Genomic DNA, 288,358 nt, shown 5'->3' with positions numbered 1-288,358 from the left:
TGCTGTAAACAAAATATCACTAGTTGAGCGGCTAAAGCAAAGAATCAATCCTCCTATTCTGGAAGGGAGAAGTCTGAAATTACCGATAAGCAGAACCATGTTCCTGCTCCTAGTCTTGTGGAGGCAAGCCATCTTTAATGTACTAGGGACTTTTGTGTCTTGGAGACCAAAACACCCAGCACAGATCCCTTACCATAGATAAAGAGGAAGGATTTACGTTAGCTTGTGGATTCGGGGGTTTTTAGTCCATCATTGCAGGGAAGGCTTGGTGGAAGAGCTCAGCTCACAGAGGCAGGAGTGTGGGCTGGAGGCTATTCACATCACACAAAACCAGAAAAGAAAGAGCGTGGCAGGAGCTGGGAGCTGGTGCAGCCTTCAAAGCCTTGTTCTTATTGACCCTGACCGATTTACAAGCCAGGCCTCACCTCCTAAAGGGTCCACAGTGGCTCCCACAATACCACTCATAGGTTGGAAAGATGACTCAGTGGATAAAAAAGTATCTGTTGTACAGAGTTTGGGTCCCCAGACCACATAAAACAGCCAGGTGTGCACCTGTAATCCTAGAGCTGAAACAGGGAGGAGATGGAAAGATCGCTGGGGCTTGCTGGCCGTCTAGCCGTGGAAAACAGTGAGCACTAGGCCAAGTTATCGGCCCTGTCTCAAGGGAATAAGAAGAAGAATGGTAGAGAAAAACATCTGATGACCTCCTCTGTCTCCACATCCAAGTGGGTGTGTGAGCATAAAACACACACACACACACACACACACACACACACACACACACACACACACGGAGAATGAATGAATACATATCCTTTTAAAAAAGTTTTGTGTTAGAAGATTTTTCCCAATAGTAGGCAGATATAAAGTATTCTGAGAATGTTTTCATTAGCCCAAGGTAAGCTGTGGTGAGTTGAGAAGGCTTGTTGAATGCACTTTTTGATGTATCACATTTTCAACTTAGAATGACATTATCAGAATGCAGTCCCATCAGAAAATAAAAGAGCATTGGTTTGTAGTATGTGTACCAAATTTAGATTAGTACTTTAATTAGCACACGTGGTGGTTTGAATGAAAATGGCTCCTACAGACTCATGAGGAGTGGCGTTATTGGAGGTGTGGCCTGTTGGAGTAAGTGTGGCCTTGGAGGGAGTGTGCCACAGTGGGGAAACTCTGAGGTTTCAGAGGCTCAAGCCTGCCCAGTGTCACTCTCTCTTCCTGCTGCCTCTGGATCCAGGTGTAGAACTCTCAGACACTTCTCCAGCACCAAGTCTGCCTATGTGTCACCATGCTTCCCACCATGATGATAATGGACTAAGCCAGCCCCAGTTAAATGTTTTCCTTTATAAGAGTTGCCATAGTCATGGTGTCTCTTCACAGCAATAGAACACTAAGACAGCACACATTACTAAATATGCACAAATACTGACAAATGCTAAATATTTAGATGTATGTCTTTGATTTTTAAGAGCTTTTTATTTTTGAGATATAGTCTCATTTTGCTTTTCAGCCTGATGTCAAACTCATTACCCAAGTAGCTGATCACTGATTTAAAGTGCCTGTACCTGTTGTGTATGTGACTGTGTGTGTGTGGGGGGGGCAGGGTTACAATTTTGAAAACATGCAGCAGATAATCTGATTTACACTTCAAATTACACCAAATAACCTACACTCTTTCCTAGTCCTTGAGAACCTCAACACCTGTTTTATTGACCATTTTGCTTAAAATTTACCATGTAAGCTTTGAAAAGATTTCGTTTTACTAGCCATATATACATATGAAATTTTTCTTGTGAAACTGCCAAACACTTACGAAAGCAGATGAAACACCAATCAGCTGGAGTAGGTGAGAAGCAGGTGAGGTTTCTAGTATCTTCTAGTGTCAGAATCCTGCTACTTGAGTGCTAAAAGCTTAAGCACTGGGCTGAGAGATGCAGGAGCTTATAGCTCTGATTCCCAATAATTGGAGACTTGTGGTTCCAGGCTCTAAAGAATTGAGAGTTATGACTCTACATGTTCAGGCTAGAAGCTTTTTGTTCTGGGCTGTGATCCCCAGTGGCTTGGCAGTTCATACCCTATGTAACCTTTCAGCTCTGAGTAGGAGCTGGTAGGAGCTACTGTAGCTTCTAAGCCTTGGGAGTGAGGACCCAGGACTCATCAAAAATATACCTTTCAGGCCTTGAATGTCTTGGCCCTCAGGGATTGTCTGGTCCCCAGTATTTATCCAGCCACCAGACTGGCAGTTCTTGTCTTTAGATCTTTATAGAATTCCACCTTTTCTATTATTCTTCTCTCCTTCATCACCTCTGCCGTCTCTACTCCCTGACATGGCTACCAGTGGTTACTCTCTGGAATCTTCAGCTGCCTGCCTGTTGCTAGCATTATTGCCAGTGTTTCTACCACTGCCATGACTCACTGCCATCGCCACTGCTGCTGTGGGGCTGTTGCCTCCTTTTCATGTCACCAGCATAGCTTGTGGCAACTCAAGACAAAAATTACAAGGAACACAAGAAAAGACCATTCAGAAGAAGCCCGGGCTGACATTGTACACCGATGGGAAGCACAAGCGACTGGTTGATTTCAAAGTAAGCCAAATGAAGAGCCTGTTTCTACCGCTAGGAAGGAGGAGGGACATGCAAATGAAGAATTGCTATCTGCACCAATCCCAGCACGACTTCCAGTTCTACCAATCACTGGTCTATGAAAGGATTAGCCATAGTCCTTTTGCACTATATCTGTCACAATCTTCCAGTGGGCCATCCAAGCCTGAGTGAGAAAAGTTAGAGGGAGCAGTATCACCTGGACTTCATGGAGGTATGTCTTATAGGGATGCCTTCCAAGTCTGGGATGGGCTTTATGACCGAAGCCAGAGCTGCGTGCCTGTGGCAATAGTGATGGCTGAAATAATCCCCTACAGCTGCTGTCGTGTTCTCAAAGTGATCACAAAGTGTCCAAAACAGCTCATGCCATGAGGGTAGTCTGGATTTTGTTTGGCGGGCAGCTCCTACTTTTCATGCCCAGGCTTCAGACACCTGGTGCTCAAGCAGTTGAGTGGCTTGTTCCCAACAGTCCAAATTGTCCAAAGGGAAACAATCCAGGGACATATATGCATCAAAGAAGTACCGTGGGAATGGCATGTTGAGTAGTGCTTTACAGAGCTTAACTGTGTTTAACTTCCTGCCAAATGCCCCTAGAAAGAGTTGGGACCCTCGAATCTGTGGCAGGAGAGCAGTTTAATGAATCCCTTTATGTCTACCCTCAAATTCAGCCAAGTATTCAGTCTATAGGGTGTCAGCCAATCCCTTCCCTCTAACTTCTTGTATCTATTACTCCTCTTTCTCTATTATAATTTTTCTAGAAACTCTTTGAAGTATGATATATGTGCACATTGTTTATAGATATATTCATAGAAAAGTACAAGTATTGTAAAGAGAATGCAATGTAATTTTCATAAGCTGAAGCACAGTAACCTCATTGCCTGCCAACAGTTCCATGCCCCTGACTTGAGTAGACTGAAAGTAACATTTTCTGCTTAATATAAACAGAATCCTATACATTCTGTATTATTGGAAACTAATTATTTTATCCATAATATTTTAGCATGAGTATGTAATAAGTAAGGATATATGGCCACAGTTCTGCTATATAACCTAGTTTTTAAGAGAAAGGTTGTTAGGCCAACACACTAATACCTCCTTACCTTTTGACATGAGGAGACAGCTGAGGGGACTATACTGGTACCAGCTGTGCCCATGGTCTTTCACTCCCAGCTGCCCCCTTTGTGAGGATTCCACACATTCGTTTCAACAGTGGTAAGATTCAGGAACAAATGTCTCTGCTCTCAATTGTACTGGTGACTTACACTTCTAACACAGTGAGGGGACCCCTGGGGTAGTTATTGAATGTTCTCTCCGGGAAATCGGAGGGGCTGGAATCAAAGGAAGCTTGACTACCACAGCTACTTCCAGTGAGGATGAACTTGCCTGTTCTGCTGTCCTGGTGACGACATCGTAGATGGAGGAAGAACGTATCCTTTGTGAGAGTTAATGATTCCAAGATGATGCCTTCATTGTCAAACCCAGATAATATTAGAGCTGAAAGGTGGCAAGGGGGTGAAAGCTCAGGCCTGCCTCTCTGAGGCAAGTGCTGTCTCGGGACTTTCTAAAAGTCCCCGATTCCTTCTTGTGTTACATACTACTTATGGTTTGCTGACCTATCATGAATGCACAAATTCCTCTAAAGAACTTACATTATTAAGTATTCTTGCTAAACAAATCAGCCATTATGCTCTGTACGTGACACTTACCTAGCAAGGACAGGGCTACCTGATGTCAACTCCTAGACCGGAGAACTTTGTAAGCAGAAAAATAGCTTCCTTTGCCTTAAAAATATTTCCTCAAACATGTAGAATATACTCTTACTTATAGTCACATGTGTATCTACATTACAGTGCATTGCATATATTTTTAAAGCTCTCATCTATTGGAGACACATATTGAAATATTTATATATAAAATGATTCAACAAGGGTTAGCTTAAGATAATATAGAGTATTCAGGATTCTATTTATTTATTATTGAATAAGTTTAATTTGAGGAACATTCCTCTGTGTTCCTCACCTCGGCAGCTTTAAGTGCTCACCTCACAGATGTTTGACTAAAGATCCCCCATAGCTGCTTGCAGGGCATCCTTGGTGAAATGTGTATGCTAGGGGGTGTAGGTGCAGACATTTGCAGAACTCATTTATCTCTTTGAGACTTTAAGTCCATGGTACTCAAACCCTCTGTCCCCAGACTGGAATTATTCAAAGTTCTCATCTCTTCATGCTATTCTGAACCCATGAATGGTGTCTCTTTTGTGCCAGTCAACTCATGGGACTCCAGCCTGTTGGTTTTTACTGAAAATGCAATGCACTGGTACAGTGTAGGCCACTTGACTGAAAGCGCAAGAGGAAAGTTGAAAGTCCCTGGGCCCACTGTACAACATCCACCTGGAGCTCAGCTCCCTTTACTTCAGGAGATGAGGTTGGAGATCTGCTTCCTCAAAGGATGCACCAACGTACTATGTGAAAAGATTACAAGAAAAAACTGTTAAGACGGTACCTCAGTTGCTTAAATAACAGATGTTACATGCTTCTCCCGGATCTAACTGTAACAACAGTTGCTTGAGAGGTGAAGTTCAGGTGACTTCCCTAAGGCGTGTGGGGATAGCGGCTGCCCCAGGACTATTACAGGCACTTCTGAGTACAGCAGGGGCTGTGAAGGAATGGCTAAAGGTCCCCTTGGTGTGACAGCCTTGCCTTCAGCGCTGCCATTTTCCCCAGACTCCGGGAGCCATAGTGGAGCAGCCACTTCTCCGGGATTCCTTCAGCTTTCCTCATCACAGCTGTGGCTGTTCTTGAGAAGACTTGGATTCTTCTGCAGATGGCCTGAGGAAACAACAGACCAGCGCCTGACTCCTGGAAGAAACTTTCTTCTAGTTAGGGGAACTACCACAGCTGCTATGGCTGCCCAAACCATGGCTTTGGGTCAAGAGTCTGTGTTTCAGTCACAGGCACTCTGGTCCAGATGTCACTTGGGCTCTGTTTAGTTTAGATGACCCAACCTACACCAGCTCCAGATTGCCTAGTAACAGCTGTCGATCTCATCAGGAAATAGTAGCTCTATCTGCCTGTTGGTTACTATGTAACAGGCTGTATGAACGACAGTTCTCCTAGGTTTTGGGAGCAGTCTGGGGAGACCTCTTTCCTATGAGCCACTACTCTTTTGTACCATAGCAAACTGGGTCTTGTTCTAATGTTTTATTGCTTGTAGTCTTTGCCATGGTGAGATGAGGTGAACTAGTAATACACGGAATGGACAACCATTGGGGCTACCAGCCTTAGGCATACCTAGTGTCAGCTGGCAGCTAGAAGATAGTGGAAGAATTTTAGCAAAGTAAAACACAGACTCTAGGGGGCTGAGACTTTGAAGAACTATGGAAATGTTGAGGCTAGAGACAATGGAGCTCTGTAGGAGTTATAGAAGGTAAAGAGCCATGAAGGGCTACAGCTGGAGAACTGTAGATCCTGGTTAGTGCAAGAGTTCTGAAAAGCTATTGAGAGATACCACCCATAATACCCAGGATCTATATAGCACTGAGGGTTCCTAATCCTAGGCTTGGAGCTGGTGAACTCAGAGAGTTGCACTTTGCCTATTCTCCATGTCCATCTAAACCACTGATCCTCAACCTTCCTAATGTTGCAACCCTTTAATACAGTTCCTCATGTTCTAGTGACCCTCTAACTATAAAATTATTTTCATTGCTACTTCATAACTGTAATTTTGCTACTGTTATGAATCATAATCTAAATATCTGATATGTGACCCCTGTGAAAGGGCCATTCACCTCCCAAAGGGGTCACGACCCTCAGGTTGAGAATCACTGATCTAAACTGGCCTCTGTTTTGGTGTATAAACTTCACTCCTTACATCTTAAGATGCCAGCTTGGGAACTCTGTCCCATGTGCTGCAGTGTTGGCCTAGAACAGCCTTATTCAGATGGCATTGATGTGTCTTTTCTAGATTTCTGTTTGGAACTGAGCAGAAGGGCCTACAGTTGAGAGGGTGGTGCTACAAGCAGGTAGTGTTAAGAGCTGTGAGCACCGAGAGCTGCTGACACCAGAGAAGCTACACTTTGCCTTTTCTTCATTTCTATTCAAACTGAGCCAAGGCTGACAGGTATTACTAACCCCAAAGATTCTTTATTTCTTAATACTATTGTATGGTAGGTTAAGTTTCATAATGAATTTTAGGGGGTGCAATTTTTTAGACTCCATCAAGGAAAGAAATGACTTGCCCAAGGTCACTCAGTAAATGATGAAGGGAGATGAGAACCTGAATCTCTGCCTTCCAAGTATAAGCTCAGGCTTCTCGAAACGCCTCTCAGCATCCTCTCTGATGACTATGTCTGTGACAAGGGAGGGTTCACTCATTTGGAACATTCCATTACACTAGTGAGAGGTCTGTAGTTATAACTAAGTGATTTATACTGAGCTGAATTGTCTGCCTCGGAAACACCAATCATTTATTCCTCATACTTTCAAGGGGCTATGCAGGAGAAAGTGAATCTCTTTTCAATGTGGATAAAAGTCCTGTGATCTTGAATCCAAGATGATCAGTATTTAAATTACACTCACACTCCTAAGATTTATATAAATCTATGTCACATGTGCTAGTTCTGAAGGTCTGTTAATTAACTAAACAATGATTACACAGAAGACAAGTTCTTCATTAGGAGACATGGTAGACAAATGGGATTTGTTAATTATAAATTCTTTGCTATAAAAGTTAATATAGACCATGCTCACTGTGCCTTTCCTGAGACAATAACTCCAAACAGGAGGCAGTGCTGCTTCAGATGTAAGCCATGATATACAGGGTCACATTAAGAGTCATATCCTCTTCAGACAAGGTTCACTATTTGCTTAATCACTCCCAGCAGGGACGATGTCAGCATTGCTGGCTGAGCTTTAACCCTCAACCCTCTTCCTACATAGGGCTAGGGAACAGCTAGGCAATCAGTCTACCAGTAAATAAAAACAACTGTAACAGGGAGCAGCCTAAGCTAACAGTGATGGACCTGCAGGGAGCTGGAACCTGCCTGGTATCCAGGACTTCTTACCTAGAAGTCTGCTTTATCTCAGTGATCGCCATTCCACTTTCCAGGTCAATTCTTCTAATCTGCAGCTTTATTCTGTGGGCTCTGAGACTACTTGGAGAGCAGGCACAAGTGTTTTAACTAACGGTGCCTCCTCTGAGGCATTTCAAAACAGTAAGCCCCTTCTGTGTGTCCTAGGGCACATTATGCTCCTAGTGCACTTACATAGTGGGAAAGAAGGAAGGGCACACTTTAACATGGACCCCAGGCTACAGCAGGAAAAGGGAGCTGACCCATCCTCATTCCAGTCCTTGTTGGAGCTGGCATTGCTGGGGCAACAGCCATAGGAACATTGGCTTTCAGGGTCAGTAATAAAAACTCGAAATAATGACGTAAACAAGTGGACCAAGACGTAGAGATAGTAGAGGATGCCATATCCAGACTAGAGAAGCAAGTAGAGTCTTTAGCAGAAGTGGCTCTGCAAATCAAGGAGGCTTAGATCTTCTCTTGATGAAAGAAGACATATTAAGTATGGCTTTAAGAGAAATCTTCTGTTTCTGTGACAATCAATCAGGCATAATGAGGGAAAACTTGCCATGGTCAGGGAAAACCTCAAAGATAGGGAAGAAGGGGGCATCAATCAGATGACTGGTATCACTCTCTGTTCACCTGGTGCCCATGACTGACCACCTTACTGTCAGCATTAGCCAGACTGTTGATTCTTACCCTGACTGGGCTAATGGTGGGATCCTGCATCCTCAACTGCATGACCAATTGCATCAGAGAATAAACTCAGTTAAGCTACTGGTCCTTAGGACCAACCATGTCCTCCTAGAACGGGATGAGTCACCTATTTGATCTGTGCCCATAGAACCAATGAGGAATTTGGGGCAAGACAGGACAGCAGTTCCTCCATCTTCTATTCTTGCTGAAGCCATTTCAGGTTTAGTTAGAATCTGATCTCCTTCATGGAGAATCCCATGGGAAACTATCCAGCTCTATTCTAGAAAGCAAAGGTCAGGATGTCCTAGCTAATTTTTCATAGCTTCTGTTAAAACTGGTTGCTTCAAACTGCTAACATCTGTCAAGTTCCTCTTCAGTTGCCAAACAAGATACCAGGAAGTGGTTTCTGTCTTTAAAAACTCCATATTCTGGAGATTTAAGGCTACACATAGGTCCCAGAACACTTGACTGTGATCCCAGATGGCTGGAATACAGACTTTGAATTGGCCGTAACCTGTGTCTGAGTGGTCCTCAGTGTTAAGCTCCTTGTAACAAAAATGCATTCAGTCTAACTTCAAAAGTCCTCATAGTCCTTCAGTCTCAATGTTGCCTTAAGGTTAAAAGTCTCAAGTTCCTTCAGAAACTCAAGGTAATCTCTTATTTATAACCTCCTATAAAGTCAGAATCAAAAAGCACATTACGTATTTCCAGATAACAATGGCACAAGATAGACATTATTATTCCTGAAGGGAGGGAAGGCTCAGTGAGGAAACACTGGACCAAAGAAAGACTTTAAATGAGCAGGACAAACTTCAAATCCCCTATCTTTATGTCTAATGTCAAAGCATTCTTCAGATCTCCCACTCCTTCTAGCTTTGATGACTGCAACACACTTCTCTCTCTTGGGCCGGTTCCATGCCTTGTCAGCAGATCTCCTTGGCAGGTATCCCATGGTTTTGGCATATCCCACATTGAGGTCTCCAGGGTAATCCAGGCTTCACCTTCAGAGCTTCAGGTAATGGTCTCTCTGGGCCTTCAGGCAGGGACTCCCCGACTGTCTGCCTGACCCCAGTGGCTTTCCTTAACTATGGAAGAAAGTGTCATAACCCATTTCCTGTTATCTTTCTTAATCCTAAATCCAGAACCATGCGTCCTAAGCTGCCAAGTTCTTCTGCCTGCTGGGGATAGAACCTCGTCCCATTGTAGCTAGAGTTTTCCTGCCTTGCCCACAGTCAGAACAAACCTTTGTCACCCACCAGTCCCACAGCCTCTCAGACCCAACCAAGTAAACATAGAGACTTATATTGCTTACAAACTGTATGGTCGTGGCAGGCTTCTTGCTAACTGTTCTTATAGCTTAAATTAATCCATTTCCACAAATCTATACCCTGCCATGCGGCTCATGGCTTACCGGCATCTTTTCACGCTGCTTGTCAGGGTGGCGGCTGGCAGTGACTTCTGCCTTCCTGTTCTTTTATTTCTCCTCTCTGTTAGTCCCGCCTATACTTCCTGCCTAGCCACGCGCCAATCAGTGTTTTGTTTATTGACCAATCAGAGCAACTTGACATACAGACCATCCCACAGCACAGCCAAGTGCAGACCATCTCAGACACCTGCACTCAGGCCCGTGGTCCTAATCATCCTCTATGCAGACCTGCTGGGTAAAGCCACGAGGAACCCGAGAACAGGCTCCCACAGGACATACAGAACATCCCACAGCGTCCCATACTTGAATTACATTTGCATAAGCTTTCCATTGTTGTTCTGGACTAGAAAACCTCTCAAACCTTTTCCTTTCACAGGTAGCAGGATTTCCCGTAATTTTATTTAGCATCAGGCTTTTCTTTAAACTTCTCATCTCATTGAGCACAGGACTTGGCTCCAATATGGCATTTCCTGGTTCTCTTTTGTCAGAAGGTTTTTACTGACTGGTAGAGGTTTCAGTCTTCCCATGGCCTGGAAGCTTATCTCAATAGTTCAGCAACATGGAGCTCCCTCCCTCCAGCAAAGCTTCCTGCCTCTACCTGGCCTTATCTGGAGGATGTCCCTGGGCCTGGAGGACTGACCTTATCTATAATCTGTCTCTAAACCCGATGCCTGATTCATCTTTAGCTTGACCCTGGCACATATCTCTGCTAAGAAGACTTGTGCTAGGAGCTCTGCTATAGGACCCTACTGCCACATACTAAGCCTTGTGATAGGAGCATGCCACTTAATGCAAATTAAGGTTTGTCCCCAGGCTCCCCAATCCTATATATTCCTTATACTTTGGAATAAAGTTGAACTGATTCATCAAAATCTGTCTCCCAGAGAGCTGTCTCAGTTCATACCCACAGCCATCTTGAACCCTGTTCCCTGCTTCTGTTCCCTCTACCCTTGTGGACCAATGCAGCCAACGATCTGGAGGAAGACACACAGCCACACTCTTTCCTCTCAAGTTACATTTTGTGCTCCTTCTTGCCACATTTGCTCTTTTTCTTCTTGTAGATCTTTGTAAGAGTGATCACTAATAACCACACGGCAAGGCAATATAAGGATTTCTTGAAGTCTCCTCTGTAGACAACATTAATCCAAAGTTCTTCAACTTATCCTCTAGAAAAATTTCAGGACAAGGGCAAAAACCACTCTTTGCCAAAATATCACAAGAATTGTGTCTGGGCCCCTTGCTAGTATGTTTACCCTCTGAAAGCTCTTGAGATGGGTTTGCATAGTCCACTTTGCCTTCAACACTTCTGTCTTCCACGATCCCACTGACATGGCCCATTAAGTCCTGCTGAAAGAGTTCAACTACTTTTCCAGTCCAAAGTCTCCCATATTCCTTCAAACAACAGCATAATCAGGCTTGTCACAACAATATCTCACTCGCTGGTATCAACTTCTGTCTTAGTTACTGTTCTATGGCTGTGAAGAACGTATGGGAATCATTCCCATTCAAACTACTGCACATAGGTTCTTAGCCTCATATGGTGCCAGGTATGAGTTTTATCTTGTGGAGCAGGATTTTAATCCATTCAGAAAGTGGCCTGCTACCCCATGATGCTCATGCCACTATTGCACAAGTGGACATGTCTTGCTGGCCAGCATTATTGTAACTTGCAGTGTTCACAGCTGAGTAAGTTTGACCACCACTTTTCTCCCCCAGAAGCATGTACAGCACACATCATCTTCCCATCCACACACACAGCACATCATCTTCCCATTCGTTTTTGTTGTTTGTTTTTAATGACTGTTGAACAGGGAGAAGTGATCACAGCAACATCTCAGCTTCTTTCTGTGTGTTACTTTTATAAAATCAAACACAAAGATGCTTGCCCAGGCCAATAGCCCAGTCATAGAGGAGAACACATGGAATTTTCCTAGGCAAAGAGGATAGAGATTATTCTCTGGTGTGGTTGTCTAGTTAGTTACGCTGTGAAACCCTCAACACCTTGCTCCTGCTGAGTGACAGGAAATAGATGACCTATTTGGAGATCTGTCTTCTTCTTCCTTCTCTTCCTCCTCTGTCCTTTCCTTTCTCTGTTTGTCTAGCTTTCCTCCAACTGTTTTGAGAGAGGAAAACATGAAAGAGAGGCTGGGGTTAAGGACAGCTGAAGACGCAGTTTCTCAAGCAACTGTTTGCTGGAAATGCAAGGTCCTTTGATCCACCTTCCACTAACTCTCAATTGCCTTTTCCCTACCCCACCTCTCTTTTCCTCCTCCCCCTCTCAACCTCCCTCCCTCTCTTCTCTTTGCACATAGCTGACAGATTATTAAGTAACTTTTTACATTTTAAAGTCCCCATCTCAAAGCCTGTTGTCTGATTTTTCCCTATTTGGTTTTGGTGACCACCCGCCCGCCCACCTGCCAAGACTTTAGTTTGTTCATTTATAACTGGATGAGTAGTGAAGTTTGAGGCTGAAGAGCATTCACTGGGTGATGAGGACCACAGAGTGTGAGGGGAAAGCCATGGCTGAGAACTGGGCTGATATCATGTGGTTCACACCTCGGATGCCCTGTTTTTGAGCCAGTGACTTGTCTCTGAGTCCCAGGTTGATCATTTGTAGGGTGGGGGTGGTAATCAGTACAAAGATTCATAGAGCTAAAATATCTTGTGTAAAGACTAAATCTAGACTGACATCCTTCTGTTATCTATCTCTAGCTAAATACATAAAAGAGATATAGAAAGAGATAGCCATAGGGAGGTTCTATAATAACACATAAAATGCAACCTATTTCTGTTCATTTGTCAGCCACCTTTCTCTGACATCCACATTCACAAGACACCGACGAGGGGCCAAGGACACAGCAGACTTCTCTACAAGAGGCTTTTCAACTGTCCTTGAACTCCCAACCTAAAGACTCTCCTTTTTGAAGTAAACTTTTAGTTTTAGGATAGCATTGGACTTATGGAGAAATTATGTAGAGGGCACAGCATTCTCATGCTTCTCTCTCCCCAGTTCCCATCACCTGTGTCTTACTTTGCTGTGGCATGCTTGCTGGAACTGATGAACCAATAGTGATGGTGTTATTATTGACTGAAAGTCCTCTCTATCTTCTTCATTACTGAAACTTTCTGCTGTTTCTTTTTATTCATCAGGATATCATCATGTTTAGTTGTCATGGACCGAATTTTTGTCCCCTGCACCAATTAAAAGGAAAATACGTTAGTTTATTTGGGAATGAGAATACCTGCTTATAACAAGGAGTCTGAGGTTTACCGGAGTAGGGTGGGCCTTACGCCAGTGCTACTGGTGTCCTCTGGGATGAGAGAAACGAAGACACAGAGACACATAAGCATGTCCTACAGTGACACAGCAGAGGAAGATGTGAAAACAGAGGCGGAAGCTGGACTGAGGTTGCCTGAGCCAAGGGATGTCTATAGATAACAGTGTTGCAAGAGGCCCAAGATGGACCCTCACTAGACATTTCCAAGGGGCCCTGGGCCTTCTGCAACAGCATCAGACCTGGATAACAGTAAATCTTGGTGCTTTAAGCACCTGGTCTGTGGTGTCTGTGGCAGTCCAGGAAATGAATGAGGTCATTGTGTTTCCAGAGCCTTCTCTGGGCTGCCAGGATTGGCTCAGAGGGTTCTTCTTTTTCTGACTTTCCTTGTCCCTTCCTTTAGGGATGTGGGTGGGGCAATGTCTTAGCAGGGTTCTGGGATGAAGAGAGAGGTATTTGCACAGTGGTTGGATGGGTGTCCTTCCTCAGTGTAATCCATCAAATTGCTTACTTCGACGCTGTAAGTATTTTGTATGTATGTTGTAGTTAGTTAAAATTTTACTTCAGAAGGACTTTTGATCTGGGCAGAAGATCTTTGGAGCTTTCTGTGACTGAAATTATAGACCAATCATAGTTTTAGTTTCAAAAACTAAAATTTACCCTTCTATGTTAGCTAAAATACATTTTATGTTAAAAAAATTGGCCATCTCCAACTCAAACTTGTTTAAAGAACTTGATTACCTGAGACATTTTTGAAGCAATTGAACCAATTGGTGGCATGGTTACGACATCGAGGACCCAGTTCTTATTGTCTGCTCAGCCCCATGTACAGTTGGCTGAGCAGTTTCAGGCATTACAGTTAGGGCCTTGAATGCCCAGTGTCTCCTCCCATGTACTATGGTTTGGAGAAAGTTTGAATGTGCCCTCCCACTTTCTATGCACTGGAAGCGTGGTCCCCAGTGTGATGGTGCTGAGATGGCAGGACCTGAAAGAAATGGCAGCAGCACACACCCGAGTGTCAGCAGCACACACCTGAGCTGCGGCAGCACACACCTGAGTGTCAGCAGCACACACCTGAGTGTCAGCAGCACACACCTGAGCGTCAGCAGCACACACCTGAGCATCAGCAGTACACACCTGAGCATCAGCAGCACACACCTGAGTGTCAGCAGCACGCACCTGAGTGTCAGCAGGACACACCTGAGTGTCAGCAGCACACACCTGAGCGTCAGCAGCACACACCTGACCATCAGCAGTACACACCTGAGCGTCAGCAGCACACACCTGAGTGTCAGCAGCACACACCTGAGCTGCGGCAGCACACACCTGAGTGTCAGCAGCACACACCTGAGTGGCAGGCAGCAGCACACACCTGAGTGTCAGCAGCACACACCTGAGGGTCAGCAGCACACACCTGAGGGTCAGCAGCACACACCTGAGCGGCGGCAGCACGTTCAAAATTCAGGGGAAGTTCCAGACTCACTTAACGTCACCTGCTCATGAGAATTAACCCAGCGCTGTATGGCCTGACCTATTCCAGAGAGAACATTGACCCCTTCAAAGGGCAGAGCATTGACCTCAAACCTTGTGCTTCACCAGAGCTAGAGCCCAGTGCCACACCTTGGAACCCCCAGAAGCCTGAGCCAGATTAAACTCCTTCTTTAAAAAATACCTGACCTGAAATTTTCTAGACTTTGAAATGGACTAAGACATTGGGATTCTGCCACAGAAGCAAGCTGCCTTTCCTAGTGGCTTCCCTTGTCAAACTCTCCCCTTCATGTGTTCCCAGACAGAAGTAAGGAAGAGAAGGAAGAATCTTGCTGTTGGCAACAAATATATTTTCAGTGGCTGACGTGGAGAAAATTTCTTTTGCAGCCCCAGGTCTTTAGAATAGGTTATGTTGCTACTCTAGCCTGAGGAAGCAGGATGAAGACGGAGCCTGCTCTAGGCAGACAATGGCTCTCTTATGTCCAGCCAAAGTCTGTTTGCTTTAAGGCCCTCTGTGGTCTTAATAGTCACTCTATTTCCAATAGACCATACTTAGGTTCTTATTTGTCCTTTATGGCTGATTAACTATACCTAAAGTCATCTGCTTCATTTAGAGAAGGCCAATTCCATACTGAGTACACACACACACACACACACACACACACACACACACACACACACACACACACACACACACACACACACACACACACACACACACACATCTGGGAGATTCTAGGGGACAGAGCATTTTTTTTCAGATCTTAACCTAGAAAAGGAAGCACCTTGGGTACCTGGTCTAATGCAACAGACCCTGGCTTAGAGCTTCTGGCCCAGGATTTTGGAGGTCATCTCACCCAGTGTCATAGAAATGTCTCCTCAAATGATTTAGCATAATGTGATTTTACTTTTGCTGTTAACTTACTATTGTATTTTCTCCTCTTCTGGTCTGTGAGCTCTCTAAGGGGAGAGACCATGCTTTCTTTGCTTAGCTTTGGGTTTCAGAGTGTCTGGAGTTTTTCAGGCTCAACATTGTTGCCTCGGTCAGTGAATATAGTGAAAAGGGTATAAGTTTGAAGATAAGACTAATAGGAGCCAACATCCTATCCACACCAACTTCCAACCTTGACCAGGGGACTTGGTGTGTGGGCCTCCAAGGCCTGCTGTGTGAATTCAGATGATGCCACATGCACTTTGGAACGGCCTCCCAGGTGCTCTATTAGCCTTCTATTTCCTTCTTCTGTGCCATCCCTCTGCCAACCTGCTTCTGTGTTAACTGAGTGGGGACCAAAAACCTATATCACAGGGTAGAAATGAAAAAAAGTAAGGAAGAAAATATGCCAAGAATGTTCAAGGTGTTTTGATTTGTAATTTGTTGTTCTCAGTGAAGTTCAAACACTCTAGTGGCATTTCAGAGTTTGACAAGTACTCAACATATATGGTTAAAGGAAATGTGTAGTGGTATTGTGTTCCCCAAAATATTGTGTACTCTAAAAAATTTATCTGGGGTCAGAGAACAGACAGCCACTAGATACAAAGGCTAGAAAATGGTGGCACTCACACCTTTAATCCTAGCATTCCAGAGATAGAAATCCCCCTGGATCTCTGTGAGTTCAAGGCCACATTGGAAATAGCCAAGCATGGTGACACACGCCTTTAATCCCAGAAAGCCAGCCTTTAATCCCAGGGAGTGGTGGTAGAAAGCAGAAAGATATATAAGGCGTGAGGACCAGAAACTAGAAGATTTTGGCTGGTTAAGCATGTGGCTGGTTAAGCTTCAGGCTTTCCAGCAGCAGTTCAGCTGAGAGCCATTGGGAAGAGGACACAGAAGCTTCCAGTCTGAGGAGACAAGACCAGCTGAGGATCCGGCGAGGTGAGATAGCTGTGGCTTGTTCTGTCTCTCTGATCTACCAGCATGGACCCCAATAACTCGCCTCAGGTTTGATTTTATTAATAAGAACTTTTAAGATTCCTGCTACATCTGGCGCCCCACGTTGGGCGCCAGATATTGATGTAACCAACAGTCTTATTAAATAAGAAACACAGAAACAATGTAAAAGAGAAAGCCGAGAGGTCAGAGCTCAGAGCTAAAATCTCACCCTTCCTCCTGAGGTGTCCCAGCTTCCCGAAAGAGACCTATTTCCTGTCTGTTCGTCTATTTATAGTATTTTGTTCTGCCTTCTCATTGGTTGTAAACCCAAACACATGACTGCCTCATCACTGTCTGAATGTACAGTCCCCTAGGTCTTAAAGGCATATGTCTCCAATGCTGGCTGTATCCCTGAACACACAGAGATCTATGGGATTAAAGGCGTGTGCCACCACCGCCACACTCTGTCTATGGCTCTAATAGCTCTGACCCCCGGGCAACTTTATTTATTAACATACAATCAAAATCACATTTCAGTACAATTAGAATACCACCACAGAAATGTGTGTGTGTGTGTGTGTGTGTGTGTGTGTGTGTGTGTGTGTTGGAGGGAAGATAACATAAGAGCCCTGTCTTAGATAGGGTTTCTATTGCCGTGAAAAGACACCATGACCACGGCAACTCTTATAAGGAAAACACTTAATTGGGGTGGCTCAACTATAGTTTCAGAAGTTCAGTCCATTATCTTCATGGCGAGGAACATGGTGGCATGCAGACAGATAGGGTGCTGCAGAGGTAATTGAGATTCCTATATCTTGCAGGCAACAGATAGTGGACTGTAACACCAAGCAAAGCTTAAACAAAAGAGACCTCAAAGCCCACCTCCACAGTGACACACTTCCTTCAACAAGGCCACACCTTCCAAAAGGGTCACTCTCTATGAGCTTGTGGCAGCCAATTGCATTCAGATTATTATAATTCCTTTCCTTCCCTTTTCTGAGAGAACACAGGGTGGAAATGCTGCCTGCCTGGTGGCCTTGCATCTTGGTGACCTGGGTTGGGTCTCCTGACAAAACTACAACATGGCCAAGTTCATATATTTCACGCTTAACCAGAGAAGAATGTTTGTACTCCAACAGATAAATGGAATGAATATTATTGCATAGTCTAGTCTTTAGACTCTAGAGTCCAGAGATTCACTGCTGTCAAATATGCCAGTAACTGTCTCTCTACTAGTAAAAGAGGAAGAAGGAGAAACTTTTATTAAATGTCCACATTATGCCCTTTATAAGGAACAAGAAGATGCCATTAAGGACATTTGACAGACAGAGAAGTCAAGGCACAAAAGATGAAATCTCTTACCCAGCTAATCAGTGATGAGGTAAAAGCTGATGTATGAATCTGTTGCTCACAGCCTTCCTGACCCCAGCCCATCAGACACATGTTGGGGGCAAGGGCAACCTTAGGGTACAACTTGCTTTTGGGGTAGTAAACAAAGGAGGAAAGCAAGAGCATGTGAGGGACTGAGCCTCTGGAACATTCTCATTTCACAGACATTTTGTCAATCCCACCAGGCAAGAACAGGAACACTACCACAATTTTGAGCCAAATTTGAAGCAAGCTCAAATTAAATACTGGTCAGAATGATGGACTCTGGCCAGGCCCATTCTGGGGTTCCTTGGCTACGAACCTCCTGCCTACATCTGATTAAGCACATCTGTGCAGTTGGGTTAACCAAACCTGTTTAGGGAAGTGAAAACACATGGCTCCTTGTCTTATATGAACAACAGCCTCCAGCATCTCACAAAGGATCTGTCCTTGGGCAAGAGGTTTACTGGTTAGAAGCATTTTGTTTTATGGATTTTTTTTTTCAGGCACAGTAACTAAAACTTAAAGCATAACTTTACCTTTCACAAACGATGTGTGCTTTTCCCTGACCGTGCGCAGAAGCCCTTTGTCCATCATGCTGTGTTTGTGCTTCCCCTCCCAGATTCTCTGGGAGAGCTCCTGGTGCCTGCCCTTGCAACACCACCTTTGTAGCTCGGGGCTGGAGAACTTCCCCAGGGCCCACATGTTAATGCCTTGTCCTCAGTGTGGTGCTACTGGAAGGTGGCAGAAACTCTCAGAGGTATGGCCTGCCTAGAGGGAGGTCTCCTGGTCATCGGGGGTGTACAGGTGGAACAGATTGTGGGACCTCTTCCATCCTCTTCTCTTTCACATTCCTGCCATGAGCTGCACAGCTCTGCTAGGCCACTTACATTTACCATGACTTGCTGCCTTGCTGCAGGCCCAAAGCAAGGTGACCATCAAGAGCTGGAAGGTTTCTCCAGTCCGGCAGTTGGGACGAATCTCTCCCTCCCATGTCCTGCAGCTGCTTGATCCCAAGTAAACACACAAAGGCTTATATTATTTGCAAACTGTATGGATCAGGCTTCTTGCTAGCTAGCTCTTATATCTTAAATTAACCCATTTCTATTAATCTGTGTTTTGCCACATATACCGTGGCTTTACCCGTCTGCTGGCATCTTGCTTCTACTTTGGTGGCGGTTGGCGCCTGTTTCGCCTCTGCATTTCTTCTTCCTGTTTCTCTCCTTAGATTTCCCACCTGCTTCTGAGCTTTATTTATCAACTAATCAGAGCAACACATATTCACAGCATAAAGAAAGACATCCCACAGCAACCATCAGTCACAGATGAATACCTCCCAAACTGTGAGCCTCAGTAAAACCTTTTCCTCCGTAAGTTGATCTGTCTCTATATGTGTTAAGGTGACAGGAAACATGGAATAACATCTACTCCTATTCACTGCTTAAAGTTGCTTGAATGGCAGGGAAGGGGTGTTGTGGAATATTATTTTAACTATGTAAAGATGGGTTACATTTGTTTATGTTGTGAAATATTACTTTGACTGTGTAAAGGTGCATTACATTTGTTTATGCTGCCTTTGTTGACAATGTAAAGATGGGTTACATTTGTCTATGCTCCATTTGTTTAATTATGTAAAGGTTTGTTGCTATTTCACCTTGATTTGCTAAGGCCCCTGACTGGTCTAATAAAAAGCTGAGTGGCCAATAGCTAAGCAGGATAGGGATAGGTGGGACTGGCAGAAAGAACAAAGAGAAGAAATCTAGGCTCAAGAGGAACGAGAGAAGAGATTGAAGGGATCAAGGGAGGAAGAGAAGGACATATCTGGGGACAGAAGCCAGGCAGCTTGCCAGACAGACAGACACAAGAAGCAGTGAACGTGGGACAGAAAGAAAGGTAAAAAGCCCCGAGGCAAGACATAGGTAGAAAGAAACAGATTAAAATAAGAGCTAAGCTAAGGCTGAGCATTCGTAACTAATAACAAGTCTCTGTGTCATGATTTAGGAGCTGGTTGGTGGCCCCAAAGAAAAAGCCTGCTACAAAGGGGTATTGAGGGAGGGTCCTCTACCACACACTGCACCTTTAAGACACCTTATAAGCTGTCACCACTATGGATTTGAGAGGGGGTTTGTTCTTTCCATTTGTAGGTGAGAGGATATAGATAAGAGCATTCAGCTGGACCCCCAAAGGGGACCACCACTGGGAAGTGCTCCAGGCAGATTCAGAGCCCATCACCTACCCCCGGAAGGAAGAAGAGCTGTGCACTCAGCCATAGCCTGCCTGGGCTCTGGCACCAAAGTCTCTGAGGCATCCTTGGAAGTCTTCCTACGACAGCACTGCCCTTCCTCACCTTCATGTTGATGTTGGTCTTAATTTCCAAACTCAGTCCTTCCTTTTTCTGCCCCTTAGAGGTTTGTCTCACATGCACACCCAGGAGCTTGGCCCCCTCCTCAACTCCTGTTAAAAACAAAAGTCTATGCATTCATTAAATACTGGGCCATGAGGGTTTGATCACAGAACTGGGCCATACAATCCACAAGTCTTAATGAAGAGAATGTTGTGAAGTGAATATGAGTGAAATCACTTCAGGAGTGAAGCAGGGACTGTCTGTGTCTGGAGAGACTATGTTCCTAGAAGCATGCTGAGTTGTAGATAAGCCATGTTACAGTTCTGTGGTCACAAATTTGTCAGGATTTGCTCCTTAGCATTCACAAAAGAGACCTTCATTACAAGTGTGATGTATGTTCATTATGGAACATCTAGGAAACAGAAAGGAATTATGAAGAAACCCCTATTCAGATCACCCTGCCACCAGGGAATATGTGTGTGTGTGTGTGTGTGTGTGTGTGTGTGTGTGTGTGTGTGTGTGACATGCACTTCCAAGGTAAGATTCTGTTATTTATCATGTCCCACAATACAGAGCTCTACTTTTTGTAATATTGATTGACCTTTGCTTTCTGTTCAATCAGTTTCCCTTGTTGGCCAATGGTCCCACTTATGTCTCTCAGGACTTTCCAAGTCCAGCTATATTCTACAGTCACCTGGCAACTGAACAATTCCATCTCCCTGATGAGTCAGATGATGTCTGTCCAACTGTGGGAAGTGGCACCAGGCATAGGACCACCTTGACACATTGTTATGATGAGGACATAGACACTGGTCAGGCAGTTTAGGGCAGGGACAGCAAAAGTGAACAGTTACAATTCTCTTCCTTGGTCAGAAGCAGGAAATAACTTGGTCCTGTGCTGGCTGGAGGCTCTGTCAGGAGGAGGTCCTGATTCTTTATCTCCTCCTAAATGAGTACCTTCTCCTGAAGGCTGTATGTGGAGGTGTGACTGGAATTCCAGCACAGGCAAGAATTTCTTCTGGAGAACATCTTTGGAATCATGGAGGAAGTGTACCAGATCTGTTCTTGTATTTCAGCGTGTCTCCTAAGAATGTAACTACTCTCTTCTCCTGATGGGGTAATGTTATAGTATCCTGCCAGGCCACTGAGGATGGGCTCTGCTGAGGCCCACAGAGGGAAAACTATTTCTTCCTGGTCCAAAGGATGAGATCTACATGGCATTCTGATCTACTCCAAGGCTGTGGATTCATTCCAGGTTGACAGAGATCAGATTTGATCAGGGGAAAAACTTTGAAAATCATGACTACAGACATAAAGAAATGAACATAGAAAACTACAAGATAGGTGATGTATATTTTACCTGCTCAAGCACAAAACCAAAAATCATCTTGCTCTGGCTTGTGTACAATACACAGACCATACTTGTGTTAATGCAGATATGTATGGTACCTTTGAAAATTTATGTGTTTCCAGAGCAGGGGGACCAGACATCAATGAAAATGGGTGACCCAAGTGATTCAGCTTCTCAAAGTTCCTCTGTGTAGCTGGAGTTATCTTCAGTCCTGCCCAGCAGCCATTCAGACTCAAATAAACACACAGACGCTTGTATTTAAACTGGCCTAATGGCTCAGGCTTCTTGCTATCTAGTTCTTATATCTTAAATTAACTCATTTCTATAAATCTGTACCCTGCCACGTGGCTCGTGGCTTACCAGTACTTTACCTCCTGCTCCCCATGACAGTGGCTGGCAGCAACTCTCTGCCTCAGCCTTCTTCCACCCAGCATTCTCTTCTCTCTGGTCCCGCCTACACTATCTTTCCTGCCTGGCTACTGGCCAATCAGTGTTTTATTTATCAACCAATCATAGCAACATAGATTCATAGCATACAGAACATCCCACACCAACAGATTAATAGTTAGCCATCTATAACAATCAAACTTATAGCCATGTTAGGTATGTTTTCAAGGTCATACAAAGCTATATTTTAGATAGATAGATGATCTTCAAACATTTCAAAGACTTATAGAATATGGCATTTAAAATGCTTCAATAACATAAGGCTTCTTGGCAGTGAGACATGTCTGCTCCTGGCAGCACCAATTTACTTAAAAAAATGATGATGGGGATCAAAGAATCTCCATTTTGAGTTTGCTTTCTTTGTGGCAAAAACTAGCCACTTGGGCAAGAAACTGTCTTTGCCTCAACTGCTGACAGTATGCTGTCCAAACTGGACAAGCAAGGGACAAAAGAAAGCAACTGCCAAACTTTACCAAGACAAGGTAGGACAGTCCTTCAAAATTCATGCTTTACAGAAATGTCTGTCAGATATTTGCTGAGGAACCTTGGGGTTGCGGTTCAGGCAGTCAGATGTTTCTGTCATTTCGATAATTTTAGAAGTTGCTTTCTTTCCACTTCCTATTTAGTCAGGTAGTATTTTATCTTTCTTGGATCTCTGATGGGGATTAAAGACTAGATAGTAATAGTTGTACAGTTTTCCTTGTCACCAAATTCAAAAAAGGGACTTACCTAAGAGATGTAAAGTGTATAAGGTTGAGAAACATGCAAGTTTAAATTGTTTAAGAAAATATTTTGATGTCTAAAAACAATTTTAAGATTGTAATACAAGTTATGATAAAAATGGTTTAGGTATAAAACTTTAAATTCATCAAGATAAGATAGATAGAGTATTTTCTCCAAATTTGTCTAATACATATGGACTAGACATTGTGAATGTAATTCTTAACCTGATAATTGTTCTTATTGTTTATAGTTTTCCTATGTTAAAGTTAAAATCTTTCCTTTTTATTTAGACAAAAAGGAGGAAATGTTGTGAAATAATGTTTTTGTACATTGTGAAGATGTGTCACTTCAATTAGTTTAATAAAAAGCTGAGTGGCCAATAGCTAGGCAGGAATTTCAGGGCGGAGAGGATACTGGGAAGAAGAAGGTGGAGATGCCAGGGATGTACCATGAGATGCAGAGGAAAGCAAGATGGACAGTATGTAGATGAGGTAAACAAGTCTCAGGGCAGCATATAGACTAATAGAAATGGGATAGTTTCAGTTTTGAGCTAGCTAAAACAGAAGCCTAAGCTATCGGTTGAGCTTTCATAATTCATACGTCTCCTTGTTGTGATTTGGGAGCTGGCTGGCAGGGCAGAGAAAGACTCGCTACAGAGACATGCCTATCAAAGTGGATGAGATCCCACATGTTCTACCTCTATAGAAGGGTTTGTGCTTCTTTTAGTTGTTCCCAGAAGACACACTGTCTACTTGCAACTTCATTGTTTGCTTTCCATTTAATAGCACTAAAAATCTTTCATTGAGAACAAGCGTGTTTTGTCCTTTGAGCTTTCTAGCTCTTTCTCGATGGCTGCACCTGCTACATATTCTAGTTCTCAGCAGGAACATATGGACACTCCCACGGATTGGGGAGGACATATTTATGGCTGCTGACCAGCTCTCATGAAGCCTTGCACATGCCCTGTGGTGTAGTTATATCACAGGAATTCCAGTGTCATGGTTTGATGGCACTGACATTTCCTCATTTATTCTCCTACAGCTACCTTTTGGTTCCTGGGTCCTATCTTCTGTGGTCCTTGGGCTCCTATGATTTGTCCTTAATAGGAGTCTTCTGTCACCTGTCAAAACTTCATGAGGCTTGTGCCTTTGACTTTAATCCCTCTTCCCCTACCTCTACTCCTACTAGAGCAGTGAACTTGCTCTGAGCCATGGGGCCTGGCTGCTGAGCTCTTTCTAGAAGCCCCTCCCTTTCCTTCATTGCCTTCTCTCAAGGCTACCTGTAAAGAATGGACGTGGCTATGCTCTTCTGTGTTGGGTTCAGAATCAGGAGCCATTACTGTGCCTTGAATTAGGCATTGCAATCTTAAGTTTTCACCTTCTGGCAGCCCCATCTACTCAGGCCTCATCTTCTGTCTGACTTTACCTTTCCAGTTCCACCCACCCAGAAATGGGACTTGACTCATCTGCACTCAGTGACCTCAAGATCCCAGCCTTCCCTATGTTGTTTCTACCATTAGAGGTTATTTCCTTTGTATCAGAAGCCTTGATTGCTTTGGAATCCCTTCTGAAATACAGACATCTTGAGGGGAACCATACCTTTGACCTTTCTCAGGGGTGCTGTGGGTAGATGAAATACTAGTTGGTAGACAATATGAACAACTTTCTAAACTAAAACTTGCTATGCATGTGTCCAGTGCAATGCTGTGTACTTCCATACACCTCAGTTAATTTTATTTCACCATCTATTTGTTCATGTGGCAAATTCAGCACTGATGTTTTGCAGATCACAGAATGAGACCCAGAAAAGATAAGCTAGCTAAGTAGCCAATGAATTGGGCAAAGATCTTGAGCTTGGGTTTCAGGAAAACCTGTCTCCTGGCATGAGCAATGCTGTATTTCTCTGCCCTCATCCTTCTCTACTCTCCTAAAAGTTGTTACAAATCATTTAATGGGTCTTGCTATCTACGCCCCTCCCGGAAGAACCTACAGAGTTTCTGAGGAAGGCCGTGGGCTCGGGGTGGGGGGGTGGGAGGCGTGGGGGGATGGGAGGCGTGGGGGGGTGGGGGGGTGGGGAGATGGGAACACTGGCTGTTAAAATAAGATTTGCCATTCCCAGGATGCCTTGCCTTTTGTCTCTTAGTCATTTCCTGGTCCATTGGCAAGTTCATGCCATTGAAATCCTATAATAAAAGGCTATTGTGCTTCTTCAGACAAAATTGGGCCTGTCATTGCCATGGCAGACAACTAAGGCAGCGTCACTGTCCCTGCTGGTCCTTATTCTTCCTTAACAGTAGCAGCCAGATGTTGCTAAAGGGCAACTTGGTGTGGATTGAGGCCCTAGGACATACTGGATTATGCAGGAAGTTTGATTCCTTATTTTAACTTGGGGGTCTTTAGGCCAGTGTGCAATGTAGGGTACATGGTTATGGGGTGTAGGATAGATAGTTATGGCGTATAGGGTAGATAGATATGGGATATAGGTCCATGGCCCCATTTCAGAAGCATTTGTACTTCCAGTTCATTTGTTCCATTGGCTTTTGCATATTGGGCACAGGAAGCACCCTCTCTCTCTTCCAAGGACACTACCCTTAGGATAGATCTTCTGAAACGTTAGTGGGTATGGGACCCAACACAGGGATCTTGTTTAGTGTGCAAGGTTGGTTTCAGTCTGAGAGTGCATTTCTAATGAGCCTCTGAGGGAGATTAGTCAATGTTCCTGGTACATGGACTATGTTTTCAGTGGCTGGGGCTCACCCAGTCACTCTGCTTTTAATTGCTTATTCATGGGGCTAGGCATGAATTATATTGTCAAAGTTTTGCTCATTCACTCATTTATTCATTCATCCAATAAATATGCAAAAAGGTCCACTATTGTCTCGAGATGAGGACGCCACAGGGATGAAGATGGAAGTCCTGCCTGTAGCTGTAGGGAGTAGATGCAGGCAATTAAATAGATAATTAAGGCACAGTGTGTCAAGCCAGATAAAAGAGATAGCAGTGGAAGTAGGACCCAGGACTAGATTCTTACCAAGGCCTCTCTGCTGAGAGAGGAGCCAGAAGAACAGAGGCAAATGAGGCCTGATAATCTGTTTAGTCCTGAAGGCCGTCATCGTAAGCGGGGATGGAGTAGATGTGGTCTGTGCCTGTCCTGTCCACATGGGGCATGGGTCTCTGTAGGTCAGAGGGAGAGAGTGTTTTCACCTGCTCCTTCACAATTCCTCTCCTACCCTTTGTCTCCCTACTCCTCATTCCCAGGGGTCCAGAGACGTCCCTGGGAGTTCCAGGAAGCTAGCTAGCTAGACCTTGCAATTTTCATATAGTTTAAGCAATGAGATAAAGTAGCCTATACTTTCACTGAAATCCACCTTTGATTTGGGCCCTTGTATAATTCCAAGCATTCCATCTGGGGACATTACAAGTGACACTTCCCCAGCACAGCATCCTCCCTCAGGCTGTGTCCCTAAATTTCCTTTCATTCTCCTGGAGCAGCCCTTTAACAGGATGGATTTTAGCAAGGCCAGAGTTCAGACATGACACCACTCTATTCAAAAATTTAATCCATTTAATTCCTACTAGAAAATCCTGGCAGGCAACATTATTGCTTCTATATTATGTATGAGCCAAACCAGCACAGACAAACACTTCCCTAATGTCACTCTGCTGGTTGTGGTTAGAGTGCCCTCAGGTCCCTCAATGGAAATGTTCAGTACTCTATCAAATTCAGTCCTGGGATTTCTGTTCCTGGGAAGTTTGCGCATAACTCCTGAACTCAGTGAAAGAAGTATGGGGCATTTGGACTTTTGCCAGCTCTTCACAATGGTCTTGGTTGGTACAAATGGTTGCAACTTTAGCCTCTCGTCAGTCGTCATCTGAAGGGCTGGGTGCAAATTCCTGCTGCTGTGCTCAGGGAAACTTGACTGATGAGGAACAGGTTGTGATTTCTGCTGTTTCCTATAGTGCTGTCTTCCTGCCTCTTTTCCATGTGTGTCTGTAGCAGCTCTGGACCTTGGTCCTGGCCTGTATCACTTGCATGAAGCCATTCACAACATTAGCATCTGTCCATCCATCACATTCTTTTCTGACTAAGATGTCAACTGGAGACTTTAGCTTCAGGAAAACACCTGACCTTTTGATGTTAGCTTGAGGCAAATCTGGTTCATTCTGGCTTAGATGAAGTCACCTTTGTCCTGATGACTTGGTAAGCTCTTCGAACCCACATCACAAGAATCTTCAGGTCTTTCTGATACCTAGGACCACACTGCGGAAGTGTTGGCTTCCTTCCTCAGTCTCACAGTGCCTCACTGTCCATTTTCAACAGCTTGAGCCAGAAGAACACTGACATAAGGAATCTGAACGACTAAAGCCTTTTCAGGATTTCTATAAATTCCCAGGGAACTTACGATTTGTGATGCCACCTGTCTCTTGGCTTTTTATTCCACTGAGTGGACTCAATCAAGGATGTATTTTTTAACTGCTCTGATAAAACCATGACCAAAGTCATTTATAGAGCGAAGGCTTCATTTGGGCATACAGTTCCAGAGGGGTGAGAGTCTGTCACCGTCATAACAGGGAAGCCTGAAAGTGAGCACCAGGCATGGCAGCAGCAGCAGCTGAAAGCACTTACCAGAAACCGCAATCAGGAAATGGAGAAGACAAGCTGTGGGCGGAGACTTTAATCACAAAGCCACACCCCGACCAGTGATTTGCTTCCTCCAGCAAGGCCACACTTCCTAAGGCTCTCCAAATAGCAACATCTATTGAGGACTACACATTGAAGTGCCTGAGAAGAAGGGGGACATCTCAACTGCCTCAGGGGGTCACCCTGCATGTTGTTCTCATTCTCCCAGCCTGTACCCATGAGTGAAGTCATAAGAGTCAGTCATGTTCTTCAGTATCCCTCAACTCTGTCAGTCATCATACAAGAATTTGTATTATGTGCTTTTCACAGACATGGAATAAATATAACACCCAGTGGTTCATAGTCCTATACTTTATAAATCTCGTGGTCATTTCCACAATTTGGGCTCCAGGCTCATCTTAGCCCGCAATTGATTCCAAAAATGAAGTCTGAAGAAAGCTGTTAAAATAAGATAATTTCCCTCTTAACTCCAAATTTATTCAATAAGAATTTATTTTGGTGACTATAGGGTATCCAGGAGGCTGGATAGTCAGGGTAAGGATTTTGTCCCCAAAAGTGACTTTCTAAAGTCACAGACTTTTGTTTTGTGGTTCACTGTCATCTACTTGGGACTTTTAATAGTAGTTGGTAGAGAGGAGACAGCAAGTATTTTTTGAATGAATGAATAAATGGATGGTGATCTAAAGCCTGCAAAGCCCCGAGACTTTCACCTCTGGGGTGATAGAAGCTTTGGAGTATTTCTAAAGTTGGGAGTAGAGTGTCAGGTTTAAAGATTTATAAAGAAGACTGTTCTGAAAGCCATCAGGTAGGGAAATGTAAGGTGAGATGGCTGTTTGGAAACTCCTGCAGTAATTTGCTAAATGTATGAGCTGAGGCAGGATGCAGGAGACTGAGGAATGGGCAGAGGGTTTCACAGGATCTGAAGTCATCAAATCTGCATTTCAGAACAACTAGTTGGGAGCATTGTCAATGACAGGGCCTGTGTTTTCTCCCTTTGAATCATTTTCTTGTTTTACTTGAATTGTTGCATTGTCTAATCCATACTTCAGCGAGCTTTGCCTCCACCTAACCATACAAGATGCTTCCTCCTCAATGATTTCCAGAGGGTATGGTCTATCAGTAACTGTATCTGCTACTGCATTGAGGAAGTCCGGCTTTGGAGGATGGTGGGATGAATCATCTCCCCAGGTACAGAGTGGATCTCATTTCCTGGGGAACTTGGTCCATGATGTTAAGAAGGGTAGCCTATACAGGCCATGTTTGTCTAGTTCCTCTTGAGTGGTTGATTTCCTTTTTACCCATAGCTGTGAGAGGCCCACTGTGCATGGGACTGCTCCCTGTTCTAGGTCATTCTACCCAGCTCTTTGGTGACTGGAGACCAGGAACCCATTTCTCCGTCTGTGTTAATTTTGACAGCAACAGATAAAGCAGTCCTGCTGCTTAATAGACATAGAAGGGCCTGAATTTAAACCAGGGTTTAAACTGGAGTCCATGGGAACTGGACCAAGGAAAAAACAAAAACAAAAACAAAACAAAACATAACAAAAAGCACGTGACTGACGCTGCCCTGTGCTCACAGTTGCTTGTAACCTCTGGGAAGGAAGCATGTTTGGCTGACTCAGTCTTGCGCCTCTCCTCCTGTTCCTGCTTTTATCACTGAGTATTCTTTCCACACAACATAACAACTTACCTTCTTGTAGTGTCCCATCTGCTAGGCAAATGTGGACAATGCTGTTCCTGATGGTGGGTACTGCAAAGATTCATACCATATGCCGGAATAGCTGTGTATCCATATCCGTTTCTGCTCCATGTTGGTGGGAGTTCACCCTTTGTGGAGTGATGTCACCTCTCATGGGTGAAGAACACTGACATTTTCCAACTTCATTGTTTCCATCCCTTTGTGTCAGAGTTCCTGAGGTGAGGCTGTGATACAGTGATAGGCTTGATGGTCTAAGGAGCTCTGTGAGGTGGGAGGGGACCTGTAACCCCCTAAGCTGCATACTTAGTAGAAGAGGAATAAAAATCCCAAGTCTCTCTCCATGTATTCCTCCAGACATAGCCAAGAGAGCAAAAAATTCCACACACTTCCCAAACCCACCTTTCTCCCTGTGACTCCACACTCTGGAATAAAGGGAACTCACCTGGGGTAGATAAGCATCATTTCACACCTCCCACTCATGGCACGGCCAGATACTGTAGCTTCCCATGCTATTGATCGCAAAGACATGAAACTTTTTATTAAACAAATGGACTTTCCCCATTCCAGATAGGCAGGCCCCCATTGTTCAATTCCCGTGCAGGCTCTAGAGTGCCTCCTTTTCATAAAGTGTTACTGACTGAAAGCCACACTGTCTTGACTGTATTCTGAAACATGATCAGGAAACTGCATGACAAGGACATTGCTGAACAGGGTAACACTTGTTTTATAATCTCTTGACTCTGCTTATTGGAAGAGCCATAGCTCTGTTAATGTCCGCAATAACCTTTTCCTTATTTCCAGAGGAAATCAATCATCCTTTTTGCTCCTGGGGTGACAGGGAAATCTTTAGAAAGAAAGATGACTCCACTTCTCAGCTGACTCACGTGGGTCATGGGGACTTGTATGTGTCTCTGCACTGGGACACAGACATCGCCCCCAGATCTGCATTGCTTAGACTGATGGATTAACTGGGCCAATTGCCTGTCCCCTTCAGCTTCGTGCTTCTGCCCCCCAAATCTCTTTCTCTTTCTCTGTGTGTACTCCTACATGTGGAGACAACAAGTCAGCCTTGGGTGTCATTCCCGAAGAGTCATCCCCATTTTTTTCTGTTTTGAGGTAAGCTCTCTTACTGACACCTGGGGCTTGCTGATTAGATTGGGATGGCTGGTCAGTGACTTCTAGGGATCTACACGTCTGGCTTTTAATATGGGTACTAGGGATTGAACTCAGCTTCTCATGTTTGCGTGGGGTGATTAAGCTTATTGCCAATTGAACTATCTCCCCACTTTACCCAGAGTCGTTATTGAAGGCCCAGGAAGGAGGTGCTTAGAGAGTCTGTAAGTATCGGCCTTTATTTTGAGGCACTAGATGATTTGTGTTATCTTAAATGGGGTCCACATCTCCTAGTCTTATCCCTAATATTTTGCCATCCATTGCAGGGTGTGGCTTATGAGTATGTCCTTTTTCTTGGTCCTCCTCCATTTACTCTGCTTTGGGGTTATACACAAAGCCTCTTGCTTTTACAGCTCTGTCAGGGTAAGTAACTGCTCCTTTACTGAGGGGCATCAGAGGGTCTTGATGATCATGGTTCTGAGTCCTAACTCATATCAGGTCTTGGTTACAGACTCCTGTGCTCAGAGCCTTAGTTATTATTCACAGAAGAGTCTCATACACACCTCAGCATCCCACAGCAGAAGGAATTGGTTTCCTTCCCAGGCAGAAGGGTGACAATGGGGACTGGATTTCGCTCTCCCTTTCCTGGTAAAAGAGAAAGTAAACTCACTTTTCACCAGTATGGTGTTCTTGAGGAAACTCATTACCTCTTGCGGTCTGGAAGACTCTTCAGTCTGGTGTGAGTTTGGCCATAGGCAACTTCTCCTCTACTATAATCTGCAAGCCCTCCCTGTATTCTGAAAAATATCTCAAACATTTCCCTGGCCTAGTTGACTTTCTCTCAAAGTGCAAATCTTCTAAAGTGCCGTCATTTATTCATGCCTTCTCCCAAAGTTTGTAGTTTTAGGCATCTGATAGTTTAGGTAGGAAAAGAGAAAAACTGGTGCAACCATTTTTTCCAGGGAATTTCTGCTGCAGTCTCATGATAGAGTCTGGAAAGGAACTTTGTGTTAGTGCAGCCAGGCAGCTACCCCTTTGAGATGGGACCAATGAAAGGCTGTTATTGTAATGGTAGATTAGAACACTGTCCAGTGGATGGAAAGAACTGAGCAGCTGTAGGATCCATGATACCTCTGTAGTTGGCTTCCTCCAAACTGCCCCCTCTCCCCCTCTATTCCTTTCTCTTCCTCTCACATTTGTGCTTTATACACTGCCCTATTGTCCTGTCTCCATCAGCTGACCTCCTCTGCTTACTCATGGGCCTTGATGCCTTAAGGGTTGAGAGGAGTCATTGTGCTCCCTCGCATTTGAATTTTCTGTTCCCATTCATTGACTAGGTCTTTTAGTCATAGTTTACTGACTAGTCTATGGATGGACACCCATCAGGTGTCCACTGCTGTCTAAACTGCTTGGTCCAGGAGGTGACCCAGCATGGGTCAAAAGCTGTGGTAGCACAGTATCACTCAAAACATAGTTTGTGTTTGGCTATGACAGGCCCTTTGAAGCACTCTGCCTCACAATTATTCTTGGGGTGGTTAGGATCTGAGCCTTTCTTACTTATTTTCAAATAAAGACAAGGAAAAGAAGGTAGGTTCGTAGTGGATGTGGACTTTGGGAGTTGGGAATGGGGGAAGACACAGATGTCCCATAAGAAAAGCCAATGTATACAATGAAGAAAGAAGAGTCTGACCATTTGAATGTGGAGCATGTGAGAAGAGTTGTCAAGACTCCTGATTTTCTGTCACCTCTAACAGTCATGTCTAGAGGGCACTAGCTGGCTGGCCTTCCACACTTAGACAGAGGAGAGGAAGGATATTGATTCCTTTTGCTTTACACCTGCTCAGGAAGCTAGGGCATGTGTTTGGAGAAGTGGCAGATAGAATCTGGTGTGTAGTGGAGCAAAGGGAAAAATCTCCAGAGATCAAGAAAAGAGGCACTTGAAATAAAAACACGGTTTTTGTGGAGAAGTTGTTTCTGTCCAGGTAGGGTTTTACTTTTGCCTCTGGTGAGAAAATGTTTCCTTATTCCTAACTTAGGAAAAAATGGGGCATAGCCTGACTATTTTGAATGTTGAAAACAGTATTTAGCATGCTTAGGACATACAGGCAGACTGTCTCTGTTTCAGTTTGCTTTGCCCATTGGCAATCAATACTTCTAGGTCTTTGAATATCAGTCTGGGGAGTCAACTGCTGTGCTGTGATTTGGATGTGTGCTTTGTTCAATAAAACTTTATGGTAACTATCCATGGAAGCTCTTAAAGGATGATAAATCTTTGAGAGTGAGTAAACTCTTCTTCAGGAATAAATTATCATTTTGGTGGATTAGTTACCATGAGACCAGGTTGTAATGAAGTATGTTAACTTTCTCAGCAGGATCCCTGGCCTCTACCTTTGTTACACCACATGATGCCACCCACACTAGAAGCAAAGGTTGACAACTTGCTCTTGGACCTCCAGAACTGTGAATTTAAAAAAAAAAATCATCTCTGCAGCAAAAAAAAAAAAAAATCTCTGCATAAAATATGCAGTCTTAGGTGTTTTGTTATAGTGATAAAAGATAAACTATGACACGTTACAGTAGACAACTTCCAGCAGTTCAGCAGCTTACCAACAACAAAACCAGTATTTCTTTCTTACTCATGTGCCTGTCTAAAGGGGGTGGGGCAGAGAAGTGGGCTCTGTTCCATACAGTATTTCAGACATTTGGTGTCTTCCTGTCTATGGGATTGCTAAGGCTACTACCTTGACTATTAAGCTTGTAAACATGAAAGAAATACTCATGAGAAGTTTGGGGGGGTGTTTGAGTGTTCACTTGACTTTGCACATTCATTTGTTAAAACTCAATCCCATGACTGTAGTGGTTACCCCAGTCACATGACTTAGAGTTAATTAAAAGACAGGTTGAGAATTATATAGTATAATTGTGACTAGAAGAGAGGTAGAATATAGATGTTGGTAAATAGTAGATGCCACATATGAGGAAGGTCACGCTGGATGATTATCCATAGACCCTCTTGCTTGCAAATATAAATTGTATTTGCTAATGGCAAAGGTGTTGTTTTAATTCCCTCCTATAATACATTATTTTATCACCCATCCAAAACTCTCATGTGGAAGACAGAACCTATTTTTTGGACATCTTGGTTCTGACATTTTGCCCATGGTCTGGGAATATTAGGGAAAAAGAAAAGAAAAAAAACCACAGGAATGAGTTGAAAAAGAAAATCGGGGTGGATCTCGGACATCAATGTTCTTTGAACTTTAAATCACATGGGTAAAAGAGAATATTAATTTGGACTTTGATACCTTTGTACTTTAATCATTGAACCTTATTTTTTTCCAAGGAAATTTGTATTGAGAATTAGTTTGTATTCAAATTGGGACATCTTCTAATTGGTATTTCATTGTTGAAGTCTCTTAATGTTGTCACTGAATTTCATTGTAGAAATATAAGACACTGTATTTAGAGTATCTGTTTGATCTGTCACCCCAAACAGAATGGTTTTGAGAAAGAAAAGCATCTATTAATAATTATATAGGAACAACAGGTACAAACTGCCACTATTTTGGATGAACTGAGATGTATAGTCATTCTAGAAATATTGGATGATGTGGAAGGACATAATTAGGAAAGAGCGATGGGATGGGAACTGAATCAAGCCTGTAAAAGATTTAATGCATCACAATTTCTTACCCACATAAAAATTTCCTGGCATAACTTCAAACTTCTCTAGCAATGGTTCCCAAAGGATTCCCCCCAAAAGCAAGTAGATTAAGGTACATCCAGTAGGAAATCAGAAGCAAAGGCCAGCATTTCAGATGGAGGACACTCAGTGTGGGGCTGGTAGCCCACCTGATGGATGGCAGAAAGAGTGAAAGGGAATGTTGCATAGGAATGATTAGCTATGGGAAATAATGGGCATGTGGAGTGCTTGGCTCTGGAGGAGCACCTGGTGAAGGGAATAGAATGTTCAACCTGGAACTGTGGATCTCCACTCTGAGACGACGACACCTCTGGCTGACCACATATGTAAGTATAATATACTGCTGAAGCCTGCCGGTGGTGGGCACCTTCTCCCTTCCTGAAATTTCTTTCATTGTAGAGTTGTCACATTCCCATTTTTATATTTGTCTTCCAATGACCTGGAAAAGCAGAAATGGCTTAACCTCTGTCCTGAATTTGGGGATAGTAAACTGGGCATGCTCAGCTCTGCCTTCTCTTTCTCCTAGGAGCATGCTCCATGTGCAAAGTCAGTGCTGCCCAATGTCTCTTCAATGTAAACCTTACTTCTGAATTCCTCTAACTAGTATATATGAACACTTCCCCTATTCTGACTGTTCTGGCCTTGGGGACATCAGACCGAACAGAACAGATAATGATCCTTGCCTTATAGGAGATATAGACAAGTGTAGCTAAAAGTTTTTTTCCAGTCCTGCCTTGGCCGGATATCGCTTTGTATGCTGTGAATGTGTTGCTCTGATTGGTTGATAAATAAAATGCTGATTGGCCAGTAGCCAGGCAGGAAGTATAGGTGGGATAAGCAGACAAGGAGAATTCTGGAAAGAGGAAGGCTGAGTCAGGAGATGCCAGCCCACCATCCAGGAAGCAGCATGTAATGGCACACAGGTAAAGCCATGGAACATGTGGCGACATATAGGTTAACAGAAATGGGCTGAGTTTAAGTGTAAGAGCTAGTCAATAGTAAGCCTGAGCTAATGGCCGAGTGGTTTTAATTAATATAAGCCTGTGTCTGTTTACTTGGGTCTGAGCAGCTGTGGACCTTGGGGCCTCGGGTGCCGGACAGGACCAGGAAAATATTCAGCTACAGACAAGAAGCAATACACATAAACAATAAAAAATACCATATTAAATAGAAAAACAAGTGAAGTAAACAGAAGTGATTTCTATCCCCAGACTCACAATGTGGAAGGAGAAAACCAATTCCATCAGTTTGTCTTCTAATCTCTACATACTTGCACATGTGCACACACGTACACCTAATATTTATTATTCAGATACAAAATACTTAAGGGTAGTTTAAATAATATTCTCATGTTTTATATTTAAATAAAATGTAATGAAGACTTTTTTTAAAGGTAAAACTGGAAGTAAGATGGTTATGAGGGATCAAGACTGCTGAACTGGCAGCGGCAGTATCAAGCAATGCAGTTGAGATGAGCTTCTTGAAGAAAACAAAGATATTGGACAGGTAGTTGTCTGGGGGAATTATGTCTGAAAAGGACCTGTGTGTATGCCCAGTGTATGTGAGGGGCAGCAAGCAGGGACAGGGTCCACAGAAAGAAAGGAGGCCTAAGAGGACAGGGAGAGGTCCACAGGCCCACATCAACACAAAGGACAGCTGCTGTCCAGGACCCCAGCAGTCATAGGCTTCTGAGGTGAATCTTCCCAACTATTCCTTTTCTGGTTCTGAGCCATCACTTGTCTCCAGTCCTGAACAGTCACTGAGCAGCTGGTGTGGGCACAGCCTGTGGGTCCAGGTAGCATCCATGGCTCCCATGTAAGCAAAGCTGTCAACTGTGTCTATACTTAGCACCCTAAGTAGCTTTGCAAGTGTGTGGAGGGACTCTCGGCTCACTTACCTCCCTAATATCAGCCTCACATCGCAAACAACAAAAAATGCAGCAGTAGATGAATAACTGCAACAAATGAGCTTAGTGGATTTGTTTTGCTTTCTGCCAAAGGAGCGTTCAGAATCTGGTGCTCAGCCCACACCAGGGAAGACTTGGAGCCTTTCAAAGGGTCTGTGAAGGGCAGGCATTTGCAAAGCAATAAGCTCTTACTGACCTTTTCAGTTTCATCCTCCCATGTAAATTTTTTTTCTGGTGGAATTTTCCAGAAGTTATATGGCATGTCATAGAAAAATAGATTAAGTTCGGAAGCAAATTGAAGCCCTCTCTTCTCCAGTTACATATTTGTGTGAGTCATGATTCTCTTTATATACTTCCATCAAAATAACATATTACAACAGATTGAGTGCAAGAGTATGGGAATCCAGCTGTCATCTATTAAGCCAAACTTAAAGAGATTTGCAAAAAGTTACAACATGTCACTCTTCTCACTAAATACTTTTTTGAAAATGAAGCTGCTTTTTATATAAGGCAGATTTATGTTAATATAGAAGCTTGTTTTTAATTTGTAAATCATTCATAAACATTAAAATTTCCCACAATTTTAGTTTTTAATAAATTAATTATAACATATAATCCACATACACAAAATGGGGGCTTTTTTGGCATTTTGAGGTTCTGAAATGTGAGGGTGAGCGCCTTAGAAGGTTTTGATGAAGAGCCCCTCGTCATCCTGTGGTATATCCCCCCGAAGGCTGCTTTCAGACCCCATTTCCTTGTTCCAAGATATCACATAAGCACTCAGTCATCTCCCAGCTTGCTTGTCTGTGGGGCATCTATAGATGTGCAAAACAATGTCAGATTAAGTCTACCTTCAGGGAAACATACATTTTTGAGGTGCTAGGGATGCCCCTGCTCAATATAGGCAGGTACTGTACCCCTGAACCACATTCCTAGCCCTCTACAAAATGCACTTTTGCCTACAGGTTTCTGGAGAGTTGTGGGAGATAGGGCATTGGACACTTAGGAGAACATATCCATGGTCAGAATGGACAAGGAAACCCTGTGGGTGGGAGCAACCTGCCATGAGGAGCCTGGCTCTAACACCCAGGACACTCTGATGACAGTTCCCAAGCACCAGCCCATTAAGAAGCCGTTGTTGAGTATCATTCACCTGAGCTGGATGGTACAATCATAGATATATGCACTCTATCCAGAACTTAATGAACTAGAACTTTGTGAGTGGAGTCCAGATACCTTTATGTTTTCAACTTCTAGAGTGATTTTTTTGAAGCAACCAGGACTGGCTTTAGATCAGCCTTTTTAAAAGTCTGTCCAATAGTTATGGAAATGTTGGCTTTCTTACTTGCAGCCAGTATTACTCTTTGCCATCTACTGCAGGTTTTGACGACCTGCCTTTGGTGATTAGGTCTCTTGGATCAGGGAGGCCCTATGTCCAGCATCCCCTATTTACACAACAACCCTCTCCTTAGGGGTGCAATGTGTTCCGTCTTCCTCAGGGGCACCATACCAACAGGTCTATGGTATATCCACTCCACCTTCGGGGTGAGGAAGTATGGAGTAATAAGGAAGAGAGGTCCTTTGGATAGGCATGGGCAGGAGTGTCTAGCAGCGAATGCCGCAGGGCTGCAGGCCACCATGCAGAGCAGCAAGAGAGCAGAATGTGGATATTGATTCCTGCTGAACTGACTCACAAGGCTCTGTGGAGGATCATGGTTGCTTCTGCCAACTTTGAAAAATGTTGGCAGCAGCGTTCATGCAGTCAGTGGATACTAATGACTGATGATATTTCTGTGTGCATAAAAAGATCTTTGGCTATGTTTCCTGATTGTGCTGGAGACTAAACTGGTCACTTCTCCATTTCCATCTAGCTCTAGTAGGACGTAGAACCCCACTGGCTCTCCTCCTATAGACCCAGCCCCAAATTCAGATCCCTCCACTTCTCATGTGGAGTTGCAGTTTGGACCCTTATAAATAGTAATGTGTGTTTGTGTGAGTGTGCATTCGTGTATGCTTGTGTAGGCCAGAGTTGACATCGGTGTCTTCCTTGACGGCTCTGTACCTTAGTTTTTGAGACCGGGTCTCTCACTGATTCAGCTATGTCAGTTGGTGAGTGAGCTCCAAGTATCCTCCAGGCTCTACTACCCCAGAGCTAGGACTGCTGATAAGTACCATTACGACAAGCTTTTTAGGTGGCTGCTGGGGATCCGATCTCAAGTCCTCAAGTTTGCAGGGCATACATGTAACTGCTACACATGAACTTGAAAAGCAATGTCTACCCTTGACAGTAAGCACCCTACCCATGTTAATTCTATCATTTGACTTGTCCAGGCCATTCAATTTTAAAATTAATTTTTAATTAATTAAGGATTTCTTACTACGTATTTTCATATTTTTCACACACAACTTTAATTCCTTCCATGGAATTATGTGGTGGTTTAACTGAGAATAGTCCCTATAGGGTCATATATTTGAAGGTCCCTAGAGGACCACTAGGGAATGGCATTATTTTAAAGGATTAGGAGGTGTGGCCTTGTTGGAAGGTGTGACCTTGTTGGAGGAAATGTGTCGTTGGGGGTGGGCACCAATATTTCAAAAGACAAAGCCAGGCCCAGTGGCTCTCTCTTCCTGTTGCCTATGGATCCAGGTGTAGAACTCTCAGCAGCTACTTCTCCAGCACTGTGTGCCTGCATGTCACCATGCTCCCCACCATGATGATAATGGACTAAATCTCTGAAACTGTAAACAATCCCTAATCAAATGTTTTCTCTTATAAGAGTTACCTTGGTCATGGCGTCTCTTCACAGCAGTAAAACACTGACAGCATCTACCCTCCCTTCCCTACCCACTTGACTGTGTCTTCTCCTTTATTTTAAAGCCATAAAATACAATTTGTGCTGTCCATGTAGTCTTGGATGTGTGGCCTTCTACTTATACATGTGATCAACTTACCAGTGACAACATTCTTAAAGAAAATTGACTCTTCCTCTCCCTGTAGCTATCAATTATAAAAAGTCCTCAGCTAGGGGTTGAATTTTTGTCCCTCCCTTCCCTCTCCATGCGGGGAGTTGGTTCAGAGTAAGCTTTCAGAGGCCTTGTGAAAGTTGTCAAACCTGCTGTGAGTTTACACATGAAGCTGCCCTCTAGCTCTATACTCTTTCTGATCCTCTTCAGCAATGATCCCTGAGCACTGGGGAAAGAAGGTGTGATTGATAGACATCCCAATTAGGGAGGGATATTCCACAGTCTCTTATTCTCTGCATCCTGGCAAGTTGTGAGTCTCTGTGTTGATCACTATCAACTGCTAATAGAAGCTTCTATGACGAGGGTTAATAGATACACTGATCTATAGGTAGAAAGGTAAGTCATTAGGAGGCAGTTTAAATCATCCATTTTGCAGAATAATAACATTAGGTTCTCTCCTATGGCTTGTGACCTGCCTAGCTACAGGCTATTAGCCTTCAAAGCAGTGCCAGGGTTCAGGTTTCAACTTAGGCAGGGGGCTTTAAATCCAACTAGAAAGTAGTTGGCTACTCCCATGACTTTGGGCCACTGTTGTACCAGTGGATATGCTGGTCAGGCCATTCATTACAATAACGTGCAGAATTCACATCTGGGTAAGTGTGATGGTAGCTTTCCCCTCCTCTGGTAGCATCCACAACATCATCCAGTACCATGAAAACTAGCTAGTAGACCAGCCAGATCAGTACCAACTTGATCTCTTTATGTTCTATGACTTAAATATGTGTCATTTTCAGCAATAGAGGAGTGGTAATAGCTGCAGTGTTGGGGGAGTCAACGGAACCTCACTGGCAGCAACCTCAAAAGAGGTAACCCATTACTGGCATTGGGTTTTTTTATTTGCTAGTCTTTTGTGTCTAACAGGAACATTGTCACCCAGTTACAGGGTGGCTCTTTATGTATGTGTCTCTCTGTATGTACACACACACACACACACACACACACACACACACACACACACACACACACACACAAACTATAGTAATAGGTTTCCAAATGTCTTTTAAGAGAAATTATTATTTACACATATTAGTGCTTACCTGCATGTATATATGTGTAAAACATGATACCTGCAGAGATCAGAAGGGGGTGTTGTACCCCCTGGAACTGGAGTCATGAATAACTGTGAACCACGAATGGGTACTGAACTGAACCTGGGTCCTCTGCGAGGGCAACCAGTACTCTTAACTGCTGAGCCATCTCTACAGTCCCCCTATCCCATGGCTTTTTTGAAAGATCTCTTTTGATAGTTATTCTTCTCCGTAGCCCATCCTTTACCTACCCCACACTAATTTAACCCTTCCTATTCTACCCTTTAACCCTTTAGGCCACTGTGTTTTATCTTCCTCTTTTAAAAACCATGACACCTTACAAATTTCTAGACCTGTGTGGGTATTCCAAATGAAAGTCATATGTCTGAATATTCATAGCTAACATGCACAACTGAGAAAAAAGCCTGCACCACACAATGTTTATCCTTTTGTGTCTGTTTGCCTCACTCAGAATTATTATTCTCTATATTCAGATTTATCTATTCACCTGTGAGTTCCATAATTTCAGTTTTCTTGAGAGATGAATGATATTTATTGTATAAATGTACCCCATTTTCATTATCCATTCATACGTTGATGGACATCTGAGTTACTTCCATTTCCTGGCTATTGTGACTAGGGAAGCAGTGACTATGGATGAGCAGGTATCTCTATAATAGTATATGGAACCCAAGAGTATAACTGGGTCATGTGACAGGCTTATAGCTTTTGGAAGACCCTCAACACTGATTTCCAGCTGGCGCTGATTTTCTTGGTGGCTGTCCCAGTTGGCACTCCCTCCAGCAGTGAATAAATATTCCCCTTTCCCCACACCTGCACCAGCATCTGTTGTCACTTAGGTTTTTGATCTTATCCATTTTGAATGGGGTAAGGTGAAGTCTCAAAGAAGTTTTAGTTTGCATGTCCCTGATGGCTAAGGATGTTGAACATTTAAAAAAATGTTCTCTTTTATTTATATTTTAATTTTGATAACTCCCTGTTGAGTTCCATGCCCAGTTTTTAATTGGGCTGCTTGGTTTTTGGTGTTGAGCGTGTTAAATTCCTTGTATATTCTAGATAATCCTATGTCAGGTGTACAATTGATGAAGACTCTTTCTCACTCTGTCGCCTGCCTCCTTGCTGGAATGACAGTGTCCTCTGCTGTATAGAAACCTTTTAGTTGCATGAGGTAAATTTAGTATTGGTAGTCTTGACGTCTGTGCTACCTGGGTCCTATACAGAAAGCCCTCTCCTATGCCAGTCCGTTTAAGTGTGTTCCCTAGTTTCTTTTATATCAGATTCAGGGCATGAGGTTTTATGTTGAGGGTCTTGATCCACTTGGGGTAGACTTTTGTTCAGGGTGAGAGATAAGGATATGGTTCCATTCTTTCACATGTAGCCATCCAATTTGACTAGCATCATTTGTTGAACATGTCTTTTCTTTGATGTGTACCATTGGCCATTTTGTAAAAAATCAGGTGTCTCTACGAGTGTGGACTCATGTGTGGGGCACCAATTCTACCCTATTGACCAATGTGTCTGTCTTTATACCAGTACCATGCTGCTCTTATTACTAGAACTTTGTAGTATAACTTGAAATCTTGAGAGGTTGTTGACACATTTAGAAGTCTTTATTTTATTTATTTATTTATCCATCTATTTATTTATTTTATTGTTTAGGATTTTGTTTTGGCTATCCTGGTATTTTGTATTTCCATATAAAATTTAAGATTATTTTTTCAATTTCTGTGAAGAATTGTACTGAGATTTTAATAAGGATTTCATTGAACCTGGAGATTCTTTTGGTAGGATGGCCATTTTCACAATATTAATCCCACTGATTTATGAGTAAAGGGCCTTTCCGTCATCTTTTGGTGTCTTCTTCAGTTTATTTTTTCAGTGTATTAAGGTTTTAATCATACAGTCTTTCACTTCTTTGGTAGATTTACTCCATGATGGCTAATGATGTTGAGCATTTCTTTAAGTATTTCTTGGCCATTTGAGATTCTTCTGTTGAAAATTCTGTTTAGATGTGTATCTCATTTTTAATTGTGTTATTTATTTTTTTATGTCTATTTTCTTGAGTTCTTTATCTATTTTGAGATCAGTTCTCTATCAGATGTGGGGTTACTGAAGATCTTTTCCTATTCCATAGGTTGCCATTTTGTCCTATTAACAGTGTCCTTTGTTTTACAGAAGTTTTTCAGTTTCACAAGGTCCCATTTATTAATTGTTAATTTTGGTGTTTGTACTAGTGGTATTCTATTCAGGAAGTTGTTTCCTTTGCCAATAAGTTCAAAGCTATTCCCTACTTACCCTTCTATCAGGTTCAGTGTAACTGGATTTATGTTGAGTTTTTTTTTAATCTAAGACTTGAGTTTTGTACAGGGTGATATATATGGATCTATTTGAAATCTTCTACATGCCAATATTCAGTTATGCCAGCGTCATTTGTTGAAGATGCTTTCTTTTTTCCATTTATAATTTTGGCTTCTTTGTCAAAAATCAGGTGTCCATGGGTGTGTGTGGTGGAACCCCTGGAAATGGTGCATAAATGTTTTGTGAATGAACTCTTTAAGGCAAGGCCCTTTGGAGAATCCCGTCCACCTGGCAAGGACCTATAGAAGGGATGCTGCAGCCCCCTGCACTGATCCTAGGGAGCCCATGGGCTTCAGGCCTCTCTAACTATGCTTATTCTAATAGTAATTTTTAGTTTTGCTTTGTTAGGTGTGATTAAAGCTGAGTTTACTGTGAACAAAAGTTGATAATATTTCTAAAAGTTTCTGCAAAAGAAAAAAGGTATCTCTGCAGTCTATCACAGAAACCAGTTCCTCTCATTGTCCCTGGCTGCCTTTGTAGTCATTCTGAGTAAGCAGGAGGAACTCATTAAGATTAATGATAATTGCTTATTTAACTATTCTAAAGAAGAGATAACTATATTCCAAAGAACTTTAGAACTTGGGACATGATTTCTTAAAAGATGACATTAAAAATTTACAGGAACACATAAGGAAAAGGAAGAAGATATGAAAGGCCAGACATTTTTCTGATGCCAGGACATGAATTTTTTTTTGTTTGTTTGTTTTTGTTTTTGTTTTCTTTCAGTTAAAACTTCCAGTTCTCTTGGAAGTAAAAAGGACATGTAGAAACTGCCAGGAGGAATAGAAACTTGGTCCAAACAGTTTAAGGGTTAGGTAATCATTACTATTTGAGAATTTATAAGGAGTAGGATTACAACTGCTGTCCACATAAAAGTGATATACAGATTATTTAGAGATTGACTTATACCTGAAAATAATATGCTAGGTATGGCATCATACACTCAACTGATTACAAAAATATAAAAGGTATCACATTGTTACTGGCTAATCAAAAGGCTTGTGTAGCTGAAGTTTTCTCCAGACCTGCCTGGCCCACGGTCAGGACAAATCTCTCCCACCCGCCAGTCCCGCAGCCGCTCAGACCCAACTGAGTAGACACACAGAAACTTACATTGCTTACAAACTGTATGGCTGTGGCAGGCTTTTTGTTATTTAGTTCTTCTATCTTAAATTAACCTATTTATGTTAATCTATATGTCACCACATTGTTCTGTGGCTTTACCTGTTGCCTTTACATGCTGCTCCCTGGATGGCAGGCTGGTGTCTCTTTCCGGCTTCCACCTCCCAGCCTCTCTTCTCTGTTTGTCTTGCCTATCTTATACTTCCTGCCTGGCTCCTGGTCAATCAGTGTTTTATTTATCAATCAATCATAATAACATATATTTACAACATACAAGGCATCCCACAGCAGGCTTGACTCTCTTTTTTTTTTTGTAACTGCATGTTTGCTGCTGGCTAGGGCACAGTATGAAAAAGATGTACCTGGCTAGATATAATCATTTGGCTTGTAATACAAAAATTAATGATATAGGGTAAAGGTCAGTGACATCAAGGGAGTGAGGGAGAGAAAAAGAAACTAAAATGGGTAAATGTTAATGATTGGAAAATGATTAAAGAGAAATGTGTTGCAACTGTTCATGCTTGAATGCATTAGAACTCGTATATTGAAAAAAATGGCTTCTGTCTTTAAATTACTCCATCTGTTTGAAAGACAATCGGTGGTCAGACTCTTCACTTTTTGCTGACTTCATACCCCATGGCTCAGAACCTTACTGGAGCTGGACTTTGGCATGTGTGGGTTTATGTCTGGGTCTTTGATTCAATTCCATTTGTTAACCTGTCTGTTTTTATGCAATCACATGCTGTTTTGTTACTATTGCTCTATAGTAGAACTTGAAGTCAGGGACAGTGATACCAGTGGAAGTTCTTTTATTGTACAGGATTGTTTTAGCTATCCTTGTTTTTTTTTTTTTCCACATGAAATTGTGTATTGTTCTTTCAAGCTCTCTAAAGAATTGTGTTGGAATTTTCATGGTGATTGCATTGAATCTGAGATTGCTTATAGTAAGATGGCCGTTTTTACTCTGCTAATCCTACTGGTCCATGAGCATGGGAGATCTTTCTATCTTCTAATAGCTTCTCCACTTTCTTTCTTCAGAGGTTGAAGCTCTTGTCATACAGATCTTTCACTTGCTTGGTTAGAGTTACCCAAGATATTTTATATTATATGTGGCTATTGTGAAGGGTGTTGTTTCCCTAATTTATTTCTTATCTCATTTATCATTTGTATATAAGAGAGCTACTGATTTACTGATATTTTTAGTTAATTTTGTATCCAGTACTTTACCAAAGATGTTTATTAGCTGTAGGAATTCCATAGTAGAGTTTTGGGGGTTGCTTATGTATGTATATCGCATATCATCTGCAAATAGTGATACTTTTGACTTGTTCCTTTCCAATTTGAATTCCCTTGTCTTATTGCTCTATCTAGAACTTCAAGTACTATGTTGGATAGATATGGAGAGAGTGGACAGCCTTGAGCAATTCTACTGAAATCACCTCTGGTTTTGATTATTTTCATACCTTCTATCTTAGGGGGTATTGTTTGTTCTTGTTTCCCTAAGTCTTTCAGATGCATAATTAGGACATTTATTTAAGATAAAGATGCATGATTAAGTCAGTTTGTTGAGATCTCTCTAGTTTTTTAGTGTAGGTACTCAGTGATATAATCTTTCACCTCAGGGCAGCCTTTTTGTGCCCCATAGATATTGGTATGTGGTATTTTCATTTTATGTTTGAGCTGATCTTTCTCTCTTGAAACTTTCAATGTCTTTTCTTTCTTTTGTATATTTAGTGTTCTGACGATTGTCATGATGTATGGTGTTTCTTTTCTGATCCTATTTAGTGTTCTGTGTGCCTCTTGAACCTTAGATTTTGGAAGGCTTCTTCTGTGATTTTGTTGGAAATATTTTCTATGCTTTTGAGCTGGAACTCACCTGTACTTATTTTTAGCTAGGTTTGGATTTTTATAGGGTTTCAGAGTTCCTGCATTACACAGACACATACATACACACACACACAGACACACACACACAGACACACACACACAGACACACACACAGACACACATACACAGACACACACACAGACACACACACAGACACACACACACAGACACACACACACAAACACACACACACAGACACACACACACACACACACACACACAGACACACACACACACACACACACACACACACACAAATATATTTGGTTTTGACCTTTTCTTTGAGTATACTATTCATGTGCTTTGCCTTCCAGGCCTACTATTTTCTCTTCTACTTGACCAAGTTTGCTGTTGAGGCTTTCCTCTCATTTTTTTGGGGTTTGAATTCCTGACCTTTATATTTAGAGTTTTATTTCATTTTGACCCTTATTTAGAGATTCTATCACTTTACTAAATTCTATATTCTTGTGCACTCTGATTTTTTTTTGCCTTCTAGCCAGCTCCCAAATAACCACAGGGAGACTTCTTACTAATTATGAAAGCTTGGCTGATGGCTTAGGCTTGTTTCTAACTAGTTATTATAACTTAAATTAGCCCATATTTTTATTAATCTACATTCTTCCATGTGGATTTTACCTCTATCCTATTTTGTGTGTCTGATTTGTTCTGCTTCTGTCTGGCTTCTTTGTCCTTCTTCCCAGCATTCTCTGCCCTTAAAATCCTGCCAAGCTATTGGCCATTTAGCTTTTTATTAAACCAATCACAGTGATATATTTTCATAGGGTATAAAGGAATATTTCACAACATTTATGTTTCTTGAATTGTTTTCTTTCTTTTTTTAGTGCAGTGGTTCTCAACCTTTCTTTTTAGTTTATTTTATAATTAATTAAATTTATATATCATCCATGGATTCCCCAATTCTCCCCCCATTCCCACTTCCTCCAAGGCAAGGTCTCCCCTGGGGATTCAGCTCGGCCTGGTAGATTCAGTTGAGGCAGGTCCAGTCCCCTCTTCCCTTCACCTAGACTGAGCAAAGTGTTTTAGTATAGGCCCTAGGTTCCAGAAAGCCAGCTCATGCACTAAGGACAGGTCCTGGTTCCACTGCCTGGGGGGCCTCCTAAGTGGTTCAAGCTAATCAACTGTCTCACTTATCCAGAGGGCCTGACCCAGTTCCATGGGGGCTCCTCAGCTATTGGTTCGTAGTTCATGTGTTTCCACTATTTTGGCTATTTGTCCCTGTGCTTTTTCCAATCATGGTCTCAGTATCTCTTGCTCATATAGTCCCTCCTCTCTCTCACCGATTGAACTCCTGGAGCTTCACCTGGGGCTTGGCCATGGATCTCTGCACCTGCTTCCATCAGTCACTGGATGAATTGTTTTCATTATTTCATTCAACTGTTGTGTTTTGTTGTCTTCATTCTGGCATTCTATTTCAAAATCATTGTCTTCATACATCATCTAAGTCACCTTCTCTAGAAACAATACTGTGGAAGTACGAAATTTTTGTAGACACCTATTATCTTCATTATTCATATTTATGTTTTGGAGATTGGACCTAGCCATCTGAAGATAGGTTTTTGGTAGTGTATCGTGGTATGGAATTTTTTCTCTCCTTTATTAAGTTGGTATTGGGTCTGTTTCCTATTACCCTCAGTTGTCAGGCTGTTGACATGGTGAATGGGCCTTAGATTTTAGTCTTAAGACAAATCAGTATTGATTTTTGAATGTGGTATGGAAAGTAGTCACAACTCAACTCCAGCCAGGTGAAGTTTCTAACTCCAGAATCAGACCTTCTGTAGAGTCAGAGTCTCACAAGTAGTCTTCAGGAGTCCAGAGAAGGTACTCTGGACTTTTCCTCAGGCAGTGGGAATCAGTGTAGTTGGTGATGTGAATCTAGGGTCCCAACCTGGGGAGGGGCAGTTGGAAGTTGGGCTGAGTTTTGCAGAGGAGTTGGCAGTGTAAGTCTAGGCTCCATACATAGGAAGTGGAGGCTGGAGGCATTTGCCTGGAGGCAAGTAGGAGACATGTGTTACTTAGGCAGATTGCAAGGGTAGGCTGGGTAGACAATGTGAGTTTAGGGTTCTGAACTAGAGAAGGTGAGTGGAGGCCTGCCTGAAGAGATGAATGAAGTTGATGGCATAAGTCTAGTATCTATGCCTGGAGAGGAATTGCCCTCAGGCCACGAGATGGCTGTGGTTAGAGGGGGAGAGTCAAGGGTTCCAGTCTAGAGATCGAGCTCAGGTTGGTGGTGAGTCTGTGGTCCCTACCTAAGGGGGAAGGGCTGGAAGGAGAGTCTGAAGGCAGGTACAGGACAGGTGGTCCTCAGGAAAGTGGAAGGCATAGGTGGTTTATCCAGCCTTTTCTTGAGTTTTGCCTGCTTGTGATTATTGAAATTAAGTGAGATAAAATTCTTCACTATAGTTGTGCGTTTTGTATTCGTTTTCCATTTTCTCCTACTTCTGACACCCCTTCAAAGCATACATCCCGAGGCTGTGTTTTTAAATGCAGAGAAATTTAGAATTATTTTCCATCTAATTAAACTAAAACACTTATCATTATGAAGTTCCTCTGTTTAGCTCTGCCTATTGTTAGACTTGATGTTTGCTCAGACTATGTCAGTGGAGTTTAGTAGCTTTCTTTTGGCTAATGTTTCCATGACCTACCTGGGCTCATCATTTATTTTCAAATTTATTGAATCCTTTTGTTTTAGGTTTATTATTATTATCACTATTGTTATTATACAAGGAACAGACAATGGCATACTTAAAAATATGATATGAAAACATTTTATTACCAACTGAAAAAAATTTTCATTTACTGTAGTTGTTAAATTTGGATGGAAATGCATCATCTTCCTATCCTTTCTATTTGTCCTAGCTATTCTATAATCCTCTTATTCTTGTCTTCTTTTTATTTATTTATTTTTTAAAATAAATTAGCACATGGTTATCAGTTAAATTACAAAGCCTGATGTGGTGGTTTAAAAGAAAATGGTCCCCAATGGGACTGGCACTATTAGGAAGTGTACTTGTTGGAGTGGGTGTGGCCTACTTGGAGGAAGTGTGTCACTGTGGAGGTGGGCTTTGAGGTTTCATATTTGCTCAAGCCACACCCATGTCTCAGACCACTTCCTGTTGCCTGGACAAGATGCAGAAGTCTCAGCTACTTCAGTACCACGTTTGCCTGCACACTGTCATGTCCTACCATAACGATAATGGACTAAACCTCTGAATTGTAAGTCACCCAATTAAATATTTTCCTTTCTAAGAGTTGCTATGGTCATGGTATCTCTTCACAGCAATAGAAACCCTAACTAAGACACTTTCTAAGGGGTAACCTGCATTCCTGTATTCATTGCAGCCAAGATGTATAATCAAACAATGAATTCATTGACGTAGAGATGGATTAAAAAGTTAGGGTTTTCTACACCTTAAAGAGAATGGAATCCTGTTATTAGCAAAAACACAGGGAGTCTAGAAAATACTGAGTTAAGTGAAATAAACCAGGCACAGAAAAGCAAATGTCTCATTATTTCACTTGTAAAAGAAAATATTGGCTACCCAAGGCTGAGGAGATGCCAGGGTGTGGGGCTGGATGGGGAACAGGAGAAGTGCAAGGATTTTCTCCTTCCACTCCCTCTCCTGCTCTTTCTCTCTTTCAGACAAGGATGGCCTTCAGCTCTATGTAGATGAGGATGGCTTTGAATCCTGATCTTCCTGCCTCTATCTGCCACATGCTGCGTTTGCAGTATCTGCCACTGTGTCAAGCATTATCTTCTTTTAATCTGGAAGTTATGTATTGCTTCTGTTCTTTCAGCAATTATCCTGAAACTGTTGCTAGAGAACTTCTCTCCAGGTCCCACCAAGCCCCGTAGTCCCACAACCCACGTATAAAATAATCACTTGGACGCTTATATTACTTATAAACTGTATGGCCATGGCAGGCTTCTTGCTAACTGTTTTTATATACCCATTTTTATAAATCTATAACTTGCCATGTGGCTTGTGGCTTACCGGCATCTTTACATGCTGCTCGTCCTGGCGGTGGCTGTTAGTGTCTCCCCCTCCTTCTTCCTGTTTCCCCAATTTTCCTCTCTCCTTGTCCCGCCTATACTTCCTGCCTGGTCACTGGCCAATCAGTGTTTTATTTATATAGAGCGATATCCACAGTATGAAACCTTTTATATATTCTTGATCATATCTTGATATATCAATGTGTAATCCCAATCTACATTCTATGTTCATTTAAAGTAATTCAAGGAACTTGAAATACTTTCATTATATTTAATCACCTTTAGGTTCATATGCAATTGTGTTCAGAACTTTGGGTTACCCCCTGGCACCTTTTTTTGGGAGTCTCTGAGAAGACTCCCCTTAATTTAAACATTCTGTAAGGATGGAACTGCATGTTGAAATGTTAACTATTCCAGCCCTATTGTGAATAATCAATTCTTAAATGAGGCATAGCTGTTTCATATTTCCCCAAGCAAGAAGTTTGGCAGCTTGGTAAGGGCCATCTCCTTTTACAGGAATGAAGGTTGCCAAGCTGTAGGGACTGTTGATAGAATTGCATACACAATGAGCTATATTCAAATGATGATTGGAACGGAACAAAACAATACACAAACCCACACTCAGGCTGTCAGCAACAGGTCTGTGGTCAGTCTGAAATGTCAACTAAAACACAAGATTAGAATCACTTTATTTCCTGACAAAAGAATATTTTTCTTTTTCCTATTTTCTCATCAAATGGAGGCCTACAGCCCTTTTAAATCCACACTGTGAATATAGAAGGAGGAGACAAGGTCATTTCTGAATGTTTCTATGCAGACTTGTCTGAATGAGACTGGGAAGAAACCTGAGATGTATGTTAGACTAGTTCAAAGGTTCTTTATTCTCATGATTATCACAGTGGAAAGTCAGTCATAAGGTATTAATGCTTTGGGGTAGGGGCAGGGTGGCCTGCGGGAGCTGTTCCTTGATGAAATTAAACCTCAATTAAATTGTGCTGCAAATATGCCCTGAAAGAAGGGAGTCTTTAACCATGTTGCATTTAGTTCAGTAAAGCAGAGACATTTTCTATAATGTGAGTGAATACATTAAACACAGCAACTCTGTTAACCTAAACCTTTTCCTATCCCTGAAGCTGTGCAATACTGTATCCACACACTTCTTGACATCTTGGTGTGGAAAGTAGGCCCTTTCATTTTACACACCACCATGTTGTCTTTTCTAGTCCCATCTGTAGCATCAAAGGCTACAGATAGCAGCAACATTGTAGCTTCCGTTCTAATTTTCTACACAAGATTACACTCTTTCCTAGTTGGGTTGTTATATTAGTTTCTGAGTTTTTGTGGTAGGGAGAAAAGTTATATCTCTAAAAGGCAAATGACTAAACCTTGAGTCACTAAAGTGTTGGTCTTCAAAGGGGAGAATCCTAGCAGCACTCTCTGCAGGGCTAATTTAATCCATCACAGTCTGCAAACCACAACATCCTCTGCTCCAGTGTTATTTTGGCCCCATGTTACAGATAGACAAGTGATGCCCAGGGACAGGAGATGATTCATCCAAGGTCATAAGACTAATGACTACCCTGCTTAAACTATTTTCCAAGTTTGGAAAGTAATGTCAGTGAAGATTTCAGACCCTGTATCAGTGTAAAGCAAGTTCTCCATAAATGGCAGCTTCCTACAAAAATCTGCCCCATTATTTTTCCAGCCTCCTCTGGGGATCAGAGATACATCCTCCCAACAGTCCACAGACGGCACGCTGGCCCTCACTGCACTCTCTCTTTAACTTTAAGGATGGATTGATGGATGGTAGACATGGGACACGTCCTGCAGACCAGAACCTGACAGAGATGGAGAACATCTATCAGAAGCCCGGGCCTCCTGTTCTGCTCGCTAGGACCCCTGCCAGATCCGGCTTGTTAATTGGATCCTGTGCAGGCAGCTATTCCAGCAGCAGATCTGTGAGTCTTCTGTGGCACATCTTGATTTAAAGGGAAATGTTGAAAAGCACTTCTCAGCCACTCACAGCTCCTGTTCGCTCACGTTTAGCTGATTGGAGGGAGAGTAAGTGGCCTCCAAAACTGTTGCGCGGACAGAGAGGTAAATTATTCTGTCTCCTCAAACTTAGGGAATAATTTTTTTTTGAGAGACAGTTGGTAAAGTGTCTGATTTCTGCCTAAAAAGATGCTTTCCCTAAAGTCAGAGGGAATTGAAAAAGAAATTTGTGGGGAAATTGCCACCACGACCTGAAGCAGGCAGTCTTTGAGCCGATACAATAATGAGGAATAAGGTGTTGTTAAAATAGACCGAGCATATTAATGACTGCACCCAGCAGTCAGCCGAAAGGACAAGAAAAGGTTTAAACTCTGGAAGGGAGGATTTTTCCAAGGAGATTTCAATGTCAAAGACTGTATGAGGAGCTAAATATAGGAATGCTCACACGCGTCACAGGGCCGTGGGTGGAGACGTATACACAGTCAAATGATGCCATTTCCACTTCTGGCAAAATCTGAAGAAAAAAATTGACTAGAAAACATTTAGTCATATTTCATTTGAATTATACTTATAAATACTGAATTGCAGACCTGTCAAAATAAGTGCGACCAGCACTTCCTCGCAGAGGTACCAGACAGACTGAGGCTACAGCACACGGACAGCAAAGAGCTTACAAGAACATCATGTTGGGAAGGCCATAGAGCTAAGCTCCCAGGTGAAGAGGTGTCTGAGAGTGAAGCTGGGCAGAAATGTCCCCGAGGTGTGTGGAATGGAGCTCAGAGTGGCTTGGATGTTGACTACAGGGAGGGAACGAGCCTTAGCATGGCCTCAAAGAGCTGTGAGTTCCAGGTCTCAGTTCTCTCTGGGATTCACAGTCAAGGATCTGTCACTATTTGGTGTGATCTTTCTGCTAGGAGAGAATGTGCCTGGTGACCTTGCTCAGCAGGAAGCTATATTGTCCCTTTCAGAAATCACATTGCAATGGCCTTGGGAGCTTGTTCCTGCCAACACCTCTTCCTGCACACAGAGGATGTGTACAGTACCAGGGTCTAGAAATGAATTTCTTGGCATTTCAGGGGCAAATATCTCATCTACCCTCACCAAATTTCCAATACAAAACTGCTGGGAAGCTGTCTCCTCTTTGTTAAGTCTTGTATTTACTTTCAATCTTGTAATCAGATGACTCAGGGAGAGGCCTTCGAGCTCTTTCTGCTTGTCTGCGTCATCAGTTCACAAGAGGCTGAGCTGTGGGAAGGAGGGCTGGGAAAAATTAGGAAGAGAGAACTGTCTTCCCTAGCTGACATGAAGAGGTGATGGGTTCATGTTGGCTAGTGCTCGCATTGCCGCTGGCATGCCCTCACTGGGAAGTTTGCCGCATGCATCAGCTAGGTGACACAGGACTGGGACAGGGGTGGCTCAAGCTTCATGCACATCCACTGACTGGTGATGGAGACCCAGGAGGACTGAATGAGCTCAGCCTAGCATGGTTGCTTCAGGATTTAGATGAATTCCTGCTTGGAGAGAATCTGCATCTCTTGCCTCTCGCTTCTCTCTCGGTATGTCATTCTGGAGTCCTGTGACCTCTGCTCCCTAGAGAAGGTCAGAATAAAGAAGCAAAGGGATATGATTTAGGCTGACGCACAAGCAGCATAAATGCTAAGAGAAAATAGTTGAGAAAGGTCACTAAAGATCAGACACCTATTAAGCTGTAACAACCGAACCTCCTCCTCCACCACCTGTCATTACAGCCCCGTGGACAGACACATCATTGCCAAGGAGACTCTGCTCTTTGCCCCACTTTCACATATAGAAAGGAGGCTTACGGATGTTCACAGCCCAAGTTCACACATGACGTTCTAGAAGCAGGATCTGAACCTCAGCTGCTGCCATTAAGCAAAGCCTTAAACCAGTGGTTCCCAACCTGTGGGTCATGACCCCCTTGGGAGTCTCATATCAGATATTTACATTATGATTCATAACAGCAGCAAAATTACAGTTATGAAGCAGCAACAACCTAAGTTTATGGTTGGGGGTCACCACCACATGAGGAACTGTATTAAAGAGTCACAGCATTAGGAAGGTTGAGACCCACTGCCTTAAACCATCCTATTATGATTCTCTGTGCTATGAGTTTCTCGATTTGCTCCATATCTGATGAGAACAGATGAAAAACAGCAGAATGACAGTAGTTGTCAGGGGATTACATTTCAGCTCAGCTACTAATGATCAGTATAACCTCAGCAATGTCACTCAGTCTTGCAAGCCTTACTTTGTAAAGCCACCTCTGAAGTAGTGAAAATGTCCCATATCATATTCCCAGTAGGCTTACACTGAGGCAGTTCATGTGGGGAAGGGCCATCAAAATCAAGGGCCTCCATATGTATACCACTGCCATGGCCTGAACCTTGGATTGAATTCATCAAACTAGTGGGGACTTCCTAACCATTTCGTCCATGAAATGGGAGTTGTGTAGCCCGCTGATGAGCTTTGGGAAGCAAGTGAGAATCAGGGTCTAGATGTAGAAACCGGTGGTGTGTCAGGCACCAATGAGAACACAGCTTACTTGCAGGGGAAGCAGATGGAGCTGCTGAAGATGCAGTAGATGAGGGGGTTGATGGCGCTGTTCAGGGCTGGCAGGTTCTGGATGATCACAGAGGCATAGAAACGCTCCTTGGTGTCTGGAAGGAGGTTGAAATTGTCCAACATGTCAAAGAGGAAGTATGGGCTCCAGCAGCAGATGAAAGCTAGGGAGAAGAGAACCATTAGCACCATCGTGGCCACACCTGAAGCATCATTCTTGGTTGATCATGACTGGAATTTTAACTGGCATGTTCTTTGGCACTTAGAGCTCTCTCAGAAATACTGGCCTGGGTATGCTGTTGTGAACAGTTTGGTGTGTTTGGAACATGCTTGCTTAAATATGTGTATGGCTATGCACATGTCTCAGGGACAACATTCCTAAGCTGAGATTTCCTGGATCCCCTCTGTCTGGAAAGGTGGCTCTGATTTCTGCTGGTGTAGACTTATTGCAGAAAATCTGGGATCTGACAGAAACAGCCAGGGCCTCCCATCCATCACAGTGCTGAAGGAAAATGAGAAAGACTCTTTAGAGATCCCCTGCCACAGACAAAACAGGATGAAGTCTGACCATATTGATCACTAGTTCTAGGACATACAGCAGATAAAATGTTGCTGATATTTTTAAAGCATGAACCATAAATGAGATCATTATGATCTCAAGTTTCTTTTCTATGTCTAAGTTAACCTCTCCCCAAATCACTCACCCAATACTCTTGTCCAGATCAACTGTATGTGAGTTCAATGCCTCAAAGAATAGAAATGGAATATGAGAATGTCTGTTGTGTGATTGATTTATGTGTCAACTTGACAGGGATCCAAGGTTCCCAGACATTTGATTAAATATTACTCTAGATGTGTCCGTGAGGATGTTTCTGAGAGAGATTTTGCCTTCTGCTGGTGAACAGGCCTCATATGATCTATTGAAGGTACAAATATAATAAGAAGGACCTATGAGAATTTCTTCTCTCTGCTTGGTTCTCTTTGAGAACCAAGTGTGGAATACTGGCCAACATTTGGAGTTAAACAAGAACATAGAGTCAACTTTATTCTTGAAACTTTGGGTTCAGACCTGGACTTGAATTCACATTAGTTGCTATCCCAAGTTTCCCACCTCACCATGGAGCTTGAGATTTCTTGGCCTTCATGAGCCCATGAAGAAAAATCTTACAGAAAACATCTATCTATCTATCTATCTATCTATCTATCTATCTATCTATCTATCTATCTATCTATCTATCTATCTATCTAATCTACCTGTCATCTATCTATCTATCTATCTATCTATCTATCTATCTATCTATCTATCTATCTATCTATCTATCTATCTATCTATCTATCTGTCTGTCTATGTATATCTATCTATCTATCTATCTATCTATCTATCTATCTATCTATCTATCTATCTATCTAATCTACCTGTCATCTATCTATCTATCTATCTATCTATCTATCTATCTATCTATCTATCTGTCTGTCTGTCTGTCTGTCTGTCTGTCTGTCTGTCTGTCTATCTATCTATCTATCTATCTATCTACCTACCTACCTACCTACCTACCTACCTACCTACCATCTATTAGTGTCATCTATCTCTCTGTCACAGAGCTAGCTATCACCTATTTACCTGCTATTTCTCTGGCTAATACAGGCAAACAGATCTGTATATAGTCTTGGGTACCTGTACACAAACCTGCTCCCCTTCTATCTTGTCACATCATTGCAAATTTATTTCCCTGACCCTTTCTCCCCCAGAGTTATTCCCAGAATGGAAGTTCAGCACCCACGGATATCTACATGCAGGGGCAACTATCTTCCATTATCATTTGATAAGGATTTAGGAACTTGATTCAGAATTTGGAAATGAGAAATTAATTCATGATTTCCTCCCCATAAGTATTGTTGTTGTCTTAAATGGGAGTCATTCAAAAAATAAGATCACCATCTTTCTGCACTCTGGGTGGTTAATCCCATTGGTGGAATAGTTCTTGTTCACCAAGAGCAACACTGCTTTTCTCTCTCTCTCTGTCTCTCTCTCTCTGTCTCTCTCTCTGTCTCTCTCTCTGTGTCTCTCTCTGTCTCTCTCTCTCTCTCTCTCTCTCTGTCTCTGTGTGTGTGTGTGTGTGTTTGTGTGTGCACGTGTATGTGCATGTCTGTGTGTGTTTTGCAGGAATGTCAGTCCTTCTACATGTTGGAAGCAGCAGTTCAGCCAGTCAATATTGTCTCATATATGTTTTGAATGATCAACTTGGCATTTATGTATGAGAGGATCCTGCCTATAATCACTGTAGTTTAGAGAGTTAACCATTTTTATAGGTACATCTGGATATTTTTTGTTTGTTTGTTTAGAGAAACATTGTTTAATGGTAAAGCTTAGCACACTCCAGCACCAGGACTGGCATGGAGTCGAAGCAGCAGGGACAGCTGGGTGACCCCATGGAGCCTCACATGGTGAAGAGGATGAGGAAGACGACCATCAAACAGAAGAGCCCCATGGCCTCAGACAAGGCAAAGCCCAGAATGGCATAGGAGAAGAGCTGTTGCTTGAGAGACGGGTTCCTGGCATAGCCAATAATCAAGCTACCAAACACTGTTCCAATGCCAGCCCCTGATCCAGCCACACCAACTGTGGCAGCCCCAGCACCAATGAACTTGGCGGCTGTGTCAATATCCAGGCAACAACACTGGTCTGGAATTCCCGTCTGTCCACCTGGAGAGGGGAGCTGCTGCATGAAGGCTGTTTAGATGGGGCCTCTGGTCTACGCAAGAGGGAAGCTGACACAGGCCTGATTAGACCCCTGGTACAGGAGCGGATCAGAACTGGAGAAAGGAGCAGTACCTTGGTGGTCTGCATTTTTCAATCTGCACTCCCACTCCCCTGCAGCCCCTGCTCGGCCCACGGCACTCTCTCTGCTCAAGGTGACTGACTCCTACATCTGGATATTTTTAATAAATGTTGAAGCTTTCAGAAATGCAGTTCCCTTATAGACAGAGGAGAGATGAGTTTGTTTAATTTGAAACCTTAACAGGGTTTCTTTGCCTGCTCAGAAAATCAGGTTAGTAAAACTGCTTATACTTGTGTGTCTCCATGAAAACATCTTTATTGGTTGTCATTTGTAGGTGTACAGGTGTAGGCATATGATTTCTTTGTCACCCTTCCAGGTAGTTATGCCCATATAGTTACATATAGAAATTGGCATTGCTTTATTATAAGTTTTTTTTTATTTATTTTACTCTTACTGTAGCTAATTATTAGAGTAGTATGCTGACTTTAAAAAATGTAGTAGTTAGTGTCATTGATACTTATCACTTTAGGATGGTTAAAGAGCATTATAAAATATTTGTTATAGGTAGGCCATCTCATTATGACAGTATGCTGACCTGCCTGTGGGCACCACTGTCTGTGTGCTGAACAGACCTCATATGGCCATGTATATAATTTCTGATTGAACAGGGACACACCAGCTTGAGAATTCACGTTTAAGCATTCATCCCCTTTCTCATCATCCAGAAAATGGGCATCTGTGATTCTGGTTATGAAGGCAAGGGATCTTTAATCTCCTTCAGAAGCTTCTGAACGAGTTCCTAGAGCCTTGGTGAGCTGTGACTACCTCTGCAGCTCAGATGGCTGTGTGCTGTGTGCCTATGCTCTGATGGCTGAGTCATGCTCAATGTGGTCTGTTTGGCATTTTGTATTTTAGAAAGGGGAGAAGAGCTATTCTTGCTATTTGACACACAGCTCAGGCCTTCGTGGGGCTTCTAAGTGCTTCTGAAAAGCAGAGATGAGGTATATCAGCTAAATAAAAGGAAGCAGCACAAATTCCTTCCCTTCTATATCTGCATCCGTTTGTTAATTATATAAATATTAACTCAGTAGGGTGTGTGTATAACCTAACTTTAGGCTTTGGGATGAGTAACTGAAGGGCAAGTCATTGCCCTTATGGATTTATAATTGTGACAGGAAAGGCAGACTTAATATGTATCTATCTATATCTATATCTATATATATCTTAACTAAACTATATTTATGAATGTGTCTCATGTTAGATACAAAAAGGAAACAGGGAAGAATCACCAAACTGAAATGAAACTAGAGGAGGGTTATTTAAAAAGACTTGTCAGGGAAGCCTGAGGATGTGTCATTGTTGGGGAATAAAGTAAGAGGAAGTAAACCATGCATCTGCCTGAGCATTTTGGACAGACAGCAGTGCAAACTGATTTTATGGATTCTAAGTATAGAAAGAAAAGAACAGAAGACCAGAAGGGTGAGTAATATAAGCTGTGGCCATAAGGGAGGTATTATTGACTCCAAAATTAAATATCCAGAAGAAAAAGAATGAACATCTACTTTTTTTGTGGGGAGACAGTGTCTTAAATGAAGTAACCAATTCGAGGGTGATTTGAATATAAGCTCCAGGTAGTTCAGTCCTAATCAGATTGTCTCCGAGCGATCCAGCCCATGATTTTGGTACTATACTCACAGAGAGAGGGATTAGGAGCCAGTAATAGGCTCTTGAAGCAGCCAGACACACTGGTGAATCCTGGGCCTTTTGTTCTAGCGAAAGGTAGAAGTGTCTGTAACACATTCCTTCCCTGCATGGCCTGCCCATCACCAGCTTGTTTTCAGAATGTTTGTACAGATTTGTGACACAAGGAGGGTCGTTGCTTACCGAGGATAATGACGATGCTATACTTGATGGCCTTGATTTTTGCTTTGGAGATGAGCCCTCGGTTGTAGCTGCTGCACAGTTTGCCACCTGTAGATGGAAAGAGGGGATGGTAAAATGGAGAAGACCATTCCTGTCAGCAGGAAGTCTGAAGGTTAGACTTACAGGCCTGCTGCTGTCCTGCTCCTCTGGGACATTCTTGGACTAAGGTGGCTCAGAAAGGGCTGTTAGGAGCTGTTCTATTTGCAACCTCCTGCAAATGCCATAGGGTGCCCACACTCTCCTAGAAGGTAAGGCCAGACTACCCGAATCAGCCAGAGCTGGAGTTAGACCACAGAGCTACAAGGGGTGGAGCCCACTGGTGAGGGCTGCTCTCAGGCTTGAGCTGTGCTGAGACACCCATGTAGTCACTTCAGCTACCCACTAGAATGCCTTCTCCAGACCAATTCACTGATCTCCCTGTGAAACTCTGATCTCTGTAAAGCCCAAGTTGCAGGACACAGGCACATCTGAACCTACACATAAACTCCAATCATACATGACTAGTATCTGAGGGCAAACTAGACAAGGGATGACTATGATAATCTGTGGAGAGGGTTTGTGTCATAATTCAAGTCCATGTATTGAAGGACTGACAAACGCGTGTTGAACACCCACTTCTTACAATGGAGAAGTAGTTATAAAAACTATGGTTGATTAAGATGTGTGCAAAGTGCACTAGATCTAATGAAATGAGTAAAGAGAAGGAGACTAGGGGATGGAAGATTGGTCTGAAGGAGTTGGTACTCTCAGAGCTTCCCATCTCATAGGACATGAAACCTTTACGCACACTCAGTGAACAAGCCTTGGAAAACTTGGGAAAGTTGTTTAAAGTTCCCAGCCTTTGTTTCCTAAATTTGGAAAATAAAATAAAAATGTATTCCAGGTGTCAAGCTCTATCCTGGCATGTCAATCATCTTGCCACTAGGAATGAATTATGTTTTAACTGTGTTTGGGGACGAACGTGAGCTGTCTTTGTAGAAGAAAACTGAGAGTATTACTACTATAGACAGTCTATTATACAATGGTGTTGCCATAGACAGCAGGAAATTATCAGGGTGAGATTATCTCCACAGGGGCAGGGAAAGATGATAGCAGATCAAATTATGTCCTTTCGAAGTGTCCCCACATGCTGGCCCAAGGTAACAGCTGGTCCCTAAACACTGTGGCTTTGAAAACTTAATTTGTCTTTCAGAAAAGTTTTTGAGAATGACATTTGTGCTCTGAAATCTTTTAAAATAGAAAATCTCAACACTTGCCACAGGATGACTAGTTGACAATATCATCAACTCCCTGCCCTCTGGATCTCCCAATGAGATCAGTGAGAATCATCTTTAATGTGACCACTGCAGGAAATGCAAAGCCTCCAGCTCCAAAGACAGCTCTTCAAAGAGAGCTGAGTTTCAGAATGCAGGTAATTCCCCTTTATTGGAAGATAAAAGGATTATTCTACTCAGGACTTGGCACTGAGCTGTACTGAAAGCAGTGAAATTCAGCTGTCACTGGATGAATGGCTTGGGAGGCTGGGAGGCAGCGGACTCATTAGATCTGAAGCTGGAAAGAGCATGCTTGCTAACACCGCGTTAGTTCCAGAGTGCAACTGTAGCAGGTTCATGCCAGAGATTTGATCTCTAAAGGGTCAGCTCCAGTTTTTAACCTTCCCAAAGATTCAGGCTCCCTCAGAGTTACCAGATCTCATTATTTCTTGTTTGTTTACGTAATTATGTAATTTGTAAATTTCTTTGAAGTTTGTTTATTTTTTTTTAATGTGTGAGTGCTGTCTGTATGTACACCTGCCTGCCAGAAGAGGGCATCAGATCACATTTATAGATGGTTGTGAGCCACCTTGTGGTTGCCGGGAATTGAACTCAGGACCTCTGGGAGCGTGACTAGTACTCTTAACTGCTGAGCCATCTCTCCAGCCTCTAACTGTATACTTATTATTGTGGAGAACAGAACACGAATGCCATGATGAATATTTGGAGGTCAGGGGACATGTTTGTGGAGTTGGATTTGTCCTTCCACCTCTACATAGCCTCCAGGGATTGACGCCACCTTAAGCAGAAGGCACCTTTATCCACCGAGCCTTCTTGCTGGCCCAGAATGCCATTCTCCATGTGGGCCCAGCACCTGAATCTGGGACTATGCTACGGAAACACTACCCTCTGGAACTTTGAATAGAGGTGAATTCTCTTCCTGTTGCATAGGGAAGACACCCCCACCCCACCCCTCTACACACACACACACACACACACACACACACACACACACACACACACACACACCAAGGACCTGGAATATATGCGAGTGATTTGTTTGAAACAAGGAAGTTTATCTGGAAATATTTTAAGACAAGTTGCATAGATTGAAATTTTATACACTAAATTTTTTAACACTTATGATTAATTTTGATCAATAAGAACTTTTCATCCACCAATATAACCCAGCTGTCCCTGGAGCTTCTCAGTTAAATTATTTTGTCTCATTAGGCCTGCTTCGCCTAGCTATGGGATGGGCCATTTCCTTCCTAGGATCCCCTGGTGCTTGTTTTTCTGGCAAACCCAAGGGCACATCTCAGAGCATCCCCAGATCTTTCCAGGCCACCATGTTCCCAGGCCACGCTTTGTCGTGAGCAGGTCTGGATCATTGCTGCTGCCCTGGGAAGCCATTGCTGTTCCACCTGCCCTTCCGGACCAGCCACCCCTGTGGAGAGGCTTTGGCTTGGGCAGTATCTGTGCGACAGCTGCGGCCCCTTTAGAGCCACCCCTGTGAGCTCTCTGAAGATGCCTGTGCCCTGGTGCAGCTGCCCTGCTCTCTGCTTCAAGACTCTTGGTCTCATTCCGTTCCTTGGTTGCAGATGGGTCAGCATCACTACCCAGGGCTACCAGCTCTCAACCTTCTGCTACCAGGATCCGGCGCCATGGCTTCACTGCCTGTGTTCTGCTGTTGCAGGGACCGGAGCAGAGCTGAGGAATCTTCCAGGACTTTTAGCATCTTGAGGTTCACATCCGACCCTCCCTCCCTCAGGACCGAAAGCAAAGAGTTTGATTATGCCAGAATGTTCCAGCTGACCCCAAACTTACATAGCCCTTTGACCTTAAAGCCCTGCAAGAACTTCCTGCCCCTTTCTCGTCTTGGGGTGTGCCTGCTCACCCCATTAGCGTGCTTATCTGAGGCTTTTTCTCGGGTTCTGTTTTTTTTTGTTTTGTTGTTGTTGTTTTGTTTGTTTGTTTGTTTTAAATCTCAGTACTAACAGGATGTAATGCCAGGGTCTGAGGAACAAACTCGCAACTCACAGGTTAGTTGTTTTTGTGCTCTGCCCTCCATTTTAGGCAAAAAAAATCTCTAGTTCTAAGGAATCCATGGCCTCTTCGGGCCTTCCTGGGTACCCAAGCATGATCGTAGTACACATACACACACACTGGAAAATACTCATACACATAAAATAAAAATAAGCAAATATTTAAAAGCCCTTCTGTTTTGTTAAGGGTGCTCTTGTTTTAGAGTTTATATAGCTGCTAGAGTTTCCCATCCTCTAGCAGACATTGGCACTGTATATGTAATGCTTCATAATAGAAACACAAAACACAAGACATTGAGCAGGCAGACAGCCAGTGGCAGGAACCTGGGGTACTGGTGATCTGTGTGGAGATGAGCCACATGCTGAGCCTGGTAAGGCAATCTGTGTGCCCACTCTGCCAGAGCACAGGAGATGAGGGAGGTAAACTGAGTGCTAATAGTGTATTAGCTTGATGGTTATGGTATTGATTTGTTACCGGCGTGTTTAGCAAGGAACTGGAGAAAAAGAGATGAGCTTCGATTGGAGTTGGTTGACTTAACAAGGACAATGAAGGAGTTAGAGAAAGTCTCCAAATTTTTCATCTTATAGAGTTTTAAATACCAACTGCCTCTGGAATGCCCTGGACATATTTCTTGTATGGCCTCATGTGACATGAAAATACAAAGCAGCCTTCAATCAGCCAGTGGCCCTTTCTAAACGTGCAGATCCCGACAAGAACAGCCCCATTCTCCAATGAAGCTATTAACATTGAGGAATTTTAACCAGAAAATATCCTTTTAAGATTTATCATTGAGGCAAAGATCAGACCAAGGACTTGGCTTCCCACTTGTTGCTTCAGAGGCCCCAGGATGGTCTCTACTGAATGGAGAGATGGGGAGCAGGAAGGGAAGAAAAGCAAGGTTTAGATTGGAGGGTTTTAGAGCCTGATGGCTGCCAGCATGTGAGACAGATTAGAAGCAAACAGACCAGCCACCTGCTGCATGTGTGAGCAATGTTCCTGCCAAGCAAACTGAAAACCATGAGATTCCTATGCATGCCAGTCCTTAGATTTATCAGATCATTTTTTTTAAACCAATTCTGTGGGCGGACAGTTACATCTACTTGGGAATTAAACCCACACTTCCCTAATTATTAATGGAGCTGTGAGTCTGGTTTTCCTTTCTGACAAATGCCTGCTCATGTTTTGCTGAGTTTTTACATGTGATTGTCTTTAAAATCTCCTTTCCAGTTGATCTTTAGGAGTTCTCCATGCCTTCTCTCTGTTCACCTTTTTCTGGTCACACTCCTCGAGTGTGCAGACTGGATTTTACAATGCTCACACATAGACAAACAAATCCATTTTCACTTGCAATTTAATGTAGTATTTATCTTGTCTTAAAAATCTTTTCCAATGTCATAAAGATATTATCTAGCTTTTGTTTAAAAATTAAAAACACTTTTTTACATATAAAACTAATTTCCACTTCCCTTCTGGACCAGAGATAAGAGCTTCCATCCTGACCCAGAGTTCCCATTTGGACAAGAGAGCTCCCATCTGGACAAGAGAGAGAGACTTCCTGAATCTGTCAGCTCTGTCTGATAAGAGCAAGAATGAACCACAAGGAGATGGACAGACGTCAAGGCAGAAGTACATACAACAAAATGAAGAGCAATACAGCATCACCAGAACCTAGCCCGCCTCCAACATCTAGACCTGAACATCAAAAATTGGAAGAAGCAGAAGAAAACAACCTTATGAATAACATCATGAAGAAGGTAGAGGCTTGTGTAGAGGAAAATATAAAAAAAAAATGGGAAGAACACTATAAACAACTAGAGGAAAGGGCAAACAAATTAGAAGAAAACAATAAAGTCCTGGAAGAAAACAATGAAGTACTGAAAGAAAATCATGAAAAAGCAATGAAACAAATAAAGGAAACAGTCCAAGACCTGAAAAGGGAAATAGAAAAAAATGAAGAAGACACAAACAGAGGGAATGCTGAAATAGAAAATTTGAGTAAGCAATCGGGAACTTCAGATGCAAGTATAACCAACAGAATGCAAGAGATGGAAGAGAGGATCTCTGGCGTTGAAGATACAGTAGAAGAAATAGATTCATCAGTCAAAGAAAACACTTAAGCCAACAAAGTCATGAACCAAAATATCCAAGAAATTTGGGACACCATGAAAAGACCAAACCTACGAATAATAGGGATAGAAGAAGGAGAAGAATACCAACTCAAAGGCACAGAAAATATATTCAACAAAATCATAGAAGAAAACTTTCCCAACTTAAAGAAGGAAATGCCTGTGAAGATACAAGAAGCCTATAGAACACCAAACAGACTAGACCCCCCAAAAAAGTCCCCTCGCCACATAATAATTAAACAACTAAACATACAGAATAAAGAAAGAATATTAAGAGCAGCAAAGGAAAAAGGCCAAGTGACCTATAAAGGCAAACCCATCAGAATAACACCCAATTTCTCAATGGAGACTTTGAAAGCCAGAAGGACCTGGACAGATGTAATGCAGACACTAAGAGACCATGGATGTCAGCCCAGACTAATATACCCAGCAAAACTTTCAGTCATTATAGACAGAGTGAACAAGACATTCCAAGACAAAGCCAGATTTAAACAATACTTATCCACAAACCCTACAGAAAGCACTAGAAGGAAAATTCCAACCCAAGGAAGTCAGATACACCCTCAAAAACACAGGCAATAGATAAAGCCAGAGCAGTAAACCCCAAAGAAGAGAAGTACACACACACTACCACCAAAAAATAACAGGGATGAACAATCACTGGTCCTTAATATCAATGGACTTAATTCACCTATAAAAAGACATAGGTTTACAGAATGGATATGAAAGCAGGACCCATCTTTCTGCTGCATACAAGAAACACATCTCAAATTCAAAGACAGACACTACCTAAGAATAAAAGGCTGGGAAAAGACTTTCCAATCAAACGGTCTTAAGAAACAAGCGGGTGTAGCCATCCTGATATCCAGCAAAATAGACTTCAAACTAAAATCAATCAAAAGAGATCAAGAAGGGCATTACATACTCATCACAGGAAAGATCCACTAAGATGAAGTTTCAATTCTGAACATTTGTGCCCCAAACACAAGGGCACCCACATATGTAAAAGAAACGTTACTAAAGTTTAAACCACATATAATACCCCACACATTAATAGTGGGAGATCTCAACATCCCACTTTTACCACTGGACAGATCTCCCAAATCGAAACTTAACAGAGAAATAAAGAACTACCTGATGTCATGACCCAAATGGACCTAATAGACATCTACAGAACATTCCATCCTAACAAAAAAAGAATATACCTTCTTCTCAGCACCCCATGGAACTTTCTCTAAAATCGACCACACACTTGGCCACAAAGCAAATCTCAACAGATACAAAACAATTGGAATAACCTCCTGTGTCCTATCAGACCACCATGGTTTAAAGTTAGATTTCAACAACAACAAAAACTACAGAAAACCTACATCTCATGGAAACTGAATAATGCTCAACTGAATCACCAATGGGTTAAGGAAGAAATAAAGAAAGAAATTAAAGACTTCCTAGAGATCAACGAAAATGAAGACAACACATACCCAAACTTATGGGACACTATGAAAGCAGTGCTAAGAGGGAAATCCATAGCATTAAATACCCACATAAAGAAGTTGGAGAAATCTCACACTAGTGACTTAACAGCACACCTGAAAGCTCTAGAACAAGAACAAGCAAAGTCTCCCAGGAAGAATAGATGCCAGGAAATTATCAAAATGAGAGGTGAAATCAATAAAATTGAAACTAAGAGAACAATACAAAAAATTAATGAAACAAAGAGTTGGTTCTTTGAGAAAATCAACAAGATAGACAAGCCCTTATTCAAACTGACCAAATTACAGAGAGAGAGAGCATCCAAATCAACAAAATCAGAAATAAAAAGGGGGATATAACAACAGACATTGAGGAAGTCCAGAGAATTATCAGGTCATATTTCAAAAACCTCTACTCCACAAAGCTGGAAAACCTAAAAGAAATGGACAATTTTCTGGATAGGTACCACATACCTAAGTTAAATCAAGACCAGATAAACTATTTAAATAGTCCAATAACACCCAAGGAAATAGAAACAGTCATTAAAAGTCTCCCAACCAAAAAAAGCCCAGGACCAGATGGTTTCAGTGTAGAATTTTACCAGATCTTCAAAGAAGAGTTAATACCAATATTCTCTAGATTGTTCCACACAATAGAAACAGAAGGAACATTACCAAACTCCTTCTATGAGGCTACATTTACCCTGATTCCTAAACCAAACAAGGATACAACAAAGAAAGAGAACTACAGACCAATCTCCCTCATGAACATTGATGCAAAAATACTCAATAAAATACTGGCAAACAGACTCCAAGAACACATCAAAACAATTATCCACCATGATCAAGTAGGCTTCATCCCAGGGATGCAAGGGTGGTTCAACATATGAAAGTCCATCAATGTAATACACCATATAAACAAACTCAAAGAAAAAAAAAATCACATGATCATCTCACTAGATGCAGAAAAGACATTTGACAAAATCCAACACCCCTTCATGATAAAAGTCTTGGAGCGATCAGGAATACAGGAAATATACCTAAACATAATAAAGGCAATTTACAGCAAGCCAACAACCAACATCAAATTAAATGGAGAGAAACTCAAAGCAATTCCAATAAAATCAGGAATGAGGCAAGGCTGTCCGCTCTCCCCATACTTATTCAATATAGTACTTGAAGTTCTAGCCAGAGCAATAAGACAACATAAGGAGATTAAGGGGATACAAATTGGAAAGGAAGAAGTCAAGCTTTCCCTATTTGCAGATGACATGATAGTATACTTGAGTGACCCCAAAGATTCCACCAAGGAACTGATAAAGCTTATAAACACCTTCAGCAACATAGCAGGATACAAAATCAACTCAAAAAAATCAGTAGCCCTCCTATACACAATGGACAAAGAAGCTGAGAAGGAAATCAGAGATACATCACCCTTTACAAGAGCCACAAATGACATAAAATACCTTGGGGTAACACTAACCAAGCAAGTGAAGGACCTATATGACAAGAATTTTAAGTCACTGAAAAAAGAAATTGAAGAAGATGTCAGAAAATGGAAAGATCTCCCATGCTCATGGATAGGCAGGACCAACATATTAAAAATATCAATTTTACCAAAAGCAATCTACAGATTCAATGCAATCCCCATCAAAATACCAACACAATTCTTCACAGACCTGGAAAGAATAATACTCAACTTCATATGGAAAAACAAAAAACCCAGGTTAGCCAAAAGAATCCTGTACAATAAAACAATCTCTGGAGGCATCACGATCCCTGACTTCAAGCTCTACTATAGAGCTACAGTAATAAAAACAGCTTGGTATTGGCATAAAAACCAGCATGTGGACCAATGGAATCAAATTGAAGACTCTGACATTAACCCGCACACCTATGAACATATAATTTTTGACAAAGAAGCCAAAAGTGTACAATGGAAAAAAGAAAGCATCTTCAATAATTGGTGCTGGCATAACTGGATATCAATGTGTAGAAGGCTGCAAATAGATCCATATCTGTCACCGTGCACAAAACGTAAGTCCAAGTGGATCAAGGACCTCAACATAAATCCAGCTACTCTGAACCTGCTAGGAGAGAAAGTAGGAAGTAGTCTTGAACACATTGCCATAGGAGATCACTTCCTAAATATAACACCAGTAGCACACACAGAGAGAAACAATCAATCAATGGGACCTCTTGAAACTGAGAAGCTTTTGTAGAGCAAAGGATACGGTCAACAAGGCAAAGCGACAGCCTACAGAATGGGAAAAGGTCTTCACCAACCTCACATCTGACAGAGGACTGATATCCAGAATATATAAGGAACTCAAGAAATTAGACATCAAAACGACCAACAGTCCAATTAAGAAATGGGCTATAGAACTAAACAGAGAATTCTCAACAGAGGAAACTCAAATGGCTGAAAGACATTTAAGGAATTGCTCAACATCCCTAGTCATCAGGGAAATGCAAATCAAAACATCTCTGAGATACCACCTTACACCTGTCAGAATGGCTAAGATCAAAAACACTGAAGACACTTTATGCTGGAGAGGATGTGGAACTAGGGGAACTCTCCTCCACTGCTGGTGGGAATGCAAGTTTGTACAACCACTTTGGAAATCAATATGGCACTTTCTTAGAAAACTGGGAATCAATCTCCCCCAAGATCCAGCTATACCACTCTTGGACATATACCCAAGGAATGCTCAATCATACCACAAGAGCATTTGCTCAGCTATGTTCATATCAGCATTGTTTTAACATCAAAAACCTGGAAACAACCTAGATGCCCTTCAACTGAAGAATGGATAAATAAATTGTGGCACATATACACAATGGAATACTATTCAGCAGAGAAAAACATGACATCATGAGGTTTGCAGGCAAATGGATGGATCTAAAAAAAATCATCCTGAGTGAGGTAACCCAGGCTCAGAAAGACAAATATGGTATGTACTCATTCATAGGAGGATATTAGAGGTGGAACAAGGATGACTGGGATGCTACTCACATCACCAGGGAGGCTACCTGGAAAACAGGACCCCAAGAAAGACACGAGGATCGCCCAATGATGGAGAAATGGCTGAGATCTACATTAACAACCTGGACATGAGTGGGAGAAATGAAGGGCAATGTCGAGGGAAAGAGAGCCTGTGGGAGAGGGAGTTCCCAGCTGGGTCAAGAACAGAGAGGGAGAACAAGGAATAGGAGACCATGGTAAATGAAGACCACATGAGAAAAGGAAGAAACAAAGTGCTAGAGAGGCCCACAGAAATCCACAAAGATACCTCCACAATAGACTGCTGGCAATGGTCGAGAGACAGCCCGAACTGACCTACTCTGGTGATGGGATAGCCAAACACCCTAATAGTCGTGCCAGAAACCCCATCCAAGGACTGAGGAATCTGGATGCAGACATCCACGGCTAGGCCCCGGGTGGAGCTCCGGGAGTCTAATTATCGAGAAAGAGGAGGGTTTATATGAGCTAGAATTGTTGAAACCAAGGTTGGATAAAGCAAAGGGACAATGAGCCGAACGAATGGAAACACATGAACTATGAACCAATTGCTGAGGGGCCCCCAACTGGATCAGGCCCTCTGAATAGGTGAGACAGTTGATTGGCTTGATCTCTTTGGGAGGCATCTAGGCAGTGGGACCGGGTCCTGTGCTCATTGCATGAGTTGGCTGTTTGAAAACTGGGGCTTATGCAGGGACGCTTGGCTCAGTCTGGGAGGAGGGGACTGGACCTGCCTGGACTGAGTCTACCAGGTTGACCTCAGTCTTTGGGGGAGGCTTTGCCCTGGAGGAGGTAGGAATGGGGGGTGGGCTGGGGGGAAGGGGAGGGGGGCAGGAGGGGGGAGAACAAGGGAATCCGTGGCTGATATGTAGAACTGAATGGTATTGTAAAATAAAATAAAAGGAAAAAAACTAATTTCCCTATGTTTGTCTATGGATTGAAGTAAAGTTTTAATTTCTTTCCCCACGATCTTCTGACATATGTCAAGAATTTATGCATGTATAGATCGGTTTGGGAGCACATTATTTTCTGCTGTTATCTATTTTATGTCAGCGACCCTGTACTCATAGCTTTGTCTTTACAATAAACCCATATTTGGCACAGAAAAAGATTTCTACTTTGTTCTATCTTTCCAGGAATATTTTGGATTTTTCTTGGCTCTTGAACATTTCTATCTTAAAAAAAACATCTGCCAGACAAAATAAAATGTTTTCATTCTCCTTTGAAAGGAATTGTATTAGTTTGCAGACCAGCTGGGACAAGCCAACATATTAATGATATGGAATCTCTCTAGCTACAAAATCCACACTAGTCATTTGCTCCTATCTTTATACTTTTCTCTCATGCATTTTGTTAGAAACAGGTGTAAAGGCATTTTTGTCTTTAGCTACTAAAGAAGCTGGTGCTGAGAGCACTTCATGGGCTTATCATAAAGCCGTCAAGCTGCAAAGCAGAAAGTTAACCTAGTTCCTAATCTGAAAGTTTTTTCTTTACCTCATTCTGCCTCATAGAATTTGAAACATGCAGTGTGATGCAGTATTGATCACATCACACCATCAAATCCATGATGGTGAGACCCAGTTCTCTCCAGAAATGTTATAATTTGTCAGTTTCATGGCTTTCCCTTCCCAATCTCCCATCCTCATGCAGTAAATTCCCTCACCATAAAGTATAGTTTCTCCTAGAATTCAAACACACCCAACCTTGTAAGAGCTAATGTTTGAGGTCTATGACATCTCTGTGTGGGAAAGCCTTTGGGTCATTTGTGAAACTGTTCCTTTTTTTTTTTTTTCTTTGAGTCAGTTCTGGGTGGGAAAAAGTAAACACACTTGTCATCAAGAAGAAGGGCTCCACACTAAGAGTGACTTGGGCTTGGCAGGCAGTGTTTACAAAGTGAGCGTCTGTTCACACTAATCTTAGCCAATGTACCTTGTTGATGAGCAATAACCCTGGCATGTCAGCACCACTGGAGACCCCATTACCATCCAGCTCCTGAGAGGCTTTTCTGTTCTGACACAAGGGACGTCAAAGCAAGTCCATTGATGAATAAAACACAGACAGGATATGATAGTCTGAGAATAGCAGTTAGCCTCATTCTGGAAGGAGGTCACAGATGGTGACAAGCTAAACACAGGTGTAATGGAGACTCAAAATTATATTAAGTAGTGAAAACTGACAGTAGCCGTTTCTAACTTTTCTAATTTAGGGAAAGGCAATGCTGTGCATGTTAGTGGACATACATCTCTAAGTGGCTTTGTACTGATTCAGTCTTAGAGGTTGGGAAGTCCAGTGCTGTTACTAAAAAATACAACAGGAAGGAGATATAAGGGACTCCATGGAGCGAAAGGAAGTAGCCGACAGTGATGGGGAGGTCTGCTGAGAATCACCCTAGATCACTCTGGCTGTGTGTGTCTTGTTCCATTTTCTGATTGTTGAACTCATGGAAAATGAGGTAAGCTTCACCATAGCTCATGGGGTGAGGAGTACAGGCAACAGACAAGCTGTTGGGAGTAGAGGAGCACACCAATCTTCCTCAATGGGCAGAAATCACAGGATAGAGGGTTGAAATCTGGAAGAGCAACAGGACCCTAGCTACCTCAACCAAACCCGACCCTGAACCTTCAAAGAGAGAAAAAATGTTTTAGAGATGGGCCAGGGGGGCTGCTCGAGAGGAGTATTGTGGATGGTATGCTGGGCCAAAGATCTTGAGTTTGGATTTCTAATAAAAACCTTTTTTTGAGAGGGGTGAATTTGAGCTCTTTTACAATTCATTTATCACTTCTCTTTCTATCATTCCCTTCCCCGTGGGAGGTGGACTGTCTTAAGTGGAAAAGCTGGGTGTTCTAATTAGTCACATGCATTTGGAGCCTGGTCATGTCACCAAGTGCTATATAGAGAAACTGCAAGACACCTCATTTTTGAGCCGTTTTTTATCTGCGAGATAGCACCTTAGAAGTTGGGCAGGGATTAGCGAGGTAACAAATGGAAAGGATGTCCAGTGGTCAATAGGAGATGCTCTGTCGTCCCTCTGTCCTGACTGTACCACTGGGACAGAGGGCCTGAGATTTTTGCCCATTGTCCTGTATTGCTTCAGGTACACAGGAGGACACAACAGAACTCACCTGCATTAAGATGGAGACGCCAAGCTTTGCATACCTCTCTGAATTCTTTAGGGAAAGAGACACATAGGCTCACATCCAATAAACCTTGTGGAGCCTCTTGGCTATCTCCTATCACATGGGGAAAGAAATTTCCACCATGATAAACCAAGGTCCATCTATGGCTGGTGCAGATTTGGGGTGCCCAAGTCCAAAAAAATGTTAGAAAGAATCTAATGCAGCTACTCAGTTAACTCACTGGAGCCCAAAGTCACATGACTTTGTAAGGTCGTGTAGCTCGCAGTGATAGATCCAGAGCAGAAGCCAGCTTCTTCTAATGTTTTGTATAGTACTTCATGGTCCTTGTCTGAGTGCAGATGGCATGGGTGCTGTGGTGTGTGTGTGTGTGTGTGTGTGTGTGTGTGTGTGTGTGTGTGTGTGTATGTATGTGTGTGTGTGCTATTGTATGTAGAAGTTTAAGTGTGTGAACATTTGTAGATATTTTGTGCATGTGTGCCTGCAGGGTATGTGTGTGTGTTCACATAAGGGATAGGAGAAGTGTGGGACCTAAGCTGAGTAATCTCATTCTCCATAAATGCCACATTATAGAAAAGGCAGAAACCTTTCTTCTTTCTGGCTCATTGGTTGGCTGGGTCTTTTCCAGTGTAACCTAACCAGGTATAGAACTCCTAGAGGTGCCCTGTAACTAAGTTCAGTGAAATGGAACTTGGGGAAGGGCTGTCTCAGTCCAGTCTTGTTGGGCTAAATATCAGAGAAAACATGTGGACTGAGTTGCACCTGACTTCAAGGCTAAGATCATCCTGTAATCAGATGGTAGACTTACCTATTTCTAAATTCCAGCCCAACAGAGAAGCCCATCTTCAGGTTTGGTAGATGTGTTGTACTCTCAAGGTTCTTTGTGCCTGGTACACAACTGGGGGACTCCCCATGCTGCCTCAAGTGCTACTTCAAGGGAATACATTTGCACAATCGAACAAGCTCAAAGTGCCCTCTTCCTTTTGCATTTTATTTATTTACTTATTTTTGTGGGGTTTAGCAGACAACTTTCTGGAGTCCATTCTCTCTTTCTACCATGTGAATTCTTGGTGTTGAACTCAGGTCCTCAGGCTTGTCAACAAATGCCTTAATATCCTGAACCATCTCACCTGCCTTCTTCCTGAGTTTTCAGGGAGGCCGAATGGAAGACAGAGCCCTCTGGGAAGATTTTGGGGGGCTCTGTTGTTGAGTCTTTCTGTAACCAGGGAGGCTTGTGGATCCAAGCAGTTGCAGATTGTACTGCTAGAGGAGAAGTTCTGTAGCAGAGTTGAGAGACGCTGAGCCTTACCTGAGCAGTTGGAAATCACTGTCTCATGGGCTTTGCTTTTAATCCAAATAGTTCGGATCACAAGGCCATAGATGACACTGCAGGAGGAACCAGAGGGAACATTAACATGGCTGATCAGTCCCTAGTGTGAGGATCCAGAGGGCTGACTACCCCCATTTCCCCTTGAAAAGGTGACTGTCCCAGCCAGCTATGCTGGCTATCCTGCGGGGACCATAAGAGTGAGGTGGAGGGAGCTGCTAGTCTCTTCAATGAAGAGATGAAAACCTGGAGGAGTCAAATAATCTAGATATTCAGCAGTACAGCATGGATTATAATTCAAACAACATAACCTTTGAAGGTAGAAAGAGGGTTATGTACATAGGGTTATGTACATGTATGTACATAATAATATATATATTTCGTTTTAGTTTTCATACTTTCCAGTGAGTGTGTGGGGGTGGGTGGGAGGAGAGGAAGTATGTAGAGGCCTATGGTTGATATCAGAAGTCAATCTCCATATTTATCTTCTGCTTTTTCAATGAAGTTGTGTTTCTTTTTTTTTTTTTTTTGGTTTTTCGAGACAGGGTTTCTCTGTGTAGCTTTGCGCCTTTTCCTGGAACTCACTCGGTAGCCCAGTCTGGCCTCGAACTCACAGAGATCCGCCTGGCTCTGCCTCCCGAGTGCTGGGATTAAAGGCGTGCGCCACCACCGCCCGGCTGAAGTTGTGTTTCTTAACCCCAGATTAAGACATGGTTTGTTTCACCAGCCAGCTTGTTTTTGGGATCCTCTGTCTCTGACTTGAATTCCAAGGCTGGATTTACAGATGGACCTTGCAAATGCTAGGAAAATGTCCATTATGTAGCCCAGGCTGGCTTCGAGCTCATAGTCCTCATGAATACACTCCCTACAGACGGGGCTTACAGGCCTATGCCACCATACCCCCTTACTATAGAACAGCCTCTGTGACCCTCCCTTGTATTCTTGCCGTAGGTGATCTTGTCTCCTTGAGTTCAACAGGGATCTGTTGTTGCTTGCCTCGGCTAAGTTGGTTACGATCCCTGAGGTTACACAGAATGAAGCAACTGTCTAACTGTGTATTTTGCAAGGCAAGGCTGCCTTTAATCCTGCAGCCCCAGTGAAATTAATTCTGCAAAAATATGAGGAACCTTGGAAAGACCCTTCCCCAGTTGTGCCTCTGGTGACCTTCCACACCTACTTAGCCCCTTGGTGATCACTTTACCCCAATACAGACCCAGTTAGCCTTGTCCAGGCCCTAACACAGACGCTACAGATCAGAGATGTATACCGTTTCAATGCACTCAGTTTGTCATAACCTGCTATACAGTAATTGATAACCAACACTCAGAGCCTAAGTTGAGATTCTATAGCACAAGCCTCTTGAAATTTTGAGTGTCAAATGTGATCACATTTAAAGAGCTGAGCATGCATAATGCTTGAATATCAGTGGACTTAAGAGTATAATTTTCCTTCTTCTTGCTGCCCACCCCCCATTTTTCCACATTCCATCTCACCCGTTTCTTCAGTGATGAGGTATATGCCAGCGGAATGTTAATAACATACACACATCAGCAAATTTTCTATTTCCCATCTCCTTTGATAAATGCAAAAATTTGAACTCTCCCTAATGTTACTTGACATTCAAAGTTTACAGAACATTTTAACTAAAAACTTTGGGAAAACACTGCCTTATTTTTAAACTGCATAATCTTTCCTCTTGAGAATTGGTAGTTAAAAAAAATCAGAGTTCCAATTTGTAGAAGCTGACAAAGCACTAATGGATTCTAATGGGCTTTAGACTATAACTTAATTAATGGCGATGTTAAAACTTTGTTTCTTATTGCTTTTTCTATTCTTGCTCTGGGAGCTCCTCTTAGTGCCTCAGGGAACCTCAGACCTTGGTGGCATATCTAGGGATTTTCCTGTAGTCTATATATTCCCATGAAGGAAAAAATGAGAAAGGCTAGCAGTGAGGCTTTTCTTTGCTCAAAATAGAACATTTGTTAGATCAGAACTCATTTTCCAGGTAAAGGAGACACAAGGTGTATTAGTTACTTTTCTAGTTGTTATCAAAGATCTGATAAGAAACAACCTTGAGGAAGAAGGGTAAATTTGCTGTGGTTTAAGGAGAACACATGGAGACTAGAATAGCTCCCAGCAATGTTAGCAGTCATGAGAGGCTGCTTGCTTGCATTTGTGTAGTTTAGATGTGGAACAGAAGGTGGGGTTGGGCTCTTAACCTTAAGAACCCACCTCCATCCCTCCCAAGATCTGCTTCCTTCAGTTCAGTTTCATCAGTCAAAGGTTCCACAACCACCCAAAAGAGCAGGAGACCACATGAGCCTGTAGGGGACATTGCACATGCAAACCACAGTGCAAGGTAAGATTCTGACCACCATGAGACATTAATGCTACCTGGCAATGATTCCAGAGTTTAACTCATTGCTAATTCAAATGTCATTGGCAACTAGTTCTATACATGATGGAAACATGAAGAAAGGTCTTATGTATGAAGGACTTGGGTCTAATTGACTCCTCTTCTACTTATAGGCACAAAGAAGAGCACAAAGCCAGGCCAGCCCTGACAGTTAGCTGGACAAATGGAGCTACTGCATATGTATCTTTGTGCTTTGCTGTTCCAGGCAAGCTGCTTCTTAGGAGCAACAGTCACTCATCCGAAATAGCGTCTTTGCATTTTTCTCCACTTGTCCATCTAATGAGTGAGCAAATGCTCACTTCTAAAGGACCCCAGAATCTGCACCTTCATTCCTATCTTCTCACCATTAGCTCAGATCTTTGCAATCTCTCTTTTACTGTGATAAAATACACACAGATTGCATTTTAATCCTTCTGATTAAATTGTCCCGTAACTGCTGTCTGACTGTCACCACCGCTTGTCTATAGAATTGATCAGCTTATTGTTAGGGTTTTAGCAGGCAAGGCTCGATGGAGAACTAGGGGGAAAGAGCCTATTGAAGTTGAGAAAAGTGAGGTTGAGGAAGTTTTTTTTTTTTTTAATGTTAAGTTGGAGGTCTTTTCTGATGTCTCAGTTACTGTTCCATTTCTGTGAAGAGATGCTGTGACTAAGGCAACTCATAAAATACAGCATTTAGTGGGGAGCTTGCTTCCAGATTCAGAGGGTTAGTCCATGACCATCATGGGGGAAAGCAGACATATATGGTGATGGAGCAAGAGCTTTTCATCCTGATTCACAGGCAGAAAAAAGACACTGTGCCTGCAGTGGGCTTTTGTAACCTCAAAGCCCAACCCATAGTGACCCAACAAGGACACTCTTGCTAATCCTTCCCAAACAGTTCCACTAATTGGGACCAAGAATTCAGACATAGGAGTCCATGGAGGCTATTCTCATTCAAACCACCACATCTGTCAAATACTGTCCCTACCAAACAAAAGGAGATGTGTCATGAACCTGCATATCATCCCTTTGTGGGAGCCATGCCAATCTCCCCAACTTTAGTTCATGTACTCTGGAAATACAGGAATCTTCTAACCTCTTCCCTGGCGATATCCTAATCTTTCCCTGTTCTGCCGTGGTAGCCGAGACCACGCATCATCAGTGATGGTGATGCAGGACAGATGGCTGCCAGCTTGACCCCTGACCCCGCCTGAGCAAGTTCATTTCCATGAGATGCTATCCCATCAGGGCATCAAAGCTCTCCACTACTGCCTCACTTCACGACACCCTGCTGCCTCTTCCCACCTCGTGGCTTCTTGACTTAACCTTTGCCCTGGGTTTCTCAGCCAACAGGAGCAAGACAACCAAATGAGTATGGGACCTCCTTTCCTGAACAGTGGACTCTGTTAAGAATGCGTTCCAGGGTTTTTCACCCCTCCTTGTTCTATTTCTGGGATACATTTCCTTTTGTCTGTTTATAGTCAATCATTCTCTACATGCTGCTTTGCAGTGAAACACTTCTTGTCCTGTTATTATTTCACAGTCAGCTTTTTCCCTTGGGACACCCTGTTGGAAAAACACAGGCTATGCTGACCCTTGTCTATGGCAGTCTGGTGCTGAAGGTTACGTCACATAGAAAGGAAAGGAAGTCTTAGATATTTCGAATACAACTTTTCCTGTGTCTTGGATTTCAGTAACTTTTTCAGGCGACTTTAGCTCCTTGAAAATGTGAAAACTGAAGGATTTCTCTGCCTGAGAGCACCTCACCCTGTAACTGTCTAGTTTACTTCCTGAATGTACAGAAGGCAATTTAAACCACCCATTCTCCTTTATGTAGTTCAGAGGCAGTTTAGGACTGTGAATGTTCTAGTTGTCCCTAGAGCCAGTCTTGTAGGTCCCTCTTGGAAGATCCCAGGGATAGACCACATGCCTTCATTTTGGATCAGAATGATGAGAAGATCAGAAGACACAGAGTTTGTGCTTTCACAGGTTGATTCTGTACTCAACAGAAACTCTGGGCTCCTGGGAGAGCGACAGTGAAGTGGTGGATTACATGTTTTGAAGTTTGGACTTGGTTCAATATATAGAATTTGTTTACATTTGTGCAAACAAATGAAAGAAAGAAACACACATACATATTCTTGTTTATGCACAATTAAGTCCTGGGATAGCACAGACCAGCAGCACTCATCTGTTTCTGAGGACAAAAAGTTGACTGGAGGAAGATCTCTAGTTTTTATTTCATACCTACATGTGCTTGTGAGAAATGTAAAATAAATGTACTGTCTTTTCTACAAAAGGGTTATGTAAGACAAAACTCCATTCAAACAGTATTGTAAAGAGCCTGCTTGCCAGAAATTCTGATTCTGCCAGGGTCAGCTCTTCCTGAAATCAAAATTTCTGTCCAGGGTTTCATTTGGTGTTCAGGATTGTATTTTGTGTATCAACTGTACCATTTAGAATTAACCAATAGTGTATGAATGTGAGGCTGAACTCTGACCACCGAGAGTGATGCACAGGACCCCTTTGCATTAGGAATAAAAACCTAGTGGTATCACATTGGCTGTGCTTCGTTGCTGGATTTGATGCAGTTAAGCACCCTCTGCAGAAATAAGCCTTATTACCTTGCCTAAATACTTTGGATTGTGTGATCATCTTCCCAATAACCCAGACTCATTTTAACTTGCTGAACACTAAATGTAGTCTTGTATGTCCCTACTAAGCCACAGCTAAGGCATGCAGTAGAGATTTACAAAAGGTGGACAATGGACAGGAAGCTTTTTGCACTAGCCTGGTGAAAGAATTAGCAGTCATGCCAGGGTTGCTCACTTGTCCTTGATCTGGTGTTACACAGTTGGAGTGACCTGATAAAAGGGACATAAGAATATACCCAGGAGAACCTTTGCCATTGATCTCAGGGGTGCCGAGATGGGAAAGGAAGTCATGGCTCTTACCTCATGCCTCAGCACCCTATCATTGCCATAATTAATCTTTGGTGAGCCTGCTGACTCTGTTTCTCCAGAAAGCGTTCCTTGTCTCATATTAGCCCCATCTCTTAATATGGTTCTGGGAACCACAGAACAACAATCTATGCCAATTGTGAGTGTTTTCTTTCTGTTTCATAATTTTCTTTCTGTTTCATACAAGCTCGTACTTTGTGATTTCATATATGAGCTATGGGAATAAACACATAAAGCCCCCACTTTATGGATGGCAAAGCTAGGGTCCCACAATTAGGACATGTCAGAGAGATTGAAATGAAGGTCTATTTGCTAGGGAAACTCTGAGTGTAGAACACAGAACCTCATTCTATGTGTAATAAAAAGTCAACCATGATGCTAGCCTCCCTTAAACATTATCCCATTTACTGTCACCAATAACATTTTGTGATTAGTGCTGGTAGTTGTTTTCATACACAGGTAGAGAGTATCAGAGCTGGACCACAGCCTGGGCCATTAACCATCACCTGGTGCTATCTCACCAACAGAGCACCACAGGTTTCCCTTAGGATACATAAGAATTGCATGTGCCTCTTGTACCTCTAGACATCCTCCTGATACGTTCAACCCATAGAGCATGTTTGTATCCCTTCTGTAGATCCTATGGGACTGTCCACCTTAACTGGTCTTAACATTCACCACATCTTTTATGTTATATAGTGTGATGGCTGATCCTGATGGTCAACTTGGTGACTAGAATCACCTAAAAGATGGGCCTCTGGGCATGTTTATTGGGATTATCTTAAGGAGGATGGTAAAGGTGGAAAAACTGATCTACTACAGGTAGGGTAGAAACATTCCCCGGGCTGAGATCCTTGACTATATGAAAAGAACATGAGATGAACACAAGCATTCACCACTCTCTGCTTTTATTATATATATGTATGGGTGTGTGTGTGTATACATATATGTATGTATATATGTATATATATATATATGTATGTGTGTGTTCTTATTTTGTGTTTATGGGTATGGGTGTGTTCCTACCTGTATTCACATGTATACATCACATGCATGTCTGATGTTCAAGGAGGCCAGAAGAGGGCCTAGTGTTACAGATGGTTGAGAGCCACATGCTGGTGCTGGGAATTGGTCACTAGATCCTCTGAAAGAGCACTAAGAGCTCTTAGCTGCTGAACCATCTCTCCAGTCCCACTTACTGCTTCCTGAGTGTGAACATGAAGTGACCAGTGTGTCAAGCTCCTGCTCCCATGACATGAGGAGCACCATGATGAGCTGTAACTTTAAACTGTGAGCCAAAATAAACCCTTTCTCCCTTAGGCTACTTTGTCAGGATATTTTATTCTAGGCAAGAAGAAAAGGACCCAAGACACACAGGCATATTCTTGAAGCCGGAATGGCTCGCCATTGATGTAGTTCATGTGTACAGGGATATCTAGAAAAATGAACATATAAAAAGGCAAGAGGAATAACAGAGCTATGAGCTAGTCTGTGTGCAGCTGGGTTTGGGAGGGATGAAGGAAGAATCATTCTCTGAGAGGGGATGCTGAGACAACTTATTCCTAAAGGAACTTAGACGAAAACGGCATGTTTTCTATCTATAGCTGGTACCAGGCTCCATGGACTCTTGGAATAGAGAAGTCTTGAATGGCCCTAGTATGTCACTTGGTGCCATGGAATTAGCGGAGCTTTTTCTAAGGTTAGCAGAGGAAAAGCTCCCATTGTTGCTGATGAAGTCTGGTGCCACCAAGTATTAAGAGTTGGGTGTCAGGAAGAGAGTATGCTGGAGCAAACTACAGAAAGCTCTGGAGCAGGTCATGTAGTTGGGACACTACGCATTTCTCATAAAGGCAAACTCAAGTGCAGGCTGTCCAGGTTTCACGTCCCCAGTCCCTCCCACAGCTCCCAGGCTGCTCTTCAGTGCAGGTTCTTTATGTCAGTTCTGCATTTACATGGAGAGGAAGGGAGCAGAGATGACCCCATCCTCATACTCCTTGTTAAAAACCAGAGTCCTTTTCCTGAACACATTCTCTTCAGCTCTTTGGCTTGAACTGGGTCATCTGTCCTTGAGCCATTGTCCTGCCAAGGGGAGGGGCTGCTAGGAGAATCCAGGAGTGGAAGTGGAATGGAGGTCGGACATCCCCTACAAACATCCACTGTCTTGGAGGGAACTAATGAGCATGCTTTTAAAAACAGGAGACTTCCCCTAGCCACTAGATCATGGTATTTAGGGTGGCACTTCCTTTCCTGGTAAGATGGATTGACTCAGGCCCCACTGTGCTCCTGGGTCTTAGGCCTCATGCTCATGGCTAGTGTTGGCCAAGTCTTTGGGTCCCTTTTAACCACAGTGGCCTTGTACTCCAAGGAAACTCCCTTAGCATGGGGCTTCCCCACAGCTGAGCCCTCTTGCCCAAGCAAAATAAGTGGATTTTCCTCACATACCACAAACCAGTGCTCCGTAACTAATGTGCGCGTTCCCACTTGTCCCTTTGCAAGCGTGACCATGGATCTTTTCTGCCTTCACCTTTGTCTCGGGGAGAGAAAATGATAGGAAGGTGAGAAATCAATTGGGTCACAAGAAATTAAGCTCAGTGAAAGCCGAGCAATTACACCCAGGCAAACAACCCTGCTGAAACAATTAGACACCCCCACCAAGGGAACCTGGAAAACAGGGCTTGTTTTGACCCAGAAAAGCCAAGTGTTGCCTCTGCTGTCAGTCACAGTGACTTCAAGCCTTGGGAACGGATTTAGTCGATGATGGCACTGTGACAATTTTATTCATGCACAGCTCTCAAGAGAGCTCGCGCAGGTGGCACGAAGTCGCCTTCTCCTTCCTTCTGTATATATTAATAGATAAACTAACATACCCCGAAGTGATGTGGGCACAAAATAATCCGAAATTTCTGTGTTAGGATCATGCATGTGAAGTGTGTGTGTGTGTGTGTGAGAGAGAGAGAGAGAGAGAGAGAGAGAGAGAGAGAGAGAGAGAGAGAGAGAGAGAGGAGGGAGAGAGAGAGAGAGAGAGAGGAGGGAGAGAGAGAGAGAAGGAAACAGAGAGAGACACAGATAACAGACACCAGGACACACACGTGCCACAAATAGTATAGGTTACTATGTGGGCTGCATTGCTCAACTATTCCAACATTTACCAAATATTTACTGTATACCAGACTGGGGGCCAAGAAAACAAAAGATAACAATCTGCATTCGTAGATACTGCCAGCTCCATTATCCCAAACCTCTAAAGAGGACTAGAAGGAAGTGAGAAAGAAGCCCAGGAAGGAGAGGTCCCAGGTGTCCCTCTCTCTGGGGCTGGCAGACAACTCTCCCTTGGCTTAATGGAGAGGAAAATGGAGGACCTAAAGGAGTTCGTCCTAACCAAGGCAGGGGGATCCTGAAATAGCCACCACGAGGTGTGAGGAATGATTCACTGAGGGCTAGGTGGCACAAGGGAGGTGTCCTCTGGAAACAGTTACCATGGGGGGAGCAGAAGGCCCAAGGTGGGCACATCAGCACTCTGGATCAGCCAAAGCAAAGTCCCTCCCACATTAAAAATGGAAAAGGCCATCTGCAAAAGCATATCTCTAAGGATATAGAATGGAGAAAATGAGAACTTTCACACATAAATGAGTGTTAGGATGTATTTTACTTGAAAAACACAAAAGTGGTAACAAAGCATAAATGTTTTCACCTCATTTGTAATGAAGGAAATGCAACCTAAAACAAAAAAGAACAGTTAAATGTGGTGGCTCCCCTCTATACTCCCCCCACTTGTGAGGCTGAAGTAGGTGCTGTGCTGTGATGAGTCCTAGGCTACCCTGGGCTATGTAGTGACATGTGGGATGGTCTGGGCTACAGAGTGACATCTTCTCAAACCCCTCCCCCAACCTCAGGTCTCCCAGCAAAGCAAATAAAACGCCTCAAATAAACAAATAAAAAATACTACTAACAACCACTCAAAGAACGATTACATTTTCTTTTGCCTATCGTCATAGTCAATTTGGAAACAGATTTAGCATGGCTTAGGAGTTGTGAGGTATGGCCACCAAAGTGAGCGAATGCCCCTGAGTTGCTTCTTCATTTAGGGAAGCATGGCATTAAGAGTTTATTTAACCTTACCTAAAAGAGGTATCAACAAGAGAGTCAAGTCAGGGGAGGTCAGAATAAAGAAGAAATAAAGAAGAAAGAAAAAGGAAGGGGGGGGGAGAAAGAGAAGGAGAGATACAGAAAAATACAGAGACACACAAAGAGGTAGAGACAGAAAGACACACACACACACACACACACACACACACACACACACACACACACACAGAGCCAGAGGGAGTCTAGCCAGTGCAGTGAGCGCCTGAGCTTGGTTAAGAGGTGGGGGACGCTTGGCCCCCAGAGAGAGAAGCCAGTTGGCCTAGAAAGAAGCAAAGCTGGTGGCTGACCCTCTGGCTTCCTGTCAGACAGGAAATGCTTCCAAGAAGCTCAAGGATATGGAAGGTCACCAACAGCCCGGAAGCCGGACCAGGTCTAATGGAGGCCCTGGTGTGGTGAGAGCTGAGTGAAACTCCCCTCCGAAACTATTTCCCAAACAGATTCGGTCTTGACTTTGGAAGCACAGTCACAAACCATGAGTTAATCAGCAGGCAGGCTGGAGGAGTGGTCCTCCTGCAAAAAGCAGCCAAATGAATGTGGGAAAGAAATTTCAGAGTCACAGATCTCATAAATCAACCAGGAAAGGGCGACTAAGAGCTGGGCCACCTCCTGGGGCAGGCACCTGCCTGGTGGGTGGGCACTTAGGAGGAGCAGCTTGGTGAAGGCTGGGAAGTCAATCAGGAGCGAAGCTCTGCCCAAGCCTGGCCCCTGGAATTTATTCCCTTTACTGAGCTGTGCCAGACACTCCTTTTAATAGCTTTTCTGCTTTGATCCCAGCCTTTCTGCTTCCACTCAGTTTCTCCACATACACTTAGACCTTCATCTTTCCACCCAGCCTTCTGCCATTCACACTGGTAAAGAGGACAGCAGTAAAGTTGAAACAAATGTGGATGCTAATTTGTCAGTTCAGCCAAGCTGACTGGACAGCTACCCACTTCAAATGAGCTAGTGACCTGGCTGCCCCAATCACTGCCACTGCCATCTTTAGCTGTAAGACAAGCCTTGAGAAAATGTCAGAGCTGGATGGTGAGGCCTTGCGTTCCTCCCAGCCCTAGGATTTCAGGAGACTAAAGATGAACACTAGGCACACAGCAAGTGATTTCCCATGATGTCAGGAGACATTTAGGAATAGCCAAGCTGACTGGTAAGTAAAACAGATGCACATTAAAGCAATAAGGTATATTTTCCTAACTCACAATTTGGGAAAGATCAAATAAAGAAATAGTACTACCTTTCTCTAGGCTGGGAGAAGAGCCAAGATCCTCCACATTGTCAGAACTCAAGTTTGTAGAGTGTACATGCATCAGAAGTCTTAAAGTGAGCCATCTTTGACCTAGAAATCCTGCTCTATGAGTTCCTAGGCAACAACCAAGGGTCCATTAAAAATTTTCATTAGAGAGAATTTCTCTTTTGTTTCTTTCACTATGCTGTGTACACTACAATCCAAAGACTGATCTGCTTTTCCTATGGCTTGATGTGATCCATTCTGATAGGTAATGGACACTCAAAAAATTCAGGACTACCATGTCCCATATGCACATCTGCCATGGGAGTTCTCTCCATGCACCCCATCCACACAGGTAGGTCCACTGTTGCTCTGGTATCTTGCTATGTGAGTCAGTGAGACCCTACCTTGAGCAGGCTGTTGTGGTCATCTATAGCCCCAGGACTGAGGGAACATTCTGTGACTTGATAGCCAAGGCCTTTTGCAATAAACTGCCTCTTCCTTCTTCCAGCCACAGAGAAAAGGTCATCCTCTATTTCTCCCTGGCAGACACCATCTACCTGCTCACTTACTGCCTCCACCTCATTTCTAACCTTTGGTCACCAAGGAGCTTGTTTCCTCCCTTGCCTTTGCCTTCTCTTCCTGGAGTCCTTTTGTCCTTCAGCTGTGGTATGCAAGAAGTGTTAGTGATGTGCCCATATACTCAAGCATGCACTGATATCCTATAGCATGTTCCTGTTCAATTTGTTTTAAGTATGTCTGTTTTTAATTTCCAAGATCCCTAAAGCCAGTATTATAATTTGTATTTGAAAGGTCATATGATATAAAAGAGTGAACAGGGTGTGTAATCAGACAGACCAGGATTTCAATAATGTGTGATGTTAAGTTTTTAAGTTTTACTTTTCAGAAAATGAAGTAATTTATTTCACAGGATGGCACTGTGAAGATGGGATCAGCCACTTGGCACAATGCATGCATCTGAGTACACGATCCGTAAATGCTCTGCTTTCCTCAACTCTGCTGCAGAACAGGGCTAAGCCCATGGGAGTTTTAGATAGAATCCTGCATTCCAACAAGTTTCCAAAGGACTCTGGAACAGTGGCTGATCTGAAGATGTAAAGTAGAAAAGCAATCAGGTTGGGTCCAGCCCCCTGGGTTCTCACCTGATAATGGTCAGTGGAATGAAGTACACCAGAAAGGCCACGATGGTCATATATGGGGTCCAGTAGGAGTCATCTGGCCACAGCGCCCAGCACTGCACCTCCCCATTGGAGAGTGTCCTTTTCCCAAATATGATCAGTGTGGGGATGGAGAACAGGAACGAGAGGCTCCAGGCTATCCCAATGAGGACTTTGGCTTGCTTCTCTGCTTAAAGAAAAGAGAAAGATGTCTGAGCACCTGGAAACAAACATGCTTGGGGAGCACACAAGGGCCACTATAGAGACTGATTTGTGACAGCCACTGGGACCTGTCAGTGTCCCCAGAAGCCTCAGTTTCCTCATAGGGAAATGGGTGTGACCCTTCTGCTGTAGGGTAAAGCTCCCATGTGGGGGTACAGGCCCACATGTATCCCACTATACACAGCTCCACGATTCTTCTTTTAATCTCATTTAGCTGGCTGGTACAATTTCCTCTCCCCATGTTTAAACTTTGCAATTCTTTAATTAGCAGTCAAAATGAACACTTCTGTGTGCCTCCTAATTATTTCTTTGTTTCTTGATCTGTACTCATGTTTTTTCTATTTTTTTCAGTCGATGTTCTTATGTCTTTGCCAAAATTGTCATAAGAAAGATATTAGCTCTTCGTCTTTTGATTTTTTCTCACCCATGTGTCCCTGTGCTCTATCTAGTTCATGGTTTTTATTTGTATAAATCATTTAGGACCTTGATGAAGTGACAAATGGTTTCCTTTACTGCTTCTACTTTCAGCATGGTTCCTAGAAAGTCCCTTTCCTTGTTAAGATGACGGAAGGTTTGTCATTATGTTCTCTTAGGCCTTCGTATTTGAATGACTGGCTTTTCTGGTCCAACAGGGTCTGTTTTTAATTAGCTGTGACATGGGGAATTAATGTTTTCAACTGGCTATAGAGCTAGTACAGTATTATGTATTAACAAACCTGTTCTTTTCCAATGGATTTGAAGGTTTATTTGCTCTCTCTCTCTCTCTCTCTCTCTCTCTCTCTCTCTCTCTCTCTCTCTCTCTCTCTCTCTCTCTCTCTCTCTCTCTGTGTGTGTGTGTGTGTGAATTCTTTGGGAGCATTTTAAATGCATTATATATTTTCTCCAGTTTAGCTTTTGTCACATTTAAAAGATACCTGATTTCTGCCTGTCTTTCGAGTGATATTTCAGTTTCTATGGGTGTATGAGAAGGCTAGAGACCCATGAGGCCAGGTCTGCCTGTGTGCAGAGCAGAGGGCAGCTATCTGGTCCTCTACAGTGCTCACTGCCAATCACTGATGGCTCCTGGGAACCCACAGAATCTCTTCATCAGCAGCATCTTCAAGCTCCTCCCCCTGGAAGCAGGCTTCCACCCCTACTGTCTGGTCAGAAAGTGCAGAACACAGGAGCTGGCTGTGGGTGAGCCTTCATGGTGCCTCCATACCTCTGGACTCCCAGCTTCCTGGGCTCTGCCTCCCCTCCTGCACGTGCACTGGACACCCTCAAGAAACACTCCTAGCACTACTCATTATGTGAGCGCCATCTGCTTTTTTCTTTTCAGGATCCTGGACTAAGGAGGAAGTTCCTTTGTTTTCAGTAAATTAACAACACTTTTCCAGTTTTGTGGATTTGGGTTAAGGAAAGCCAGGTGTTTGTTTCTTGAAAATGAAGAACATGAAGAGACAATACATATTTCATTGTAAGGGTATGCTTGCTGCCAGGGCTGTAAGGGACTAGGTGGAAACACATCCCTGAGGTGAAGAGCCACAGCATGGGGCCACCAAGGAGTTCTCTAATGGGGCCAGGATCAGGTAGCATTCCCCAGACACCCCAACTTTCTTTGTGTATATGTGGACACCCAGACCATTAGGCAGTGAATGAAGAGGAGAAAGAGAACAAAGAGAAGAGAAAGAAAAGAAAGGCATGGTTGGAGGAGAGAAAAATATTAATAAAATATTAACAAAAAATAATCCCACTCCATGAAAGGATCTTTATGAAAGAATGCTTGCTCACCTCCTTGAAGAAACTTCATGGGGTAAACGATGGCATGGTATCTGTCTATGCTGAGGGACACCAGGACGTAGGTAGAGGCATAGAGCAGGACAACCTAAGGCAGGAAGCAGAGGACACCTGTGACTTCAGATGGGAGAGGTAACGCACATAGCATTCTTGCTATTTAGAGACCAGAGGCTTGAACCAAGGTGTTGGTGAGGGCTGAGAGAGAGAGAGGCACTGTCGGGCCCTCCCTGCTGGAAGCAGATCTGGGTTTTGCTGCTGGACTTTGCATTGCTACCAGAGAGAGAGGGAGAATGGTCACGGCTCCCTCAGTGCATTCACTGGCTTCTTGGAAATTCCAGATTTCGGGATCAGCCCCTCTTGACATTTGCTTGGTACATTTATCTGTAATTGACTTTTAAAGCTAACCTAATTTTCTCTGCCACAGTTGACATTCCAGAATCATTAGAAACAAAAGTCCATTTGCCTTTTATCAGTGAGAGTAGGTGAGAGGTGAAAGAGGGGTTCTGGTTTCCGGGAGTCCATCCACACGCTGTTCCAGTCATTTACCCCAGCACCACTCTTGGAGAGCTCACCCCTTCCTCCAGGGCTCTAGTAGAGCTGTATGTGGCCTGAGCTTCCGAGCCTGGCTTCCCTCCTCCTACTCGCCTTTGGCTAACCTGATCCACACCCTCTACATATCACGGACACAGTCTTATTTGCCTTCTCTGTAGAGGAAGAAATTGGGATGTAAGCTAATATCTCTTCAGTGACAGGTTCATATTTAGAATATTATAAGATTAAATATGTCAGTAAGTCTGATCTCAATGGAAATTTTTGGAGTAACCTAAGCCAGTGAGATATTTCCTTTTGTGGATGAATATAGGGGCCATAGAAGATGGGAGTGTAGGGGTGAGAGTCTGGCTTTCTCTTTGGTGATCGTATTTGTTTGGAGTTTGTATCTTTGTTGTTCTTTCAGTAGCTCAAACAAATTACAATTGCATTATAATCAACTATAGTAGATCAACCCATTATAGTTGCACTTCAGCTTAGGTTACTATTCAGTTAGAGCTATTGCTACCTGAAATGTACTCATTTGATAGAGCCTTTGAGAACACTAATGTCCTGTGAACATCATAGCTTACCCTGCTTTACATATGTTGAGAACACTTATATTAGCCTCCAATCAGGCAGAATCATCACACACAGCCTATCTCATACTACAAAGTTGGTTAGCTCCTGTGCTGAAAGCAAAAACCCTGATTACAAGGGCGTCCTATCACACATTCTAAAAATCACACACTGGGTCATCAGAAGTCAGGAGCATCTGTGTCATTCTTTATTTTATTTTTATCTCTATAACATAACCACAAACACATTCCAGAATTAATGTTGCAGGGAGAGGGTTGGAAAGAATGACCAGAGATGGATGCCCCATCCCCTGAAGGACATCAAAAGAAATTTTCTTGTATAAAAAGTAACCAAAGGAGAAACTGAAAGAGTTTGATTAAGTTTAAAGAAAAAAGTCAGACCAATGCCTCCTTCAAGAGAACTGGTGTTCTGTGTGTGAGCCGTGGATTTAGAGTGGCCTGGGCTGACCACATGGTGCCAAGAAGGTGGCATGAAAGGATGGGGGGGGCAGCAGGGGAGAAGATCGTAATGGTCAGTTTCTAAGAGTCTTGAACATCTGTGTTGTCCTGAGGGAGGTGGTGCCACAGTTCAGAATCTGGGATGGGAAGAAAAGTCACTGAAAACAGATTTTTAGGGCTGCGGGCAATATTAACAAAGATGATACTAACATTGAGACATAGCTGAAAAGAGTATTTAACTTTGGAGATGAAACATCTTCAAACATCTAGGTGGTACAGTAAAATAAAATAAACGTATCTAAAAGAAATACATCACAAATTATCATGCTTCTCTATAAAAAAGCAAATGCCAGAGAATGTGTTCAGGATTTTGAAAGAAAAGTTGTGATCCAAGAATTTTGTAAATTTAATTTCAATGCCAATGCACAGAACAGCTTTTTTTGGATATGTATGAAGGAAGGAAATGTAACACCCCCCCCTTTCCAAAATCCTCATGAGGAAACTGAGTAAGAACTGTTTCAAAATTAAGAAGAAAGGGGATAAAACAACAATGTCATATAAGGAAGACATCAAAAAAACAAGATGCTTACCAGATAGTTAGGAATATAAACATGGAATGAATATTCCAGGGAAGAATCTGGAGAGTTGTGTGAGGGGAAAGTATAAGAGTGAGGTGTTGTTAAGTCCTCACTTGGATATTTATATAGTTTTTTTTTATTAAGAAAAAAAGCTCATTTTACATATCAAAGATCCCCTCTCTTCATTCCTCCTGCCCTTCCAGCCTCCCCCTCCCAGCCCACCCCCCCCCATTCCCCTTACAAGAAGGCAAGGCCTCCCATGGGGAGGTACATTCAGCAGAGGCAGGTCCAAGCCCCTCCCCCTGCCTCAAGGCTGTTTAAGGTGTCCCATCATAGAAGTGGGTTCCAAAAGGCCAGCTCATGCACAAGGAATGGATTCTGATCCTACTGTCAGGGGGCCCCTCAAGCAGATCATGTTACACAACTGTCTTGCTATGCACATGACCTGGCCCAGTCCCATGGAGGCTCCACAGTTGTTGATCTAAATTTCATGAGTTCCCACTAGTTTGGTTTGGTTGTCTTTGTAGGTTTCCCCATCACGATTTTGATGCCCTTTGCTCATAGAATCCCTCTTCTCTCTTCAACTGGACTCATGGAGCTTGGCCTAGTGCTTGGTTGTGGATCTCTGCATCTGCTTCCATCAGGTACTGGAGAAAGGCTCTATGATGACAGGGTATTCACTGATCTGATTAACTGGGGTAAGCCAGTTCAGGCACTCTCTCCACTATTGCTAGTAGTCTAAGCTGGGGTTATCCTTGTGGATTCCTGAAAACTTCCCTAGCACCCAGTTTCTCACTATCCCCATGATGTCTCCCTCTGTCATGGTATCTCTTTCATTGCTCTCCCACTCTGTCTCTTCCAGCTTGACCATCCCGTTCCCTTATCTTCTCATCCCCCATCCCCTACCCTCCATTGCCCACCTCTCATCCTCAGTTTACTCATGGAGATCTCATCTATTTCCCCTTCCCAGGGAGATCTAGTCGTCCCTCTTTGGGTCCTCCTTGTTAGCTAGCTTCTCTGGAGTTGGGGGTTGTAGTCTGGTTATCCTTTGCTGTAAATGTAAATGTAATTTTAGTAAATTACTAAAATGTAATTTTAGTAAATGTAAATTTAGTATCTACTTATGAGTCAGTACATAGCATGTTTGTCCTTCTGAGTCTGTGTTACCTCACTCAGGATGCTATTTATATAGTTTTCTATCTGCCATTGATAGAGATTACATCTAAAGACAAAGGGAAGTTACAATGAAGTAAACTTAAAATGGAGAAAAATGAATTTCTCTGCCTTCTGTGGTTACTGTGGCAATAGCCACAGGCTCGGTGGCTTAGAAAGCATCAGTTTATTTCTCTCACAGCTTTGGAGACCAGCAATCTAATACAGGTCTACTAGCCCCAAATCAAGATGTTTGCAGGGCTATGCCTCCTCTGAAGACTCTGGGGGAGAATCCATGCCCAGTGTCTGAGCTTCAGGCTGCTGCCAGCATTCTACCCTTGTGGCCTTCAATGCAATCCTTCCCTCATGCTACAGTTGCTCCTCTTCTGCTTGTATGTCAGATCTGTATTTTCCTCTTACGATTACATTTTAGGATTTCCTGAATTAATTTAGGAGAATCCCACATTTCTAATCCTTAGTCACAATGCCAAATCCCTTTCTGTCACATATGGTGGGTAGCAGGCATAGGCTCCCAGAGTTAAGGTGCAGATGTCCTGGGAGAAAATTATTTTAGATTCCCGTAATTACTAACTACATCTGAAACAAATACTCAAAGAGCAAGACTTCAAAGAGAACAGTGACAACAAGTTACTGGGATAATACTAGGCACTGTTTCCCCTTGTAAATATAAATGGCCTGATCTCTTTCATTCAAACAAAGACTATTCAAAACAAAAACCTTCCCCATGGTCTAATTGTATTCTATTCAGTATAGAAACCAATAAAAACAAATATCATTGAAATTTAAAAACAAAAGAGTGGTCGGGGCATATCAAACAACTAATACAATTTAAAAGGCCTTTATTAAAATACTGCATGATACCAATCAAATTCAAAGCTAGCTGCATCCTATGTGACAAGGTGATAAAAGATATAACACATAATGGTGTTAGAATACTGATAAACTTAGATGTAATAAGTGATGTAACATTAAATATATATAACAAAAATAAATGTTCAAGGCTTTACAGCTAAAATTGCCTACAGAATGCAAACAGGAAAAATTGAGCTCCATAGTACAGAATGCAAAATATCTAGACTCTAGACGACATAAAAAAAATTTGGTCAGATACCGAGTTACCAACAAAGAAAAATTGTCATAGAATCCAAAAAGTGGGCTGTATTCAACTCACATATCTCAAACAAGTGATGAAGCTGAAATAAGTAACATTTAAAAAAATATCACTTAGAAATTTAAACATCTTCCTAATTAACTCAAGCAAAGAAGGAAATCACAGTACAATTATAGTCAATTCATAAATGTCAACAATGGGAACTCTATACACCAACAGCATATGGGGTGCCATTCAGAGAGCAGATGGCTGCCGGAGGACAAGTCAGCCTTCTTGCCACCCCACCCCCGACTCTGACAGACATGACCCAGGGAATGTGACATGCAAGGGAATTCTGCAAAGAGAAGTGAGACTCGACTTCTGGGAGCAGAGTGATTTTACTCAGAAAAATGCCAGATTGTGTTCATGTACACTAGTATTCTTGGACTGACTTTAAAATCATGTCCTTTGTGCTTTAGAGAAAGTTTAGTTTACGAAATCCTATAAACAGTACAGAGAATTCCTGTGCTGCCCACATCACATTTACACATATCCACTGCTGTCAATATCTGGCATTGGTGTGGCATTAAACTGATTGATTAGTCTTGATATATTATCAATAACTAAGGTTCAGTCTTCATCACTATGTTCTGCAGGCTTTGACAGTGGAGTGATGGCACATATCTACCATCAGTTTTATACAGATGAGCATCACTGACCTAGCCATGCCCTATGCGTGTCTAGTCATCCTTTCTTCTTGAAAATCCCTGGTAACCTCTGATTGATTTTTTAATGCAGCTTGGCCTTTCTGGGGCTGTGACATAGCTGGAGTCACATGGTATTTAGCCGACCAGATTGGCTCCTTTCATGTAAATATGTGATTTAGTATTCCTCCATGTGCTTTGGCAGCTTCTTTTCCTATATTTTAGAAAAAATATTCATCGACATATTACACAGACATGGCAAACTTTGTTCTTCCATTGAGTGGTTGATGGACATCTTGGTTAGTAGCAGGTTTTGGTGACTGTTATGAGAGCTGCTAAAACTACCTTTATGCAGGTTGTGTGGACATAAGTTGCCCAGTCAATTGCACAAATATCTATGATCGTAATTGCCCAGCTGTGCAGTGAGATTATGCTTAACTTTGTAAGGATCTATCAAGTTGGTTTTCATTTTTAGTTCTATCAACAGTGAGTGCAAGTTTTTTGTTAATATACATCCTTGTTAATGTTTGGTGTTGTTATTTTCTCTTTAAGCTGGCCATTGTATAACATGGGAATAGTGGTACTGTATTGTTCTGATTTGCAATTCCCCAATGAGACCCATGTTTGCCATCTTCAGTGACATCCCTATTTTCCCCCATTTTAAGAGGGTTGCTTTTTATATTATTGTCTTTTAAATTGTCTAGTTATCCCATAATAGTTTTATAGTATTACATTTGTTTGTGATTCATAGTGAATATTTTAAAAGGTACAATATCTGTTTATGTTTAAATATTTTATTTTTATTGCACACATAAATATTTTACAGAACACCTTAGTGGTAACTGCAACTATTGTGACCAGTTCTTTTCTGTGTAGAGACCTAAGGCATTAATATCATTCTCAGTAGACAGAATTTGTGTTGCAATTAACTCGTTTTGATACTCACTTAAACATTTTTTTTCAATTTTACATATGTGAGTATTATTTAATAGTTATATAGAAGTTTAAGATATCAGTCACTACACACCCAAATTTGCTTATCTATTTCTCAGTGGGTGGGCGTCTAGAACTTCTTGGCCTTCATTCCTTCTTCCACTGCTCATAGTGCCTGTGGAACTCATTCTTCCTCTTCCCTCTGGAACCCGACAGCCTTCCCAGAAGTCTGGTTGCTCATGTTGCTAGTAGGCCCATTCTCCTCCTCCCTCTGGAACCCCAACCATGTCACCTTCCCAGAGCCCCACTGCCTGTATTGCTGGTTGAAGTCTTCTACTTTGTAGGTCTCACACTGTTGTCTTTCCAGGCAAAGCCCTCACTCTCACCTCCCTTGGGCACATGAATGCCACCATCCCAGGCCGTGCCTCAAGCTGTTCCCTGCCTCAAGCTGTTCCCTGCAGAACTTTATCTCTTGCTTTGAAAGTTGAGCCCTGCTTTCCCTCTGGAGGGAATGCCAGTCCCTTCCTCTTAGGAAGGGCATACTCTCCCCTCCTTCTGGCAATTCAAGTCCACCATCCAGGACCCTCAGAGGGATTTACTTGCTGGATAGGCAGAGTAATTGTCTACCCTGTTCCCTGGCACTCCATTCCCACCATCTGAGGACCTGGGCAAGCCCCTACTCACTGAGCAGGTAAAACCCTCATTTCTCTCTGGTATTTCAATAAAAGAGTTATTTATTTTTATTTTATGGATATAGATGTTTTGCCTACATGTATGTCTGTGCACTACATCCACACAGTGCGTGCAGAGGCCAGAAGACATCATATCCTCTGGCACTGCAGGCAGTGGTTAGCTGCCATGTGGGCATTGGAAATCAAGTCCAGGTCCCCTAGAAGAAGAGTAAACGATCTCGACTACAGAGCCATCACTTCATCCCCTCTGTCTGGCAGTCTAACCCTACTACCTGAGAGCCTGTATGGAGCATCTGCTTGCCACACAGGAAGTGATCTCACCTATCCCCTTGCTGGCACCTTACATCTCTGTATCAAGACGTGTTGGTTACCTCCTCTACTCCCTGGTACTCAAACCATTGCATGTCAGGACTCTTGTGGAGCATCAGTCAGCTTCCCTAATCCGAATGCCATATCTCCAGTACCTGAACCTCCCAGGCCCTCTGGCTTAGCAGTGCCTGGAGTAATTGCCCCTCAGATCAGAGGCCACACCCCACAGTTCACTCTCTTCTCTCCTAACCCACACAAAGCCCCTGCTGGGCAGCTCAGAGCCTGTGCCTTTCCCAAGCTGAAGTGGAATTGCCTCAGCTACCTGTCTCATAAATCATCACCAACTGGCCACCGGACTGAGGTTCAAGTATATCCTAGCTCTTTCAAACCCAGCAAAGTTAGAATAATAAAAAATTACAAATTCAAACACCAGTTCAACACAGGTGATCCAGAAACTCATATCAAGGTATAACTCACTTTGATTGAAGAGTACAGAAGTCTACCTCAAACTGGCCAGCAAAGTTCCTTCATGTTGGCTAGCTTTTGTGTCATGATGTTGGATGGCACTGTAGGGGCTGCTGGGGAAGAAAACACATCAGTGGTTGTACTCACCATTAGACCCTGCATGCTGCAGTAGTGACTTGCCAGGTAGGATGTGCCTACTGGTGCAATAGTGGCACAAGAGTAATGGGGGTAACTAACCACTTTCTTACCAGATTTAAAGTCTGTTCCACAGAAAGAGATTCATGCCTCAAACTGTAATCCTGGTCAAAAGTCCATGGCTGTGGAGCTCATAAGCCCCAGGGTAGAATCTGCTGTTGTTATTTTGCTAAATGGTTATGTAGCAAAGCCCCTGCTTATATACACGGATGTGGGCTGCTCTCAACCTTGGTCAGAGAAACTTCTTTTTGCAGTGGGCAGCCATCAGTGGAGTGATGCATGACTTTCCAAGTACTGACAATAAGAGACTTAGTGCTCAGCCCAACAGGCCATCTATATCATCCCCTCAACTAGCCCCACCCAAGCCTCAGGGAAGATCTTGGAAGAGGAAGCAGAATGAATGCAAGATCCAGGGGAAGGAGAAGAGTGATGCAAAGCTCTGTCATTTGGACATGACATAACCATCATAATCATGAACTAACCGCAGCAAGGGTCACCTATATAAGACTTGATAAATCAATCAAACCCACATAGACATGGCAGATGATGTCCAGGACCCACTGTTTACTGAGGACTATGCAAGAGATAGTTTCCAGGATAGGGAGAGTCATTTTTTTTTGAAGATGTGACAACTTGGGATTCTAACACTCCGGTGGATGCCCCCCCCCCTCACATATGAATATGGGAGACAAGAAATAAAGCCCATCTCCATGTTCTCAGCAGGAAACACATCTTAGCTTTAAAGACAGGTACCACTTTAGAGTAAAAAGATGGATAAAAATACTCGACTCTAATGGGACCATGAAGCAAGCAAGCATCACTGTCTTACTATCTGACAAAATAGACTTCAAACTAAAAGTAATTAAAGAGATAAAGTAGGACAAGTCATTCTGATCAAGGGAACAGTTAACCAAGAAGACATCACTATAACCAACAAAAAACATATAGAGAAAGAGGTCATGGACATACTTCCATTCACAAGGGACTTAAAGAAAATAAAAAAGAGAATGAACAGAACTGACAAAATGAAGCACCTCTGCAATGGAAACTTCAAACATCTGAAGAAAGAGCTAGAGAAAGACACTAGAAAATGGAAAACCATCTCATGCTCAGGGATTGGTAGAATTAATAATGTGAAATTGACCATTTTACCAAAAGCTATTTATAGATTCAATACAATCCCAATCAAAATCTCCATATCATTTTTCACAAAAATAGAAAAATGCTATCCTAAAATTGATATTCACATGTAACCATAAAAGACCCCATATAGCCAAACAATCCTACAGTAAAAAAAATGCTGGATGGATTGCCATTCCAGATCTTAAGATGTATTGTATTCTGTATATTTATATATATATATATATATTTATATATAACATGTATATAAATATATTACACACACACACACACACACACACACACACACACACACATATATATATAAACTTCTGAATATTGAGCTCTTTTTGCATCCTGTGAAATAACTTCCACCTGTTTAAGATGTGGGATCCTCAATGTATTATGGAAATTGTTTCACTAGCATCTTTTTTATTTTCTTGTATTTCTGCTGATAAGAGACATTAGCCTCTTGGTTTTGTTTCTTGTAGTGCTTCAGTTTTGGTATGAAGATGATGCCAGTTTTATAAAATGAATTTGGATGCGTTCCCTAGTTCCCAAATTTTTGGAAGAGTTTGAGATAGATGGGTGCTAATTCTTTTTAAAAATATTTTGGAGAATAAATCAATAAAGACATCTGGGCCTAGGCTTTTCTTAGTGGGGAGTTGTTTGATTACTATCCAATCTGGTATTCATTATTGCTCTCTTTAAACTTTATATTAATTGATTGCTTCATCTTTGTGGTTTAAGCATTTCTAGGAGTTTATCAGTTTCTTTCATGTGACCTGATTTGTTGGCATATTCTGATTCATAGTTGTCCCAAGACTGTTGGTGATTTCTGTGATGTTATTGTTAATGTTCTCTATAACGTCTAATTTTATTGATTTGAATTTTTATTTTTATAAGTGAAAATGATGAATTTAATTTTCATTTTCATAAAGGAACTCTGTTTCATTGATCTTCCCTCCGTACTGTTGACTCTCCAGTTTCCCCTTTCCTATTCTCTTGCAGCATGAGTCCTTCCTTCTGCTGAGTTTGGGTTGATTTTATTCTTTCCTTCACTCCTTGAGGCACGAAGCCAGGCTATGCATTGTGTTTCTCTCTCCTTTCTTAGTACAATTTACTGTTGCTAACACACTCCTGCTCAGTGGTTTTAAAATATCTTTATGTATATATCCCTTGTATTTCAATTTGTTTCAAAATCGTTAAAGTCCCTTTGAATTTTTAAAAATCCCTAGATTATTTTGAAATGTTTTGCCCTTTACTGATTGCCTTCTAGTTTTCTACCAGAGCAGTTGGGAAAGTTGTGTGGATTCATTTAGATTTTCAGTTTATTAAGACTTAGCTTATTACATCTGTGCTGTGAATGTGGTTGATCTTGGGACTGTTTTTCACATGGCAAATGATTTTTTTCTTTTGAGGTTTTGTCTTTCTATTCTCAGATTTCTGTATGATCCATTTTAACATTCTAAATGTTTATTGCTATTTACCTCTTAGCAAAAAAAATGGCCTATGTGCTTCAGTTCACTGTCCATATGTAATTAGCTTATCCTAAATCTTCATGTGGCACACTCATTGGCTGGAATTCCTCATGAATAATTTCATGTTTTGCAATGTTTCCTGTAAATGAGACTTTCTCTCTTGATGCTTTTCATATGTCATATTTTTTGTTGAAAACCAGCAGTTCTAAAGTCATTGAATTTTTGTTTATTTACTTCTTTACTCATGTATTTAAACTGACAGGTCAACCTTTTTAAATTCACGGCTCACAGCAAGATGTGCACCTGTGCTCACCAAGGGCTGGCTAAAGCAGGCTGTTAACAAGTCTTCCATCACATGCTTATTTTCTGTGGTAAGACTACATAAACTCCAACCTTTTAACAATTGCCCAGTACACAAAATATTTCATCAACTGTGAGCATCATGACATGCAATGATGGTTCTCTTGAACTTATACCTGTAGCTGAAATGTCATGTCCTTTGACCAGTATCTTTCTAGTGTGTCCGTTCTAGAGAATCTGGTAAGAACTTTGTTCTGTTTACATCAGCTTAACATAAGAGGGATCATAATGTATATTTCTTTCTGTGCCTGCCCTATTCCACTTACGGTGAAGATTATAAGATTTCTTCTCTTTTAAATTCCGAATAACACTTCACTGAGTGTCTGTGTGTATGAGTGTATGTACACACATGTGTTTTCGTTATATATGTATGTGTTTGTGTATATGAGTATATATGAGTATGTGTACATGTGTACAAGTGTGTGTGTGTGTGTGTGTGTGTGTGTGTGTGTGTGTGTGTGTATCCCATTTCTTTATCCACTCATTTCGTGATGAACTCCTAGGATGTTTCATGTATTAGAGGCATCAGTGTTGCCTCTTTCCCATGCCCTTGCCAACCCTTGATAATTTTTGCCTTTAATAATAGCCATCCTTATCTAAAAGGCAAGAGGTTATACATGTTATTACAGTTTCTATTTGCATTTCCTGATGATTAGGGAGGCTGAGTATTTTTTCAATCCCTCTTGGCTATCCATATGCCTCCTTCTGAGAAATGGCTATTCATGTCCTTTGGGTTTTATTGATTTTTTTGACTGTATTAGTCAGATTTTCATTGCTATCATAAAATATCCAACACTGACTAATGTTATAAAGGAAAGAGTTTATAGCAGAGCGAGGGTCTGTTAAGCTGAGCTCTGGCTTTGACAAGGACTCTGTGGCTGATGGTCAATGGTGGAAAGGGAATGCAAGGAGGACCACAGGTTGAATAGGAAACAGGAATGGAACCTGGTTTTACATCTTTTACAGGAACTACCTCCCAAGAGCACATTCCCAACGACCAGGGGCCTTCCACTAGGCCCCACCTCTGTCAGGTTCTGGTACGTCCAATATTCCCCCTTCTTCATGGCCCAGCTTTCAGTCATATAAACCCTGGAAGGATGCACTTCAACTAGTCATAAGCTGTAACACTCGTTACTGGCTTGCTTTGATCCCTTATGTACTCTGGTAATACTTCTTTAAGATTTATTTTCATTTTACATGTATTTGTGTTTTGTCTGGATGAATGTATGGACACAACATGCACTCAGGGACCAGGGAGAACAGAAAGTGGTGTTGAATCCTCTAGAACTTGAGGTAGCGACAGCTGTGAGCCACTGTGTGGGTGCTAGGAACTGAACTGGGGTCCTCTGAAAGAGCAGGCTGTGCTTGGAAACACTGAGCCATCTCTCTAGCCCTTGTTAATAATGCCTTTGCAAAAAAAAAAATCAGAGTTTGGTTTACAAATATTCTCCCATCTCATAGGTCGTTGCCTCATTTTATTATTCCCTTTGATAGGCAGAAACATTTCCTAGGTTGATATATCTCCCAAGTGTCTGTTTTTATTTTGGTTACTTGTGTTTTTAAGATCATATTGAAATTTTTCTCGCCTGGACAAATCCCATGGAGAGTTCTGTTTTATATTTTATTTTGGTAGTTTTACAATTTTGAGTCCTCTGTCTAAATTTTTAATGCATTTTGAGTTTCCTTGTGTTTGATGTGAGATAAAGGACTGATTTCATTCTTCTTCACATACGTCTGCTCTCCCCAGTGCCAGTCTCTGAGGAGCATAACCTTTGCCCTTTGTGTATATCTGGGATCATTACTGAAAATCAGTTGAACACAAATGCATTTACTTTGGTAATTTCTACTTGGTTCTACTGGCCTATACATCTGGATTATGGAAGCACAATGTGTTTTGGCTCTTAAAGCTTCATCACATTTAAAAAACAAACAAACAAACAAACAAAAACTAAACTATGATTATATCATTTACCCCTTCTCTGCTCCCTTCCTCCCTATTCCTCTTCACTCTCTTCCAAATTCATGGCTTCCTCTTCTTTAACCACTGTAGTCATGTAAGTAAACGACATATAAGTCATACATATAAGTAAATAGACATATTCCTCAAACCTTCTGAGTCAGTTCAGTGCTGCTTGTACGTGTACGTTCCCAGGGATGACCACTTGGTATTGAATAACCAATCAGGAGGCACATCCCTGGGGAAGACCATCTAGGGTGGGAATCCAAAGTTCCATTGGATTTCCTCCATCTATGGTGCGATGTCAACTGTTGTTGGGATTTTCCAGGTCTTCTTCAGGCAGCTATGTAGTTGAGATTTCCTGGGTGTAGCTTCCCTGTCATAGATAGAATGCACAGTCTCACAGTAGACCTCCTGGTCCTCTGGTTGTAACAACCCTCTGCCTCCTCTTCCAAAGTGTGTATGTTCCTTGAGCCTTAAGTGCAAAGTTTGTATTGTAGATGGGGCTGGCAGTCCACAGCCAGTTGTTCTCTGCATTTGACTAGCTAGTATTTCTGGGACAGTCTCTTTATGGCAGAAAAGAAGTCTCTCTGATGAGGCATGAGAGCTAACCTCATCTGAGGGCATAAGGATGAGTATTTAGAGTGCAGTTGGAGAATTACACTGACTTTGCAAAGCTGCAGTAATTCGTTCTTATGTCAGGTCTATGATTTCACTAGCCTTAGGCCATTGGCTAGGCTTATAGTACCAGCTATAATTTCTCTCCTGTTGAGAAGACTTTTTTTTTTTTTTTTTTTTTTTTTTTTAGGTTTTTCGAGACAGGGTTTCTCTGTGTAGCTTTGTGCCTTTCCTGGAGCTCACTTGGTAGCCCAGGCTGGCCTCGAACTCACAGAGATCTGCCCGGCTCTGCCTCCCGAGTGCTGGGATTAAAGGCGTGCGCTACCACCGCCCGGCTCTGTTGAGAAGACTTTAAATCCATTTAGATAGCAGTTGGTAACCCCAAGATAAAAATGCCACTGTTTCACCAATGTAGGAATGTCCTTCACCAGTGCACAACAGTCCTTGTTGTAATTAATGTGCTTGACAGCAGAGTAGGACTACAGAATGTTCCTCTCCCTTGACAAATTACATAGCACCTTCTGATAGTATGAGAGCCATTCCTCAGGGTTGAAGCTCTGGATCAGTTCAAGCTTAATTATACACACACAAACACACACACACACACACAAATAAAAAATGTGTGTGAGTGTGTGTAGTATAAGTTTAGGTAAATATAATGACTCCCTACATCTTTTAAAAACATCCTTAGAAGCATCCTCTCCTCTTTTGCCTTCTCTCCTCCTTCCCCAGTTACCCTCTCTCCCATTTTCTCTTTATAACATCTATATCCTGCTGGTCCACATTCTAGGCCTTCTCCTCCAATCTCTGTTCCCTTTTACTTTCCTTATTTTTGTGATTGCTCTAGGGTATATACTCACACCTATAGATTTGGAGCTAACAACCACAAATTAGAGAGAATATATGAAGTTTGCATTTCTGTGTCTGTGTTACCTCACTCAATATAATATGCCCAGTGTCATACATTTACCTGGAAAGTACTTGATTTCATTTTTCTTTACAGCTGAGTAGAATTCCCTGTAGATATATACCATATTTTCATTATTCATTGAGTGAAGGATGCTTAGGTTGTTCCATTTCCTAGTTATTGTTGAACAGATCAGCAATGAACATGGTTGAGAAAATATTGGACATCAGCCAGGCTGGGGTATAGCTATGACATATGGTAGATTTATTTTTGGCTTTTTGAAAATTCTCTTCAGTGATTCCCAGGGAGCCTGGATCAGTTTGCAATTCCACCCACAGTGAATACAGGTTCTCCTTTCCCTACAACCTCACCAGCATTTCTTTTCAGTTGTTTTCTTAATATTAGCCATTCTGACTGGTGTGAGATGAAATCTCAAGGTTGCTTTAATTTGCATTTCCCTAATTGCTATGGATGATGAATACTTTCTAAGCTATTTATTAGTCATTTTAATTTCTTCCTTTGAGAACTTTCTATTCAGGGCCACAGCCAATTGTTTAAACACAGAAGACCAGATGAGACATCCAGCTCCTGGGCCTTTCAATCAGAAGATGTGCTGTTTTTTTTTTTCTCTTTTTGGGGGCCCACCACCCAGCTCCCAAATAAATCATGCACAGAGGCTTATTCTTACTTGTAAATGTCCACCCTTAGCTTGGCTTAGTTTCTAGCCAGCTTTTCTTAACTTAACTTATCCTGTCTAACCTTTTGCCTCTGGGCTTTTCCTGTTCTCTTTTCTCTGTAAATCTTACTCTTACTCCGTATCTTGCTGTGTAGCTGGGTGGGTGGCCCCTGATGCCCTCCTTCTTTTCTGGCTCCTCCTTTTCAATTCTCTCTTCCTAGATTTCTCCTTCTATTTATGCCCTCTGCCTGTCATTCATGTCTATCCTTTCTCCTGCCTTGCCATTGGTCATTCAGTTCTTTATTATATCATCGGGTATTTTAGACAAGCATGGTAACACAGTTTCACAGAGTTAAACAAACACAATATAAACAAAAGTAACATATCTTAAAATAATATTCTGCAACAGAGATTGTTGTTGGGTTAGCTGAATCACAGCCTGTAAGCCATTCTAATAAGTCCCATTATATATATATATATATATATATATATATATATATATATGTATGTATGTATATATTCATTTATTCTATCAGATCTGTTCCTCTAGAGAGCCTTGACTAATATATATATATATATATATATATATATATATATATATATATATATATGGATTGTATTGAATATGTACATTGCTCTTGATAGAATTGTCATTTTTCACAATATTAATTCCACCAAACCATGAACATAGTCCCCCACCTCTTTCTCAATCTCTTCACTTATTTGAAGTTTTCACTATAGATGTCTTTTACCTCTTTTGTTAGTTATTACTAGATATCTTTTGAAGCTATTGTGAACACTTTGTGCATGACCTATTTCTCAGCATGTTTGTGTTGCTGTCGAGAAAGGCTACTGATCTTTGTAAGTTGATTCTGTAACCTGTCACTTTGCTGAATTTGTTGATAGTTTTCTGATGAAAATTTTGGGATCTCTGTGTTTAATATATCATCTGAACACAGGGATAATTTGAATATTTCTTTTCTAATTTGTATCCATTTAATACATTTGTCCATTTCCTTCTCTTTACTTATTGATTTAGCTAATGTTTCAAGAACCATATTGAAAAAGAGTGATGATGGGTGGAGAAGTGGACAGCCATGTGCTTTATTGATTTTAATGGGGTTGTTTGAGGTTTTATTCATTTAGGATGTTGTTGGCTTTGGGTTTGTTATATACAGCCCTTACTATGTTGAGCTGTGTTTCCTCTAATCCTACGCTATTGAGGAATTTTATCATGAAGATATGTTGGATATTTTGTCAAAAGTTTTTTTTCATCTATTGAGATGATCATGTAGTTTTTGTCTTCAAGTCCATCATATGATTTATTACTTTTTTGACTTATATATTGAATCATCCCCAAATCTTCAAGATAAAGCTAACGTGATTATGGCGCACGGTATTTTTCTGTGTGCCTGTATTCAGTTTGTAAGTTTAAAATCTTAGATAAAAAGAGAAGTCTACATAGCCAGATCTCATCACAAAAACACAAACAATGCAAAAGGCCAAGGCAGTATATGTCCCTCAAATCCATCATTCCTATAGAAATTTTCTCCAATGAGAATTACATAAATGAATTAGAGGATGCAGAACTCAAAAGAACAACCATAAACTTCATCAAATAATTAAAGGAATTAACAGAAGACAAATAGTTTAATGAGCTTAAAGAGAATAGTAATAAATGCCTGAGAGATTCCCAAGAAAATACAAATACATAGATGAATGAATTGACAAAGAAAATCCAAGATTTGAAAACTGAATTCAATAAAGAGATAGAAATATTAAACAGAACTCAAATGGAAATGATAACGGAATTGAAAAACTCAGTAAGCCAAATGGGGGACAAGGAACCTAAACTAGCCACCTTCTGTAACCAGGTAAGACCTCGACCCACAGTTTGTCCTGCCTGCAGAGTGTTTTGGGACTGAAGCCTAGCAGAATTGTTATCAAAGGGACCAGAGATACCATCAGCTGATGGGAGCAGATGCAGAGACCCATAGTCAAACATCAGGGAGCCCTTGCAGAGGATGGGGAGGAAGGATCCTAGGAATCAGAGGGGTCATGGACACCATGAGAACATGGCCCACAGAATCAACTGCCCAGGACTCATGGGAGCTTACAGAGATCAGGGAGCCCTATAAGCATCTGACATATATGTCAGGGTCTGTAAGGCTTCTCTGCATATATGTTATGGTTGAGTAGCTTAGTGTTCTTGTGGGATTCCTAACAGTAGAAGCAGGGGTTGTCTCTGACTCTTTTGCCTACTTGAGGGACTCCTCTCTTACCACTAGGTTGCCTTGTACAGCCTTGATTTGATGGTATGTGCCTGGTCTTATTGTAGCTTTTATGCTGTGTTTGGTTGATGTCCCTGGAAGACCTGCTCTTTTCAGAGGGTAAGCAAGCATGGGCATGGGGTCAGAGGAGAACCTCAGGGAGAGGGGAGGTAGGGGGAGGGGCTGGGCAGAGGGAATGAAGAGGAAACTGTGTTTAGGATGTAATATATGAGAGAAGAATAAAAAACAGTTTAATTTTTTTCCCACAGAAAATAGCTGGGATTAGACAGAGAGAGCTTAAAAGGAATTTTAAAATTAGTTATTCTGGCAGCTGATGGCTGCTTAGTTGACATAAAAGTGACCAAACTCACTGTGGACACACTTCTCCCTGCTCTAATACTCTTAACAGCTATTGTGAGTGCTTTGTAGTTAAGATGTGTAGTTGCTGTCTCTAAGAAGCTTTGGTGGTTTGCAGGTTCTCTATTTTTAAACAATGTTTTTAAATATTAAAAAAGAAGAAATGGTGTTGAGTTACTCTCTTCCTATTGCTAATCTCTTGAACACTTCAGACTAAAGAGAAGATTTAGTACAGGGAAACGACTCTAGAAAGGTAGCAAATGAAGCCACAACAGCTGAAACACTAACAACTAAAGACACAGACAGCAAAACAAAACAACACGACATCAACACTTTTCAATCATATTGACGGCTTCAACTCTTCGATCTTAAAATACAAGCTAGTTGAGTGGGTTGAGAAACAAAATCTGTCTTTATATCATCTACAAGAGACTCATCTTAACTCAAAAGATGGGGACCACCTAAAAGTGAAAGGATATAAAAAAGTATTCCAAGGAAATGGGACTGGGATGCAGGCAGATGTCACTATTCTAATATCTAACAACATAGACTTCAAACTAAAAATAACCAGAAGAAATACAGGTGGTCAGTTCATTCTAGTCAAGGGGACAGTTATCAAAGATATTACTATCCAATCGTAAATATATATACAGCATACTCTGCTGGACCCAGTTTCATAAAAGTGCAGTATTGAAATTAAAGACACAGATGAACACTAATCCACTAATTGTAGGTGACATTACCATGTATTTCTCAAATCAAGCAGTATGACAGAGGTAGCTTTTATCTCCTTGTTCAATACTGATTCATCTATATGGGGTCTTTATGATTCTCTATGTATTGCAGTTGTGTTTTCTATTTGTGTCAGAAATGTAGTTGGAATTCTACTTGGATTCCATTGCATCTATGGATCGTTTAAAGCAGTTTTAGAAAAGAGCATTTCTTCTGATCCATGGGTGTTAACTCTCTTTCCATCTACTTGTCTCTTGTTTCTTTTTTCCTTTAACTTATTTAATTGTAGATTTATAATTTCTAGCTTTTAGACCTGACAGATACTTATCCAAATATATTCCTCAGTGTTTTATAATATTTTGTAGTTATTATAAGTACAGTGGTTTTCATAATTCCTTTTTTTTTTTTTTTTTTTTTGGTTTTTCGAGACAGGGTTTCTCTGTGTAGCTTTGCGCCTTTCCTGGGACTCACTTGGTAGCCCAGGCTGGCCTCGAACTCACAGAGATCCTCCTGGCTCTGCCTCCCGAGTGCTGGGATTAAAGGCGTGCGCCACCAACGCCCGGCTCATAATTCCTTTTTTGAATACTTTTGTGTGTAGGTATGTTCCATATTTTTGTGTTTTGATTTTATATTCTGCAATTTTTTGGCTTTATTTATAATTCTAACTTTCTGGCAGGTTCCTTAGAGGCATTTCTGCTTCTACATCTCTAATTTGGAAGTTTTCATTTCCTCCTGTTGGCAGCCTTTCCAGTTGAGTGGAAGTGGCAAGGCTGGCATCCTTGTCTGCTGGTGATCTTTGAGAAGGAGCACTGTACTATCATCACTGTTGAGTGTGGTGTTAGCTGTGGTCCTGCCACATACAACATTTCTTGCATTGAGTTGCTTCTTTCCTATTCCTAATTTCTTGAACATTTTTTTTAATTATGTAAAGATATTGAACTTTGTCAGATGTCTCAGTCAAGGGCAATAGCTTTGGACCATCCCCATTTCTTCCTGACAATTGCGGAGACCCATTGGAAAGAAAGTGAGCATTCTTCTCAGACCACACATTAGCTGTCAGTTACATAAGTGACCACCTTGGAAGCGAATTGCCTGGTCCCAGATCTGCCCTACAGAGGCTCAGTGCCATGGACCATATGATGAACTTACATGTAGCCCAAGAAACCTATTCCTGAATTTTTGAATAACAGATACCACAAAAAGATAAATACATATTGTTTTAGGCTACTAAGCCTGATTCTAATTTTCACTTCTGCAATCAATTACTATTATAGTAATACAATAATTAAAATCAGCTCTCTTCACAAAAATATTCTCAACAAGAAGGTAAAGACATTTTTCATGTAAGTATTGCATATTGATGACCATAACCCTGGCATGCTCAAAGGATTTGAAACAAATTCACTCTAACAAAATAGTGTCCCTCTGCAATGACTCCTTTTCAAGTTATATTCAGACTACAAAAATATTAACATCACAACTTTTTCATCTGTTTCCGAACAATGAAACAAGTGTTACTAAGACCCAAATGTAATAAAGTGAATGAAACTACAATCTTACTTTTGAATATGTATACAGATATCCTAAAATCCCTACCAAGTGGACTCTAAGAGGGCAATGCTTTCCAGATGTGCTGTTATACTTCTGTAAAGCTGAAATAATTTAGACCTGAAGAACTGCATAAGAACTGCACTAGAAACACATTAATGGGATATCACTGTAAGATTTGAAGCACAGGGTCTCTCACTGAACCCACGGCTCACAGGTTGGCTAGACTGGCTGGTCAGTGAACTTTAGGGGTTGGACAGTCTCTGTCTCTCCACTGCTGCGGTTACAGATGCACATGATCTTGCCCAGATTTGATGTGGATGTTGGGGATACAAACTCAGTTCCTCATGCATGCATTGTTGGCATTTTACCCACAAGGCCTTTTTCCCAGCACCGTTCAAATCATCTTATGCTATGTTGTAAATCATATATGCATATTATCTATATATGCAGTTTATATGAAAGCATATCAACAGGCCCTGTGTGTATAGATTTAAAAGTATATCTTACCAAAGATGAAGATATAGTAACTACCCAGCTACAAAATATTTGAAGAAGGAGAATAATTTAGATAAGGTATTCAAATACCAATAGATATTTGAGAAAGTGAGTTTATTTGGTATTCAGGTGGTTAATATTTATTATCCAGACACTTGTTAACATTTTTCTAGAAGAAGAGACTGAGGATAAAACAGTAAGCATTGATAGAACTTTTGGGCATTATTTAACTGTAACATGTCAAAAATGTTACTACTTACCACCGTTTTCACTCAATGCTGTATTTATGATTTTCTTAATTGTTGCTTTGCATATACATTATTTGTAGAAAAAGAAATACCCATGTTTCTATAAATTATAGAAAATTTGGTTGTCCTTTCACTTAGGAAGAAGGGAGTGATTGGTTGCACATGAACAAAGGTTTAGTAGTTATTCCCTTCATGTTATTTCCAGAGCTGATGATATGTGGCTTCAGTGTGGCTCATCCCACTGAGGAGGTGATTTCCATACCTGTAAATAGCGGATGACTCTGCAGACCAGGTCTGGGGCCAGGAAGTCTCCAGTGAATCGCCAAATAATATCTGTCAGGATGTTGATCAGTCCTGTGAAGGAATCTAACAAAAACACATGTTTCAATCTCTCCATAATTTGTGGGTACACTGCAGTGAAAACAAATTCCTGGGTTCGTTTTATTTTCTCTTAGCTTAGCAGATGGCTACAGAGGAAAAGTGAAGCAGGAGCTCCTTGTCTTTAAATACCAGAATTTGTTTTCACCTAGCAAGGATTTTAGCTGTGACTAAGGAGGAATCAATAGTCCCAGGAGAGGGGCTTCCATACTAATGCAGGCACCGTGAGAAGGTTCAAAAGAGACAAAACTGAAGACAACAAATGCTTACCGAATTCATTTCTGCCCTCTTGTTGTTTGTTTTTGCTCTTTTTTTGGGGGGGGGCTGGCCACCCAGCTCCCAAATAAATACACACATAAAGGCTTATTCTTATTATAAATGCCTAGCCTTACCTTGGCTTGTTTCTTGCCAGCTTTTCTTAACTTTAAATTAACCCATCTGTCTTTTGCCTCTGGGCTTTCGCCTTCTCTATTTCTGTATATCTTTCTTTCTTATTCTGTTGCTGGTTGTGTAGCTGGGTGGCTGACCCCTGATGTTCTCCTTCTGTCACTCCCAGATCTCTTTCCCTCCCAGATTTCTCCTTCTGTAATTTTCGCTGCCTGCCAACCCCACCTACCCTTTCTCCTGCCTTTCTTGTTGGCCCTTAAGCTCTTTATTAAACCATCAGGTGTTCTAGACAGGCAAAGTAACACAGCTTCGCAGAGTTAAATAAATGCAACATAAACAAAAGTAACACACCTTAAAATAATATTCTACAACACTGTCCTATACAGGGCAGACTATCACCTCATTGCCTGTCTAACATGGGTAAAGACAGACTACTGGAAGTTTTGAATCTTGATTTGTCTCATAGAATACTTTATTTTTAATTTAAACTTTACTTTTTTGAGAATTTCATACATGAACACTCTATTTACATAATTTCATCCTCCTCCCCTTTCCATCTCCCCTCATGTTCCCTACCTGTCAATTCACAACCTCTTTTTTAAAAAAAATATTACTTTGTACATACACAGGTATTTAATGTTTTTTTCTTTCTCTCTTTTTCTCTCTTTCTCTCTTTCTTTCATGTATACAGTATTCTGCCTGCATGTGTCCCTGCAGGCCAGAAGAGGGCACCAGATCTCATTACAAGTGGTTGTGAGCCACCATATGGTTGCTGGAAATTGAACTCAGGACCTCTGGAAGAGCAGTTGGTGCTTCTAACCACTGAGCCATCTCTCCAGCCCATCACAACCTCTTTTTAATTCTTATTGTTTTATGAGAACAAGTGTGCTTGTGAACACACACACACACACACACACACACACACACACACACACACACCCTACTAAGTGCATTTTGTGTGCTTTGGATATATATGTGTAGCCTTGATAACCTAAAAGGGACCTTATGCCTAGAAAAAACTTATTTTTCTCTTTCTCTCAGCAGCCATTTTTTGCTATAGTGTTGTAGATTTAATATGCCTTCCTAGTGATAAATTATTCCACACACTTAGAGATTAGTTAAGAAAAAGCTCTTTAATAATAGCCAGCCCCTGTCCTTGCCTGCACCCAGCCCATGTGCACCTGGGACAGGTGGTAGAGCTGTCCCTGATCCCCATCAGCTGCAACATTCGGGAGAGCAGGCCCTGTACCTCACCAGGGCAGCACAATAGAGCCAACCCTGTTAGTGAAGATGTGGGTGAGCCAGCCCTGAAATTGTGAGCATTGGAGAGCTGTGCCCATTACCCATCTGGTGGCATGGGCAGGGCAGAGTTGCCCCCCTTCCCCTGCCCATTAATGCTTGGGGCAGGTGGGAGAGCTGGCCCCATGGTCATAAGAATGGGAGAGCCAATCCTATTAGTGGAGGTGTGGGTGAGCCAGCCCCAAAGTTGTAACCATGAGAGAGCTGCCCTCGGTTCTCATCTGGCAGACCAACACTACAGCTGCCCAGGCCTAGACTCAGGGTTATGACTTGGTCCGCCCCAACATCCACCCCGTCTATGACCTTTTTGAGCACATGAAGGAACATGACCCACAGACCCAAAGCTGCAGGATCTCCATGACACAGGGCAACGACAGGATATCCAGGAAGAGTCTTAGTGAGGACCCAGCATCAATAGTGTAATAGAAACCAGAGGTCTCAAACTACACCAAGGACTCTTTACAATGAACATTTGCAAGTATATGAACAAAGGGATTTATGGTGTGACTCACTGTGTCACACTGCAGCTTCTATGATGAAATTTTTTTCTTTTTTCCTCTTAAATTTTGTTTTATTTAGTGGGGGGTTGTGCAGGGGTGGAGGGCAAATGTAAAGGGATGGGGAAATGAATGGGATCAAGATACCTGATGAAAAAGACACATAGAATAAATTTTAAAAAATAATAATAATGGTAAAATAATAATAATGGTAAAAAAAAATAGTAGCTTACATCCAGCTCTGGCTAGTGCTCGAGGAATTGGCCTGGAACAGAAAGTTCTACTGGCTTATATAGGCCTTAGACTCATGCCTTCCATATACACTGTCATCCTTAAAACTCTTTCAGGTACAGACCCCTCTCTTTCTACAATTTAAACAGAGATTGCATGTCTGGCCACTGGGCAAATGAGAGATTTACAAGCAAATATACTTCCATAATTACTTAAGTGCAGCAGAATTTCTCTTTTCAAATAGTTGTTACCCAGGTTCACCTTGCTCACCTGACAGAATTATGCTTCATCTGATAGGAACACAGGGGACTTAATGGGAGACAAGGACTTATGGTGGCTGTGACCCTGAGCTGCCCCCTTGTGCTGATGGTAGAGGAATATTCTTTGGTATAAGAATGGGCCTAATGGCTAGTAGTAAGTCAAGGTTGTCTCCTTCTGTTATGGGATGGAGCCTAATTGGAAGTCAATCTTAGTGAATAAATGTTAACAGAAACTTTCTTTGCAACACCACATATCAATTATTGTACAAAATATTCTTACGGTTTCTAACAAGCCTGGCTAGTACACTATTATCGGCCATGACCATTGGAGGTAACACTCCTTTAGCCAAATTCTTTGTGTAATTTAGTATTTCCTAAGCAAGTGTGGTGGTTTGAAAGAGAATGGCCCTCAACAGGAGTGGCACTTTTAGGAGGTGTGGCCTTGTTGGAGGAAGTGTGTCACTGTGAGGTTGGACTTTGAGTTCTCTTGTTCAAGTTTCCCTCAGTGTGACTTTTAGTCAACTTCCTGTTGCCTCTGAGTCAACATGATGTAAGACTCTTAGCTCCAGCACCACATCTGCCTCCATGCCACCATGCTCCCTGTCGTGATAATGGATGGAACCTCTGAAACTGTAGGTGAGCCACCAATGAAATTTTTTCGTTTATAAGAGTTGCTGTGGTCATAGTGTCTCTTCACAACAATAAAAACCCCAACTAAGGCAGCAAGTTTATGAGTCAATCCTTTATAGTATCAGTTTTACTTTGAGTATTTCTGCATTAGTAGCTCTTCAGCCAGGGTTGATGAAACACTTGTAGCATCGTGACTTAAACCCAAGACTTTACAGATGCTAGGAATGTGCTCCAACACTGAGCTACATGCCAGGGCCTAATTTACTTTTTTTTTTTTAATTTTTTTTAAAAATAATGGGTCTCATCATTTCATTTTCAGACTTGTATATACCATACTTTAATAACATGCATACTTGTTATCATCTACTGTCACATCCCTCTATGAAACTTATTCACATCTTAAAATTTCTCATTTAACTCATAATTATATTTTCATGTCCCCTTCAAGTATAGACTTGCCATATGAGAGAAAACAGAATATTTGTCTTTCTGGGTCTGGCTTATTTTATTTAACAGGACTACTTCTGGATCCATATGTATTCCCATAAATGATATTTTGTTTTTATACTGATATATATAATATATATATCTATAAACATATATATATATTATATATAAAATGTGTATATGCATCACACTGAAAAATCCATTTCTCCATTGATAAACACCTAGGCTGTTGCCATAAGTGGGCTTTGTGCATAGTGTCACAATAACATCCAGGTATCTCTTCCATATGCTGGTTTTGATTCCTTTGGTATATACTCAGGGGTGGCAAAGGGGGTTATATGATGGTTTGTTTTGGTATTCTAGTTTCATTTCCATTGTGATAAAATATTCTAACAAAGAACAACTTAGTGGCTTCCATTCCAGGTTCAGTCTGTCTTTGAGGGCAATCAAGGCAGAAATTCATGCAGCTGGTCTAGTCAAGAAAAGAGAGAGTGGACACTTGCCTGCTTTCTTGCAGCCTCCACTTAGCTGGGTTTCTCCACCCACATGCAGAGCCTATCCAGTGAAAAGGACCCACCTATGCTCAGGGTGGGTCTCTAACCCCACTGAACAATCCACACAACTCTCCATAGGTGTTCTTACAGGCCAATCAGACCTAGACAATTTGCCATCTAAGACTCCCTTGTCACGTAATTCTAGGTTATGACAAATTGCTTTGGCCTTTGAGTAACCTCCATACTGATTTTCATAGTAGTGGGGCTAATTTATATCTCTACTTGACAACATTTATTCCTGTCCCGCACTGTCTCTCACTCTCTCTCTCTCTCTCTCTCTCTCTCTCTCTCTCTCTCTCTCTCTCTCTCTCTCTCTCTCTCTCTCTCTCTCTCTCTCTCTCTCTCTCTCTCTCTCTCTCTCTCTCTCTCTCTCTCTCTCTCGTTTCTCGAGACAGGATTTCTCTATGTAGCCTTGGCTGTCCTGGAACTATCTCTGTAGACTGGGTTGTCCTATGGCCTAGAAGTCACAGAGATCCACCTGCCTCTGCTTCCTGAGTGCTGGAATTAAAGGAGTGCATCATCACTGACCCACTAAAAGGGTCACTTTTCCTTGAATCTTGAGAGCATTACTTCTCTTTTGGTTTGCGTTTCTTCCTTCTTTCCTTCTTTTTTCCCTCCTCCCTCCCTTCCTTTCCTACTTTTATTCTAATTAATTTTGATATTTGACTGTTTCATACACCTGTATAATGTACTTGAACCCCCATGCCTCTCTCCCCCCACTTTCTGTGATCTTTCATCCATTCCAGTTTCATGACTTTTGGTTTTGTTCTGTGACCCATTTAACCAGGATCGCCTGTGTGACAATTAATTGGATTGAAAATCATATGCTGCAATCTGGCTGGGGCTTCAGTGGGGATAACACAGAGGCAATGATTTCCTTTCTCCTTGAGGTTAGCAGTAGTAAATAGTTCAGCAGTGAAGGATGGGGACTTGAGCTCCTCCTCCATCCCTTCCTGACTGTTGATTGGCCCGTTCTTCTTTCATGGTACAAACATCCATGGTTGCAGTGAGATTATGATTGGAATGGCCTGTCTTGCCCACTTGCATACTTTCCAGTCCTTCTCCTTATTTTTAAGTTTTGCACTTTTTCCAGCCCCTCTTACAGTGTTCCCTGAGCCTTCTCCTTATTTTTAGGTTTTGCACTTTTTCCAGCCCCTCTTACAGTGTTCCCTGAGCCTTAGAGAGGGTGGTATAAATGTCTTTTTAGGGCTGAGCACTCATTCATCACTTATACTCATCTTGTGCAGCCATGAATGTTTATCATGGTTCACTGGAAAAAGAGGATTTCCTGATTAAGTCTAATAGTAAAGTTTATCTATGGGTATAAACATAATATTCAGAGGGCAGCTTGACATTGTGTCAATCTAGCCAAACAATTATTCCATTCCTTCCAGAGCCCCTGGTCTCCCCCTGCAATGGGTTCTTGACCAGGTTTCCAGTACCTCAAATTCAGAGAGCAAATTATTATTTCCATAACTGTACAGCCACTATTGTACAAGTGAGCACATCTTACATGGCAGGTTGTTCTGTTACCTCATAGGACTAACACCTGAGTAAGGCAAATGATAGGGTTTGTCTCCCACAAACCTGGAGAGCACCTTCTGGGACTATGACATGCAAGTAGCTGGGAAGGAGGACAATCATGGCTCAGTTTCAGCTTGTTTTCTCTGTAGTACACAGCTCAGGTAAGCTGTGTCTTCAGCAACTGGGTCTTATCATCCAGTTCTGGTGGGGAACCAACAATAATGGCCAGGAAACGCAGAGATGGCTCAGCTTTTGGGAGCAACTTGCTTCTGTTGTAGAGGACCCAGTCTTGGTTCCAAGCACCCACAGGTAGGCTGACTCATAGCTGTCTGCAATTCCAGTTCCAGAAGGCAGGGGACCCTCCTCTGAACAATGTGGGCACTGGACACACATATGACACATATACATGCGGACAAAACACTTAAACACATAAATATTTTTTTAATGAAAGGCAAGAGCCTTTTATGGTTTGGGGAGCCTCTGGGGCTTCCCTGAAAAAAAAACTCAAAAAAGGAGGGGGTCCCATCTCTGTCACTGGGGCTTTTGTTCAATAGCTCATGGCTTCTGGGAAAAGCTTTGTCTGGATACAACATTTATGTTTGTTAATTTTATTTTTGGTTCACATTTTATTTATTTATTTGTTTATTTTACTATTTTGCTTCTTTTCTAGACAGACTTTCTGATGGGGAAGATGGAATCTTCAAGCACATTTCATTCTTTTAAAGGAGGATTTCTTGAGAGCAAGTAGTTACTCTGCATCATGCGGTTATGGTGGTGCTTTCTGTCCTGCAGGAGCGGCTGCCTCTTCTCCCAGTGCCGCTGCCGTTTATGGGCAGTGCACCTCTTCTCTGACCCTCACTCTCTCTGCCCCCTGAGATGGTCAGCACCACCCACCACCCACTGGGACTTTCAGATTTCTTAAGTGTGTGGAAACCCACACAAGGGGGTAAGAGACCTGGCCTCACAGCACAGGGAGCCCATGATTGGGCTCATGACTCCAGAACTCAGTTCTGATCATGCACCTCACAGCAGCTGTTCTTGACGAGTCCTGGAGTGGACTTCTGAAGCCTCCCATGAAGGATAGGTGAAAGACAGGGCTCCCAAAGGACAGGATGATACCCTTTGGAATGCGTCTCATGTGACTAGATCCCTCTTTCTGGTGTTGTATCCCTTATCGGAAGCTCACAAAGGTCTTAGAACCAAGAGGTAGAGGGAGGAAGGCCTCAATTCACCTCCCTCCCGGTGACCCGACCGGGAGCCTCCAAGTCTTGTGCCTGTCGCTATGTCCGCCATTTTGTTTCTCTGTAGGTAACAATGAGTATCAAAGACAAGTACCCAGGCACTACAAGAGAATTGTCGCAGTCTGGAAGAAAGTAAACCCTGTGGCAATCCCGAGCTGTAAGAGACATCCTTCTTCCTTCCTTGCTTCTCTATTTCCATTCCCTTCCTTCCTTCCTTCCTTCCTTCCTTCCTTCCTTCCTTCCTTCCTTCCTTCCTTCCTTCCTTCCTTCCTTCCTTCCTTCCTTCCTTCCTTCCTTCCTTCCTTCCTTCTTCCCTTCCCTCCCTCCCTCCCTCCCTCCCTCCCTCCCTCCCTCCCTCCCTCCCTCCCTCCCTCCCTCCCTCCCTCCCTTCCTTCCTTCCTTCCTTCCTTCCTTCCTTCCTTCCTTCCTGTGTGTGGTGTGGTATATGAATGTGTGGTGAAGTGCACATGTGTGTGCAGATGCATGTGCCCACAGAAGCCAGAGGAGGCTATCAGGTGTCCTTCTTAATCACTCTCCACTTTATTTCCTTGAGAAAGGCCTCTAACTGAATGAACTAAGCTTGCCATTTTTTTCCAGCTAGAGTAGCTAGCCATCCAGCTCTAATCCTTTTGTCTCTATGGGATCACACAGTCACATCTAACTGTTTACATGGGTTCTAGTGGTCCATACTCAGGTCCTCCATGCTTGGTCAACAAGTGGTTTTACCCAATGAGCCATCTCCCTATCAGATGAGAACAGTTACTACTGATCAGGGCAATGAAGAGCCTGAGAATTGTGGGCTGTGACCAATCAAACAGAATCAAAAAGGAGCTTCTCTTAGGGAGAATGGTGTGCTGAATGAGTAGAATGGATGGTGGACTTATTGGATATTTTCTGTTGGTTTACATTTTCCCTCATTGCAAAATAATGGGGAAAATACTGATGCTTCTATAGATCTAAGAGGCTCTATGAACAATTATAGTGTACTCTGGTAAAATCTGTTTCTCCCCTGGAGCTTAATCTTAAATAAGCCTATTTCTGGTAGTGCAGTAGCCATGTAACTGTGCTATAGCATTTGCTAGCTGCTATTAAGCAAATGATGCTAGCTCTGATCAGTAAAAGCTATTTAGTTACCTTAGTAATTGAGTATATTGCAAATAAAATGCTCCTAAGAGGTAATTAATAGGACCTTGGGAACAAAGGGTACACTTTTAAAGATCTAATTGTGTGCATAGATTGCCCCTTCATTACATAGAAGACACTAGAAAATAGTGATATGCAGAAAATCACAGCAGAGTGCACTGGGCATTTTTGCTTCTTTGAGGGCATCCTGTAAATGTGAATGTGGGTTCTAAAGTAAAGCCAACACATAAGTAAAGTAGGGAGAAGCAAAGGGTGATGCCACAGTGTGGTCAAACCCAATGGATAGGAAGGGCAGACAGGTCAGAAGCTCATGAGGGACAGTGGCTCTGAGTGAGGAAGGGAATGACAAAGGGGGGATGTCAGAAATAAGATGTGTCTATATATAGTGACATCAGTTTGCTGATTCTAAAGCTGAAAACGGGAGTTAGGAAGTGGCAAGAGTGACGCTATCTGAAAGAACTCCATTCTTCTTCAAACAGAGGAGATGTTAAACACTGTATCCTGAAATTCTTTACAGAGAGACTCATTTTCATATTGGGGAAAGGATAAGTTCAGTAGGTCAGCTCTTAGAATTAACATTGGACTAGTTGGAGAGCTGTTTACAAGTCTGAGAAGCAGATCATTGGTCTCATGTTTGTAAGCAGAAGTGGGGGTGACAGGAATGCTTGGATAATCTTAATGTGGTGAAATGAGGATTTAATAAGCGATCATTATAGTTTTTAACATTCCTTCCATGGGTATCACTGGTAGATGGTAGTGCCTTCAATTAATTCTGAGGATGCCAGAGGATAAACTCATTAAGATGGAACATTAATGAGTTTGGGCTTTCCTAGGGCATTGGGCAATCGACCTGCATTGCTATCATTGATAGAGTCGTATTGAGATATACTGTTTTTGTATTTTTTCATATTGTTGTGCCTTCCCTATCTTCTATTTCTTCTTGTCATAACTGATCTTTTCATTTCATTTTTCTACTTGCTATTATCTTATCAACTCTATTTTGTTTGGTATTAACTGGAGGTTTGTATTGTATAGCTTTGATTTTTCATAGTTTACTTTCATCTAATTTTGTATACATTTTTCTACAATGTGCAGGCTTCTATGGCCAAGTCACTCACAAATTTTGTGCTATTGTTTATGTATTTGGGGTTTACATATATTATAAAATACACCATTACAATTTTATTATAAATTACCCTTTACAGTTATTATTTAAAAATATGAAAAATGGTCACTTGCCTGCTGGCCTATCAGATACCCAATCCGCCATTCTGCTCAGCACAGGCATCATGTCAAGCCTGACCCTGAACTCCAGATAGATCCCCAAACTGATACCCCCATCCACCTGTCTGATATCCATCTCACACACTGCCTTGCTTGGCACATGAAGTCTGACCCAAAACTGGAACCTGGAAAGCCCTCTGCAAACTTCGAAAGATTAATGGACACAATTTTCTAAGGCTGCAGAAAATTTACCCCTAGGCTCAGAAATTGTACCCGTCCCCAGCTGAGCTGAGACCATGTCTGACACCTCATTTGCACACCACCACAGAGTGGCCCCAAGAATGAACACTGGACACCATTCAGTTTGTCCACAACTTAACAAGATGAGGGTAATATCAAACAACCAACCACTCAACAAAGGCAAGATAGCCAGATCAAAACACACCACCAATGACTTAACTCCAGATGCCTGGGTTCCATTGCAAAAACATAAACAAGCATACACAAAACAATGCATTTCCCCCAGAAATCAGCATCCCACTGTAAGGTCCCCTGAGAAAAGCCACTCAGCTCATGCACAGAGCAATGATTTCAAAGCAGCGGTGAGATGTTCAAGGAACTAGAGAAGACTTGAGCAAATGACTGAAGGAGGCCCTGAAAACACAAACACTTGAGTGAAAGAAGGAAATTCATTCAAAATATGGAAATTTAGTAAAGAGATAGACTCTCTGAAAAAAAGCACAAATGAAATAAAAATTGAAATGAAAAAACTCAGGAAGTCAAATGAACAGCTCTTAGGAACATTTTGCCAACAGATTCAGTTGAGAAGAGAATGTCAGGTCTCAAGGAAAAGGTAGAAGAGAAGTTAAAGAAAATGTTAAAATCTTAAACAACAACAACAACCAGGAATTGAATGGAACACTTAGAAATTCTGAGACACCGTGAAAGAACAACCTTATGAATAATAGGTACAGAAGGAATCTTTTTCTATGCCCAGGTTAAGAGAACAGAAAAAAATTAACAGAATCATGAGAAAAAAACTGAAATCTAAGGGGTAAATGCCTATTAAGGTACAAGAATCATAGAGAAGATCAAACAGACAGGAGGAGGAGAGAAACTCCCATGCTGCATAATAAAAACACTAAATGCACAGAACAAAGAAAGGACATTGAAGGAATCAACAAACAAGGAATAAAATGTTCAGTGGAACCTTAGAGAGCAAGAAGGGCTTGGACAGATGTTCTACAAGTTCTGAACGACCACAAATGACAGGCCAAATTACAATACCCAGCAAAACTATCTGTCATAATCAAAGGAGAAGTAAAACCTTCTCATGATAAAAACTGATTTGAGGCCGGGCGGTGGTGGCGCACGCCTTTAATCCTAGCACTTGGGAGGCAGAGGCAGGTGGATCTCTGTGAGTTCGAGGCCAGCCTGGGCTACCAAGTGAGTTCCAGGAAAGGCGCAAAGCTACACAGAGAAACCCTGTCTTGAAAAACCAAAAAAAAAAAAAAAAAAAAAAACTGATTTGAGGAACTTTTATGTACAAAGCTGGCTCTACATAGGATACTAGAAGTAATACTTTACTCTTAAGATTAAACATACACAAGAGGGCACAAGGAATATATAATCTCAAAGAACAGTTAATTGAAAGTGATACAGGAAAACTCCACAGTATCAACAAAAAATAAAAGGAATTATTTAACATTATTCAATAATAACTCTATTAACCGTTTCAATTTCACAATTAAATAAATGACACAAAGTAACAGATTAGATTAGGAAACAGGATCCATCTTTTGCTGCCTCCAAGAAATGCACCTCGTCATTAACAATGGATGCCACCTTAGGATAAAATGATGGAAAAAGTCATTCCAAGTAACCAGAATTAAAGAAGCAAGAAGTTAATAAAATCTTAGATGAAAAGGGAGACTACAATATATACTGAGGCAACTTAGAGAGTTATAAGGACATAATTTAAAAACCTATACTTCACTAAACTGGACAAATCTAGAAAAGAATGGTGGATTTATAAATATGATTTATTAAATAAAAATGAAGTAAAGAATTTAAGTAGATTCATAACAAAAAATGAGACAAAACAGTAATTACAAATTCTCCCACCTCTGTCCCTGCCCCCACCAGCTGCCATACTCGGGAGAGCAGGCCCTGCACCTGGCCTGGGCAGCACAATAGAGGTGACCCTGTTGGTGGAGGTGTGGGTGAGCCAGCCCGAGGCTGTGAGAATAGGACAGCTGTCCCCATGACTAGTGTGGTAGTGTGGGCAGGGGAGACGTGCCCCCTACCATTACCCCCTTACTGCCTGTGAGAGGTGAGGGAGCTGACCTGCCCCCTTACCAGCTGCAGCACTCAGGAAAATGGGCCCTGTTTTTTGCCTGGGCAGCACAGTGGAGCTGACCCTATCGGCAGAGGCAGGTGAGCTGGCCCTGAGGGTGTGAGAGTGGGATAGCTGGCCACATCCCCTTGTCTGCCATGTGGTGGTGAGGGTGAGGGAGAGATGCCCTCCCTTCTTACCCCTGCTACCTGTGGTGGGTGAGGGAGCTGACCCTCCCTGCTGCAGCACTCAGAAAGGTGAACCCTGAACCTCTCCTGGGCAGCACAGTTGAGCTGACCCTATTGACCGGGAAGTGGGTGAACCACCCTGAGACCATGAACATGGGACATCTGGACCCAATCCTCATCGGCCATATGACAGCATGGGCAGGGAAAAGACCCCCCACTCCCACCCATCAATGCCTGAGGCAGGTGGGAGAGCTGACCCTGAGGTCATAAGAGGGGTAGAGCTGGCCCTGCCCCTCATCAGCTGCAGTACTCAGGAGAGTGGCTCCAAACTACACCTGAGCGGCACAGTAGAGCTGGCTCTGAAGGCGTAGGTGTGGAGAACCAACCCTGAGGACAATTAACACAGAGACCCTCCAGGGGTTGACATGCAGAGGACAAGAGACTATGGATTAATTGGCTCTAAATAGGATGTATCCGTCACATATCTTCCCCCAAGTCTCAGGGTTTTTTGTGGAAGATGGAGTGGGAAGATTTTTAAGATCCAGAAGTAGTGGTGACTCCAAGGAAACCGTGTTTTCACAGACACAGCAGGGCAGGTGCACATAGGAACTCACAGCTGTTGTGACAGCATCCACCAGGCTGCTGTGACAGCATGTAAAAGACCTGTGCAGATCAAGCCAGACAAAAATCCCAGCATGGAGTGAGGACGGTGAGCATCAAGTGTCACCCCCAGCAGAGGGGTTATTGACCATTTGTTAGTGTCTGATTCAATGAGAGTCAGGTTTTTTTTTTTTTTTTTTTTTTTTTTTTTTTTTTTTTTTTTTTTTTTTAGTGGTCTTGTGTCTGGTTTATAAATCACAGTCCATGGTTGGCCCCCATAGAAGTGTGGATGGGCAACACAAACTAGATTCAATGGGAAAACAAAACAGAAGAAAACAAAACAAAAACAAAAAATGAATAAAACTCAAAGTTGGGCGAATAGGCATGTGAATAATGATATGGATGAAAATACAACGCATGTAATTCTCAAAGAATTAAAAAAGCAAATATGTGTTTTTTTGCACTATTCTTCCACTTTTTTCTTTTTTCAGAGCTCTTCATGTGTGATCTGGGGTCACTATCATCCCATCAGAGATCCACCCAGCATTTCTTTCTTTGTTTAAAGATTGATTTTTGTTGTTAAGTGTGTGTATGAAAGTATGCATGTGTATACATCAGTGTAGGTTCCAGAAACATCCAGAAGAGAGTGTTGGATCTCTTGGAACTGGAGTTGGGGATGACTGTGAGCCACCCATCATGGATGCTGGGAGGTGAACTCGGGTCCTCTGCAAGAGCAGTTTGAGTGCCTAACTGCCGAGCTATGGCTCCACCTTCCTCTAACATGCCTTGAAATAGATTCTTGATGGAATGCTTCCCATTTTATTTTTGCTTCAAAAAAAAATCTTGATTTTTTTTTCTTCCAGATGTAGGAGTCTGAGTGATCTTTTCCTCTCCAGTTGGCTTTAAAGATGCTGTTTCATCTTTTGTATTGAACAGTTTCTGACTAGATGTCTGGGCAAATCTTACCTTTGTTTCTTTTATGTGGTATGCCTGTATCTCTTCACCTAGCTGCCTCCAAGTTTTCTATTTATCTTTCCCAGAATTTTGATACAGTTTTGCTTATTCTTTTAAAAATAATTATTCTGCTTCAGGTTAAAAATTTTGGGTCTATGATTTGAATCCACTCATTGATTTTTTTTGAGTATTGTAGTGATTATGCAAATAATTCCATCACTTATTCTTACTTCATTCTCTGTCTTTCCTTCCCTCTCTCCTTCCCCCTCTTCTTCTAGCTCTCTTTTCTTAATGAGGTTTATTTTAAGGAAATTGCATTGAACTACTTCAAGCGTCTCTCTCTCTCTCTCTGTCTTTTTCTCTCTCCCTCTCTTTTCCTTCCTTTGTTTTGTCTTTTTTGAGACAAGGTTTCTCTGTGTAGCCTTGGCTGTCCTGGAGCTTGCTCTGTACACCAGACTGGTCTTGAACTCATAGAGATCCGCCCGTCTGTGTGGTGTGTCTCACCACAGCCCTGTTCAAGATTCCTTCTTTTGACATTTACTTAGATTATTTATTGTAGGAATATTCAAACAAAATTTACATTTTTATGTAAGTAAAAATTTAGTTTTAAATACATGTGCAATTGTGTAGAAAATCAACTCTCAAGCTAATTCATATATTTTATTATTTATCTTTCTTTTCCATCATTTAAAAAACTTTTATGAAAATTTTTTTGATGCAATATGTTTGATCCAGGTTTTCCCATCCCCTATTTCCGTTTATGTTCTCTCTCTCTGTCTCTGTCTCTGTCTCTGTCTCTCTCTCTCTCTCTGTGTGTGTGTGTGTGTGTGTATGTGTGTGTGTCTCAAAACACCAAGAAACACACACAGAAAAAATGCACAAAATAAACAAGCAAAAAAATCAATAAGACAAAAGTTAAAAAAGGCCCAAACAAAGTGAAACGAGACAAAAAGTCTACAGGAATGTTGAGTTTCTTTTGTGTTGGCCCACTATGTCTGTCTTGGGGCCTGCCCCTGAAGTTCCTTAATTTTTGCTTTTGCTTCTCAAAGCCAAGAGATGGTCCCTCGGATTAGTTCTGTGAACTTTTAAAGTTTTTCTCAAACTTCCACTTCAGTAGATATTCCCTGTCTATCAAAATGTTTATACTGTTACATGATGTTCCCCTCTCCTAGAATGGTTCCCTCTGTTGATCACATTTATTCACTAGATGTTAAGCAGCTTTTGTTTTGAAGTCATTTTAGAAGTAAAAAAAAAAAAAAAGGCTAGAGAGATGGCTCAGTGGCTAAGAGCTGGTACTGCTCTTGCAGAGAACCCTGGTTTGATTCCCAGCACCCACCTCATATGGCTAACAGCTGCCTGTAACTTCTGCTCAGGGCAGTCAGCGTACTCCTCCAGCTTCTGCTCATCTTCACGTGTGCACACGCACATTAATATACATGTAAATTTAAAGGAAGTGAGAAAAATAGAACAGCATGTTCTTTGACCCTGGCAACCTTAATACAAAGATGCAAACCTGGAAACGGATGTTGGTATTAGGCTATGGACTAAATAGCATTTGTTTGTTTATGTTATGTATTTTATTTGTATGTATGTCTCTCTCTGTTCCTCTCTCTCCCTGTTACTATCTCCCTCTCTCTATGCCCCCCACCGTGTGTGTGTGTGTGTGTGTGTGTGTGTGTGTGTGTGTGTGTGTCTAAGTATGTGTGGGTGCCTGTGGAGGCCAGAGGAGAACATGGGATTCTCTGGAGCTGGAGTGGCAAGTGGTGCTGGGAGCTGAGAACTGCAAGTGCTTTGAACTGCTGATCTCTCTCTCCAGCCCCTCTTTTCCCATTTCTTGATGTCCATGTATTTAGTCTCACACATGGTCATAACATTAACCCCACAGTCAGGATGCAGGAATGTTTCATAGCTGAATAGATTCTCCATGTTAACTACACTCTGGACACATCTCTATTCCCTAGAAACCACTGATCTGTTCTTCATTGTAGCTTGTTATTTTCAGAATTGATGCAACTATAAGGTTAGTCTCTATTTATTAGATACTCACTTCATTTTTTAAACAGCATGATGCTTTTGGGATTCAGCCAAGTCACATATGGTTTGTTTCTTCTTTTCTCCTTCTGAATAGTGTTAAAAGGTGTGGAAGTATAATCTGTTTATCCATTAATCCATTGGAAGACATCTGGCTTATTCCCAATTTTTAACTATTTCAGACAAAGCTGATAAACACTTATACACAGACTTTGTGTGGATATCCTTTCTCCTTCTTCTAGTGAGGAAGGAAGTGAAATTGTCAGAACACAGGGTAAGCATGGGTCTCACCACAGAAAACAGGCCAAAGCGTCTCCCAGTATTCATGCAATGTCCATACTTTCCCTCAACATATGAGCCACCGTGGCTCTCTGTCCTTGCCTCACTTTATACTGTCAGTATGTTTTCGTTTTGTTGTTTTGTTAATAGGGAATAGTGTCTTACCACGGCTTACTTTTATATTTCTGGAATTAATGAAGTTTAACATTTTTCTGAGTGTATTTGCTATCTATATATCATCCTTCATAATAACTATTTTAAGGTCTTTTCTTCCTTTCTAATACTTTTCTTAAAGGTCTTGTCTAAGCACTGGACTCCCTCTCTAGCTAATTCTTTTGGTTGCTTTGGCTCTTAACAATGGACTTCAGTTTCTTTTGAGACTCGTATGTCATTTTGATTGAGTGACAGGCATGGGACGGTGTACGGAGGAGCACAAGAGCAGCCTGGGATGATGCTCTTTTTGTAAAGTGCTTGCTTGCCCTGTAAGCACATGGACCTGAGTTCCACCCCCAGGACCTACGAAAAAAGTCAGGCACAATGCTGCATGTTGTAATACCCATGCTGGGGAGGCAGGGAGACAGGCAGATTCCAGGGGTTCACTGGGCACCAGCCCAGCTGAATCTGTGAGTTTCAAGCCCGTGAAAGTTCTTGCCTCAAAACCAAAATCCAGGTAAACTTGTTGAAGTGGTCCTGCACACGCACACACACACACACACACACACACACACACACACACACACACACACACACACGAATATTATAGGAAAAGGTAGTATTTTGGCTTAAAACAGGGCACACTATAATATATTCAGAAAAGAACATAAAAGGCTAAATATTAGGATATGAAGGACTGAATCCAGGTAATGAATATGCGTTATGAAAAAGGATATAAAACTAATTATGTTTCTAGTTCTAACTCTGTCTCAGATTTTTCTTTTTTTGTAGTGGGTAAGTGCGTACAAATATATTAGATAGTGAACGTGTAAACTCCAATGTGAAGCTCCACAGCTTCAGAATGGCTATTCTAACCGTGTATAATTTCATTACTGTGTGTAGACATTGGGCCTAGTTACTTTGATTTGTGATTTTTGGGAAGCTTTACAATAAAGTATATATGGAAAATGGTCACATTTCTCCAGAGATGTTCAAGGGAAATGGTGAATTAATCTATTCAGGAGTTTAGCACGCCTGTGTTGGTTGTCTGTATAGTCTTCCTTAGTCAGCCACAGGCTTTGAATTTCTCCTTGGGTGCTTTGTTAGGGCGGGAGCTGGGTGCTTACTCAGGGTGGGTGTTCCACTGCATCTCTGCAGCCCACTGCATCTCTGCAGCCCACTGCATCTCTGCTAGGACGACACTGCTGCCGATCGGGACTCAGTGCTTACGGGAAGATGGATATCATCCCTCTACCTCTCTCAACTCTGTAGGCCAGTGTGGCTGGCCAGTGTGGGTGGGATAGCCTCAGCTTTGCAAATTCTTCTCCCATGAAAATGCAGCTCCTGCCTTGGATCCATCATGAATGTTGCATATGATAGAATGTAAAGATTTCTAATGGTATTAGAGTTGTCATTTTTCTATGTGTTCACAAGAGGTGAGGTTTCTACCCTTGCGTTTATTATTCTCTCCTGGTGTTGGGGACTAGGCAGCAGGGCTTGGTCCCAAATGGCTGAGGTTTTTATTGGGAGAATTATCTGTGCAGAAGGGTAGGATCTCAGGCTTTGATGAAAATGCGCACTAACCTTTTCTGAACACCTGCATATAATATCTGTAACACTTATTCAATTCTGCTGCTGTCATTTGGAAGCAGCTACAGACAAGTGTAGACTGAGTAGAATATGGCTGTGTCCCAGTAAGACTCTGAAATCAGCTGCAAGCTGTATTTGGCTGGCACACTGTGCTTTTCCACTGCCAGTTTGCAGAATAAACTCTAAATGCCCTGCACTGGCTTCTGGAAGCCTCTAGCCTTCTTCAGTGGTATCTTTTCTCATCCCACTGTAATTTTATTCTAGTACAGAAACCTTTCAGCCAGCGCACTAATGCTAGCATCTGGTTAATTGATAAAAAAACATTGTTTAAAGAAATGAGGCATACACACAATCTGCCTGAAGCATATTAATACACAATAAAAATGTACATTTGTTTGTCATTTCTTTAGCATAAGGCCAGGACTTTAATGAATTTCATTCCTCATCATTTTTGTATAAAAACATACCCATAATGTGTCTTTTACTATTTCCAATTTTGGTTTCTTTAAATTAGAGTGAGGAGTTGAGACACCAGCAAAGCCATCTGAGGCAGGATGTTATTGGAGGGATTTTTATAATCCTCCTTCATCTTTTATAGCCAGATCCCTTGAGCTTAATTCTACTGCAGCTTTTTTAGTGACTCCCTAAAAAATGTCAAGACTTTGCAAAGTATCTATCTCAATTTTCACAGAAACAGCAGCTCTTTAATGTTAGCTAAATTGCACACTCTTAATAATGAGTACGACTGGCTGAAACCAGTTTGGGAGTAAACATCTCCGACTCTCATAAGGCAAGAAGTAAGAGCAAAAATGGGCAGGCTCATTAGGGACCATGCTGCTAGTCGTACACTTGCCTAGTAAGGGTGTTTGCTGAAAGAATAGGAGCATCAGCCCTCAGGGATGCCGATGAGAGCGGCCTTTGGAATCCCCTTCATGTTCCCCAGTATGCCCAGCTCTTCACTTTGCCACGCTTTTCCTTTACCTTCTCTGTTGGCCTGGAGAGCCCTTTATGAACTCTGCCTGAGAGCGTCTTCTATAGAGATTCAAGGTTACTTCCCTCTCCGCCTACTGAGCCTGGCAAGATTATCCCCTCACTCTGTGCTTCTCCCATCCTCCTTCAATAGTACTTATGACCTTAATGCATTTTTCTTAATATTTCAGGCTCTACTATCCTGCATAGCAGCAGAGATTATATTTTATTCAGCTCCACATCTTTAGGCCCCAGAATCATGACATTACTCAGTAACAGCTTTGTAAAATTCGACTGAATGAATGGGTACATTAGTATTTGATTAAGGCATAGGCAATTTCACAGGGCAGATTAAGCTGCATCAACCATTTCCTTCACTGTAGATTGAAATAATGACTATGGAATCTCGATGCTAGAAGGCAGAGAGTGATTTGGAATTTTGATCCTCAATCAGAATTGTAAAAATATGTTCCCTGGACTCTAAGATCTCTGCAGAATTGAGTCTTTGGAACAACAGAGGTTATGCATTGCTTGGGTGTGCATAAAATTTTTTGACATTTCTGATAACAAATGATTCTTTTAGCTTGACTGTGGTCCTCTAGTGAGATGCACTCTGATTTTCCTGGAGGACACCAGAAAATGGTAGCAGTGGTCTATCTCTAGAATGTGCAGTGCTCCAGGGTCAACCCAATGCCTTGAGTACTGTTTTAAGTCTGGAGTGGAGAGTGAGAGACAGCAAGACATAATAGCTTATTTGCATGTGACTGTTCATGAAACTATCTTTTTTTTTTGTATTGCCAAGGGTCCCTTTTCCTCTCACCTTTTTCTTGACAACTAAATACTTGAAAACATTATGAATAGAACATGTCTTGAAGAATTCATGTGAAAGTTTATTTCATTATAGATCTGGCATTGCCCAACTTTGTGTCAGGTAGCTAACTGCCACATTAAATTTTCTCAAAAATAAATTCTGTCTCACTGTTTTGGGCTTATTCTTACAATATTATCATGAGTCTGGCATTGTGCCCTTCACCAAGATGAAGTACCAGCTGAGCTTAATGGCCTAAACTGTCAACTCCTTGGCTCTTTATTAATCTGGGGAAGTGGCCTGCACCTCAGTCATTATTGCTCAATTAGGAAAGAAATCATCACATCCATTCTCATTAGAGCAAGTTCTTCATAGGAATCTTTGTTCCTGAGATTTTTCATAACATCTCACCAAGTCACAAATGCTACCAGTGTTTTCTTTTCCCCACTAGGAATGTTTTCCAACAAAGAAACCTCATATTTAATTGAAGAAATACAATTCCTTCTCAGATTGATTCTCCTTATACATCTTGTGTTCTGAAAGCAACTATGTCATTAAGGGAGGCTGACAGCCTGTGTGGGTTGTTGGTTGCTGCTGGACGCTAAAATCCCATGCTAGTGTGTGGAGGCCTCAAGTTACTAAGAGCAAACGGTGCCTTAAGAGAAGGCACGGCCTTGCCACTGCTGCTTGTGTCCACTCTAAGGGGAAATGAGGAGGAGGAATGCTGTGTAGTCATCGTCCCGCAGCTGCTCTCAGACTGACTGAGGGTGAAGAGAGGAAAGAAATGGACAATTTGCTTCCTTTTAGTGAAATTTTGTTTTCCTAGTAAGCAGACCACATAAATGGTCTGGGGTGTTTAGGAACTCAAGTGACAGAGGGGACACTTCCACTGTAGTTGTGTTGACTGTCATGTCACCTTCTAGCCTCTACACACAGACTTGTGCACAGAGAGGTGATATAGACATGCACAGAGTTTCTTCTCCAGATCCCTCTTCAAAGAACTCTGTGTAGTGGTGAACAATTGTGGTGATATTTTAATTGTGCCGAAATGTGTTTTTATTTGTATGTTAATAAATAAAGTTTGCCTGGAGATCAGAGGTCACATAGCGAGCCATAAGCAGAAGTCTGGCAGTGGTAGCACACACCCTTAATCTGATCACATGGCAGGCAGAGTCTCTGTGTGGTTAAGGACACAGCCAACTTTGGTGACACGAGCCTTTAATACCAGTACCAACCATAGAGACCTGGAGGTCTATATAGACAGGCAGTGATGAGGAAGTCATGTAGCTGGGCTTAGAGCCAATGAGAAAGGCAATAAAAAGACAAATCAGACAGGAAGAAGCTCTCTCTGGGCAAGTGATGGCAGCGAGGTGGAAAGATAAGGTAGTCATGGCTCTCTGATCTCTTTGACTATTACCTCTGTTTTTTGGCTCTGTGTTTCTTATTTACTAAGACTGTTTAGAATTTTGCCTACAAACAATACAGTTTGGTGGCGTCTTTTAGCTATTGGGTCCTTGAATTTTCACCTTGGGTTTCTGGTTGAGATGATGCAGTTCACAACCTCTGCCAAGAACTAAGTGAACTGGGGGTGCAAAGGTCCAGTCATCTCCCCCATTAGGAAAATACTCTAGTGAGCTGGTGAGGACAAAGTTGACATCATGAGATGCTGTGTTTTCCTGTCAATCCTACTCCATCACATTTGAAAGCTGTTACTTTTACCAAGGCCTTGTGTACCTAATTCTGTTTCAGGAATCACTTCTAAAGAACACAATATGCAACCCCAGCTAGGGAAGCAGATTGGTGCCTTGCTCAGCCATCATCAGGGAAGCTTCTTCATGTAGCAGATGGTAACAAATACAGTCTACAGGCAGACAACATGCAGAGAGGGAGAGACTTTCAAACATTCAGCCCTAAACGACATGTATCTGTCAAATTCCTCCCCTTAGGGCTTGGGGAATCTGAAGAAGAGGAGGCTTAGAGTGTAATAGCCAGAGGATAAGGAGGACACCAGAAAACAAGGCCCTCTAATCAACAGGGTTGATGCACACATGAACTCACAGAGACTGTGGCAGCATGCACAGGGTCTGCACAGGGATGCACCAGATGGGGTCCTGGAGCTAAAAGGAGAAGTGGACACATGCCCCATCCCAACCCAGAAGCTATCTCCAATTGATGACAACTTACAAATAATAACTAGTTTCCTTCAAGGAAATCTCACTGGAGAAACAAACTACTCTTAAAGGTAGACCACACACCCAGCAGGAGATGGCCAACAGAAAACAAACTCAATGGCAGCTGTGGAGGTTCCTTGTCTCATAATGTTGTGTCAGGGATTTTAAAAAAATTATATATATATTAAATTATAATTATATATATATAAATATAATATATATATAAAGTTTTTCTCTGTTTTTGCTCTACAGGCCATATATATATGTATGTATATATGTATTGTATATATATATATTTTGGCTTCCAGTTTAGTGTTTTTTTTTGGGGATTCCTGAGTGTGTGAATGAATGGGTCTCTGCAACTATATCTGTTTCTTGTATCCTTTCTTGGGCTCTTTTCCTTCTGTTTGTTTTGTCCTATTATGATGTTATTATATTATATTAATTATATTCTATCCCTATAATATAATTAATTATATTCCTTCAAAAGCCTCTTTGTTTTCTAATGAGAGACAGAAAGGGGTAGACCTGGATGGGAAGGTAGGTGAGGAGGAACTGGGAGGAGTAGAGGGAGGGGAGACCATAATCAGGATATATGAGAAAAAGTCTATTTTCAATATAAGGGGATAAAAAGAACTCAATATGCATCAGGAGATAAGGCAGGAAGGGATGGGGTCATTCTAGGGATGGCCTTATGCTATTTGGCTGGACATGCTAAGATCTTAGCAGATAGCTATTAGCTCAAAATTTGTAGCACTAAGAATAGTACTGATATGATAGGGAATACTGCGTCCTAAGACTTGCACAGGTGTTGGCCATGTAGCATCATGTTTCTGGTCTCTGTTAGGGTCTGTAAGAGTCACCAATTTGCTCACTGTAGTGACATTGCTGAGCACGTTCACTGCTGCACTGATGTGCTGTAGAAGAGCTCCATAGAATCAATGTCTTTGTCAGGAGACATCTCCCTGTGCATTTCCCTCAAGACTACAGCAAACGCTTGTCTGATTAATTTTGACCATAGTTTAAGCCCCTAGAGAACCACAGAATATAGCATGGCTTATCTACAGTGGCTTTGCAGGGCCTCAAAGCCTAATTTGGTTCTTTGATTTATGTCTCTGTGGTAAAGGCTTAATATTTTTGAGACACAGCTATTTAATTTTATATTTTTCATTTTACTGGAGATGTCCTCACATGGTCAGGCTGAATATGCACGGTGGCACTTGCCTGTGGAGTTTCGAATTCTGGCTCTGCTGTACAGTAAAGCTGTACAGTCCTGGACATGTTGTTGTCCTCACAAATCCTACATCCTTTGTATGACTGGGTAATGAAACTGCTTGATTTATATAGGGCTACCACAGAGGTTAAATGAGATACTGCTTGTCAAGGGCTTAGTGCAATGCTCAGCACATAACCCTTAGGTGCTCCTTGCAGTGCTGGTGTAGTAAGCAGAAGCAAGCACTAGGTAGATTATTGTATGCACACTGTGTGATGAGAGGGTATGTCTTACCAGAAGTCTTGGGATCCTCGGCAACCTGGAGAAGAGGGTCTTCTCAAAAGCAACTGGTGAATGAGAAGTAGAAGCTTTGCTGTACTAGATCTACCATGATGATGTCTCTTGTTTCTTAGACTACATGGTACTTAATCTAATTCACTTGATACCAAAGAGAAGAAAAAATAGTGGTGAAGTCAATAGATAGGTGAAAAGAGTGAAACCAGTCCTCATGAGAATAAAACACAAGAAAGACTAGTTGCATTAAGTGGTCTAGGGGCTGGGCTACCATTTATTAGTGTGTGTGTGTGGGGGGGGGTTATTGTGGGGCAATTTATTGTTAGGCAGATGGTTCTGTGCATTGCAAGCAATTTTTCATTCCTGACTTCACTTACTAAATGTTAGAAGTAACTGCCTTGTCTCTATCTTTATGATAACTTCCAATTACCCATGCATCTGGATGGTCTCCAATTAAGATCAATGAAAACTATCTAGAAGTCATTTGAGACTTAATAATCTCTAGAATAGTCCTAATTTCTAGAAGTCATGTTTATACCTGTGGCTCTTTCATTCAAACTTGTCCTTATCTACATGGCTGTGTAGCAATGGATGATTCCAGGCCTGGGCTGCAAAAAAGCACAAAGTAGGCCTGAGCTCCTATTGTGCTAGAAAGTTAAGAATTACCCAAAGGATGTTTAAGAACATTTCAAAGGAACTGGAGCCAAATCCTGGGGCTCTCCCTGACCAACTGGCAATCTGTGCCCCGAATTAAATAATAGTGGCAAATTATAATCTCTTGAAAAAATAAGAATCAGTTTCCCTATACTGATAAAAATAAATAAATGGAAGACAATGGAAAATTCGTTTGTATACTAGATAAGCCAAATAATAAACACAGAAGGAATGATATCAATAGCAAACCAGAACTTGGAAACCTTTCCAGCATTGATTTTTGCATGCCAAGACCTGAGAGCGAAAGTTTGTGTAACCAAGTGATTATGCAATTTCATAACTCTTGTTCATTGCAAATGGGAAACAGTATATTGCAGCAGAAAAGCCTGATGATAACATCATTGTAAGAGTGCAAAGAGACCTCCTGTTGTATCTCTTTAAGGTCCATCACCTACATTTAATGAGCAGGAAGTTTAAATAACTCCTAATCAAGAGACAGTTCACAGAACATCTACTTCTAAAATTAAAACCATTGATGTCACAAAGCATAGACTAAGCATCTAGCACATAAAGAGACTACAGGTAGATGGCAACTGAAGTTTTCCATAATCCTGAAATTATACCAAACGCTCAGCTAACAGCCAAAGCTTTCCAGGTTGGGAGGATGCATGATATCATTGCTCAACCCAAACATGGGGAGTTGGCATGTTTCAATGGTTCTGAATTCTTCACAGTACTGAAGACATGGGCAAAGAGCTATTAAAAGAAAAGGTAATGTTATATTGGAAAGAGCGTTTAGAACGGTTCAATCATTCCTCCTTCTCATAGTGGAGGCTTTCCTGGCAAGTTCTCTGCAAGGGTGTGTTCATTGTTAGCCAAAGAGCTTTGGAGGGTGGGCTGATAGCTATTCCCATAATACACTGCACCTTCACACTCTCAGGTGGTGGGGAGGTCTGGGATCCAGAGATACAGATGACATTAATAACAGTCACAACACTTATGTCACTGGGCATTAAGTGTCACTGAAGGAACCTGAGTTGGAAGAATTAATGTAATTGCTACCCAAACTCTACAAGGTTATTCTAGGCTTTGCTTTGCAGCTGAAGAAACTGCCACATAGACAGGGCGAATGACCTGCAGCTGCTAGATTCAGAGCAAAGGCGGTTCAAAGCCATGCAGGAAGGTTCTGGGGGCCTGGCTTTCCCTTCATGACTGCTTTAGTCGGCCTGCCCAGGGGCTCTGAGCAATGAGACTTAACCTTCCATGTTATGAGTGGAAAACAGACTGAGGAGCAGAGAATGCATATTTTATGGATGTGCTTGAGGGACCACACTCAGTTTGGGAACAGAAGTGTACTGTCTGTGCTGTATGGGGAATGGAGTCGGAGCTCAGCGGGGATATCAGAAGCCAGGAGTAAGTACAGACAGGAGAGTAACAGCCTAACCCCAGGGCCAGAAGAACACTTGATGTTTGGGTCATCATGAAGTCACTAGTTAGCAGAGAGAGGAAGCAATGTCTAGCGGAGAAGGGGGAAAATGGTGGTCATTCCAGAAACAAGAGAACTGGTGAGCTTCAGAACAAGGAAAGTCACGCAGGATAGACAATCTAGACTTGGTTCCTCACAATCTTGCTTGTTATCCCTTTTGAGGTTCTTCTTTCCAGGTGACTCTCTCTCATCAGCAGCAAGTAGGACAGGCCATGTGACCAGCCTCTAGGACAAAGTCCCTTTAACCATTGTACCCCCTGAGCCACCATATCCCACAGCAGAAGCACCAGCATCAAGGAACAGTGAAGGCCAGACAAGGTCGCAGGCTCTCTTCTCATTACTACAGCTACCCCAAGAAAGGAACACTGCTATTTCAGCTTCTGGGTTTCTTTCTCTTTGCTGTACCAACGACTGAAGTTAGGGCTGCATAAATGCTAAATACCTATTCTTTCCATGGCCTACATTCTGAGCCCCTTAGCCTCCTGTGGTCATTATGAGGATAATGTGAGGCAAGAATATAAAGCATGAGGCTCCATGCTAGTTACAAAGGAGGTTTTAAATACACAACACCTGATGTGCCCATCTCCACAGAAAAGAACTGAAACTGGGATTATTTGAGCATCTATCAAAAGCCACAGATGGGCCAGCATGAGTGACTCAGTTGGTAAAGGCCCTGTCTGAAAACCTGGTGATGGAAGCTCCAAACCTGATCCCACGTGGTGGAAGGAGAGAGCTGACTCCAGCATGTTGTCCTCTGACTCCACACATACACCATGGTATGTGTGTGCTCTCCTCAAATCAATTAATCATCAATTAAACATTAGTCAGTCAATCAACATAATTTTAAAAAATGTAAAGCCACAGAAATAACAAATGTTAGAGCCATGATCAAAACACAGGTCTCTCTGCTTTCTGCAAATATACTTTTGTGTAGCTTTCAAATAAAGGATGGATCTGAAATGTTTCACTGACTAAAAGAAAAAAATAATAAAGAGAAGTACACTTCTGAGTACATGGAAATCATAAGAAACTCGGGTTTTAATTTCTGCAATAAAGTTTTCTCTGCCCATAGCCAGGCTTGCTCACTCACATGAGGCCCATGGCTTTTCTGGCTATATTGGCTCAATTGAGTAGAAGAGAATGAGATTGTATCATTTCATAGTGAGGTCTTTACAAAACAGAAGTTGGCCTACCTTTCCTGTAGGCCTTTGACCCTGTTTGCTCGGCTATTCTCAAAGGCTTGCAGATCTGGATTGGTCTTGACATGGCCAAACCTTCTAGCATTCTTGGGAAATTAGGAAATTACCTTGCAGGTTGCACTGAAGGGTCCCCTGTTGGCTTAAACAGGGGGAGTTTTCAAGGCTCCAGATGGGAACTGATTTCTTTCATTCATCTTATCAAAAATCCAATCTCACTCTCTTTCATGTTCAAGAGGATTTGATTAATTAGGACGCGAAGGGAGGGAAATGACAGTCCCTGTTGCTGGGCTGCACTGGCTCTGCAATTTCAGCTCCTCTCTCCCTTGCCTGACAGGCCCCCGGAGCTCCCAGCCTGTCTAATCACTGTGCGGCTGGAGGCTGAGTGCATACGCTCCACATCAGCCTTGCACCAGCTCTATGACTTTGAGAGATTTTTACCTCACATCTCAGTTTCAGTTCCCACAGGCCTACAACGGGAGTAATGAGCATATCTATGGCTCGGCATAATTTGCAGGATTCTATTTTCCCTTCAAAATATTGGCTCAATGAGGATTCATTAAATGTTAACAAACATTGTATGTTTATACATTTTCTATTTGTTTGGTTGGTTTGGTTTTGGTTAGTTTTCTATCTACTTGCCAGCATCGAAGGAGCCAACTCTCAGACCCAAATTAAAAAAGTCCTGAGGATCTCCATGAGTTCAAGCTCATCCTGGTCTACATAGTGAATTAAAAGGCCTGGATAATATCGTTACAATTTTTACAAACATAATTTATGCATAGCATGCAGAACTCAAATCAGAAATCACAAAAACAGAGTCTCAGAAAACAATGTGTCTGAGAATGCTTGGTGCTCAGAACAGCCCTAACCTGGAACATATGCAAGAATCCAGCATTAGTAGCATGGAGAAAGCACTTGGTAGAGTGTCTCACACTGGGACACCATTCCAGAAGGACAGTAAATAGTGGGCAGTATGGTAGCAATCCTGGATGTTGCAAACACTGTGATGATTCAAAGACGTCCCATGTAGAAGCACACAAACTACATGATTCCATTTATTCGTGTGTGTGTGTGTGTGTGTGTGTGTGTGTGTGTGCAGTCTAAAAGGAGTGAGACTGTCTTAGCTGCAGATGTCACCATTGGTGGGGTGAGGTGAGGGCTGGTTGAGTAAGTGGAGACTGAAGGAAGCCTTCAGTGAATATATAAAGAGTGGGTGAAATCCTGAGTGAATGTGTATTATTGACATGGCATGACCCAAGGAGCATGGGCCTCAGACGCATGGGAAACAGGCAAAGCCTTTCCCCTGGGTCAGGCTCATAAAGGCAAAGCTTCCTGTTGGTCCAAGAACTAGTTTTAAGGAACAACTGACCAGTGTATACAAACTCTAGCAAGGGCAGCTTTCTTCTTTGAGATGTTTATGCCCCAAGACTGCTTACCTACAGAGACCTCCTGCAGACTAGCTAAGTCCTCCCGCCCTATGCTGTGCATATTAAACACATTAAGGTTCTTGGTTGTGGTGACAGCAGGTGTGACTCCATCAGAGAATGCAAAGCTCACCTAACCCCAGCTTTTCTGAACATATGTCTGTGTGTCTGTCCTTTCTTCATCTCCTTACCACCCTTCGTCAGGTTCCAAGAACCAAGCCATACTGGACAAGGCAGGGGTAGGGCTTGGGAGAATTTGGTAATGCTGTTTTCTGGCTGCTAGTAACAGCGTGTGTACTACTTGAAAACAATCTGCTTATAAAATGAGATCATACTTTAATAAAAGTAATAAAACCTAAGAATATAGACGGTTCATTTCTACCTGGGATTATCAGTCACTCAGCCTCCTTCTCAGAAGTAACCACTGTCCCCTTACTATGTACCCAAAGAACCAGAGGCAGGGGCTAAGGTGGAGGAACATGAGTCTCTTTTCTTCTTAGGTCCCATGTGTTTTGATGTCTCTCATCCAATGTCTAGCCAGCCACCTCCTTCAAAAGTGGCCACAAATCCCAGGAAGAGAACAGGGTCACAGAGGAAATGGAAGAAGCCCAGTGTTCGGTGACCTTGAACCAGGCAAGGCTGCAGCTAGTGCTCAGGGAGCTACCAAAATGTGTTTGGGTTCTGCAGGCATACAGACTCATTGCCAGCACTTGTTTTGGACTCAGAGGAGCCAAGGTATCCTTTCTCTGTATTTGAAACTCCGAGTGTCTCTTTGGACAGCCCTGGTTCCCAGACACTTCCGTTCTGGGAGAGAATTCACCTGTTTGTGATTTAAAATAACCATCTTCCCTGTAAAATCATTTTTTCTCACCATGAATCATCAATGTTCTGGAATAATACAATGATTTATTCTGTTTCTTTTTTTTTTGGTGATACATGTGTGTTGTATGTAAATGTGTGACATATATGTGCAGGTGCACATGTGCAGGCTGAAGGGGAATATTGTGTTTCTTCCTCTATCACTCTCTACCTTGTTGTCTTGAGACAGGGTCTTTCACTGAATATAAGCCCACCATTTCTGTAGACTGGCTGGCCAAAGAGCTCCCATGATCCTCCTGTCTCTACATCCCTGACACTGGGGTTCCAAGCACATGAGGCTGTGCCTAGCTTTTTTATGGGTGCTGACTTGTTTTCTCAGCCCCCCACCAAGTGGGATATTTGAATCTAGGGCCACCACAGAGCTTGAAAGACAAGCTTGCATTCCTGGTCTTTTATGTCTCCCTGCCGTTCTCATTGATTGGCATTCTCCTGTATTGTGTAGCATTGACAGACCAAATGTTACTCAACGTTGTGCACAGAAATCACCTGACCCTTATCTCAGCAGAGCAGCTTGACCACAGCATCCTGGCATCTTAACATCAGAAGTCCTTCCTAAGAATATTGCATGCAGCTTTTCCTTCCCCCCTAATGCTCTCCGGCCAAACTTAAACCACACTATAAAATATCCAAACTCCCTTTGGGCAGGGCTGCTCTCTCCTCTCTTACAGACAGCCCAGCAGGTTGTGCCTCAATAAAGCTTTGCTCTTGGGCCTCAGTGAAGATCCAGTCATTGTGTCCTCTCAAAATCCTTACACTGATGACTTGGTTTCACATAGTTAGGCACACACTAGGTATACAGGAAGAAAAGTCCACTTTTATCTCCAACTTTCTCACATTTTAGTCCTAAATAGAGTCATGTATGATGATAAATACCAGGTTGCACAATATTTGTCCATATAAGAGGTGGCTGATCAGCTTGGATAGAGGAGAAACTGTGTGGACCAGCAGGTTTTATAGAGTCCCTGTGAACATTGTGTCTAAAGGATGAATGGGACTTTGCCTGCTGCGGTATGAAGAACACTCAGGTCAAACATGGAAATATAGGCCATAAAAGGTTTCTTTGAATTCACTTATTTTTAAAATTAGATTGTGCAAAACTCATGGATAAGATTTCTCTGACTTAGGCTTCTGCATATCCCTGCCTCAAATACTGGATCAAATATGAGCCCTAGATTAGTTAGAAATAAAGGACTAAAGGAAAACTCAGGATGAGTTGTCTTAAAAGCCCAAATATTGAACATGGAACAGATTTCCATTTTAAAACTACAAATGTCCTGTCAGTCTCAGAGTATAAAGGAAACTTCACAAGGTTACGAAATTCACCCTTAATTGTAAGTTATTTAAATGAGGACAAAATTGTCATCTCTTTACTTTCTGCCCCATTTAGTGCCCATCCCTGGTCATCAGTGTAAGGCCCCTCTAGTCACACTAGTGACCAGGATCCTCCCCCAAGGACCTAACTGCCAGGTTCCACCCACAGAACACACTAACTGCTCTAACTGCTGGCCCCTGCCCCTGCCCTACAGAATAAAAAGTTCACTCTCTGGGTGTGAAGTCCTACCAATCACCACCCTGGAAAGCTTTACTCGGAAAAATTCCACCTCTCTCCCCAAGAAACTCTATATAAGCCCTGCCTTCTGTTTACCTCTCTGCTGTTTCTCACCAGAGCAGAGGCAGCTGCCCTCCTGGTTTTTTTCCCTCCGAATAAATCTCTTGTGTGAGGTTTGTTGTGTGATATGACTTTGTAGTATTCCTTGGCTTCCAGCTGCCAGGATACCTTTCCATCTGAGCTGTAATGCTTATAATAAGCCTTCCTCTTAGGAGAGCTAGAATCATGTTTTAAGGGGGCCCAGTCTGTGATGCAGATCCAATGTGAACTGTTTGTCCCTTAGTCGCTCTGTGACCTCAGGTGAGTTTCCTGGACATCTCAGATCTTAATTGCTACCATAGAAAGTGGAGACCACTACACTTCCTTTGTTAAGATATATCTTAGTTATACCTGGTGCCTCCAAATAGCTTGTCTGTGGAAGAGGAGATTGCTAAGTAGCATACCTTTTGGATCATTAAAAAAAAAAACCTCCCAATCATGAAAGCTTTCTTTTCATTAGCTCCCCTGACCCCAGGATTTCTTTCCATCCTTTTCTTCCTTGGAAGTTTAGGAGGGGATTTTTAGGAAGAGAGCCTAGGAGACAAAGAACAAGATTCTGAACATCTGCAACTCAGGAGAGTTACAAAGATAGGAAGAGAGGAAGTTTAGGAAATTTTCCTGTACTTTTAAGTTGTATGCAGTTTTCCACAAATCTTCTCACTTCAAGGATTAAGACTGAAATCCCAGACCTCTTTGGGGCATAGCACTGGGCAGAGGCTGCTGCCAAAGAAATAAAGCTCTGCTTGGTTTGCATATTGCAGATGAAGGACTGGGCATATCTATCTGGAGAAAGACAAGATCCGGGGACATGATGCCTCTCATTGACACCCACAAAGCCCAGCCATCAGATCAGAGCACAGTGTCGGGTTTGGGGTCTCTTCTTGGTAATATCTGGAGATTTTAAGTAGGTCCTAAGAGGAGGGGCTACCCCAACACTGGAGGCAATCCAGCAAAGATCCCTAGACCATTTAAGAGTGACAAGCACCTGGGAACATGAGTGTGATGCCTGCATTGTACCTTTCATATTGGCCTGTCCATCATTCTGTAATGACTCACTCAGCTCTTCTGTGCTACCCACCCCACTCTGAAGCAAGGCTTCCCTCTTAACCTGTCTACCTGCTAACACCTCACCAAACTGAAAGAACGCTAAAGCCTGAGCAAATCTAGCTGATGAACTAATTCTCTACAGCTAATGATTAAAGCACTCCTCCCAACTGCACTTTCATTTTAATGGGACACCCAGCCTTGACCCAGAAGCAACAGTGACGAAGGGCTTCCAGGCAGCAGCATATAATGTGGAAAGGAACACAGTGGGCTGGCAGATCACCCAAGGTCACACAGCAAGGTGAGAATGCAAAGCAGCTTCCCTCCTGCTCTTGACTCTCCCTGAAGCTATCTTCTGTTTGATCACCCAGGAGACTTGCTCTGTATGGCCTGGCCTGAGTGTGAAAAGCCTTCCATAGTGAGATCTGCAGCAGTCCTCCTCCATGGCTAGGAGTTAGAGTGAAGAACAGCAGCTTGGGGGAAGCTTGATCAATAGATATTATGCAAATGCCTTGAGCAATAACATTCCTCTCCATTACTGGGCTAACTGTCCCAGTAAAGAGTCTGCCTTGATTCTGACAGTTTTATTTGTCCTGCTTTGTTGGAGTGAAAATCAGGGTCTGAGTGATGCCTGTATGAAAGCATAAAAGGTAGATGACTGGCGGAGACCCAGCTCCTTTCTCCCTGAATTAGAGGCTCTTCCTCTGTGAGCTGGCAAAAGCCCCAACCCTGTGTACATCAATTATGTTCCCTGGCTGAGAGCCTTGCTGTGTGGGACTAGGCAGTAAACATGCCCAGCAGTATAATGGCCCTCATTTGTGATATGGTCTTGATAGAAAGAGGATGCTGAGGAAGTGGTACCCAGTTCCCTTCCCTTCATGGCTTCCTTCCTGTTTCTCCAGCTCTGTAGTCTTGGAATCTAGCTATTCATTAAATTTTGTAGTTACATAAGAAAAATAATGTTCTTAATTTTCTAGAACTGAAATTAATTGCTAGTATTAACTTATACTCAGCTGGGTATCAAAAAACTTAATTGAACTCAATAAAGTTTTCTCCCACGTTTGTGTACTTATATTAATCTTTCAAAAAATTAATTGAATTCAATAAAGTTTTCCTCCACATTTGTGTATTTGTATTAATCTTTAAGTTCTAGATTAATTGTGTAGAATAAAGGTATATATGTGTATGCACACACATATGTGAATGTGCACACATGCAGATGTGTACAAGTAGACATGTGAGTCTGACGTCTCATCCCTGGTATCAGCTTTCATCATTGGTATCTAATGAGACATCTCTGGTCCTCTCTTGCTGGTATCTGTCATCAGATCAAAATATCACTTACCTCCTCTTTCCAGTTGCAGAGTGTTCCCAGGCCACAGATGAGGTGTGGCTCGACTTCAGAACACATTCCTCTCTGATCTATTGAGAAGCCAGAACATTAGCCTGGTGAGGCAGCTTCCTGCTCTGCCTACACACTCCATCAACTTCTCTCACCTTCCATTCCATACAAAGTAGGCACCATGCTTCATTCACATTCTGGACTGCCCCTTGAGAAAGATGGAGTGGGTTTATGGATCCCATAGCTCTTTTTCATTTTTTAATGATGAGGGACAGTGTATTTAGAATTATCTGTGGCACTCAGTTCACATGGTTTCAGTTTTGTTGGCAACATCCAAAGTATCATAATTAAGAGCTAGAGAAATCTGTGCCTTTTTCTCTCAAGTGTCTTCAGAATGTTGACCTTGTCATGTCAATGTCAGAACTTCCTTACAGCCCATTTGGCCAGGAGCTTGTTGACTTTACTTTTACTCTGTGCTGTTTTCTGTCTCCTCCATGGCTGACTCAGTGGTCAGGGCAACTCGTTGATGGCAGAATGGCCAAGTGTGTTTCTCTGCCGATGGAATTTGGACTGCTTCTGAGATGTGGTGTCTTGGACCAATGGCGATGTGTTGATTTCTTTTTGCGAGTCTGTGTCATCTTTCATCTCTGCCCACTGGCTTGTGCTTAGGGAGAGGAAGGGATTCCCAATCTGCTTTCAGGGCCATCTTATTTCAAAGCCCTGTGAATTTTGACTTTTCCAAATGGAGTTTCTTGCTCTTTCAGAGTCAATCGTAGGGTGCTGTGGGCTCAAGATCTCTTTCTTAGCATCACTTTGTACTTAAGGTTGCGGCCTCCTCGCATGCGCTGCATCTTACCCATTCTTAGACTTCCATAATTTGCTTTCATCTTCACACTCAAATTATGGGAAACCAAGCACTGAAAAGAAATCTGTCCTGTTTTCCATGGTTCTTTAATTTAGGTGAACTGTGGCAGTGAAGGGCTCATGGTGCAGATTCTAAAAGGAGGATGCCATACTGGTAAAAATGCTAAATGCAAGCATGGCTCATTGAGCAAGAGGGAGAACATTACAGAGCTAAGTTAGGTTTTGAAAAGTTGCCTGCTATTTAAGAATTCCAGAGAAAACTGGGCCCTGGAAAAATGATTGGAGCTTCTATTTGTCTTATCAAATTTCCCAAGGTTGGCACCAAAGTGGGGTGATTCTAGATGCATCGGAGAGAAGTAATCTACTGCATCAGTGAATATTTCAGGGAGGTAACACTCAAGTGTGTTTGGAAAATCTCTTAGGGTCACCAAGACCCTGTACTTATCAGGTCAAAACTATTTTAATAATAATAGCAATAATTTGTCTACATTTTTTACTTTCTATCTCTCATGAGTACACAGTGGCTTTTGTAAAATTCTTCTGTGATTACAAACATTTGTTCACTCAGAAACCAGATGAACCAAAATTCCATTCAGTGAAAACATTAGGTGAATGAGACAGTGTTTTATTTTAAAATATATATTTAAAATTAGATGAATATAAATTTGATGAGATTAAAAAGTATATTTAATCAACAAGACAAATTTTATATTTTTGGTTTGTGAGCCTCACCTTTAATGCCCAAGCCATATCTCCAGATATATATTTTTTTTTTTTTTTTTTTTTTGGTTTTTCGAGACAGGGTTTCTCTGTGTAGCTTTGTGCCTTTCCTGGAACTCACTTGGTAGCCCAGGCTGGCCTCGAACTCACAGAGATCCGCCTGCCTCTGCCTCCCGAGTGCTGGGATTAAAGGCGTGCGCCACCACCGCCCGGCTCTCCAGATATATTTTAAAAAGAACAAAATCAAAGTGATAGAAATAATGAAAAAATTGTATAGTAAGTAAAGTTAGAATGTCAATGACCATGTTACTTAGGAGATTGGAGCCTGATGAAAATTAGCAAGTTGAAGATTGGTCAGATGAAATTACACAGAGGCCACAAAGAGCAATAAAGAGTATATATAATAGAAACCAAGACATACAAAATAAGAAAATCCCATAAAAATCTCACTGGGATTCCAGAAGGAGCTAGTAGAGAATGGAAGAGGCACTGAGTTCATGGCTATAGACTTTCTGTAACTGATCCAAGATAGCAATACTAAGACATAGCAAAGTTCTATTTTATGTGATTTGTGACAAGCTTTCCTGTCAGACTGTCTCTGGACTGCCAGCCTGCAAATAATGACCCAGGGACTTATTATTAATTATGAAAGCTTGGCCTTTAGGTTAGGCTTGTCTCAACTAGCCCTTATAACTTTAATTAACACATATTTTTAAATCTGTGTTCTACCACATGGTGTTACCTCTCTTCCATCTTGCACCTCCTGTCTCCTCTCTCCTCTCCATGTCTGGCTGAAGACTCTGCCTTTCTTCTTTCCAGAGTCCTCTCTGTCTCTGGAAGTCCTACCTGACCTCTTCCTGCCTAGCTATTGGCCATTCAGCTCTTACTAAACCAATCAGAAGGTGCTTTGGCAAAGACACATCTTTACAGTGTACAAATATTCTGCCACAGTGATTGTCAGAGACTGCCACAACTTTAGGATGAAGAGATGGTTTCACAAAGATGGTGGCTGTCTGGAACTATAAGCCCACTGGTTAGTCACAATTAAAGATGGCCTTAGGACAGGACCCCCTGTAGGACACCTTGGGTTTCAAATGCAAACAAGCCTTAAAGAGAATCATCTGGATGTGTGGCTACCACATGATGAAACTGACCATCTAAACTTATGTTGACAGTTCAGTTGACATCCTCTATAATAGTACTTTTTAAACCTATAATAGTACCTATTATTATTTATTAAATAATAATAAAGTTTAATTTAAATATTTAAAGTGGGCAATTAACTTAGAATAATAACAAAAATACAAGTCAACAAGCTTAGAGCATTTGAAAACTAAAACTAAAAATATTGGTAAATAGCAAATTGGTCAAAAATAACAAAAATACAAAATGAGGTGGTATAAAAATAACATATGAGAACTACTGAGGTGAAACTAAACAATCTTTGAGGATGTTTTTAATTTCGACATGCTAGCATTATAAAAGAAAAAAAAGTGAAAAATAAACTGTAAAAACATCTAACTGAAGAAGACCCCATTCCAGAATACACTACATTCAGCATAGAGAGAAATCAAGCTGGTACTCATCTGGAAGCTTCATCTCTACTGACTAGCTTTCAGTTACTGTGCAGAATACCAGGGCTTGGGGGAATTATTATCACTCTCACACAACCAAGAACTCAGCAAGCTATAATAACTTTTGACCTGGCACAATATGCCCATTGGCACAGTAGTGGCACAAATGTTATTGGAGTAACCAACCAAGTTCTGACGGGATCTAGCCCACTCCATGAGATAGAACCCATGCCTGGTACTGTTAACAGGTTCAAGAACCTGCGGCTAAATAGGCCTAGGCCCTATGAGAGAATCCAATACTATTATTCCACTAAATGTGTACAGTATTAAAATGCTTCCTAATGAATTATAGCTATACACATGAATCAGTTCACCTCTTCATTCTCATCAAAGACGCTTCTTCATGGAGTAGCTAGCTGCCAATTAACACAGACGCCTTCAACTGGCCAATGAACATTCAGAAAATAAAAGACAGTGAAGTGCTCAACCTCAAATGGGATGTACAGTACTTTATCTTAAAACTCAGGAATCTTTGAGGAAAAGGGGGAAGAAAGACTGTAAGAGCCAGATGTTGTGGATAACATAAAGGAAACAGTGTTTTTCTGGGACACATGTAAAATCAGTGATTATGATAGCAGACAAAACTTTCAGCTTTGGGAGGTGGGCATGAAGGACTAACTAGTAGTATTTGATAGCTGCTGGGAGGTGGCAAGTCAGCTTTCTTTAATGGTCTGGTCTCTGGTATATGTACCACACTACAGGGCAGGCTCCATTCCCAAGAGTATTTAGGCAACAAATATGGAGTAGATGTGGGGAGGGGAGAATGCAGATTTCAGTGGGTAAGGACATGATGGGTGGGAGAGGGTGAATATGGGAGGAGTTTGGAGAGGGGGATGAATATGATCAAAATACATTTCCTGAAATTCACAAAGAATTAATACAAATATTTTTTTAAAGTTTGAGAAACATGGAAGTGATGTTACCAAAAGTAGCACAGTAGGAAACTCCAGGGCTGTATTCTTCCAGAAACTAAGAAGCTGGGAGAAAGAAGTAAAAAAAGCAATAAATAAACAACAACAAACCCGATCTGTGCGATACAGTCCAGACCTGACAACCAGAGCAAAGCTTACGGAGAAGCCGAAGCTGCCAGCCACACCATGGTGAGAGAGTGCTCAAGCCCTGAATTGCCCACTTGCCGCTCTCTACCCGGGTCACTGGTGCCACAAAGGCGTTGCACTGCCGATGCGGGTGTCTGCTGACACAGAGGGGTAAATATGGACTCTGTTCTCCAAGATGCGTGGCCGTGTTTCAACCTGTAGCAAGTTTCCGGATGGAACGGCTTGAGCACGCCAGGTGGGCACCAGATACTAACTGCTCCGCTGACTGCAGTCTCTGCGCCTTTGGTTTTCGTTCCTGCTTTTGTTCTGTGGTTTGGGCTGATGAGTGCATGTGTGGTAGTGTTTGTGCATTATTTCTCTACTGCACTCCCAGCAGAGTATTTTATTTCCATTTTCCTCCCATCCCAGACACTCTCTTCTGCTCCACATTGTCTGTCTGTCCACTTCTGTTTGTTTCTCCTTAAGGATTTGTTTCCTTGCTGAATTCTTGCTTGCTTTTGAGTTTCTCCTCTGCACCATTGAGCTTTCCATGCTCTTGGCTTATTGTTTTTAGATCCTATTTTGATTTCCTTTCCTTCCTTCATCTGCTCCAGTCCTCTGTGTATCCACCAGCACTTTTAAAAGCAGAATTCTAAAATATTTTTGTAGCATTTTAGCTATTTTGTCTCTGTCACGAGCCATGCAGCCTAGTCTTAGATCAGCATATGACTGCCTGTCCAATGGATGGAAATGGACTCTCATTTGGCAATGACCAGTAGTTCATGGTACAGTATAGGAATTTCCAAAGTTCATGCAGTTTGCAGGCTCTTTTCTGTCTCATTATATTATTGATTCTTTGGGCAGTTTGGTTGTACTTTGTCAGTCACACATGGAATAGCTGTAATTTCCCCTGAAAATTCTGCTCTTTCTTGAATATTTTCCCCTAAGATTCAACAGGAGGCTAATGCTTTTTAAATCTCTTATCTGGAATTACTAACTAGAACTCTCAACCCTGGGAACTTTTCTGACTCAATAGACACGGTTAGGTACATATGAGAAAACAACACTTGGAACATTAGCTGTATCTTATAGTTCTGGAAAGGAGAATAAGGCATGCATACACAGACTAGGAAGAAAGCCTTAGGAGTACACATAGTGCCAATTGTTGAGAATAAGTTCCCTGGACACCAAGCATAGAATCACTGGTAGTGTCTGGTATGGTCTAAGAGGAAAAAATACAATGTAAAACATTGAGTGAATAGATCCATCTTTACCATACATAGGAGCTTATATTGGTGGAAGAAGTATGGTACAGTGAGATGGAGAAAGAGTGCTTTGTCAAAGTCTACCTTTTGTAGAGAGATTGAGACATGGACCCTCTTGTAGAAAAGGGAACTGTATAAAAGCATGTCTTGAAGACATGAAAGAATTGTTTGGATTTGAATATTGTTGTCCCCAAAGCATTGTACCCATGTCTGCTACCTTTCAACTTTCTGACCACAAGTAGCTGCCAGCTGACCTAAGTGATGTGAGAGCAGGATGTGTCAGGCTAGATATTTAGTTAAGCTGCAAAAATGCTGAACTCTATGTCTAGAATAAGGTTATACAAGGAGTGGAAAGGTGTATTTGGGAAGCATAAAGGGGAACAACTGGGGACTTTCATAATGGTCACGATATATTTCTTAAGTTATGATGCATTTCTTAAAGGCAAAAATAGAAGCCAATAATAAAGCTGTTCATGTAACCCTGGTAAGAAAGACTCTGTTTAAGTAAATAAATAATAAATAAATAAAGACAGCCTGAGCTATTTGGGGCCACTTGAGCGCAATCCACTTGGTGGTCAGAAGTTTTGCTTGATCAGATGCCCCTTCCTGGTCTAAGGACCCAATCTGAGCTGAGGCTGGACCCTGGCAGTCATCTTTGGTTTCTTTCTGGTTTGGAGGAATTGAGGCCTTGTGAAGTTGCCACAGTGGCTTTTCCCTCTGTTTTTGTGTTTATTCACTTATTCTGTTAGGTGTTGGAATAGCTGTGTACTCTAGGGGTTTCCCCTTCCTTCTTCTCTTGGTTATATTTTGTGTGAATTTTCAGAATAAATTGTCTCTACTGGGCAGTGTTAGAAACAATGATCTAACAATAAGCTTGCCCTGTAGCATACAGCAAAAATACTTGTGTACTTCAGCTACAGCCCCTGATTCAAAACAGAAGGGCCAGGAGACTGCTCAGAAAAAAAACAATTCATTAACTTTAGAGCTGTTAATAATTTCATTAAAATATGTCACATTATTAAAAACATTAACAATAAAAACTAAAAATTAGAGAAAGTGGAAGAAAAGAATAAAGTAGAAATGAGAGAAAGTGTATTGCTTTATTAGTATGAAAAATAGCAGACAAAATAAAGAGTAAGTGCAAAAACAAAACAACAAAACAACAACAACAACAACAACAACAACAAAAAAAAGCCCAGGAAGTCATGAAGACCTATCAAGGCAAGGCAACGGCTATGTCAGGACATCTAAACATTTGGAATACAAAGATGGGAAGGGATCTTTGCAGAAGGGGAGTGGGAAGACTGTTTAGCCAGAGGTTGTGGACAATACCAAGAAAACAGCATTTTCCAGACAACAGAGCAGATTCATGTACAAACCCACAGTGATTGTGCCAGCATGCACTGTGTAGCTCCAGCCAGACAAAATCCCAGCAAAGAGGGGGATGATGCAGGCATGTAATTCACTACTAGCTAATGAATTAATAGCCCTTGATAGCTGCTGGGAGGGGACCGTCATTTTACTTATTTTAAAGATGTGATCCATTGTAGGCCAACCACACTCCAGGCCAGGCCCCAGTCCCAAGACTAGCTGGTCAACACAAACTGGACTAATTAGGGATAGAGGAAGAAAAGCAATCTCACAGTTGGTTGGCAGAGGATGGGAGGGCTGAGAGAAATGAATGTTAAACATACATTGTAAGAAATTCTTAAAGAATTTGTAAAATACTTTTTAAGTGAAGAGAAAATAAGAAAGAAAATCGAGTAGAAACTACATCATCAGTCAGCATTTCTTCCTAGCTGAGATGGACACAGCTTATCCTGCTCCCTACATTGTCTTTTATAGCTGGATCTGCAAATGGGAAGATGGCTGCTAGTTTCAATACCACAAGCAAGTTAGCCAGGGTGTCCTCTCCACTGAGAGAAACTTTTGTGTCAGATGCATCTTTTGGTCGGTGCATCCCTATTCTGGGCACAGGATGCCTCTGTTAGCATCTTGTGCCCACCTGCCAGCTGCAACTCTCTCTCCTCTGTGCTGAGTAACCATGCTTTCCCAGTCTGCTTCTCTTGGTGTATGGCTCTGAGGAGGTGGGTGGTAAGAGAGCTGTGTTTATCTTTGCTGTGGGGTGTTCTCTTTTAACTCAGATCCGGGCTGTGTTGGCCAGTGTTCCAGAGTCTATGCCTGACAACAGTCACATCTACACATGAGACTATGGCGGTTAGCTCATGTCTAATGCTGCCAGGCTAGTGCTCACCTGTATGGCATTTGGGTCCATAGATTCTTCAGGGTCCACAGAGATAGAAGTGTGCTTGCACCATTCCCTTCTGAAACTCAGCTTTGAGAATCTCTGCAGCCAGTGGCCTGACACTCTTGGAACTGGCCCCATTTCACCCAGCCCACTCAGCCTACACCTTACTCAAGGTTCCGGTGACATCTGGGGCCAGCTAGATGACAGTTCACTCCAGGGAACACTGAAGTTACTATGCCCCAAGGCTAAGAGAGGGATCAAGGATGAGAGCTAATTGTTCCTGTGGTGAAATTTGAAATTCTCAGCTCATCTTCCTTCTTTCTGCTGCATCAGACATCTGTTTCTCCACATTGTCAAGCCATCCCATCATTCCTGTGTGTATTGATAGTCTTCCTGTTCCTCTCCTATTCCTTCTGTCTTTGGGATAGAGCCTATTTTCTCTCTCTCTCTCTCTCTCTCTCTCTCTCTCTCTCTCTCTCTCTCTCTCTCCATGTCCCCCCTCCCCATGACTCTTCCTTCCTCAAGGTATACAGAGACAGCATATAATCAGCCATCTTACCTGGGAGTCAGCAATTACTTTAAATGTAAATGGATTAACCTTTCCATTTAAAAAGCAGAGATTGGTGTTATGGATAATTAGTATTTAATTATATGCCTCTTAAAGGAGAGCTATTTAAGATTAAAATACAAAAACAGGAATGAAGTCAAAGGACAGTCTCTTAGATAGGATTTCTATTAAAATGACAAGGCACCATGGTCAAAGGCAGCTTGTGGAGGAAATGGTTTATTATTTTAGCTTATAGGACTGTGATGGCTATCACTATCCCTCACCTAGGGAAGAGCAAGTCAAACAGGAGCAGATGCAGAGGACAAGAAGAAATATTATGTATTGGCTTGCCCCTCATGGCTTGGCCAGCCTGTTTTCTTACTGCAGCCAGGATCACCAGCTCAGGAATGGCACTGCCCACAGTTGGCTGGGCCCTCCCATATAAATTACTAGTTAGGAAAATGCTCCCTACAGGCCAACCTGTAGCTTGATCTTATGGAGGCATTTTCTCAGTCAATAATCTTTCTTTCCAGATGACTCTAGCTTGTGTCAAATCAACACAAAACTATCCAGAACAGACAGAAAAAGCAATTCCTGTGGATAATGACTAAAAGGCAGATAGTACTAATATCAGATAAAATAAACCCTAAGACAAATATTATGAGTCAAATGAGGATATTCTATGATAATAAAAATTTCATTCATAAAGACGTTATAATAGATATGCACTTAAGGAATTAAGCAGCAGAACTCCAAAATATAAAAAGCAAAGTAATAGGATTAAATGGAAAAATATCTCTATAGTGATAATTGTAAACTTAATTTTCTACCTCCAGCAATGTGCCTGTCATCTGCACAGATATCACCATAGAAACAACAGTCACATGCAATACTATTCATACCAACTAGATAGGCAGAAGTCTATGTCACAGTTCACTCGGCAACAGAAGATATAGTACACATTGAACACTGTTCAATATAAACAATATGTGAGGTCAAAAAACAATCTCAGTATATACTAGTTATTAAAATCATATAAGGTATTTCCTCAAACCACAGTGGACTACATCTAGAAATCAATGAAAATGGAAAAATAAAAATTTCACAAATATATGAAATAAAACATCATAGAAACCAATGGATCAAAGATAAAGACACATTTAGAAAAATAAAGACAAAAGCACAATTTATAAACATATCTGCAGTGGTTTGAATGTCATTGGCCCACATAGGCTCATAGGGAGTGACACTACTGTGAAGTGTGGCATCATTGGAGTAGTTGTGGCCTTGTTGGAAGAAGTGTGTGGGATAGAGTGTAGTCTATCTAGCCACCTAGGGTGGGCTTTGAGGTTGCAGATGCACAATCCAGGCTCAGTCTCTTCATCTTCCTGTTGCTGCTGATCTGCATCTAAAACTCCTAGCTCCATCTCCAGCACCATGTTTACCTGCATGCCACCAACTTCCTACCATGGACTAAACCTGTGAAACTGTAAGCCAAGCCCAGTTAAATGTTTTCTTTTATAAGAGTTGCAGTGGTCATGGTGTCTTTTCACAGGAATAAAACCTCTAAGACAGAAGTTGGTACCAGGGACTGAGGTACTGCTATAATAGGTGAACCATGTTTTTGTTTGGAAGAATGTAGACTTTGGAACTTTGGAAGAGGAAAACAGTGGAATTCATTAAGCATGTCTTAATGGGCCATACTGATAGGAGTATGGAAGACAATGGTGTTGAGAGTGATTAAACTGTGAAAGCCCACTCAAGAGGTTTCAGAGTAGAAGAATGTTAGTATATAGCCTAGAGAGTGCTCTTGTGATCTTTTGGTGAATAGCACAACTGCTTTCTGCCTTTGTCCAAAGAAGAATCTGCTTGAGACTAAATTGAACAGTTTAGGGTTAATTGTGTTTGCAAAGGAGATTTTTCAAAAAGCCTACTTTGGACAGTGTTCTGTGGTTATTTGTGGCCATGTTTATGCAGATCTGTAATGAAAAGGAATAAGCTGAGTAAGGAAAGTTACAAAGTACACAATTTGAGGAGAAAGGGGACACAGGGAAGTGGAATAGAGCTAAGCCCTGTGTTCAAGGAGATAAACCAGTTAAAGAAAATCCTGATGTTAAATGGAATAAAGGGTGTGATGACCTCACCATTCCCACCCAGCTAAGCTTCCAGTTTGTGAAAAGGAATTAACACAAAGCTTAGACCTGGGTGTAGTGATTCACTCCTTTAATCTCAGTACTCTGGAGGCAGAGGCAGGAATATTTCTGATTTTGAGGACAGTCTGGTATCCATAGATCAAGTTTCAGGACAGCCAAACTTATATAGTGAGGGAATCTATCAGAAACAGAAAGCTGTTTTTAAGAAAAATTAGTATACCAAACTCAGCAGCATACTAATGAGATTATGTATCATGGCCCATGAGGTTAATTGGAAATATAGCAAGATTGTTTATCACATAAATAGAATGAAGGGAGAGAAAATGTAGTCTCACATAATCACCTTAGGAGATACAGAAACCTATATAACTACAACCTGAACTTTCTTAAAATTATTGCTCAACAAACTAGAACAGAAAGAGAACTCAACATAAAAAGAACCATGTGTGAAAACTTGAAAAATCTCTATGCAGTAGCAAAAGTTTGTATCCCCCCTACACACTAACATCAAGACATAAGTGAGAATGCCCCTTGTAGTTTGAATGAGAAATGATCCTCATAGGCTCAAGTGTGTGAACTCTTAGTTTCCTCTTTGACGGCACTGTTTCAGGAAGTTAGGAAACCTTCAGTCAGTGTAGTCTTATTAGAAGTACTGCTTCACTGAGGGTGGGTTTTGAAGGTTTATGGTCTTATTCCACTTCCTGCTTCATCTGCTTCCTGTATATAGTTGAGACATTTTCTCTTAGCATCTTGTTCTGACTACTTGCTGCCTTGCTTTCCCCTCCAAAGTGGATGCTCCTTCTGAAAAGTAAGCTGAAACAAATCTACAAGCATCTTTTGGTCATGTTGTATTATCACTGCAAGAGAAAGTAACTAGCACACCCACTTTCAATGTTGACCTGGAGTTTCTAGTCAAAACAATTAGGCAAGCAAGTAGATAAATAAATGGCACCCAAATTGGAAAGAGGAAGTAAATTATTCACACAGATATCATACTGTGTGTAGGAAAATTTAAATACTGCATCAAAATCTATCAGCACTAATAGTATATTCTGTAAGGTTGCAGACTATAAGGCAAAAACACAGGAAATAAATGTTTTTGAATGCTAATAACAATCTGAATACAAAATAAATTCATCTGTACAGCTGCATCAAAACCCCAAACACATAGAAACAACTTTAACATAAGGCAATCACTTTGAAAATGACAAAACATTACTTAATATATTAATGAATGCCTAAATAAGTTGAAAATATTTTATCTATGGATTGGGAGATTTTAATACTGTTATGAAGACAATACTTCCTAAATTAATCTAAATTCAATGTAAATGCTATAAAAATCCAAATGGCCTTTTTAGACATTCACAGCTGGTGAGAGTGTTGCAAATAAGTGTCTGTCGAGTGCTCAGTTCTTAAACTGAACATCTGTGTCACTCCCTCCAAGGCCTGGGAAACATTGCAGAAGAGGAGGTAGCAAGAACATGAGAGCTAGAAGGTGGGAAGGACTGCTGAAGACTCTGTCTTCTGACTCTTTCATGGCCATGCCAACATGGACACACAGCAGCTGTGGGTACCAGCTGATTGGCCCTTCAACATCCCATCACAGATGGGGGGGATACTAGACGGCCCACTGCTCCCTGGAGAGCCCTTGACTGTTAATGGTTGCTGGGAAAGGGGGTCATTGTATGGAAATGGTGTAACTCTTGGTAAATTGTCGATGCTTCAGAAAATAAACCCCACCCATGCTCTCTACACAACTCTAATTAAGCACAGTAGGTCAAAAACCAAAAAACATGTAGGAGAGAGACCAGCTTGGAAGAAGTGAGGGGTCAGTAAAGACAGGACAGGCAGGCACAGGGGAATGTAGTGAGGAGTGAATATGATCACAACACACATGTGTAAAGTTGTGAAAATGCTCAAAATGATGTTCAACTTAAAAAACAAGAGAAGAAAAAAATGGAAACATTGATCTTAAAATTTGCATTAAATTGAAAAGGACTTTAAATGGCAAAAAATAATATTGGAATATAAAAATTAAGTTGAAAGGTTTGAAAGGTTTTTTTATTCCAGCATTATTTATAAACATAGTAACTGTTGTGGAATATTATTTTATCTAGGCAAAGATGTGTTATATTTGTTTATTCTGTGGAATATTACTTTTTAACTATGCAAAGTTGGGTTACCTTTGTTCTGCTACCTTTGTTGACAATGTAAGGATGTGTTACATTTGTTTGTGCTTCATTTCTTTTTTTTTTTTTTTTGGTTTTTTTTTTTTTTGGTTTTTTAGAGACAGGGTTTCTCTGTGTAGCTTTGCGCCTTTCCTGGAGCTCACTTGGTAGCCCAGGCTGGCCTTGAACTCACAGAGATCCGCCTGGCTCTGCCTCCCGAGTGCTGGGATTAAAAGCATGTGCCACCACGCCCGGCTCACATTTCTTTAATTATGTAAAGATGTGTTGCATTTGTTACACCTTGCCTGCCGAATGCACCTGACTGGTTTAGTAAAAAGTTGAATGGCCAATAGCTAGTCAGGAGAGGGATAGGCAGGGCTGGCAGATAGAATAAGTATGAGAAGAAGAATAAGAGGAGAAGAGAATGAGGGAGAAAAAGAGGGACATGCCCAGAGCCAGAAGCCAGGCTACTGCTAGCCAGCCAGCCATGGAGATAGCAGGAAAGTTAGATATACAAAATGAAAGAAAGGTAAAAAGCAATGAGGCAAAACATGGATGAAGAGAAACACGTTAAGTTATAAGAGCTAGCAAGAAATAAGCCTAAGCTAAGACCAAACATTCATAACTAAGAATAAGTCTCTGTGTCATGATTTGGGAGCTGGTTGGTGGACCAAAAGAAAAAGCCTAGTTCAAGTAACCAAAGCAATGTGCTGTTGGCATCAACTCTTTCTTGAACATGGGTCTTGGTAAAACTTAAGATGAGATTGCCTGAACTCTAGTGAAATGCTTTCCCCCTGCAGGTCTTTAATTTCAAGCTGAGGTGAGCGTCATCATTCTTTGGATGTTTCTTTATATTAATTTAGTGGGTGTTTCCTGGGCATTTCCTATGTGCATGCAACATTTCAAGTCCCACAGATACACTAAGGTCTCTCTTCTCATGAGAAAGAGAGAACACAAGCAAGATGAATGGTAAGTATAAAAATAAGTAAAAAAAAAAAAAAAAAAAAAACTTGTGGCAAGTCAGAAGTGCTTTAGGAATAAACAAAGTGGTTTGAAGTAGTCCTGCCAGTCAGTTTGTAGGAGGATGAGTTCAGTGTTTGCTTAAGATTATCAAGTACAGCAAAGGTTTGATGAATACTGAGTGGATTTGCCACAGGGATGGGACATACTCCTCTGGGAAAAACAGTGTTGACAGAGGTGACAGCCAATGTATTCTTTTTCTTTGTGGCTGGAGGTACCTAATGTGACTAAAGAACAGACAGAAGTGTTGAGTGACATGATGCACTGTGTCTTAGTCAGTGTTCTGTTGCTGTGAAAAGACACCATGGCCATGCCAACTCTTGGAAAGCGAAGCATTTAACTGAGGCTTGCTTACAGTGTCAGAGGCTTAGTCTAACATGGAAGCATGCAGTCAGACATGGTGCTGGAGAAATATCTGAGAGCTCCACATCTGGATCCACAGGCAACAGGAAGAGAGTGACAGTGGGCCTCGTTTGGGCTTTTGAAACTTCAAAGCTCCCCACCCCCCACCCACCCCTCCTCGTGACTGTTCCTCCAACAAGGCTACACCTACTCCAACGAGGTCACACCTCCTAATCCCTGTCAAGAAATGCCACTCTCTGATGTCCAGGCATTCAAATATATGACCTATGGGTGCCATTACTATTCAAAACACCACAGGCTGCATCATGGTCCCCAGGTCTTTATGTCCCTGAGTTGATGTTCAAATGGTTTTTGGTAGCATAGTTACCTGCCCAATTGATAATGAGCTGGCTTATGAGATTTACTTTGATGAATAGAGTGTAGGTAGACATGACAAATTCTTGAAACAAATGTCTGTCTTTTACTTCACTTCCCACACATGTTCTATCACCCTGGAAGGAACAAGCCCTATTGTTCTCTTGCAATCAAAATTAGAGGGCTACTTAGCACACTCAAGTCAGAACCATAAGAACTTGCAAATAGCCTGACCCATAGAGTTCTCCAGCTGACTTGCATGTCATGGGCAGAATTACATGTTTATTCTGTAGCCAACTGAGTTTTGGGGTTAATTTGTTATTTATTATCTCTATTACTATAATTATCATCATCATCATTTTTTTTAACTTATCCCCAAAGGGAGGTGGGTAGATGAGATCAAGAGAGTCAGCGAGGGTGGGGAGGCTATTTAGTACCTTTTGGGGATGGCAAGGCTCTCACTGAGTGAAACCACACGCTCTGCCGTGCTTTGAGATAGTCTCCCTCGATGCTCTTAACGACAATTGTCTGAGAGTGGGGAGAGCTAGGACAGAACCAGGGCACACGATAATGCAATAAGAGTGCAGGGTAAGGATTTTAGTGGATGGCATAGACCAAGGAGGTATTGGCTGAAGCTGTCAGTCCTCTGAATATTTGCAAGAAATGACTGCTTTACTGACAGATTAAAGTACTGAGTGACAAAAATAAGAGAGAGTCAAAGATGCCTATAAGTTTTTGGCTGAAAGCTAGAAAAATGATTTGTCATTTGTTGAGATGTATGCTCAATTTCCTGGCTGACACAGCATCCTTCTACTTCTGTTGGCCTACTGTGCATGAGAGAGGAAAAACTCGGGAACTTTACAGTAGGTTAAACATTTGCCTACGATTGATTCTGGGTTAGATGGTTTCAGTGAGAGGCATCAGCAAGAGGCTTGAGCAGTGTGCATGAAGACAGACTCTTCTTGTGTGAGGGCTGTGGGTGAGGGAAGAGTGCTAGCTGCATTGTCGACAGCACCTTCCTAGGCCTGTGAGACTGGCTGCTTTGTGGCTGACGTTGAGACATGCTTCCAGGGACCTTTTCTGGGAACTTGTGAGTCACCTGTCTTCTCCAGAGAATGTTCAAAGACCATTAGTTTTTGTGGATCTGGCTTCTTTCTAAATCTTTACTCTTTGAACTCTGTCCACATGTGAGGAAACACCAATCCATGTACTAAATCCTTTAACTCCTGTAACAGCTAGTGAGACTCTGATTCCTTGATCAAATCTAGACCTTGATCAAATCTAGAAAGAGAGGATGAAGAAGGAATAGGTCTGGAGGGTAATGATCAAGAACTCATAAACAGAGTCTGTGTGTGTGTGTGTGTGTGTGTGTGTGTGTGTGTGTGTGTGTGTGTGTGTGTGCATGTGTGTGGTGTACTGAGATTTAACAGGGTTGTATACTGAAGTTGAGGGTTTAAGAAACTATTGTATGAAATCACTGATGAAACAGTGTGTCTCTTTGGAAAAACAAACAAAAACAAGTCCTTAGACAACCACGCTATAACAGGCCAGGAAGAAGATGGGAAGCAAAGAAAGAAGCCGAGGAATAAGAGACCAAAGAAGCAGGTGAGCACCCTAATAAGAGCAGGCTGCTCTGAAAGGTGAGCCATGAAAGGACTACAGGGAGGAGAGAGCCATCAGTGGCACCAAAGTGGGCCAAGATGCATTGAGAACATGGGTTATTCTGACTGAAGACACGAGACTGAGAAATGTAGTAACTTAAGTTTTATTATCATATAAAATGATCATTCCTTGGTGATCTTTTCCATCTTATTTTAAGATTTTTATATGTTTGTGTATAAGCTTGAGTGTGCCTGCAGATCCCCGTGGAAGCCAGAAGAGGGCATTAGATCCTCTGTAACTGGAATTACAGGGAGTAGAGAGTTGCCTGATGTGGGTGCTGGAAACTGAACCCTGGACCTCTGAAAGAACAGCAAGTGTTCATAACTTCTGGCCCTGTTCTTAACTCTAGCCCATCATCTTTTTTTCTTCTTAATATAAGGCTTTACTTTTTTTTTAATTTAGGCAGAGCTCTTAGTACATATATAGTTTTCTGTCTTGATTTACCACAGTTACAATTAACTTTATTTTGTATGGTCTGTAGTATTTCTTAGTTCATTCACATATGTTATTTAACTATTCTTTCTGTAGTATAAGTTGAAGTTGTTTACAGTTTTTGGCTGCTGTAAATAGCTGAGTGATCTGTTTACCAGAAGTTTTGACAGCAATTTTAGATGATTTCCTTGGAATAGATCATGAACCCTTTAGCTACTGCTTAAAAGAAATGCACATTTCCTAGTCAGTGCCAGTCTTTTAGAAATAACCCAGTAAATATGCTCTGATAGCTTCTCCAGATCCCAGCAGGCTATTCTCCCAATTTTAGCTCCCCTTTCCCAGTAGTTACTCAATTGGTTATTTGGAGGAACTGGAAGGCTAGCACAGGGTATGGAGGGGAACACTGGTGACCCCCCCATACATTTATCTATCTATCTATCTATCTATCTATCTATCTATCTATCTATCTATCTATCTATCTATCTATCTCTATACACACACACACACACACACACACACACACACACACACACACACACACACACCTATTTATTTTTCCTTGATCAAAACCACCAAAACTGGAAAGAAGTGGGCTCCATTATGAGAAGCAAGAGCTTTTGCCAAGAACAGCATATTAACCTTCCTTTTGGCCTGCACTTTCAGCATGGTACTTTTTCTTAGTCTCTGGGACATCCCTACTTGCTCCTTGTACCCGACAACTGTGCATGTCAACCAGGGAAGGAACAGTATATAACTCATGGAACATCCCTGAGGGCCATGGAGTTTGCCTGATGGGGGCAGTCAGAGGAATGGGGACTGTGGATCTTTGGTTTTGCTCATTGCCTTTTGTGTTCATCTATTTCACACACGTTTCTTCTTCTGAACAAAGAACCTCAATTATCTTTGCATAAGGCAGCTCTTCATCTTCATCTCCCTATTCTGGTAACTAATGTTCCATGATGAGGTGGCCAGAGTCAGCCATGCAATGACCACAGCTATTGGCTACTGAGCCCTGAGGGTCAGGTAAACCTGGTGCTGCTGGCGTCCTTTGTGGAGAGATCCTGGTGGAGAAAAATAGAAGAGAAACAACGAAGCCAGCACAGGAATGGAGAAGGGTGGCAGAAGATAACAGAGAACACACATGTAGGTGAACATGGTATTTAAGACATTGAAATCTGGAAATTAAAAAAAAAAAAAAACCCTGCACATCCCTTAGATCCTTTTTCTGTGAAAAACTTCTCAGAGGAGAGACCCTCTCTATAATAAGAAATTCAAGGAAATCTGCTTAAGGGGTATAAGGAGTTTATTATGATATACATTGGGGAGAACAACTCACTAAACAGGACAGGCAAAATCATCGCAGAGTCCTGGAAGGCTGATGACTAGTCCCACGCTGCTTCTGCCGCCTGAGTCAGTCCACACCATCCAAGCCCATGAGAGAGAGAAGGTGTACATGCCCCTCCAATCTTAAACTAGCCCCGAGGCCACACTCTAGGGGCTGGTACCTTAAGGTCACAGGTGAAACAGGTACCCACTACACCTCTCTACCCCTGCATTAAAGAAATCATTCAATGTCAGATCTGAGAAAAATTCCTATTATGGCCTGAGGAGGGGCATCCAGCCAATCCCTCCTTTTCACTTGAGACCTAAGAAGATATAATTTTCCTAACAGTGGCAGAAGAATTTTCTTCAGATGAATGAAATTAAAATTCTTAACTTAATTTTAAAAATTCATACAGGTGTCTTTTGTAGGCTGAGTAATAATTAAGATTTAGTTGTAGACTGCCAGCCTAGGTTGGCATGTAAGGCAAGTAGAGTTTTAAGAGAGCACTCTGGAGTGTGATCTAACAAAAAAACTCCAACGTCTGCTCAGCTCTGAATTAATCACCAGGGCTCCTTCTCTCCCCCACGTCAGTCAATACCAGAGGATGCTTTATTAATGTGTCCATACTTGCTGCCATTGCTCAGTTAGAGAAGGGTCCTTACCTCTCAGGCATCAGAATCGTCTGAGAGCTTTGTCAAACTATAACACCAGGTTTCAGGCCTACATATGCTGATGTAATGGGCCAGAACAACAGCCCCAGGCATCCATAAATTAAAAGTTTGCCATTTGAGTGTAATGGTAGACCAGAGTTGAGGACCATTGGTAGATGCAGGGCTAATTGTAGATTGTCACTGTCCTTTCATGACTGTTATTCCTACCTCCCAAGAATCACCTCTTCCACTCTGGTTCCCTCCCAGTCAATTCTTCATACCATTTCTGGGCAATCTTCATGGAAACCTTGTCTGATTCTACAACTCCTGTGACTGACTCTTTGGTGATTCTAAGAATTTCTTGAGTGACAACTACATGGTCTGGCTATTCCTCATCTCAGCACCATCCCTGTCCCTCCCCACTCCGAGTTTTCTTACAGCAGAAACTGCACAGTCTTCAGCACGGCAGTGTGGAGGTCCATTTTCTTGAAGGTCATTTAATTTCTTTCTATACAATACCATAAATTATACAAGAACATTTTCTGACTTCATGAGGAGCCTATAAAAGCAAAACTAAAGGTGCAAATTAAATAGAAATTACAGCGTATTTTGTCATGAGACTAATCTCTGCACAGTATAGCGATGCATCTCCATAGCAACACTGATCAGGAGTGATGAACGGTGCTGGTATTCCTATAGAGTCCACATTTGTATAGAGGTGTGATTATGAGAACTTCTCCTCACAAAAGCCTTTTGTCTGAATTCTGCAAAGAAAATGATTTGTTAAGATTTCCTGCTTTTGTTTTGCTGTGTGTGCTGTTCCCAGTGGTTGAGGACGCTTCAGCTCTGTGTGGGTTTGTGTGAAGGCACCTGTCTCCACTGCTGTCCAACGCCATTTCTCAACCCTCGTCTGAGGAATGGGTTTTGAATTGGCTCAGGCAATCACTTGCTGAATCATTTCCTAAATCGTCTTCCTTCCAAATGCTATACTTATTAACATCCATATTTCAGCTGAATTAATATTTCACCTTCTTTATCTAACAGTCCCCAAACTACCTATCATGTCCCCCTTTTATAGCTACCACTTGCAGCCCACAAATTCCACAGTCAAGTGTGCTGATACACACACAGGACATCTGGCAGAGCTATGACTGCTGGGTGGTCACCTAGGCTCACTTGCTAGTTTTTGATGTGTTTGTTCTCTCCACCACAACCTGCTGCCTGAATCAGGCAAAACTAGCCTTCATTAAGCCCAAGTTATATAGTGTCATAGACCTCCAGTATAGCAAACAACATAGTCCAAAATCCACACTGAGGGATTTTCTGTGGCTTCTGGATGATGGGTTAATGAAGAGAGTGAGTTTCTCCATCTAGTTGCCTACATGTAGCCTGCTCTGGTATCAGGTAGACAGTTGATTTTCTTAAACTGTTCCAGGTACTGTACTGTCTTCCAAATGATAGTTCTCAACTCTCTCTCTCTCTCTCTCTCTCTCTCTCTCTCTCTCTCTCTCTCTCTCTCTCTCTCTCTCTCTCTCTCTCTCTCGGAATTGAAATTGAACTCTAGGCTTTGCACACCTAAGCAGTGCCCTATCATTGAGTTAACTCCACTTCTTTCTCTATGTCTTGCTAAATCAACTGTTTGCTGACTGAGAAAGAAGGCTGGGAATTCTTCCAGGAAGAACACACCTGTCTTCAAAGCTACTTTCCTGTCCACTCTGCTCTGTAAGGCTCACGCACAGCCCTGTCCTAACACATACCCAGTGAGGTGAATCTCAGCCTGGGCTCTGTTACAGGATGGGCTTTATGATCAGGTATGATTTCTGGACACTGACAGTATCCAGTGTCACCTGCTTCCTTAGGGTACCACATTGCTCTGTGCCACACTGCTCTATGTTCTCTGCACATTCCAATCCCATTCTTTGTCCTATGGCCTTTTTCTTCCTTGGCTATGTGATAACTGCTATTTGTCCTTTAAGGTTTACCTCTGCATTGCTGACCCTAACCCCTCTCCCAGACCTGATCCAAAGCAGGGATGCATCATGTCCATCTCTGTGGTATTAGAAGGTGCAATGTGTCTGCTTGTTATTGGTACCTAGGTGTTGTCCAGGATTGACCTACCAAGAAAGTCAAAGTCTTCTTGTATTCATACTTTTCATCTGAGACCAGATCTAACCTCAAAATACCAGTCCCTCTGCCTTGCAAGTGTTAGTCTTCTAGGCATGTACCTATGGGTGGACATCATCTTTTTTATGTGCAATTTTAGTTTTATTGCATAAGTAATGCATATTAGTTAATGACTAAAAACTATGAAAAAGAAAGTATGAACTAAAGATAAGTATTTTAAAACATTTTACATCATATCCCATAGTATTTAATAAGAATAGACATATGTATTATATTACTGATTTGCTGAAACCTACGTTCTTTTCTTATTGAAAAATAAGGTGATCCATTGATATTCTATTTGCATTTACTTTATCTGTAGTAAGAACGAACATTTAAAATGTCTGTTGGTGAATTACATTTTCATTTGCATCTTAGCTATTTATGCATTTGTGCTGATTTTTCTATTAAATATTTATCCTTATTGATTGATGCACCAGAATTTTTTATTTTGGTGAGCACATCATCTATCAGCTGTGTAGATACTGCTCATATTGTAAATATTTGAATTAATTTATAATTTTATTTAAATATTTTATCTTTGTAGCTTAAATGTCATGATTTTTATATGTTTTAGCCCAAATGTGAGTCTTAGTGACTTATGGATTGGTATTACACTTAGGGAATTCTTCCCCACTCTTAAATTTCCTTTCTAAAACTAATGCTCCGACAATGCTGTAATGTGTCTTCTGTTTTAGTATGTTTCCCATCTCCCTGTTTTCCTTGTTCCTTCAGTAGCTGTTTATTAGGACTGCAGTGTGCTCCAGCAGCCATCCTTTGGGCTCTGAGGGAGGTAAAATGAAGATGACCTAGTCTGTGTTTCCATTGTTCTGCAGATGAGAAACACAAAGTCAAACAAATGTAGACTGTAATGTCACAGGGTGGCGGGTGCTATGCCACAGTGTAGTGGGGGACAAACTGGGAGCAGAAGAGGGCTGTGGCAGAGCGGAGCCCAGCACGGCATCCCTGCAGAGCCACATTGGCTACTTCCAACTAGTGGGCACACCTGTGAACTCAGAAGCCAGGGGTATTAGAGTCCGGTTTGTAGACGCACAACTGTTTCAGGCATAGCCCAAATACACGGGTCTTTCACCATTTGTAGCGTCTGCCTCCTTTGCGTGTGTGAAACCCTGTTCAGCATCTTGTGGCTATGCATAAGAGACTCTAAAGGGCCCAAGTGGCTAATAGGACTTGGAGGAAGGGAAAATACCCTTGCTCCAGGCAGAGAGAGGAAGTAGAGTCCTCCGACAACACACAGTTAAATATGGTCCAAAAAATGGGCATGCCAATCAGCAGGGGCACACAGGTTTGCAACTATTTATTCACCACAGCTGTCTGGTCCTCTTCGTTTTGCATGCACTTTTCTTATATTGTAAATTCCTAGGTATATTTGATTTGTTTCTGACCTTTCATTCTGCTCCCTGTCAAGAAACATTGAATTTTTCAATACTGAAATTTTTTAAAAGTCACTCAATAAGCGTCTGCAGCTTTTTTCATCTGCTGCCACAATTATTTCGGAATTTACTCACCTACATTTTGTGCTTTAACTGCTACAGAAAATCCATCCATTTTATTATATTTCTAATTGGTTATTGCTAGTATGTATGGAAGCTAATTGCTTTTTATATTTGTTTGTTTAATAATAGGCTTCTTTAATCAGATCTCTTATTAGGCCATGTGACTTTTCCGAACACTCTTCCATTCTTTTCTGACACCGTCACATCACTGGAAATTGTCACTGCCCTCATTCCCCACTGACATTGTGCCAAGTGCTCCCTCACTGAATGGCATTGGCTAACTCAGATTCTTCCTTCTCTATCATACACTTCCTCTGTGTGGTTATTGATCTGTTTCTTCCATCTTTCCAGAAAGTGATCAATTTTTCATTATCTTTAGTTCTTTCAAACTTCGGAGACAGAAGTAAGATGTTTGGGGGTAAGCTAATGCTTGGGACCGAGTTCACACTCACTCGTGTCAGAGTTACACATCAGTGACACATGTGAGCAATCCTGCCATCCTTGTCCACTGAGCTGCATCAGAGTGTTACTGAGTATCTTCACCAACTCAGGATGACAAAAAGTAAGCAGAGTATTTGGCGAAGAGTGCATGTATACATGTGTGACAGAATGGCATACAAGAATACAAACTTGTTGTATAGGGTCATTTTCCTGGGGTTGTGTGGAACCAGATGGTGCATGCAAAATCATCCATCAAGGGAGGTTGGTTCAGAAAATGCACTCCATCTCTATCTGCTTCTGCAACTTTGCATTTATTAATCCTGAAAAATCTTTTTCTTTTAAAAAATAAATGAAATTAGGGTGGGAGAAATGGCTCTGTGGCTAAGAGTACTTAATGCTCCTTCAGAAGACCAGAGTTCGAATCCCAGCACCCACATTGTGTGGCTCCCAGGTGCCTGTAATTCCAGCTCCAAGGGATCCAAGAACCCCCTTCTGATATCCATGGCTTCCTGCACACACTTAAATAAAATAAAACAAATCTTAATAAAAAAAATAGGAACAAGATCCACAATAAACATGATTCTTGCTAATTGGAGATCTTGTACATGTGTTTGTAACTCCTTATCTATTTTGTCCTTCCAGAATTTGTTATTGTTTGTTTTTTAGGAAATCCTATTCAGGATGTATCTTTTTTTTTTAATAGCTTATCTCTAAGAGTGGTTTTGGCATCAGAGAAAAACTGAGGAAGAAGGTTGAAGAGGTCTTGTACACACTCTGCCCTGTACAGGTATAACCATCACCATCAGCACCAAATCTGTGACTGGAGAAAGTTCATGCACCGTGAACACATTGCCAGTACCCAGACTATGCCATGTGTTCACAGCTCAGTCTCAGTGTTCAACATCTATGGGATCTGATGGCTGTGCGGCCACCTGCATCCTCTTCTGCTCTGTCACACAGAACAGTTGCTCTACCCTAATTCTGCTAAGTTATCTTTCCCTTGCTCTTAGTACTATATAAGGGAAGGTTACGACTGCTATGAGGAAACACCATGACTAAAAGCAACTTGGGGAGAAAAGGGTTTATTCTGCTTACACTTTCTTATCACAGTTTGTCATAGAAAGAGGGCAAGATAGGAACTCGAGAACCTAGAGGCAAAACCTGGTGCCACAGAGAGGTGCTGCTTACTGGCTTGCTCCTCACTGCTTTCTCAGTCTGCTTTCTTATAGCACCCAGGATCACCAGCCCAGGGATGACATCACCCTCAATGGCTACATCTTTCCCCATTAATCACTAAGAAAATGCCCTAAAGGCTAGCCTACAACCCAATCTCCTGGAGGCATTTTCTCAGTTGAGGTTCCCTCCCCTGGGATGACTCTAGTTTGTGTTAAGTTGACATTCAAATAGCCAGTACAGTACCACTCTGGTGACCACCGGGTGTTTCCCTTTTCTTTTTATAGTTGCTGTGGTGGCTTGAGTGAGAATAGTCCCCATAAGCTAATAGGTTTGAATGTATGGTCACCAGGAAGTGGCATTATTTGAAAAGATTAGGAGGTGTGACCTTGTTGGATGGAGGAAGTGTGTCACTAAAATCTTTTAGATTTTCAAAAGCCCAAGCCAAGCCCAGAGTCTCTCTCTTCCTCCTGCCTATGAATCCATGTGTAGAACTAACTCTCAGCTACTTCTCCAGCACTGTCTGCCTGATTCCTCTATGCTTCCCCATCACGATGACAATGGACTAAACCTCTGAAACTGTAAGCAAGCCTCAATCAAATGCTTTCCTTTATAAGTTCTTTAGAAGAGTTGCCATGGTCATGGTGTCTCTTTACAGCAAAGGAACACTGACTAAGACAGTTACCGTCTCTAGAATGCCTTATATTGGAATCATACCATTGCTATATTTTTCATTGTCTTCTTTCACTTCATAATCACACATTTAAGCTTCTCCTGTGTTGTTTTATGACATTTTCAGTGCTGAATAATACTCCATCCTCTGCATTACAATAATTTATTCCTCCATTCACTTATGGAAGGGCATCTTTATTGTTTCCAAGCTTGGGAAGTTATGAATAAAATTGCTTAAATGCCTATGTACAGGATTTTATGTGGACACAAATGTCCATTTCTTTTTGATAAATTCCAAAGCATGTGATAGCTGACCAGTCATATGGCAAGAGTGTGCCTTATAACAAACTACCAAACTGCCTTCCAAAGTGACTGTCTGTTTGCACTGCTACCAGCAACTAGTAAGAAAATCAGTCTCTCCTGATCTTCCCCAACCTTTGGAATCCCCAGTTGTTCTGGGTTTGGATCATTCTGCTAGGTAAACAGCATTTCTCACGTTCTTGGCTTGTGTTTTCCAGTAAGTGACATGAAGCACCTGCTGTCTGCATGTTGTCACTGGGGAGGTTTCTTGATCTTTCTGTCCATTTCAAATCAGGTTCTTCCCTTCCTTATTGTTCCCCTTTCCTACTGTTGAATTTTGGAAGTCTGTGTGTATCTTGGACAATAGCCTTTTAGTGATGTATCTTTGGCAAGTGTTTCCTCCAGGTCTGACTTCCCTTACTGAGAAGCTGGCAATAGCATCCTGTCTGGAGCAGAAACCATCTCTACTAGCCTCCACCCACATCCTGGTGTCCTTGCTGAGCTCTGGGTCCCATGGGCAGTTATGTGGAGACTCTGGAGTCTGTTAACTAGGGCATGAACCCCAGCTTCACTCTAAAGTGAACTAGTCTCCCACTATTCAGGACCTTCAGGGAAGATAAACTAAGCTCATCATACGGTCGTCGTCAGTATGACCTAATCCCAGGGGCATTGCTGCAAGTAGCAGGACCTAGGAACTCCACGTCCATGCTGTGGGTAAAATGAGGTATACTGTGATGTCTATTCCCAGCTCTAGTGTCTTACCCTTCACTCTTGGGGCATTGTCTCTTCTTGGAAAATGCTGTGGCAGCCAGCAGAGTACTGTGCCAAGAGATCAGTGTGCTAAGGTGGCTTCAGAGAAACTTGCCACGTTTTAATCCCTTTTCAAGTGGAAATCTAAATGTACCATCCATTTGAGTACCTTGCTGCTACTTTTATTCCGATAATTCCCTCACCTGACCCCACAGGCAACAGATGATCGGGGACTGTAGTCACTACTGTCCACTACAGTGAGGAGACTTGCACACTGTAGTGCTCACTGTCTGTTCTTTTCACATAACATAGTAGCAATAACACTCCTTATTGCTAACATATTATAACCTGGACAGTAACACTAAATATATTGCATATAAAAATGTTATTTAGTAATTGTATAATATTGCTTCCTCATTTAAAAAGCAAAAAAATTGGGGCTTATGAAATTAGGTGACTGACTATGATAACAAGCTGTTTAGGTACAGAGATGAGATTTGACCTAACTCTATGTAACTCTATGCTGCTAACTATTATGTGCTCACAACAAAGTGCTCTCACAGAGGTTTTTAAATATTCTTTCAAAACTACCTGAGCAATGATGACTTGGACAGAGAGAATTGAAAGTGAGCTTCCTGAGTCCTACCCCAGGCCTCTTGGGGACATAGCCATATGTCCTATTCCTGTATAACACGTTCTAAACATACATTGTCCTTACAGATGTCTCACACTGCATTAGAAGAGACTTTTCGGATCTTGGAAGGAGATCGTGCGTGTCAGAAGTAAAGTTATGGGGGCTTATGGGTAGAACTGGGGGATTTATGTCTAGCTTGGAGCAAGGGCTGTCAGCTCTAGGCTGGACATTACCTGACGTGAGTTATTTTTCCAGCATTTTCAGGTGTATTTTTGGCACTACTTTGTGTGGTAATATAGCTGAATAGTCCAGGAGTTACCCTTTATGTAAGCTAACATGGATTTCAAGATCCAGTCAGAAGTGGCAATAAACCAAGAAAGTCAATATTTAATTACATGTTTGGAAAAACCCACTAACAATTTAGGCTTGTGTGACATTGAGGGGAAAGGTCAATGTGAAATTTTCATTGATTGAATTTGCTGTTTGGCAATCTCATTCATATAGATAAGGCATTTTGTCTCCTGTGGCCTCTCTCCCCCTTCCCTCGCCCTTTGCCACCCTTCTCACCCCCTCCTCATTGCTATCAGTCCCCTCCCCGATAAGACCCTTTCCCATGTCCCTGTCTTTGTGTTTTGTTACGTGGTTTAAGCCAAGATAATCTGTTTGGCCATCGATTTGGAATTCTTCCTTGGAGCCTGGTGGGGTCACTGTTGGGTACATAACTGAAGACAATCATGAAAGAGTAAGTCATCAATGAGAGGTAGATGGGCTTCAGATCAACCACATGGATACATTCTCTCTCTGATAAATGTAGAAATTAAGGTATCTTCCTTGTGTGGTTGCTATAAAGATTAAACAGGGCTTGACACACAATAGCAAATATCTTCATTATTTTAATTATTGCCATTATTGTTGCTATAAATCATAACCAGTGAAAATGCTAATTAGATCATGTGAAAAATTGTCTGACGAAGAATTTCACTGAAGATGTGAACAAGAATACCAATGGCTTGTTCCTGTTTCAAGTGTTTGTAAGTCATAGACCACCTTTATTCTCTGTTTGAAAATGTGCATTCCTTCCAACATGCATAGTAAACCATGCTTTGTTCACATCCTCGAGCACTCAGAGTCCTCAGCCAGAACCTGTCAGTGTGATGATTGTGTCTGTACAGGCACTCTAGTCTGCTGGATGGTGTTTGGAGCAGGTTCTGAGGGAAAGGATACCTTGGCCTCCAAGGTCATGTTGATTATTATTGGGCAATGAAACATCAGTTTATCATTGTAAGTCATTGGGGTCAAATGAAAATTTCCTAAAAATAGTAACTGTGCTGTGCTTGGCTGCTTTACTATTCCCAGGAGCTCCCCACGTAGGAGAAAACAGGAGCTTGACAGTGTGGTCCCTTCTTGTGACACACTCTGGCCTTGGGCAGAGGTGTCTGGGGATTGCCAGAGCCTAGATGGGAGAACAGACTCTGACTTAATGTGCCCATGGGTTCCAGAGGGAACAGTGCTCCTGTTTCCACTTGAAAATGTAAATTCAAGCTTGGTAATTGTGTTTGCGGTTTGGCTGGGGAATGGCTGCCGTTAGACAAGCTGGAGGGGAGAACATAGACTCCTGGCAGAACTGGCTTCCTTGTGTCGCTGTCCTATAGACTCTTGCTTATCCTTTAAAGCTGGTGGGAGGCACAGTTTCTTCTAAGACTTGCCAACTCCTTGCAGATGGATCTATGGCTGAAACATCTCCATCTGCATTGATGCTGGCAGACTGCAAGGTAATTATCTGCAGCCTGACTTGCTTTCTCCTCACCATCCAACCTCTTCCCCTCAGAGCTGTTGTCCCCTCCCATGTCTGCTCATCCAGATGCCATTGTCTGGCTTACTGCCACTCACTGGATTTGCATGAATTATCTTGTCCCTCATAGTGGCCGCTGCAGTCCTGTCTCCACCTGTGAATATGTACATACATCCCATCCTTGTTTAACTCTTTTACATGCAATTTGTGTTAAAACTAGAAAATCCAAGTTGGTCAAAAGCAAGCCAGCATAAAACAGAAATAACGAGCATGACAAATCTTTTCATGAAGCCACAATAGCTTCTGACATCAACTCCAGAGGTTTCCTGACTTCATTTTCTATTTGCATGCATGCACACATGCCTTCCAAAAGTTGAATTACACTGTCACACAGTGTTTTCACTTTGTTATGTGACAGTCTCACATCTTGTTATCCTTTACCCAAATTTAATCTGTATTTTTCTATATTATTTCCTTGTAGATAAAGATTATTTTTTCTATATACAACTTCATTATTGTTTGTATTTCAATTCTTTTTACACTGTAATGTAAATTACATCGTACATTGTATTCTTGTTTTGAAGCCATTATATCCATCATTAATTAGATCTTTGGGAAATTATCCTGCCAGTAAAATTGTTGAGTCAAGCATACACACATTTATGTATGTTCCTTTTTTCTGGTGTACTATTCTACATTTATTTTCACTGTCTAATCACATGTACTGATTATTTATACTTATCTGCATCTCAGTAGTTTCAAGACTTCTCTACTGTGACCTCTCTGATCTTAGTCCTTAACTCTGCTCCCACTCTGTTGATTGTGAAACATTTTAAGAGTTTTTAAGCCATTCCACATTAATACCATGGTCTTTAAAACACTGATATCTGCCGGGCAGTGGTGGCGCACGCCTTTAGTCCCAGCACTCGGGAGGCAGAGCCAGGCGGATCTCTGTGATTTCCAGGCCAGCCTGGGCTATCAAGTGAGCTCCAGGAAAGGCGCAAAGCTACACAGAGAAACCCTGTCTCGAAAAACCAAAAAAAAAAAAAAAAAAAAAAACCAAAAAAAAAAAAAAACCACTGATATCTGCATGTGTCATTTAGTAACCATGACACATGAAAGGTAACACGGTATCATATAAACTCTAGACTGCAACCTATGCTTTTAAAATGGTGAGTGTTCTTCTACGGTGTTTTCATCTCTGGTTTTGCAAAGCATTACAATTGCAGGGTTGTCAATAACAGCATTGTTCTTCCTTTCACTTTAGAACAGGCCTGGGGAGAGATGGCTCAGTAGGTGAAGGACCTGCCACAGAAATGTGAGTGCCTGAGTTTGGTTGACAAGCACCCACACAAAAGCTGGGTGTGTCGGAGCATATCTGCAACCCAAGTGTTGGGAAGTAGAGACAGATATGGCACTAGAGTTCCGTGGTCAGCCAGCCTACCCGGGTCAATGAACTTCACGTTCAGTGATAGACCTGGGAGAACGATCAAGGAAGACACTTGTGGTTGATCTCTGGCATCTATATGAAAATGCATATGTATGCACATACATAAACACACACACATACACACACACACACACACACACACACACACACACACACACACACACAATCGTGCATGCATGAGCACACATGCATGACCAGGGCTAGCACTTTGGAAATGCGTTCTATGTCCTTCATAGTTTTGGTGCTCAGCGCTGAACTGAAATGAAGTATTTTGGGGGTGAATGTATAAAGTGCTTCAGTCCGATCTGATGGGGGCATTGGCAGGTAATCTCTTTTCCATTCACATGTTTAAGGCGGCAAGCCCTTAGATAGTTAAGGTGGTAATCCCTCCAGCCTTCTTCGCTGCCCCTGTGACCTGCAGAGATGGTTCCATTCTGACCCACGTCTGTGTTTCTTGTACTTACCTTTGCTTCTCTACCCAGAACACTGTTCCATTCTGTATCCTCTTCCACTGCTTCCACCAACCTTTTTTATCATTTCTATTAACCCTTTCATGACCTTCTGGGAAGCCTCTCAGACTTAGTGTTTCCAGTAATTGACTGAATTTTCTGTATAATGAATCTCATCTCTAGGTCATTGTTTCCATCTGTTGTTTCTGCCCTATCTGTCTATCACCCTTGCTCTCTCCACACCATCCAGGTCCCTTATTTTTCTTCTTTTTTATGATACTGTTCTGCTTTAGCACAGACCCTCTAGCAGCCATTCTCTCTCTTGTCAACATTAACCCACACCGTTATAGTCTGTCCCTAAACCAGAGAACTGACAGATGCATCCTGGGAAAAGCAACCCAAGGCCCTGCTCCTTGTAACCTATGTTCCTCCATAGTGCCTGTCTTTGCCCGGAGTCATATAGGCTAGGCTATGTGCAATGAAGCTTACTCCCCACTTCTGGAAGCTTCTGAGAGTCAGAAACCTCTTTGTTCTGAAGAGTGAATGCTCTTCATTTCAGGACCTCCATCATACTATACCTGGTGACCATCTTCCCTAATGCAGCTCCTCTCTGCACCCCAAATCTAGCTCTGTCCTTCAGGGCCCTGTCAACTAATAAAGAATTCTCTTCTCTTTTCCTTCTATTCATAACACATTTCTGTCTATGCCATCTTACATCTTTAGATGACATGAAAATATCCCCTTGAGAGATCTTTCACTAGCATGCATATATATATTTTCCCTTCAGAGATGTCTTTTTCTTTTGAGCCTTCCAGATTTTATTTTCATTTTCTTGGTATGAAGTTTGTTTCTGAAGTTCTTATGTTTATGTTGTCTTCATTGCTTTTCTCAGAGAAAATAATCCAGATTTCTTTTTCAGATTTGATGATCAGAAGCTGATACGACAATGAATTCCTCTCCTTCATGTCATGTTCACTGTTTCCCCAGATGCACCTGGATGCAGATCAGGGTAGGCAATGCCAGAGCACCCACAAGTTTCATATGTGTCTTTGTCAAAGGGAAGTCTTTCTCCCTCTCAGTTGCATTATTCTTTAGGACTGTGAGTTGCTGTTCACACACACACCAACACATACACTTGCACACATGACACATGCACACACACAACATATACACACATACCTACACACATACCACATACATCTCCTAACACAGCACTTAGCAGTGCTTAAAAGAACTTTCCATGCATACATCTAGCTATGTATTCATGGGAATGAGCACAACACTGTGCTCGGTGTCTGCCCCGTATCCTGACTGTTTTCCCGGTGAGACTTGTATCCCTTTCTTGACAGCAGAGGGTCTGTAATCTGCTGCTTCACAGGCTGGCAGTATCTGAGGCTTAGTTCTTCCGTCTGCTGGGTCAGATTTCAGCAGATTCCAATCTCTGTCTTCCTTTGTCTGGCTGTCTGTATTTTGCAGATTGAATTTAGGTGTGGCATAGAGGGCTCCTGGGCTTGGTGCTTCTTAACACAGCGCCATCTGCTTCATAATTAGTGCCAGTTTCTCTCTGAGTCTGACAGTAGATTGTCTGTCACTGTGGTTTGCCATAGTAATGAGAATTTTCATTTTTTTCCTTCACATTTTGAAAGTGAGAAAATGGGACAGGTTGCAAGCAGGGCTGTCAGCCAGGCATGAGACTGGGCTGGAAGTCCAGCAACATTTTGCGTGAGAGAATAGAAGCAGTCTGCTGTGATTTAGGGATATGCTCTGGCAACAAGATGAGAAGACATTTAAAATGCTCATTCAAAGTAACAGGTATGGAATATACATTTATTTAGGAAGTTGCTAGTTGTTGAAAAATCCCTTCCTCATTTCCCATAATATTTCTGAAACTCCTCATCAGTGTGTGGAGATAGAATGTCATTGTCGTGTAGGGAGAGCATGCTATGGCATTTTTTTCTTAGGAGGGATCTTTACTAGGTCACTCACTTGCTGTGTTACTAAGGCCCTGAACAATCTAGTGTGTTGAACTTCTGCCTTCTGACATACAAGAGAGGAGACCACTTGGTGACAAATTACTTCAGACATTAGTTTCTGATTGAAAAGAGAGGAAGAAGCCCCCCCTCCCATCCCTCCTTCTTGAGGTATAACATACACATATGCTTATACGTGCATGGACACTGAGAGTGTAGACCATCACTGAGGCCTCTCTGCCAGCAGCCAGATGACCATCCTGTCCTTGGCTTGTATGTTCTGCACAGACAGTTAGTAGGTGCTGATGGGGGAATGTCTTTTTGCATGCTGTGAAAATATGTTGCTCTGATTGGTTGATAAATAATATGCTAATTGGCCAGTAGCCAGGCTGGAAGTATAGGCAGGATAAGCAGACAAGGAGAATTCTGGGAAGAGAAAGTCAGGAGACACCAGCCTGCTGTCCAGGGAGCAGCATGTAACAGGCACACAGGTAAAGCCACAGAACATGTGGTGACATATAGATTAACAGAAATGTGCTGAGTTTAAGTGTAAGAACTAGTCAGTAGTTAGCCTGAGCTAATGGTCGAGCAGTTTTAATTAATGTAAGCCTCTGTGTGTTTATTCAGGTCTGAGCGGCTGCAGGACTGGCAGGTGAGAGAGATTTGTTCTGACTATGGGCCAGGCTGGACACAGGAAAACTTTCAGCTACAAGGTGTTAATTGCTCATACTCTGGGCAGAGTGCTTTGGTTTATGTAAATGTAACACAATACCTGAGCCTGTGTGGTTTGCAAAGAAAGGAGTCTTGTAGTTCAAATTTCTAGAGGGAAGATCATGCTCCCTCATCTGGCAAAGGCCACATGCTGTGCATAGTGGGGACACATGTGACAGGAGCAAGGGGAAGGGGTCACATGACAAGAGAGCAAGCAGTCTAGGGAAGGGCCAGGCTTGCTTTTTTTGGCAACAACTGTCTCTTGTAACATTAGATTCACTTCTGAAAGCCCTAACCCATGCTATGAGACAAATGCTATTCATTTCACATTGGGGGTCTTTTCTGCTGTCTTCCATGACACCGTCTCTCTTAATAGTCATATTGCCTATTACTGCCATTACACTGTGGACTACGCTTCCAGAAAACGAGTCTTTGGGGAACACAGTGTTATCAGCACAAAAACACAAACTCCATTAAAGGGGACTACAGACAGTTTATTCTAGAGCCAAATATGAGTGGCCATGGCCTGGGAACACAGATTTAAGTAATTCCAAATATTATGTTCCAACATGAAAGCAGTTTCATGAAGCATTTATGATAACAGACCAAAGAAAGGCATGAATCAAGTCACTTTTAAAATACGTCCATGGAAACATTGAGTAGGTAGTACCGCAAATGCAGAGAAGCCTGTGCTATAGGTCTCGGGAGCTATCTATGTGATGGCGATCTTAGCCTTTTGGCTGGTGGAAACTAGGACTCTGTAAACACATTCTGAAGATCTTTATCCGCTAGTTACAGAATGTTAGGTACAATAGAGAGGTGGGCAAGACATGGCTATTTAAGGGCTAAAGACAGTCCAGGATAAATTGTTATCTGGCTCTGGACCTGCAACACTTCAACCTACCCACATCACTGAAGTGCCAATCAGTCAATTGGCCTTGCAGATGGTTCAGCCTCTTTCATAGTATCAGAGGCCCAGAACCCAGTCACACCCACAGAGCAAGCGAGTCCCAACCTTGCCCCTCTCTCCCACCCCTGCCATTGAGCACCTTCTCATCAAGTGGGCTGGACTGGTAACAATGGATTCTGAGGTCTGCAAACTTCGGTCCAAGTCAGGACTCTGCCCTTTGTGTCTACCAGATATTTTGTGGGTGTAACTAAAGTTTTCCATTCTTATGTGTGATATGAGTAAGGCTATGTCTGTGAGGTGTGCAGATCTCAGCCCCATTCTACAGACCAGAAAAAGTTTAAATGGATGTCACCACCTTCTCACACCTGTGCAACAGCTGGGTCCTAGATTCTAGAACCTTTCACTCTGTGTCCCCAGGCATTAGCCGCTTCTCCTCTGGGTCACAGACCAGAAAACATGGAAGTGCAGCAAAGAGTCCTCCAACTACCTTATTCTATGCTGTGATCATTCTATCAAATACGAAACTCCTTGGTCTTAAGTCCAAGCATTCTCATAACCATGAGATCTGATGACAGCAGTGCTAGAGACTTGTGTGAGCTTTCAGAACAGCCCAGTCACCGAGCAGCCCTCTAGCACAGAGGTCTCAAGTGGTGCAAAGTGATTTTATGGTCCTTGACATTAGATGGTGTGTGTGGATGGGTATATGGGGTGGGTGTGTGGGTGTGTGTCTACATATTGGTTTCTTTTCTGTTGCTGTGACAAAATATGGCACAAAACAATTTAAGGGAGAGACAGTTTGTTTTGGGTTCTATTTACAGAGGGGATGCAGTGCTTCACAGCAAGGAAGGTCTGACAGCGGAATGTGAGGGTGGACTAACAATCACAAAGCCAATGAGCCATATGTCATCCACACACAGGAAGTAGAGAGAGAAAAAACAGGAAGTGGGGGCAGGCTATAAACCCTCAGCCCCACTCCCCTAATGACCTACTTCCTCCAGCAAGTCTCTACCTACTAAAGGGTCCCTGACCCTCCTACAAAGGGCCACCAACTGCAGACCAAATGGTCGAAGAGGTGAGCCCATGAGGGACATTCTCATTCAAATCACCACAGTCTGCCAAGTCTGTAGTATTTCCCAGCGACCCTTAGCTGTGACTTCCATGTGTGCAGCGGAGCTCTGCCTGTGCGGTACAGGAAGTGACACGACAGCCAAGAGGGACACAATGCCACTGAGGTGTTGGCAGGAGCAAGTTATGGAAGAAACGATTTGTTGAAAAATGTTTATTGAAAAAAAACCCTAGTTTCATAATGACTTTTGTTTATTTTAGCATTTTCTTGTAATTAAATATGTGATCATGATTTCTACAAATATTTTAATTTTATTAATTTTATGACAGATTCTCATTATGCAGCCCAGGCTAGCCTCCAGTCTCTGATTCACCAGTCTCAACCCACCGAGGGCTGGGATTATAGGCATATGCTACCACACTTGCTACTCTTAATTTTAATTTTAAAATGATAAAATCTGTGAAGATTAGCTAGCCCATCGGATTTCCTCTATATCATGTGGCAATCTTATTGGGCCAGAGAAGTCTTGGTTCTGATAATAAATGGAAAGGCAGCATCTGACATGCTTGTTGATGCACACATTTCCTGTGTAGGATAGATGCGACCTGAAAAGATGCCTCAGTGCTGGCTCTCCTGTCTCCCAGGCTGGGATCTGATCGCTGACCTTTGCCCCAGTTCCGTTCCTCAGTCACCATGGTGAGTTTTTCTAACCAAGTGGGCTGCTGGGAGCCCTGTGGAACTCTGGGGTTTGCCTCTTTGGGAGCATGGACAGTGCAAACAGCTGCAGGTGGAGTTCTGTGCCTTGTGGGTAGACTTTCTAGGTCCTCAGGGTCCTCATTCAGTCCTTTTCTTTTCAAGCCAACCCTCAGGAGACCAAGTCTGTAGTTGGAGTCTTCCCGTGTTCCACCCAGTCTGCAGCCGCTCAGACCCAAGTAAACACACAGAGGCTTATATTAATTAAAACTGCTCGACCATTAGCTCAGGCCTACCACAGACTAGCTCTTACATTTAAACTCAGCCCATTTTTGTTAATCTATATGTTGCCACGTGTTCTGTGACTTTACCTGTGTGCCATTACATGTTGCTCCCTGGATGGCGGGCTGGCATCTCCTGACTCAGCCTTCCTCTTCCCAGAATTCTCCTTGTCTGCTTGTCCTGCCTATACTTCCTGCCTGGCCACTGGCCAATCCATGTTTTATTAAACCAGTGTACAAAAGCATTATCCCACAGCACAATTCCCCCATCCTTACTGATATGTCTTCCTCCTTTAACCTGCCTTGAGGAACAGAATCTGAGAATTCATTTATAACGAAGTGTGTGCAACTGAGGACACTTGCTACATGTGCTTGTCCTGGAAGTTCTGAATTTGAGTCAAATGAATGTGCCCTATTAGCTAGGACCCCCAGCACTAGAAAGGCAACAGGAGAGAGAATGTGTTCTTAGTCCTAGATACGAAGCATGTCATGGAGGGACACTGGATTTCCTTACTCCTTAGAGAAGGCTTGTTCCTAGGGCAACAGTGATGAGATTCAGGGTAAAGGTTGACTCTGACACCCCAGTCTCAGTGAGAAGTAAGCAAAGAGAGTGTCAGGTCAGACTTGGAGCATCCAAACACAGCACAGCACAGGGTCCTTAAACCGGGTACTCTAGGCCAAGAGTAGAGACACCAGTGTCTGTATCGTCAGTGTGGAAAGGGACAGCATCACCTCTTTTGGGCCTTTGGAAGAAGCAAAGGTGAAGGCATAGGTGTATGTTTCCTGGACAGTACTTTAAAGGGTTCTGGGAAATTATCACATTCTAACATTTCTAGGACTTTTGTGGCAGACATAGTGGTAAGTACCTTTCTTTATGACATAGTATTTTGTCCTCATGAAAAAAGTAACTGCTTTCTTCACAGATGAGGTAGATGAAGCAGAAAGAACTAAGCAATTCCTTTGCAATGTTTTTTCAACAGAAACCAGGAGAGGCAGGATCAGAACCAGAAAGGGTCTCTGGAATCTGCTCTTGAATGACTGTTATTTTTTTCCTCCTCCTCTTCCTTCCTCTTCCTCATCCCCATCCTTTCCCTCCCCCCTCCCCCTCCCCCTCTTCTTCTCCTCCTCTTCTTCTTCTTCTTCTTCTTCTTCTTCTTCTTCTTCTTCTTCTTCTTCTTCTTCTTCTTCTTCTTCAAAAGCTGAAGTAGGAAATGAGCGGCCCCACACATGGAATCAGGAGGGCCCGTGATGTTTCTTTCATCCTTTGGGTTTTAGCCACACATCTATCAACAGGTGAATGCCAGCGCCTCTGTTGCCTTCATCTTCAAGGCCAAGCAGCATGACTGTCCACCACGGAGTAGAGACTGTCACCTCCAGTGTGCTCTGCCCCTAGTGGGCACACAGGAACAGGCTGCCTGTCTGCTGTGGATGAAGCAGTCTCAGGGAGCAAGTCTGTCTGCACATCTCCAGTCTGGAGAAATGCACTGAACGGTCTTCCAGGCTGGTTACACTTCTGTCTTTGAATTTAACTGACACAATCGTACTCACATTGTTGTTTTTTTTTTTCATCACTCAGTTTTCTTCTCACAGCAGGGCACCCCAGAATTACATCAGCAAAATCCCTCCATGGTAAACAAAGAGCTTCTCTTCTGGGGTGCTTCCACCAGAGAGAGCTTTCCTATATAGAGTCCCCAACATCTAGATGTCCCTGGGCTACAAATGTAAGCATCCTATGTTTTTGAAGTAATAGAATAGGCGACATTTATGGTGCCTACCAAAGTGAGCAAGCTCTGACTGCTGTTAGTCCGTGACTAAGCTGCTTGATATATGTGCCAGGGTTTTTCTGACTCTCTTAATCATTTTTTATGCCTGGGCTACTTTATGATACACTTGGGCCTGACTGGCTGTCAAAGGAAGGTGTCTTTGGGAGAAGTTTCTGGAACCATATTCTCATCTGCAGACTTCAAGAGGGTGCTCGCTTGGGTTAGCATTGCCTTTTACATGCTTGCCTGGTGTTCTTTCTTTATCCAATAGCTCTCAAGCCATCCAAATTTGGAGACTATATCGGTGCTCTATTCTAAGGCATCAGACAGACAGAAGAGGGCCTGCCACACACAGAATACCTGCTCTAGCAGCCAGCATCCATTTTACACTTCCCTCTGCCAAGCATCCTCAGTTGATCTTCCTCCAAGTTGAGGGAGCACAATATTGCATGACATTTGTGTCATCCTGAGTACACATCTTCCTTTGAATTGTACCAGCCTCAGGGGTCAGGGTAGAGCTTCTCCTCTGCTGGGAAGAGAAGGAAGGTTGAAAACCTGGCCCAGTTTCCCATAGTTGTGCCTGATGGTCGCTTGCATTTGGGATAACAGTAATCTTCCTCCACTGGGATCCTAGCGTCCACTTCACTCCTCAGTACATATCTGGAGGTAGAGGGAAACCTGCCTGTGCAGCTCAGCCAGAAGCTTGATCTACTCCTGAGTCTGACCAATAACTGCAGGCAGAGTCTGGAATGGATAACCTTGTGGATCTCACCAGGCAAGGCTTAGAGTAGGGTCAGCTTGGAGGTCACAGGGCAGCTGTGATAATGACATTCCTTCTCTTCAAATTCATCTTCTAGATGACCTCTTACCTTTGGAAACTCAGGGAGTCTTGTGGGTGCTCTGTTGTGTGCTGTCAGGTCCTTCCATGGCAGTGGTTCTCAATCCGTGGGCTGTGACCCCTTTCAAACAACCTTTCCACAGGGGTTGAATATCAGATATCCTACATAGCAGATATTTACGTTATGTTTCCTCACAGTGGCAAAATTACAGTTGTGAAGTTGCAACAAAATAATTTTATGGTTGGGGGTCAGCACAACATAAGGAACTTTATTAAGGTCGCCGCATTAAGAAGGTTGAGAACAACTGTACTGTGGGGTGCTTTTATGACCATCTCTAAAGAGTGCCACCGTCGATTTGACTTGTTATTAACACGTGTTCTAATGTGCTCACCTAGATTTTCATAACTGTAGCTAAGTACGGACATACTACTGTTCAAATCCCAGCAGTGTTGCTGTCCATTGTGAGCTGCACTTCATGCCAATTGCATCTCATTGTGGCTTCCTTTCCATCAGTCTTGGCTACTGACAGAGTGTGTTGGACCAGTGGAATGAAGCTGAAGAGACGCTTTAAAAATTTCACAGCTAGGGTCACAGGAATGCTTGCAGCATCTACTTGGTGTTCTTAGAACACATATCCACCCAGCAAGGAAACTACAGAAAGAACCAATCAAGAGGGACTAAGGGATGTGTCTGACTGTCTTTGCTAAGGTCCCAACATCATGAGACAAAGATGAGGAATTATGCCAGGTCTTGTTTAAAAATTTGGCCATCAGAAGCACAAGAGGCAACAAAACCAGCCACGAGCATGTGGAATATTTTGTTCCAGTAATGACCTGAACTAGGAAACTGTAACATTCCCTGAATGCAACCAGTGACTCTTGCAGGTACTCTAGAGGCCTGCATTCTGGTGGACCCTGGTTCTTGGGGTACCTGAACAAAGATGGGCAGCTTCCTGGACAGTAGGGAGATTTCCTATTCCCTGTTCACAGAGGGTGCTGGCTTATCTGAGAACCCAATTAAGCATTTGACCAGCAACCGTCGATTCCCTGTGAAGGAGGGAACTCCCTCACCTCTAACTGTTAAATGTGTATCCTTAATATGTGATACAGAGCTTCAACAGCTATCTCTGTCCCACTTAAAGCCTGTTCTCCATTTCTGATGGGAACAAATTTTACTCACTGCTTATGTGCTAAATTATTTATTTTTTAAATTTCTACTTTAGACTCAGTCTAAAAACAAGCTACAAAGGAGGAATTCTGGAGGCTGCTCAGTCTGGCATTTTCTCTTGAATCCCCCATCTTCTGTCTAGGATATTTTGAGGGAATTTCCCCCATATGATAGGACTATGCTAGCAAAATCATGAATATGTTAGCAGATTTTAAAAGATGCAGAATCATTCAGAAACCTAAGCCTATTAAATTCACAGTTGTAGTCTATGTTGGCAACAGGGTGGATCTGACAGTTGAAGTTCTGTTCAGTCCAGAGGCTGATGGTGATTATGATGGTTGTTAAACCAGTGCCCTGATGTGATCCTTATTACCAATCATCAGAGGGTTATTTCCCTAGAGTCCCACCACTTACCACCTTAACTTCCCCAGACGGGCAGTTCACATGGATCATCAGATAATATGGAGAGAGGCATTTTTTTTTCCTGTTCAGATTTTAATAAAACTAGCAGATGGAAGGCAAGCTCTACCATTTGGCAAGAGTCAGTGTACTGAAATACAGCCTTTTGACAGATACTCAGATGAACATAAGGCTATCAGGAAAAGTAAATGAAGAAAAATAATTATGGAAGGAAGGAAATCAGAAACAGCAATGAGGTGGTTACAGGAGCTCATTGAGAGACAAATAGAGGGATTTTCTCAGAAGTAATTAACTCTAGCCCTAGATTTCACACATGGGACATTGGCTCTTAAGCTTAAACATGTCTTGGCTTAGGTTGTTTGTACCATTCTTTAAAGCAGCATCCATACCCCCATAGTCTGCCTCAGCTGTCAATCACTGGAGCACTTTATAGGCTATCAATGCCATTATGTATACGCTGAAATAACAGTAGTGTTAGAACTAATTGCACACTATTTACACTATCCCCTACCTCACCAATTAAATGTACTTGGATTTTCGAGAAGATCACTTGGTTACTGAGTGAATAAAGGACACAAAGACACAACAACAGCACATAAAACACAGCGTATGAGCAGAACTTTGGGAGGCTTCAGTCTAGCATCTGTAGCCAAATGAGCAAAGGAGTTTTACTTCATACCATACCTTAGACGTCTGCTTTATACGAGGGCAGAGGGCAATGGTAACAAAAAAGGAAACAAAGGAAGGGATTTTTAAAAAAAAAATAGAAGAAATGAAAACAAATACATTGTGAAAACTGAACTGCGTGAAGAAACAGGAATCAACTGGAACTAACATGATGACATGGGCAGCAGTCTACGTGGTGGCTGTTGGGAAAATGCTGATGCCCAGGCTCTGCCCTCAGGGAGTGTGAGTGAGTCAGCTGGATAAGTTAGATGCCAGGGCCCTTGCCAAGTTCCCTGCTAACTCTAGTGAGCAGTCAGCATGAGGAGTGCAGCAGGATGGGGTCTTAGTCGTGATTTCCAGGTAGGTGTGAGACATGGGAAGGATATGGCCTCAAAAGTCTGAGCCCAAAGGACCACGGCAGAGAATAAAAGCTAAAGCTTTCTCACACAGGTCCTTGCTAGGTATTTCATATGCATCATCATATTGTTTATCAACCCTGCTGCTTCTTAAAGTTAAGTTGAGAGTGCTGAAGGAATATTGATACCTTAGTAAGTAAATTAGAAATTTTAGTGTTGATGCTAAACATACAGGTGTGTGTACAGATATGTTCTATGTGTATGTGTTTCTATTTGTATATATGTGTATGTATATATGCTAGTGTATGTGTATATATGTGTTTGTGTGTGTATGTGTTTGTGTATGCATGTACTTGTGTGCATGTTTGCATATGTGTGAATGTAGATGCTTGTATGGATGTGCATTAGTATGAATGCATTAGTATGTCTGTATATCTATATGTATATGTGTATGTATGCTTCTGTGTATGTATGTGTTTGTGTGCGTGTGTGGATCACAGTGAGGCCATAGAACTGTGGCCGGTGCCATCTTAGCTTGTGCAGTGCATATTATGATGCTCAGATGAGATCATTAATGATATATCTGTCAGAGCCATGGCCATCATTAAGTGACATAGGACTGTATTAATGAATCATTCCTTTGGAACCTCAAGAAAACTTATAAGCCGTTTTTCTGAAAACACTAGAATGGCCTCTCCATCTATCTTTTTGTGAACATTATCCATCACTTGTGATCCATCTCTTTCAGGAAAGCCTTTCTGAAAATTCTTTTATCAGGATATAATTTTACTGTCTGTGAAGCACTCTTAGCACTTATTTTATTGATTTTTTCTTATGACCTTTCCTTTTTTCTTACACCATTTCAGTTTACAACTTTGATTTATTCTCCCCACTTCATAGATGCCTCTGAGAAAATGACTGTTTCCCATGGTCAGCCCACTTCTCTGCTGTACCTAGGAGCACTCTTGATGTGCAATAACCCACAAATTAGAATTTTCTACTTGAATCAGGCTGCCTTTCTTATTTGAGTGAAGGACATTTTCCCAAACTTTGAATTGTTCTTATTCTTTACAAGTCAATCTAGAAACTTCAAAGGGAAGTTCAGTCACACTAATTGTGGATTCTAGAGACAGAAAATATAGACAATGTTTCCTCCCCTACTTTGTCTACTTCATTCATCTCCTGTCCAGGAAGGTAAAATACCTTATAGAAATATAGGAAGAAAATCATAAACATAAGATGACAATAAAATATGACAAAGAACCAGTAATCACCACTCCCCTAGAAACCTACAGGACATGTGGAGTTTTATCAGAAAATAGGTCCATAGACATAAAGGAGTAGGAAAGGCTCTGGATACAGGGAAGTAGAAACCAAGGAAGACTCAGGCAGGGACAACTGGTCAACTGTTGAAGTTCATAAAATGCAAGTACTTGAAGTTTTGACAGCCACTGCCACCAGCACATCTGATGTACCACCCCAAAAGGTGACCACCATGCAGTCTTTGTACGTTTCAAGAATATTTGGAGGTACCAAGAGGGCGCTTGCTTTCCAGAAACCAGTGTGAAAGAACAGAGATTCTTACATGTGCACTTGCTTCTCAAAGACTTGAGTGACTCTCCTGGCATGAATTTGCCAGGGCCTGAGGATAGGTCCCATCTCAACAAGTCTAGACCTACCAACACCCTTTCTCTGTGAAAAATGATCTACAATAGCCATACTCTGGCTTTGAATGAGTCAGTTTATTAATCATGCGGTGAGAAATTGTGAAAGAAAAAAAATCAGCAAGCAGCAGAAAGAATCACACAGGTAATACAAATCATCCACCTACCTCAGCCAGCAGAAATGATGGTGTCTTCAGATGGGGAGAGCAAGTTGAAGTGGCATCATCAAATCGAGCACTTGCACCATCACTAGGACGACTATTAAACCCTGATGGGAGAGTCAGGATGGTGTCCCTGATTGGGAGACCTCCAGGTTGCAAACTTTGTTTGCATGATGTTCTATGTTCGTGTTTCCACTGGTGGCATTTATATGCCAAGAGTTAAAAAGCATCCTATGATGGAAAAGGTTAACCCAGCTTCACTCAAGGGTGTGATGTTTTTAACCTTCAGTTAATTGTAATGTTCCTTCCTCACAGTGTTAAGGAGGCTAGTTTGCCTCAGGATGGGGAGTTTTAGAAGACATTTGAAATACACATGTTGGTCTTCTGCTTCTGAAATAAAATATCTCACCTTGCTTCAAGAGTCTACTTTTAGGTAAGCTTAAACATGTAGCAATTTATCAATATAATATAATGTATATCACACCCCACAAGCTCACATGGTTTTCTAGCAGTCTGCAGAAGGTAATTGAGAGATCACTGGAAGGAATTCATCATCACAGACAGAATCAGAAGAAGAAAAGATGGCGGGTCTCAGAGCCCCACATCCCATCCTTATCCAGGATATTGAATCTCTGCTGTCTTTGCCAGGCTTATGTTCCACAGTGTGGGTGCATTGGCCTGGCATTTAGCACAAGATTGGCAATAACAGATGCTCTGTATATTTTGGTCAATTTAATGAATGTATAGTCATTATGACGACTGGTGACGTATCATTCAGTTGAAGGAAAAAATGTTATGAGAGTAATCTAATTTAATGTTCCTCTATCTCTTCATCTGTGGCAGACATTTAATTCCATCAGTTATTCATTCTTACTAGAAAGCATCATAGATTTTTAATCAATTTCAATAATATATACATTGATTTCTATATTGATATCTTTATATTTATAAATAACAGCCTTGGCTTCCTTGGTTTTAATAAAATACTTTGGCAAAGGCAACTTAAAAGAGCAAGTGCTGTGGATATCGCTCTGTATGCTGTGAATGTGTTGCTCTGATTGGTTAATAAATAAAGTGCTGATTGGCCAGTAGCCATGTAGGAAGTATAAGCAGGGCAAGAGAGAAGAGAATTCTGGGAAGAGGAAGGCTGAGTGAGGAGTTGCCAGCTAGACACAGAGGAAGCAAGATGTGAAGGCAGAACTGGGAAAAGGTACCAAGCCACGTGGCTACACATAAATAAGAATTATGAGTTAGTTTAAATGTAAGAACTAGTCAGTAGATAGTCTGAGCTAATGGCTGAGCAGTTTAATTAATATAAGCCTCTGTGTGTTTACTTGGGTCTGAGAGGCTGCAGGACTGGTGGGTGAGAGAGATTTGTCCTGACTGTTGGCCAGGTGGGATAAAGGAAAACTTCATCTACAAGTAAGGATGTATTTTACCTCACAGTTTAAGGTACAGTCTACCAGAATGGGGCCATCAAAGCAGAAGGAGCTTGAGGACATGGACAATACCATAGAGGAATCCCAGAGAGGAATGAATGCTTGTACACTAGGCGTACTTTTCCCTTTTTATACAGTTCATAATCATAGGCCAGCGAATGGTACCACCAATCTTAGATAGGGTTTCTCACCTCAATTAGCCTAATCAATGATATGCCCAGAGATATGCCTAGAGGCCCATATTCAAGGTTATTCCAAATCTCATCAAGATTATCCATCACAGTATCCATCCATCCATCCATCCATCCATCCATCCATCCATCCATCCATCCATCTATCTTTATCTATAATATTATATGTTTGATAAATATGCATACTTTATTAATATATATCTATATATACTACAGCTATGTCCTTCCCTGCTATCCTCCCAAACTATCTTCCTAAGTGTTTTCCCGAAGCTTCCATGGTATTTCCTGCAGCTCTCCTTTCAGCAGAGACCTTTTGAGAAAGTTAGAACAAGATCCCTATTATTCCATTGACTGATTCCTTAACTGATAAAGGAAGAGCACAGCTTCAAGCAGGACTGCTGTGCTAAGGCTGAGTGGTGATGTGTTGAGCTTCTGACATGGTAGGAATTAGTATTCCTGTACCCCATGCCTTCCACATAGGCCCCATAGAATCCTCCATGTAGCTCTCTGTTTTTTCTCCATCTGTCTGGGAATGGTTCATGTTGTTTCAAGATTTCCCAAATAATTTTACATTACATTGCTCTCTTATTCCCATTTGCTGTATACATTCAGTTGTGCAACTAGTATCAACATTGATTATATTCTGACCAAGTGTTCTTAAATTCTTTTACTCATATAGATAATATTCCCCCATAGTGCTTGATAAATAAGACTTATGAGTAAATCTGTATTCATTTCATCTCTTCTTTTGCTTATTCACTTCATCAATAAGTGTTTATTGAATATCCACTATTCCATACTTACAGAACAAAACAAAATCTCTGCTTTATATTGTTCACATGGCAGGCAAACAATCAACTGTAAATTCCATAATTAAATTAATCATAGCAGAATAGAGTTTGATGGGTATTGTAGGCAAGAAGAGAAAGCAAGGCACAAGGAAGTCAGGAATTTTAAGGTCTTGGACACACAGGGTTTACTAATTAGATGGGTCATTGCATGGTCCATGAAACTGATATTTCAGCAAAGCTTTGAAGAAGTTAAGAAAGGAATCCAGGAAGATTATCTAGTGGAAAGGACTTCTTTGGACAGAAATAATTGCATATGCAGAGGTTCTGAGTCAGCCTGGCTCGACGAAAAGTAGCAAGAGATCCTTTGGGTGGAGCCAAGTGGGGAGAATGGTAGACGTGAAAGAGACACGAAGGCAAATCTAGAGCATGTAGCTTCGAGGGCTTTGTGAAGTCTTCCAAATTTGATTCTGTGTAGCAGGCAGAGTTGTGAGAGGGATGTTTGCTGAAGCACAATTTGCTTTCCTTTTTATTTGAAAAGGATCTTTCTTTCTGCTTGATAAATTGAGAATAGTTCAGAGGTGAGCAAACCTTTTCTTTAAAGGGTCAGAGAGTAAATATTTTAGGTTTTTCAAATTGTGCACATTCTTTCTGTTAGTTACTTTTCTTACTGATGTGAGAAAATATTTGGCAGAAGCAACTTAATGGATGGGAAATTTAATCAGGTTCAGAGCTGGGGGCATGGGCTCATCGTGGCAAGGAAGGTGTAGCGACAGCAATTGTTCAGTCGGTAGCAGCAGAGGTGTGCAGCTGGTTGCTCCCAAGTTGCCACATGAGGAAGCAGAGAGCTTGGGCCCGAAGCAGAGACTGCCCAGGGTATCCCATTCCATATCTGTTCTATTCTACTTGTTGTTCTAAATTCACACTGTAAATCTGACTAAGAGCAGTGAATAGTAATCATAAATCATAGCCTCACTATTATGCTGTCCTGGAATTTCTTCTGTTAAATTAACCACTTTATTACTTTTTAACTTAGCTCAACATAAAATTTCAGAATATGAGCCAGGTGGTGGTGGTGCATGCCTTTAATCTCAGCACTCGGGAGGCAGAAGCAGGTGGATCTCTATGAGTTTGAGGCCAGCCTGGACTACAGAGTGAGTTCCAGGAAAGGCGCAAAGCTACACAGAGAAACCCTGTTTCAAAAAAAAAAACTTCAGAATATGATTATGATACAGCTTAAGTCATTGCTAGAATGTAACATAAATGGCTTCTAGACTGATTTCCCATAATCTCATTCCCTCTGGCACCCTGTGAGTGCAGCTTTTACTGTTCACATTTGTATCTGCGTTCTGATCCCCTGAACATCCACCAGAAGGGCTGTATAGCTCTGCTTCCATCATGTTAGGGCTTCTCAAGCCAGCAGCTTCAAGTATTTCACATTCCTCCTACAACCAACTTCCAAAGACCTATGAGCTACAGCTTTTTCTGGACTAAAGAACTTCTCAGTACCAATTTTCTGTTACTTTTCTCATCACTGTGACAGAACATCTTACAGAAATAACTTATGGGAGCAATGATTTTATTTTGATTCTGTTTTGGAGTACATCAGTCCACCATAATGGGGTAGGCACAGCAGCGAGAGTAGGTCAGATCAGTCATTGGCAGCAGAAGTAGGTGACCTGGCTTATTCACATATTGGAGAAACCTGGTGTTCACGTGAAGAGTGAAGCTATTTTATAACCCTTAAAGGTCCAGGTTTAATGACCCACTTCTACCAGCTGTGCCTCCTACACCAAAAGTTTTACAACCCTCACACCCCCATTATCACCATCAAATGTTCAATATTTGAGCCTGTAGTGGGCATTTCAGACTCAAATTAAAACACTATGCCACTTCTATTGAACCCTGCCAGGTTAATACAAAAACAGCGATAGACAACACATATATAAATGAGGCTGACTGTGTTCTAATAAAACTTTATTCATAAAGTTTTGATGAATAAAAGCAAGCTTGTGGCTTGATTGGCTTGTGGATCAGAGTTTTCTACCCCTGGCATAGGCTTTAAGGAAATATAGAAACAGGAAGATCTATAGTATAGAAGTCATCTAAGAAAAACTGGCATGACTTGGATCAAAGTCATATATATCAACATATCTGTGTTTTGTGTTTTTCCTCAGAAATTGCACAGTGAAGTGTTGGTTTCAGTTAATTTGGGGAAAGCTGTATATGAAGAAGAGTATGGAGTGTTGGTGTATGTGTGTGAGTCTGTTTAGATCAGAAGTCAATATAGTATTTTTTTTTCAGAAAAGAAGTTTTAGGTATGCTAGTCAAGAAGCTGGGTATATTACTCTGCAGTATTATTAATTGGTTTGGCTTAAATGTTTGTTACATGAACACATTGTAAACATGCTTGTTGATTTGCTAACTTTTGAAACAATGACAAAATTGTAGAAAAACCTAAGGTATTAAGTGAGATCAATGTGGAGGGAAAGGCTGATCATCAATCATACCCTACATCTGTCTGTACACCAGTAGCCACAATTCCATAGCCTTAGAGACAGTAAGTCCAAGAGAGTTGAGTTAAAAGTCACTGGGATTTATAAAAAGCTTATTATTAAAAAGCCAAGAATAGACAAAAATTCTCTCTGCTACAAGTGGTTGGCAGCACTCACTGGAATAGAATCACTATTTGCTAAGCCAAGGGCACAATTGCAGAGCGTGAAATCAAATATACATATTAAGTTATTCCTCTGAGTATCCCAAATGTGGAACTTTAAGAACTTGTGGAGTTGAAGGTTGACTGCCAGGCTCTGATCAGTGTCTCCAGCATATGCTCGGTCATCTATCTTGAAGTCTCTTCAGGGGAAAGCGACCACCTGCAGCCCTGGTTCCCTGTACCCTTTAGCATGGAGACACAAGATGGTGGGCACCAAAGCTGCAGACCAGCTGGGAGTCCTGGACAATCTGTTTGCTCTTTCCATCTCATTTACCTCATCAGAACCTGGGGGTGTTCAACTCACAAGGCTGGTATAGGACGGAAGTAGTGACTGTGTGAACATCCAGGTTAGCACTCACCACTCACCAACTTGCAGGAGCATTGACGGGAGAAACACTGTCCCAACTTGTTGGATCCCAGTAAATTGCCCTGTGTTGAATGGAATAGGATGAATTCATAATATTATAATTAATATGTGTGGCTCTTTTTAGACAGTGCTAGGATGTTTTTAACCTTTAAAGATCCTCAAGAGATGGGAGTTGGAGAGATGGTCCAGTGGTTAAAAGTATATGTGCTCTTGCAGAAGACCTGGGTTTGGTTCCCAGCACCAAGATTAGAAGGATCACAACCATGTATAAATCCTGTTCTGGAGAATTTGATCCCCTATTTTGGCCTCTGATAATGATATGCACATGAGGTGCACATAATGACAAGAAGAGACACATGCATACACATGAATTTAAAAATACATATATTATAACGGTAACTCTTGCTTGATAATTGTTTTGTTATCTGTAATTTTACTATGTTCAAGTTAAAACCTCCCTTTTTAATTAAACAGAAAAGGGGAAATGCTGTGGGATAATGCTTTTATACACTGGTTTAATAAAATGATGATTAGCCAGTTGCCAGGCAGGAAGTATAGGTGGGATAAGCAGACAAGGAGAATTCTGGGAAGAGGAAGGCTGAGTCAGGAGACACCAGCCCTCTGTCTAGGGAGCAGCATATAATGGCATATAGGTAAAGCCATGGAAAATATGGTGACACATAGATGAACAAAAATGGGCTGAATTTAAGTGTAAGAACTAGTCAGTAGTAAGCCTGAGCTAATGGCTGAGCGGTTTTAATTAATATAAGCTTCTCTGTGTGTTTACTTGGGTCAAGTGGGTATGTATGTATATATATGGCATTCAGAAGGTTTTGAGCTCTTGGAAGTTCTTCTTTTCAGTTCTTGAATCCAGGCCCTGAGTGTCCAGTGGTCTCAGTACTGAAGCCTTGTAGACAATTGCATTTTCCTCCCTTCTGATCACAAGCTGTTGAATGGTGGCAACTCTACACTTTTCCTCTTTTTTTTTTTTTTCGAGACAGGGTTTCTCTGTGTAGCTTTGTGCCTTTCCTGGAACTTGCTTTGGAGACTAGGCTGGCCTCGAACTCACAGAGATCCGCCTGACTCTGCCTCTCGAGTGCTGGGATTAAAGGCGTGTGCCACCACCGCCCGGCTTACTTTTCCTCTTAATACTCAGAACACATTGAGAGACCTTTCCTATCATCTCTCTGTCTAATTTAAACACTCACAGTACCTGCAAATTCCCTGTGTTGTGTGGAAAGTTGGATCTCAGAGAGCAGCCCCTTTGTTGCAGCCTCCGTCTAACTTCATGTTTTATTTACATTGATTGCTGTAATTATGAACATATAACTCAGGTGGGGTCAGCGAAGCATGTGCAACATTTGGCAAACAGTGCTGGGCAGGGCTCCTTCCTACTCCGAGAAAGCTTCTGGAAGCCATATGCTTTTTCTGTGCGTATGGACAAGAGTTGACCAGAAGTTATTAATAAGAACCTGTTAGGCAGTGAATTGTATCTCTCCCCAAATTTGTATGTTGAAGTCCTCAAAGGACCTGCAAATATGACAGCACAGTGGATAACTGAAGAAGTAATCAAAGTGAAAGAAGCCATGGGGGTCAGCAGAAGTCAAATAATATTGGTGCCTATAAATGAAGAGCAGATGGGACACCCATGCACAGTGGACAAACCAATGAGACGCAGACAGGAAAAGACAGCAGCTATAAGACACAGAGAAGCCTCAAGTGAACTTGACTCTGCTCACAACTCCAATTTGGAACTTCTGTCCTCCAGGACTGTAAGAAAAACTTTAGTTTTTTAAACCATTCAGTCTAGGCTTTTTGTTGTAGGGGCTCCAGTAAACTGACATGGCACCTTCTGCCAGGAAACTGAGCAAAGCTCAGGATGAGGCACCTGCCTCCTTACATGACTAAATTGCCATGGTGAACCAAGCCCATTCTACCATAGAACTTTCTAGGAGGAAAACAAAATGGTATGTTTTATTCTTTGAGTTAGGACAGCATCAAGCATGGATCCTCAGCTCCTAGAACCGTTAATCACTGTAGGTGCTTAGTGACATTCATTAAATGACTCAGCTTGGGAAGGAAGGAATGGGTGAATTGTGGAATCCCAATGTAACTTGGAAACTGAGTGAAGCAATAGAATCACAGAAAGACAGAAGTCATGCTTAATGTTACCTTAAATCAGCCCTATTCCCTCTACTTGGCTCAGAAATCACATATTTCTATTATTGCATGCAAAGTTAATTCATAGAGGTGGCCTTCATTCCTTGCAGCAAAAAGTTGTTACTTTAGCAGACTTGTGAAAATGTAAAAGTTCACTTCAATTTTACAACTTGAATTTTGCAATTTAGAAACATAGGATTCTTAAACTAGCTAGGTGGCTTTTGGCCTTCTGAAGATGATGGAGTTAGCCTCTCCATTTTAGAGAGGAAAAGGCAAAGGCTTACCAGCAAAGAGCCTTTTAAGAGCCACACAGTGTGCTAACGCTAAAACAAAGCCAAGGAACAAAGACAGGTGAAATATTTCTAAAGAAGAAAATATTTATTGGGAAAATAATTCATTCCCTTTGGTTAAATTATTCTCAGAATTATAGGATGGTAATTTTTTTTCCTGCTTGAGGAAAATTGGTTTTCATCATGAACGTAATCACCTCTCTCTAAGTAGAGGATGTTAGTGTACTGTGCAAGCACTCCAAGGAGCGTCTAAATAAAAGGTTTACACGTGTATTCAGATGTTAGACAATTAAACTTCGGTGGAACACATTAAAGGATAGATTTTCTAGCACTGAACATGTAGAAAAAAAGCACAGACTTGTCAGACAAAAAATATGCATTCCAGAAAACTTTAGTGCAGGGAACATATTTAAGCTTTAGACAATGTCTGTTTTGCATTCTTTTATATTTGGGGAGTACTCTGGCATTATAGAATAGAAGGTGAATGACAAGATAATAAGACATTAAATAAGTTGTGAAAAGGAAATTACCATGAAGCTGACATTAAAAAAAGACACTAGAAAATATAAAAAATGAATGTTTTGGAACTTGTCACAGGCAAAGCAATTTTAAAAATACTCATGAAACAGGAAAAGTAGAAGTGATGTTACAAGACAGCAGAATAGGCATCAGCCACTTGAATTTTCCTGACAAATGCAAGGTTTTCTCAACTATACAGAACCTGAACTGCCACTGTGGGGGCCCTTGAGTGCAGATTAAGAATCCTCATGTATCCCATGACTTAGGAGGGTCATTTTAAGAGTTCAGAGCCACTTCATATAGAGACCCAATGGTGTTGCTCATGGGTTTATACCTAGAAACTGCTGTGTTCTCCAACAGACTTGCCTGTAGCATCATTGATCCTTGAGTCCACTGCCCAAACCGTCTTTGGAGGAATCAGAGAAGAGTCTTCTATTGCATTGACATACAGGGATGTCTGCTGCTGACTTCCTTCCCTGAAGTGGACCCCCAAACCGCCCTATAACTTATCTACACCTCTGTTCAGCCATGGTCCCTGAGTAGCACTGCCTACACAGACTCACAAAGAGATCTATCTACTGCTGTCAACATGACCAGAGTCCCAGCATCTATTACACAGCAAACTTGAAGTGACTTTCTCTAGGCACCAGTCCTTTCCTGATACTGTACCCATGCTTGGAATTCCTGAGCAATACATACAGAAAAGCTTGCCTGCTGTGGCCTGTAGCAGTTTCTAAACCATCCCTTACTCACAGCTGTAGATGATAGAGCAGATGTGGTATGTGTGCATCTTGTCCACATAGGAAACCATCTTCTACTGATGTCAGTTGTGCTGAGATCATTCCCATGGAAAATTATGGATTCACTTTGAGACTTGATTCCAACATTTCCCTGTTATCTGGGAGCAATTCTGTCCAAGCAAAGTTCCATTGGGAGATGTAGCTATTTGATTACCCTCAGCAGAATAATCAACTTCTGTAGCTCAGTGGGTACTCCAGGGACTCTGGGTTTTGTACTTGACCCCTTCTGTTACTAGGTTGAGAATAGTTCTGCTCACCTGGGTATCAGAAGTGTGGCACATCAATTAGAGTTCATGCATATAGATACTCTGATCTCATACTCATGGGGGATCTTGAAACGGCCCAATACATTTGCTCCATGCCTTCTTACCTGAAGTCTGAGTACAGGCCTACTCATGCAGGAACCCACCAGGAGAAAAGCCTATCTGTGACCCCACAGGAAGGCTTAGATGTCTCAATCTCTGGTGGACTTGAAACAGCCCTGCTTTAGTTTCTGCCCATTTTAGCCATAGCCAGGGGCAATGCAGATGGAATAGAGGCCCATCCAGGAATACGATGAAGTCTTCCTCGAGACCTGGAAAACCACAGCTCCCTATGCACCTGAGGAGAGGTCCTCTGTCTGCTGCTCCTGAAGCTGATGCTCACATTTGTGCCAGCCCAACAGAAGAAAGTCTTAGAAATAAATCAATACACCTAGTGACCACAGGCTCCACTCATTAGAACATCTTGGAGCATAGGCCCACAACTGTGGTTCCCTCTGTTAGCTCAGCACAATACATGTTACTAGATCAAACCCCACTCTATAGATGATCCAAGAGGCAATCTCTTCAGCCCAGAGCCTGACTGGCAAAAGAGTTTAGCTTGATGAAATCATTCTGCAAAGATTAAAAGAGAGGCTCGCTCCTTCCCACATACAGGCAAGACCTTTGTTACACAAAGGGTCGGACACATGTGATGTCACAAAAAGACATATAATTACCACAAACTTCATGAAGATAAATGAGTTATTTGTAAATAAATTCACAACTATTATTTTAAAGAAACTCAGTGAAATGCAAGAATATATAGATAGACAATTAAATACAATTGAGAAATAAGATAACATGAGCAGTTGAATAAAGAAATAGAAATCATGAGGACGATGTTAGTGGTAATCCTAGAACTGAAGAACAAAATAAAAGACAAAATCTGACAGGCAGTTTTAGCAACAGACTCAACAACTTTACAACATGAAGAAAATGTAAAACATCTATGGGACATGATTAAACATGGAAATTATAGGAGAACTGGATATATGATGAAAAATTCTCACTAATGAAAGAAAAAATAATTGCTCTGCTGGCTAGTTTGAGGGCAACTTGATACACTAACTAGAGTCTTCAGGAAGAAAGGAACCTCAACTAAGATGCCTTCATAAGATCTGCTGCTGTAAGGCATGTTCTTAATTAGTGATTGATGGGGCGGGGGTGACTAATTGTGGGTGGGGTCATTCCTGGGCTGCTGGTCTTGGGTTCTATAAGAAGGCAGGTTGAGCAAGTTATGGGGAGCAAACCAGTAAGCAGCACCCCTCCATGGCCTCTGCATCAGCTCCTGCCTCCAGGTTCTTGCCTTATTTGAGTTCCCATCCTGAATTCTTTCAATGATGAACAGCAATATGAAACTTGCTCCATACCTTCTACCTGAAGTCTGAGTACAGGCCTACTCATACAGGAACCCACCAGGAGTTCCTATCAACTATCAACTGATTATTGTGTGAAGGAGAACACTGAGAAAATTAAAACAATAGCATTTCATTTAAAATGTATCGATTTAGGGAAAAACTCAGTTTCACTATTTTAAGTGTTAAGGATACACAAATGAATTAAGTATGGAAATCAGATGCATGGCGCCCCCCAACTTGATTTTTGTCATGGCATTTCATCACAGCAATAGAAACACTAAGACAATTGGCAACCAAGAATACAAATTCAAAAACAAATACGTACTAAGAATACACTGAGAGACTAAGTATATTATGTACTTTGTACATATGTGTATGTATAATATGTGTGTGTGTATGCACATACGTGTATGTGTAATAACAATTTTGACTACAGGAACATATCCTTAGCCACTAATCTATAGCCACCAGCCTAGGAGGCCAGCCTGTTGCCCATAGAAGCCAGAAGAGAACAGTAACTCTACTGAAGTCGTCAATCCCAAACATCGAGAACTTCATAAGGTTGAGCCAGCAGAAGAACATCACATATATGGCACACCGACCATTCCTATAGAATGGGTGTCTTCCTAATTCCCTTTTCTACTCCCTCAAGCCCAGTCTCTTCCTGCGAGGGTACATAGAAGAATTCACTCCTTTTCACTGGAAAATATCTAACTCATGCTGCCTCTCGATCTCACCGGATGCAAATGACAGTGGCCGACTCTGACACAGCAGTCTGAGAGTAAAATGCCCATTGAGCATCCTTTTTTGGCTGGTTTGTATTTCTAAAACATTGTTTGTGTCCCAGTTTTTGTATATGTTAATTGTTTTTCAAGCTAAGAGCTGGGGAGAAGGAACAGTGTTATGAAATATTATTTTCTGCACATGACGTGGCCATTGCACTCATGAATTCACAGGGCTGTGGTTACTTGTCCAAGGGCTGCGTAAGACCACACCTACAAAAATCCCAGCATAGGTGGGTGAGGAGCTCATGAGGCTCCACCCCTTGCTGAGAAGCTATTGGCAGTTAATAGCTTCTAAATTGTGTGGAATAATTTTTCTTCTAGGATGTAGGCACTGGAAAATTACCTAGGATCCTAATAATTTGGTGGGTTATTAAAAAGTGTGTGGGCATTGGAGAGATGTCTCAGTGCCTAAGAGCACTGGCTGCTCTTCCAGAGGACCTCTGTTTAGTTTCTTGAAGCAGTGTAGCAGCTCACAACTGTATCTAATTCCAATTCCAGGGGATCCAACATCCCCTTTAGGCTTTCAAGGGTACCAGGTATAAGGCCCTCAAGGTACACAAGTGACCAGGCCCCTCCCCGAGGACCTCCAACTGCCAGGTTTCACCCACAGAATACTCTAAGTGCCCTAACAGCTGGACCCTGACTACTTCCTACAGAGTAAAGAGCTGAGGTTCTGGATTTGAAATCCCACAAATCTCTCTCCTGGAAAGCTCCATCCCATCCTACCCCTCCAAAAAAGAAGCTATATAAATCCCATCTTCTGCTCAGTTCTCCACTGTTTCTTGCCTAAGCAGAGGAAGCCACTCTCCTCATTTCTTCCCTCCCAATAAACCTTGTGTGAGGTTTGTTGTGTGGTGTGGCTTTATGATATTCCTTGGCCCCTGACTGCCAGGATACCTTTCCTTCCGAGCTGCAACAATTACACCCAGGTACTAACATGACAAGTAGACACATCTGCAGCAAATATTCATATACATAAAACAAAAATGAAAATACTGTAAAAGACATGAACATAGGGAGAGGGTATGTTGTAGCGAAAAGTTGTTTCACGGAAAATGAAAGAGAGGATAAGAAAGGGTATGGGGTATCAGATAATGTTAAAATACATTATGCAAATTATACAATTGTCAAAGAATAAATAAAAGGGCTTTAAAATATAACTGAATATTCTAAATTTAAAATGTGTTTAATAGTTGTTTATTACTTTATTTATTTAGTGTGTGTATAGGTAAGGGACAACTTACAGGAATCAGTTTCCTGCTTCCACTGTGTGATACCTGGTTACCAATCTCAGGTTTTCAGGATTGGCAACAGGCACATTTACCCACAGAGACATCTCCCCAGCCCCATCAAAATACTTTCAATCAATTCAAAGGATGGTTGTTTTTTTTTTTATTACAAACCGTTAAATAAAATCTCTTATGGGCAAAAGACAAATGGCTAAAACTATCAACTGATTATTGTGTGAAGGAGAACACTGAGAAAATTAAAACAATAGTATTTCATTTAAAATATATAGATTTAGGGAAAAACTCAGTTTCACTATTTTAAGTGTGAATGATCCACAAATGAATTAAGTATAGAAATCAAATGCATGGCGCCCCCCCCCCCAGAGGAGCTGCAGCACTTCCAGCCTCTGCCCTCCCTGCTCCAGGTAGATGCCTCACTTCCTCTGCCCACATGCGATTTTTGCAGAGTAACAAAGGGGGAGAGTTCCTAGGTTTGTCAGTAAATTGCTCTTCAGCTAATTCCTTTAGCAGTATTTGAAGGTCTGGCCCTCCCAGAAGGAGGAGATAATTTGAGTGTATGCCAGAAAATGTGTTTTCCTTCCTTCCTGCCTTTGTCGCACACTCAATGGGAGTGCCTCTCACCAGGGCTCCCTCCCTATTGCATGTGAATAAAACAGACAAGTAGGTCCCGAGGATGATAAATGACTAATAAATTTTAATTGGCACTTTAGCTCATAAAATAAAAACAGTCATTAAATTCATCCAGAAAATTGTCAGAATAGCGGGGCTAAAAACCTCAGGATGTGCCAAAATAGCAGCTGTTTTTCTTGCAAGTTCAAGATTTAGCCTCAAGCCAAGATTCCAAGCAGATTCTCTTTGACCTGGGTGGCCTAGAAGGCCATTTGCTAGTTTGAAAGCCCGATGAGTGTCTTTCTTTGGTGTAATAAATACTCTTTCATAAATTATCTCTCAATATGTTACAATGAATGTTCACAAAGATTTCATTAGAAGGATGTTCACTGAATATTTGCTGATAGCCTCAAGTTGGGATGAAACAATCCGTAGTTAGCAATACAGGAATTGTTCTGTGCAATGGCAGGAGCCTTCAACAGGCAGTACAGTAAGTATATAGAGTGTGCCAAGAGAAGCTGACAGTGTGAGAGGTCAGAAGAGGACAGCATGGTTGTGATAAGGTGAAGTACATTTGGGTTCCAGTCCCCATTCCTGGTGTGCAACCCCCAAGGTCCTTTCAGTCTTTAAAGAAATAAGTATCTTTTGGAATGTGGATGAATTTGGTGATGACTGCCAGTGCCTGACAGTTTCCGAAGCAGGACTGCTCACTAGAAAGACCAAAGCAGGATTAGTGAAGACTGGAATTGTCCATTCTATCCCTCAACCTCTGGGAGGGACCAGTAGTTGAAGATTACGTGATAAGCAAGGGCCAGTGAGCCAGTGATTCAACCAACCATGCCTCCTAAAAACCACACACAGACAGGTGTTGGGGAGCTTCCAGACACCCGAGCCTTTGGGGATTCTTAGGGTAGCCCTCTGGGGAAGGCACAGAAGCTCGGCTCCCTCCCCCTACACATTGTCCTGTGCATATTTTCATCTAGCTGTTCATTTGCATCTCTTGGAATTTCTCTTGGAATAATCCAGTGAACACAAGTCTCCCTGTGCTCTGTGAGCTGCTATAGGGAGCTAATGGAATCTAAGAAGGGGGAATGGGAAGTTAGGGCTGTAAATCTTTCTCAGAAACTCAAGAGAAACACACAAGCCTCAACAGGCATCTGAAGTTGTAGGGAACAATCCTCAGCCTGGGGTCCAGTCTCCAGGTAGTCTCAGATTTACGTTGGGTTAGAGGACACCCACTAAGTGTGTTGGAAATCAATGGCTTGCTTTCAGCGGAGACAATTCCTCATGTCTTTCGGGGCCACAGATGTCTTCTGTATTCACTGCTGTGTGAGAGCAAAGAAAAGCTTTTCTTGCACAGTGGTACTCTGAGAGAAGCCTTCACAAAGGGGGAAAGGAGTGAGTAGTCAGAAATCCATTGCCTGGATGCCTTAGTTCTTGAAGAAGGACAGAACATGAGCTGTGACCAGAGGCATGACAGACTTCTCCCCATCCCACTCCCAGCCTTCTCTCATCCTTCAGGAAAAAAACAACAACAAAACAAAACAAAAAAACCCTTATTTTCTTCTGGCCAAGCAGCTCACATTAGAAGTGAAATAAGTAAATGCGTTGTCTAGTCTTTTCTTCAGTTAGAGATAGTAAGTAAAACTCAAGGTAAAGTCAGCAAGTGGAAGTTCTAGGTAAAAGGGGAACAGATAATTGGCATGAATCCCTTTGCTCTTCTTTTTGTCTTCTATTGACTGGAATTTAAGCATGATGGCAGGAATTCTAGCAACTGTCTTAAGCCAATAGCCATCCATACCATGAACTAACCTTGAGGATGAAGTATGTAGAGATGTCTGGGTACCCAGTGATAAGAAACCATGGTATGAGCCTTGAATTACCTAGGTCTGAACTTCCTTATCTGAGAAGAAAATGAATCCATATAAATTTAAGCTTCCATTATCTACATTTTATACATGTGCCACTGAATCTAACTCCAATTGATTCACCAGCTAAATGAATAAAAGACAAAATGGAAAAAAGAATGTTCTTCCAGAATTACTCAGAGCTACTGTTCTGTGAGCAGGAGGCTGTTTTGCAGATGTGGGTCCTGACAGAGCAGTTTAATGAGGAATGTTTACCTTACTATGACTGCTTGCACTTATTCCCTCCCTTGGAAGGGCCACTAACTAATGCTTCTGAAAATAGTTTTTCAAATATTCTGTCATTGATGATGTCCCCTGAATTGGATGATTTGATAATGCAAGGGAAAAAAGAGGCTCCCTCTGTATACAATAACTGGGTTTAGGAAATAAGAAATAACAGATAGAAAGGTAGACAAATTTACTCATTTTTAATATTAGGTGCAGAAGGGTACATACAGGGGTAGGGTATCTACTTAATTACTTTAGAAGGCAGCAAATATTTTAAAGAAAAATCAATGAGCCATTAGCAGACTAGATGCAGGTATGACAGACCACCAGAGCATGATGCAGAACCTTCCAATTTGCTCTCTGGAGAGTCCATCTCCTTGGGGTAATAAAATTCCCTAAGGAAGGATTTATGCCCAGTGGGTTCTTAGTGGAGAATCTGTCTTTAGGTAGATAAGAGGTATGTAGGGAAAATCTCTCCAGTGTTTTCTGATTTTCAACTGACTTCAGTTCTAAATAATCAATACAACCAGACTAGGCACTTAAGGTGGCATGTCCTGAACTCATTTGGCATATGTTACATGAGAAAGTTGGTGTGTCCCCACAGTCACACTAAGATTCAGAGATGGACCTGTGTCAAATCCCAAGTTGACAGCAGAATGAGTGAGGGGACCCATGGTGGGATCCGGGACTTTGGGACCCATGGTGGGATCCGGGACTTTGGGACCCACGGTGGGATCCGGGACTTTGGGACCCATGGTGGGATCCGGGACTTTGGGGAACTTGCTCTTTGTCAATTGCAGGAGTCATTCACAGATGGCATCCCTGAGCAACAGGTACCTCTACTTGGACCAGGTACCCCATTCATGCTACCTCCCTAAGTCCTCACCATAACCCTAAAGGGTGTTCCCCCCTTTGGCTTGATAAACCAATTGAGCTGGTTAGTTTTTTGTTAACTTGACACAAGTTTGGGTTATCTGGGAAGATGACACTTCACTTGAGAAAATTCCCCCATTAGCTTGACCTGTAGGTAAGCGTGTGTGGTATTTTTTCTTGACTAATGATTGATGTGGGAGGGCCCAGCCCACTGTGGGTGATATCACTCCTAGCCATGTGGGCATGGGTAAGCATAAGAAAACAAGATGTGCAAGCCATCAATAACAATCCAGTAAGTAGCTTTCTTCCATGCCTCAGTTCCTGCTTCTGGTTTCCTGCCTTGAGTCCTTGCCTTGGTTTCTTACAATGATGGACTATGATCTAGACCTGTAAGCCAATAAACCTGTTTATCCCCACTGATTTTTGTCATAATGTTTTAGCAGAGCAATAGAAAGCTAACTAGAACATAAATGTTCATAGACATTTTCACTCCTCCAAGTCAGGGGTAAAATTGCTTGCAATTCTAACCAAGTTATCCAACTCAAGGTGCTAGCAAGTCAAAATGTTCATGAACGAATGAGATTGTGAACATTTTTGTATACAATAGTTTATAGAGGAATACATTCTTTGAAATAATAGTGTCGCCAATTGTCTCTGGGTAAATTAGCAATGAAAATGCTTCCAGGCCCGAGCCTCTCCAATTTTTGAGGAAAAAAAAAAAAACACAACCCACAAACAAAACTATCTGCCTTTCTGTAAATCCCAGTGTTCCTTACAATGAATATGAATTTGAAGCAGGAAATTTTTTAAACCAAAGTTTATTTCCACTTATGTGTAGTGAATGTGTCTTTATATATGCATGCCTCATGTGTAGAGGTGCCCACATTTCAGAGGAAGGCATTGAGTCCCCTGGAGCTGAAGTTACAGGAGGTTATATGCCATCTACTGTAAGTACTGGGAAGTGAACCAGGGTCTGTAGCATGAATCTTAGAAGGCCTTATTAATAAGAACAAACTCAGAGCTAGGTATTGGGGTGACCGCTGGAAGTTCAGAGAAGCAGAACAAGCCACAGCTTTCTCACCTCGACAGTTCCTCAGCTGATCCTGTTTCCTCAGACTGGAAGCCTCTGAGTCCTCATTCAGAATGGATCTCAACTGAACTGCTGCTCAAAAGCCTGAAAGCTTAACCAGCTCTAGTTCCTGCTTTTCATGCCTTATATACTTTTCTGCTTTCTGCCATCACTTCCTGGGATTAAAGGCATGAGTCACCACACTTGGCTGTTTCCAGTGTGGCTTTGAGCTCACAGAGATCCAGATGGATCTCTGGCTCTGGAATGCTAGGATTAAAGGTGTGTGCTACCACTGCCTAACCTCTATGTTTAATATTATGGCTGTTCTGTTCTCTGACCCCCAGATAAGTTTATTGGGGTGCACAATATATCAACCACAAGGGTCCTCTGTGAGAGCAGCAAGTTCTATCAGCTGAGGCACCTCTCTAGGCCCTGAATCAGGAAATTTTCACATGTGAAACCTGTCTTCTGTGGCATTGGCACTTCCCCACCCCTTTCTCTAGGGAATGAGTAGATGGTAAACTGGACTGAAACCCAAACAGTGTTCTTCCCAATCCTGAGTCTTTAATTCTTAGAAAATCTCCTTCTCCAATGGGACCAATCATTCATAGGCACAGGAGATAATGGAACTCTGGTTAGGTGATGGAGAGCAAAATGGGTGGAAATTTCTACCCCAGCCATCCACACTCCTACAATACTTCTCTTTCTATTGACTCTCAGACATCCCTTCCATCTGAAATCCCTCCATCTAGGAGGAGAAGATAACCATAGGCATGGCATGCATGTTTATTGAAGATATGTAGAGAAATATCTGCAGTGACACACATTTTCAGCCAATGAGAGCAGACTTGGGAGGTGCTGGGGTGTGCAGGAACTTCCTGTGTCCTATCCTCCATGAGTAGTTCCCCCAGCCAGGCAACCCTGACTTCACTGTTCAGGCTGGAAATCCAGCCAGCTGCTCAGCTATAGATATTTTAGCTGAGTCATCGTACTTTCAAATTTTGAGATTTCTATACTTAGCTCTTACTTTTCTCTGCCCCTAGTCACTCTTATGTTCTATCTTGCCTAACCCACTCATTTGTTAAATATGTTGGCATCAGCCTCTCAATTTTGCAACATCCACTTCCATTATTCTACAGTAGTTCCTGAACCACGGAGCACCCACCTACACCTCTGCATTGCTGGGGAGGTACAGTGTAGAGTGATTGAGAGCTCAGAATTGGAAAAAGGAGTACCCGAGTTTGAATTTCTTGTCTCCCACTCACTGTATAACCTAGGGCAAGCTCATTTGCACATTAATTTCCCTCACTATAAATATAAGAGAAGTAGGGATGAGGAACAATGAACACCAAAATTACTTGATAAAGCCTTAAGTAATATTATATTATATAGAAGTATATGTGTTAAGACATTAAGCTTGGACTGACAATGGTCCCTACAAGAACCATAGACTAACAAAGCCAGGCATGAGATTCCCTTTAAGGTGTTGGTCAGGGTAGTCCAAGTAACTCCACAAACAATATAAAAACTCATGTAACTTTTGGTTGCTCTGGGGGTTGAGAGTGGCCAGCTCATATTGCTGAAGACACCACACACTTAACACAGGACTGAGATGATTCAATCTTGTTCTGACCTTTAAGCTGATTTCCTGCAGTCTAGCTTTATGGTTCCAGGAAATACTATACAAGGTACCAAGGGAGAATCAATTAAACAGACCAGCTGCAACATCTATGGACCATTGAAATTACCAGATTGATAAGATATGCATAAAAGTACAATAAGTGGCATTCACATGTCAGTGACAATAACTGTGTAATTGGCCTTAAAACCAACTCAATAGGAGAGAAACTATGGCTGGTACTGGAAACCTAACCAGCTTCCTGGGCTAGTGAGGTCATGGCCTTATGAAAGAATCTACTACCGCCACTTTGGTAGCCCAACGTAATCCCTTACTACATGCTAACCCCCATTCTTATATCCACGAGTAAGTGTACCTACCACCTCTGATCAAAGAAGCATTTCTTTACAGCAAATGGAGTCCGACACTCCAAATCACACTGACCCCAATAGAGATATCAACAGATCACGAGGAGCTCAGCCCCAAAGACACATGTGCATCACAACTCTTGCACCTACGGCTCAGGGAACCTCAAGGAAAATGGTGTTCTACAGCAACAGAAGAGTAGCTAACACAGCCCCTTCAATTAAAATGTTCTCCTTGATGCCAGGAGGAAGTCACCTATAAATGACAGCTGTACTTTGCAGTCTTGTTCTTTGCACGAACCTGCTAATATCAGCACCTTTAAGTGAGAACAGCTCACTCGGATGAGCTTAAACCAGAAGCCTCTGCTCCAGGTCCAGTGTCTCACAGAGTTTTCTCATTTATGTGGAGAAACTCAATACACAGAGTTCCTACCAGAATCCCAGTGCTCAGCATATATCAGCTGATCTGCATTTTTCTCTTTAACCTACGTGGCTATGTGATCATCATGTTGTTGGTAGGAATTTTTCCTTTATATATTTATTTCTACTGTTAGGGTCACTGAGCACAGAATGTTTCAGGTTTATTTATTTATTTTTTTAAATACAATTAAGAACTTTGGAGAGTTCTTACTGTGGCATGGTCAACATGGACAACGGATTTTAAATTTTCTCCAATGAACTCGGTGCAAACCATTGAAAATAAAAATTCCTCCATCCCTGTCCTTCATTCCTGACAAGCTAAACTGAACAGCTTAATATTGGCCCTCGTGGACTGCAGATGGTGTCCATGCTTTGTGTGCCAGACTTTTATAATGACACAAGCTTTTCAAATTCTTAATTTTAATTTTATATCTGTGGTTATTAACAAATTACCCTCAGGCCAAATATGGTCATCATGTCTAGTGTGCATTTTGTTTGATCAGCATAGTCTTTGAGAAAAATTGGGTCTGAATGCCTCAGGCAGGGTGCTCGCTGCAGTCAGCTGGGCCTCCGCTGGGCCTGTCTCACTCACTTTCACTGCCTGCTGGACCCCTGAAGGCATCTGAGATTGAAACCTCTGCTCTGCACTGGCGTGAAATGTTTTGCAAATAAACCGCATAGAGAATAATTCTGAGTGTACATGTGATGAATTGTTTCAAGAGGAATACAGTTGTGAATTTACAAGCAAAGTTGTTGATAAATAGATCGGGCTTAGCATTAGAAGCCCTCTTATCTCCTTTCATGTTCCTTCAAAGCAAATAACAAGACAAAGATAAAGGTACGAGAATCTCTCGAGAATAGAAAAAGAACTATGAATATGCAAACACTTACTGTAGCTGTAGAGTTTGCTTTCTGGGTTTAATATCTTGGTCTGTTGGTGCTACTGTTACAAAATGCCTGAGACTGAATAATTTATAAAGGATAGAGACTTATTTCCCCACAGTCTAGAAGCCAAGAAGTTAAAGATCATATGATATGCCCTTAATCCTAGCATTCAGGAGGCAGAGACAGGTGGATCTCTATGAGTTCAAGGTCAGCTTGGGCTACAGAGTGAATTCCAGGAAAGGCACCAAAGCTAGACAGGGAAACCCTGTCTCGAAAAACAAAAAACAAACAACAAACAAACAAAAATAAATAAATAAATAAATAAATAAAATAAATAAAATCACATGATAAAATCTCGTCATAACCTTCTTTCTGTATCATAGTGATTGACAGAGAATGAAAGAGGTAGGGAGGAGAAAGAGAGACAGACATACACACACAGAAGCAGAGACAGAGAGACATACAGACAGACACACACAGGAGAGAGAGAGAGAGCAAGAGAGCGAGAGAGAGAAAGAGAGAGAGAGAGAGAGAGAGAGAGAGAGAGAGAGAGAGAGAGAAAGAGAGAGGCTAATTTCTTCACTGTTTTGATAGAAAATCTACTCCCATGATAACCCATTTGTGAAGACAGAGCCAATGTGACCCAATCATGTCTAGAAAGTTCCACATTGATTGCATTGGGCCTTAATTAACACCATGGACCAAACAAACCATATTATTCCTCTCAGCTCTTAGAACTGATTATCCTTGTCTCATGGGAAATATGTTCATTTCACTCAAAAAACCCTACAAACTTGAGTGTAATCTAAATGGGGAAGCCATGCATGTGTCCTCCAACAGCACGTCCCCTGACAGTGGTGAGCTTGTAAAGTCAACAGAGGCAACATATTTCTAAAACATAATGGTGAGATAGGTACTCTGCTTCCAAAATTAAGAAACATGGAAAGAGAAAAAACAAACCCAGTTAAGTCCAAAACCCAGCAAGACAAATCATATTACAACTAGAATAATCTAGGGTTTAGGGTTCCCGTCTCAGGCAAACCTGCCCCCTTGAGTGGAGAGTTGTAGAGCACATCTCATGCTTGGAATCTTATGCCAGGCTGGATTGTATGCCAGCAGACCTACATACAGTTCGGTGGTGTTTTGTGAGATAAGCCTAATGGGCACTATCTGTTTTGCCTCTATCTTTGGGATATTAGCTATTTTTAGTTCCTTTACCTGATCTCTGTATCTTGGACCTTGAATGTTCTTTCAAAGCCCATGTGCTGGTAAAGGGTTGATCCCTCACCTGTGGTCCTCTTTCGAGGAGACAGAATCTTTAGGAGTTAGAGCCTAGTAGAAGAAAGTTAGACCACTGGGTGTGTGCCCTTGAAGGGGACATTGGTACTCTGTTTCCTCCTCTACCTCTCTTTGTTCTGACCATCACGAGGTGAGCGGGTCTTTGGTCAAATGTTCCTACCATAATTTTCTGTCTCTTCAGAGTCTCAAAGGAAACACAGCCCTGTCACAATGGACTGAAGTCTATGAAATCATAAACCAAAGCAAACAATGTCTTTTTATAAGGTAATTGTCTACTTTGTCACAGTAATAGAAAGCTAACCAATACTCATTCACTATCCTTTCCTTTTCCTTTTAAATTTTAACCTTTTCTATGCTACATTTAAGACATGTATCTTTTATGAACAGACTATAACTGGTAAATTTTAAAATATACTATGATGAACTTGTTATTTTGGTTTGATTATTTAGTCTGTACATAACGCAACTATTATTATAGTTGGTCTTTTGGTCTAATAACTCCAAAATTTTTATCTCCTTTCTTAACTAACCTCCTTTAGAGTAAGTGTATATTATACAATATGCTATGCAAAAAAGTATATATTTTTGCACTTATTGAGGACTGTATTTTATAACTCTTTTGGATTAAAAAATATTTCTTATTTACCCGCAAGTCTGGGCTCTCTTTAGTACTGATGGACACCTAGTAATAAAGATAAAATTCTTTCTAATTATTATAGGTTATAAGATTGGGTATATGTAGCCGGAATCTTAAAAGGTTTGATGAATAAAAACAAATCCAGAGCCAGGTATTGGGGTGAATGCTGGAAGATCAGAGAAGCAGAACAAGCCACAGCCACCTCACCTTGCCAATTCCTCAGCTGATCCTGTTTCTTCAGATTGGATGTCTCTGAGTCCTCATCCAGAATGAATCTCAGCTGAACTGTTGTTCCAAAGCCTGAAAGCTTAATCAGCCAGTTCCTGGTTTCCATGCCTTATATACCTTTCTGCTTTCTGCCATCACTTCCTGGGATTAAAGGCTCACTTCCTGGGAGTAAAGGCGTGAGTCACCATGCCTGGCTGTTTCCAGTGTGGTCTTGAACTCACAGAGGTCCAGAGGGTTTTCTGCCTCTGGAATGCTAGGATTAAAGGCATGTGTGCCAACATTTTCTGGCCTCTATATCTAGTGACTGTTCTGTTCTATGACCCCAGATAAGTTTATTAGGGTGCACAATATTTTGGGGAACACAATACCACCACAGGTATAAACAGACAAGTTCAAATTATTTGAAATAAGACCACATAAAATGCTCATAACTGGAACCATGTAGCTCACAATTAAAAATAATTCAGAAGGGTTGCATTTTTGGCCATGAGAATTTTAAGCATAAATGTGAATCCATATATTTGCTGGTGTGTCTCTCAGTATAACTGGCTCAGGTTTTTGCTGGTGTGTCCCTCAGTGTAACTGGCTCTGATGTTCTTTCTTTAGATAGAAACTTATTTCCTCTGTATAAAAAGGCTGAAACCTAATGTCTTTGAAATCTAAATGGTATGATTTGGTGGGAGTAAAAAATAAGGCAAAAATAAAATACAAATAAAACAAAGAAAAAGTTAGACTTCTTTGACATATGATAATCGAAATTAGAAATAAAAAGTTTTTAAAAAGTAAAGATAAGACCCAAGGTTGAAGCAACATAGAACTGAGAAATTCTAGTGGCAGTTGACAGTTGAGAGAACATAAAGTATGCAATTTTTGGTATTTGCTTTTCAACGATCTCATTATGTTTTTTAAATGTTCACTAAAGTCTTTTAAGCACAAAAATTCATGTTTCTACAGGTAATCTCAAAGAAAACAAAAGAAGAAGTGTGTGCTTGCTTATGTGATCTGATGAAAATGAGATGTCTATGAGAATGAAAGTCAGGGCTCAGAGGAGACCTGGAGGAACCAGGGGAGACAGGCAGCCAGAGACAACAATACTAGGGGCATAGGGCTGGGGAACCTTGAAAGAGTCACAGGTATGTGGATAGGAGCATATACTCTTAAGAATGGGGTTCCTCAGCTGGGCGGTGGTGGCACATGCCTTTAATCCCAGCACTGGGAGGCAGAGCCAGGCGGTTCTCTATGAGTTGGAGGCCAGCCTGGGCTACAGAGTGAGTTCCAGGAAAGGTGAAAAGCTACACAGAGAAACCCCGTCTCAAAAAACCAAAAAAACAAAAACAAAAAACCAAAAACAAACAAACAAACAAAAAACAAAAAAACAAACAAAAAAACCAAAAAGAATGGGGTTCCTCAAGGATGCCTGCATCTGTTTATGTCCTCCATCCTTACTCATGTCTTCTCAGCTTTGCTACCAAAGCCTCAGAGATCATCACTCCTTGTTTGTGGAGTCCTTTCAATAGCTTCCATATATATCACATTTTAGGACCCTGAACCTCAATCCTAGACTTATGGAATATTCTACTTGTTCAAAATTTTTCTTCACTTGAAATACTTCTGATGTGACCCTTTAAAGGTTTTAAAATATAAAAACATTGTCTACAACACCATGATAAATTCACTCCAGGTTAATCAGATTATGAATTAAAATAGGACATACATCTTCCCTATTTGGTGATAGATGATAAAATTTCAATTATTCCTTTGTGATTTGTGGAAAAAAATTTAAATGGCAGGTCAATATTCTTTCTACCTTTAAGTTTTCATACTATAATGAAATACACAATTCTTTAGTGTGGATTACATCATTGCAAGCCCAAGAAACATAATGAAAGACAGCTCTAGCACCCTCTCTTGTGGTCTTTTGCATTTTAGCATGAGCTGGATGACACTAAGAATGAGAAGTAGGACTTCTGTTGGACAGAGAGACTTCCATCACATACCTCACCTTCTTGACTAGAGGTCCCTTTAACTTCTCATATCTTTTTAATGGTGGCATTGGTTTTCACAACTCAAGTAGTACAATTCACAGTAAGTTGTTAGAGAATAAAGTGTGTGTGTGTGTGGGGGGGGGGGGCTTTGGGTTTCATTTCTTTTCCTATTGCCATAATAAAATGCACAGATAAAAGCAATGTAGGGAAGATGCTTTCTTTAATTCACAGCTCCAGGTTTCATGGGAGGGAAGTAGAGGCAGCAGAAGCTGGAAGCAAATGGTCACTTTGCATCCATGGTCAAGAAGCAGAGAGCAACAGATGGATGGTAGTACTCAGCTCCCCTTCCCCATTTTATTCAGACCATGATCTCCTGCCCAAGGAATAGTCCCCTCACAAATAAGAGGTATCCTCACACATTAATTAACATAATAAAAGTAGTCCTCCACAGGCAACAGTAGAGGTCAGTTATGTAGTGATTTCCTTTGAACTGAAACATGCCCTTCTGGTGGGAGGAAGGAGAATTACATGACTCAAGAAGGAACAATCTTAGCATCTCTGAGAACCAAAAAATAACACTTTATAAGATCCCTCCTCAAGGAGCATTCGACAGGTACTGCGGAGAACAGCCTGTCTGACCTGGGAAGGCAGAGTCTGATGGATTGCTGAATTTGAGGCCAGCCTGGTCTAACCATCAAAACCAGAAAGTTGGTGAAGATGTATTTGAAGGGGCGGGGTTGGGGGGGGGAGCACGTTCCAGCCCTAGTAAACAGCAGAACTTGGCAACTCTGGTCACGTGGTTCTGGAGTTAAGGATACATGAAAGGGGTGATGGAATCTTCCTCTGTGACTAAGGAAAGCCACTGAAGCCAGGCATGTGTCAAGGGTGACCCTGAATGGAGGCCCAGAGAGACCATTGTGTGAAGCTGTGAAGTTGAAGCCTGGATTACCTTGGAGAACCCAAGACATTGGAGATGCCAGAGCCATGGGATACCTGCAGAGGGAAGCTGCTAACAGGGAGTGGAACCAGACCAAAGTGTGTTGCAGTCAATAAAGCTGAAAGGAGTTGGATTTCTGAAGAGTGATTTGATATCGGGCATGGAGCTGCAGAGTTTAGTTTGTCTAACTGGTTTTTGTCTTCTTGTGGTTAGGCATTTCCTCATGATGCTCCCTTCCCTATGTTTTAGAATGGTAATGTATATCCTGTGCCATTATGTGTTGGAAGTATATAATCTGTTCTTTTTATTTTTATTTTATAGGGGATTATGGTTAAGAGAGTCTCAGAATAGACTAAACATTGTTGAGACTGTGATAGACTATGGGGACTCTTGAAGTTGGACTAAATGCACTTGGCATTATATTGTTACAAGCTTATGGGGGCCAGAGAGTGGAATTTTGTAGTTTGAATGTAATTGGCCCCCATAAGCTCATAGGGAGTGGTACTATTAGGAGATGTGACTTTGTTGCAGTAGGTGAGACCTTGTTGGAAGAAGTGTATCACTGTGGATGCAGGCTTTGGGGGGCTCATATATGCCCAAGCTGTGCCCAGTGAGAGAGACCACTTCCTGTTGCCTGCAGGATGTAGGACTCTCAGCTACTTCTCCAGCACCATGTCTGCCTGCACACTGCCATGTCCATGATGATAATGGACTGAACCTCTGAAAATGTAAGCTACCCCAATTAAATGTTTTCCTTTATTAAAATTGCTGTGGTCATGGTGTCTCTTCTCAGCAATAGAAACCCTAACTAAACCAACACCCTACCTCAAGGCTCAGGGATCTTCTCAGGGGTTGGGGGAGGGTAGAAAAATGTAAGAGACACAGGTAGTGGATGACTTCAAGAAAGCAGTATTTTCTGAACATAGCAAGGCAGTTGCACATATGAACTCACAGTGATTGTAACAGCATGTGTAAGAACTGCACAAATGCAGGCTGGAAAAATAACCCCAGAATGGAAGGAGGAAAGTGAGTATAAAATCCCATCTCTAACTGTGGGGCTATTGGCATTTGATAGGTGCTGGGAAGGACAGTCTTAGTTTCCTTCAACTATGTGACCCCCTAACAGGTTGACCACACTCTAGGGCATGCCCAAACCCATACTGGAATCAGTGGGTTTAAAGAGAGATTGCGAAAGAGAAATAAAAAGAGACAGAGAAAGGAATGATAGAGTTAGAGATGGAGATGGCAGAAAAGGAGGTGATAGAGATATAGATGGAGATAGAAATGATAGAGATGGGGGTGATAGAGGTAGAGATGATAGGGATGGTTACCTATCTCTCTATATATCTATATCATATATTCTATACATATGTGTAACATATGCATATAATATATATACATGTATACATATAGTAAGGATATGGTTAGATAGACAGAACATAAAGTTGGGGGGGGCAGGGAGGTGTTGGAGTAGTTGGAGGAGGGGAGTGAATATGATTAAAATACATTGCAAGAATTTTAAAAAAATAATTGAAACATTATTAAAGAAATACAATGTACACCAATTTTCTTTAATAGAAAAAATATAGTATTTGATTTCTCATACTGTGGCTCAAAACTAAATTCCCAAGAAGTCCGAGCCACTGTTGAAGCTGAGGCAGTAAATTGCACATGTTGAGATGAGATGAGCAGCCCCTGTGGACAATTACCATCTTTCCTGTAGCACATTACAACCCTTTTTTCTTTTACATTTTCCCTATAATTTAACCCCAGTTAAACTGCTGTGGCATCCATCTTGCTAGCATACCCTTGGGCCCCATGCCAGGTTCTGCATGGACTCTTGGTGAGCCTCATTTGGCTCATCTCTCTCTGGCCTGTGGAACAGTGCTCCCTCCCTCCTCGCCCCTTCCTGTCCCTTTTGAACAGGCCCTCTACCACTGTGACCTCGGCCTGGGACCTTCCTTTAAAGTGCAGTTTCTCCCTTGGCATATTTCTCCTTTCCCCTTCCAGATGTGCTGTGTTCACACCTTTTGAACTGGACATTCCCAACACCCAGGGATATCAACTTATTTTCATGCTCCCTCCAGCAGAGGTTTTCCACATCACTTGTATTTTGAAAGCAATGTCCATAGACTTTAATCTGCACAGGACTAGAGATGTCACATTTTATCATCAAACGTAGACTATTGTGGTTGATTTTCTGGGAAGAATATATTCCTCATGCTCTTAAAAATAGGATGATAAAATCAAACGACCTGGAGGCTGTTGTGTATAGGAAGGTTGAAGCCCTACAGATCTTCTGTGGCGACACTGAAGGTAGCATTTTCATGTTGCTAACATGGGAATTTTTATGATGGAATCTTATGGATATGTAAATGTGCTAAACTTGTTAGAGGAAATGTTCCAACATGGCCTTTATATCCCTGTAGAAATGATCAGACTTGCTAATGCTTCAGGAATTTTGCATACAGCTTTCTTCTCTCCTGATGGTATAGTCACTTACCCGTGATGGCCAATTGAGTCACAAAGAAGGTCATTCGGGACTTTCTTTTCCTTCTCCAAGTGGAGAACAGCACAACAGAGTTTCCCACAATGGTGAAGACAAACAGGACCCACAGGGTTATCAGCTGTTCTGTCTGCAAGAAATAGAATAGCTTGAAACAGAGCAGGTAGAGGACCAGGTGCTTCCCAGGATGGATGGTACAGGCTGGAAAGTGTTTTTCTGGACCCTTCCTTACTCCCTTCCCCACCCCTACCCGGGGAAGCTTGACCCCTTACATGAGCAGTGGAGTAAATTGATGCAAACAAAAATTCTTCTTCTTTGGCAAGTAATTTTAACTTCATGTGAGAGGTTAGGTTATATAAAAGAACACCACAGTCACAAGTTGTGAAAAGAAGTGTTTAAAGATAATAAGATAGGTAAGTAAACTCTTCAATTTGGTGAACTATTGTGCAGCTATCAAAGGTAAAGTGATGAAGACTTGGTAGTGACATTAAAAATACTCATAGTATAATATTTAAGTGGGAAAACATGATAAAATTGTGTATTGGGTGTGACTACAACTTTGCAAAATTACACACATAGGGACAGAAATGAGGTGCACTAAAATGTTCACAGTGGTTATTTTAGGTAGTATGATTATGGGTTATCTCTCTCTTTTTCCTTTGACAAATTTCATAAGATGGTAATATTAAAGTTTTGCTGAATGATGTATAATTAATAAAAAGAAGAGCAGGGATGCCACTCACTTAAAATGCCAAGTCCCTCAGATGATGTTTTTTATGCTCTCTTCAAATGGAGCATTTTATCTGCTTGATATCCATAGCACAGAATAAACAGAGGGGCTGCCTCACCTAGACTCAAGGTGAGCTATATTGTAAGGATTGTGGGGAAAGAGCATGGGCCCAAAGGAATCCAGAGGAAGCCAGAAATCAAAACCAAATCGGCCAAAGCAATCCAGGCGAGATCATTTTAGGAGTGGGCCAGATTAGGATTGCAGCCCAAGAATGTAAGAATCTCAAGTACAGATTAAATTCTGTGTTCTGGGTAGCTAGATTCGGAAACTCTGCTGCTTGGCCAAACCTGAGTCTGAGACATTGAAGGCAAGTATTTCTATCGACGTGATTAGCATCCATTGTCAGTTGATTTTGGGTGAAGGGGATTCTCCACAATGTGAGCAGACTTGTGCAGTGAGTGGGCTTTCAATGGAATCGTGTATTAACAAACTCCTTTAAAGTTGAAAATATCACTTTATGTGTGTATTTAGTATATCTGAGACATCAATCATCATAGTAGCCTATCCAACTTTAGCTGTGTTTAGAATACTCACATTAAGTCACACTTAGACACAATTATCTAATATATAAATCTATTTTATGAGAAAGTATTAAATAGCATATGCGATCTTTTGAAAATCATAGCAAACAACTGCTTCCTTTCATGACAGTGTGGCTCACTGAGCACCATCCTCCCTGTTCCCAGCATCACAAAAGAAAATCAAACTGCACATTGCTAGCCCAGGAAAAAAATTCCATATTCAAAATTCAAAGCACCATTTATAGAGCTGGGAGTTTGGCTCAGTGTCAAGTGCTTGCTTACCCTTGACAGAGCCATGGGTATTATCCTCAGCACCACACAAACACACACAAAATCATACTGAGTGCATGTTCTTTCACACCACCATAAAGTAAAAAACTCAGGAGTTGAAGCATCAAAGACCCAAGCGCCATAAATAAATATATATGCTCACATTCATAATCCTTTCACTGATACTGTCTGTGCATGCCAAGCTCAAAACTAACACCATTTGTTGATTAACATAGAAATTAATTCTATGTGATAACTGGAACAATGCAGACCATATCCTTTTCAGTTGCCTTTCCATTTTAATCAACTCCCCATTCCAAGGCAAATATCATCAAAACGTTTTTTTACTGTCCACCAGCACACGAAATCTTAGGTTCATTATGACATTTTAAGTGTGTTGTTGTTGAGTCCCCTCCTCCCAGCTTCTGCATTTCCCTGACCCCACTTGTGACCTTCCCCAGATATCTGCTTCCCACTGTTGTGTCCATGTGTTCAATTGCTCACCTGGCAATTGGCTCCCTAAACAGCTTTTATTTCCTCTCACGAGGACTCCTTTATGTTTTTCATAGCCAATGCCCACATTCAGACCTGCACACATAATCAGATCTTATTAAAGGCCATGCTTCCCAGCAGGGAGAAGAATCTATGATATGTGTCTTTTTGTGTCTGGCTCAGCTCACTTTATATAATTCTTTCCAGATTTACCTGTTGTCCTGAAATTTTCACAGTTTTATTTTATTTTAGGTTTTAAAAGCATACTTTATGTATAGCAAGGTGATTCATATATCATGTTATTGTTTTCCATTTCATTTATTTATCTAATAACTAAAACTTTATTGTAAAGAATTTGCAAATAAAAGACATTACACGCTGAAATTAGGCAGATCCAAAGTCCACACATCTCAATGAACTTCTATCCAGTTAGAGTGGCCATTGGGAAGCAGCAAGGTTCACATGGGTTTTACATTCTCAATAGAATAATATAGTTCTTTATGGTTTGGGTTTTTTGGTTACTTCATTATTTTTTTTAAAAGAGGGATTCTTATTGAGTATATCTGGCTGGCCTGGAATTCAATATGTAGCTCTTCCTGCCTCCACCACTGGAGTGTTGGGGTTAAAGGTACGCCCCACCACTCCAAGACCTATGAGATCGTAGTTTTAAACAAAAGGAAACAGGAAACTGTTTCAGGTTACAAAGTTCCTCTCTCCAGAACAATTATTTTTAAAAATTACATTTCCTAAGTTGGTCAATACAAGAAATGTACTACATGACTAGCTATGGCTAGTTCCATTGCAGTGACTGGCCGTAGAATTAAAAAGGAAGCCCAGGTTTACAGCCACTGCATCAAAGGGATAACGCATGCTGGATTCTTTAGGAATGCCAAAATGGTTCTGGCTACTGCAATATGTGGAGAGTTAAATTCACATAGTTACCACAGCTGGTGGAAGCCATAACAGAGTTAAAACTAGAAAAAAAAGCTATGTATTTTGTTTCATGGCTCTTTCTTGATTTCCTTTCTAAACTTTTAGACTTTACTCACATATTTTTCTTTATAGCCAAATGCAGTTCCAGACAAATATAACTTTGATTATAGTGTATATCCTGCTTGTGCTTTGGAAAATAGTTTATAAGCATATACATGAAATAACAAATATGTAGTGTTATGTTGTGTGTGTGTTAGTTTGTTATTTACTACAGTCAACATATTGTACAACTTGTTTGTTTTGCTCATCAGAAGTGGCTAAATAAGTGTGATACTTTCACACAAGAGAATAAAATATTTCACTTCAAAGTGAATTGATGGGAAGTGAAAGATGCTTCAGTGGGTGAAGGCATTTACTGCCAAGCCTGGGAACCTGACTTGGATTTCTGTGACCCACATGGTGGAAGAAGAGAGCTGACTCTAACAAATTGTCCATGCTCTCTACACATGTGCTGTGACATATTTGTAAGCAAATATACACATGCAATACATAATATACATACAAAGATACACACATGCATTAATGTAACAAAATAGATGAATGGAGGATGGGGATATGACTCAGTGGGTTAAGCGCTTTTTGTGACACTATGAGGACCTGAGTTATGACTCCTAGCACACAGGTGAAAGCTAGTCACAGTTGTACATGTCTATCATCTTAACTCTGGATAGGTAGAGAGATCCCTGGAGTTCACTGGTTAGCAAACGACAGTAACATCCTAAATTTTTTTTGAGACAAAATTTCTTGCTAAACCTGTATAGTATAGGCTTACCCTACGGCTAAAGACGTTACACTCTTGAGTCACAGAGCATGGAGAAACTGAGTTGGTACTAACTTGGATGCTTCACCCCTACTGACTAGATTTCAGAAGAGGCGAAAGAAAGATTGCAAGAGCCAGAGATGCTGGGTAACTTCAAGGGGACGGTGTTTTTCTAGACACAGTTGCATATGTTCACTCATTGTGACAGTCTATACAAAATCTTTGCAAATTCAAGCTAGACAGAATTCCAGCATGCAAAGGGGATGGGGGCATGAAATCCCACCACTATTTGAGGAGCTATTGATATTTGATAGTTTGCAGGAGGCAGAAGGTCTGCTTTCTTTAAAGATACAACTTCTGTAGGTCTTCTACATGCCAGGGCAGGCTCCACTCCTAAGATGAACTGGACAAGACCAACCAGGCTCAGTGGGGCCAATAAAAAGAAATCTCAAGGTTGGGTTGGAAGGAAGGGGAGGGTAAAGGTTATGGGTGGGGTTGGGGGAGGGAAGTAAATATGTTCAAAGTACATTTTGTGAAATTCTCAATGAATTAATAAAATGTTTTAAAAATGTTATATGGAGAATGATGATGTCAACCTCTGGCATAGAACACACACACACATGCTCACACACACATGCACACACACAATCTAGTAAAAATAGAATGTTGAGAAGCTTCTAAGGCTGTGGGAGTGGAGCACACTGAGCAATGAGTTGGGTGGAGTCAGACTGTCTCACTCACTTGCTCCTATGCATGGCAGAATGTGGTCCCTTGGGTTGCCATATTAAATCCTAAGTCTCCCTGCCAGGTTACAGAGATGGAAGGAAGTTCTTAGGATATCCCACAAGTCTCCATCCTTGTCAGAAATCCAGGATAAATCTAGCACTTATACGAATCATAATGTATATCAGGCAATATTCCAGTTCTCTGTTCTAGATTTGCAGATGGAGACCAGAGTTTCTGGATATACCAGGACCTTGGGCATCATGAAAGGGAAGTAGGGCAGACACTGGCACTAGAGAGAAGAGGGAGATGGAACTGAATGGGAGAACCACAGGGCTAATCTTTGCTATTTTGGAGGCTACACATAACCTATACCTTACTTCCAATGTGCTTGTCATTTCCCACTTAGAGAATCACTTCCGTGCTAACTGTCAAGTCAGAGGCCTTGACCTTGTCCTCTGCTCACCAGAAAGGTTGTATGTCTGGATAACCTGCTACTTCAAAAGCAATCTTCCTATGAATGGCATCAAGAAAGCCCAAGGAGGTAACGTTATTAGCCTGGAAAAGATTGTTTTGGCTCTAATGGGGAAATTTAGTTTTGTTAGAGAAATGCTGCTTTGAGCTAGACAAATAGCTCCCTGCCAGGGGCTAATACATCAAGGGGTTCTTCCATGTATCATACTGACACCTCCCACTCAGCAAATGGTGTTCTGGTAGTAGGGCATGAACAATCAATTTGGTCCTAGAGAACTTATCTTTTAAACATTGTAGATCAACTTGGAGAATGAAGTAAAAGCTGTTGATTTTGCTCAGAAGGTGCATTCGTGGAGCTGACTGATACTGATACAATAGAGGGCTAGGATGGGGACCAAGTGTGTATGTCCTGAATATAGTCCTTGTGGACTGCACTGTCAGGAAGGATGGTGAGAGAGGTACCTATGGTTCAGGAAAGGGTGAAGGAGGCCTTGGGCAGGTGGTATGGTATGTAAAGTCAGTGGAGCCACAGAGTACCCTTGCTCAGCCTATGGAAGGAGCTGCAGGGGTTGATGGATTCATACAGTGCTGAGACACCAGTGTGGGCTCTTTCTGTAAGGTTTTTCTGTAGTTATCTCCCTGCTCCATATGTTCCAAACAGGTTAGGCTGTCAGGGAAGTCCATGATCCCTCATAAACAATTCTTGTCTGTTAACTATGATCATTGCTACAAGGCATTGTGTGTGTTGGAGGCCTTTGAAAAGTACTTCTCCAAGTTTGGGTTATGACTTAGTTAACTTCATAGTATGGTTTGTTTAGGATGATCCTTGTATGGATATTTACCAAATAGTTATGTAAACTGACCTTTATGTCCTCAAAGTGTCATGGTTTGAATCATAAATTATAAGCTAACCCTAGTCTGATTGGGACATTGTGTGGGCTTCAAACGATATACCCCAGCATTCATCAGCACTTAACAGTTACTCTGTCTGGAGAGACTGTAGGGTTGGGCCCTTTAATATCTGATAATGGGAGGCCCCTGGAGATCTCTCCAGTACTGCACTCATTGAACATTGCAACACATTCATTTCAACCCTAGTGTAAAAAGGAGGTGGGTCACCAAAAGCCACTTCCATTATCCCACCCAGAGACTCTAGATATACTATTTCTTTGGGATGGTCACTGTATGTGTTGTGGATACAATTGAAAAATCCAAGAAAGGACACTCTTCATTGCCTGTAGTGCTATTCTTCATAAGGTCTTGCACACTTTCACTTTTCTGGTACTTATGTGAACTTGCTCCCCCACATTTGTTGACATACCATAAAAAGATTACCAGAGGTCAAGGTGAACTGCTGTTTACCATGTCTAAAGCTGTGTAGGAGGTAAGGCTGCCTGCTTATCCCTGTGCTCACCATAACAGGGAGAGTACAACTTTGTATCAATCTGATAGGAATGAAGAGATGGGGGAAGGCTGGACTTCTCCATTCCCACAAAAAAGAAATAGATGTGTCTCTCACTCAGGTTCTGGGAAGAAAGGGTCAGGGCAGACATTTAGTCTGTAAGAGATGGCAATGCCTCCAAGATAGGGTGTCAAGAAATGAAACAGGAAGTCAAGAGTTCAGGGTTGTGCAGATGGCCTACTTGAGCTAACAATCCAAAGGCCTGGGTTAAAGTACTAACCAGCAATGAGGCTGGGCTAAGAACTGTCATTCAAGGTGTTGTGTTTGCTGTGGCAATTAGATTTGAAGAAGCTGATGAGATCATCTTGAGGGATCTCTCTTAATAATAAAAATTCCATCAATACACGCTACCAAAAAGGATGAGATATTGTCTTAGTTTCATTTTTTATCGCTGTGAAGAGACACCATGACCACAGCAACTTTTACAAAGAAAATATTTAATTAGGCTGACTCACTTGCAGTTTCAGAGGTTCAGTTCATTATCATCATGCTGAGGAGCATGGTTATGTGCACGCAAATATGGTGCTGGAGTAGTAACTGAGAGTCCTACATCTTGCAGGCAACAGGAAGGAGACACTGAGCAAAGCTTAAACAAAAGACCTCAAATCCCACCTCCACAGTGACATACTTCCTCCAACAAGGCCATACCCACTACAGCAAAGCCACACTTCCTGATAGTGCCACTGCCTCTGAGATTATGGGAGCCAATACATTCAAATTAACACAGATATGCCAACACAAAGAAGACAGTAAAAATCACACATGTCCAACTGAGGTATCAGAATGAATGTTTTAGCAGCCACATAACTGTGGCGTTTTTCTTACAGCACAGTATGTTGAACGAGAGACTTCCTGGCACTTGACATATATCTTCTTATTTGATCTTCCTGGCACCCAAATAAGGGTGCCTTGTTATCAGGTTTATGGATGAAACCATTGCAAAGCAAACCTATTTCAAATGAAATCTGACCTAAGTTACTTTCCTTGCTCTGCCATTTGGACTGTAATAGCAGAACACACTTCCTCTGATCTATTTAGTAGCTACCTGCCTTCTAGTATTAAGACACATTGAAAGTTATTAAAGTGACACTCTATTGGGCTTAATGGAATTTTAGCTGTTTTTTTTTAATTGTAGACCTACCTACAAAAGATCTGCAAAACACCTACTATATGCATACATGCATCTAATTCCAATAACACCATCCCTAGATGGGAGAGAGTGAATCAAAGTAGTAGTAGATATCCAGCGATATTGCAGAATTGATAATTAACCCGGGAATCCATTCTTCCCATTGCTGAAGGATGGAAATGAGTATTTTCAGTGTCCCCACAAAGACGGGAACTACCTTTTATCAATGTGTTCCAGTACTGTGTGTGACAAATGCTTAGAGTTTTTGGCCTGCCTGTCTGCATTCTCCTTCCTTCCAGCACTGGGGTTTCACGTGGGTGCTGGAGATCCCAACTCACGTCCTCATGCTTGTGAAGCAAGCACTTTACCAACCATGCCATGTCTCCAGCAAACCTTGTATATTCTCTATACTTCATGTTTTTGCCTGCTTTGATTGCTGTAGCAAAGTACCTGATCCTGGGTAATGCATAAAGCGATTCATTTACCCAAAGCTTTGGTGATTCAGGAGCATGATATATGATCTGCATCTGCTTGACTCTGGTGAGGACTCCTGGCTACATTACAAGTTGGCAGACACCATTGTTATGGGAACATTGATAAGAGGAGAGATTGTATGGTAAGAAAATAAGCAAGCATGATTTATGAGCCAGGCCATGGGACCTATTCTCTCCAACAATTTTTTCCAGTTAACACTATAATTAAGCTATTGTAGCTTAACTGCCTGCCACAAGGTCCTACTTCATTAAGGCTCAGCCACTACAACATCACCACTCTGGAGACCAAGTTTACATATTAACGTTTGGGGGACACATTCAACACATGTCTCAATTATAGACTCTTGCCTATTTGGTTTATAATAAAGGTCATAAATGTTGTTGAATGATTATAGGGTTTTATTGTAGCATAGTATTGCTCAAGGTTCTCTCTTCTTCTTCTTCTTCTTCTTCTTCTTCTTCTTCTTCTTCTTCTTCTTCTTCTTTTCTTCTGCTTCTTCTTCTTCTTCTTCTTCTTCTTCTTCTTCTTCTTCTTCTTCTTCTTCTTTTCTCTCTCTCTCTCTCTCTCTCTCTCTCTCTCTCTCTCTCTCTCTCTCTCTCTCTCTCTGTGCGTGCATGCACTTGTGTGTATGTGTGGAAGCCCAAGGTTGATGTTGTATGTATTCTTTGATTATTCTCCTTTTATTTCTTCAAACTGAGGCAGTGTCCCACTGAACTTAAAGCTCTCAGCTTATCCTATGTCTCCACCTCTAAACTGCTGGGATTACAGGTGGCTGCTAAATCTTTCCTGGTTTTTACATGATTTCTGAAGCTTACAAGCAAGGGCTTTAGCCAGAGTCACCTCCCCAGGCATCCAGCTATCTGTTCCATGCACTTCAGTAGACACATGGCTTGCAGCTGTTAGAGACAGTGCTGTCCTGGGTACCTCGTCCTCCTGTTTATGGGTATGGAGATGGTGGGGCAGAGGAACCACATCAACCCTTGACTAGATGATGCCAAAGTATGACTTTAGTCTTCTGAAACACTTTATCACTTGCTGTATTTAATATTTTCTTTCCGAAGTGGTATCTTTTATTTAACATTTTTCCCACTTGACAAAGGTGATTTATATGACAGTGACCCACTTTATATATTTCTTTGAAGTTACCCAACTTGCAAATTATTTACTTTTCATTCCTTCCCAAGCCCCTGAGTTTTGCTGAAATAATTTATGAACAACACTCCTCAGATTCTTAATAAATTTTAACATACCTTCTGAGCAATCACTTTTGGCAGGTGTATTAAAGTGTCATAAACCAAGAATTATTTAGCTATTAATTATGCTTTTTCAAGACCATGCCTCTGTTTTGCTTAATTTTTGGCTACAGCCTTGTCAGCTTTACTTAGGAAGTTTAAGGCAGGATCTGAGCCCTCTGTGGTGGAGGGAATTCGCCTGTACCTGCACAGCCGCTGAACCTGGGCCAGGGAGCAGCAATGTGTTCTGTTTATACCCTGCAGAGGTGTATTACAAACACCAATGTGCAGAACAGCCTTGCTTCCCATGTTTTCTTTGTCTTTGCAGCTGCTCATTTTTATAGCTAGATATTTGGTGTTTTATTCTTTCCTTTAATGTTTCTGAGACTTAGACACCAAGTTATTGGATTTGGTCTTCTTTCACTGTGAATCTTCTTGACATTTTTTTAATATTAAAAGATACAACTTTAAGAGTCAGGTAAATCTACTTCTGTTATGGTTTCCTGCCATTTTTCCTCTGACCTCTGCCATGACTAGGTGATTGTGTGGACCTCCTATATCTTCTGCATCTCTTTTCTGCCTGTATCCATCATATTTAGCTTTCCCTCCTTTGCTGTGACTTTTATAAGAATTTATTAAATCCTCTTCTGTCTTACCTATCGAGTTATCTTTTCACTCTAGATTTTTGAAGTAATGGTATTTTCATGTTAAAACAATATTTTTCTGAACCCATCCATGCCCTCTTTTTAATGCAGTGTCCATTCAAGTCTGCTGAGAATATAGATGAGTTTCCAAGACTTTCCCATTTCTTTCAGGAAATCAGTTTTATAGAGTGAAGCATTTTGATACTTTGAGCAATTTTCTTTCATGAAAATTATTTGATTCTGTACATACCCAGCATTTTTTTCTCAAACTGTATGGAGAACTAGAGGAGTGATTTTTTTTCTACTCCTGCCTTGAAGGTCTTTGATCTCTACTGATCTGTCTCTTCCAATCTCAGGTGAATAAGAAAGGGAAAGTTACATTGCTTATGATGTTTCCTCTCCATCAGGGAAGGTTTGAACTTCATCTTTCTCATCCTCTTCTAGTTCTGTGGGATATTCTGTGTGTCAAATGTGTTACTTTGATTGGTTAATAAATAAAACACTGATTGGCCAGTAGCCAGGCAGGAGGAAGTATAGGCAGGAAAAGGAGGAGAAGAATTCTGGGAAGTGGAAGGCTGAGACAGAGACTAGAGACTGCCAGCCACCACCATGACAATCAGCATGTGAAGATGCTTGTAAGCCATGAGCCATGTGGCAAGGTATAGATTTATAGAAATGGGTTAATTTAAGAGATAAGAACAGTTAGCAAGAAGCCTGCCACAGCCATACAGTTTGCAAGCAATAAAAGTCTCTGGGTTTACTTGGTTGGGTCTGAGCGGCTGTGGGACTGGCGGGTGACAGAGATTTGTCCTGACTGGAGCCAGGCAGGAAAACTCTAGCTACATCTCCTGTTTTTTTTTTTTTTTGTTTTGTTTTGTTTTGTTTTTTTATTTGTTTGGAGTGCATTTACGGCCTTGATCTTGCCAATAAGCATTCTAGTGGTGAGCACATTCACAGTCCTCATTTTTCCTCTTAATTTTGAGATAGAGAATCACTGAGTTGCTCAAACTGGACTCAGATTGGTCTTGAACTTGCCAACCTCCTTCCTAGTTTCCCAAATAGCTGAGATTAGAAGCCAGTGTCCTCTAACCTGGCTTCCTACTTTCTCTTTTTGATACAGAAAGTTTTTCAATTATATTTACACTCTAATGGTCTTTCACAGTCAAGTCAAAAGAGGAGGACACCTGAACAAGAGAACTCAGGTTCTCAGTACTGAAACTCAATGTTATCTTTCCATATTAAATCTCTTTCACGTTCTTTTTCCCTCACATAAAGCCTTCGGTGAGGGCACTCAGAGCTCGGCTCCAGAAAAGTTGACAGTGACAGGTATAAATGGTCCACTGTTTGCATGGTAGGTGAGCAAGTACAATGGTGACACCAAAAGACACATTTTCAGCAGTTCATTTTCTGTCTACTGGGACTGTAGTGGGGGTCAGCTTGTTGTATAAGCTAGCAGCACTTTGCAGACTTGTGAATCTTAGCTCCGAATAGGCTTGGGGCTCAGATCTGCTCCACTGGGTGCACTCAGTGACTAAAGGTATAATCATTGACTTGTTTGCCATGTCAGTGATAAGCAAGCTGGTCTTCAGAAGTGCTGGGAAGTCAGTGTAACCTTGGGCTGAACTTGCTTTAGAGCTGGAGATTGGATTTGCAGGTGTAAACAGTTCTGCCAATAGATCAAGGTTTCTTTTCCTCTGGGTTCGATGGGCAGATACTGAACAAATAGTCTGCACAGGTCCTCCCCATCTGAGGATTTAGATGTTGCCTTCAGGAAACTTCCAGGTAGAGGAATTCCAGTACTATTGATTTCTGGGCTTGCCCTAAGAGTTTATTTTATTTATTTACTTATTTATGAGTTCATACAACATTTCTTAATTGCCCATTGTATACCAGATTAAGTAACCTGAAGTAATGATGCTTCCAGGGATAATAAAGCACGAGACAGTCGTATCCAATCATGTTTAATCCTGCCTCATCTAATACAACTATGAACACACTTAGCTGCTGGCAAATTTTTCATGGTATTTACACACACACACACACACACACACACACACACACACACACACACACGGGTAACATGAGGATTTGGAGAGTTATGGTATCAGGACTTGAGGAAACGCGGTCACAGGAGTAGCACCTCCCACACAGGTAAGTCAAATGGTAGAGCCTGACTGAATCCAAAGGCTTTGGTCCATGCACAAGTGAGGCATATTGTAGGCAAGAACCTCTCTGACTTTGGTTTTCTTATTACCAGAATAATGATAAAAATAAAATCTGTCTGAGACTAACTTGGTGGTTGACTAAGGTTATGATGGTGGAAAGGTTTAGTTTAGTGCTGGATTCAGTGTCATAAGATGGGTCACTACCTTTGCACACGCTGCTCAAATTCTTCCTGTTACCTGTATCCATCTGTTGTCCTGTCATCTAAGTTTAGCAGTATCTCTGCCTGTGATCCTACCTCCACCCCATCCTGATGGCACCCAATACCATTCATTCTTGACCTTCACAGAATATAGTCGAGGACTAAATGCCCCCTAGTGATCATATGAAGCAAATTTCCAGTCAGATGCATAACAACTGGGTTGAAAACAATACTTGAATTTGTATTTTCTTTTAAAATATATTTTTTGCATTGACTTATATATTACCTATGTGTGTGTGTGTGTGTGCGCACACACACACACACACACACACACACACACACACACACACACACACACTATCTCATTTCATGATGTACATGCAGAGGGAAGAGAACAACCAAGGAAGTCAGTTCTCTTCTACCATATGAGTTCCTCAATGGAACAAGGTACTGTTTCATACAGAGGCACGTCTATGGCCTGAATGTAGAATTTTTGATGCCTAAAGCCAGAGTGCTCTCAGTGTTGTGACTGCTGACTTACAACCAATTGGCCTTGAAACTCAACACAATTGGCTGATGTGGCAATGTCAGCAACTTGTGTGGGATTCTCAGGGTACTGCAGCTCAGTTTTGAAAAGGTGAATCACAAGGTCCCATGATGGATGTCATGTCGGTCAGAGCTGACACAGGACTGACACATGGTGTATGTGTGGGTGGTCGGGCATAGGATAGCTTCAATAGGATGCTCATAAATGTGATGCTGAGTCTGAATCTCTTTGATGAGGTTGGCATCTGTATGGCTGTGCCGACTAGTTTGAGGTCAATCTGACAGAAGCTAGAGTAATTGGTAAAAGGGAGCCTTAGTTGAGAGATTTTCCCACCAGATTGACTAGAAGACAGTTTCTTGATTGATGTTTAATGTGTGAGGGCCCAGCTCATCATGGTCTGTGCTTCTTTCTGGGCTGATAAGCCTAAGTCCTTGTGATCCTAGGCAGGCTGAGCAAACCACGGGAAGCAAGCAGCACTCCTCCATGGCCTACCCATCAGTTCTTGTCTCCAGATTTCTGCCCTTTTGGAGTTCCTGCCCTGGTTTCCCTCACGAATGGACTGTTATCTGGAAGTGTAAGGTAAATCATCAATTCTTTCCTTCCAAAGCTGCTTTTTCGGTCATGGTCTTTTATCATAGCAATAAAAACCCAAGACAATGGCCCACAGAAAATGTTAATAAACGTGTTAAATAAATAAATAGTAGATGACAAATGCAGAGAGGTTCATTTGCAATGGAAAGTATCTCAGGAAAGCTAAAACATTTAGTCACTCTACTTGACTGTATGTGTCAGGATTGTCTGAACTGGAAGCCATAATTTATCCAGATGTAATTGGAATCCTCTTTTCCACAGAAGGCCTGGAAAGTGGAAAACAAAAGCTTAAAGTGTATTTATTTACCAGTTGGAAGGTGAACATCTTCTCTGGCTTGTCATATACGGTACATAGAAATGTGTTCTCTGTCATCAGATGCCAGGCTCTGAACATCCCTGGGGAAGCCTTCCATGTTGGTGACTTACCCATCAGAACTTGGTCAGTGGTGTCTACCTGCTAAGTCTTGCAAATAAGGAAAAGCAGCCAAGACAAGTGGGTCTCTTGGTTTATAAATGCTGCAGCCAGGATTCTCATTGTGGCTTTACTCATGGAAACACTCATGCCATGCATGCCCATTTAGTGGATTTCTGTCACATCTTGGGTAGAGATTGACATAAAGCGATGACAGACATTGCCTCATTGCCTTACTTTACACCTTCACATTGAAAACCATCTTCAACTTCATTCTGATTCAAACCTTGACTCTGGAGCTGGGTTAGAGTAAGACTTAGGTCAATGCTGATTACATAGTTTGGATGCTGGAGCAATGTGTGGCTTCCGTATGACAGTAATCACAAATGTGACAGAAAGATTCAGCTACATCATCTGCTCTGAGTGAGGGTTAGAGAACTGTCGCACCCTCACATTTTCATGGTTTCTCTTCTGGATGCGGTTATTTGTGTGATGTTGAAGACTGGTATTTCAAAAACAGGAAGGAGTAAAAGATCTGTTACCTTCCAAGTCAGGAAATGAAATTGCAGAGAAAAGTTCAATGATAAATTCATAAAACCTCAGTTCTCAGCATGCAGCAAGGATTTTGCTGTTACTGAGACCTGTCTGGCTTTTACTGTTCATATCACCAAGTACTGAACCCCGAGTAAAACCCTCTTGGATTGTTTATATTGACTGAAATACCAAAAGCAGAAATATGAATTCTTAATTCCATTGGAACAGAAACGACCATATATCCAAATGGACATTTCAGTGAGAGAGACAAAGACAGACTGCAAGTCTTTGATCCCTAAAGATGCTTAATTAGACCTGGATAGTCAGCCATTCTGCTAAGCTTTGGGGACTTCTGGGCAGTTACTGAACAGTTAGGAATCTTGCACTCAGAACTTTGCCTCATCCTCTCTCATCCCATACTGCTTTAGAAGCTCTGCCAAGTGGTCAGTAGCCCTCTGGCTGACATGGAGGCCCAGTGGTAAGAATGCCCTTCTCAGAGGGCCACCTTCATTCTTCTGTAAAGCCATCTTCTGATGATGCAGTTTTGAAAAGCCTGTCTTATTGTTTGTTTGTTTTGAATAACTGACTTCCCTCCCACAACCCAGTTGGGATACCTTTGCATTACAATTGGAACATTGTCACTCCAGCTAGTCTTCTATATTCACCTTTCCCAGCTCTTTCACCTAGAACGAGAGGAGGGTTTCTACATTGCGTTATCTGTCATCTCCATACTCATACATTGTGAGAAAAAAATACTATAAAGCGATGCATACATAAATGGGCACTTAATTCAACTACTATTCTATTGAAGGCTTTTCATAATTCTTTCACAGACATCCAGAACAGAAATGGAAACAGCACCTCTGAAATATCTGGGCCTGTCTGGGGACTGGCAAAACAAACTGGCCGACCTTCTGCATAAAGAATGGAGGGCTGGGCCTCCGCAGTGTAGCAGAGCTGTGGGTCAGGCTATCTAGAGTAGTTGTGGACTAAGAGTCATTCCATGAACTTTTGAGGATTGAACCAGGGGAGGTAGTCACCTTGAGGGGAGACTTGGCTGATACAGGGTTTTATAGAAATGATGCTTAGAACAAAAAGGGAAAGCTGTCTCAGAAGTGGTGTAGCTGCAGGCATGATTCAGTTGGCTTACAGCTTTGGGGATGGGTATAGGGGAGTCTAAACCAGAGTCTGCAGTCAAATGGTGGGGGCAGAGATTACAAACTAATGTTTTCAGGGAAATGCCTATGAACAAACTGTTACAGGATCCCCAATAAGGGACTTGTGGTGAGATAGCCATGGTTGGTCAGAACCTACATTCTAAAAATATAAACTCACGAGGTGAGCCAAATTTGAAACCCTGGAATATAGCCAAGCAAAGAATTCACAGACGGAGTGAGCAAAGTGCACTTTGGGAGGAGCAACCCTGGCTGTCCAGACACACGAGGAGGGCACTGAGCAGAGGAAGACTGATAACCAGGACCAGAACTGAACCCTGAGAGCCAAGTCTCAGAATGGGATGTCTGCACTAGGTCCTGTCCTACGTTATGAGAATTGCTTCTCAGACTGTCCATCTGCTGGATCTTCTTCAGTGACAACACCATCTTCACAGGTGGCAGAATTAAACATGTGCTTCTTCCCATGGGGACCAGGCAGGAAAGCTATTCAACCTACTCCAGATAATCATTTACAATGTGTTTCTTAGTTTAGTCTATAGGACATGTTCACTGACTGGAGGTACATTTCCGGTCTGTGCAGGAACGATTAGTCACTTGGTCTGGAGTGTGTAATCAGCAGTGCTGGGAGCCACAGGCCAGGCTTTAGTGGCTGTGTTAATTTCTCATTCCCTTATTGTTCTCATGTCAGTAAGGACTTGGAGCATGGAGCTATGCTCCATGAGATTCATATGCTATGAGATTCAGTTTCTGGTTGCCAGGAAACACTAGATTCACCAGCAACAGAAGTACCAACGTTCCATATGCACCTCAACAGAGGCCCCTGTGCCTCTTTCTTGGCCCACAAGAGGATGTCCTTATTAGCCACAAATGAGGTGGATTGGAAGCTTTGAAACAATTAAATTCTGAGCTTCCATTTGAATTCCCACAATGCATCAAGCCACAGCTGTTAGAAATCATCTGAAAAACTATTGTGCCTTGAGTCTATGGAGTAATTAATATTTGCTGAATAAACAAACGAAGTGTCTGCTCTGTACCAAGAACTGGGATTAACATTTAAATTGCTATTTAAGCTCTAGACTCTTGAGATAATAAAAAACTAACATTTGGATAAATCAGATCCAAATCTCTACAATCTAGTAGAAGTCAAATGACTCTGTCCTTCACAGCTCACATGGAATTGGTTTCAGCCTTTTGCCTGCCACATTCCACCTGTACTCAAATCTATTCTAAAACCGTGTAATCTTAGCACATATCCCTTGCCCATCCTCCCATGTGCCTTAACTCATCCCTGGATTACTTATGAAGGTCAATGCAAATTCTGTATGTGACTGTTACACTATATTTCTTGAAGAAAAATGACAAGAAAACAAGCCTGTATGAATTCAGAACAGACATTTTTGTTATTAATTTTTGGTGTTTGAATGTGGATGCAGAATCCACAGATAAGGAGGGACAACTGTAATTGCTGTAAAACAAGTTAAAAAGATAGCATTCTTCCTGATGAAGCATGTAATTGATAAAACTAGGGCAGTAGGAACTTGTCTTCTGGTCTGGAAGGTGGTACCTGAGGGATTCTCATGGACAGGCCATCTCACCTCAGACTCTGATATTTCTAGCTCATTCAGAAGGCTCAAAATCAAACAGCTAAAACAAACCAACCATATTATCAGAGACTGATGACAAGCGAGAGGCCAGAGGCAGATGCAGGGGCCAGAATGTGAGGCTGAGAGTCCTGGCAGATGAGAAGAGGCACAGGGCATAGGCAAGGCTATGTAGGGGAATGCAGGGATACCATCCCAAATCACAAAGCCTGGAAGCTCCATTCTTCACACAGCTGGGTTGCATGACTGTTCATCAACTTATGATGGGCTAATGAGTTAGTCTTCAGCATATTCACACAGCTTTCTATTTTCTCTCACTTCCCTAGCTGAACTCCTGGGTCCCTTATGCACAGTCTGAGTCTTGCACAGTTTCCTTGCCTAGACACATTTTATTCACCCTCCAGTTGGATGTATTGCATCATTCTGAGATCTACAGATTCAGCTGCCAGGCTCCACCTGCCACTCTCATCCAAGTCTTGGATTTTGATGGAACCTTGGTTACTCCAGCAGAAGCCAGTGCTCTGGACCAGGTTATTTCTGTAGCCTGATGCCCAACACTATCTAATCCATCTCCCTTTTCTTCACTACTAGACATGGAAGTCCAGCACAATGAGTGGCTTATCTGTGAACAATGATGATGGAAGACAGCAGAATATTGGAGAGCCAGCGTTTTTGAGAAAGTAGCTATTGAAAGGACTAGGTACTTCACAGCCTTGGTAGCCTGATGACTACCAAGAACTCAACTTGGAACAGGAATATGAAAAATTAAAAAGGTATTAATATAAGAAGTTGGGGAAAGAAGCAAAGTGGGAAAACTAGTGTAGCTCATTGAAATATTCCTGCTCAATTCCTGCACACCAGAAACTACACAGCACAGCAGTCATACAACTTAGCTGCATGAAGAATGGAGCAGCGTCCAGTCTTTGTGATTCTGGATGGTATCCCTGCATCCTTCCACATATCTTTGCCCCTGCCATAATGATGGCTTAATAATTTTAAGATAGTGTCCATCTCCTACCACACAGTGTTTGTAAGGAGTTGCTGAGAACACCCCAAACCTGTCTCTGTGTGGTCATGGGGGCTGTTATCTGACCACCCCGTGTGATGGCTAATCTCCTAGTCTGGCTTATCAATTTAACTGCATCTGGAATCAACTAAAAGACAAGCTGCCCGGCACTCCTGTGAGGAATTTTCTTGATCAGACTATTTGAAGCAAGAAGACCACTCTAAATTCGGATGGCACCTTCTGGTGGCAGCCCAGATCAAAGGACATGCACAGAAGAAACTTGGTATTTTGCCTGCTTGCCATTGCTCTCACTGCCAAGTTCATTTATCCTGTTGCTGCTCGTGATATTAAGCCTAAATCCAGCAACTCTCTAGGAATTCTCCAGGCCTCCAGACCAGAATGGAAGTACAGGAACATCAGCCTTTTGGACTAAAATAACTACTAGATCCTTGGCCTCTCCAGTATGAGGCAACCATGTTAGATTACTGGACTACTTATAACCAAAGCCAATCTAATAAATCATACATATACTTACTTGTGTGTGTCTGTCTCAATGTGTGTGTGTGTGTGTGTTTCTCTCAGTTCTTTTCCTATAGAGAACCCTGACTAACATCCAAGTTGACAGACTTTGTTATCACAAAGGTACCTGTATTCAGAGGACTTTTCAAACCTTCCTTGAGTTAAGAGGGTGCTGGGAATATTAGCTGTTAACTACATATTAATTTTCCTTACTCTTGTCAGCTTGGTTTTCTCTATATTTATTACTGAATTTTTATATTTTTATTACTTAGGCTACTAGTAACATTTTCCTATATTCTTTTAACTTTGCATTTAATGTGTTTGTTCATGTTTCTATTAGAAACCATATTCTTCCCCAAGAACTTTATTTATTAAAGACCGTCAGCATGTTATACTTGTCATAGAACTATCATATATACTGTGAATCATAAGATTCCACATGTATTTTTAATGTTTATTTTCTGTCTTTTATTTCCTTCAAAAATTTTTATAGGTTTGGACAGTCTTTGTTTATGCCTAATATTTATTCTATCAACTTTGTAAAAATTCAGCTCCATCATTTTACTTTTTCTTAGAAATTCCTTGGGTGTAAGATTCATCGCGTGCCTGCCCACCTCATTTTATTTTTATTGACCAAATATTCCTTCCTTTCTCTATTTTGGCAATATTGTATTTTTAAGTTCACATATGCCCCAATGTTTCCTTTTCAGGACAAACCATTTTTCACTATTGATCACAGGCTTCTTGCACTGACTCTGTACTGATGAGTGTGGATTGATGTTCCTTGGTCACTGGTAGGGGAGTTCCTGTCTCCTTTTGTAGGTCTCTGAGCTGACAAAGTTGAGTTCCTGCCTTCTCCTCAGGGGTTCCTTGTCCCACAGGTCCCTCTGTTGTGTGTGGTCCACCAACCTTAGAGAACACTGAACCTCTTGAGCCAGGGGGAAAAGCTTTGAAGGAGCTTGAGGGCAGGATGCTTCCTAGAATAATATCATGTCTATTTCTTTTAATAACATTTGAATTCTTTTGGTACTATAAACCAGTTTCTCTCTCCCTCCAATCTTCTCTCCTTCAGCTTTCCTTGTTTCCCTTCTTTTCCTTCTGCTCTCCTGATCTAGGGTTCTAGAAATCTGTGTTGGGTGGAACATCCATTACAATAACCAGAGGTCTTATCACTATGTTACATCATGGGGCTGACATAAAAAAAGAGATACAAGAATATGATAGTGTGGGCTTGCAGGTTAACTCAGCCTAATCTAACTTAAACACAATCAATGAAGAAACAAATCAAATGATCAATGGAAGCAACAAAATGCTTGGCAGAATTAGCATTCTAGAAATTATTTTTTAAGTTTTATTATGGGCTAATAGTTTCTGTGTTCTTGAATTTCCTTTGAATGTTTACTTGATTTAAGCAAAAACTCCTCAAAAGATACTAAATGTGTTGGATTTATTCTTGGTCAAAGAGCATCTTCTTCTGTATGGATTGCTTGTCTTGCCAGAGGTTGAAGTCTACAGTAGCAGATGATCAGAGGGAAGCCGTATTTGAGCACACACAATATTCCTTTCAATTATTTATTAACTTGTAGATTAGGTGAACAATATTCTTGAGCAAACACATTGGTTCAATATCTGTATGTGAATGGAATTCCCAGTACTACTGGAGACCTTTTATGTGTTTTAGAGGCTTGAGTGACTCAAGCACCAGTTTAACAGAACAGTTCTAGCTTCTCTTAGAAACTTCTAGAATTTCCTAATTAACTTGCTAGTTAAGGATGATGTTGAACTTCTAATCCTCCTGCCTCCATCTCAAATGCTAGGATTACAGGTGTGCACCAACACACCCAGTTTATACAGCATTGGGGATCTAACCAGGGTTTTTCCACGTGCTAGGCAAGTACTCTAATGATTGAGCTACACCCCAGCCTGAATCTTTAAAATGGACTGTCTGTGACTAATGTCCAGGAAGCTCATGCTGTGAGGGTCTTATCTTCAGTGGCCCAAGGCTTCCTTTGAAGTGAAACTCATTCTGAAAGTTTTGAAAACAAGTTGTAGGGAAAGACCCTGGAGGCACAGAATCAGTTTGTTCAAAAAGGTTTCTATGCTAGTACTCGCTGACTGAGGAAAAGGTTGAAATGATGTGAAATGAGATTAAAGTAAAGGTGGTGGGAATTAACCAAGCATGCAAGGTGTAAGCAGAATGTCCTGAGGAGGGTGGGAAGGCCACCAAGGACACTGTCAAAGCAGTGGTTTGAGGGGAAAGGAGGACTTTCCTGACGTCCTGGGATTCTATAAGAGGTCCACTCAATTCTTACTCCTCCCCTGCCATCTATTCCTCCATAGAGGGGAAGTGTCTGCACTTCCAAAGACAGAATTAAAGAGGGAAAGTGTCCCGTGAAATCTCTGTTTGCATTTGTGGCTGGCAAATAAGTGGTCTTGGTAGGTGAAAAGTCTGAGAGGTCCCAGAACCTGAAAAGCAGAGAGCCCAGATGGATATGTGGGGAATCTGAAAGGAAGGGCAGAGAGCCTGGCAACTGGTCAGTACTGAGATGGATAGAGGGAAAAGGCAGAGAACATGGCAAGCTAGCTTACCGTGGGACCGGGGAAGCCAGGGCTTGAGGACACATCGCACCCCTCTCCATCAGCCATCTGCTCTGGGCTTGTTGAGACTATCTCAGAGACTGGTCCTCATGACTCCCCCGTGATGCCCTCCTCCTTCTCCCCCTAGAACAACACTGAGCCGAAGAGAACCGTCACATTCAGGTCTTCTCCAGGTAGGGCACTGAGTTAGAGTTGTAAAGCCTGGCTGAACAGCCCTGCAAAGTACCCAAGAGTGCACATCATGAGACTAAGTATCCGCAGAAGCTGGAAAGCTGCATTTTCTTGGTTGATTTCAGCTTGTGCTTTTGGAAGGCTTTTAAAAAAAAATCTTAGGGAGCTATGATGGAAAAGTGAGTCATAGTTACACTCACTAGCGACCCCCCCACCCCAACACACACCAAAGTTATTTAAGCAAATGACATTTTTAATATCTGGAATGAGAATCATCTGAAGGAAATTTAAAGCTTTTTCTCCCCAGAGGAAGAATCTTTTTGTTACTTAGAATCATACAAACTATGCTGGACCTGTTGCCGTTTAGATAACTGGAACAGAAAACTGGACATAGCCAGCTTTCCCACTGCCAAAGTGAAAGACTCCTGAAATGACTGCTTGGCTCTGTTCTTCATTTGCAAGGCCTCAGTTTTGCAACCCAAAATGTCCTTTCATTTGATATTTATACAAATAAAGTTTTCAGCTTAAAAGGAAAGAATGTTTATTCACAATAAAAACCACTTGAACAAAAATGCTTCTGCCTTTTCTCACCTAATTAGAAGCCTAAAGGCAGGTTGCTGCTGCCCCCGTCTCTGAAATTTCTTTTCTTTTCCTCTTTTGGTAGCAGAATGGCTGGTGCAGCTTCACGCATTGTATCTGAGCTCAAGGTGGGGAAGTAAAAGTCCAGTCCTCCTCCTATCTTTTCAGATAAAGAAGAACCTTAATTTGATACCTCAGAGACTTTTCAGCCTATTTCCTTACACCAAGACACTGTTAATGGTAGAGAAAATTCAGATGAGTGTCAGCAGGAATAGCAAGGCGAGAGTTAAAGCCTACTCCAGAGCCCTCCTAACAGCTGTTTCCAGAAGCTTCTTCCTTCCAAGTTCGTTCTCCAGGCTCGCTCAGGTCCTGCATCCTTCCCCTTACTCATGTATCCCCTATGTTCACAGAACTGTCATTATTTTTCACTCACTGCATATTGTATTATGAGACTTCTGAGACAATGTACATACCAAAGTCTCATGTAAAGCATGGTGAAGAGGACCCTGGGAGAACCTCAGAACTCTCCCAGGAATTCTCTGTCAAGAGCCCTTCAGCACAGTGCTCAGTCCATGAGAGGATCATTTACTGTGTAAGAGTCTCAGGCACAGCTGCTCAGATGGGAACATAGTCAGAGACAAGTGCCTGTCTTTGAGGAACATCATTTCCAGAAGCTGAGAGGTGACACAGGATGCACACAATATGAGATACCATAAATGTGTCCTGAGGAGAAGAAAATCAATGAGCCACAGGGAACAGAATGAAAAGTGTCCTTGTTCAAGGAGTGCCGAGGAGACAGAGGAGGCAGTGTGTGAGCAATGCTCTGTGGCCCCCTGACACTTATCTTGGGCCATACCTGCTGCCCAGCTCCCTCTGTTGTTAGCTCTGTGCTAACGTATCCTTCCAGGTCCTTTTGAAGCCTGAGTTGTGCTTCTCCTACACTGTCACTCAGTATTTGTGACCTTAATTAAGCATGGTTTGTGAAAACTACTCATGCTATCAATCTATCTAAAAATTTGTATGAAGGATAATCTATGCAAAGGCGAATTCACCCCCTTAGTGTATAGCTCTGTGAGTTTTGATATGTGTACAATCTTTGCAATCAAAATACAGAACAATTCAATCATCCAATGATGTTCCCCTGTGCCTTTTCAAGGCACACCTCTCTCCCCCATCCCTAATCATGACAATCATTTGGTTTCTGTTGTTGAAAAGTTTGTTGTATGTAATTTGCTAATCAGTACCTCACTCAACACACATCCAAGAATTTTCTTGTAGTAGATGAGAATCAACATAGAAACCCCAAAACCAAGCCGGGCGGTGGTGGCGCACGCCTTTAATCCCAGCACTCGGGAGGCAGAGCCAGGCAGATCTCTGTGAGTTCGAGGCCAGCCTGGTCTACCAAGTGAGTTCCAGGAAAAGGCTCAAAGCTACACAGAGAAACCCTGTCTCAAAGAACCAAAAAAAAAAAAGAAGAAGAAGAAAGAAAGAAACCAAACAATGTGCAGAAAATGAGAGGCTTTGGACCACTCAGCCCTAAAAGGGATGTTTTCATCAAAAGTCCTCCTCTCCAGGCTCAGGGATCTATGCAGAAGAGGAGGCAGAAAGACTGTAAGAGCCAGAGGTGATGAACAAAGAAACAGTGTCTTCCAGACACACGACTGAAGCACATATGAATTCACAGACATCGTGGGAGCACACAGAGGCCCTGCAGAGGCTCATGTCAGTTGGGGTCCCAGCACTGAGAGGGAAGTAGACATGGGCTCCCACCCCTAGCCAAGAAGCTATCTGTAATTGATACCCACTAGCAAAGGGGAAATCAGTTTTGTTTTTCAAATGGAGTGTCACCCCAGATTTATTACTCCAGGGTAGGACCCATGCCCAGGATTAGTTAGTTAATACAAAACAAACTCCATGGAGTTTTTATGGAGTTCTTAATTTCATTTTTCATTGTTTTGGCATCTTTATCTTATTGGTCTTTTGCCTTGCCTATTTGTTTTTATTTTAGTTTTTGTGTTATTGTTTTTTTTTTTTGGTTTTTTTTTTGCTTGTTGCTTCTTTAAAAAATAACAATGTTGAGTGGGTAAGGAGGTGGGTAGGATCTAGGAGCAGTTGTAGGAGGGAAATATGTTGTATGAGAAATTGATTAAAATATTTAAAGAACAAAAAGAAAATGGCGTCAGATAAATGAAATTATTATATCAAGTAGCATTTTTGAAACTGGATCCATCTAACAGAGAGAGTCCATTCATGATGCTGTGTACATAAGAAAGTTGGATTATTTTTCGTTGCTGAGTAATTTTCATCACAGGCTTTACCACAGTTGGTTCATTCATTTCCCATTTTGAGAATGTTTGTTTTTATCTCCCTAGTTTTTAACAATCAAATGAAGCCAGTTATAGGAATGAATATGTTCTATTTTCCTTGGGAAATTGCTAGAAAGAGGGTTTTATCTTACATAGTAAAAGCATGATTAACTTTATATAAAGAACATGGCCAATTTTTCAAAATTACCTTCACCTTTATCATCCCATCAGCACAATCAATTTCCTTGCCAGTACTTGGTCTTGTTGGTAGTTTAAGGTCAGCACATACTGTCATTCCTTTTATGGCCTTCCTTCTCCATTCCTGACTGAAGGACAGCTTTGTGTTGTTTGCTGCATGTACTTTCTTTGCATTTTCTTTGGTGATGTCTCTGTTCAGATACTTTGTCATTATTTTAAACAATTGATCCTCTTTTTATTGAGTTTTGAATATTCTCAACATGTCCTAAATACAAACACTCTATTAGACTTGGGAAGTTTAAAATAATTTCTCATCCCTTAGGACGTGCCTTCTTTTAATGGTGTAGCTCTTGATTTCAGTGAAGCCCAGTTTATCTAAGCTCTTCTGTGTGGTTGAGCTTTCGGTGCTGGCTGGAAGAAATCCTTGCCCAATCCAACACCACAAAGGTCTTCCCAGTATTTCCCTGTGTTTGGAATTAGGATTCTCACTTTGGCATATGATGCAACTGTACACATGGATCAGCTTCGCTTTCCAACATGGCTGCTTATTGCTCAGCCCATTTGGTTTGTCCTGTTCTCTGCTGAATTCCCTTCTCACCTTGATCAGAACGCAATGCAAGCACATATGTGAGCTGGTTTCTGGGCTCTCTTCCCCATCTAGCTTCTTTAATCTACACTGTAGTTTATGTTATGACTGTAAACAAGCTTTATTGTGTTCTAAGGTCACCACTGTTTTCATTTTCTTTTCCTTCCCATACAAACTTTAAAACCAGCTTTTCTGTTTAAACCCACACCTCATTTTCCTCCTCTGCCTTTTCCAGCCTGATTCCCCAAGGTCCACACTCCTCTAATCCCTCCTGATGCCTGTGGATTCTTCCTTTCCAATCTCACATGCCCAGTGAGTGGCTGAGCATGCAGCTCTTATACCCACATGCATTCTCCCTGGATCTCGATGTTATCCTGATTAAATGCTCCAAAATACAGTCCGAACTGTTAACAGGTTTTTTTTTTTCTTTCTGATAAAGCATCAAAGATTTCTTCTTGTTTGGAAGAAAAAATACTGTATTATCAGTGTGATGGGCCACATGATCCAAATTCTTTCTCCTGTCTCTACCTAGACCCAGCTTCCTAGGTGGGGCACTGGCTTTCTCTAGAGTCCTTCTGGACCATGTGTTTATGACCCTGCTGAGCACCTTGCTTTTCATTATCTAATTGACTGCATCTTCTTTCACACTGACTTCAGAAGTGGCCACCAACTGTATCTGTCTCCCCCAGTGGACAGAGCTGCCTGAGGCTCAGGTGTCTGTTTCATCTGCCCATGCACCCCATCACTTAGCATATCACTCAGGCAAATGCATCTACAATTCTTAACTTAGCAGAGGAAAGGGTACTCACCAAAATGGGAAAGAAAAAACACAGTCCATAAGATTGGATTTTGCAATATTACACTTTAATTTTAGACGTGACATTTATTTAAAGTTTTCTATTACGTTGAATAAGAATGAGGCATATTTATGCTGCCTTGTGAGTTAGGGTTGTAAAAAGCTGAGGATCGTTTTAATACTATTCCCCGAGTTGCTGCATCAGTTTGCCTGCCCCTTAGTACAGTAATCGCTCCTCTTTGGCTCTCTACTACTTAATGCAGGGTGCAGCCCAGAGAAAGCATCAGTTTTCATAGAGAGTGATTGATTTACACTAGGATGGTGCTGCTGGTGGGCACCGTGAACTTTAAGGCTTCACAGAAGAGCAAGGGGTCAACAGAGCTCAGAGTCGTATCAGAAGACAAAGGAGGAGGGTGGCGTGAAAGGCCAAGAAGACTTCTACAGGGTCATATCCTATAGAAGGGCCTGCATGGAGGTACAGGGGAGGCCTAGTTCCCACACTTGTCATGAAGGGATTCCTGATCTCCATGGCTCACTGTGAAATCCTGAGTCATTTCAGCCTTCAGCCAGCAGGAGATCAGGGCCATCTCTCTTGGAAGCTATGTGAAGACATGGCTACAGTTGACTTGCTAGTCACTGGGACATGAGCGGAATGATCTGAGCTGTATTAAACCACTGGGAGTCTAGGCTTGATGTTCTATTCCTGCAGCATTTACTTTGTCCTCACATCAGCCTGAAATCCTACCTAGTTCCTTTTGTTTTTATGGTGTTCCCTTTGTTTGGAAGTCTCTGCTTTTAACTTCTCTCCATCTTCATTTTCATATCTGGTTCGAAAAAGTGAATGCTCTTTTAACATCCCTAAGAGCACGGAGGAAGTTTCAATGCAGTGAAAGGAAATCATTTGCAAACTGTAAAATGCTGAGAAGATTAAGGGATTCATCATGTTTTAGGTAGGCATCAATATTGCTTAAGTTGGGAAATAAGAACTGGAACTATTTATGACCTTGGGTAACTTTACTAAATGGTTGCCTAGAAAACTCTTAATTCTTTCCACAGTAGAGGCCCATTCACTTTCTGAGCAAGACAGAGCTTCTCATCTTGGCAAAGAGCCCTCCATCAAGTGGCCATTGAGCTAATAACAGAATAATAAGGTAAGAAATGTCATCTTCCCTAGATATCTGTATCTTATTCCAAATGTTTGGTAGCTTAATTAAAATTGAAAATGAAGATTAAAAAGAGTAGTACATGCCGTCATGTCTACTGGTGCAGTGATCATCATCTGAGGACACACATTTGGTATTAACAACCACTGTGGTGTGCTCCAGGGTCTCCAGATTGTGCTCCCAGGTCTCCTGGTGTCATCAAGCTTCTTCTACGTATCAGGAAATAGTAAAAGGATTATATGCTGAGACTATAATTGCTAAAATTAAACACTGTTCTAAGCCACTTGATGCTCTTAAACCTTTGAGCATTTTATCCCTTAAGTTTCACAACAGTCCCCCAAAGGGTCATCTGCTAAAGTTTCATTCAGATTGGGAAACCAAGGCTGGAGGAGGGATGAACAGACCAGTCACACAGTCACTGAGAAGGTGTGAAGTAAGTCTCCTGCAGATCAGCTCAGGGATGTATTCTCAGCTTCTCTGCTCTAGCAATGAATTGAAAGGGAAATCTCGAAAACCCAGCTTTACCTTGTGATGAGTCAGTTACTTCTCCCTGCAGCGAGAAGGCTGAACACAGAAAAACTGCATCTCACTGAAGAAAAACAAAGTGACCTTCCCATTCACTTGAGTCTGTAGCTGGGATACTGCCACCCACCGCATAAACAGGAAGTTATTTCCAGGATGATAGAATGATGCTTTGAAGCATCAAATAATATGCTTCCTCCCACTACAGCCCACGTACCCCTATCTCTTGATATATAACCTTGATTGTACCGGTACAGAATAGACCAGAAACAGCCCAATACTGAACATCTGAACATGTCATGGAGAAGATTGTAAACAGCTTGAAGGGAAGTGATATTTTTTCCATTATAAAAGAATGTACCTTCAAAGTCCCACCTTAACCAAGAAGCTATTTGCAAATGATACTGCTGAGAAAGGGGAAAATCCATTGGAACCAATGAAATGTCCCTGGTGTGGCAGCTGGAATGAGAATGGCCTCCATAGACTCAGAGATTTGAATACTTGCTCATCAGGGAGTGGCACCATTTGAAAGAATTAGGAGGTATGGCCTTGTTGTGGGAATTGTGTCACTGGGGGTGAGCTTCTATCTCTCTCTTCCTGTTGCCTATGGATCTGAATGTAGAACTCTCAGTTAGTTCTGTAGCACCTTGTCTGCCTGCATGCCGCCATGGTCCCCACCATGATGACAATGAACTAAAATAAACATTTGAATCTGTAAGCAAGCTCCAATTAATGCTTACTTTTATAAGAGTTACCCTAAACAGGATGTCTCTCTTCCCAGCAATAAAACACTGACCAAGACTACGGAATATATCAACCACACTCCAGGGCAAGCCCAATGCCCAAGAGTAGTTGGCCAACACAAAACTGACTCCATGCTTTTGTTTGTGTATGTGGAAAGGGGAGTGTTTTATTTTGTTGTTGTTGTTGTTGTTGTTTTATTGTTTTTTGTTTGTTTACTTTGATTTTCATTTTTGTTTATGAGAAAGAATAGGGGACATGAAGTTGGGTAGGTAAGAAGGTAGAGAGTATCTGGAGTTGTTGGGGGGATAAAAACACAATCAAAATATATTATATGAAAAAAATTAAATGAAAAATGATATAGAATGATTTTTCAATAAATAGGTTTAAAGGTGTACATACATGTGCACACCCTCACACACATGGGATGTGTCTTTGATCATTTAGATCAGAGAGTCTTGGCAATGGGTATGGAAGAACATAGGGAGTAATTTTCCCATCACAGAAAGAAGGCTGAAGAGAAGGGACTGTTGGTGGTATGTAATGTGAGATGTGAGGAGACATGTGGGGAGAGAATAATTGTGTTGCTTTTCCTGCTGGGAGAGAGAACTGGATGAGAAAGTGCCTGATAGGCAAAAAGACCGCAGGATAAAAGAATTGGGAGACTCTAGATTCCCCAGATGTCATGAGGATATACATTTAAGATGCAAATGTTGGGAGAAAGGGGGACAGAGACAGGACCATTGTTTACTTCCATTCGTGTGTGTGTGTGTGTGTGTGTGTGTGTGTGTGTGTGTGTGTGTGTATACATGTGTGTGTATTTGAGAGAGAGAGAGAGAGAGAGAGAGAGAGAGAGAGAGAGAGAGAGAGAGAGAGAGATTGATCCAGCAAAGAGAAAAGGAAAGGAGGAAGTTTAAGATCTGGGAACCTGAAGGAACTGTCACAAAGGGACATAGGCCCTTCTCCAGATAGGAGACAGACAGGAGTTCAGAAGGATGAGTGCTCTGGATGGTTAACAAAACATCCTTTCAGTTCATGCTGTCTTGCCCTGTTGCTAACTGGATGGATGCCCCTGACCACTGCTTACCATACACCTAGGAGGTCATCCTTAGAGTTAGATGATTTTCTTAAGCCAGTGCCTGAGAAGATCCTCCCTAGACTGAAAATCTCTCCAAGTTTACTCTGAATTAACCAAGATGATGCTTCTTGATATCCAATTTGTTAATAATGCAGAGAAATTTAACAGAAGACATTCTCTTCAAGCCCTAATAGACAGCCGGTTCATTGTGTGCCATCCTTAGGAAGTTTTCAGCAACACCCTTGTCTTACAAGTGATGAAGTTGGAAAACTGACTGCATGCATGACTGAGCCCACTCAGAGTGGAGGGCGGCACCATAGGTATACTAGGGATGAATAGCATAAGAAATCAACAAGGGGCAGAACTTTACTAGACATTTGCCTGAGTAGTGCTAAGACCTCCCCTTAGAGACAGCCGTAGTACGGCAAGCAGGGATCCCCAGTGAACAAACGGAGAGAAATCAATTAGAAGAGACTTTAAAAATGCATGATGGGCTCCAGCAGGCAATGAGGCCACCAAGGCGTATGGGGTACACAATGGAAGAAAAGGGTCCATCAGGGAGGGAGACAAGTCAAAAGGAGGCATTGAAGTAAGACCTATGAAGGTGGAAACGTTGGTGTAGAGCTGGCAGGTAGGGTCTTAGGAATGAACTGTCTGACTATACAGAGCTTGCAGTATGAAGAAACTTAAGTAAAGTCATTGCTGCCGCATGGTGCAGATCATTGGGACAGGTTAGGTTAAAGTCTACTTTTGTTAGAACAGCAGGAAAGATAATGTTTAGAAAACCGGTGATAGATAGGCCAGCAGGGCAGGAAGGGTGGGTACACACAGTGAGCAACTGTGTCCCATCACCCTCACACACTCAGGAGCCACCGTTTACATTCAAACAATAGTTAGACTAATTGCATATCATTTGTAATTCTGTGCTGAAGGAGGCTTGATGGAAGATCATGATTAGGTAATATTTAGTATTCTTAATTCACATTTCCCCCCTCACCTATGAGTAATAAGACTGAGTTTCATTTGCATCATTTTATAATTTAGCTAATTTCCTGATTCAGACATCACTCCCTCCCACTTTCTTTAAATTACATTGCTTATCACTCACTAAGTTCCAGAAACAATGCCAACAAAATCCCCTGTAGGATGAAGGGTGTTTGCATGAGGTGTTTTGCCTTTGTCTTGATTTTGGACATAACTATGTATATTCTAATGAGTTACATATTTGAAAACTGGTAGGTTCTCAAAGCTCAGATAATTTCTCAATACTGGGACTTCTCAAACACAAGGAGGAGAATTGGACGTGACATCTGAGGTAGATGAAATTGGAAATTGAAGCACACCAAGGCTTTGACTGAAAACCTCCAGGCTACAGCTGTGTGTCTACACACAGCTACTGGGGAGGACCGAGATGCGGGTAGGTGGAAGGCAAGCCTGTGCTTGACTGTCCTTCTGGGTTTTGTAGGAATCTGACATGCTTAGGACAATGCAGCAGGGCAGGACAGCGAGAGCAGATCTTAAAATAAGGGGCAAGTGGCAGGAGGGATAGAAATGGGATAAGAGGAAAGGTTCTAAGTTTGTCAAGAAAAAAACTAGAAAGACAGAAACAGGGATATTGTGCCTTCTGCCAACATAGCTTTGGGTCAGGGAAGAACATGAATGCTAAGTAGTCCCAGGGATGTGGGCTAAAAGGGTTGAGACAATGGGAGATAAGATGGGATGGGTGTAATTTCCCAGGACTTATGCTGATACTGGAGCATACATATTGACAGAAACTCAGGGCTCTAGTCATGGGAATCCATGACTGACTTTAGTTCCATTGGCTTTGAAATGAAGTAGGCATTGGGTGAATGTGTTCTTTCCCTTGCTGAGTATAGTTGGTAGAGACCACATAGGATGAAGAAGAACTGTGGGATGAATGGTGTCTCACCAGGTCCCCCCACTTCCAAGATGAACCCATTATCCTGTTGCCCATTCCAATGAACGTTGAGGATTGGAGCAGCATGTCAATACTTTGTTCATGCTCTAACTGTTTACCAAATGTGCCTAGCAAATTGCTGGGTCCAGAAGAGAATGTGAAACTGACATAGAAGCTCAGAATCTGCAACACACTTGTCTAACAAATACTACAGCAGGAGTCCAAGACAGCCTACTGGAGCAGTAAGATGTGCAGTCCAAGAGCCCACGGAAGCTCAGGGGGTGGGGGACTTTCTGGAGGAAGCAACTCCTACTGAACCTTAAAGAACAGGCAGAATTTAGATAAGCCCAGATGAAGCTGGAAGCCAAGGGCTTCTGCTGAGAGGATGGAAATAGCCAGAGCTGCTTCCTGGAGGTCACACAGCAAGGTTCTTGGCACAAAGTTGAACAAGTGCAATGTACGGCAACTGCTGTCGATGGGATTTCCGCCACTTAGACTGCTGTCACCATTTCTGTTTTATGTTCCTTTTACTGCTTTTTACAAAGGCAGTATGAATTAAAGGGACACACTAATGAAGCAGTAAATAGGACACGTTTTAGGCATTTGACCTTAGAATTATGTGGTATAAAAGGAGCCAAGGCTAGCAAGGGTTTCAATCGCAGACAGGCTTGTGTATGCACAGTGTCACAGAACTGCTTGTGCTCAAAGGCAGCCACAGAATAAAGTTCCACTAAGACTGAGGCTGGGTTGCCAAGGCTTCTCCCCTGATTTTTGTGTATCTGAAAATTTCTGCTTTAGTCAATTCGTGTATTTCTTTCAATGAAGCAGAGTATTGAATGCTCCCGGTTTTCAGTGGACATAATTCCTCTCTGTTTCTCTTTGTGCACGGGCACCAGCTTAACTGCAGGAATGAAACAGAGGATGCAATTCTCTGGTGTCTAGTGACAAAGACATCCCTGGGACAGAGGGTGCTAATACTAGTGGAGAGCCAGGGCATGGGGATTTGTTTGTATGTTCAAAACATTCCCTCAGGTGGGATCCAAGATGGCAAATGAGCCTTCAGCAGAGAATGCTTACTGCCTGAGCCTTGGAACGATGGCATTATTGTTGATTATTATCCCTTTGGGGAGGGCCAGTCTCTTCAGCATGCTTATTGTCATGTTTCATAAACATCAAAGGCAAGTTGGCAGGAGCCCTGCAGAGCCCATGCTTCCTTGGCACACAACGCGGGCTGGTTCTAGAAAAGGCACTGTTCAAACTCTAGTCAGTGGTGATGAACTGGAGCTTCAGAGCACTGGTGTGTGTGTGTGTGTGTGTGTGTGTGTGTGTGTGTGTGTGTGTGTGTGTGTGTGTGGTCTAAGGGACTGGGTTCCCTCAAGCCAGACAGCAGTAATTCACAACAGGACTCTGCCCTTGAAGAAGAAGCTGACTGACTCCCTGGACAGCTCCCAGCTGAAATTCTTATTCTAAAAGTTGGGAATGGGGAGTGAACCTGTAGAGTGGAGAGAGTGGATGTCATGGTAATTGTAAGTCCAACTGTAAAACTGTAATCATCTCAAAAACACCAGAGAATTATCAACAACAGCAGCAGCAACATGACAAAGGCTGGAGTTATTTGGAGAATTTTCCTTTGGACATGAAGGACTTAAGGTGATAACTAAGGTTCCTGCTGTGAGTCACATTAGGCAGGAAGGGTGTGAAATGGCCCTACCATCCACTGTTTGCATGTGTGAAGCAGCAGGCTCATATTTTCTAGACACCTGATTTGTTCCTGTCCACTAGATCTTTTTATAAAACAGGACAGCACCAGCTCAATGAGAGGGCTATCATCCTTTGATATTACGGAGGGGAAGCCCACCAAACTCAGGTTCTTTTGATTTATTCCAGGGAGCAACCTGTTGCAAATACCACCACCACTAACTCTTCAAAGAATCTGTTTCTCACTAACATTCACTGAGAAGACACGACAAAGACAAAGTGGTCCTCCCTGCCTTCCACTCTCTCTCTCTCTCTCCTGGTGTTGGCCATGGCCCCTAGGGACGTGGTTTCCCAGTCTTCTGATGTTCAAAAATACAAAACAAAACCCTAACAGCTAAATGAGTTTACATTGAGGGGAAATTTCTAGTTTTAGAAAATTTACTATTTTTGCTAGAAACAGACCCTTTACACACTACTCTAGGGTTAACCACAGTGCTCTCAGCCAGTGAAATGGAGTGAAATATCATTGAGAAGTGTTTCTGATGAGTTACACATTTTCACGGAAACAGCAAAAACATCTGCATTCTTAAGAAGCCACAGTGCTAAGCTTTGAGAACTATGAAGCTCTAATTATTTAAACTCATCATGTTGGGGGATTCCCCCTTCCTTAATTAGGAAGGAAGGAAGGAAGGAAGGAAGGAAGGAAGGAAGGAAGGAAGGAAGGAAGGAAGGAAGGAAGGAAGGGAAAAGAAAAAGAAGGAAAAGGAAGGGAAATAAAAACCATCCCTAGTAGCAGCAACAACACTCCCAGCCCTCTCCAGTCCCACCTGTTCCGTCTTGTAAAGCCAGGACACTTACCTTGAAGGAGGAGTAGAAGGAGCCCCACTCCTCTGCCGCCAGCTCTTCAGTGAAAGTAACAATTTCAGTGCAAGCTACTGGGGAAGAGTCTAGTGTCGGCATCGTCTGGTTGGCATGTGAGCTGCCCTCTGTGAGGTTGGCTGGCATGGCTCAGGCAGGGTCGAGTCTCAGGGCCCCTGCACCTGCAGTGGGGTGAGAGAGTCCAGTTGGCCTCCTGAGAGCCGGAGTATCAGCTGCTGATCGATTGCTCAGTGCCTCTTCTGCCTCTCAAGGCTTCTGGCTATTGCTCACCGGAGCGGAGGCACAGAGCCCTCCCTGAGCCCACCTCGTTGAAGAGTTCTGCCTGACAACAAGGGAGATCCACGTGCGTGCTGCTCGCTCCTCTGCAGTTATGATCCAGCAGCCAGCACAGCCCTCACCCTCCCACAGACCTGCCCTGGGTGGCCTCATCCTAAGGGCATCCCTCAGGGCCCTGCTCATGTCCCCCTAGGAAGGGCTTGCCTGTCCAGTGCTTTCCTGACTATGCAGTAGACCCTCATCTTTGCTCCAGCTGCCACTAAGCAGTAATTGGGATGTTTAGCTGTTCCATTAATTCAGGTCAGGTTTGTACCTCTGAAATAGTCAGAGGTATGCATGTGTTTCAGCTGAGATTGCTCTCTGACTTAGAATTCTCACCCAGTCATTCAGTTGGCAATGTACACTTTGCTTCACTAAATGCAGGCAAACAGTACCCATGCTTCCACTGAGGTTTTCACAAGGTTGCACTCACCTGGAAGCGGGGGTCTGTTTGTCAGTAAGCCACAGTCTCTCATAATATGACTAGGGGCTTCCTATGTGAACTCATCTCCCCCAGTGTGGTTACCTCCGCTTCTGCCCAGAGTGCTCAGGGTAAGGACGGAAACGGGACAGTAGCAGAATCCTTGGTACCAGAGAGAGGAGTAGGTAAGCAAACAAACACATTGCTTCGATAACAAACTTATATAACACAATTATGCATTCTTTCATTTGATTTCTAAAAAGGCTGTGGGGTAGGCAGGGAAGGTTTTTATGTTCTTATTTTGCCCCAGAATAAAACTAACACCAAGAGGAGAGATGATCTGCCCAACATCGTCCAGCTGGTGAAGGGTGAGCAACGGGCTGTATCTCCTGAATTTCTACATGGTGGTGATTTCCTGTAACACACACTGATGTGCATTTAGTCTCAGATACTTTCTAGGATGTGAGATTGACATATATGAGGTAGCAAGCCAGGCACAAACCCATCACCTGGTTCCTTCCGCTCACAGCCAGTCTGGGAGCCATGCAGGCCAGCCATTGGTTTACTACCCTTGGTAACCACTGCCGCTTTTCCATCACGAAAGAACAAGACTCGTGAAATATCCTGGGAAAACTTTAGTGTGACTTCTCTAGCACCATGCAGAGGCCAGTGCACTGGAGATGGGAAGACAACAAGACAGAGGTGGGTAAGTGCGCATTCTTAGAGAAAGGTCAAAAGTAAGCAAGGGCTCAATGAAAAATGCACTTCCAACTGCAAGAAGCCCAGCTGGCAAATGACCAGGGGAAGATGCTCAACCACATTGGCAGCCAAACAAAGAAGTTTAAGCAGAACGTTAACACACAAGCACAACGAACACAAGAGACGGCAATCCCAAAATGTCCTCAAGATTAAAGGGAAGTAAAGAAAGTACACGTTTTCATTCTGATGCAATTTAGTTGGCATGGTTATTTCAAAGAGAAGAATGTCAGGAGGTTGGAGTCACATGCTCCAATGCATGGTTCTGCTTACATAGTTATTTAAATGTGTTACTTTGGGAATGGTCAGTACACCAACACTTTTAAAATGTGCATTTTCCTATAGGAATTTTTCACTTCACCAGTCTTTTTTTTTATTGAAAATAGATTTTTTTCCATATGATATATTCTGATTGTGGTTTCCCCTCCCCCAGCTCTTCCCAGGGTCCCCCTACTTCCCCACTCTCAAATACATACCCTTTCTTTCTCTCTTCTTCTCTTATTAGAAAATCAATAGGCATCAAAGAATAAAAAACAGCAACAAAGAAACCAGAATGAGACAGAACGAAGGAGAAAAAAAGAGGCAAAAAAGCAAAAGAAACACATACAGACACAGAGACACACATTTGCACATACAGAAATCTCATGAAAATACAAAATTAAAAACCTTAATTTGTAAACAAGAGACCTATAAAGTTAAAAATACTCAGACAAAGCACTATGAATTATGAGACAAAAAAAATAGCCTCCGAAAATATCATTGAGTTCATTTTGTGTTGACCATCTACTTTTGGGTATGGGGCCTGCCCTCAAGTGTGGTTCATATAACTAGTGAGATTCTGTCAGAGAAAACTAATTTTTCCTTTGGGGCCCACTGTTAGTTGGAGATGGCTTCTGTGTTAGGGATGAGGGCCTGTGTCTACTTTTCCTCTCAGCACTGGGGCCCCATCCAACTTAGACCTCTGCACATCCCGTGCATGCTGCCGCATCTCTCTGAGCTCACGTGTGCATCAGTCCTGTTGTATTCAAAACACTTTTTCCCTTGGTGTCATCCCCACTGGCCCTTACGATCTTTCTACCTCCCTGACCCCTGAGGGGAGGGATTTGATGGAGACACCCCACTTAGGACCAAGTGTGCTATGGTCTCTCTTTCTCTACACATTGTCCAGCTGTCAGTCTCTGATTTGTTCCCATCTGCTACAGGTGGAAGCTTCTCTGAACTCTAAAGGCTGAGCAAGGCACTGATCTATGTATGAGCCAAGCAGAACGTCATTAGGGGTCATTTTACTGCTGTGTTCCTTCAGCAGAATAGTTGTTTCTCCCCTGGTCCATGGCTTATCTAGTCTCAGGTTCTCGGTCACCCAAGCAGTGTCTGGGACAGGTTACATCTCGTAGGGTGGGCTTTAAATCCAATCAGATAGTGGTTTGCTACTCCTACAACAACTCTAATGGCACAATTGTACCAGCTCATCTTGCAGGAAGGTAACAATTGTAGATTGAAGGGTTTATTAGCTGGGTTGGTGTTTACTCTTCTCTTCTGGAAGTATCCAAAAAAATTTCCCGTACCATGAACCGTATTCAGCACGGAGAAGGCTATAAGTAGGCACCAGCTTGACTTCTGCATGTCCAATTAATTATGTAGATGTTGTCAAAAGTATTTCTTTAAACATTTTCATGAGATATGTCTGAGAGAAGGGAAAACTGGTTAGGTCATGGAGTAATGGGAATAGTAGGAGATAAAATGGCAGTTGTCATGGACAGCAGGTAGATGGTGAGGGACTTTCCTGCATGTTCAGGTAGGCCATTGCTTGACTTTCGACTTCTCAATCAAGAAATAAACTTGTACATGTGTGCAAGTGGATATTTAAAAAGACCTTCTGTAACACTGTTAAACATATTGGCATTACTGTAAATAATGAGACATTTGAAGGTAGAAACTACCCACAGGCCTCTCAGCAGAGTGAATACATTTCTATGTAATTATCCAATGAAATACTATATAGCAATGAGAATGATTGGCATTGTTGTTTAAATTCACAATTACATTATAAAACAAAGTTACAAATGTGTTGTTTCATTTTTGTAAGGCATAGCTACACGTACACAAACACATCAGAACACTACGGTTTCAGGCTACGTGACAAACACATTATAATGTTTGTCAGTTTCCCTGGGATACTGGGTAGCTAGAGCGTGGTCAGGCATTTTTCTGGGTATGTGTTTAAGAGTGGTTAAGGATGAGATTAACATTTGAATTGGGAGGCTCAGTTATACAGGTGTCTTTCCTGTGGATAGCCCTTAGGCACACAGCTGAAGTCACCCACAAAGGACTGATTCCCCGTGAAAAAGAGGGAACTCTTGCCTTTGTAAAGATGGAATGTTGCCCTTGTCTCTCCTTTGCATCTGAATTGGACTATGTTCACAAGCCAATTTGATTTCCAACATGGGTCTTGAGCCTCTTGGTTCTGCTTCTTTGGAGAATGTTGATTACAACATGTGGCTTTTAGATCCTCACCTGACCTCCTCCCAAGATCCCACAGAAAAATTAGGGACACAGACAAAATGCAGAGCACAGGTTAAAAACCATAAGTCAGTTGCTAAAAGGGATTAAGTGATAATTGTGAAAATTCTGCGTGGTGGTCCAGCTCAGGGGCAATCATATTCCTTGTTTGTGACTGATGGGAATGAAATTTTGTCCACATGCTCTGGAAATCAGAAGAGAAGTTCCTCAGAACCAAGACCAACCAGAACCCCCACATGATCTAGCTTTGCCACTCTGGGTATGTACTCAGAATAAGCACAACTATTGTACTACGGAGGTGCCTGCACACATGTGTTTGACATTTCGATGTTCACACTGGCAAATCACAAAGTCAGTCTGAATGTGCACAAAGCAGGCTGAATGGATAAAGTATGCTACAGCCGCACAATGGAGCTTAATGCAACCACAACAAGGAATAAGATGGTGTCATGTACAGAAAAAAGAAATAGATGGAACCGGAGCTCATGCTGATCAGTGAGATAAGCCACACCCAGAAAGACAAGCATTCTCTCTTCTGTAGAATTTAGGTGTGGGGAGCACATGCAAGCGATGGGTGTGGAGACATGGAAGGGGAAAGCAGAGAGAGGCACAAGAAAGCATAATTGGGATGAACGTGATCAAAGCACATTATATGCATCCATTGACCTGTTGTGATAAAACTCATTACTGTGTGCACTAAATGCATGTTCATTCAAGAGCTAGCAGGCTCTACTAGGGACAGCACTTGGAGAGAACACTCTGGAAAATAGCTTGGCAGCATTATCTAAAGCTGAACATATGTACACTCTATGACCCAGTAGTTTTCATGCTAGGAAAATGCCCAGCGCAAACGAGCACATATGTCAGCCAAAGAATATAACAACGAATCCAGCAGTTCTGTTGATAATTGCTCATAACTAGAAAGAACTTAATTACCCAAGAACAGCAAAGTGCTAAACAAAGTGGAGTATATTTGCACAATCAAAAGCACACCATAATGAAAATGAATTATTTTGGGCACTGAGATATCCTCTCCCCTGATTAGGGTGATAGTTGCATGAGGATATTCTACCTGTGAAAATAGAGATTCACACACTTACACTTTCTGCATATATGTTAGCCAAGCTTACAAACCAGAAACTGTGGGAGACTCCTGGAGAAAGTCATTCAGAGGCTGACTGGAACTCTGTTTGAGGGGGGCAGATGTCAGAGTGGGAAAGGGCTACCCAGAGCAGGCAAAGGATTAACAGGAGCAAGTGATATGCAGAGAGAGATTTCTGGCTCAGCCCTGTTCATACTATATTCATACTCGATTCTATACATACTGTGTTGCCCAGGGGGTGAGCCTAAGGTTACAAAACAGCAGAAAAATAACAGCAGCAACCCAAGCCAGGCCTGAGGGTAGCAGGCAAGTGTAGAGTGGGAATGTGTGAGCCCAACACACAAATGGGAAACCTAACATCTACTTATTTTTATAAGTAAACTCAGTATGCTTCACTTCTAGGTTCCCACACACTGCCGACAGAATTCTCCTGCGCATAGAACTCATGCATTTGTTCTTCACAGCTGGCTCAGAAATGGGACAGCATGGCATGGTGAATGCAGTGGTCTTCAGGGTCCTAATATATGTCACACATATCTTATTGGCTTTTCCTCATCTGATTGGTTCAAGTATCTCATTGTGCCTAGCTGCCATCCAGACACCCTGTCTGCTTGCTCCTGTTGAGATAGGAAGAGTTTCCCCACCCCACCCTTTCTGTTTCCTCCACTTAGAGAAAGCCAGCCTGGCTGTGTTTGGGGACCAGGACATCACAGCCACACCTGTGGCAGAGCTTCAACAGCCATTCTCACTACTTTTTTTTCACAGATGTGGATCTCAAAGCACCAAGAAGATTAGTTCTGGAGTCACTCGGGATATTCTATGAGAAGAGGACAAACCCCTATGTCCAGGCAGGAAACTGAGGCTGGGAGAATTTTAGTAATTTTCTCAAGGTCGCATAGATCCTGGGACATTTTGATTCTGAACCTGGAACTCTGCCTCTATGGTCATGCTATAAATTCACATGGAAAATGAATATCAGTGTAGATAACATTGTTTCCTGTTGCCAAAGGAGAAATTAATTGTGTCACTGGTTAAAGAGACTTGGAAGAAAGCTGGGCTTCAAAGACATCCATCACACAATTCAAGCAGAAAATCCATGAAATTCACTGTTTCTGTGGATTTGATGCATTTATCCTTTAATCTAGATACTAAGCTGAGTAAAGCAATATGGGTTTTCTTCAAAGGAAATAAGCCATTGAAACGCACTTTCCTTTGGGTTTGTGGACAGAGTTCTTATGCAAAAGGGCTGAGTCTTCCCTGAGTCTTCCGAGGCTTGGGTGATGATGGTTCTTACAGGAGCAGCCTCCATCTTCTGCTTCCCATTAGGACTCATCTGTGACTGTACCTGGGCCTGCTGTCCAGGGAATAGCTCAGAGATGACTTCTGTGCTGGGGTTGTGTGTTGCTGCACAGGGCAGCAGGCTACTTGGTGAGGTAGCAGAGACTATAAGAGGTGCCACCTCTCAGGCTTAGCGCATGACTATGAGAAAGTAAGGCGGTATAGCAAAAGTAACTGCCACAAACCCCAAGTCAGGAGTGCCCCAAGAGAAGGGGACAGCACATGGGCGTGTTCCCGGCATCAGACGGTGCAGGGGCAGCGGAACTTCTACCCTCCGCCCTGTTCCTCCACGTTCATAACTGATAGAAGCAGCTTTTGGATAAAATAAGATTGGAGGCAGAGGTGCAATTACACACACTGAGAATACTGAGTTTACTTATAAAAAATAAGTAGTTTGGGGAGAAAAAAGAACTAAAATATTTTGAATAGGGAGAAACAATAACGAGCTAAAAGGTAGGTAAAGACTCTCAGAAGACATAAAAACAGAGTTATGAGAAGAATGAGAGAAAAAATGATTAAGGAATCCTCCCAGTAGGAAAAAAAATATGAATATCTGGATAATGAGTCCCAGTGGGAGAGAAAAAAATAATTAGAGAGACTTGGGGAAAATGTTTGTGAAAGGATTTCATTTTTGCATTCATAAGATGTGTCTAAATTTGGAATGGAAAACCTTAGGCATATCTAACAAAAGAGGTGAACCATCTGTGAAACAGTGCTGAGAAGAATGGATGTGGTGTGAGAAAATAAAGGTTCATCACGTTGGGGGTGGGGTGACTTGATATTATTAGGGTCAAATTCTTGCCCAGCTTATCTGAGGATTTGATAAAGTTGAAGTCATAATCAAAATTTCCAGGAGGAGTTGATAAAATGACATAAAAATTATGTAGAAAAGTAACATATCTGAACTCTCCACAAAACATAAAATGAAGAACGTGGATGGAAAGTTTAAGGTATTTCATTTTCTTGGAAAGCTATGGAAGTCAAGACAATACTGTGGTGACATAGGATGGGTAGACAGATCATTAGATCAAAACATCAGGATGTAAAAATGAAACCTCATTTATGTAGGCATCTGGGTTTTGACAAGTACCCAAAGAATTCAAGGTGGGGGAGGGAGTTTACAACTGTACCAAGCAACTGATGTGCATAACTGGTATGCAAAAGGAACATGAATCTCTAACTCTATCTCACATTTGACCAACAAACACCTTAATATGGGTCATAGGCTCAAGGCTATGTTTACTGATGAAACTACCCAAGAATAGTTTGCATATCTTTGACAAGGCATTGGTTTCACAATACTGATCAAGAGCCAGTTGTTATGAATGGAAAATAATAAGCTAGATTTTACTGAAATGAAAATGCTGTGCTCACTAAAAGATGTTTGATAATGCCTTTTTAGAAAAGAAAAGATGTTATAGTGTACAGGCAAGTTCAGAAGGAAACGCTTATTAAATGTATCTAACAAAGGTCTGTCATCAAAGATACAAGTAACAATATTAAAAACAACAAAAATTACAACGGTAAAAAAGATTTCATGCAGTTGATTAACAAATGATTAAATATGAATTCTCCAAAGCATATGAAAATCAAAAAAATATATACAGTGGGAGGAACCACTTGCTGACAAGAATGTAGTGTTCAGAACACAGAACCATAGCCTGCAAAGGATGTGGAACCAACAAATCCCCACATAATGAAAGAAGAAAGGCAGGTCATATCTATGGTAAGGAAGTTTCAGCTGTTTGTATAAAATAGGGCATAAACTTTACCATGTGACCTATGACTTCTCTTGAAGGTCCACAATAAAATCTGCAAAAGAACATTTATCAACTTTATCTATGACTTCCCCGAATTGGAAGGGTTCCAGATGTTCACCCATGGAGGGAGGGAGATGAGAAAAATCTGGATACAGTCACATGGTATAGTATTTCTTTGCAACAAAAATGGATAAACATGACAGTACATGGAATACATGCCTGTTGTTTCAGAATCATAATGCCAGGGGAAACAGACATTGTTAAAAAGAATAACTATTATGAGATTTTCATTATTAATCAAGCTGTGAAATAAGCAAAATTCACCTAATGGGCCTGATGATGGGACAGGAAATGGGGCTGGTGATTAGAGTCTGGACTATATAGATAGATGCATTTGTCAAAATCAACTGAATGATGTAATTAAGATTTCTTTGTGTTATTACATGTTTTTTTTTAAACCAGGATGGAAAATGTCAAAATATTGGTCTACATTTTTTAATGATATTCACACTGCAGTATTTGGGGGAAGTATACAAGATGTTCTGAATCCTTACAGGCAACACCCCATGGAGCCATGGGCTATTTCTGGGATCCACAAACCATGAATGTAGCTGGAACTTTCTCTAGTCCACCCGGCCCTGCAGTGCCAAAGCAGCTTATGAAATAATCACTTAGAGGCTTAATATTAATCACAAATTGTATGGCCCATGGCTTCTTGCTTCTTGATAGCTAGCTCATGCATCTTAACTCAACCCATTACTATTAATCTATGTATTACCATGTGTTCCATGGCTTTACCTGTGTCTCATAACATGTTATTCCTTGAAAGGCAGTCTCCTCCACCTCTCCTTTCCTCTTCCTGTCTCTTTCTCGGATTTCCTGCCTGGCTATAACCTGACTCTCCATAGGCCAGAGCAGCTTCTTTATTAACCAATCATAGCAAACCCACATTCACAGCATATAGAAAGACATCCCACAGCACATCAAGATACCTGTAATGAGTAAGACCAGCCTAAGAAAGTGATGGGCACCAGCTGGGAATCTCAACCTAAGAGGGTAGCCAGCTTCTCCCCTCTATAATGAGGCAATCTCTCTAGTGTCCATCTCACTATTGTATTTTAGAAGAATACTTGTCTGAATTTCATAGGCTCCTAGTTGGACTTTGAAATTCTAGAACAAGTTAAGACTTTTGAGACTGTGGGATTGGAATAAATGCCACTTGTTTGTGATAAGGGCAAGAATTCATGGGGCAAGGGGATGAACACTATAGTTGGAGTGTATCCTCAGAATGTGTGCGCTGGTCCCTGTATGCAATGAAGGAGGTGGAGCCTGCTGGGAGGTATTGAGGTCTTAAGAATGCTGTCCTCATGAACAAATCAATGCCACCTTTCAGGAGTGAGTTTTCACTCACCCAGGACTAGACCAACTGTTGCAACTTCCTGTAGTCATGAAATGAGTTCACTCTAACCAGCTCAGGTTATTCATTAGAGGTAGATGGTCACCTGACATTGGACTTCTCATCTTGCAGAGTCATGAGCTAAAATAAATTTCACTAAAATAAAATTACCCACTCCCAAATTTAGCAATGGAAAATAGACCAAGATAGATACATTTCTAAAACATGCTTGTAGTGTTTGTGTGTGTGTGCAGGTGCTGTGTGAGTGTGGGTGACTGTGGATGTGAGTACCAGAAGACAACCTCGGGTGTCATATTCCTGTCACCATCCTTGGTTTTTGAGATAAGGCTTCTTATTAGCATGGAGCTCACCAAGGAGGCTAGACTTGGTGGCCAATGAGCCCCTTGGAACCACCTGTCCACCTCCCCTATGCCAGGATTACAAATGTGCCATCATGTCTGCCCCTTTTTAAAAACACGGATTCTAAGGATCAAGCTCAGACCCTCATGCTTGCAAGCATGCACTTACTAATGAATGCCCCAGCCACTCTTTAATTCTTGATCGTTTCTCTGTCATGATGCCTAGAACATTCCATCTCAAATACTCTTAGGATTCTGATGAATTCATCCAGACATACAGGGATAATGTTGCCATAGCTCATAATTATTATAACTATTAATTGCCATCAGGAATGGACCTGCAGCTTTGAGGATAGATAGACTCCTGGTTTGGGCAACTCCTCCTTGCTGTCAGACTTTCTTTTTGGGACAGCCACCTCCCTAATAATGACACAGATTTTTTTTTTATTAATTACAAAAACTTGACCTTAGCCTAGGCTTGTTCACAACTAGCTCTTGTAACTTAAATTAACCCATTCATATTAACCTACATTTTGCCATGTGGCTCCTTACCTTTCCTCCATAAGGTACGTATGCCTTCCTATGCATCTTGCTGGGTAAATCCTTTATGTCTAGATTTTTAACCCTGAGTTCCTCTCTCCCGCTGAAGTCCCACCTAAACTCTCCTGCCTAGATTTTGGCCATTCGGCTCTTTATTAAACCAATCAGAAGGTGTCTTAGGCAGAGACACATCATTACAGTTTACAAAAAGATTATTCCACAACACCTCCTCGTTAGTTAGACTACCATCTCAAGATAAAAATGAACTTATCCAAACTCAGCCTAGCCCATTTGCTTTCTGTCTCCTTGATAGCCTTACTTCACCCATTATACTACTCAAAATAGTATTTTGCAAATATTTGCTCTTGTGAGAGAAGGGCCCTTTATTGTTGTTTTGACTGTTGTTCTTGTGTCTAGCACAGCACTTGGCTCACATCCAGTCCATGTAAAATTGGTAGTCTTTGAAAGAGTAAACCTGGCTGAGTTCAGGTGCGTGAGTTTAGTGTTGCTAAAAAATAATCTTAAATCATCCTTAATATAATATCTACAATAAAAATAAATCATTATAAAACATTAGGACTTTATTATTTACTAACTTCTAAAAACACATTCTAGTGGGTAGCAATGGTGCAATTGAGAATCCTAATAACAGAATAGATAATATTGTTGGTAAGGGGGACCAGATCAAAGCAGGTGGGAAAGTGTCTGTCACAGAGATTTTGCAGTGGTGGAGACATCTAGTTAAAAGGGAAGCCCAGCATCCCTGACATACCCATACTACACCCCGTCCAGCAGAAAGTTAATAAATGGTTTACATTGATATAAGCATTATATCTGTGTCATCCACTGATACAGGGGCCTTTATAAAGCTCTATGTTTCATGTTTCTGGCTCAGTAAAGATTATCAATCCTCATCAAACACTAGCCTAGTGTCATTTGAATGAGAATGACACTCATAGGCTCGTAGATTTGCATACTTGATCACCAGGGAGTGGCACTATTTGAAAGGATTAGGAGGTATGAGTTTGTTGTAGGAATTATGTTTCAGGGGGTTTTAAAGAGCCCATTCTGAGCTCTGAGTCTTTCTCTTACTTCTGCCTGCTGATCCAGATGAAAAAGTCTCAGCTACTTCCCCACCAACATATCTGCCTACGTGGCACCATGCTCTCTACCATGATGATGGACTAAACCTCTGAATCTATAAGGAAGGCCCAACTAAATGATTTTTTTTTAAATATAGGATTTGCTGTGGTCATGGTGTCTCTTCACAGCAGTAGAACCCTGACCAAGACACCTATTATACTTGAACAAGTACATGATGAAAAGCCACTGATGGCTCTGTGGAAATTGCTACAGGATAAAAGCCAGCACCAGATTTTCAATGTCCGTTGAATGTTTCTAATGGGCACACATTGAGCAGGATCCCCATCCCAGGAGAGCAGTGATTCCAGGCCCTGGTCCCAGGATGAGTTCACTGCATGCCTGCTCTTCAGTCTTCACCCTGGGGCTGTTCTCTTAATTATCTGATTCTGTTCAGTCTTCAGCCCTAAGGGCTGCTTTTGGGGCTCTAAAACTCATGACAAAATGACTTCATTTGTGTGCCCTGATTTCACATGACCCAGTTTTAGCCAGCAGACATCTACAATCTATGAGGGCCAGAGAATAGGAGAGAATTTTCCATGTTTTGTTCCTGGACTGCTAGGCTTTCTTCTTCTCTCTCAGCAATTGGGCATCATAGTCAACCTCCTGTTTGAAAACCCCCTGAATCTAAATTGAGATAACATTTCCAAGACTAAGTCTTTTCTCATTATAGAAAGAAGAGCCTCAAGGAAGAACATACAGTCTAGGAAGGGCATATACCTCCTGAGGCCTGATCTTTTCTCTGCCCATGAATGGCTGTTTAATTCACTTTGAATATCATCTATTCTGTTATTAATATTCTCAGTTGCACCATTGCTAACCACTAGAATGTGTTTTTAGAAGTTAGTAAATAATAAAGTCCTAATGTTTTATAATGATTTATTTTTATTGTAGATATTATGTTAAAGATGATTTAAGGTTATTTTTTAGCAACACTAAACTCACGCACCTGAACTCAGCCAGGTTTACTCTTTCAAAGACTACCAATTTCACATGGACTGGATGTGAACCAAGTGCTGTGCTAGATACAAGAACAACAGTCAAAACAACAACCAATACCACTATGGAAAGGTATACCTCTCAGCTATACCCAAGAATGTAGTATGTCAGATCTCCCAAGGCTTAACTGGGGATCTGTGATATTAAACTCTCATAAACTGCTAAGAAACTACCTTATAAGAAGAGATACATTCAGATTGTGAGCTTCTGGCACACATAAGGGTTTGGCTTTATAAAAGAGGTCGTGGACAGAGACTTCCTCTTTCTTTGTTACCTGCCTTTGCCCCAACAAATGTCTAGGTCTCTTCTCAGGTTTCTCCTCCTCCTGTGGTATCAGTCAACCTTTGGTTTAGGCAAAATCAGCTCATTGGCTCAACCCCTTCTTCTTCATTGCTTTGGTCATCCCTCAATCTCTAGAAGCTTCTGAGATATGTGTGGTATTTTGGCCTGCAGATAGGATGGAGACCCCGTCTTACTAAGGTTTCTATTGCTGCAAAGAGGTATCACAACCATGGCAACTCGTGCAAAGAAAAAGATTTAATTGAAGTGGCTCACTTAGAGTTCAGTCCGTTGTCATCATGGTGGGACATGGCAGCATACAGGCAGACATGTTACAGGAGAGGTAGCTGAGAGATCTACATCTTGCACAGGCAACAGGAAGTGAACACAGATACTAGGTGTGGCCTGAGCATAGGAGACCAAAAGCCTACCCACACAATGACATACTTCCCCCAACAAGGCCACATCTACACCAACAAGGCCACATCTACACCAACAAGGCCACATCTCTTAATAGTGCCACTCCCTTTGGGGTCCATCTTCTTTCAAACCACCACATTCCACCCCATAGTCCCCAAAGGCTTGTAGCCATATCATAATGCAAAAATGCATTCAGCCCAATTTCAAAAGCCTCCATAGTCTATAACAGTCTCAAAATTATTTAAAACTCAAAGTTCAAACTCTCTCCTGAGTTTCATGCAATCACTTAAATGTAATCCCCTGTAAAATCAAAATGAAAAAAAAAACAGATCATATAATTCCAACATATAATGGCACAGGCTATACATTACCATTCCAAAACATAGAGAAGGGAGCATAGTGAGGAAATACTGGACCAAAACAAGACTGAAAACTAGCAGGGCAAACTCCAAAATCTGCATCTCCATGTCTAATATGAAAACACTCTCCAGATCTCCAACTCTTTTAATCTTTGTTGATTGCAACACACTTCTTTCTCTCTTGGGCTGGTTCCATTCCCTGTTAGCAGCTTTTCTTGGTAGGTATCCATGACTCTGGCATCTCCAACATCTCGGGGTCTCCAAAGTAATTCAAGCTTCAATTTCACAGCTTCATGCAATGGCCTTTCTAATAGGCCTTCATTCAGGGACACTCCTGGCACATGTTTGACCTTAGCAGCTTTTCTTAGTCATGGAGGCAAATTCCATAAGCCCTTTCTTCTGTCCTTATCTCCAGATCCACATAGATGAAGCTGCCAAGTTCTGCTGTTTATGGGGGCTGGAACATGGTCCTCTTGTTCCATTGCATCTTCACCAACTTTTTGTTTTTGATTGTCCTTCACTGCCTAACCTTAGCTGTTCTGAAACTTGCTCTGTAGACCAGGCTAGCCTCAAACTCAGAGATCCATCAGCCTCTGCCTTGCCATTTCTAGGATTAAAGGCATGCACTACCACACCTAGCTCTAAGCTTTTTTAAATTCCTTTTCGCAAGTTGAAAACTTTAGTTGGGTGAGATCTTGCCCTGAGGTCAGCACTGCCTTTATTCCATTTCTTAATCTGTTTATCTCCTTGAATACAGGACTTACCTCTATTCTACTTTCTGGTGCTCCTTTTCTTCTCAAATGTTTTTCCTTGCTCAGCTTGCTCCTTTTTATTATATATCTTCATTGGAATTAACAGTAATAACCACATAACAGAGTCTAAACTAGGCTGTTCTGAGATTTCCTCTGCCAAAGGAATAATCCAAAACTCTTCACTTTAGCCTCAGGCAAACTTTTTGGACAAAGGCAAAAAGCAGCCACGTTCTTCACCAAAATATCACAAGAATGATCTTTAGATCCCATATTACTATTCTCCTCCTCTGAAACCTCTTGATCCAGGCACCCACATCAAATCAAGCTCAGCATCATTGTCTTCCATGCTCTAACTAGGATGGCCCATTAAGCAACACTTAAAGCATTCAACTGCTTTTCTAATCCACAGTCTCAAGGTCCTTATTCCTTCAAAGAAAAGCATAGCCAAGCCTATGACACACCAGGTGCACTCCTGGTACCAACTTCTGTCTTAGGGCTTCTGTTGCTGTGAAGAGACACCATGACAATGGTAACTCTTACAAAGGAAAACATTTCATTGTTGTGACTTGCTTACAGATTAGAGATTCAGTACATAATAATCATGGTGGGACATGATGGCATGTAAACAGATATGGTGCTGGAGAGGTAGCAGGCAACAGGAAGTGAACTCAGACACTTGGTGTGGCTTGAGCATATATGAAATCTCAAAGCCCACTTCCACAGTGATACACTTCCTCCAACAAGACCTATTCCAACAGAGCCATACCTCCTAATAGTGCCATTACCTTTGGGGGTTCATTTTCTTTCAAACCAACACAGACCTCAAAGCCTTAACTCCTACAAATCTCTTCAACATTATCAGAGCTCACATATAATTAGCCTGTTGCTACTCCTGAGTAGGTCAGAAGGTAGAATTTTCCTGTTTATGGTACTTAGGGCTTTGAAAAATACATTGTTCCTCTGTCCTGCTAAAGGGACAGACCTCATACAACTTGTGATAAAATTACAGGGAAAATTTTGAAGCTTGTTTGTATTTTATTGGTCATCATTTTGGTCTACCTCTGTAGGGAAGGCTACCCTGCTCTATTGGAGGCTAAAAACCCAAAGGTTTCTCATTGGTGCTATATCAATGAGACATAAATTTGAGGACTTCAAATGCTTGACTGAACTCAGAAAACACTTGTTAGTTGTGACATTGGCATTTCTCATGATGGTACCTGTGACCTGAGCTGTCCATTGTCCAGGTGCAGAGTTGGCTCTACTACTTCCTGCTCAGGAGCCTCTGGGTCATTTTCTTAGTTCCTTAACTTTCCTTTCCCTTTCTTTTAACTGAGAGCAGCACTGTTCTGAATCCTAAGGGCACTAGAAGACTTAAGTAGATAATGCTTAGCTGTCATATTTAATTGTCTCCTTTCTTTCCTTCTTACTCATTGTGTTTTTATATGTCCACAATGTTTTATTCAAGGCTTGTCATTTAGTCTTCAAATTCTTAATGGGAGAGACTTCTTTTTATATTCTTTGACTCTGTCAAACTTTCCAATTTCCGTTATTGTTGCTTTGTTTTGCATTTTTTTTTTGAGACAAGAGTTGCTAGTTCAGGCTATCCTTGGACTCACTGTGTAACAAAGCAAAGGTTGATCTTGAACTCCTGACCCTCCTACCTTGCTTCCCAATTGCTGAAATCACAGGTATGTGCCATCACGTCTTGTTTGACGGCATTCAGTATTTACAGGTCTGTGAGACCCAGATTAAATATGAAGGTGAACAATATGAACTTTGATGGCCAGTGTTGGTCGTAACTTTAACAATACCCAGAATCAACTAAAACCCAAGCAGTTGGGTACACCTGTGAGGGATTTTTTTGACTGGATCATTTGAGGTAGGAAGACATACCCTAGATCTGGGCCACATTTTCTCATGGCAGCCCACATTAAAGAACATGGAAAAATGCAGTGTTCCATTTTTTTTTGGCCTGTTTGCTCTCACTATCAATGGCAAGTTCATCTCCTATGTTGCTGAGCCATTCCTTTCTTGGTATTAGAACCTACTTCTTTGGGATTCTAGACAGACTGAAGCCAAGAAGCTCTTGTGGAATCCTCTGGGTCTTGACCTTTTCATTTGGAGACAGGCATTGTTGAACACAGCTCTGTAGGCCACTCTAATAAACCATTCATTGTGTGTGTGTGTGTGTGTGTGTGTGTGTGTGTGTGTGTGTTCATACTATCAATTCTTTTCTTTTAGAGAAATCTAGCTAATACAGCACTTTCCCACTCCTAGCCATCATTCCCTATGTGATTTACATCAGACCCATGGATGCTTCTTAGTGGGTCAGGAATCTCCATAACCAGGTTGGACATACAGCCTCTGAGCTTCATTTCAGTGTCTAATACATGGCTAAACTGTTTTGACTCCACTGATCCATTGAAATATAATGCTGTGTTAACAAAGTTTGGTTAAGATTCTGTCACTCATCTCCATGGTGGAACTTGTCGCCACCTGTCTCAGATCCTGTACACGCCCCTCTTAAATAGCCATTCACCAAAATAAATTGCCCAACTACAGGATAAAATACGCATGTACCTGCTCTCAGAAAAAGCCTCCAAGACATCCCACTCTGCCATTTGTGCACACCTAGTTCCCATAGTGTTCTGTCTTCTAGCCCTTCTGACCCTGAGGATGTATTCAGGCTTTGGGAACATTTTCCTTTCTGAAATTGTCCATCCTCCTTATTGCAGTGGTCTCTTTCCTTACTCTTGCAGTAATCCTTTTAAGTAAACCTCTTCTAAAAAACTAAATCCTAAGTTATTTTGTTATCCCAGAATACTTTAATATAGCACATGCTGTGTTGAACTGAGACATGTTGTTGGCTAAAAATTAACTCATAAACATTCCCTAAGCAACTGATACACCAAGACTGTGCCATGTCAGCTGCTGCCAGAGGACCCTTGATGAGAGTATTCTGCTTTAGCTGAAAGAAATAGATGTGATAAAGGACAGGAGAGTAGAACAATCCCACAAAACAAATGGTGATAATGTCACCAAATGATTGACTTCTCAGTGTGTAGTGAGAAGAATTAATATTCTGAGACCAGAAGATGAGATCAGAGATTGGAGATTAAAATTAGGTTTGTGCATTTCATTGCTTTGTATAAGAACTCAGTTTTTCCAAGTGTGGGAAAAATGGCGGGCATGGATTAACTTCCATCTGTAGGATTTTGATCTTTTTTATCATATTTTTTTATTTATTTTACAATACTATTCAGTTCTACATAATAGCCACAGATTCCCTTGTTCTCTCCCTTCCTGCCCCCCTCACCTTCCCCCAGCCCACCCCGCATTCCCACCTCCTCCAGATCAAGGTCTCCCCCGAAGACTGGGATTGACCTGATAGACTCAGTCCAGGCAGGTCCAGTCCCCTCCTCCCAGATTGAGCCAAGCATCCCTGCATAAGTCCCAGGTTTCAAACAGCCAACTCATGCAACGAGCCCAGGACCTGGTACCACTGCCTAGATGCCTCCCAAACAGATCAAGCCAATCGACTGTCTCACCTATTCAGAGGGCCTGATCCAGTTGGGGGCCCCTCGGCCTTTGGTTCATAGTTCATGTGTTTCCATTCATTTGGTTATTTGTCCCTGTGCTTTATCCAACCTTGGTTTCAACAATTCTCGCTCATATACACCTTCCTCTTTCTCACTAATTAGACTCCCAGCGCTCCACCAGGGGCCTAGCCGTGGATGTCTGCATCCAGATTCCTCAGTCCTTGGATGGGTTTTATGGCACAACTATTAGCATGTTTGGCCATCCCATCACCAGACTGCTACTCACATCACCAGCGAGGCTACCTGGAAAACGGGACCCCAAGAAAGACATGGAGAAATGGATGAGATCTACATGAACAGCCTGGACATGAGTGGGAGCAATGAAGGGCGAGGGTCGAGGGAAAGGGAGCGGGAGATCCTAGCTGGATCAAGAAAAGAGAGGGAGAACAAGGAATAGGAGACCATGGTAAATGAAGACCACATGAGAAAAGGAAGAAACAAAGAGCTAAAGAGGCCCACAGAAATCCACAAAGATACCCCCATAAAAGACTGCTGGCAATTGTCGAGAGACAGCCGGGATTTTGATCTTTTAATACTATTGTGTTTCTTTGCCTACAGATATTATGTTTCTCAGGGTCAAAGCATGAATCCACCCCTTACCCCATGGCTTTTTCCTTAAAGAAACAGCTGACAATTAAAGTTTAAAGAATCCATTGACTCTGCACCTATTATTTAAGTAGGGTGGATTACTACGGCGATGCTTGGGCAAGTATCCTAAGAGCCTCTCTCTAAGCTGTGTAAAAGTCGATTGGCTGAGGAGTTACAGTTACAGTAGGGAGAGATAGGAAAAAGCAAATGGGGGGGGGGGGTTTACCATGTAACCAACGTACTGTATGCTGGACAGGTGACACATTCGATTTTCAGAATATCTCCTTATCATGGATATACTTCTCCCATTTTAAAGGTGCAGAAGGCTCTTGAGAGATGAGAGCTTTTCAACTTCAGAGATGGAATTAGAAACATTCAACTCTCCACACTGCTTAACCTTTTTTTTTCTTTTTTTTTCTGCTATTCTGATGTGGCCATGTGGTTGTGGAGGATTTAAGTTAGTGTGAAATAGAAACCTGTGCTCAGTACTTTGGACAGAAAGTTGCTTTGAATACAAAGAAAAATTCTTCAGATCCTAAGGGGGAGACATACGTGATATTGCATCTGGTAGTTGCTTGTGGTAAGTATGTGAGAGGGTGCAGTTACAGTGACTGGGAGCCTTACTCTCTGAGTACATGGAACACAATGTTCTTGAGAGAACACTGGGGAATACAGTTAAGTAGACAATCTTTTCAAATTTTTATTACGTTTATTTTAGTGTGTGTGTGTGTGTGTGTGTCTGTCTGTCTCTCTGTGTGAGTGTTTGTGTGTATGTGTGTGTGTGTGTCTGTGTGTGTCTTTGTGTCTGTATTCACGTATGCCAAGGAGGAGGTCAGAGGACCACCTGCAGAAGTCAGTTCCTTTATTCCATCATGTTGTTCTTAGGGACTGAATCAGACTTGGCAGCTAGGCCCTTTATCTGATGCTCCATCTTGACAGTACAGACCATTCTCGTATGCATTCTTCTGTTTATAACACTAAGACGTGCCTACTTGAAAGAAATACCTGAAAATGTCAAGGCACAAGCTATATTAATTGATAATATGTTCTTTGGTGCTCACCTAAAATCATCCATATGTTCCACTTTGTATTCTGCTTTTTAATTTCAGCAAGTATAGGTTTGTATGCAAAATTTGATGATTATTTTTAGTGTGGCCATTATGCTACTAAGTGATGTGTTCTGATGTATTCAATCATCCCTGTAATAATTGAAGTTTAAATTGTTTCAGGTTTTTCAGAAACCAAACAGTGGCATTTACATGACTATTTTCTCTAAGTGTTTTCTCGAGAATGAATTGTAGCTGCTGCTTTCCCCGGAGCATTTCCTCTTCTGTGCTTGTGTGTCTGCTGTCTTCGCAGTCTGAGTCCTGGGACACATGAGTTTTTTCATTTTCTCATGTTTGTGATTAATTGAAGTGTTTAAGGTAATGCATTTTTCCCTTACTATGTTTTTAATTATTTTCCTAGGGCTTCTGATATATAATATTCTTACTTCTGTTCCTCCTTGTAGCATATATAATGGGTTTCATTTCATTTTAGACCAAAGTATTACTTGTGAGTGCTTTCAAATATTTATAGCATTGTTTCACTGAATTCATTTTCATATTTTGACTTATATTTAAATTATACTTGATGACATATTTAAAATATTTTCAATTTTATCATTTTTATTTCTACTTATTTTTATACTTACATTTTGTATGTGTGTGTGTGTGTTTATATGTGTGTGTGTGTGTGTGTGTGTGTGTGTGTGTGTTGCACACACATTTGTGCAGATGCCTAAGGGGACCAGAAGAGTACACTGGTTCCAATAAAGCTGTCATTGCAGGGGGCTGTGGGCTACCTGATGTGGATGCTGGAAACCAAACTCTGGCTCTCTGGAACAGCAACAAGTACTCTGGACTGCTGAGCTGTCTCTCTGGCACATTCAAAACTTTCTGTGTAATTTATTTTTTTAGGGTAACTCGCTGAGAATTCTATCTAAAAGGTAATGAATGATTGCCTAATTCTACACACACAATATAGGTACAGAAAGGCTTCCTCCAGCATGCTGCTGGTGTATCCTATTGATTGTCCTGCATTCTTTTCTAATGCCTATTTGTATCAGTTCTTTAAGAATCTCATACACACACACAATGTATTTTGATCCACCCCCAGTACCCACCCTGCACTCCATTCTTGATTCCTGCCTATGACACTTTGTACAAAGACTAAAAGAGGTCTGTTCCCATTATCATTGGAATGCTGTTTCCCCTTGTATTTTATGCATCTATTCATCTTTTTAATTTGGATTACCATCACAGATACACATATTTATGTGGAATCATGTCAATTTACAAGCCATTCTCTGTCATAGTTAATGTATTATTTTCACCTTGAGTCTAACATTTTTCTATTATGATCGGATATTGGTAAAGAATTGCTTTTGTTCACCAACAGCAGAGGAATGGGAATTGGTGGCATAGGCAGGTCAATTTTCCTCCATCTACCACCACCCTCACCATGGAGCCAAGGCACAATAGGTGGGGGGAGGGGTAAAGTAATTCTATGATGCCATCACTGGTCCAGGCTCCTTCTATCTTCTTGCTCTGGCATCCTATGAGAATCATTCTCATTCCAAAGTCAGCATATGGCAGTAAGTAGGCAACCCACTGGAATCACACTTTCATCCCAGCCACCAGCAGAAGGAAGAATCCTGAGCTCCTTCTGAGCAGCTCTCCTGAATGCCTCCTCAGACAGCTTCTTTTCACATTCTATTGGAAAGCAGTTGCTCATATGGCCGGCATTTGAACGAGGCTGAGAATATGGTTATGCTTCACAAAGTCAGATTTCTCTGAGTAAATGAGTTGCATATAAATGCTGGTATCTGACATGGATGACTCTTCTCTTTTTCATTATTATTCTTTTTTTTTTTAATTTTTTGAGACAGGGTTTCTCTGTGTAGCTTTGAGCCTTTCCTGGAACTCATTTGGTAGCCCAGGTTGGCCTTAAAGTCACAGAGATCCGCCTGGCTCTGCCTCCCGATTGCTAGGATTAAAGGTGTGTGCCACCACTGCCTGGCCTCATTATTATTCTTTATTTTGTTTGGAGTGTGTATAGTGTATGTGTGTGCATGTTTGTGTATGGGACTGTGGGATGACATGTAGAGGTCAGAGCAAAGCACAGCTCTTACTCCTCACTTTCCATCTTGTTTGAAATAGTCCTTCTTGTTGTTCTTGCCTGAATACACAAGGACAGCTGGACCACTAGTTTCTAGGGATTCTCCTGTCTGTGCATCCCATTTCCCTAAGAGTCCCAGGATCTTAGACATGTGCTGTGGTGTCTGGCCTTCTGTGGTTTTTAGTGCTCTGAACTCAGGTTTTCACATTTATGTTGAAAATACCTTACAAAGTGACAATCTTCCCAGGCCCATGAACATTTCTTGAATATAATTTCTCATCCTTATTCTCAGTCATTGTCATTGAATATCTTTGATTTGTTTAATGTGGGTCTCTTTTTTGGAATCACCCTGCCTCAGCTTGTTTAGATTGACGTACTGATAAGTACTACCACAAGTAGGTGGATCTTTTTCTATGAAGAAGAGGCTGTTCAACCATTTATATTATTATTAAATACTCTATGTCTTGTTGTCTTTTTATACTTTCTGAGTCTTACCTTTGTATCTGACTTGGCATTATTTTCAATGTTTTTATAAGATTTTATATTATTTTTCCTTTGTTTAGTTATATATTTTAAAGATTTTCTTTGGTTCTTTTTCTTTTGATGATGTATGTCTGTGCATGTTTGTGTATAGGACTGTGGGATGACATGTGGAGGTCAGAGCAAAGTACAGCTCTTACTCCTCGCTTTCATATAACATATAAGATACATGATGTTTTATTTATTGATTGATAATTTTATATATGAATACTGTATTTATACCATTCTCCCTCATCTTCTCTTTCCTACAACCAATCTCCCCCAAGTCCTTCCCACTCCTCAAATCCACAGCTTCATGTTCTGTAAGTATAATTCTTACATACAGGTATATGTGTATGTAAATAAGTTTATAAACACACCCAGCTGAGACCGTTTGGTGGTTAGGGCTGACGTCTTGGGATTGGCTAATCTATTAGGGACTGGTACCTGGAGAAGACTGATTCTCATTCTTGTATGAGTCATTATGTCTATAGCTCATCTTCTATGTGTGAAGCCTTATGAGATTTCCCTAATGTATGCTGGCATGTCATCTGGTGTTGTCATTTTTAGGTCCTATCTACGCAATCATATGGTTGAGATATCCTGGGTAGAGTTTCCTACCACATATAGGAGTCATTATCTCACAGCAGAAATCCCATTCCTCTGGCTCTTAGGATTTTTCTACGCTCTCAAGATGTTCCCTGAGGCTTAGGTGTAGGGATGGTGTTTTAGATGTACAAGTTGGGGCTGGGTTACCCACAGTCAACTTTCTCTGCAACTTGGCTGGTTGTAGAGTTCTTTCTGCTGCTAAAGGCTTCTTTTTTGAGTTGTAAAGCTACATTTACCTGTGGATATAAGGATAAGCATTTAGAATGCTGTTAGGAATTACTCAGCTTAGGAAGGTCACAGCAGTATGTTCTCAAACTCAACTCATCTTAATGATATGGATATTATACTGGCTTAGTAAAGCAGCAGCGGAATGTTCTCTTGGTCCATGTCCTCACCAGCTAGGGGGAGTAGGCTAGGTTTACAGTACCAATATGAAATAGGTCCATATTTTATATCATATGTTTCATACACTTAAATAATTTCATTAAACCTCGGAGTATTCATTTGTCAATACTAGAAGTGCATTATCTATTGGTCTTTCCTTGTCATAAATAGAAAAAGTAACTCACATGTGTTTTCTCTCATTGTACTCTGTCTTCCACCCACTTTTTCATAACTCTTCAGCTGCTAAACTGTATATTGCAATTTTGCTTCATTTTAAAGGGCTGAAACAACCATATTCTCACGTGCATTGTACAAACATTCCAGTTTCTTCATATCCTCAACAACACTTTTATTGTCCTTTTGAAAAGTAGTATTGTTATTGCCATTCATGTGTGCTGTGTGATGTTCTGTATGTTAAATGTGTTGCTCTGATTGGTTAATAAATAAAACACTGATTGGCCAGTAGCCAGGCAGGACAAGGAAAGAGGAGAATTCTGGGAAGTGGAAGGCTGAGGCAGAGAGAGCTGCCAGCCACCACCATGAGAAGATGTTAAGATACTGGCAAGCCACGAGCCACGTGGCAACTTATAGATTAATAGAAATGGGTTGATTTAAGAAAAAAAAAACAGTTAGCAAGAAGCCTGCCATGGCCATACAGTTTATAAGTAATATAAGTCTCTGTGTGTTTACTTGGTTGGGTCTGAGCAGCTGCAGGACTGGCGGGTGAGAGAGATTTGTCCTGACCATGGGCCAGGCAGGACCAGAAAAACTCCAGCTAAACATGTGGTTTTGATTTGCATTCTTTCCTGGAAAATGATGCTGAACTGCTCTTCATATATTTATTAGTCAATTGTTTTCTTTATATATTTACATGTTTAAAATCAAGTTATTTGTTTCTGTATTTGGTTATAATTTTTATATAGTCTGCATTTGGTATGTGATATTGGTTCTCACTTTGTTCACCTTAGAAAAGCCTTGTCATCTGGACAGAACTGATGTTTCCCTATCCTGGTATGGTCAGTGCTTTCTTCCTGATAAGAGAAGGTTTGCATTAGCATCACTCTTTAGGTTGGGAATATAGAATGTGGGCAGGCATGTAGACAACTGCAGCTTTGGGACTGTTTTGTTCACAGTTTTCCTCTTGTGCACATTTTCTATTGCATTTGTCAAATTCTAAGAGCGTTCCAAAAGAGAGAATACTCTTGAAGTTCCATACGGCTCTCCTAGTCCAGTGAGGATTAGCCACATTTGTAAGACAGTGTTAGAGACAGTAGCTCCCAAGTTTAACTAGGTTTTTGATCACATGAGCCATGGATGCCCGGTTCTACCTCCAAATTTTGCTGTAGTGTGGAGCGTGGCAGGGGAATGGGGGGATTTTAAATGCTCTCTGGAAGATGCTAATGGGAAGCTGAGGTTGAGAAGTAACACATGAAGCAACAGAATCGACTGCCTTCGCAAGCACTGAGAATGGGCAGCCTGCCTTCATGCGTTGGTTGTCAAGTAAAGTGTGTCTGCTGCCCTGTTGTCTGACAGCAGACAGATAACACTCTCGGGCTGGTAATGTGTGCATAAGCACGGAGTGAAACGCTGTAGTCTAGGAGCCAGCTGCTCTGTGAAAAATTAAGAGAAAGGACATTTGGACACGTCTCCATTTAGCGAAGCCACTCCTCAAAAACTGTCTACATTTATTCAGTTTCAACAAGCATAGTTACCAACACTGTTCAGACTCAGGTTTGGGATATTCTAATGGGCTTTACTTATTTTTTTCTGATTACCTTTCTGCTGTTTGTATGCCTGTTTCGTGAACCTTCACCTTGAATCGTGTAATTACATGTTCCTATACTTTCCCCCAAATGTCCACGTAGATTACTACCATTAAACCACTAATTGTCCCACTCTTATCATATTTTTTAATTCCAGGATCCAGTACCACACTGTCCACACAGGCAGATGCAACTCCTTCAGGGGAAGAGTATAAGGATTGATACAGGAGCTGTAGCCAAAGTGTTCCTCGGCAACACATTCGTCAGTAAATACGAAGAATTGAACTGCTGCTGCAATTACAAGGACAGGATGGGAACGTTAGCTATTGGTAGATTCTGAGGTGTCTGAGGAGTCTGAGATGGGATGCTGTGGCCTTGATTAGTGTAAAATCATAGAGGAAAATGTTCTGTTCTCTGAGTCTGAGTGAGCTGATGGCAGGAACAGCTGCGAATCTCCAGTGTAAAGGTCTTTCAAAGTCCTCTGTGAATGTCAATGATTTCTATTTCCACTTTCATACCTTTCTCGAGAAGAAAATGCCTCTTAGTTACCTGGTAACATGAATTTATCCAAAATGCTAGCTTTCCTTCTTCTGCCTTTATACACGGCACATTTCTATCAGAACTGGGGTGTCGTGCTCCATATTGTCACACCAAAAATATCAATGTTCAGGTACAATTGCCAAAAACAAAATCAACAAAGCCAACCTGTAGCTTGAATAAGAAACAATTCATTGCTAAAAAAAAACCCAAAAAACAAATGCCTGCTGGCTATGCCAGGTGTTGGAACCCACATATAATGAGCTGGAGGAATCAAAAACTGCATTAGCTTGTCTGAGCCCAGAAGTGACTTGTTCATGATATTGGAAAGTTACTTAATCCATTTGTACTTCAGCTCTTCTGAAGCAGTTTTTTTTTTTTTTTTTTAGATTGCATGTGTGTATACCACATATGTTGCTGATGCCCTCAGAGGTCAGGAGGAGTCCTTTGATCACCTAGAAGTGGAATTTTAGATGGTTGTGAGCTGCCACGCTGGCATTGGGAATTCAATTCAGGTCTTTTGCAAGAGTCACAAGTGTTCTTAAGTACTGAGCCATCTCTTTAGGTCCTGTAATTTATTTTCTTAATATATGAAATGGAGGTAATGACATATAGATTTACATATAATATACTTTAGAACAAGCAGCTATGGCTGCTTAATAATTGTTAATTATTAGTTAATTGTCAATTATTAGTGTTTAATTATTAATGATTAGTTAATGATTAGTTGTTAATTTTTGACTTTCTTTGTAATTTTTTTCTATCAGTCTTCTCATTTTGTGATTGTCACATTTGCAATGAGCCATTATATTCTCTGGCTGGAAAAGAGAAACAAATTACGCTTGTGTAACATCTGCTGTGTGCTCAGTAGAATCTTCAGAACTATGCATTAAAAACTCAAGGTACATGGGAACATTTCTTTTGTTTTGTTTCCAATGTGTTATTTCCATATAGCTAATAATGAAACTGAAACCCAATGGAAGTTTGAAGTTTACCTAAAGTCACAAAGCTAGTGAAAAATTGAAATGAAATTACAACTAATATATATATGCAAAATTAAAACTCAGCTTATTTCCATGAATATAACATGGAAAACACGTACATTAGAACTGGATGATCTATTGCTGTCTTTCAGAACATAGGATAGATACATCTTTCCAAGCCTTTCTCACTTTATGAGTTTCTATCAAGCAACCAGGTCTTATTTTGCTGGGCCTATCTTTATGAGTGACTTGACTTTGTTCTCTTGACACTTTCAATACTCTTTATTCTTTGTTTTTAACATTTTAACTATGATATGCCATAGAGGGTTTTATTTCTGGTCCTGTATATTTGGAGTTCTGCAGGTTTAATGTACTTGGATGAGTATCTCTACCTCTAGGTTTGAGAAATTTCCTTGGAAATATTCTCTATGCCTTCACTATGGTTTTCTCCTTTTCCTGTACCTATAATCTGAAGGTTAGAGACTTTTATGGTGTCTTAGAGCTCCTAAACTGTTTGTTCATATCTCATTTCAAATCCATCATTGGTCCTCAATGCAAGATCTAATTCCTCTATCTGTCTTCTGTTCTTGACTTCCTGATTTTTAGCATGATCCATTAGATTGATGAGGCTTCCCATAGAGGATTTTATTTAGCTTATTAGACTTTTCATTTCCAATATCATTTCAGACTGGATGTTCTTCAGTATTTCTACCTTTATTTTCATGCCTTGGAAGGACGTCTATTTCATTCATGTCTTTGTTCCTGTTTTTTGTGGTTTATTCATGTCTTTGAATTGTTTGAGCATAATTATAACCATTCATTTGAATTCTTTGGTAGTTCTTCTCTGCAATTTTTCATTATGTGTATATCTTAGTTAGGGTTTACTCTTGCTGAGAAGAGACAACATGACAACAGCAACTCTTATAAAGAAAACTTTTAACTGAGAGTGGCTTATGGTTTCAGAGGTTCAGTCCATTATGATCATGAAGGGGAGCATGGTGGTATGAGGCAGATATGGTGGTGGGGTGGAGAGTGCTACATCTTGCAGGCAAATTGACTGACTGTCACACTGAGGGGAGCTTGAGAAAAAGAGACCTCAAAGCCAGCCACCACAGTGACACCCTTCCTCCTTCCTCCTAAGAGTGCCACTCCCCTTGGGGGCCATTTTCTTCCAAACTACAACAGTGCTATTATGATGAGTCACTGATTTGTGGAGGAACCATGCTGTCTTTGATTTTTATGTTATTTATGAAGTCTTGGAGTTAGTTCATTGGCTAAAGTTTTCTGTCTTTCTTTTGTATTTTGTAAAAATCTGAATCACATTTGTCCTTTTAGTGGTGGTACTTGCACTGTTCAGTGAAGGACTAAGTTCTGATAAGGTGTGTGTGTGTGTGTGTGTGTGTGTGTGTGTGTGTGTGTGTGTGTGTGTGTGTGTGTGTTCTTTCCCTCTGCTGGCCTGGCATGCAAGGCAGGAGCCTCTGTCTCCAGTCTTCCTCTGAGGGCTTATTTTGCGTCAGCTAGGACCTTTTACCTGGGTTTCTATCTTTCCCTGTGATTGGTGGATCTTTTCATACACCTGTGAGCCTTAACCAAGGTCAGATCTGTTTCCCACCCTGGTTCCTCAGCTACTTCTGGACCTGCTTCGAGATATGTAGCTTTCTATACACCTCTGGGTTTAAAGTAAACTTTGCTTCCCCACTTGGGCTATACTTTCCTCAGAAGCCACTGTAGGGTATAGAAATCCCCAAGTACTAATAGTTCTTATACCAGTTCCGGACTTGTCTCTAAGAGAAACATTTTTGATAACGGGACAAAGGTTTTAAAATTCAAGATTATTTAAGGGCCTCAATCATTTAAACTTGTTTACTGTCTATCATAAATGTCACTGATCTCATCATAAAGATATATTAATATAAAAATATTTGTCTGGAAATTACTTATACTGCTGATGATAAGATAATAATTTAATTTTATAGTACTCAAAAATTAATATATATTTATTAATGGGGAGAAAGCTCTGTCAATAAAGTACTTGCTATGTAAACATGAAAAAAAAGAATTAGGCAGTATGAAAACTGATCCTTAAAAACAGCTATTTTGTAAAATTATTTAATTTCTTTTGCCACATTTATGAAAATGAATATAATATTATTGGCCAGGTAAATCCATAGCTGGAGAGAAAATTAAATGAGCTAGTGAATGTGAAAATGATGGAAAGGTGTGATAGTGCAAGACAGTATAATATCTTTGAAAGAAATCTCTGTGCCATTGTTATTGACAATCACAGGGACAGACTGGAGAAAGTGGAAGTGAAGTGTAAATGAACCTTAGCTTAACTGGTTTCATTGGGAAGTTGAACATGGGGAAGGTAATAGAAAGCAAGGATCGGGTCAGGGAAGGAATTGTGTAGAATGCAGAATGGATGAACTTTTGAACAAAATAAACATTCTTGAGAGATGTTTCCCACAATGTGAATGAAATGGGTTTCTTTTCACAGCTGACATTTGGTTGTACACATCAGTTAAAACTTCAAGTGCAAAAACTTATTTTCCAAAATGTGTTCTAAGGAACAACACATGCTGGAAATTAATTTGAGCTGCTTGGAAGAGTTTGAAATTAGAAATTTATAAAACACAGACCACATTCGTGTATCTGTTGTCACTAAAGACCATATGCTGCCTGGATGTGAAGCTATTGCTCCTCTCGTGACTCTTCACTGGCTGCTGCAATGGATCTCGAATGATGAAGTATTTGTCACCATTCTCCAATTTCACACTCCTTCAAGATGTTTGTTACAACTAAAATCCCTTAAGAAAGTAAGTCTAATAGCACATGCATATGTAACCTCCATTTAAAATTGACTAGGAATTAAAGGGAATCTTATGCTTACATAAAGCCACACTGGGACCCTAGAGTTCTGTTCAAGTTGATGTTATCTGGATCTAGTATCCTTCCAATGCCAAAACATAGGGCTACCCTTTTATCGCCATATGCTGTGGAAGACACACATAGAAAGATGTACTTTGTCTAATTCCTAAACATAGTTGTTTAAGGATTTACACAAATGAGCCAGATGACAAATGAGAGTTCTAATCAGGCCCAGAGGAGGAGGGGGGGAGAGAGGGAGAGGGACAGGGAGAGGAAGGAGGAGGAGGAGGAGAAGGAGGAGGGGGAGGGGGAGGGGGAGGAGGAGGAGAAGGAGAAGGAGAAGAGAAGGAAGAAAGAAAGAAAGAAAGAAAGAAAGAAAGAAAGAAAGAAAGAAAGAAAGAAAGAAAGAAAGAAAGAAAGAAAGAAAGAAAGAAAGAGAAAGAGAGAGAGAAAGAAAGAAAGAAATGAAACAAAGAGGGAAGGAAGGAGGGAAGAAAGAAAGATTGATTCTGGAGGTAGATTACCTAATTCCCTTTGAAGAAGCTGTTACCTAGAATATTTCAACAAACAATTAACCATTTAAGATAAGAATGATTTGGGTTGAATTTTGTCTGCATAAATAAGAGATAACCATGTTGCCTAGCTTTACCTGTAAGTACATGGCCAGGAAGATGACCAGACCACAGACATTTCTAGTAGTAGGATTGTGGAGTATGCTACCGTGAGCACTGGGAGTCTCCTGGAACTCCCAGCGATGTCAGGGAAGTGTTTATTGGAGTGACTCACTTATAGCTGGGTAACAGTGAAGACTCACAGACAGAGCAAGCTCAGTGGTCCCTTAGCACCTCTTTTGATTTCGTGATACTAGGCAGTGTCCTTCAGCATCTTTGAATTCCAATCACACTCCTTCCAATCCTTCATTTTTTACTTCTGCCAAATAAAGAGAATGGTAAATGAAAACAATCTTCATTCCAAAAGGGGCAACAAGATGTTTCTTTCTTTTGGTGGAAAAGGATACCAAATTAACTATCATGAGACAAAACTGTGATAATAAATTTGCACACACATACCACCTATTTAGATCTCCCAAGTGTAACTTGAATCAGTCAGAAAAGCCTGGGGCACTGTGGGCATAGTGCCACATAACTGAGAACATGCCAGACACTTCTGCACACAAAGACACATGCTCATGTGACCACAGATTCCAGAATTGCAGTCAATACCCTGCTAAGTGGAGTTTTACACACAGCATTTTATTTCACCCTAAGCAATGTTACAGGGTAGGTTTTGTTCAGAGGAAATCCGTAGCCAAAGGCATTCAAGGATACATTGTGATACGTAGGAGTCAAACCCACTTTTTTCTGACATTCAAGTTCACACTTAAGCATGGCTCTAGGGAGAGGCAGTGCTTGCAGACAGGATGTTGTCGGCATTCCTTGTTCTTCTCTTTCCTTCCTTTGTTTTCCTTGGCCTGGAAGCCTGGTGAAGGCAGGTGTTATACCTGTTAGATTTTTAGCACATAATGGATGCTCAGTTAGTATGCTGTCTCTTCCAAAGACTTAATTGAAACTATTTAGGAGACAATCAACTAATCATGAAGATGGCTTAGGCAACACTTCAAACCAATTAAGTTCATGTACAGTTTCCTGTTATACATGTATAAGAGTGATATCTGAAAACCTATTAAATTAATTCTTTTAACAAGCAAATATATAAGACACGGAGTTTGTGATTTAGTTGTTTCTTATTTCTTAGTAGTAAAATGGTATCTCTTCTAATTGATATCTTCTTAGAAACTGTAAAATCCATATAAACCCAGGATGATCTGTTGTATTTAAATTAAATATTCTTTTCCTCCTAATCATCCTCTATAAGTGCCTTCTTGTTTCACTTAGGGTGAACTGGGTTCTTGCTAGGGATCACCATGTGAAATTGTGTCTGGTGCCAGTGTCTGTCTCAGCAGAACCAGTTTCTTCCTAGGTCTCCTGGCTGATCAGTTTCGTCCTTGAACATGTCAGATATGCTTTTGCTTCAGTCTTTTTTTCTTCCCTTTGCCCTTGATTTATAATTAATTGCTTTTTTCATAATTGTTCTCAGAACTGATGCCATTCTTATCTCTGTTCAACTGTGAATTTTTCAGAGACCCTTTCCATCACACACTAACCCCTACACTCAATCACTCTCATCTACTTGTATTTCTCTGTTCAATTCCATACAGGACTCATTATTTTGTGACCTTTTCTTGTTGCACTGGCTTATGTAATGTCTGCTTGTAGATGTAACCAACTGTCTTATTAAATAAGAAACACAGAACCAATGCAAAGAAGAAAGCCAAGAGAACAGAGCTAAGAGCCTTACCTGCCTGCTGCAGCCAGCCTCTTCAGCCAAAAGACCTCTCCGAAAGAGACCTATTTCCTGTCTGTTTGTCTTTATATAGACTTTCTGTTCTGCCTTCTCATTGGTTGTAAACCCAACCACATGACTGCCTCATCACTACCTGTATGTACATCTCTCCAGGTATTCTATGGTATTGAGATTAAAGGCATGTGTTTCCAATGCTGGCTGTATTCTTTTTTTTGTTTTTTTGTTTTTTCCAGACAGGGTTTCTCTGTGTAGCTTTGCGCCTTTCCTGGAACTCGCTTTGGATATCAGGCTGGCCTCGAAACTCACAGAGATCCGCCTGCCTCTGCCTCCCGAGTGCTGGGATTAAAGGCGTGCGCCACCACTGCCCGGCCCAACTGGCTGTATTCTTGACCACACAGAGATCTACCTAGCTCTGCCTACCAAGGGCTGGAATTAAAGACGGCTGGAATTAAAGACGTGCGCCATGAACGCCCAGCTCTGCTATGGCTTGCTATTAGCTCTGACCCCAAGGCAACTTTATTTATTATTTATTAACATACAAATAAAATCACATTTCAGTACAATTAAAATATCACCATATCTGCCTCTGCTGCCTCCTCTCACTGAAGCAGGAATGAATGCACAGAGCAGACTCACAATCTGTTTCCTCGCTGCTGTGTTTAGCATTAAGAATTATGTCCAATGTCACAAGGCATCATCAAGTGAATTTGTGGATAAATAGGCAGGTGGATGAACAGGGCTCTCTAAGGCTGATGTAGATTTTGTGGGATTGGGTAATGCAAAGATGGGCTACGATTAGCCACTTTATTGTTGGAGTGAAATATCATTTTTAAGGTCAGAGTGCAAGTATACAAAATATATTCTTTCCACCAGAGAAAGTTCCCAGGGATAATATTCAGAAGTCCAGACTCGTGGGGTTCCTGGAGACTCATAGCTGAAGAGGAGTTAGGGGTCACCAGGAATGGCACAACAGCTATACTGTTAGCCAGACATGATACAGGGAGGCAAGGGAAGGAGCATCAGGACCACACCCCGCACTCTCCACCTCACAGATCTTATCCCGCCTCTTCTTTGGTCCCAAGTCTTTCTCACTCATAGCTGCAGACTGAGAGTATTTCCAGCTACTCCTGACAGTTGTGGCCTGACAGAGAGCTCTTGCTAATGTCTCCCAGGTTGAAATACCCCTTCTAGCTTTGACTCCAGGGTTAGGTGACAGTGGAAGCGGTTTTCCCTTCCTCAGTGATTCCTGTGGGCTTAACCACTAGAAGGAAATGGAAGGAAGCTGCCAGGTGGAAAAGGGAGAAAGGACTTCCTGTTGGCATCCTTTTCCCTTTCATTTCAACTTTAGTCCGACAATGATGCTCATCCTGCTGATGATAGTAGGTACCCATTTTGGTTAAAACTAGCCCCACGGTATCCTCTTCTGGACAGCTGTGACAACAGAGTTGTCCTATGCCTGAGGGTGTGCTCTACAAACTGTCTCTTGAGAGGCCCCAAAGCTGAAGCTATACAGCTGGACCATCAGGCAGTCAGTGCCCGTTTCTGAGAGAGCTCTTCTCTGTTTCTGAGGACCCTGTCTTTAAGCACCTAGTAATCCCTGCCATTTCTCTTTGTCCTCTCAACTGGGATAAACTGCTTCTCCTTGTAATTGCAACTTCTGAAACGGCAGCAACCCACAATCCAGATGCTCTTTTCTTAAGAACAGAAACATATTCTTTTGTTTTTTAAACATAATTATTTATTGATCTTTGGGAATTGCATATCATGCACCCCAATCCTGCTAACTTCCCAGTCCCTCCATATCTGCACCCTTCAAGAGTGCCTATTTTCTCCTGCCTAGCTATTGGCCATTCAGCTTTTTATTTAACCAATCACAAGTTGCCTTCGGCAGAGACACATCTTTACAGTGTACAAAAAGATTATCCCACAACACTGCTTCATTACATTTGACCCAGTCAGCCCTTGATAGAGAAGACGTAATGATGCTGTTTGGGATGCATTTGCTTGCTGCTTTATGCAGGTGACTTCTGCATTGTTGCATAGACCACGATGGGTGCATATAGATCACAATGGGTACATATAGACCACAATAGGCACATGTAGACCACAATGGGTGCATATAGACCACGATGGGTACATATAGACCACAATAGGCACATGTAGACCACAATGGGTGCATATAGACCATGATGGGTGCATATAGACCACAATAGGCTTGTATAGACCACAATGGGTGCATAAAGACTATGATGGGTGCATATAGACCATGATGGGAACTTGAGTTGTTATCAGACAGTGACTTCCAGTGCATCTTTGGAGTTGCCTGTCAGGTGTAATCTCCTCCCCATTATAGGCAGCACTGGAGCTCAGCCCAATTCTAGCTCAACTGAAGAATTTCCTTCTTCCACTGGAAACCTCCTTGGCTGAGTCCCACACTGAAAAAGCAGAATCCACTGTAATACAAAATAGGCTAGGTCTGATTCCTATAGAGACAAATAAACAATTGCTTCTATTACTTTCCAGAGAAGGGTAGTCTTACCAGCCCGTTGTTTTGATGTGTGAAAAGACACATAACGAAAAACTTATTAGGTGAATTGTTCATTGATATTAGGTAAGTTCATGGCATGCAGCCCCACCCATTAAAGGGGAATTTCCCATGTCACCATCCCTCAGCCCTTATAAGTACACTTTTCTTTTCTTTTTATGACTTAACTGCTCCAAGTCAATACTTCGAACATCTGCCTATCAGTGACTATTTTACCTAGCATCCTGTTGTAGAATGTGTTAAGATTTCTTTCCTTTTGAAAAAGCTGACAACTAGTCCATTGCATGACTACATCGTATCTTATTCATTCCTGTGTGGACAGATATATGATCTGCTTACATGTTTGAACCATAATGAATGATGTTTTATTTTCTATTTATTTGGGTATAAATACAGAAGTTCCTTGCAGAACTGGATGGTGATTCTGTTTATTATTGTGTGAGGAACTACCATATTGCTTTCCATAGGAAATGAGTCTTTTTGTAGTCCCACTACAGTACACATGATGGCAATTTCTCCATATCTTCTTTACTCTTTGTTACTTCTGTTTTGTATTGTTTTAGGGTAAACATCCTAATGGGCAAGAGATGATATCTCATTGCCATTATTAGTGATGCTGAAACATATTTTCATGTGCTTATCAACAATTATTGCATTGTTTATGGAAATAGCCTGTGCAGATCCCTTTCCCAGTATTCAATCCCATTGTTGAACTATTAGTGACTTTAGAAGTTATCTGTACACTCTGGATTATTTATACTTTATACTTTATCCAAATATATTACTTAAGTGTCTTCTGTTGTTTGTCATCCTTTTTTCCCAGATGATACCACATTCTAATGAATACCAGCTTTAATTATCACCAAGTGTTAATGTTTATTTTGTAGCTGGGGCCATTGGTGTCACAGTCAAAATGTCTTTTCCAAATCTGATGAGAAATTTTGCTCTGATTTTTATTTTAAGTTTTGTTGTGTCAGATATTTAGTACATTTGTGCAGATGTGAACCAAGGGCCATCCCTGGGCACTCAGATCTCTTTGCCACACTATTGTTGGGAAGAGAGTTCTTTTCCAATTGAATAGATTTGGCAACCTTTTTAAAAAGATCTTTTGATTGAAGAGAAGAAAGCGTATTTCTGGGATCCATTTCATTGTCTGTTTGTCTGTTTTCATGCCAGAACAATACGATTTGGATTATTGTTATTTTTATGAAGTGTTTGTCCACAGTCAGGACAAATCTTTGTCACCCACCAGTCCCACTGCCACTCAGACCCAACCAAGTAAACATAGAGACTTATATTGCTTACAAACTGTATGACCATGGCAGGCTTCTTGCTAACTGTTCTAATATCTTAAATTAACCCATTTCTATAAATCTATACCTTGCCATGTGGCTTGTGGCTTACCAGCATCTTTACATGCTGCTTGTCCTGGCAGTGGCTGGCAGTGACTCCTTCTGCCTTCCTGTTCTTTCTTTTCTCCTTTCTGTTAGTCCCGCCTATACTTCCTGCCTAGCCACTGGCCAATCAGTGTTTTATTTATTGACCAATCAGAGCAACACATTTGCCGTACAGAACATCCCACAGCAGTGTTAAGATCAGAAAATGTGAATCTTCTGGCTTTGTGCTACTTTCTCAAGACTATCTTGGCACAGGCTTCCTCTTCTGCTGCTTGGCTCTGTCCCTAGGCTTTGACGTATTGTCCTTTTGTGGCCATTCATCTCTCAGTGTTTTCTGATGTTCTTTGTGATTTATTTTTGAGACAGGGCTATGTAGGAGCATGTTATTTAACATCCAAAACTTGTAAATTTACAATTTTACTTTTATTACCTATGTCTATATTCATTGTGTTGTGTTTGGGAAAGATACTTTAATTTGTGGCCTAACAGATGTTGTATCCTAAAAAATGTTCTGTGTGCACTGGAGAAAAATATATATACTGTTAAAATTTATATGATGTTATTGAGTAGCCATCAGAGAATATCTGTTAGGTCTTGTTGGCACACTGTTGTTTTTTTTTAATTTTTAAAATAAAATGCAATTGCATCATCTCCCTTTTTTCTCTTTACTTCTTCAACTCCCCTCAGGCCTCCCCTCCCTGCCATGCAAGTAACACAGGACCAGACTCAGCATGTTGTAGCTGTGTATATAAAACAGTAACAATTGAAAAAGAAGATGTCACTATATTGTTTATTTTATTTATTCCTGTATGGACAGACATGTGGGTTGCTTACATGTTTGAACCATCATGAATGATGTGCTATAAACATGAATACACAATGTCTTCTCAAGACCTACTTTCTATTTATTGGGGTAGAAATACAGAAGTGCCTTGAAGACTTGGATAGTTTCCTCCAAGAACATGAAGGTGACACCCTGTTGCTTGAGACACTGCACATTTTAAACATGGAATTGAAAGAATTGAGTTGGAACTGACTTAGAAGCTTCCTCTTTGAGGACTAACTCCCATAGATTTATATGCAAGCTGACTAGGGAGAAAAACAATTAACAATCCTACCTACCTGTTAAGTCTATGGGACATAACAATTAGCAGCCTACCAGCATATCCCCAATGGTGTTAGAGTGGCATTTATATCTTGGCAACTAACAGCTGTCTAATTGGACTTGGGGCCCACACAATAGGAGGGATTTCAAGTCTGGTACTGTAATGCTAGTCAACTACTACAACCAGTGGTTGATGAGGTCATGGACCCTAGAAGAGAAACTATAGCTGCCACTGACTTAAACCAGCACAATGTCTCTCTTCATCCTAAATATTTACTCTTATACTCATGGATAAATGTAACTCTCACTTTTCATCAAAGAAGCTTATTTTTCCAGTCGACAGAAACTATTAGCGAAATATGTAATAGGCTAAAACACAAAGAACAAAAAGTGTGGCATTCCCAACCTCAAATGATGCACTTACAACAAACTCCCCTACTCAAGGGAACACTGTAAAAGAAGGGGTGGGAGACAGTAGGAACCAGAGGGTCAGGATGTCTGTGAAAAAATGGCGTCTTCTGTCTATGATGGGGCAGTGACTCGGAAATCTAAAACCTATATTGTCCTCCTGAAGATATCCCTATTTCTTTGGCTTTCTTTCTTTTCCTTTGATTTCCTCCTTTTTATTTGATTGGGTGGTTTCTATATCTTCTCTTCAAGTTTAATGATTCCTTCTGCTTTTATATCATTCCATAATTTAATTTTTTCAGCTCTTGTACTTTCTGGCTCTGAAGTTCTTGTTTTCATCTCAAGTTTATTATTTTATTAGGAGCTCCAGTTTGGTCATGAATTGCTCTTCTGTTTTCTCTACATCTTCCATTAGTTCTTTGCATGGTTTTAACAGCTGTTCTAAAACTTTTCCCTAGCAGGTCTTCCATAAAGTCTTTGTCAGGAACTGTTTCTCTTCATTCACTTTTTATGCTGAGTGTTCCACAATTTGAGTGTATGTGCCTTCACATACTTTGTCTATTTTTACATTGGGATCCCTAATAATTTGATGACTGCAGAAATCATATTCTCCCCCTTCCTACTTTATCGTTTTTTTGGTGGTTTTTTTTTTTTTTTGCTATGGCTTTGTTAATTACTCTTTCAGCAATTTTTGAAGGCAGACTACTAATTAAAAGATTAGCCTTAAGTGTAAATTTAAGTCTTCTGAAATCTTTCCTGGGAATGCATGCTCAGTTTCTAATTTTCTCCTTATAAACTTGTGGTTTTTTAAAATATCTAAGTATTTAATGTCTGCTTTCAAAGAATGGAAAAACACAAAACTAAAGAGATTACAAAAAAGAGGGCATTGGGTCTCTTGGTCCCCTGCAAATCACTTTAAGCTGGAGAGCAAGGCCTTTTATCCACTGAGGAGGCACAGCAGCAGGCACACATACTTGTCTGCACACCTCTGTAAGCAGAGCATCCATCAGTGGATCTCTGTTGTTTAGAGTACTTGTTTCCAACATGATGCTACAGGCATTGTGCAAACTGCTGCAGAGGCATGTAGTGAGTCCTCTATCATGGGGCCTGGGATGGGATGAGGGGGTATATAGCTGCTGTTGTGCAAAGAATTGAAGTTGATTAAAATTAGGCACACTTTACAGACCAAGCCCTTCTCTAAAGTTGCAAGACTTCCAAGACTCTCAAGTCCCAAGGCAGAAACAGCAGACAGAATCTGCCATGACAATCTTCGATGTGGGAGAAGAGAAGCCTGCTGATTTCTCTTTTAGTCTATCCCAAATCACTCTCATCTGTGTCTTAAAAAAAATTTATTTACTATAGTCTTCATGATTCTTTTATCTCCCAGTTTGGGATAATGCCTTAATATTTTTGTCCAATTACAAATTCCAGTGTAAAAACATAATTAACCATCTGTAGCCACCATTACCTTTCAATGTTATTCTGCCAATCATCTGTAGATAACTGCTCTTCATGTATTTTATTTCTTTCACATAAAAACAATTTTCCCCTGATTCTGAGAATTATAAACACAATTGCTACCATCTATCATCCATTGACTTTCATTTTTGTGGGATTTTTAAGTTTATTTCTTTTTGTTGGGAAATTTTGCAAGTTTTCATTGGTTTTGTAGATTTAATACTCAAGATGAGATAGCATGCTTTTTACTTGAATTAATGTTTAGGGTAGACACAGCTAGGTATGTTCAAATATTTGCTCAAATATGCTGTCCAGAACAAAGGGAAAACACAATATTCATGATGTATCTGTTTTGGTCTGTGAGGCAGGGGTCACATTGCTGGTGGATTGTGAGGAAGCACTGCAGGGGAGGTTTTGTAGGCACAGAGAACATCTTTGCGTGTCCTCTTTCCCTTGTGTATACTGCAGACAGAAGTTATTTGTGGCTGGCTGTTTAGTCCTTCTCTAAGAGGTATCAGGAATACCCTGGAGTCAGCTTTCAGACACTCTTCCTATGTGCCCAGAATGTTCATTTCCAGAGACCACTCACAGCTTTGAATTTGACCTAATGTTTGCTCTCTGGGCTTCTTCAACCTGAGATCCTGCTACTCTGCTGATCCTAGAATCTATGATGAAACTTCTAGGCTGAATCTCCCATTTAAGGCTAGCGGATTTCCTCCCTAAGGCTATAAATGCTTTTTCTTTTCTTTAGCTTTAAAGTCCCACACCTTTCCTCCTAATCACATTGCAACTGTTCAACGAGTGCAGTTCAGTTATCTTGCAGAGCATTCCCCAAAGTTCTATATTCATCCAGTTGTTTTATTACAGCATTATTTCTGTGCTTATATGTCCTTTAAATTAGAAAGTGGGTTTAGAAGGTTGATATGTAAGACAATATGGGTAAGACTAGTCATGGCTGATGCTAAACCTATAATAGAGAATTACGTTAGGAGTCCTGTCCTATCAGGGTGGTAAATGATTCTTGTTAACTTCAAACATTCTAAGATGGTGCAACCACATCTCTCCATTATAATGGTGGCTCTCCCTCTTTCAATCAGTAAGGACAATCATGCTACACATTAGGAAGGAAGGCTTTCTATGACCCTGATTCTCCTTACGTTTTTACATTCATTCAGAATACTTGTTTCATTGATTTTATACTGAGTGGTAAAAAGCAGAGACTATGATTTCACATCCCATCTCCATTTCTTACTAGATAACATTGTGAATAGAAGAATGTCTGTCTTTCCTTTCTACTTCAGCCACTTTTTATGTGGCTGTCAGGGGAAGGTGACATCACTAAGGGTAGGATGCCATAGCTTCCAGGTTCTGTCGATGTTGCATGAAGAAAATAAGCATTATAACTAGCTACTAGTTTCCCATCACACTTTTTGTATGCTTTTTTACTAGTGTAACTTTTATACTGAGAGTTTGTTTCTTCTCTAAAAGCACTAATGTGTTTGTTTGTTTGTTGAGCCCATGATGTTTTAGAGGTTTCAGTCCATGGTCAGTTGGTCCTGTTGTTTTGAACTAGAGATGAGACAACTCATCCTGACAGGAACATGGGACAGCCAAGTCACTCACCACAGCAACTGTCATTAGGGGAAGATGAAGAGACTGAGGTCCCACAATCCACCTGAAAGCACATCCTCAGGACCTAAGGGACTCTTGCAGGTCTCCAGCTACTAGATAGGGGTTGGTTCACTAGCCTAGAATTGGAGATTAAGCTTTTGCATTTGGACATTTGGAGGCACTCAGCCCCCAAATGCAGCAATATTGTATAGGGTACGAAAACTGGACAGCCAGAGTTCTGGTCCACAGCTTGCTTGAAACAGTTCCTTCCATGAACTCTCTTGTTATTAATTAGATATATAAATCTATATATGTTTGTGTTCATTTCTGCTTTCATTCAGCTTCATACATTGTTTTTTTCCTTACAATTAATTTTCTTTTAAATATAAGAAAAATGGGCTTATTATTTGAAGGTCAGAATATTAGAAAACACATTATCAAATTACTTCTAAAAATAACCATTTTTATATTTCAAGTTCATCATTTCTGTTTTATTTGGCAAATAAAAACACAGATTTAATTATTTTTCTTAAAATCATTAGTATGTTTATTCCTTTTCTTTCCTGCACAAATTTGTTTTGTTTTGTTTTGTTTTTGTTTTTCAAGACAAGGTTTCTCTGTGTAGTTTTGGTGCCTGTCCTAGATCTTGCTCTGAAAACCAGGCTGGCCTGGAACTCACAGAGATCCACCTGGTTCTGCCTTCCAAGTGCTGGGGTTAAAAGTGTGCACCCCCGCTGCCCAGCTTCCTGCACAAAAATTAACACAGCATGCTGTGGGATGTTCTGTATGTTATGTATGTTGCTCTGACTGGGTAATAAATAAAACACTGATTGGCCAGTAGTCAGGCAGGAAGTATAGGCGGGACAAAGAGAAGAGAATTGGGGGAAGTGGAAGGCTGAGGCAGAGAGACCTGCGAGCCGCCATGACAAGCGAGATGTAAGGTACCGGTAAGCCACGAACCATGTGGCAACTTATAGATGAATAAAAATGGGTTAATTTAAGATAAAAGAAGTAGATAACAAGAAGCCTGCCACAGCCATACAGTTTATAAGTAATATAAGCGTCTGAGTGATTATTTTATACGTGGGTTATGGGACTGCAGGGGCTTGGTGAGACCTGGAGAGAAGCCCTCCAGCTACAACAGCAAGCACCTCCTATAACATGTCCTTTTAAAGAGTATCCTAAGAACCACTTGTACCAGTTCTCAGCAATAACCTCCTATTTCATAGATGCATCCTGGTCCTTTTGTGAATATGCTACAGTCTCTCCCTGATGAAAATTTACTTTTCATGTAACACTACAGCTCATAATCAATATACTTTTCCATATTTTTAAGTTGATTTTCAACGTAGATTTCTTGAAGTGGGATAGTTGAGTTCAAAGATCAAGTTTAGGCTGTTAAATATCCCTCAGTTCTCTCTGATTGGCTTCAAGTGTCCTGGAGTTCTTACTTTTCTATGGACTCTGCCATTTTATTATCATCAAAATAATTCCCCTCCCCCTTGGGTATAGTCCTCAGTGATTGACTTGATAAATTTTAATAAAAGGTACTAATGTTTGAGACAGATAATCTGACAGAGTCCCTGTTTTCAAGATCCCACAGTCTAACACAGAGTCACTCACAACTGGTACTGACTCATGACAAGTGATGTATTAATGATGCTTGAATCAGATGTTATAGGATTCTGTAGATGATGCATCCAAGGAACTTTGAAACGCTTGAAAGAGGAGTGATCTTTAAGATGTTTTATGTGTGCTGCAGGGATGGGGCCAAACTGATGAACAAATCTGTACATCTGGATATCACAGGAGAGCCTGGTGCACTGAGAGATGAGAGATGTCCATGAAGCAGATGCACTTGGTAAGTTTGATGTATGTCAAGACATGAAGATGGCAAGTTCACCACAACAGGTCATGAGAGATATTGTACTTCCATTTGACACAGCAAGAAAAAATGGAATGCAATTCATATCAAATTATGTTTGGGCTATATGCTGTAGGTATGGAGGTAAAAATACAAAATTAGAAGCTTATGCATGTACTTGGGACAATTAGGCTCTGTTTAGATGCACAAAGAACCAAAGAATCACAAAAGTAAGACATGAAGCACTCAATCCTCTCTGTACCTATTTGGGTTTTTTTCTTTTTCTTTCTTTTTTCTTTCTTTCTTTTTTTTTTTTTTTGGATTCTCTACTTTTAGGACACTGTGCAAGTCACAAACTTGGAATTTCCTTCCCATCTCTTCCCACATCAAATGCATTCCTGAGTCCTGTGGGTTTTCCCTTCAAGATGGATCTCAAAACAGCCCCCTTTTTATTGTTCCTGTAGCCAGGCCCTGTTAGTCTCACTCTCTGGATACTTCCGACCCCTCGTTCCTATACACAGAAGCTAAGTGAACATTTTCCTCTCACGCATGGTCACAATGCTCATTCACTGACCCTATGTCTTATCCTGCTGTATTTGGGGTAAAGTCTGAGCCCCTTAACGTATCTGTATGCACAAGGATCTGGTTCTGCTCCAACATTGCACTTTGGTTTCAGCACCTTTTCCTCCTAATTACCTTGGCTGGATTTTTTGCTGTTTCTGGCACACACGATCCTCTTTTCTAACCCCTAGGCTTGTGCCTCAACTCTGCTACCTGTGTGGAACATATTTTTTCCACGATATATTCTGATAGCTGCCCCTTCCTCATCTCTCAAGTCTGCAGGTATGTATCACTTCGTGCAGATCTTCTTAATATCTAATCTCTGTTGACTCCCATTTTTGCTTTCTCAGGGCAGTA

General features: G+C 41.6%; 1 protein-coding gene, 1 long non-coding RNA gene and 2 pseudogenes across 2 annotated transcripts; 1 reads left to right on the top strand and 3 right to left on the bottom strand.

Moving 5' to 3' along the window:
* Window positions 1–49,300: 49,300 nt before the first annotated feature.
* Npsr1 (neuropeptide S receptor 1) lies at window positions 49,301–245,518 on the bottom strand. The gene is made up of 9 exons (XM_016009934.3): window positions 245,203–245,518; window positions 211,253–211,385; window positions 107,459–107,562; window positions 86,716–86,809; window positions 84,709–84,910; window positions 72,805–72,881; window positions 58,404–58,490; window positions 53,723–53,903; window positions 49,301–52,749 (listed from the first exon to the last, which is right to left on the bottom strand). Exons 1-9 carry the CDS (start codon window positions 245,347–245,349, stop codon window positions 52,659–52,661), a joined length of 1,116 nt encoding a protein of 371 aa, XP_015865420.1. The 5' UTR covers window positions 245,350–245,518; the 3' UTR covers window positions 49,301–52,658.
* Window positions 56,063–56,657, bottom strand: LOC102920469 (ATP synthase F(0) complex subunit C1, mitochondrial pseudogene; annotated as a pseudogene).
* LOC143274097 (uncharacterized) lies at window positions 113,480–114,801 on the top strand. The gene is made up of 3 exons (XR_013052535.1): window positions 113,480–113,712; window positions 114,078–114,349; window positions 114,712–114,801. It is a non-coding gene; the product is annotated as an uncharacterized LOC143274097 (long non-coding RNA).
* Window positions 245,519–279,007: 33,489 nt separating the features above from the next.
* The window catches only part of LOC102922628 (protein FAM229B pseudogene), a 9,712-nt pseudogene continuing 361 nt past the window's right edge, over window positions 279,008–288,358 (bottom strand).

Source organism: Peromyscus maniculatus, chromosome 7, assembly GCF_049852395.1.
Source record: "Peromyscus maniculatus bairdii isolate BWxNUB_F1_BW_parent chromosome 7, HU_Pman_BW_mat_3.1, whole genome shotgun sequence".
NCBI lineage: Eukaryota > Metazoa > Chordata > Mammalia > Rodentia > Cricetidae > Peromyscus > Peromyscus maniculatus.
This window is presented reverse-complemented; position numbering and strand designations above follow the sequence as displayed.

Bases quoted from the DNA above. Each gene is read 5' to 3' on its own strand.
- Npsr1 (XM_016009934.3), bottom strand. From the start codon at position 245,349: ATGCCAGCCAACCTCACAGAGGGCAGCTCACATGCCAACCAGACGATG. The intron at 107,563-211,252 runs GTAAGTGACTAT...TGTTTTTGTTAG, and splicing joins GACTCAATTGGCCATCACGG to ATTCCTTCACAGGACTGATC. The intron at 58,491-72,804 runs GTAAGGCTCAGC...TTCCATCTACAG, and splicing joins AGTGATTTCCAACTGCTCAG to GTGGCAAACTGTGCAGCAGC.